Raw genomic sequence first — 283,611 nt, 5'->3', positions numbered from 1 at the left:
CGATGTGGGAGAGTAAAAGAAGAAATGACTGGGAGGAGGTGTCATGAATGATGCAGCAGATCATATAACCCTCAAATCTTGTGGAGGGGACACGAGGTGGGGGTAATGCAGGGATCTACTTTGATGGTCTTTGGATCTCCCTGCCTGGCCTTGATCAAGAGAAGCTTAGCAGAACCATGTAATAATAACAGCAGAAAGACACAGCCTGGAACTGTTATCTGGATTCTACCTCCAGCTTTATGATCAACTATGTCATGGCTATTTGGACCTCAGATTCCCCATATGTACTTTGGGGACACAGACCCAGATCTTCTCTGAGATCTTCCACCACCTCTGACAATCTCTCTGAAGCCAGTCCAATGGCTTTTTATTCCAGCTCTGCTACGTTCTACCTGTATGACCTGGGATGAGTTCCTTTCCTGAGTCTAAATTTCCTCATTTTTAAAACAGTGCTAATGATCACCCTACCTCTTAGTGCTGTTGTCAGCAAGTATGAAGATGAATGTACCCCTTGGGATTGTGCCAGCTACCTAGAACAGCACTTGGTAGATGTTGGTTAATGTTATTGTGGTGGCCACTTAAGACAGTGCCACCCCCAAGTGGGTAGGTGAAGCGTGCTGGCCTCATTTAGAAGGACAAGAGAGGAAACTCAAGAACAGAAGATGATGAACTTTTTCTACAAAGGACCAGAGAATAGATATTTTAGGCTTTGTAGGCTCCACGGTTTCTGTCTCCACTGCTCACCTCTGCCATCATAGTCAAAAGGAGTCACAGACGTATCAACAAACATGTGATGTGTTCCAATAAAACTTTATTTACAACAGGTGATGGGCTGGATTTGGCCAGAGTTTAAAAAGATCCCTGAAAGAACAAAGGTCCCTGGAAAGAGGGATGGCAAGTTTTCCTCTCTGGTGGATAGGAGGAAGAAATCCTGTACATCCAGATCTAGGCCAGAGGTCTGACCACCCTGGCTGCAAACTCACTACAAAGGATAGCTCCCAACTCACAGAACAAGCAAATAATAAACGAGTTTTGAAAATAATTAAAATTGAAAATTGATTGTCTGGGCCAGAGCAGATTTATGCAAAGGGCCCCTGTTCCGCTGGGAGTGGAAAGAGGGTTTCTAAGCTCTGTGTTGAACAAGCTAAGCATTTTTTCAGATTATTCCCAGCATAATATGCCAAAGGGAATAGGCTCCATTTATTATTTCCTTAAAAAAATCAATGGGCTGAAACATTCCCTCTAGACCTATAATATTTATTTCAATGTTCTGTCAATAAATATAACAAGGTTAGCTTTCTATCAGTTTAGTTGGAAGAATCATTTGAGGGAAGTTCTATTTGTTAAGCTCGATTACAGAAAGCAATCAATAGGGGAAAATTCCCTGGTCAGTATAGGCAAGAAATATAGAGCTCAGAGGAGCCATCCCAGGAAAGAGATTAATACCACTGCCCCACGATCCCGCCCTCCTTCCCCCAAAGGTAGGAGATGTGGGTGCAACGTTGAAACATGGAGTGTCAGACTGGAACAGTCCCCATCTGCTGCTGAGAGAGAAACCAAGGCCCAGAGAGGGGCTCATTTGGTCAGAGAAAGAATCTGAACCACAGTCTAGATATTCTGGTCTTAGATTTCTCCCAGGTTGGCTCAGGTTAGAGAGTGGGATATGGAGATCCGTGGAAAAGGAATGTTTTACTCTTTTAATTTGAATCTAGCTTTGCAGGATAGGGCTTTTCAAAAGACAGATCTGGATAGGATGGCTTCAGACAGGTGTGGAAATGACAGGACAAAAACATGTCCTCTGTGAGCTGGAGATTCCTGGGTTCTTGGAGATTTAGGGGAGCTGTTTCATCATTTTTTCCTTGCCCTCTAACACACACACACACACAGAGGCAATATATGTGCACACACCCCCAAGGCTAAGATAGCAGTTACGTGTTCTCTCTTAGATCTGAGTCAAACTTTTTGGCATTGTTCCTGGCCCAGGTTTAATGTACCAATTCAGCTATACCTCAGCCTTGCATGAGAGGAGCCGTGGAAAACACAAGATCTGGGGTCAGAAGACTGGACCAGTTGGCTCAGCTCCACCATGTTCTTGTCTGGGTAAAGCCATTTCCTCTCTGAGCTTCTTTTTCCCATCTGTAAAATGGGATAATAATTATGACACCTTACTCACAGGGTAGAAGGAGCATAAGGAATGCTTGTTATCGTTGGAAAGATTGAATTGTTATTATTTTAAAAATATGTTTTGAATGCTTCCGTATGTCAAACACTGAACCAAGTATGTTTCCCACCTTATCACATTCGGTTCCTGCAACACACTGAGGTAGATGATATAAATATCCCATTTGACAAATATGGAAAACAAAGCCTGTGTTTCTAAACTCTACAATCAAAGATGACAGTAGCCTTCTGATCTGGAAGGAAGGGGTTGCCTTCCCCACTCCACATCCCTCCCCCAGTCACCACTGCACCCAGAAAAGCCAGACCCTGGCATGCTTGTGGGTCTTCATCTCCCACCTCTGAGCCCCCATAACCTTGAGCATCTAGAGAGGGTGTCAATGAGTCAAGTGATTTTTGGAGACTCTCCAAAGATATGCTTCACCAGTAAGAGGTCTTCAACTTCAGCTAAGAGCCTCACCTAGAGACTAAATTACCCAAACAGAAAATAGCAACAACTCTCCCAAGTTGTCAATGAAGTTGGATGTTACTGAAAGAATTTGGGGAAAGAATATAACTAAGATAGTTGAACAATTATTCACCGAGTTCCTATCATCGTGGGCATTATGTTAGACACTGTAACTACAAAAATATTCAACAGCCCGCTTAGCATTACTCCTCGGATGAACTCAATACTGAATTCAATATCCCATCATCCAGGCACTCAAGTCAGCATCCTGGGAATCATTAGGCTCTGTCCCACCTCTTACATTGCCCTGTGCACATTTATTGAGTCCCTCTTAAGGCCCAGGTGATCAATCACCAGACCCAGGTCATTCTGAAATCATTATCGCCACCTTTAGGCATTCTTATTACATTTTACAGGACCATGGGACACCAAAGGGAAAGTGTTCAGTACCCAACATCATCCAGGAGATCCATGAAATAATCATCACCTTAATCCAAATACATTGGGCTTAACAAGGCCCTCAGTACATATACAGTCACATCACTTTGATAACTTGAAGGCCTATGCTGACTGATGGCAAGAAATCCAGTCTTGAAGTGTTATCTTCCATTCTATGTCCTTGAACCTTCCCTACTAAGTAATTCTGGGAATCTTAAGGGCTGCTGTTATGTTCCCACAAATCAGTCCTGACCTCTGCTCATCACAGTGATACACAGCTAAATGCCACAGTGTTGTGGCCCAAGAGTTTAACAGAACTGCCACTCTGAGCGGCCCAAACAGAACTGGAACTCAGAATCTACACTGAAGAGAGAATAGTTTCTCTCTGTTAGGTGGGAGAGGTCCCACCTTGGGGTTCTGGAGCATTATGGTGGTTTGATATTCAATGATAAAGGTCCTGGACACCTATATATAACCCTTTACTCCCAGAAGACAGCAGGATAGCAAAACAGGGCTTGTCCTAGAGCCACTGACCAGCCATAGAGAGAAAAATGGCATACGGACAAATGTGTGTGTGTGCACTAAGGCAATTCTGAACAAATGAGCCTGAAATGAATAAAGGGAACTCATGTCTTACTGATCTGTTCCCTAAATACCTCCAGCCCATCGGCTTCTCTCTCCTTCCCTACTGCCACCACTACACAAATCCAAACCACCATCATCTCTTATCTGGACTATTAAAATTGCCTCCCCAACTGGATTTTCCGAGTCCACTCTGGCCCCTCCTATTCACTCTCTAAACAATCACCAGAGTCATTTGTTCAAAATTCAGATCTGATCACGTAGCACCTTAGCTTAAACCCCTTCAGTGGATTCCATTGCACAGAATAAAATTTAAAATCCTATTATCTTACTATCTTTTCTTGAAAGCAGACCCCAAGACATAGACTTAAATGTAGGAAACAGTCCCCAAGGAACACATGTCAAGTATGGAAGGAGAAAAATTCACAGGGAAGGTTGAAAATATTAGACTTGTCCGTCATCGTCCCCATTATGTAGCAGTTCCTCTCTGTATGCTGGTCTCCCAGCATGAGGAAACCAAAAACTGCAGGAGGGAATCTTTGAGGTTCAATGGACTCCTTACTGTTTCCCCAAGTGGAAGGGCCTCACCCCTTGTGACCAAGACCTCTAATCCCACAGAGCCTTAAAATTTGAACAAGAAGCACAAGTTCCCCAAGTTGATCCGCAGAAATGATGGTGGGGGCCCAATCCCACTTTCACCTTTGGTTCCCAGATCCATATGTTCTAGCTATTGGAACACAACACCACTTAATGACCATTACAGTAGCATCCATACTGCATCCTGGAGAACAGAATCCCAAGCTCGCCAGACACCATTCCTCAAGTTGCCACCTTAACTCAGTTTTTAAGGACCCATTTTGACATTCGGGCCAGATAATATGATATACAGTAGGACCAGTGAGTCCCAATGTCATGTGTCCATTGTCATGGACTTTACACTTTTGCTGTGAAGTTGGAAGTCTTGATCTGAGGTAGAGCTTTCTGGGATTCCATGGCCCTAAATGAAATCATCTATAAGCCTTTGGATAGTGGTGCTGTCATAGGCTCTGTGGGCCAGAGAAACAAACCCATACCTGAAAGTTTGTCAGTCTCAGTAAGGACAAACTCCTGCCCCTTCCAGGGCAATTGCCTCCAAATGGCTGGTCACCCTCAAGGAGCAGTATCATACGAAAGAGTCCAGCATTGGTCTCTACTGCTGGCAGGCCATACATTTAGCGGCTACATTAGCTAGATCCGCCTCAGCAAGAGGGCCTATGCATAGCTTCCGCCCTACCACCATGCTCTTCACAGGGGCCTATTACACATGCACAGGATAGCTGGCAAGGAGGCTACCTGACATCCAACAGACAAGTCCTGGCCATTTCTGTTCCCTAGTTGTTTAATGCCTTTTCTGCACTGGATGCTCCCTGAAGAGCATTAAGGCAAAATAGAAAAATACAAAAATTTTGTGTCCATTCCCATAGGGCCATCTACCATCTCTTAACCCCAGATTCCCTATCCCTGATCATTCAGAATTGTTCTTTCCAGATCCCTGATCAATCAGCCAAACAATTCACCTTTGCCCAATAGTCTATGTAAAAACTCATCTCAGACCTCTTCTCCCTCCATGAAAAGTTGATGACCAAACTTGACACACTACCTGGTAAGACTTCTCAAGGTTTATCTTTTATAATGAATGCATTGAACTCACCCAACTTTGAACCCTCTCAGAATGTTTCTTCCTCTACCAAATGATCATGGGAATCTCCTGACAAGGGAGTAGATATGAACTGAGAGATGACACAGGTAGCTAAGTCACCTGTGCCTGTACTTACTTAAGCCTCTGAACCTGTTCAGATCTGACTCCAATGTGCCATTCCCATCATATAAGTGATTTCTGATGCATCTACCCAACCATATGACTGAGATATGATAACACTTAACTCCTGATGGGTGGTTCTGGCCATATAATCACTTGACAGTTCATGGCCAGGTGCTCAGTCTCTGCTGGAGCCCAGTAACACTACAGGAGCTGGTTTTCAAGTACTATGTAGTTCTCTACTAAAGAAGGAAGAGCCCCACTCCATAACACTAGCTGTTTTCCCTGCCATTGTCCTCATAGAACTTGCTGGATTCTTCCATAGATACCTTTAACACTATTGTGTTTACCAGGTCATGTGGCCCTAGAATTCGGGTGGGTTACACTGCAGCTCAGACTTGTAGCTATATCCTCTTGTGATCTAGAACCAATTCAAATCTGGCAACCTCCCGGGCCACTCAATAAATGGGTTAGAAGTGTGGTGCCCACTGCCTCAAAACTCCAAAAAGAACCATCAAGCGCCCCAAATATTTCTTAGTGGTAGGAGACTCAAGGGGCAAAACCTCTAAAAGCTTCATGAACGTTTTGAATCCTGAGATTTTGCAGGGTCTATCTCCCACCTCTTAACATGCATGTCTCTTACTAAGATGATCAAGTGTCTGCCCCCTTGCTATTCTTTGGGTTCATGGAGAAGGATGTCATCAGTACAGTGGACCAGCATGAGGCTTTCAGAATATCCAGATAATCAAAGATCCTTTAGACTCTGTCATGACAGAGAGCAAGAAAATCAACATAGCCTTTGGGCAAGACAGCAAATATATATTGCTGTCCTTCCCATGTGAATACAAACTACTTCTAATCCTTTTTCCTGATGCGAATTAAAAAAGATCAAATGCTTCATTTCAAATGCTAGAGGCTATGTTGATCTGTTCTAGTAAAGATACTATGTCCAGCACAGCCACTATAGCGGGGCTATAGATGTTGCAGTAGTCCACTGTTGTTACCTGTGAACATTCTGAATTTTTCAGGGGCCCAAACAATTAGTCATGTGAGAATGTGATGGGTAAAAGGAAAACCAACCCCCAAATCCTTTATCTCTGATGATTGCACTAATTTCTAGATGCCACCTATAATATGGAATTGCTTTGGATTTAATATCTTGGCTAAGGAGAGAGCATTTTGAAAGGCCTCCATTTGGGCTTCTTACCATAATGGTCAAGAAACCAATGCAAAGCTTTTGGCAACTATTAAGTATATCCATTCTGATTACTCAGAAATCAGGTGAAACAGCAGAGTCAGTGTGGGGGTCCACTGGAGCCACTGAGACAGAATTAAATCAGGGATCCCTTAACACCTAGCATCCTTCTATCCTGATGCTAGTATGAGGGCTATTTTGACATTTGGGTTCCCATCTCAGATCCAGTTAACCTCCTTCAAATTTCATATAGTTTCCTCTTTCCCTAATGTTCGGTTGCTCTGATAAATAGCTGTATTTCCCTTCAGAGAAAGATTGAGGAAATTTTATTGTATATACTTAAAGTAGCATTGCCAAGTCCTTCCTCAAGGGGAAGTGACCTCCCCTCCAGCCAATGGACTCTGGGTCTAAAAAATGGCTCAGAGATGGAAAACCAGTGAAGATTCATTATTTTCTATTACAGAGACTGCCATAAACTCTGATCTTTTTTGTTCACCTGCTCTTAATCTTTTTTTGGTACTAGAAGTCAAGAATGCCCTTGATGACTGTCCATATGTCTAGCCCCTTAGCTACCAGCACAACCTTTGGGTCAAGGCCTCCAATTGCCATTTGGTGCCACTGCTTGATATGGTAAACAAGTCCTACGTACCTCGATCAGTTACCTGCTGGTATCCAGCCTTGCTATTCCAAATTCCATCATTCCCATTTTCACCAGGGAGCCAAGTTCCATGGCAGTGTCTCTTACCCTCAAACCTTGCCTACCAGAAATGGTCACTGCTGAGCTCCTCAGTGGTGGTGCACACTCCTGACTAGTGCATTTCTTATTGCTTTAGTGAAGGGGGTGTCCTCTGGACCCTTCTAGAAAGCACAGTCCACCGGTGTCATCATCTCATGCCACGGCTTGAAATCCTTTGATCCCTTCCACAATACTCTACCAATGCATTCCCAGCATCACTACCTCTAATTTACTGCAGGCCCAAGCTCCATGGAGACATCCCAGCAGCATATTACCACTGGCTCTAAGTGTCCTTGCCAGGTATTAAATCCTGACTCTCAGGAAAGTATTCCTATATCAATAAGTAACTCCCTGACCTAGACCTATGTTCCCACTCCCACCTTCAGGACTCACCTCTACATGCATCCCTCTTGTTCCTACTCATGTACATTCATGCAGCTCTTTGGGTGAATAAGCTTTTTCTTCCTAGAGTAGGATCAGGACTTCCTTGCTCATACTATGCTGAAACCTCACTCCAGTTGGTTTCTCTACTTCTCTAGTGACCGTAAGAGCCACATGTTAAAGAAGGGGACCCACAAAATGGAAGGAGACCAGTTCCCTAATTTCCACTTGGAATGAAACCACCATTTATCGGGACATTTATTTTGGAAGTGAGAAATAACTATAAATCTGTTAAGGTACTGAAATGTTGACGGTTTTTCTGTCATAGCAGCTGTCTTTAGCTTTCATGAATAGAACATTCTAGTTACCCCCATATCTTAGAATCCAGAACAAACTGATCCAAACCTCCAAAAAGAGAAGGAAAATGTTTCCCAAGGCCAAATTCTACTTCACTATCTCTTCATTTTCCAGGATGAACCTCTTCCCAGGTGGGAAGAGCAGTCCTTTCTAAGAAAAGCCTGATCCCCTACCTACAGGGGTGTGATCAGACCCCCAAACCCCAACAAGACAAGCAATAATCCCATATGAACACATTTCCCTAACTCAGGTCCTCTGTCTTTGTATCATTTATGGGTCCTCACTGCTCCACAGGTTGGGCAAAGCAGTGCTCTGCCCAGAATCTTTTTATTCTCTCATCAAGATTTCAGAAAACCTCCCCCATACTCACCTTATCACCCAAAATGATTTTTTAATCTAGGAGAAGAAAAAGGAAGAGAAAGATTCAAAAGAGAAGAAAGAGGAAGATAGGTAAGAGGACTATCGGTAAAAGATACTACTGGGCTACCTCTACCCCACAGACTATCCAATAGAGGCCTTGGGAGTCATCTCCTATCTGTCAGGGTTCAGGCAAGGAAGGGGCGTGATGTCCGAGAAGGAACTCAGCATCTGGAATCTGGAGAACAGGCTGTGCACCTGACTCAGCCACACTGGCCCTGAGTCTCGTCTGCTCCCTGAGTCTTGATTTTTACATCTGGAGATAATTCCTATCTCCCAGGCCAATGAAGCCCGAGGGAAGAATCAGAGCAAACAGTAACCCCGAACATACAGAAAAAAATATGCCATCACTGATATCAGTGCCAAAGCCACTACCACTGCCATGGAACCACAGTACCCTTCCGTCATTCATAACAATGAAGTCCCGGCCCCTGCTCTCCTAGGGCTCACATTCTAGTGGAAGAAACAAGTGTTCATCAGATCATCAAACAAATTAGTGCATAATTACAAACTGGCATAAATATTCTGAAGGAAAGCAACACATTCTATGAGAGCAAATAAAGAAGAAGCTGGCTTAGATGCTTCTCTGAAGATGTAACATTTGAACTGACATCTGAAGCAGGAGTAGGAGTTTAGCAGGCAAAAAGGGAGGGTGGGGGAAGAACATTCCCAGCAGATGGTATAGCAGGTGCCGAGGCTCAGGGATGGGGGGAGAGGGACATGAATTCACACGGAGGTGGAGGTGAAAGGCCGGCGCAGACCACAGGGCCAAAGGGGAGCCTGTGGTGCCTGGAGGCTGGAGAGACAGCAGAAGCCAGGTCCTGGGATCTTAAAGACACATTTGAGATTTTGTTCTTCCCATTAAGAGCAAGGGAAGACCAGTGAAGGGATTTACATGGGGCAAGCAACGTGACCACACTGGTATTTGGAAGGGCTGGCTCTGTCTGTGGGGAGGATCATGGATTGGAAGGACCACGAGCAGGAGCAAAGAGATGAGTTAGGAGCCCTTCCCAGGAATCCAGGGAAAAGATGATGGGGGCTGAGCCTGTGGGTGTAAAATCAACAGGACTTGGGTGATGGGTGGATAATAGGCTAAGAGCAGCTGCTGCTGACATCTTGTGCTCTCAGCGTCTCATAAAAATTGCAAGGTTCTTTTGGTTTTGAACAATGGAATCTCATCTTACACAGGGGTTCGATTTGGAAGTCTGTGCATGAGATGAGAATTGCATAGAGTCAAAAGTGCCCTTGAAAAACTCTTAAACCACTCATAAAGTACAGTATACATGGTTTTGTTTATACAGCCATGGACAGAAATTTTTAGGCACACTAAAGTTAGGGAGCCACTGAACTAGAATAAAGAAAGCAACAGAAGGAAAACCCATATGCAAATGCCCGAGCATTCGAATCTCTTGCCTTTAAGACAGCTAGCTACTCAAATCCCTAGCAGTGAATGGGGGGATTTTTCAGGGGGAAGCAATGTACATATAAGAGGCAGGGGCAAGAATTTTTTTAATGTACCCACTTTCCTATTTACTCCTTTCACTTTTAATATTAAGTCTTTGCAACCCCAACGCACATTCATACACTGGTCGCTTATGTTAGGTGGCCTGTGTGTAGGATCCGCCCCCCGCCAGCATCCCCTCCAGACTCTGCTTCTTCTTTCCCCAGATCCCAGCCCCCATTCCACTCCAGATCTATATGAAGCTGGCTCAAGCCAGGGCCCTCATGCCAGACAGGAAAGGGAAGGTTGCTACCATAGCAAACCATCCCTAAATCTCAGTGGCTGAAAACAACAAAGGTCATTTCTGACTCTTACCCACGCAGTTGCACGTGGTGGGTTGGGGCTCTGCTCCTTGTATCTTCACCTGGCTGATGGGGCAGACACCATCTCGAGCACTGCTAGCACCAGGGCAGAGCAAACGAGAGCTCTGGCGGCTTCGCGACATGATTAAATGCCCATACACGGCACAAGTCACTTCCAGTCACCGCTCATTGGCCGGAATTCATCACAAGGCTTCACCCAACCACGAGAGGGCCAAGAAGTGCCGTCTTTCCATGTGTTCAGCAGGTGCACAGCCAGAAATATTTGACAAACAACACTAATGACTTCCACATGCTCTAAATGTACAATGACAAGAGGGAGAAGAGACAAGCTTTAATTATTAAGTCTGCGTTTGGACGCAAGGCCCTGTGTAACCATGTGGATGAATAAAATGTGCCCATTCATGCCCCAGGGGGCATAGCCCGTGCCCAGAAAGACTCCCAGACAGCGTGTGGATGTGCTATCTTGGAATTAAAGAGATACCCCAAAAGAGGCAGCTGACAGCCTGCGGCTGGGCCCCACTACCTCTCTGCCCTCTCCGCCCTCTCCCAGTCCCGTGGTCCTTCCAACAGGAGGCTGGAGCTCACTGTGTCACCAGAAGTCTCTGAGAGGTCCTAGAAGTGCCTGGGCTCGGAGCAATGGACATACGGCTGAACCCTTGCCACACAATGACCCCTCACTGCGGTGGGAGATGGACTCCAGGGGTCACTTGCCCCTCCCTCACCCCTAGATGTGAATGATGGTCCCCTCATCAGCAGGCGCAGCCTCATTCCCCTCCCCTGCAACCAGCAGGACTTGTGACCTTCCTGGACCAATAGACGGAAACAAAGTCCCAGACTTCAGAAGAATGTTCACTTCCAGTTCCTTCCACTTGGAACCCAGCTGCCACAGCATGAGGAAGCCAAAGCTAGACTATTGGATGATTAGAAACCTTATGAATGGAAGTCCTGGAGGGTGAGTGACCATCTCGGACGTTCCAGCTGCAGCAAGGCCCCCAGCTGAGTGCAAGCCCCCGAGTAACCTAAACGCCACCAGATGATGCAGAACTGCCCAGCTAGAACCAATCAACCCATAAAACATAGAGGAGGAAAAAAATCAATCATTATTTGAAGTCCCTAAGCTTGGGGATGATTTGTTACACAGCAATATAACTGAAAAACAAACACCATCATATGTATATGCATGGTTCTGAGGACACCCAGGGAAAGAAGATCTGAGAACATCTTAAAATATGTATTAGTCTGGGTTCTCTGGAAACAGACTCTGAAACAGAGTCACATGAGGTCTGTTGGGGCAGGAGAGATGCTCTGGAGAGATGCCTATAAAGACATGAGGAAACTAGGAACGAGTTGATCTGAATGTAGCCTAGTGATCACTAATGGCTGGGAAGGGAGGGGAGGAAGAAGGAGAGATGGAGGGCAGATGACAGGTACCAAAACGCAGAGAAAAGGAAGGAGTTCCAGTTCTCCATCATGGTGGGGGGACTACAATTCATAGTAACATATCATATATTTTATGAAGAACCAGAAGAGAAGAGCTTGAAGTCTCCAACCATAAAGAAATGATAAGGAGATGGAAATGGTAATTATCCTGATTTGATCAGTACACATTATACACATGCATTAAGATATTGTAATGTACCCCATAAATAGGTACAATTATTCCATATTAACCAAAAACTCAAAAAAGAGGAGGAGGAGAGGAGAGGAGGAAGAAAAGAGAGAGGAGAAAGGGCAGGAGGAGAGCAGGCTAGGATTGGACCAGCAATGTGGTTGTAACTCAGGCCCAGGGCAATCTTAGGAGAAGCTCTAAAGCTGGGAAGGAAATCCAGGGTTGTCCCCAACTGAAGCAAGGAGCCAACCCTTGAATCCCTTCCTTAGCCAGCATCAGATGTGGGAGGCTCCAGGAGGAAGCTCCGGGGCACAGGGAACCCTGGGCGCTGCTGGTGCACTCTGGCTCAGTCCTACAGTGACTTCCTCCTCTGGCCGAGGGGTCATGTGGCAGCTTAACCCACATTACTGGCCTGGTGGCTGGAAGGGGAGGTAGGAGAAGACCCTGGGCAGGAAGGTAAGCGTGTTGGAGTGACGCAGGATGCATGGAATCTTACAAAACGGAAGCCTGGGCATCATCTTTAAGCGTGGGGAGGCTCTACCCTTAACAGGAAGGCACAGACACAATGCTACCTCAGAGGTACATCAAGGTATTCAAGGGAATCAATCCAGATGTCCCTGTCTTATATGTCAGGGCCACCAATCAAACCCTGACCAATCAAAGCATAGTTGACCTGCAGTAGTGAGAATTTAATTTTCTTTGGCTATCTGCTACTCTTATGATTCATTTCTAGACCAAATCTCAATTTTTTCCTGCCCTCCAGCTGGTCCAGAAATTCTGTCTGATGGCAGGAAGGTAATCTGACTTTCACACTTCACCTTAAATCGTTAATTAATCACCTTTAGCCTTTCCTCGTGTTTTTCCATGCATTCACCATAGGAACAATCATATAATTCCACGGTCTTTAAAATTACTATTTCCTCAGAGACTCTCGAATGTCTAAGAGACTACACCCACCAGTATCTTCCCTTCCACCAGTATCGCATGCCACTTCACCACCAGTGAAATTTTTAACAATTGCACTGCTAGAGCAAGTCAGAGGCCATTAGTACCTCCACCCACCACCAGCGACCGGCTCTCATTACCAACAGGCCGGTGGATGATCCAGCTCCAAAATCCCATTTTAGAGTCTGTTTCCTAGGAAGCACTCCTAGCACCAACTGTAGTAGTAGGTCAGGTTCCCTAGAAATAGATCAAAGATGGAGATTTGCCTGTAGAGAACTTACTGGAGAGTGATCTCAGGAACAGCATTAGTGAAAGAGAAAGGGCAGCAAGACCGGGCAGAGGGAGCCGTTGAACCCTACTGAATTTGCAATAAAGGCCTCAATCCTATAGAATGCTCTAGAGCAGCCAGGGCCCTTTAGAGTTGTCCCAAAGTGAGTTGATGGATTGGAACTGCTTCCAGGGAAGGAGTGAAAACCTTGGGAGAGTCCATCCCATGTTGGCCAAAGGCAACTCGTGGGGAGGGATGATCCACCAAGTGTTGTGGCCCACAATGTTCTCGATGGTGGGAAGAATCTGTGCCTCAGTGGCACAGTGCCTTGGTGGGCGGGGGGATACCTGGGAACCTAACCACAGCATCCACTCTCTCCAGTATTAGGGAACTCAGGGTGAAGATTGGTGGTCAGTATGGTTGCTGAGGCCAAGTGTGCATCCACTGGATTTGACCACAAGCAAGTCACTGGAGAGTGGGGAGAGTTCTTTAAAGGGAGCAATGGTTGAGAAGCTCATGCAAGAGGTAAAGAGGGAACAGAAGGAGGGAAAGGAAGATGGCTCTCTTGACCCTTTAGGCTCCCCTAGAGAGAAATAGCTCCACAAGCCTCTCTTGGTTTCCTGTATGGACCTAGTGCCTGGGACAGCCCGCGTCCAGTGTGTGGTAAACGGAGGGTTCCAAAGGCCTCTGCCCCCTCACCTTAGTGCAGAGCGACTCTGAAAGTCATCCTGGTTCACAGCTCCCCTGGGGGTCAGGGAAGACCTTGTTGTGACTACATTTCATTTCAGTGCTTCCTTCTGCCGGGTTCTGCTTCTTCCCCTCCCCACAGGTCTCGATCTGAGAGCCTTCCCCAATAAGCACCCCGCAAGCAGAAGTCTACATCAGAGTCTGCTTCCCAATACACCCAGCTGTGATGGAAAATATATATACACCCTTGGGGAAAAGTCAGAGGAATCGGAAGGGCAGGGCCTGAAGCGGCAGGAGGTCGAGAAATAAATAGGATATTTAAGGTGATCGCATTGATATTGGAGCAAAGACTTGAAGGAAAAAGTGGAAATCTGGTGGAAAAGCATTCCAGGCAGAGGAAACAGCAAGGAGGCCAGTGGGGCTGGAGTGAAAGGAGGGAGGGAAAATGTAGAAGCCAGCAGTAGGGTCGGGTGATGGAGAACAGATCACATAAGGACTCACAGGCCTTGCGAGGTCCTCGACTTTTCCTTTGAAAGGAGCAGAGGACATGGTCTGGCTTTAAACCTCTCCTTGATGCTGTGTATAGCAGGAGGATGGAAGCAGAGAGGTCACTGCAGTAAACCAGGGAGGGGTCCTGAGAGGGTGGAGCAGGTGGTGGCAGCAGTCGGAGGTCATCGGATCAGGGATGTGTTTTGAAGGGACGGCCAGCATGGTTTACTGATGGACTGGAGGTGGGAGTGAGTACCAGAGAAGAGCCAAGAATGACTCTGAGCAGTGGAAGCAAGGACTTGCCAAACACTGAGACAGGAGAAGACAGCAGGTGACGCACACCGGGGGACCAGAGCTCTGCTTTGGATGTGTTGAGTTTGAGATTTACAGAGTGACATCTGTAGGACTGAGTGGGCAGCCCAGCTCTGTAACAAGGTCTATCAAATAGGGTAGAACGAATGCAGCTCAGGGGCACGGTGCAAGTGGGGAGCACAGGGACCTGACTCTACAATCCCATCACCCGACCCACTCCACGCTCCGATGGCCTCCTAATTCTGTGAGCAACACAGACAGAGGAGGCTCTGTGCAACAGTGAAGAGGTCTGACTGTGCAGGCTTGGAGATCAGAGTGTATTTGAAAGTAAGTCTGGGGAGTCTATGCAAACAGAGCGTGACGCTGTGCGTGGAGGTACTGGTCATGAGGTACTTGTACATGGTACAAGCACGCATGTGCACCTGCAGGCATGCAGGTCCAGAAGCCGACACACTCCGGTGTGAGGACATGATGCCAGCCCCCAGCCTGACACAGCTGTAGCATGCATAGAATAAACAAATGGCTGCTAGCATCATTTGGAACAGAGCCCTTGGGTCACCTCAAGGGTGTGCCCTCTTAGCCGCCCTAAGCCACGCAGGTCCCCTCCAAGCCCTGCACAACTGCTTCCAAGACACCGAGGTCCCTGCAGCTCCCCGATGCCAGGCCCTCTTGCTGCCCTGGGCTGTTCTGTGGCCCCATGGGAAAAACTGCCGACACAGCTCTGAAAGTGAGGGAGGAGAGTTAACTCTCCATTTGCCATTAAACATAATCAGGGAGAAATCTGTGTGCAGCGCACTGCTCTGGCCGATAAGTGATTCCCCAGAACAACAGATAAAAGCCTGGCACTAAAGTGCAGCCAGAAACGATGTGTAATTGGGATGAAAGAATCCTTAAATCTGCACGCGGCTTTTAACTTGGGAGGCTTAAATTACAATTAATAGTTCCCTTGAAGAAGGCATGGGGCTGGGGGGGCAGAGGAATTCCAAGGCCTTGAGCTCAGAGCTCGGGAGCCATCTCAGCTCTTCAGTGTTGGGGGGTGGGGTGCTAAGCAGTAAGGAGGGAGGAGGAAGCTGGGGGGAGCCTTCTCAGGGTCGCGGGCACCCTGTTGGGTTGCATCCGTTACAAGTTCCAAACCCACCAGTTTCCAAATAAGCTCATCTGTACTCCTGGACTTTTGCCCATTCCCCCTCACAGCAACCTTGGGATGTTGCCAACAGTCAAAAATCATTACCCCCATTTTTCAGATGGGGAAACTAAAGAGATGCACCTGCCCTGGAGCCCGGAAGTACAGCTAGTCCACTTGCAGTTCCCAAACCAGGATGGTCCTGAGAGTTCAGCCCTCCTTCTGATTTGCTGAGGTGCAGAGGCTCAGAGATGGGAGGGTGTCTGTCTGCCCAACTTCATGGAATACAACAGTGTGGAGTCAGTGCAGGACCCAGGCCTCCTCAATCAGCGGCCACTCCTTCCTCTGCACCCCTGGCCAGTGAGCCCAGATTTCCCTGGAACCAGCCAAGCAGACTGTTTCTCTTCCCCTTCCTTCCCACCCCTCCTGGAGACAGAATGGGGGATGTGACTGTGTTTACCTGGGGAAAAGTTTCCACAGTCCCCCACTCAGGGCCTGGGCCTGCCCCCTTCACCTTGGCTTGACCCAGCCTGGGGACCCTTCCCGCCCAGCATACAGACTTGCCAGTTCTCTTTCTGCCTCACCACACGGGCCATAGCGCCCAAGGCTTCCTGCTTTCTGCTCTACATTCCTGTCCTGGGGACAGAGCTGTTGGCCACTAGGCTGTGGACAGCTTCAGTGGGTAGCAACTGAACACAAAGCAGAATCAGGAAGCTGACTGGCTGTCCTCCAGGAATGAGGAGTTTGGCTCTCAGACGACACCAACTAACAGTCACAGGGAGTCCAGCGAGCTGCCCCGGCATTCCCAGTGGCGGCTGGGGCTGCCCTACCGCTTGGTCCGGAGCTCAGACTCCTGTGTTGGTGGGAACTTTGAAGCTCCCCACACATGAGCTCATGGGTGGCTGGGTGCCTGACCCTGCGTTTCATGGCTTTGGAATGTGTTCTCTGGGCTCGTCTGGTCTGCTCCCCCACCTCGCCCCAGCAAGCGCTGCTGCCTGTTCTTGGTCCTTCAAAGCCAGGCAAATTCCAGAAAGGGCTTTTTTCTAACACTGCCAAATTGTGAAAGCGTGTGTGTGTGTGTGTGTGTGTGTGTGTGTGTGTGCGCGCGCGTGCACACGCAAGCACCATGCATATAAGCACCTTGTGTGCACTGGTGAGCTCACATGCACCTGTTCTGGGCACACATGGGCCTACATGTGCATATTTGTGTGCATTGATGTATGTTGTATGTGTGTGTATTCTGTGCATGAGTAGTTTTCAAAGAACACAGTAGGATCCGCTTGGGGCCCTGCGTAGCTGAACCTTATTTATAGCTCTCCTCTGTCTGGTTCGTTTCCTCTAACTTCCCTGCAGAATGATATGAATGAAAATGACACTATTGACTATCTTGGTAACCATAAAAGACCTTATAGAAATAAGATTTTTATAGTTTGTGGACTGGGAGAATCAAAAGACTAAGAGTTATGGACTCGGAGGATAGGAGAGAATCAAGCCGAGGCGGTCGGAGAGGTCCCTGGGTGGATCGTCTGTGGGTTTTTTTAAACAAACTCATATAAATAAAGTGATTGTCTTGAAAGAGTTATGAGAGCCCTGAAGCTGGTGGGCAATATCTCCATGGCCCCTGCAAAGGCAGGAGGGCGGGCATGCTCTCTGCCTGAGAGGAAACCCTTGCTTTATCTGACTTCCTACTCCCAGCCTCCCAAGAGAGGCAGAGGAGGTAGCAACGGGGCCAACACTGCCCTTTTTCTATGGAGATCTACAATCCTGGGCAGCCTCAGGAACAGAACCCTGACCAGCTAGTGTGGACCTGTGCACCCTGAGCCAGGAACCAGTCCCCAGGTTCTGCAGATTCTGGGGATGCTGCCCCTCCAAACTTGAATAGAAAGGCCCCTCCTACTCCACGAAGGCAGAGCCTTCGAATCCTGCACGGGGACTTCCTTAGACCCTCCCAGTAGTCAACAACAGTAGCCCCGCAGAGAGCCCCTGCCTCTTCCAAGGCTACAACTGAGCAGTCCCTTTTGGCAAAATCCAAACCCAGGCCCACTCATCTTTACCAGTGGCCTAATCTTTGCCTTGTACTTTCAGAGAGGAAACAGAGCTCATCCTGCCCTTAAGGAGCTCCTTCTCTGGTGGGGAAGGTGGAGAGGAGACGGAAGGATGGCTAGGAAGACATGCTCACCATCCACACCCAGAAGAGAAGATATCCTCTCCCGCTCGGTTCCCCCAGGAGGCAGGTACAGACAGAGAGTGGTCTTGAAACTTAGTGATGAAATTTCTGGTTTTGTTCATCCCAACAAACAAGGTACTGGGCAACTGGACACCTAAACCTGAATCAGACTCAGTCCCAGCTCTCGAGGTGAAGCACTTCCCAGAGAGAAAAGGGCACTGGCATGGACCATCCCAATACAGGATGTTAAGGGCTGAGTTGTACAGTTAACCAGGGAGCATAGAGAACCTCTGTCTGGTCAGGGAGGGCCCCTCACAAAAGGGTCTTGAAGGACAAGTAGGAGTTCGTTTAAAAGAGGTGGACACAAAGGTCCAGGGAGGAAATGCAAGGTGCATTTGGGAAATCTCTTGGGTATCCAGCAGTTTCCTGGCTGGCAGGAGAGGTGGGGAATTTGGAGAGGAAAATTAGGGATAGATCTTGAATCAGGGAGAAGGGGTGATCTGATCCAGGGGCCCAGCAGTGGCAGTGAAGTCGGAGAGGATCACATCAGAAGCAGAAAGTCAAGGAAAGGTGGGACAGGTCCTCCCCAACATGGTTCTAGTCCTGCTGGTGGATTTCCAAACAAAGAGTGGGATGAAGCACTTAATGGCCAAGCAGTCAGCAGCCCAGCTTCCCTCACTCTCCCCTCTCATTTCCCTCTCCCCACCTCCCAGCCCCACCCCAGCTTTCTGGGGTAACGCTAGGTCCTTGTCCTCTTCCACTTTCAATGGGATGATTCTGAAAACCAGAAAGTAACTCCTCAGCCCATTAGAAATAACCACCAGGTCTGAGAGACCATCCTGACTCCTGTCTCCTCTCCCTGGGGACCTAGGGACATCGGGTAAGGGCCAAGGCATGCCCGTGGCCCTTGTCAATGCCCTGACTCCTTGTCTTCAGGCATCGATTTCTCTCCTTCCTGACCTTTCAGGAGAGGTGCCCTGAATTCCAGGCCAAGTCATTACCCAGCGGATGGTGGAGACTAGGAAACCCAGCCCCCCTTTTCTCTGGCCCCTTCCGACGCTTCTGGGAGCAGCCCGTGCTGTCAGCCGGCCAGAGCGTGTCTGAATCGAGGCGAGCTGAGTGGGGCTCGATTCACACCGATTCAGCCGCAAGGAGAGTTTATGGTTCTTGATTACACCCAGCAGGGAAGCCTTCTTAGTGATGAGAGAAAAAATATTCAACAACCTGTCTTTGCAATGTGCTGATCTCTTGGGGGGTGGGGGGATTTCAAGAGAGTGATTTATGATTTATGAGTGAAGAAAAGGGTTTGGTTTTTTTTTGTTTTTTGGTTTTTTTTTTCATTTCAGGGCTCCCCCAAACTGCTTCAACATTTCCTCCTTCTCATTTGTTTCTGCTTTGGTGTAAGTTTAAAGCAAAATGTTCCCAGCCCTGTGGGCCTCTGCTTGGGGGTGGAGGCGATGGTCCTCACGCAACCCTGACTCAAAGTTGGGACAGGACCTCCAGAGGCCCCTGGACAGCCCTTTCCCAAGCCCTTTCTCTCCTTCCCAGTCGTTTTAGTAACTCTGCTCTATACCCAAACTGCATCTGCTGTGCTCAGAGCCCAAACACAGTGACTGGCCCGTAGCTCTGGATACAGGAGGGAGAGAACAACAGATCCCACTCCCGCAGAGCCACCGCGCTGGCACTGTGCTGCCCTCCCTCTGCCCACTATTTCTGAAACTCATTCTGGTTTCAAATGATACACCACATGCCCCCAGAAAACAGGATGCTGGGGGGAAAGAAGTGGCATTTTTTGGAGATGACATTTTTAGCTGCTTCTTAATTATTCATGGGAATTTTAAGTCACTGGATCAGCAAGCACCTAGAGGACGGTCACTGAGTGTGTGGAGGAGGAAGGGAGAGAGGGGTCCATCAACTCCACAAGAACTCCGAGCTTTTCCTTCCCAAGGCATCAAAAGGAGCCCTGAGGCTGGCATTTCTCCTGTCCCTCCCTGCACTCTCTCAACTCCCCCAGGACTCTTCTTTGGCCCAACCAAGACCCCTTTCTGACTCAGCCTCCTTACTTTGGGAGTGGGGAGGGGCATTGCAGACAGCTAAGAAGGCCCCTTGTCCTTATGTGAACAGCAGCATTCCAACCCTCAGGATGTGTCCTGGGCTCCTGTCCCCAGACTCAGAGGAAGCCAAAGCCCAATTAGGAAGGGGGCGGCGTGGTTTAGATCCTGGCCGGCTGCCACCACCAGCAGAGATGCTAGGCTCCAATCCATCCCCCAAGGGATGGGTACAAAATCTTCAAAGCCCGCAAGCTCCGTGTCCGCCCGCCCGGGAGAGAGGCACTGGGCATCCAGCGCACCCTGAGGCACACTAGGCACTCTCGGGGCTGCCAGGGGCCAGCCGGGCCCCATCTACCCTGCCTCCCAGAACCGGGAGGCGGCTGAGAACCCTGTCCGCCAGCTCCACTTGCCTCTGGCTCGGTAAAGCTCGGTACCCACCGAAAGGGGAGGGGGCAGCGCGGCAGGGACGATGCCCGCGCTCCGAAACTTTACACTGAAAAGTTAATCCACTGAAGCGTAGCCCAAAATAAGCGCACTGCCTAATGTGCCGGGAACTGCCGGTCGCAAGGCCAGACTGCGAGCGGATGTCTGCGCATCTCCGCCCGCCCGCCCGCCCGAAGCCTGCATTTAGCGCCAGCGAGGGAGTCTGGGCTGGAGCGCTGCTTTCACACCGACTCGAGCCGCGAGTTTATGGATCTTGATTGCACCCAGCAGGGAATCCTTTTTAGTGATGAGAGAAAAAATATTCAACAACCTGTCTTTGCATTGGGTGTGTTGGACACACTTCCCTGCTTCGGAATCAGACATATGTGAGTTGTGGGAGGAGAGCTGCTGTCAGCAGGCCAGAACGCGCCTCTCCTCCCCTCTCCTCCCGCGTCCCGGTGCAGGGGGCGGGGAGCCGAGAGGGCTGCGTGTGGCCGGCCCAGGCCGGGGGAGAGGCCCCGCGGCCCCCCGCCAGGCGCCACCCGGGCCCTGCGTGGCAGCCCGGCCGGCACGGCTCCCTGCTCGGCCTGCGGTGCGCGGCTGGGCGGTCCTCCGGGAGCCGGCGCCCGCGTGGGGCCCGCTGACAGCGCGCCCAGTAGAATATTGTATTAGTTGGTTGTGAGCTGTGTTCTCGTCAGGGTATCTGAGTTTCACAGAACAGACGGGGTGAGAGTTTTTGTGCTATATCCAGATTGGCTTAAAATAATGTCGTTTTTGTAGCTTATTAAACCACAGAAACTACACCAAAGTCATCCATGCTGCTGCCAGCAAACTCTCAGAGTTGGGGCTGGGGTAAGAGGCGAGCTCAGCCCAGGGGTCAGGCTCCCTCCTCCAAGCAGGAGCCCTGGGGAGAAGGGAAGGACCCTCTTGGCCTGCTGCCTTCCTTGTAGGCCTTGAACCTCCAGCACCAGCTGGGGATCCTGCAAGCACCCTGACCCCAGACCCCAGAACGCTCTATGGGACCACTCTGCCCTGTTTGGGGATAGAGCCTGCAGCACAGGGGCAGCTTGGCCTTGAGGCCTTGCCCTGGATGGAGGGGACATGGCTGAATTGGCCTCTGCTGCAGCCTGCTGGGAAATACTGAGGCATGGCAGGTCCAGACCCCATCTTGGGAGGCCTTGTCTAGGCAGGGGTGATGGGGTCTTTGTGTCTTGTTCCAGGACAGCTTGGTGAGGCAGGTCCTGGAGACTTGGGAAAGGGAAGGGGTGTCAGGCAGCAAAGGCTCATGGGGCTGGACAGAAGGACTTCCCCCTTCTTGTCAGACCGACTGCCCTCCCCCGTCCCCCAAAAATATGTGTGTCCCCTACCTGTGAAGAGGGTGGAGACAGGGCAAAGACCTCCCTTGAGATGGGCAAGGAGACATGCCACAGTGACCCCTGTCTCTTTCATCCTGCACAGATCCAAATACCTTAACCAAAGCTGCCACGCAGCAACTGATCTACTTTCTCACACTTTTCAACAAGCCCATGAGGTATGTGCTATAGTGATCCCTAATCGTCAGAAGAAACTAAGGCTCAGAGAGGTAGAGTGATCTGCCCGAGAACACACAGCTACAAAGTGGTAATGTTGGGATCTGAACCCAACAACCTGCAGCAGAATGAGAGTTCTAACCACTGTACCACAGGGCTTCTCTGGAGTTTGAGCATGAAGAAGGAAGGATATATGACTCCATTACTCCTGCAAACCCCTGTCTGAGCCTTTTGGAAATGGAGAAACCTAAAGAAAGTAAAAAGCATTCAGCAAAAAGTCAGTACCATCCTCGTGTGCTAATCTGTCCACCGCCAGCCTCGTGTCCAGCTGGAAAGAATGCAGAACTGATCCCCATCTCTTTGGGACTGGACAATGCCCTGGCCTGGTGGACTATGCCCTGGCCTGGTGGACTATGCCTGGTAACTTCTCACAGGCTTTCCTGGATAGTTGCGTCTCAGCCACCAGAGCCACAGGCTTCTCTGTCCTGCTGAAGAACCCACAGGTAGAGCAGGAGATACCCCTCCTCCCATAACTCCCATTCACCCAGGTGCCCCAAAATCTAGGCACCTGGGGCTTCTGTCTCTTAAATGGTACACGGCTCCTCCCCAGGAGGAGCCCAGCCCTATCACGTGCCTGGAAGCTGCTGCACCTCTCTGCTCTCTGGCTTTCCTGCCTCCAGTCTCCCCTTCTCCAGTCCATACCCAGCCAAGGAGCCATGCCACTCTCCTATGCAAAATCCTTCTCCAGGTTCACCTATGCTACAGGATGGAGACCTCGTGACATAGTCTGACCTGCAAAATCCCATCACAAGCCACCCCTGGGCACCGCTCTGCCTCACCTCTGCACACCCGATACACCACCCACCCAAGATGATCAGCCCTCTCGACCCAAGCTCCTTTGACACCTCCCTGCTTTGGCTCAGGTAGGATTACTTGCCTGATATTGGGACTTTGGAGGATCAAATTCACATTTCCCCCCAAAGAGACCTGCTAGGAACAAAAAGCATTAGACAAATAGAAAACAAATCAAAACTGTGTCCAGAAGTTCTGTGCATGAGTCAGAAACCAGGTGACACTCCAGGTCCAAGAGACAGTACCTCTCTATGACTCAGATTTAGGCCTGGGCCCAAATCCTGCCTCCAGGCTCAGGGCTCATCACTGAGCTTCTCTCTGCCTCCACTTCTCCATATGTAAAGTGGGCAATAATGGCACCTACCTCCTGAATTGGTTGCAAGGATTAAAATTATTAATACATATAAAGAGTCTGGATCAGGCTTGGCGCACAGCGTTATATAAATGTTAGCTGCTGTTCCCTGGCTCCTCCAAGCCCCACTTCCTTTGACTTTGACCTTTGACCCCTAGCCATCCTCTCTCTCTCACACACACCCCACCCAGATGCACATGCTCAGATGCACACAGACAGCACACACACTTGCACACGCACACACCCACATGTTCTGGCACCAGCCCCCACCCTCAGAATTCTTCTTCCTTTTCCGCAGTAGTTTCGGGGCCCAGGTCTCTAACTCCCTAACATTTGCCACATCCAATTTCAAAGTCAGGAGCTCCCCAAGAACCCCATGGAGGCCAGCATCAGCAGCCAGTCCCTGATCCCACGCAGTAGGTAGGAGACTGGTGACCCATGGGGAGGGGGTGTGAGGCTGGGGGTCAGCGTCCACAGCAGGTATATCGGCAAAGAAAATTGGTCCCTGGGAGGAGGAACACCTTCCAAAATGATTCCAGGTCCAGCCCGTGCTTGGAGCTGATGCTTCGGCAGATCTCAGCCAGCCTTCCAGGCAGACCTGGGGTCAGGACCACCTGGAATCAGACATTTTTGTTTCCCGGGGCCTTTGCTATAATCTACTGTGCACAGGGCAGAGGCCACGCTCTATCCTCATTCAGGAGCTGCAGGCCGAAGCTTCCAGACAAGGCCCTATCACACCAGGAACCTCTAACACCCCACTCAGGCCAGCACGTTTATCATCCAAACTTTATTTCAGGGGTTTAAAAAAAAAAAGGGGTAGGGGGAGAATTGGGAGTGTGGCAAAGCCGAATTCAAATGGATCACCTCAACCCTGTGTGATTTCAAGGACATCGCTTGACCTCTCTGAGCCTATTTCCTCCTGGAGACAAAAATGTCTCCTGAGGGGTGATGTGGGGAATGACAAGGAAAATGAATGAGAGTACGCTAGGGAGGTGGCTGAGGGGCCGTTTGCACCACCTTGAGAGCCGCGCTGGCCTTTCTCCACTGGCTCTGCCTCCGGATCCGTTCTCTGCCCTGCAGTGTGCCCGGGCAGACTCACCTGTGAGAAGCAGGTCATCGGGGCCACCTGTCCTCTGGCTTCTGGTCCAGGAATTCCCCTACAATGGGCAGAGGATGCCAGAGATGGAGGGCAGGAGAAGGCAAAGGCTGAGATGCACGCCGCGTTTTCTCTGATGCACAGGATTCTGGGACGGCCTATGCTATCCCTTGGCCACCACTCTGGCCAGTGGCTCCTCCTCTGTTCCCCCCTCCAGCCCAAAAGGAGCCACAGCTTTCTCCGCTGCCGTTAATGTCCAGATGCTTCGGTTGTCATTGCTGTTTCTGCCTCCAGAGTCTCTTTGCTGGAGCTTTTTGGAGTGTGCTACCTTCCTAGGGTGGACCCTAACTGGACTGTTAAGATTTGGATCTGGACTGTCCCCCAAAGGCTCATGTGTTGAAGGGACGGTCCCCAGTGCAGCCTGTTCAGAGGCGGGGCTTCCAGGAAGTGACTGGATCTTGAGGCTCTGACCTTTCGGGGTTCATATCTGATGGCTTTACTGGGAGGCGGTAGAAATCGTTGGTGGTATGGCTTCGTTGGAGGAAGTAGGTCACTGGGGGCACGCCCTGGAAGGGTATATCCTGTCTCTAGCCCCTTCCTCTCTCCCTGCTTCCTGGCCGCCAAGAGGTGATGGCTTTGCTCCACAGCACCCTCTCTGCCAAGATGCCCCGTCTTGCTTGCCACAGTCCCACAGCACTGGGGCCAAGCAACTGTGGATTGAAACCTCTGACACAGTGAGCCAAAATAAATCTTTCCTCCTTTAAGTTGATTTTCTCGGGTGTTTTGTCACAGCAACTAAAAGCTGATTAATGCACAGAGCTGTTAGCATCTTCCATGTTTCCCCCAGCTGTTTATGTCTTAAAGACGCCCCGGCTCTCAGCCGTCACCACTGTTGCTGAGTCTCTGTGGATTCAGGTCACAATTCTAGGATGGCTGCCCATCCTCGGGATCCCTGCAGTAGAAGAAGCCCCATCCTGAGACCCCCAACACTCCCTGTGGATAGAGCAGCAGCCTGTCCAGGTAAAGACCTGCCCTGACCCTAAGGCCCAAGGACAGTCCTTAGGAGCCTCAGGCCAGCAGCAGGCTTTGTCCCCGACACCTGGAGCTCAGAGCCAGCCTTGCCTGCAAGGTAGAAGCTCTGGTTTAATTAAGGATCTTAGGAGAGAATTCTCTCTTGTTATTTTCTGAATAAATTAAGGAAGTAACTTTGATGCAATATCATTTTCATCTAATCAGGAACATTCTGAAATTACCATATTGTTTTCCATTAGAAACCCCATCAGCCCCCAAATCAGATAACCAGGCTGGAGGCTGCCAAGGCCCCTCTGTCCTGGGGCGGGTACTTGCTGTGGGGACAAAAAGGGACTTGCTGCTCCTGCCACAGTCCCTTGTTGATTCCATGAGATTGCTCATGTCTCTTTACAGAGTTCCTCAGCCTTGGCCAGGGCTGGGCTGGGGAAGCCTCGCAGAGGGCATAGGAGGGGCCCAGGATGACTGCAGAGCCGGTTGGGTTGGATCAGAACCTGCCCAGGTGCTCCTTAGCAGCTGAGCTGTGGAAGAGGAGGGTCAGCTTCCTTACCTTGAGCCCACTCTCTCCCCACCCAGGCAGCCCCACCAGGCCCCCGTCTGCAGCAGGGGGCAAAAGAAGGGAGACCCGGGACTCGGCATCAGAGAAGAACCTGAAGATAGGCCATCCAAGGGGGTGCCTGAGGTCACCAGGAATTGGCCAAATTTCCACGAAGCTAATTTCCCACCCTTTTCGAAGCTCCCTGGAGGCTTGAGCTGAATGTGCCAAGACTACAGCTAGTCAGAGGCCCACGGAGGAGAAGATGGGAAAATCCCAGAGCCAGAAGTCCCTCAAAGGAACACCAGTGCCACTGCCCAGGGTCTTGTTCTTGAGGGCACTGTCCACCACTTCACAGCAGTGGGGGTGCGGAGGCCAGCTGAAGAATCCAGGGCACCACCTGGGCCCTTTCTGGGCCGTGCAGCTGTCCTGTGTCCCAGAATGCACTGAGGTAGACCCACGTGCATGCTAAAGAAAAGACCACGATCTTTTTGGGAGAGTCTGGTGATAGGGTCAAAATCTCTGTGTTGATCAGTCTGTCCCCACAGTAGTGCCTGTGTATCCACAGGGGACATGCACTAAAACCCTCAGTAGATTCTTGAAACAGCAAAAAGTACCCAACTCTATACCTGTGAACTGATCAGCATATGGGTAGCATATACAGCGTAGACACACTGGACAAAGAGATGATTTGCCACTCAGGCAAGACAAGTGGCACAGTGTGAGATTTTACCACACTACTCAGAAGGGCATGGAATTTAAAACATATGAATTGTTTATTTTTAGAATTTTCCACTTAATATTTCAGGCCATAGTTGACCCTAGGTAACTGAAACTGCAGAAAGTAAAACCAAGGATAATGGGGGACTATTTTATTCTTTTGCTCATCAGTCTCTAACTTTAACTCTTGTTTGTGTCTTGCAGCTCCCCACTTTCCTTCCACCCTCTCCCTCTTCATCTATCTGCACCCACCATGTCTAGGCCTTCAAAAATCCAAGAGTCTTACCCGGAACCCATCAGGGACAACCTCTATTCACCCACAGACTCCACCTGGCTCTGCTCCTCGCATTGCCAAAGCCAGAAGCTGAGAGAGCGTGAGCTTCCAGGGAGGGTCTGAGACTTGCCACACTCCTCAGGCTGCCCCAGAACCAGGAGGACGTGACCAGGTGTTGGCATCCACCCAGAGCCAGCGTGAAGAAGGAAAATGAGGGTGTGGAAGAAATGTCGAGGAGGAGGACGGTGGCTGTCACAAGACAGAGAGCAGCATGTGAGTGTGAGGGAAGGTGTGGGTGCCAACAGGTGGGGAAGGGTCCGGGGGTGTCGTCCAGGCACGAGTGGCAGCCAGCCCAGGGGTCTTGCTGAGCCCTGGGTGCTTTATGAGAAAGCAAGTCCTTTTCCTTGTCCCTGCGTCCCAGAGCTCAGCAGAAAGCCAAGCTCACAGCAACCCAGGAAACATCTGCTGAACTGGGTAAGTGACTCAGAATGACATACAGAGATTCAGTCAGGGACCCCTCGTGAGCCCACAAAGAAAGGGGGCTCCCGACAGCAGCTTGGACCCACACAGCTAAGGCAGCCACCAGGAGGCCTGGAGCAGGGGCTGTGGCCTTTGGTCCTGGGGCAAATGCTGTCTGGCCTGGCTCCCTGCTGGGGTTGGAACTCAGCTCACAGGAAGCATGGCCAGAAAAGGACAGCAGCGCACAGGTGGATCATTCATCCACCAGGGAGAGATGCCTTTAGCGCTCTGTGAGCAGAACTCCCCAGTGGGGTCTGTTTGCCTCCCTGAGCGAGGGCGAGGTGAAGTGGGGGGTGCAGGCGAGGGAACAAGGGGCGGTGGGGGTAGTCGTAGAGTGAGTGGGCTGGGCGTGTGCGAGAAGAGCCTGAGTGGGTGTGCAGGCGTAAATGGGAACAGCAGAGTGACCATGGACAAAGCAGGGACAGTGGGATCCCCTCAGGAGGAGGCCCAGGATGGGTTCCCTCTGCGGCTACGTGGCTTACTTTCTGCTCCAGCCATTCAGCAGAGAGTCGGTGGGTGGTGATATTTTCTCTTGAAGACCTTACCATGGACTTCCAGGCGCGCCCCCTTCCTGGGGACCACACAACCCCCCACAACCCCATAGTTAACCCCTTGGCTTTGACAGCCCATTACCACAATGTGATCTCTGGAATGGATCACCAGGATGTGCTCTGTGTATTTGGTTCAGTAAAGACTTCCCACAACCTTTCTGGCTTCTCTGGCTATGACTTCCAAATCGGTGCTGCTAGCACGCTGCCTGACACAATAGGCCTTCTGCAGGCACAAACTGCCGGGTCCCCAAGTTAACACAGGCCTCCAAGTTCCCTTGATCCTTTGAAAATACCGACTCCCCTTCTTTCTCTTTTATTTATTTATTTTTGGTGGTGCTGGGGATCAAACCCAGGGCCTTGTGCATGCTAGGCAAGCACTCTACTAACTGAGCTATCTCCCCAGCCCCTCCCCTTCTTTCTCTTCCATAGGTTCAGTTCTAAACTGTCCTCCCCAACCCCAACCCTCCCTCCCTGATGCTCCCCCAAATGTCCCGCCCCCAGAGACCCAGGGAGGGGCTGGGATTCCCGTGAGAGCCCAGGGCTCACTAGAGGCAGCTTTTAGAGATGTATTCTTTGTCCTACTGGGCCCGACTGGGCCCCCCGCCAGCATGTTGGGACGCCCCTGCTGTGGCTGGCTGAAGCTTGTTGTCTAACCTGACCTGGGGGTGCCTGGGAGCAGGCAGGGAGGGCACCTGGCAGGGCTCTGAGCGCGGCACGCCCTGGCTGAGGTCATGCCTGCCTCACACCTCTGGAATTCCGGCTGATCACTATCTCCTCCCCAGCCCTGGGTTCAGCAGGCACAGGCGGCGAGATGCAGGCAAAGGAGGTGCTGATACTGCAGCCTGGCCCCAGGCAAGACGGGGGCTGTGGCTGAGCCCTGGCCTGCCTGCCTGCTGCTCCCACCGCCACCTCCTGCCTCCCCAGCAGATGGACAGACAGGCAGGACTGGCTGCCTGGTGGAAGAGATGCCCGCTGCCCAGTACACCACCTCCACCAGGCTGAGCCCCACTCCACAGCTGGCTGTCGGGGAAAGGACCCTCCTGAAGCCAGGCAAGAGAGAAGGAGCCCAGAGGGCAGGTTCCCAGAGGATTTCCCCTTGGGAACACTCTCCATCCCACCCTCTTCCTTCCGCCGCAACCAAGCTTGAATGATCGCGGTAGCCACTGTCGTTAGGGGAGCCGCACAATTGCACGAATAAAAGATGGATCCTCATGTCCTTTCCAGAATGTGCCATGAAGTGGGTGTATGGCTGCCTGAACTATTGAAGCCCTATGGAGCCCTGGGCCCCAGGAAGATGGGGCACTTTGAGGAAGCCCAGGCCCTGGGAAAGCCTCATTCTTTGGCTTGGGGATCTTAGGGCCCAGCCCTCCTTCCTTTTTCTTCAGAGACTTGGGGGAGGACTCCCTAGGAATGAGAGACGGGCTTCAGATGCCAGCAGCTCTCGGAAGCCTTGTTCTAGCCTCGTTCCCTCTTCTAACCTCAGCCTGGGCCTGGACCTTGAGTCACGGGAATCAGTCAAGTCAGGTCTTTGGGAGGAACGTGATCTCCCTTCCACCCGCTTTCCTACCCCAGACACAGCCCCTCACTCCCTTCTCCTGTGGGCGGCAGCCTGTGTGGTTCTGGTGCGGGCCTGGGTGGGTGGCAGCTGCGGCACCTGGGAACTTGCTCCTCAGAAAAGCATGTTCCTAGGCCCTGCCCAGACCTCCTGAATCAGACGCTGCAGCAGAAGCCCCTCCAGGGTTCCAGGGTTCCAGGGTTCCAGGGTTCCGTTCCCTAAACGCCTTCTGCTGCATGCTCCAACGGGCCGCCCCGCTTCACCCCGCTCAAACGGAAACAGATGTGCGGATCACCTGGGATCCTGCTCAAATCCCAGCTACTGGTGTGGATCATGATGGGGGAGGGGGCAGTCCAGCATGGGGCCTGGTAGTCTGCATTTCTTAGAAGGTCCTGGGGGGCTAGTGCTCCTGTTCTCACTTGTAGTAGCCAGGCTTCTCCAACCCAGCTACCTTTTAGAATCGCCTGGGGAGCCTTCAAAATACCAGTGCCTGGGCCTTGGCGCCAGGGATCCAGGTTCACTGATCTGAGGCGAGACTGGGGCTTGGTGGGTTTTACCATCTCTCCAGGGGATTCTAAAACACGTCAACGTCCTCTGGGGCGGCAAGGGAACACCAGCCATGCACCCGTTCTCCCTCGGGATCCCCTCCCACGTCCCCTCGCCCACATCTGCAGGCACTCTGACAGGCACAAGCACAAGCAAACGGACATGCAGAGAGGCGTGCAGGCAGATGACACGCACAGGCAGGGTCTGGCAGGCGGCGGGCACACGGTGTGAGTGTGCGCACACAAGCAAGTGACGGAGACAGGCCTGCAACGGAGACAGGCCTGTTCGTAGACGTGCTTGCAAACACCCCAGGCACACGGAGATGGGGCATGCACACAAGCCGACCCAGAATGCATCTGAGGGAGTCAGAGACTGGCTCCCTGTGCTCCACTGTGGGACCCTCAGTCTCATGGCACCAACCAAGGAAACCTGTGGCCTCAGCAGTCCCTGACTACACCAGTGGCCCTGGAGAGACAGGTCAGCCCTTAGCAAACGGGAAGGCTGGGCTGAAGTCCCTCCTTGCTCAGCACCACTGAGGTTCCCCAGGCTGGGTGGCATCAGTGTCCCCCAGCCCCAAGACCTCCAGGAGACCTCAGGAGCCATGCCCGGCCCCTGTGCCCAGGGTCTGACCCTCTCTTGGGGCTGGAGGTATCTTCGGCCCCTCAGCATATCATGGCGCTGCTGTGTCGGGGCCTCCTTTGAGTTTAAAATCCCGCGCCCCCACCCCGCGTGCTGGGGCCCTCTGCAGACAGGCCTGATTGATGACTCAGGGGGCTGCGGCTGCCGCAGGCCTATTTTATGATGTCATTAGGCAGCCTCGGCAGCGGGGAGGAATCCCTCCTGACATCATAAAGAACTTGATATTTCGCTAATGTTATCTTGGCGGCGTGTCGCCCTGACATTTTCTCTTTGCCGCGCTCCCCCCAGGACCAGGAGTTGTCTAACTAGAGCCTGGAAAAATGCAAAATAGACAAATGTACCCTCGGGGGACAGCGGGAGAAAGCTAATAGACCGGTCCCTGGCTCCCCACCCACAGAGGTGGTTTAGGTGGGAAGCATGATGTGTTTGCCGAGGGGGACCCGGCGCTGCCTTCCTAGTACCGTCCCTTCCTAACTCAGGGCACCGCGGCTCCGCAGCAGGTGTCAGGTGCCAGGGCTCTAGAACAGGCTCTGCCACGTGAGGCTCTGTGACGTAGGCAAAGCCCTTGCCCTCTCTGAGCCTCAACTACTCCATCCACACTCCCACATGGGGTCTGGATCAGGCAATTTCAAATACTGTCTTAAGCGACCTCGATGGCTGTGAAGTCGCAGAAGCAGGACAGAGGAAGCCCGCCCAAGGCTCCACACTGACACTCTGAAGGGCTCAGGGGAAGGGTTGAGTGGTATGGTTTACAAGCCCACCCAGGATGGTTTTGGGGAACAGACTCAGAATAGCAAGCAAGCTGTCTCCCCGACCTGAAGGTCATTGCCTTCAAATGACCAAAAAAGACTATTTGCACCGCTGATTCTGGTGCAAATTCCTTGTGTAGATCTAGCAAGCAGAAGCCAGCAGAGAGTGGCCACTCTCTGCTTCTCAGGTTTTTTGGGTGGTTCAGGGATCGTAGAAGGAGAAAGACCTGACACCTGGGTCCTTTCTAGAACCATCTCTAAAAGAAGCTCAGAGAAAATCAATGCAAATGCTCTCCCACCTGGGTAGATATCACCCACCCCACCCTGACCCCACAATTCCTGATGATGGGCCTTTTGTTCCCTACCCCCAGAGATAGGGAGCTCACTCCCCCACCAGGCAGCTTGGCCACCCCCTCCCTGTGGTTCTCCCAGGGGCTCTGACCCCTTGGGAGATGCCTCTTCCTCCAATTCAGGACAGCCCCACAAAGATGTGCACAAGTACCTCCCCTCACCACCCCACCCACCAAGATGTAGGGGTAGAAGCCAGCTCTTGTGCTCTGTTTGCAGAGAATGAAATATTTGTCTCCAAGAAGAATATAACTGGCCATTTTAACCTGACATCCATGCTTAGGACTGTATTTTCATAGCATGAGTTTCCTTGGTAATCCTACATATCTTCTATGCATTTAAAAACACTATTTGAGAAGGGTCTGTTAAGTTTCACCAGACTGCTAAACAAGTCCATGGCATTGGGGGGGGGGCGGGAAGCTTAAGAATTATCTGTAGACATGAATGGGTCGGGTCTGGGGAGAGCATTCTGGCCTGCGTGTGTTCCCGCTCTGGAGAACTCTTCAGTCCCACCGTGGAAGAAACGACTTCAGAAGCAGAGGGGGGGCTGGGGAGATAGCTCAGTCGGTAGAGTGCTTGCCTTGTAAGCACAAGGCCCTGGGTTCGATCCCCAGCACCAAAAAAAAAAAAAAAAAGAAGCAGAGGTGCATGAGACTACCCTCCTCTCCCACCATCCCTCAGCTTTTCCAAGGCCTTCCCTGCCCTGCAGTATTTCTTATTTGCCCTGAGATGACTAGATGTCCCTTCTCCATTTCAGAAGTGGATGGTACCTCCCAAGGGCCAGGCACTGTTCTAGGACAGGTGGGCCAGATGCGATTCTGGTTTCCAGAAGTCTTCACCTGGTGGACACACACCCTGCTGCCGGCCCCTCCCCGGGTCCAAGTGTGTCCTACATGCCCCGTCCTCAGCCCACCGTACCTATCCCGCGCCCTTCTAGAAGATAAACTTCCTTCAACTTTCCAGTACCCAGCTGACTACCTACTTCAGTCAGAGTTTATTCCAGGTTCTGGCTGGGCCAGGAATCAGCACATGGGTAACTTCCTCCAGAGCTGGCTGCCCCAAGCAGGAGGACCACAGGGCAGTTTCCCCTAAGACCCAGCTGCCCTGCTAATGAACTACTCTGGCATAATGCCCTTTCACAGTTGCAGAATAACCTTTGATTGCCTAAGCTGGTAGACAGCCACTCCTAGGCCCTCCAAAATGATGAGCAATCCACTCATTCAGAAAAAAAATTTATTGAGCACCCATTATGTGCCAGGTGCTGTTCTGGATGGTACAAACAAAAACAAAAACCCCTTCTCTCCAGGAGCTTCTATTCTCCTAGGGAGAGATGAATAACATAGAAAATAAGTATGTATATATATGAAATGGTGATAAGTGCCATTGATAAAAAGTCAGAAAGAACAGGGTGTTCCTTACAGAGAAGGTGACCCCTACCCAAAGAACTGTAGGGGGTGATGAGGAGCTATGGTAGGTCGAGGGGAAGAACATTGCAGCAAAGGGGAGAGCACATGCAAAGGTCCTGAGGCAGGAATGGGTCTGACACTTTTGGGAAGAACCAGGAGGATGCTGTGGTTGGAGGGAAGTGAGATGGGAGAGAACAGCAGAGACAGTGAGAGGTGGAGGCTTGATCATAAGGGACCCTGGAGCCACAGTGATGAACTTGACTTTTGCTCTAAATCAGATAGACCATTGGAGGTTTTGAGCAGATAAATGATATAATATGACTTCAATGTCAAGCGGACCACTGTGACTGCAGCGTAGAAAACAGGCCCTTGAGTTGAAGGGGGAGAATGATGGTGCTCAGCCTGCTGGCATGCCAACGGAGGTGAAGGGCAGTGCTTGGATTCTGGGTATATTCTCAGGGTGGTAAGACAGATGCCAGGCAGTGCCCAGCCCCATGCACCAGCCTGTGAAGTAGGGCCTTTCCTCCTTGTACAGATTAGGAAACAGCTTCGCAAAGGTCACGTGGTCATCACATAGAAGATTCAAGCCAGGCTTATTCCAGCCTGAAGCCCAAGTTCTCCATGCTCCACTTCATTTCCTGCCTGGTCAGGATTCCCACACGAAGAATGTCCAGCCACAGACCCCAAGAGAGAGGAGCAAAGTCAAGACACTTACCAGCTGAAAACTTCATGTTAACTTGGAATTATCCAGAAAACGTCATCTCCACAAGCTTTCCTCTTTATATTCAGGCTTCTGGTGGTATTTTTATGTGTTTTATTTTATTTACGTATTTTCTAATTTTTTAATCAATACTTACTTTTAAATTCCATCCAAAATCATCTGCAGAGAGAGAGAGAGGACTTCGAGGAGAAGAGAGGGTGGAGAGGCATCTGTCGATTGCAAGATGCGGGCTGGGCCCTTGTTTCTTACCAGAAGCACCCCTCAGCCTTCCTTCAAGCCCCAACCCTTGCTGCGGGCCAGGCGCTGGGCTGGGGAAATGTGGGCGAGCAGGCGTGAATGACCTGCCCCAGGGCCTGCCCCAGAGGATCCTGCAGGACATAGAGGAGACATTTACGGCCAGCACAGGGGAGGCTGCCTGAGGGTGTCCTGGGAGTCTGAGCAGGGAGGCCCAGCAAGGGACAGCTGGCATGTGGACACAGGAGAAGAGCACCCACACCGGGGGCCCAGAAAAGATCCAGTGGTGGCAGAAGGGACCACAGACACAGAGCCAAGCAGTGGAGCTGGGTAGTGGTGCTCCCAAGGCCAAGCCAGCAGGTCCTCCAGCAGGCGGTGGGCCGCCTCCCACCAGCACTGTGGGAAGGCAGACAGGAAGCAGAGAAGCCATGGTTGCAGGCCTGGGCTACTGCTGGGGCGATGGCTGAAACGCAGTGGAGGATGTGAAGACCTCAACTTAAAATCCCCAGGAGCCCGAGGGACTCAGAAACTGAGCCCACATGGGGGATGGAGAGGGAACCCTCTCCAGAGATGGAGGTGGGGTTCTAAGTCTTCATCTGTCACCTGCACAGCCTCCCAAGGCCCAGTCTCTTGAAGGAAGCGGAGGAAAGAGAGAAGGTAAGGAGTGAGAGAAGAAAAAGAGAAAGGATGAGAAGTGGAAGGAAGAACAGAAAAAAGATAGGAGATGAGATAAGGGGAGCAAGAGGGAGGAAGAAATAAGTCCCAAAGGGCAGGAGGGCCCTTCTCCAGGAGCAACAAGCCCTGGTCTAGTCTGGGGCAGCACCCTGGAAAACTCAGAACAAAGCTTCCTTCCAACATAGCAAAGAGCATGAAGGTCCAGGAGGACCTCAGCTGCGGGGCAAAGATGGAAGTGACACCCTGGAACTGCTGCAGACACACGCTCACCTTGATACAGCTATGCCTGCCTCCCAAAGTAGATCCTAACACCCTCACAGGCAGACGCACACACCTAGAAATGCACCAACATGTGGACATAGCTTCAGAGACAGACCAACAGATGGGCAGATTTACAGACATGTACAAGACAGAGAGGCACAGGGCACTGGAAAGAACACACAGGCCGACACAGATGTGCAGTGACACTGCCCAGATGCCAGCAGCCAGACACGGACCCAGGTCCTCAGAGTTGTCATGCTCACCAACACAGACACACTCACCCAGACTGGTAGGGGTGCATAAACCAACGAGCAGAACAGACACACCTGCACGGACACTGACAGACGTCTCCCTGCAAGGAGCTAACAGACTCACACCATGTCGCGGAGCCAGGCATGGCTAGGCGATGCACACACACACCTAGACAAGAACACAGGCACCAGACTGGCCCTCAGACAAATGCGTGTGCGCAGAGACACGCTCAGGCACGGCCGGCCGCTAGGCCACACACACGCGGCCAGCTCTATTCTGAGGTGCAGCCCCAGCCCTCAGCACCCCTGGGCAGGCAGTCTTCAAGCCGAGTCCTCTCCTGCCCACTCCTGCCGACCGCCCCAGGTGTCCAGGCCCGCCCACCAGCCCTGCATCCGCCGTGGACCTGGCTCAGGCCCTGGGATCCAGGCTGCCAATTGCCCCATCCTCCCAGGTGCCGACTCAGCCAAATTTCACACCCAAAAGTGGAGCCCGGCCAGCAGGGCTCATTGCAGCCCGCCTGGGGCATCAGCGCGGGGGTGGCAGGAGGGAGCCCGGGTCCTGTAGCGGCAGGGAGAGGAGCAGCCCAGGCCGCAGTGCAGGCCTGCCTGGCGAGGCCGCGCTTCTTCCCCAAAGCATCCGCCCTCTCCAGGCCTCAGGCTCCTTTCCTCTGAAATGGGACAACAGGACATGCCAATTAAAGGGACACATCCCCTCCCAGATGACAAAGGGATCTTGCCTAACCTTCCTGTCTTGAAGCTCTAAAATGACCCTAAGCCATAAGTTTCCATGTCCCTGATTTTTACCAGCAAGCGGAGCTCTCAGGAAGGGTAAGTAACTGCATGGTGGGAGCAGACAGGACCAAGCCAGGTTGGTGCTCCAAAGTCCACATCTTTCTTTCTTGAACAGTAAATATGCAGCACGTGACCTGCCCGTGGCTGAATCGCTCACCCCTCCCAGGCTCTACTTTGGTGAATCCAGAATCAACCTCAGAATCCTTCTCAACACAGCTACCCAAAGAGCCAGTCACAACTGGCCATGTGCAAGCCATGTGCCTGTCAGAGAAATTGGAGGATACTTCTCCTAGGCTGTTTATGTCCGAGTCCTCCCCAGCCTGGCTACCACAGGGTGGACGGCTGGGGACAAGGCAGTCACCGTTGTCATCCCATGTCAGAGAGGAAGGGACTGAGGCAATCCAGGGTCACATGGCTAAGAATCAGAGGTGTGACCGTGACCCAGACGTCGACTTCTATTTCAGTGCCCTTTGAAGCCACCCCAGCCCACCCCCACTCCAAGACAGGCCAGGCTGGAGCGTGTGGGCATCAGGAGTCCAACCAAGAGGGCAGCCGGAAGGCCCAATCTCCTCCCAGCAGAAAGGGATCAACCCTGTAACTAATTGGTTCAGAGTGCTTCTTTTGACCCTAATTAGCTATTTGTCATGTCTCCATTTGCATACCAGAAAAGAGGCAAATTTGCATATTTGTAAATGAGGCCGGGCCTGGATGTGGGTTCTGGAAGAGGCTGGCAGTCGCTGGCAGGCGGGGAGGCAGCTGGCTCTTGCCACCGAAGCATGGGCCGCCGTGGAAAGAGGAGATTTGGAAGACAGCTCCTTGGCTCGGGGCTGCAAGGTGCTCCCAAAGGGGCTCAGACAAGACGGCCGCGCCCTCCCAAGTCTGGTGGTGGGCAGAGAATGGGGAGGCTCACGCTGCTATTTTGATTAGATGAAACAAGGAGGGGGGATATAAAGTAATCTCAGGACGCTCTGTGCTGGGAAACCTTCTGTTCGCGTCCTTGGATAGAATCTGTACCACTCGTAAGGAGGGGCGTCCCCTCCCCCTCCCCAGACAAAAAGGTTTGGGAGGGAATCGAGGTAGGGGGAGAGCACCCTGCCCATCCTCCCTCCCTCTCCCCCTCTCTCCCAAACTCTCTCTGCAACACACCTACAACCCACTCACACGCACACGTGCACACACAGGCGCGCACACACACACACACACACACATTTTGGGCCCCCAGGAGCGCCCTTACACGCGACACCTCCAGACCCTCCGAGGTACACACACGACTCTAACTGGAGAGGCACATTCGCACATGCAAACATTCCCAGACTTTCCTCGACATACACATTCACGCCCTTACACATACAGACACACACTCAAACACTTGAACATAGATGTAGGCATACAGACTCACTTAAGCTGTGCGTAAATATTTACACACAAGACATACTCACGCGAGCACATCCTCCCTAAGACCAAATTTCCTGGCAAATTCTGGGAATTCTGACCCCTCTGCCAGAATTTCTGGTGCCTCTTCGGGAAAGAGACAAAGGAAGTTAGGTAAACCGTCCTGCCTAGAAAGGCAGCCGTGGGTCCCCAAGGAATGGGACCCCAAATTGGGATTGGCTCCTTCCAGAGAAAGCCAATGACTAGCACGTGCCCCGGGGCCTTCTGGTCTTCAACCTAGAGCTTGGAGCAGGGCCCTGGGGGACTATGCAAGAGTCCAGGGAGGGAAGCAGTGATGTATGGGTGGGATTCGGAATTTCCATGTCCATCTCGGAGGTCAGTGTGGGCTGGGGTGGCACAAACCACTGAACTTGCAGGCCCCGTGGCTTCAGGCCCGGGGTCACCGACATGCCCCATTCCAAGGGAGCCCCAAGCCCAAGAGGCTTCCCAGGCCTGGGCCCTGGGGCCTGGAGGCACAGGGCCAGGACCAAAGGCCAGGGCCACTGTTCCCACTCACCAGCTCCTCCTCCCCAGTGCCTGCATCTCAAAAGGCAAGCTAAATAGCTCTGTATTTGTAAATTAAATATAGCTGCACTTCAGCTTTCCAAAGAGCTGGGAAGGAGAGAAGGAGAAAGAAAAAGAGAGAGAGGAAGAGAAGAAAAGCTGCCGCCCTCAGGAAAGTCTGGCTGGTACAGATTGCCTGAGTCATGAATATTCATCTGGCGAATGAGGAGAGCGGGAGTTTGCATAACAGCTCCACCCACCCAACTGAAAGAAATGTCACCGCCTTTGCCAATAAAGTGCCAAAGGAAGCCGGCAGAGGCTGCCAGCCAGACGGTGCCAAACTGCTGACTTCCACTCTAAGGCGTGGAGAAAGCACATTGTTTCCGGCCCGAGGAGCCGCCACTTGGGGCTGGGGGAACGGGGCTGGCTGCTGGGAGAGAACCAGGAAGGAGAGTTTCACTTGCCACCCACAGGAAGCCTGGTGGCAGAGCACCTGGGCCGCAGCCCTGCCCCAGAGCCCCGTGGAAGAGGGGCTCCTGCTGGACTGTCTCAGGGGGCCCCCCGACCCACCTCCGCCACCAGGTTCCCGCTCAGGCCCTGCGCTTGAGACTGCCTGGAAGAAGTCTCAAGAGGGCCTCCAGGAGTCCTTGAGGGTCACTAGAGGTCAGAAGGCAGGGGTCACTTTGGGGCCTGGCAATTCACAGCGACCTTGGCTGCAGAAGAGAACACCCTTCCCGGGGTCAGGCACAGTTCCAGGGACCCATCCTACTGTCTCGACTCCACTAAGCCTTCCCTGACCCCGTCCGTCTCCCGAGGACAGAGGAGTCTCCAGTCCTCTGTCGCTGCAGTCCTGAAAGGTACCCTGGACTCCAGCCTGTGAAATTTGAGGGTAGACTGTGGCCGATTGATGGGACTCTGTGTCCCAGCCCAACGTGAGGTTCAGAGAAGGCTCATGAGCCATTTGTCCAAGGGAGTCATTTCTTCCATGCCTCCCATCCCACGCGGGTACCTGGCCAGGTCCTTCCTGCTGCTCTGAACGGCGCTTGTCCCTGTGGGGAGTGGCATCCCATCCCGCAGCTCAGTCTGGGTCCATTGAGATCAGAACTGGGGTTCAGGGGCGGCCTCCCGTCCTCAGGACCCTGCTCCCCAGCAGGAGAGCACCCCGGGGCCTGCCCTCCAGTCTGCCGCAGCTGGCTCCCTTCAGTTATTACCTAACCGAATGGGAGAAGCCAAGCTGAAGAGAGGACGCTCCCTGGTACAGAAAGCAATTAGGGCTGTGGGGTCTCCCGCTGCTGCTCCTGTGAGGTAAAGTTCGGGATGCATACTGGGGACTTAATGAGGATATTTATATGGTCACATCTTACCTTGACTGACTGTTCACTTCAAGCAAGTGAGGATACAGGCTCCAAGGAAGGAGCCCTAGGCAGCCAGGAAGCCTCCCCTAGGACTCCCCGAGCCTGGGAAGTCCCACCTAGAGCCTGGCTCCCATCTACCACCTCCCTGATAAGACCACCTCTGGAGGTTCCAGGAGCTCGGATTCCTGTGCTGCCTCTCGCACAGTTAAAACTTCTGCAGTGGTTCTTCCCCCAACTGACCCAGAACCTACCTCTCTGCCCTGTCCCCACGTTGGCCTACACATTACCCCTGAGGACACCCAGGACATGTTGCTCTCTCTACCCCAGGTCAGTCACTGGTTCTGCAGGAGGTAAACTGGTGCTCAATTAAAAATGTTTCTGTGGTTCAGTAAGTTTGGGGAAACTGTACATTGAATACATTCTTCACTGTGGGACTTCTCAGAGCCTATGCTGTGCTTGCGTGCACTGAGCTATTGGGGCTGCTCTCCGTGGACGTCATTGCTCACAAAACCCTTTCCTGTGGAACAACGTCAAGAAACGAAGATTCAAAAGAGCATGCTTTAGGAAAACATTGCTTCAGCAGATTAAAAGTGAACTTCTAATTCCTTGACTCCCTTCCTTGAAGGGAGCGGACTCCGTCAGGTGTTTCTTCTAGGTGGGCAGGATGCCTGGGCCTCTTCGGTCATTTTCCGAAGGTGAACCTTATCTAGATGTCTGCATTTCTCCACTGCTCCAGACATGTTCTGGCCACTGAGAGTACAGAAGAGACTTCACCTCCTCTATCCAGGCCCCCATGTTCCCACTGATGGGACCAAAGTGCTGTTATTGGCACAGTATGATTCACATTGAGTGTCTTCCTTAAAAGTTTTCCCAGTAAGCCACATCCGAGCCTCTGCTCCTTCTTCTGCTCTGAGCCCTGAAGTTGGAACCCTCAGGCAGAGTTCCATGCCTGGTATTCCAGATAAGAGGGTGGCTGCTGTGCCTTTCCTGGACAGTCGGATGGCGGGCCGCCTCAAACCCCCGCGGATCTGTGCACCGACTAGTACCTTCCACGGGGCTGGGGTGTTTTCACACCACGACCCAGAACATGAACTTTTCTAACATCTGGTCAGCTCAGCTCACAGGCACAGCTCCGCTCACCCTGGGCTCCCAGCTGGACATCTCCGCACCCGAGCCTGCGGTGCAGATCTGCAAGGACGGGGGTCCCAGCTCCACTAGGCCTCAGCTCCATCTCCCGCCATCGCCCCTGGCATTACTTCTTCTCATCATCCCTCCAGGACATGTTCAAGCCCAGGCCTGGGCCAGCTTCACCTCACCAGCCAACTCCCAGGGATGGGTAGTGGCTCCCTGGACTGGCTACTGGGACCAAGACTGAGACTTCATCCAGCTCTGCGAATAATTAGTGATGCCTGCCAGGCGTCACCAGCAGGCAGGGTGGCCCGCGCTCCGGTGATCGCCATCCCTGATCAAGTCTCTGTCCCTGTTCCTCCAATCTGCTCTCCCTGCCCGAACCCTCCTTTCTCCCACGACACACTCCCTCACTCCTGCCCAGGACAATGGACAGCCCCACTTTGCCCAAGGACTCCAACAAACTCCTGTTTGTCAAGGCCCGTGTCTTTCACTGGCCTCTGGGCCTTTGCATCATTAGCTATGGTTGACCTTTCTCGGGAAATTCGCCCCCGCCCCGTGGACGTCTAAGAGGCTCTTGTGTCCTTGGCACCCTCCCGGCCACGCAGACTCTTCTCCTACCTCATCAGCGTGGCCGCCTTCCAGGGCCTGGTCTCCAGCCCCACGGGCTCCTGCTGATGCACTTCCTCCCTGCCCTTGGGAAGGACCCACCCCTCCTGAAAGGCAGCCCTGCTGCCCACTGGCTGCTGCCACAGACCCAGACTCTGAAAACCCAGCACCTCCTCTTCCCTCCAGAATCATCTGCTCCCCCAGATTGACTAGCCTTCCAGGCACCGCAGACCAAATGCACTGGTTGACGCCTCGACTCCTTACCCACATCCGTGAGATCCCTGGGTGCCGATTCCGCCTATTTAATATTTATCTTAGTTCCAAACTGAAAATAGCTTTATTATCTGTTCTGATTGGAAAACCTGGAATATAGCCTCATGAAAACAAAGTCAAATGAATACTTAAAAAGAGAAAGTGAAAATCCTACCACCCAGCTAGAATCACTCCCAGCATTTTGGTGAACAGCCTTCCAGGCTCTCTTATGCATATATACACATGGAGATGCATGTATATGATTTTATAGTCGGGGAGTTGTATTATACATACTGTTCTCGCTGACACCTGCTTTTCCCCCTCAACAATATGTCATAGACATCTTTCTATGTCAATAAATAGAGCTCGACAAAATTGTTTTAATTACTTCGTAGTATTCCATTGTCCGTATGTATCCTACTTCATTTTACTGGGTCTCTATTGATCATTTAGGATGTTGTCAAGATTTTACTCTCATAAACAAAGTTGGGATAAACATTCCTGTGCATATCTCTTTGCTCATTTCTGCAATTATCTCTTTAGAATAAAAACCGGCAAATGCAATGGCTGGGATAAAGGGTACACAATTTTCTAATTTTGCCACGCTGTCCTTCGGAAAGCTTACAGTGCATATCACATCAGCAGTTCCCAAGCTTCTGTCTGCCCACACCCTTGCCAGTCCTGGGTTTTGGTGTCCTTCATATTTGACCACATGAAGACCAAAGCAAATGATGCTGGTTTCTGGTTTGGTTTTGGTTTGTTTTGGTTTGGTTTATTCAGGTACCCTGGGATTATTCATAAGGATAGCTTTGGGGTAGGGGGAGGTTACTGGGGATTAAACCCAGGGGTGCTTAACCACTGAGCCCCACCCCCAGATCCTTTTTTATATTTTATTTTCAGACAGGGTCTCACTAAGTTGCTTAAGGACTCGCTGAATTGCTGAGGCTGGCTTTGAACTTGCAATCCTCCTGCCTCGGCCTCCCTAACTGATAGGATTACAGGAATGTATCACTGGGCCAGGCTATTTTGAGATTTTTAAAGTCATTTGTAGTTATTTCCTTTGTAAATTGCCTGTTCATGTCCTTTGCCTATGTTTCTAATACTGGTCTTTCTCTTAATGATTTGTAAGCATTCTTTGCACATTAGAGTAAGATTAAATTTGGTCCAATGTATCTTCCCACTATCCCCCTTTCTTAGAATGTTCTTTAATGTACTTGAGTTTTTAAATGTTCTAGTGGTCAGATTGACTAATTTTTTTTTTTTCTTTTGTGATTTCTGAACATCCTGACATGTTTAGAAGACCTCCCTACCTTCGGGTGATATACTCACGTGAATGTCACTATGGTCTTTGTGGCTTGGTCTTGCTGGAAATGAGGAGGGAAAGATCTTGAGCCACAATGGTTGGTCCATCAACCCAGCTCATGTGGGAGGTCTGAAATAATCCCTATTTTCCCAAATCCACTGAAATCACATAAAAACCCCCTTAAATATGTGGATGTACTTCTGGAGTCTCCATTCCATCGCAAGGATCTATCTATTCTTACACAACAATCCTAATTATTGCTCCTTATAAAACATTTTTTAAAATATTTTTTCATTGTCAATGGATCTTTTATTTTATTTATTTATTTTTCTGTGGTGCTGAGGATCGAACCCAGGGCCTCACACATGCCAGTCAAGCGCTCTACCACTGAGCCACAACCCCAACCCTAAAACATTTTTAATATTTGATAAATATTCATTGTTTTTACTTTTTGGAAATTTCCTAACTGCTCTCATTCTCTCATCCTTCCAGATTTGCTTTTTAATTATTTCGCCAGATTTTTAAAAAATTGTGGGGATCCTGATTGAGTCCTCTTAATTTCGTCCATTGCTCTAAGGAGAATCGACATGACTTAATAGTACTAGACCTTTCCACTCAAGAACTAGTTATGTATCATATTTATTCAAGTTTCTTTTATAGTCTCCGGAGTTTTCCGATTTTCTTCACGTAATACTACTTGTTTCTTGTAAAGGTTAATTCCAGGTATTTTGCGTCTTGTTTTCTTCTTGACACAGTAGATGAGTCCTTCTACTTTACCTTCCAAAGAGTCATTTTATAAATAGAAAAGCGATTCATTTGTGTAAATGGTTTTGTTACTGTCCTTTTACTGAGCTCCGTGTTTTTTCCAGTTGTATTTCAGGAAACAATACTGGGTTTCCCAATAAACAACGATCTTACCTTCAGTCTATGATGATTTGTTCCTCGCCCCCCCCCCCCAGGGTTTGTGCTTTCTATTTAATCTTCTTGTCTAATTGCAATGTCTAACACTTTGGGAAAAATTGTTTTTAAAAATATTGATAGAACCGGAGCTGATCCTGGTGGCGCATGCCTATAATCCCAGAGATTCAGGAGGCTGAGGCAGGAAAAACTCAAGTTCAAGGCCAGCTTCAGCAACTTAGCAAGACCCTGTCTCAAAATAAAAAAATAAAAAGGGATGGAAATGTAGCTCAATAGTAAAGAGCCCCTGGGTTCAATCCAATATATATGTTGACATGGCCGGGAGTACCGTTCAGTGGCAGAGCATGTGCAAGTCCCTGGGGTCAATCATAAGCATAAAAAAGTAGGTAGGTAAGTAGACGAATAGAGGGAAATACCGATCACTAGACAGACAGATGTAGGTAAACAGAAGCTACCCCCTTCAGGTTCCTGACTTCAACAAGTCCATATCTAGGTCTAATTAGCCTAATGTTTCTTTTTCCATCCTCTCCACCCTGGGGTCCCTATCTTAGTCTAGCCTACATTAATTGGTCACCTGTGTTATCATAAATGTGATGAACAAGGGTACAGAGTGTAGAGTCAGATGACCTGAGTTCAAGTCCTGATTCTTGCGTTTACTCGCTCAATGATCAAGAGAGATTACTCAAGATCATTACAAACTCAGTTTATGCCCAGTGGCTTGGGAAGCTGAGGCAGGAGGATCACAAGTTCGAGACCAGCCTCAGCAACTTAGTGAGGCTCTGAGCAACTTAGCAAGACCCTAAAGGGTCTGGGGATGTGGCTCAGTGGTGAAGCACCCCTGGGTTCAAACCCCAATACCAAAGGGGAAAATAATAATGAATAAATAAATACCACTCATTTAAAACAAGAGCCGGGGCGGGCCACATGCTGCTCTGAGGACTAAGGGAGGTGACACATGACTCTGTTTGATGTCAGGAATTGAGGGTTTTCTAAAGTCTCGGCCCCCTTTGCCCTTCACATCACTTACCTCCCCCTGAGCTGCTCCCCCAATCTCCAGTTCTTCCCCATGTCCTAGAGAATCAAGCCCAAATTCTAAGACTTGCCCCTGAATCCTTTCATTATCCAACCCAAACCTCCTTCCAGCCTCCTTTCCTGCTGTACCCTGTGGCCAACCCAGGGTCCTCCTTACTGGCCACCTGACACCCAGCAGGCTTTCACCTCCCCAGCCAGACCCCTCCATCAGCCCCATTGTCAGCATTCACGATCAAGTCCTACAAAAACAAAATCCAGTTTTAATAAAGTGGACGTGAGAGTCCACCTGCTAAATACACCCGATGCCTCGGGCTTTCAGGCATGGTTCGATCAGGGTTGGGGCTCCATTTTTCTGTGCTTTTCTAGGCTCCTGCCCCCTCCACACATTGGCTATATTCTCAGGTCAAAAATCAGAGCCATGTGTCTCCTCTTTCAAATCCAGGTGAAGGGAGGTTGGATGGGTTTCCTCAGTCATCTGGCAAAAATCCTGAGCTTCTGTATGATGGAGACCTGAACCATCCCGGTAACCAGGGGAATGGGAGACATTGGTTTGGAAACGACCCATGTGCCAAGGCAGGGAGGGGCAGAGATTCTCCGGGTTAGCTAAACCAGGCAGGACCCTTCCCCAGAGCCCCTCAAAGCGCTGGAGATGAGGAGCTTGGTGCACATAGCTCCCTCTACCTCACTTTCCCGGGACCTCGGCTCCTGACTTCTGGCACTGTACCCCCACCCCTGCTTCAGCTCCCAAAGCTCCTCCTCTCTGCTCAAAGCACAGCAACCACCGCTTTACATAATTTATTTGCACAGTTGTTTGTCCCCTCTTCCCAATTAGTAATCACAGAACTTACGGAAGTCTATCCAACAGTTGACACCATCTAGCCCTTTTGACCTTTGCTACAGTTCTGAGACTCAGAGAGGTTAAGTGACTTGACCTATGTCACACAGCTAGGCCCAACAGTGCCCCAGGGACAGTTCCCTGTTTCTCTCTCTCTCTCTCTCTCTCTCTCTCTCTCTCTCTCTCTCTCACACACACACACACACACACACACACACACACACACACACACCACTGTCTCCTCCAACAACTAACTCTGGCCTGACCCCAACATACAGAACCACCGCCACCCCGCTCCCTGCCCAGAACCACCTCCTTCCTCCCATTTTGCCTCAATTTCTAGAGTTTTCAGTCTTCCTCCAAAAAGTACAAAGGAAGTTTTCTTGCCAGACAGCAGTTTTTAAGATTTGTGTGACAAGGCCGGGTAAAATTCAAATGACTCTGGGTGATTTAATCTGCTTGGGGCCGGGGTGGTAAATCAGGGCAGCCACAGCCGCCCCAGAAACCCACAAGGCGAGCCGAGGACGGGAGTCTCTGCAGATCGCGGGCGAGGGCCCGGGGCCGAGCGGCGGCCCGGGCGGTTCCCCTCCACCGCGCCAAATGCGTCCCCTCGGAGCGTCCCGCCCTCGGCCGCTCCGACCCAGAAGTTCCACCAGGCCCCGTGCGTCCCCGCCCACCCGCGGAGGGAGCAGCCGCAGGTCCTCGCCGCGCTGGGGGTGGGCGGCGGCCTTGGTCCACCTCTGGGCAGCCGCGCCTCTGCCGGGCCCTCCCCCATTACCTCATTCCTCCTCCTAACAGCCTAATGAGGGGCAGGTCCAGCCCCAGGTCGCAGGTGACTCAGTCTAGGCTGAGAGCGCGCAGAGAACTCGCCCAAGGCCATTGCACAGCGAGCCGGGCGGAGCCAGGAGTCAGCCTGAGACCCACGAGACTCCAACATCCTCACCCTTTGACTCCACCGGGAGGAAGAGGGTGGCCGCTTCCTTAGGACCACGTTGTCCCGGAGGAGACAGGAGCTGTCACCGGCCGGGGGAAGTTGTTATGCTGAGCAAACGAAGCAGTCGAAGGAAATGTCCGAGGAGAGAGCGGTCACGCTTACAAAGCACCCACTGTGGCCAAGGGTGCGCGGAGCCATCCTGGGAGCCCCGTGCCAGGGGCTCTGCGTTCGTCCCCTAACCACAACTCCGGAAGCAGTCACTGCGCGTCCTGAGCTGGGGAATACCCTCCACCCAGCTCTTGGGAAGAAGGAGCCCTGATCCCAGCGCTGGCCCATTGCTGTGGTGTAAATAGTCCACGGTGGCGCCTTCAAGCCACCGGACGCCTGGAAGAGAGGCCCTCGCTCAGCTCTGAGCCGGGGACCCGCTCCAGCTCGCCGCCCCTCGGAGGGTGTGTGAATCCCACTCGGCTCAGGAGATCCCCGAAGGGCGCTCCGGACGACGTCCAGCACTCAATGATCGTGTGGAGTCCACGTTCCCGCCCCCCCCCCCCCCCCGTGTCCTCCACCGCAGAGATCCGCTGGTTCCCAGTCTCTGGAGGAGGGCGGACTCCCGCCAGGTGCCTCAGGGCAGAAGATGGAAGAACTTTCTGCCTATCCCTCTGGGCTGGCAGCCAGGGCAAGAGAGAGCCAAGGCTGGCGCATAATAAATGCTCCCTAGTGAATAAATGGACGTGCAAACAAGGCCAGGCGCACGATCCCGGACACCTCACTCACCAGATCCAAACCCAGCTTGGTGTCCTCGCCATACACTGCTCCCTCCTCGTTTCCTGCCAGGAGCCTGGATCCTCGGCTCTTCCCGCTGCTCGCGGTCCACGAGTCCATCCGGCCCACGCCGGCCTCTCAGGAGCCGGGCCGTGCTGACCCTGGCTCAGCCTGTCACAGTCTCCCGGGACACGACCGCTCCTACCTGGGCCCAGCCCACTCCCCGCCCCTGGCAAAGCCACCGTTGGCCAGTCTGGCGCGGAGAGTCACGCCCTCCCTGGTGCTGGGCGCCATTGCCCAGAGAGTACAGCCAAAGCCTTGGTCCTCCAAGGTCTGGCCCCAACTCTTCTCCTGCCTGGTCACCCACCTGCCCTTCCTCCCACCATGTCCGTCTTCACCCTTGAGCAGCACCAACCTGCCTGGTGTCCACCTCCTCCTCGCCTCTAGCTGAGACTCCGACTGGGATGCTCTCTTTGCCCTCCCAGCCTCCCTTCCTTGGCCTCAATGACTTCTACTCATCCTTTAAGATGGAAATAAGAGCGTTGAGGTAGAAGACTCCTGAGGGCCCTGTTAGTCCAAACATTCTGCGATTCTAATGCCAAGTCTCCATATTCAAGTCCCTCTAGATTCTGTAGTCACTTCTGTCTTCACGGGGGTCCTGAGACAGCCTGTGGTCCAATTCACCATTTTTCAGATGGAACATTGGAGGCCCAGAGAGGGAGAGGGATTGTCCAAGATCATCCAGCAAGTCAATGGCAGAGAGAAGACAAGAACCACACACCCGCCTCCCAGCCTAGGACCTCCCCTTCCACGACACTCTCCAAGCTGAACCTCCCATGCCAGCCCTTGGGCTCTCTCCACGACCACCAACCACTGCCACCACCTCGCAATGACTCACCTCCTCTCGCCCGAGCCAGACCCATGCTCCTGCCTTGGCTCACGCTGCTGCAGGCCACTCTCAATCCCCAGCACCCTCCTTCTCCATGAAGCCTTTCTTAGTTGTCACGCCCCCCAACTCACGTCCTGCCCTCCACACACACACACCCTGCCCCAAACCGCCACGCTCCATGGCGCCCAGCAGCCAGGGCTCATCCACACACATGCCGTGGAGGCCCTGTTCAGACTCACCAGGCAGGATGCCCACTGCTGGGGACCAGGCAGCATCTCCTCATCTTCTTTCCCTCCTTTTATAACCCCCAGCTCAAAACACAGCTGCCCTGGGTAACAAAGGACAGCCAAAGCCGCGACAGCCGAGGTCAGACGGATGGAGGTTCGAAGCCCAGCTCCGGGCATCCCTGACCGGTTGCCCGGAGTCCACCTGAGCCTCAACTTCCCCAATCTGTAAAATAGGCTCTGCCACCCAGGGTCGTTAGAAGGGTGGACTGAGCCCATATTACAGGCCTTGCACTTAGTAGGCTCTTGGTAAACGATAGTCCCTTCCCCGCTGTCTTTCTGTGTAAATCCCAAGACACTTGGAGAAACAGGCTCCTCCGGGCTGGGAGGTGGGCAGACTTAGGCACTTTCCCTCTCCCGTCCTCAACAGGCTCTGAGCAGCCTGTGTGCAGAAACTCGGGGCGTTCCCAGCCCCCCTCCCCACCCCCAACAATCTGCTTTAACCTTCCTATCACAAATGCCTTGTTTATTTCAATATCATCCGTTTTACTTTTCCGCTCATGCAAAAAAAAAAAAAAAAAAATCACAAAAACAGATTTAAGAGGAAAAGAAGTATTTAATGAGTAAAACTGTCTGCAGCACTGTTTCTTTCTCAGGAAAAAGTGGCTGTGATTCTGGCATAAGAGAGGGAAGCTCAACAGCTTCACCCCACCGCAGCTGCCAGGAGAAGCGCGTTTCAGAGTGGAACAGAACCTCCAAATCAAACCGTATGTCTCCCAGCCAGCGCTTCCCATGCCGAACTCAGCTTGGCAGGTGACGCCCCAGCTCCAACGGAGCCCCAGCCCCAGAGTGAGCAACTGCATGGCTCTCTGCTCCTGCCCGGCCTCCAGCCGAGCAGAGCCCATCCTGCCAGGCCCTGGCAAACCACCGGCCACCAAGAGAAAGGCCGTGAGAAGGGAAAGGGGCAGCTGGAAAGTGGGTGGACCCACCTGGCTGGTGGCCGAGAAGGCGAGGCCCCTCCCAGTGCTGGGTCCCATTCAGGACCCAGCACTTTTCTCTCCCTTGAATGAGAGTAGCTAGGCATAAAAACCAATTCCAAGACTGGCTGCTCAAACAAAATCTCAGGAAACCTGCAACTCCGTTCCCAACGAGAAAGGTGTCATTTGGGGGGTTGCTCCGGATGGAATTCAAAGGTCAAACTCCAGAAGGGCTCTGCCTCCCTTAAGAAACTGAAGCACTGGAAAATAGAAAACAGCACCAGGTCCTCAAATATGTACCGTAGAAACTGGCCCAGGGCAGAGAGGAGGCTGAGGCAGGAGGCTGGTCCCCTCCTTTGTTTCAAATACTGTGCTTCTATTAATGTAGCATACTGACTCCGATGGAGCTGGCTGGCCCTTGAGCTCCTAAATCTCTTTCCCCTGAGCTGCTGTTCCAGCATTTATTCCTTGATACTTCATCACCGTAAATTCACCTTGGTCCCCGCAGCCTGCTGAGGCCTTTTCTGAATTCTGATTCTGCTGTCCGAGCTTCTTGCTGGCACCCCCTCCTGTCACAGGCCTTCACCCTGTGTCTCCTTCTGGGTGGCTGGCAGAGATGGGTCAGAACAGAATGGAAGTCTCTGAAGTCTGTCCCACAGACAGCCGGGTCCACTCAGCAGACCACACTGTCCTTCAGCCAGACGGCAGCCTCCTCCGTGCTTTGACAGCCGTCCCTCCTGTCCTCCAGGGTCCTGAGAGACTGTCCGGGGTCTTTGGAGGTTGCATGATCTGGCAGAAAGGGTCAGACAGATCCAGGCTGAAATCCCAACTCCAGCAGTCTAGACCAGGTCACTCTATGTCCAGGGGACTCCATTTCTCATCTGTGAAACGGAGGCTGTGGCATGGAGGGTACAAATTGGTGAGAATCAAGACTACGTGTGAATACCAGCACAGAGTAGGTGCTCAATAAACAAGAGGCTCCTTTCCACCCAAGGCTGGCTCCTCTTCTTTATCCTCCAGGCATGGAGCTACCAAGAGCCCGAAAGCCACCACGCCTGGTCTCCGTGGCTACAGGGATCCCGATCCTCTAAGTGTCGCTGAGTCCACCATCCATACTCCGCACGGATTTGAGATCAGACGAACCCTGGGTCTTTTTTATTTGAATTCCTGTCAGAAATGGTCTTCCTTTCAGGGCCTGTACAGTGCTTTTTTTTTTTTTTTTTTTTTTAAATAAAAATAATATTGTAGTGACAACAGGTTGACCCTTCCAATCCTGCCACAAGAATAAAGGGAGAAAAGAGCGTCTCCATTTTACCTATGAAGAAACTGAGGTTCAGAGGGGTCAGATAGCCCATCCAAGGTCACACGGCTTGTGAGCACCAAAGTAAGCCCAGCTCCGTCCTGCCCCGAACACCGTACTGTTGACGTTGGAAAGTGTTTCCTAAATGTGGGCCTAGCGGGGGACTTGGCCTCCAGCCGGCTGCATTTGTCTCCTGGGTCTCAGCCGAAGCTCCTCCGGGTCCTGCTGCTGCCCACCCCTCCGCCGTCCCTCATGCCACCGCAGCAGCACTGTGCCCACACCCTCACATGGAGAGGGACTGGACTTGGGCCTAGATCCTGTCACTCCCTGAAGACAGGACGCTGGGCTCTTCACCCAGGTGCCAGAACTCATCTTCACGTGCTGGCCTCCTGACTTCCATGACACCTGGGCCTGGACTCCCCCACAGCCAAGCACAAGGCCAGCTGGACCCTCTTCCCCAGCCCTTCCCCAGGGCTCAGTCACCCACAGCTGAACTCCAATGCCTCTGAACTAGGACTGCCCCCTGAGCCCCCTGCCAGGTGGACCCCCTGCCAAGTGGACCCCAGACTCCTCTTCCAAGCTCGGTGCCCAGGTTACCCACATGCTGAGTCCAGCTGCCCACCAGCTGCCCCTGCAGCACCCACCACCAGTCTTCACCCTCCTGACCCCTCCCAGGCTGGGGTCAGAACAGGCTGCAGCTCGAGGGGACTCCCTAAGCTCAGGACACAGATCGACCCTTGGGAAAGGAACGGGTGGAGCCCAAGGCTGCCAGGACTAGGGCTCGGGCCTGTGCAGGGAAGGACCCCAGGGACTTCTGGGAAGGCATCTATGGGCCTGCGTGCAAGAATTCCTGACCAAGTTCAGGCAGGGCAACAGAACCCAAAGCCTCCGTCAGAGACCTGCCCCCGGCTTTGGAGGCCAGTACTCTGGAGCAACCCCAACCTGCTCCCCATCACGGCCACCACACAACCCAAAGTGCAGTCCTGGACGATCACGCCACACTTTGCATCCACCTCACGACTCACAGAAATCCATCCATTTGTTCAGTAAACGTGGATGGATACCTGGCTGTGTACCTGGAGCTGTTCCAGACACTTGGGATACAGCAGAGGCCAGCGGGGCAAAAGCCTCACCCCTTGTGCAGGCGTTCATCCTAACCGGGTACCAACGACAGAACTTAGAAGAGCAAATGAATTAGTAAGTCGTTTAGTAGAGCGAAGGTAATACGGAGAGAAGAAAAGTTAGAACGAGATGGGGACTCGGAGGCCCGGGAGGGAGGACAGCAACGTTAAGTAGAGTGGTCAAGGCCTCGGATGAGGGACGCCCCAGGGAGCCCTTGGGGGGGCCGGGGAAGTCATCGTTCATCCGTTCATTCCATTAGTGTCTCCTGAACATCCTCAACACCTGTCTGCCAGGAACATTCAGTGAGACCCAGAATGGAACAGAGCCGCTAACGTTCCTGCCCTCGTGGAGTTGACATCGGGCAGAATCACCAACAGAAGAGACCAGGGAAGATCCGGGATGGCCGCAGCGACCGGCGCCTGGGGGACGGTAAAGCAGAAGAGGAAATGGGGGGCAAATTAGTCCTTTTTCTGCTGCTATAACTGGATACCACGAGCCAGGAAATTTATAAGGAAAAGAAGTTGATTTGGCTCACCTTTCTCAAGGCTGGAAGTTCAAGGTCGGACAGCCACATCTGGTAAAGCCCTCCTTTGCTGGTGGGGTCTCTGGAGAGTCCCCAAGTGGTGCAGGGCATCATATATCAAGAGGGACTAAACGCCCCAGCTCAGGTCTCTCTTCCTCTCCTAATAAAGTCGCAGTCCGCAGGATTGGGTCCCCATCCTTCTGGCGGCTTTTAACCTTGATCTCTGCCCATCAGTTCCGCCTCCAAATAATACTGTCTGATTCAACGCTGCCCTGTTTCATGATAGGGACTAAATTTCAGCATGAACGTCAATGAGGACATTCAAACCAGAGGAGGGGGCTGTGCGATCTTAAGCAAGGACGGCCTCTGTGTCCTCGCCTCACAAATCCTTCCTCTTGAGCCAAAACACACCCACAGGTCACTGTCCAAACCACCTTCACGCACACCGGCACTAGGCTTGGCCCGACTCACAGTGCGAACACAGGCACACGTATGTCCTCTCCTGTGAAAGTCACGCACACAGACACACCCGGCCCAAACACACATTCACCAGACACACACATCCCCTGAGCCCAGTTCACCTGAATCTCTGAGAAACACACCCTCAAGGTCACAGAGACTAGAATGTCGGAATTGCCTAGGCCCTGGGGGACCCTCAGGGACCCGCAGAGGCGGAAGCCCAGAGAGGCCACAGTTGCCCGAGGCCAGGAGGATGGCACCATGGACACAACTCCAGTCCCAAGTCTGAGTGATACACCACACCCCGCCCCGCCCACAGACACTACCCCGTGCTCAACAGAGATGCCCGCACTCGCGAGACCCAGAAACGCACGCACCGCACACAGGGACACACACAGAGGCACGCACATTCGTGCACGAACACAAACCTCATTCCCCGCTCCCATGAATCAGGGCCAAGAGCTTTGGGGTCTCCGGATGCGCGGCATCCCTGTCCCTGCACCCGCCGCCCACCTCACACATCACCGCAGTTCCAGCCACCCAGGAATCTCCCTCCCACCGCCCTGTGGCTGTGAGCTGAGTGTGCGCTCGAGTGCATGGCGCCAACTGTGTGCACTCTGCTGGAAGCGGGCAGGCCTGTTGGTAAGTGTTCACACCTGTGCACGCGTGTGCGGGGTGTCTGCAACCCGCCAGCGCCCGTGTGCCGTCTGTGCAACCGTGTGTGTGGGACACCGGGAAGACAGAGGCATTTATAATCTAAAGCTTGTTTCTCCAGGGAAGGAAAGAGAGCAAAGCAAAGCTGAGGTTTAAATCACACCACCGCGGGCAGGAGGGTCCTGTGCCTTGCGTGACGATGCGCCCGCCCGAGTGTGGCGGAACCGGCTGGCGGGGGGCCGGCAGCGAGCAGACCATCAGCAGGGAGTCATTTGCTGTCTCCAGGCCCCTGGGACCTGCTGTGGCTGCCACAAGAGCAGGAGACCCAAGTGCGGGCAGGATGACCCGCATGTGCCGGCCAGGTGCCAGTGGGGGAAGGGCACAGTGGGCTGCAGGAGCACAGAGAGACAACAGGCAGGACCTGCAGGCCAGAGAGAAGCCCGGCCACTTCTGGCCTGGACGAAGGGAGAAGCCTCCCATGACCCAGGGATGCGACCCTCAGGCCCCAGCAGCTGTGCTCCCCGACCCCTCTCCCCGTGCCCATGCCGTCGCATCTCCCTCCCGGCTCTCCACCTTCTTTGTTCCTACTCATCTGCTCTTTGTGTCTCCCTGTCTGTCTCCAGATTCTCTTACCTCTTTGTCTGACTGTCTGGCCTCATCTCTCCATCTGTTCATATTGCAATCTTCTCTCCAACTCCCTCGGTCCACCCTGACCTCGTGCTTCCCTCTGCTGATCCTGTGTCATCTGCGGCCTTGCCTGTAGCACGCCACAAGCCTCCCAGAGCATTGTGTCCCTCTTGAGCCTCTCACCATTCCTCCAGGGAAGGCTGGGATGGGTGAGATTAGAAATCCCATTTCACAGATGAGGAACTGAGCCGCCCCTAAAGCTCATCCAAGGCCATGCAGCTGACATGGTATTAGAAGTCCAGGTCTTTCCAATACAGGATCAGCTGCTCATAACCACATCACCTGGAAACATGAGCAGTGCCCCCAGGATCCTACACCCCAAAGGGAAGAGAACGTAAGAACCCAGTTCCCTGACGGTCCATCCCACCCCAGCCCAACCACTAAAACCAATTCTAATTAACCACAGGTCCCAAAAGACAGACCGAGGGTAGAGATGGGAGGCACAGGGACTTTCCATATGTCCTCGCAGAAGTGCCCCATGCCAGTCCTACTCTATCTGCCAGTCTGAGCAGTGCCCCGGGATGAATGGGCTTCCTGCCTCTTGAGTGTGCCTTTCCAGGTCTCAGTCTTCCCATCCATACAATGGGGATGATGGGTCTTACCCACGCTGCTGAGCTGGGCCCCTGCTTCTCTCCCTCTCCAGGACCCTGATCCCTAAAAGACCTTATTCTTTAGCCACCAGGAGCCCTGGGACACCTCCAGGGGATTGCCAGGATCCCATAAGCCTCGGCCAGCTTTGAGCATGCGGGCAGCTGGGCAGCAACCAGGAAGCCACAGGCCGCGAGGCAGAGCTCCATCTGCAGCAGGGTCCCACAGTCTCCTGAACCTCCGCGGCTGCCTCCAACCCCCACCCCGGAGGCGTCAGCACCAACGACCCGCCAGGGCCTGCCCATTTCCCTTTCTTTTCATTGCTGGCTCCTGCGCACAGTTATAGAACCAGGTCTCCACAGAGTAATTTACTGGCAGAATCTCTCCCAGAATCCAGCTTGAAACCAAGCTGTAAAAACAGCTTCGAGTGTAAATAATTCATGCAGACAATATGACTTTTTTATGTAAATTCGGTGCATTAACCCTCTATTATAATGATGGACGACAGATAGGGACGACGTTGCCTTGGTAAGAGCTAATGGATGGCCGCCATAAATTCACTGCACATTTTATTGTGTTGCTGGAAATTGTGCCTTCAGGCAATGCTGTTTACTTTTATGTAAAACTCTAGGTTCCCTAAATATTACAAATATTTTACATCCAGCTCCTCAGCATTTGGGCTCTGCCCACAAATCAAGCTTTCTCTATGTGAGTTGTAATTAAAGGTTTGTTGTTTTTTTTTTTCCTGGGACAATTATCTCCAACTATAAAGAGAAATATTTTTCCCCTTTAGATGTTCCGTCATTGACTTATTAACAAATCCTTTGAAGAAGGAGGTTGTAAGTGACTCGCTGGGGCACTTGGCGGGAGGTGGGTCTACAGGAGAAGGGGCGCCGTGGGTGTGAGAGCTTGGTGGCTGGCTTTCATGTCTGGCCGCCACTCCGGTTTATTTACACATATGATATTCCGGGCTTCCCTCCCCCTCTTCCTTTCTATAATTCATGACCACTTTAGCAGGGTAATTCCTCTAGCCACCTTTCAAGGAAGTGGCCCCTTGAAAGTCCCCTGCCCTCACTCCTCGGGGAACACAGACGGCAGGGCCTTGTGCCCAAGAGGGTCACGAGTAGAGTGGCCACAGCTGGCTGCCTGTACACAGGCCAATTCAGTCCTGCCTGCACGCAAGCCCCAGAGCTCCTTGGACCGAAACTCAGAGTTTCCTGCATTGATTCTTCTTCAATCCAAAGTGCTGGACACGCCCTTTAGGCTCAGCGCCTGCCCAGGCTGAGGTCCTGAGGATGCCACAGAGTCACACCAGAGGTCTGGGGAGAGGAAGGCCAGAACCTCAGAGGCTTTCTAATGAAGGGAGGCAACAGCTGGAGTAGCAGTCCTCTTTAAAAATAATCCTCACACTTGTTTATTATTGTCATTAATATTAATGGACATGCTATTAATATTCATATAGCTGCATTAATATCATCCAGAAGCACCTGGGATCTCTAAGCACCCCTAACGGCCTGTGGAGTCTGTCTTCTTTCCAAGAACCCCAGCCCCTGCCGGCCATCCCCACGGGGACAACACCCACTGGTCCCACGCAGGTTCCAAATACCCCCCACTGCCTCTCTCTTGTGTCCGATTGGCACCTACCTTTGCAAACCCAGAGCCACAGGGGACTCTGAGTCATCTGTGAGACCCAGGGACTCTGCCGAAGGGTGGGACGCTGTGCAAGCCAGGGACCCTGGACCTTTCTGGCCTCCCCAAGGGGCCAGGAAGGTTTCTGACAAAGGTGGCTTAAGAAAGAAAGATGGCTCATTTCCCCCCCAAGGGCTCAATTTCCTGCAGAGTCGGGGAAAAAAAAAGGCACGTTGGTTAAAAACAAAGATGAGATATCATTTTTCACTGATTAGATTGGCAAAGATAATTATAATAATAATGGCATCAGAGCGACCGGCCCACTTCCTATGTGCGAGTGCGTGCTTAACCCCGAGCCAGCTCTCTCACTGAATCTTGGCGACAACCTCCCGGAGCACCCTTTATGGGACTGTAAATTCGTGAAACCTTTGTGGGGAACAATTTACAATATGTGACAAAAATGCAAGCTCTGCTTACCCTTTGGTCAACCCAGCAATTCCACTTTTAGGAATTTCCCGCATGTTAATGATTGAAAATTCTGTTACCTGAATTGTGCCCGCTCGCCTGTCTTTCCTTTTCTTCTTTTTCTTTTTTCTTTTCATGGCTCTGCAGATCAAACCCAGGCCCTGCTCAGGGCAGGCAGGCCCTGACCACTGAGCCACACCCCCAGCCTCTTGCTCATCCTTCAATCCGAAGGTCACCTCCCCCGATTCCCAAGCCTCCATGAGGACATCTCTGGTGCAATTCTCCCGTGACAGTACTCCAGCCTCTGCGTTCTGTGTACTTGTCCATGGTGCTGCGATCAACAGCTAACCAGATAATTACTTATGTAACTACTTCATACATAGACTCGTTATCAAAAAAAGAAAAAAGAAAAAAAAAAAAAAAAAACACCTGCCATCCTCCCCGCTACAGGGGCTGGACACGGTCTCCCCACAAGATCGTTAACTCCGTCAGAGCAGGCGTTGACCAGGTCTGGTTTGTGAACCATTCTATTCCTAGCACCTGGCATTGGGCTGGTACCTGGCACATCCTCAATAAACATCTGTGGCATGAATGAAGAAATGAAATGTGCAAAGGTATAAGCACATAGATGTTCACTGCAGGCATGTTTATAAGAGCAAAGCAATTGGAAGAACAAGATCCCCAGAGGCTGGGGAAGCAGCAAAGGAAGGCAGATCCATGGACTGGTGCATCCATATACATAATGCAGGCATTGAAACTATGAGGTGGATATATATGAATTGACATGAAGGATGTCCATGACATATTGCTGAGTGAGGGGGAAAAAACAGGTGACAGAACAGCATGTGTCGTCTGATCTCACTCGGGGTAGCATTGCATACGTGGAATCTATTTGTGTATATTTATGCACAGAGAGAAGTCTGGAAGGACGTTCACCAAAATGCTATGTGGTTATCTCTGGCTGGTGAAATCTGAGGTGGTTTTTACATTTTTCTTTGAACTTTTCCATATTGTCTGATTTCTTTCTTTTTTTTTTTTTTTTTTTTTTTTTTTTCCGCAACAAGCATATGTACCCTTTTTTTACAAAATGATAAAGCTGCTTTCAAAAGGAAAAAAAAAAGTATAGGTGCATTGGGAAAGGGTGGGGTGCTTTATGAGGGGCTCGAACCTGAGAAGACCAGATGAACTGGGCATAAGACAGGGATCAGGGGGTCGTCCCCTCTTCTGGTGCAGCAGGGGACCCTCCGACGCTACAGGAGAGGAGCACTGAGGGCCGGTGCCCCTGCCCCGTCCTTCCTCCGGGCACTGTGCCTTCCAGAGTGGGGTGTCTAAATAAGGATTTCCACATTTGATTCTTCTGACATGCTTTATCGCCTTAGAGCTGTTTTGCAAAATTCATAGTGATTTTCGAAGGCTTCGCGCTTCCTGGGACCAATTCCATTTTGAACAATAGCAGAGTGCCTGCTCGCACCCCGGAGTGGTCTCCCAGCCTCTGTGAGCTGGGACTGCGGCCGGGCGCGGAGGCCGCGGCATGAAAATACATGAGCTCGTCCTTGTCCTTGTCCTCACCCTCCTCCCCTTCCCCTGTTGAGGAGAAGGGAGAAGGAAGGCAGCTGCCTCCCACCCAGCGTGCCTCCTGTGCCCTGAGGGGACCCTCAGGAGCCCAGGAGGTGTAACAGAGCCCTTCCCAATGTCCCTCCTTTCTCACACTTGGCTCTTTACCCAAGAACCACCAAACCCTGAGAAGCTGAGCGATTAGACCAACCCGAGGTCATAGAGCAAAATAAGGGGAGTACAGGGAGGAAGCCGCCTAGTCTGTGTTTTTAAAAAAAAAATTTTTTTGTTGTTTAAAAGAAATCTCGCTGCCTGTCCCTTAAGATAAATCCAAGAGATGTGGCGGCCTGGTCATTATCCCAGGCTAAGCCACAAGGCCTCCATCACTGCCTCCCTCTCTGGCTTTAACCCTGCCCTCCCTCCACCTGGACCCACTACCCCAGACCCAGAGTGGTCTCTGTAAAATACAAAGCTAACCAGCCATTCCTCTGCTTAACAGCCTTCTATGGCACCACACTCCCTGGGGGAGGAGGAGCTAAGCTCTTAGTCTTTTGTGATATGGCCCTGGCTGCCTCCACGCCTTTCCCAGCCTCACTGTGCAGCTGCCCGGCTGACGGCTTAGGCTCTCCAAGCTGTCAGGCCCTTGTCCAGGCAGCTCCCTCCCTGGTTCACCAGGTCCCCGTAGGTCCCCACTGGGAATCAGTCACCTCACCTACCAACAGGTGAGCCAGACTCCCTCCTTCCAGTCCCTCAGGCCCCGGAGCTGGACCCCATACTTCCCACGGTTGGCTCAATAAATATTCATTGAGCACCTACTGGCCACGGCCCCCCTGCCAGCCGCCACGCTGCCAGGAGGCAGGGACACTTCCCCTGCATTCATCCCCTGCACGACTGTGTGGCGACAGCACAGGTCGTGAGCCCCGCTTCCCTGATCAGAGATCCAGGGGTCCCCCAACTGTGGGTGTGAGCAGGAGGAGGAAAAGCTCTCCTGGAGTTGAAGCCCAGGCTCCCAGGTCTCCCCGCGGCTTCCCCAGGGGCGTTTCCTGCTTTCCAGGCCACAGGCCCCAGCGGCCGGGCCTCAGCTCTCTCCCTCCTCCCACCCGCTCCCACCTGAGCCTTTCACAGCTCTTCCCAAGCCCCGCGGCCTCTCCTGCTTCTGGGCCTCTGCACCTGGTTTTACCTCCGCCTGGGACCACCTTCTGCCTGCTCATTGTGATCTCTCAGAGGCCTGATGCGTGGCGTGTGGATGAACGAAGGCCACTCCCAGGTGCCTCACGCTCCAGATGTCTAAACTTATCACCCTCCTTCTAAAGAGAAGCCCTCCTCCGTGTCCACCATCCCAGTGGCCGTTCACCCCCTGGAGCCACAGCTGGGGTCACCGCTGGCTCTCCACTCCCTGCCCTGACTCCATCATGGAATCCACCCCTGCGTACTGCGACCATGCCTGCAGGAGCACGCCGCTGCCCTAGGCCGGGCCTCGCTGCCTCCAAGGGCACCTCAGCAGCCAGGCTCCCACGTCTCACCTCCAGCCGTCACTGTCCTCTCCAGTCCTTCCTCCTTCACCACGACCCTCAGTGGCTCCCCACCATGCTCAGCCCGGCGAGCATGTCGAGTGTCCAGTGATCTGGTCCAACTCCCTAGGCCTGCCTGCGTCTCCTGCTCTCCGCCACGACACCATGACCCCACCTCAGCTCCCTCGGGCTGGCCCGCTCTTCCCAGCGTCTTCGTCCAGGGGGCTCCTGCCATCCTCCAAGACGCCTCTCACAGGCCACCTCTTCACAGCTGTTCTCTAACTCCATCTCACCCCATCTCCTACCCAGGCCAAATGGCCTTCGGCGGAGTACCCTGGGCTGGCCTGTGCCATCCCCTGACAACCTGGTGGCCCTTCTGCTTCCTAGTCCATCTCTCCTACTGTGCTGTGGGCTCCTCGGCTGCAGATGCCCCGTGTCCAGTGGCCACCATTGCTATCATCACCAGCACAGTAGGTTTCATCAGCCCATTTTAAAGATGAAGAAATGAGCTCAGAGAGGTGGAATGACTTTCCCAAGGCCACAGAGCCAGCAAGAGGCGGAGCCAGGACGTGAATGCAGATGTCTCTGCTTCCAGCGAACTGTTCCTCACTACCTCACAGCTTCCACGACAGCTCTCGCCAGCATCTTGCGCGCACACCTGCACACATACTCACACTTAGACATGCAGAGAGTGCACACAGATCAAACACACACGGAGGCGTGCACATCCCTGCACCGACACACAGACACTGACACTAACAGCGGTCCCCACTCACATGCCTAATGACCCACGTGGGGCAGTCACATAGGAGTGGCCACTGATGCACATGCATCAGTGAATATGCACAGCCACACACGTATGCACACGCGTGCACGACCCCACGGATGGCCAGGCACACACAGACATGCAGACATAAGCATGCATGTGCACAAACAGACCCACACTGATGCACACAGGCACACAGATGTACACACACACAGATGCATGCACACAAAACCACAGACAGCTATGCACTTGTGCAGACACAAGGACAAACTCATTTACACGCACGTGCACCCCCATAAACGCAGGCAACATGGAGGTGCACACGCAGACGACACAGACATGCACAGGCCATCAAGGGAGAGGCAGGTCCCTGGCCAGTGCACACAGAGGCAAGCACACAGACCCACTGTCTGAGACACGACAGTGAGGGACGCGGGTCAAATGGCGCTGTCTGCCGGGGGCGGGGACCTGTCTAAGGCACCTCGGGGCGCTCACATTTTTGCAGCTCAGGAAGGCAGCTGACATACCAGCCTGGCTGTGATGGTATTTTGCATAAATGCTAATGTATTAATTACCATGTACAGTACACAGAGCTGCCATTTAAAAGAAAAAGTTAAGAGTTTTTAATTCAAAAGCCCCATGTGGGGTGGGGGTGGGGGACCTGTCCTGCTTGGAGGGCAGGAACAGGCAGGCCAGCCAAGGCCACACTGGGGTCCGTGCCCGGGGCCAGTCAGCCAATACACAGCCTCTTCATCCTTGGTGCTCCCAGGCACGACTCGAACCCCCACCTGGACGAGGGATAGGGAGAACATGGAGGGCAGGTAAGGTGGAAGCAGACAGACGGTGGGACAGGAGTCAGAGCTGCCGCTGGCCAGGCATCACAGTCCTTGCTACCCTTCCGTCCGTCCTCCACAGTGGCCACAAGGGATCGGACTCTCAGGCCAGGTTGCAAACCTCTCTGGCTTCCCATCCATTGCCCTTAGAATGAAGTCCACACTCCCTAAAAGCCCAACCCGGCTTGGCTTCTCTCCCGCCTCCCGGCCTCTCCCACCGCACCCTGCGTTCTCACTGGCCGCCTACGCTTGCCGGCTCTCCCTGAACGGCCCCAGCCTGGCTGCTTCCATCGGCCAGGCTCTGGCAAGCCTGTCACCCTCCCCTGACCACCTCATCTACAGAAGCCCTCCCCGTCGCTCTGTGACATCACTGGGGCTTGGGTCTGGCTTTGTCCTTGTAGAACTTTCTGCGTTGCCCTCCTCTTTGTCCATGTGTTTCCTTGTTTCTGCCCCCAGCCCCACACAGGAGCTTAGAAAGCCAGGACCCCCTCAACCTCCGTGGCAGCCCCTGGACCAGCACTTTGTCTGTATTCAGTGAAACATGCATTACATGAATGAACGTGGAGCCGCCAGAGAGGCCCTTTCTGGCCAGTTCCACCCCAGGGACTGGATGAGGTCAGCAGAGCTCTCGCCACCTGCCTGGTGGGCCCACTGGGCCCTTCTGCCTCCATGGTGTGCGTGTGGTTGGTGGCACTCACATCCCTGATCAGGTGACCAGGGCCCCGCGTGGGGAAGGCCTGCCCAGCATGGCACCTCTTGGAGACCAGCATCCAGGGGCCCCATGAGCCTCCCACCAGGTCACGCCGAGGAGTGTGGCTGATCAGCCGATCCCTGCTCCCTCCAGGTCCACGTCTGTCCCCATTGTCTCTCACAGTCCCCGTGAGGGAAGCGTCACTTCCCCAGGTGTCACTGCAGATGCCATGACGGCACCGAGTCACAAGTGACTCGCGCAGTCTCCAGGCTCCTCAGAGCCAGGGGGCCTCAGATCTGGGTCCGACGCCCTATCTGGGCTTCCTCCTCCGCTCACCACGGACCTTCTCTCCCACTGAGCCCTTGGGTGTGTGCCCAGCAATGACAGAGGCCCCAAACACGTCCCAGGGGGCCGGAAAGCCAAGGTGGGCACGCCAAGCGGAGGGAGAGAGCAGCTGGACGGAGCACTGGGCGGGGGCCTCAGCTCCCCTCCCCTCGCTCCCACACCCACCCAGGAACACTCCATGTCCCTCCCAACCTGCCTCCTCTCCCCAAGCCCACCGCCCTGCACGGGCCAGGCCACATGGCTGTCACCTCCCATCTGAACTCTTGTGACAGCCTCCACCCAGCAGCCAGAGCCGTCCTCCTCGGAGTGCAAATCCCATTTCCCTCCCCAGCAGCCCCCACTCCACTCCCCAGCTGGTCCTATCACCGCCCTGATGATGGTTGTAAAAGTGCCTCATGGATAAGAATGCACATTGAGTCCAAATCCCGGCTCTGCTACTTGCTAGCTGTGTAACCTGAATGGAGTCACCTAACCTCTCTGTGCCTTGACTATTTAATCTGTAAAATGGGAATAATAATAATCTCACCCCCTCCAATAAGGTTGTTGTAAGAATGAGTTTAAAGATGTCAGGCACCAAGAAGAGAGCCAGAACCCACAGAACACTTTGTATTTATCGTTGTTGTTTGTGATTAATCTGTCTTTCTCCTCCACAAAATTATAAGCTCCATGAGGATGGGGGTTAGACCGGGCTGGCTGCTAGGTTACCTCTCCGCCTGCACCTCCCAGTTCCTTTCAGCCTTTTGCCTTTGTTCTTTCCTTCCCAGGCCTGGCTGGTGCTGGTTCTCCGGGGAGGAGAAGGGCATGCCCTCAGGAAACGCTGTCGGAGGCAGAGGGCCAGTCCTGATAAATATGGCAGGGCAGGCGGAGACGGCTGGCTGGTGCGCCCTCCAGAGCCCCAAGTTCCTGAGAGCCCCCACACGGCCAAAGCTCCCTTTGTCCAGAAGGTCAGGAGGACCCGGCCAGCTGTGGGGAGTTCCGCTGCCCCGCTCCGGCCAGCAGCCCAGATGTGCATGTTTGCCCAGGCTCTGAAGAGGCCTTGTTGAGCATCATGAAAGGGGTCTTGTAACGAGGTGGACGGCCTCCACTCCCCGGCCGCCTGCCTCCAGGACAGCACCCAGGAATGCGGCCCGCAGGAAGCCCTTCCTACCAGGCTGCCAAGGGCCTGCTCCCTGAGAAGTCAGAGCCACTGGCATGAACAGCTCGAACTTGCCAGGTGCACACTCGATGCCTGGGTTCCGTTTGTCCTCGGTTTCCTCCTCTGTGAGATGGGGAGAGGCCCCAGGAGCATGACCCATGGCCGCATGCATAGTTATCCTGACTAAGAGTTCTGGAGTCAGCCGGGCCGGGTGGCGCACACCAGTAATCCCAGCAAGTAGGGAGGCTGAGGAAGGAGGATCACGAGTTCCAAGCCAGCCTCGGCAATTTAGTGAGGTCCTAAGCAATTTAGCAATACCCTGCCTCAAAAGGAAAAATGTAAAGAGCTGGGGATGTGACTCAATGGTTAGGCATCCCTGGGTTCAATTCCAGTATAAAAATTTTAATATATATATACATATATATATATATATATGTATATATTAAAAAGAGTTCCAGAAAGACCAGAATAGAATTATCTCTGTGTGCCTCAGTTTTTCCATCCATAAATAGGGATGATGACTCCCGCCCCACAGGGTTGTCCTGGGGATGAAATAACATCATGGGCAGAAAGGACAAGGCATGAGCTGACGACATAGCTCGGCCACTTCTTTCCCTTTTCCTGGTGCACCGTGGTGTCATGGTGACCTGCCACTGGGCACCCCCCACCCAGGCACACGCCTCCGTGCTGAGGCAGAAGAACCTCTGTCCATCCTCCCCACACCCCGCAGACCCCGCACAGCTAGCTTCCAGACACAGCTGGTAGCTGGGCCCAGCTTGGGTTTTGGATCCCTGGATAGAGTCTGTCCTTGGGCTCAGTCCAGCCCTGGGCACAGCCAGTCCCAGGGCTCAGCTGGTTTGCCAGGTACGGCTGCTCCTGAGCGTAACTGATGGCTGGAAAATGCTAGTCCCTGGACACAGTTAGTCCCTGGAAGCCGTCCCGAAGCACAGTCATCCGTGTACAGTCAGCCCCCACGCATGGATCCGCTCTAGGACAGTCGGTCCGTGGGCAGGGTAGACTCGTCCACTCGGCACTTAGGCACGGTCCTACTAGGCAAGTCGGTGCTGGGACAGAGGGGCCCAACCCAGCGAGTCCTCAGAGGGTCCCTGGGAACAGTCGTTCCTGGGCAGATTCATCACAGGCACAGTTAGTCCTGGACATGGCTGGTTCCTGGGCAGTCAGCCCCCCGACCAGTCAGCAGTCTCTGGGCGCCGTTGTCTCTGGGCACGGATGGTCCCTCGAGTCAGCTCCTGAGAGGGCAATCCTTGACTTTAGGGCAAAATGGACCCCCATACAGGCCACTGAGGTCACCCCTGTGGGTTCACATGCATGGACCCATCGCCTCGCTCCTTCACGGTCCCCGTCCCCCGGGGGGACCTAGAGTTGGGCCCCAGGAAGGGATGAGAAGTATCCTGAGGCCCCTGAGATCCCTGCATGGCCCGCGTCACGACAGGTGGTGGTGGCAGTGGGAGAACCAGGGGAGAGAACCGGGCCCGGCTGCAGCGCCTGGAGCAGAGCTTGCCTTGAACGCAGGGAGAGGGTCACAAAAACTGTAGCAAGGAGACCCTCCTTCCCTCTCGCCTGCCCCTCCGCCAGGCGGAATGGACCCACGGGTACGAGGACGCGCCCAGGCAGCAGTGGGCGCCAGCGGTCGCCGCTCCCTGTGACCCGGGCAACACATTAGACAAGCGTCTTCCAGTTGTAAGAGCATAAATTCCCAACCGGGTGCCCTGTCCTTAGACCAGCGTCCCCACTCCTTAGGCATGGCGCTAACAGGAAGAGGGAGGTGGCCAGCCCTGGGGGTCACGGCCTTCAGGACGCAGCTGCTGCTTCACTTCTGACCTGGGTCTGATGGGTCCCACGGCTCCATCACACCCAGTCCAGCTGGGAACAGAGCCACAAGACCCAGGGTCAGGATCCAGGCTGCGTGGAGGCCCGGTCCCCAGGCTGGCTTGGTACTCATTTCCTCTGGCCCTCGTTATTCTCTGGAGGGGGCCTGGTTTCTGCGGGATGATAATGCGATGTGGCATCCCATTAGCCAGCACCTGCCCTCTGTGCCCACCTTCCTCCCCCAGCCCCCGCACACATCAACGCTTAATTGAATCGCCAGAGTCGCAGCGCAAGTCACATCTGTTTCTGGGTCTAGGAACGAAGGGAGCAACACGCACTGGTTGCCCACCGCAGGGGACAGCACCCACACATCAGACGGGCCGTCCCGGATGAGCCCCGCTGCACAGGGGAGGGCTCCAGGTCTGCCTCTCCCGATCCCCTGTGTTTGTGCCTTCAAAGAGCAAGTGAAGGAGAAATCTTCTAAAAAGGATCAGCAGCGGAGGAGCATGCAGCCAGGGAACCGCACAGGAGCACCAGAGGGGAACTGAGAGGGCCTCCAGCAGCCAGGGCTCCCCAGCTAATGCCTTCCAGCCGGGGGACCCCAAGAACCCCGGGGGTGGACCCCTCACAAGCTCTTCTGCACTAGTGTCCCAACCAGAGCCATCCAGGCAAGGAATCCCAAAACCCTACGGCTGGAAGGCACGTCAGCCTGAAGAGACAGGAGGACTTAAACTGGTCGATCCAGTTCAGTCTGGTCCCAACTGGTGGCAACCAGATCTAACTGATTCAAGTCATCTCAAATCAAACCAGATCTGTCAGGGCCAGCTCAAAATGCATGGGGCTGGCCGAGACTGGATCAAGCTCAATCAAACTGGTTGCAACCTGCTCACACTACCTGGGGCCATTGGAAAGGCGTGGTTTCCATACTTTCTTCTGGGTTAGTTTCTGCCCGGTTTATCTTTACTTATATCTTAACGTATCCCTTCCTCTTAAAACCTCCTGAGTCCTTTTGTTTCTATATGTATTTTGTAAATAATTTTTTTCATCCATAGGACATGAAATAATACATTGCTCCTGCGGTCTCAGTGGTACCCTGCAGTGGCTAAATGCTCGGGCTACCGAAGACGTGGGTCAGATCCCCCACTGCGATTTCCTAACTGCGAAATCTTGAGTAAGTTACCTAATCTCTCAGTTTCCGATGGGGGGCGGGGAGGGGGACAGCTAATTATATGACCTGCCTCATAGAAAAGTGTTGAAAACTGAGCTATGGATAGCAGAGCTATGCTGGGCACAGGATAACCATGCGATCCATGGACATTATTCTTATCGTATTATCAGTCCATGGCCCTGACCGTACACAGCGCGCCTCTGACCTCAAAAGGACAGAGTGCTGACTCCCAGCTGGCACTTCCTTGCAGTGTGAAATTGGGTAATTCACTTAATTTCTTTCAAACCTCAATTTCCCCAACTGCAAAGGAAGTTTCTAGCACCGGCCTCAAGGGCTGCTCGAGCTGCAGAAAGCACTCGCCCAGAACATGGCAAACACACTGACCGACACGACGTTGGCTGTTTCATGAACGACCTACGCCTGACGCCGACTCTGCCGCCCAGGCACTAAAGGCCCTGCGTGTGTTGACTCAGTCCTCGCGGCAGCCCTGAGAGGGAGGCGCTACTCTCGCTCCCATTTGCAGGACAGGCGACTGAGGCTCTGACCAAACCACAGTGCCTGGTGATGAGGAAAGATTTTAGGGAAGAAAGAAAATTGTATGCTGGCCAAGGCAGAGGGCGGGGGAAGGCTGGGCCGGAGGACAAGTCTCCAAGGAGGGGAGGCCTGGAAAAGTGGGCGGGCTCTGCAGTCAAACAAACCGGACTCGAATCCTCAGCTGAAACGCTACGTGGGTCTCCCTTTCCTCGTCTCTCAAATGGGATAATAAGCCTTACCTCATAGAACTGGGAGGATCACCTTAGATAACAGCTTAGTGCTCGAGAAGCGTAAGCGCTGCACAGTGACATTGTTCTGGGTTCATGAGCAGATTGCTTTAATCTTTATATGACAACTCTCCATATGTGCTACTTTTTGGTTTTTTTTTTGGTACTGGGGCTTGAACCCATTGGTGCTCTACCACGGAGCCACATCCCCAGCCCTTTCTTTTTTTACTTTTTATTCTGAGATAGGGTCTGGCTAAGTTGCTTGGGACCTCACTAAATTGCCTCCTGCCTGAGCCTCCAGTCTCTGGGATTATGAGCGTGCACCACCGCACCCAGCTGGACTGTCCACTGGTGAGGGAGCATCTCCCCAGAGGCCACCTTCCCTCCCCTGCACACTGAACACCTCCCAGCAGAGACAGGGCCCCCCTGTCCCATCACCTTGCCCACGTCTCTGCCAGAACTCAGCGGAGCTGCACTGGAGGAACCGGTCTGACAGATGTGCCCAGCTGCACGTCAAGCCGAACACTGCTGTTGCATGAAAGTTCAGTGAGGAATGGGAGGGAGCTGTGGGTCCCTGAGCATCCTCTGAGGGACGCTGCTGCAGGCAGGGGCCCAGGACTAGACCTGAACCAGAGGGGCTGTTTGACCTTGCACCTGCTAAGGCCTTGGGGCTGAGACTCTTCCTGGATGACCCTCTCTTGTGCTCCCCATGTGGATACGGGGGCAGCAAAATCCCCTGATCCTCCTGACTATGGCAGGGATGACAAGGGTGATGGCGAAGATGACATCTGACACTTATTTCCCACACAGTGCACCAGACACTTTTTATAAAACATAAGCAGTGTCTCTGCCATAGAATGAAGCTATTCACCCAAGTTGGGCTGCATCATGAAAGATCTAACATCCAATTTGAAGAAGGTGGTGGTTCTGGCAGCCATCTCCCTCTCAGGCCAGTCCTAGAACACTGCACGCAGTTCTGGGTGCTGTATTCTCAGAGGTTCCCAGACACACTGGATTCCCGTGACAAGAGACCAAGTTGAGGAAGAGACTTGAAACTTAATCTTGTGAGAAAGGGTTGAAAAGATGTTTGGGTCAGAAGATGAGAGATTCCAAATACCTAATGTCAGATCTTTGAGGAGGTGTCAGGTGACAAAAAGAAATCTCTCTGTGGGGTTCCATGGGGTGGACCCCAGACCAGTGCAAGTCACAGGAACAATTCCCAAGGAGGACAGCTGGGCACTTTCAAAGACTCGAGAGAGCTTATAAGCCCTGCCCCAAGGCTATGCAAACAGGGTCCAGAATGCCATTTGGTTTAGATGTCAGAGAAGAATCCAGGTGTTGGAAAGAGCTAAAGTAGACGTGGAACCTGAGTCCTTACGGATGGGGTTTACATGGCAGGGGTAGCGAGCATGACTCATTCAGACTCTCAGCCTGACAGCATGTGTCGGGAAGAAGCAGAGCCTCAGAGCCCCTGTGAGTCCCAGTAGGGAGACCTTGCTACAGTAACGGCAGCAAAAGCAAAAAGGAAAGGCTCTGCGGTTTAACAAATACAGGTTTCTTTCTCTGGGGCAGGATGGACTGTCCAGACCTGCCCCCCCGGACTCGGCCTTCTCCCTGCCGCTCTGTGGCAGGAAGCTCCGTGTCTGGTGCCTCCTACTCTCAGGGACACTTATGAAGGACACCCAACGTGAAAACAAATAAAAGGAAATCACCCCATCAGAGCTATAAGTAATAATCAATAATTCAAAGCCTTGATAAAGTCTTGCTGGAGAACGCTTCAGAGAGAAGGCACGGGCTGAGTTTCATGGTTAATTCAATGTCAATTAGCTGATTGCTAACTTCCCTCCAGCGAAATCGCATGCAGTGCAGGGGAGAGAATCAAACGTGCTCTCGCTTTAACAAGCCTGGTGTTTCAATCATTCATCTCTGGCCGCAGGCTCAGAATCAATGTCAACAGACGTTCCCTCACAGTTTCATCAACCATTTCGGCATGCCACTGTTTTCTCAACTGCCCTTAATTGTCCCAAGTCCATCTCTGGGAACCGGGGCTAACATGAAATCCAAAGTCAGAAGAGCAGCCTTCTGCATCCTGGAAGGTGTAGGTCCCACGGCACTGAACTCAGTTTCCCCGTGGATAAGCTCTTCTCATTGCTGGGACCAGTCAAGGTGGCAATACACGTGAAGTGAACAGCACAGGAACATAGTAAGTGCTCAGTTAGGGTAGTTCTCCTCTGCCCTCCGCTGCTCACCTCCACACTTCCAAGCCCCTGAAGAGGACGCGGCCACCTTCAGCACCATGGCCAGAGCCTCGGTCCAGAAGCTGGAGGTGGGAGGAGAGGAACAGGATAAGGAGATGCTACGGGGCTCAGAGCTGAAGTCAGTAGGGAAACCACTGTACCAGGATCCCAGAGATCACTGAGGTCACCACCTCCCTTTACATAGGAGGGAACAGGCCCAGAGAGGGCAAGAGACTTGTCATGAAAGAAGGTACCAGGTCTTCAGCGCCCAGACAGAGCCTCTCCACATCTCTTGTTAACCCACAAATAGAAAAGTCAGGGTTCCGAGTCCCCCTCTTCCTTTGGGGAACTTTAGAGGTAAGGAACACAAGAGAAGAGTTACTGACGTACAGGGAGACCCAAGAAGGGGCTTCCTGGCAGAACAGAGGGCAAGAGTCCTGGGGGCTCAGCCCTAGTCCCTACTTCCTGGAATGTACCCTTTGCCCACCTCGTCTCCACAGTTGCAAGCTGGGGCTTTAAACAGTCTTTCACATGCCTAGGGCTGCGCATGGCAGTAAGAGGGCAGGAAATGGCCCTGCGAGCCACCTGCCTCTCTCACAAGTATGTGGCTTGCCTATAGCCTGTGGGCTGTTCCCACGTATGTAACGGGGACAGATGCGTTGCCTGTGACAGGCAGGATATCCCTGCTCAGTTCACAGGCCCTCACACCACCTCTCCATCCCCTTCTCCAGCCTCCTCTACCGCAGGCTGCCCTGGGGCGAGGACCAACCCCTCAGGCTGAAAGACCTGGGAGCACCCACCCAGCCTACCTGTACCCCTCCAACCCAGGATCACGGGGCATTTGTCTTTAGAAGAGGGAAGAACTTCCATTTCTGGTCCTCGTTAGGCAGTAAAGCATAATAGTGAAATAGAGACTGGCTTTGAGTCCTAGAACCACCAACATCCTAGCAGTGACATGCTAAAAAAGTTACTTACCCTCTCTGAGCCCCAGGTTCTTCATTTGTCCAATGAGAATAACGCTAGTACCAAATTAGACATTGTTAAGGGGATTAAATGAGATAACTGATGCAAAGAACTAGCAGGGGGCCCAGCACAGAAGCATTTCATAAATAGTAGTGAGCCTTCTTAAGCAAAAGTATCTTTTGGAAAAATTCCAAACCTCAGTGATATTTCAGGGGAGGCCCCAGTCTGAGGCCTGGCTTGGGGTTCAGTCTAAGGTCAGGACTCAGGCTCCATCTGAACCCAAGTTCAAAAGTCTACAACAAACTCATGACATGGCCTTGGAAATCCCCTTCCCAGTGAGCCTCAGTTTCCTCATCTATGAAATGGGAACAGCCACCCTCTTTCTACTTGCCTCCCACAGGTATGGGCAGGGTGCCGTTAAATGATCCAGGCGCAGGCTGTGTGAACCTCAGGGATCTGCTCTGCTCTCCAGTGTTATTTATGTTGCCCCTGCTGGGTGAGAGATTCTTCTCTGTTTCCATAAACCCACCGCAGAGGCCGCAGTGGTGGAGGAGAGCAGCCAGGCAGGGGACCAGGTGGGGAGCAGGGAGGGTACCCCCAGGCTCTGCGGCTTCACTCAGGAGCTGGGAACAGAAGGCCTGGACTTCATGGCTCCCATATCTGCTGGCTTCTCTGCACTCTGCCAACGTCGGGCAATCACTTCCCAGAAGTTTATTTGAGGGGACAGAAGATGAGGCGGATGGGTCAGCAGACCTGCCCCACAAGGTGAGGCGCCCCTGCGCCAGCTCGCCCGCCCCCTGCCTGCCCGCCTCCCTCTGAGGACCAGCCCCTTGTGATCCCCTGGCCCAGATTTACCCCTGGCCCTTCTCGGTCCTGCCCTGCGCCCCTAGAGACTGAGCCCAGAGGCCTGCAGGGCCTGGGCGTCCCTGGTCAGGGCCAGCTGGCAGGAGGCACCGTCAGAGGCTGGAGGGTGGGAGGAGGAGGCCAGGGACCCCTTCCTCCCCACTCTGGGGCCACATTTTTGTGGCTGCTTCTCCACCACTTCACCAGGCAGCCTCCCCAGCGCCAACCCTGGCTGGGCTCCGGAGACTCCGTTTCCTCCCCTGCCCCTCAGCTCTACAGAGGGCAAGGGCTCCTGACCACAGCTGGTCTCTGAGGACTCACCTGCTCGCTCTTTTTTTTTTTTTTTTTTTTTTTTGCTACCAGGATTGAACCCAGAGCTGCTTAACCACTGAGCCACCTCCCCAGCTCCGTTTTATATTTTACTTAGAGACAGGGTCTCACTGAGTTGCTTAGGGCCTCCCTAATTGCTGACACTGGCTTTGAACTCGTGAGCCTCCAGCCTCATCCTCCCGAGCCACTGGGATCACAGGGGTGTGTCACCGCGCTGGCCTCACAGTCTCTTGTTACTATAAGTAGCCCATGGTTACACCAGGCCATCTGAGGAGCAGTCCACTTCCTGCCAGACATGGCTGGCCCACTCACCTCTTCAGCTTGCTCCGCATCTCTCCCCTACAAGTCCTATTGGACTCGGGGTGGGAAACATTGCAAATGCTTCTGTCCCCACCCCTTAGTGGAGACCACCCAAGCCTGCCGAGGGCTGGAGGGACGGGATGCTACACAGGCGCACACACAGGAAGCCAAGAGCCCCTGACATCTTCCTTGCAGGGAGAACTGGGGACAGCACGGAGCTGAGTTATAGCACCCCTCAGCCACACACCAGCCAGCACATTCCAGAACCCCACTGCCACCTGCGTAGCACAAAGGCTGACAGAGATCGCGAGCTGCTGGGCATGCGTGTGGTTTGCCAACCGCGACCATGACGCAGGTGTGAGGAGCCCTCCCCGCCTGCCCTCCACGTGTAAGGCAGGTGTGCAGGAAGGGCAGGCGCATCGGATGCCCGCGGCTGCTCCCTGCCTCCAGAGTGAGGGAGGACAGGCAGAATGGTGGCCTCGAGGCTGAGGCTGGAGACCAGGGTGGTGCTGTGGTTGCACTGAGGTCTGGGACGTGGTGGAGAAGGGAGGCTGAGGCTACGTTGGGGACACCGGAGGGACTTGCACTGACATCAGGGCAAAGGCTAGGGCAATGTGGAGGCAGAGGCCGGGCAGCAGCCAAGGCTGAGATGTGAGGCTGGGCTGAGGCTGGACTGGGCCTGGGGAGGTGCCACAGGGGTTGAGGCTGAGGGTGGAAGGGGAGATCGGTCAAGGGCCAAGGCTGGGTTTGGACTGCAGTTAGACTGAAGGTGTGTGGATGGACTGCGGATCGGATGTGCGCGGAGGTCGGGCTGGAGGTGGGTTAGGGCAGAGACTGAGGTTGGATTTTGAGTTGGGTCAGAGGCTGAGGTTGGTGTTGGGGTGGGAGCCAAGACCAGCCCTGGGCACGAGGCTGCCCACACAGACCTCCTCTGGACGTGGCAGTCTAACTGGCCTGCGCAGTGGAGGTGCAGGCATGGTGACACGTCCTTCCACTCTCCCAGTCACACCTTCGCCCCTTCACTGATGACATCATTCGTCTATTCAGGTTTCATTTATCACCCATTGCGTGCTGAGTGCTGGGCTCCATCTGGGAATGGACCGGAAGCCAAGCAGATGTGACCTCGCCCCTCGCGGACCTTAGGTTTTAGAAGGGAAGAAAAAGAGTAACTCAGTCGTCACAAAGCCGGCTGCATAAACGGGAGCACGGAGAGGGTGGTGAATGCTGCACGGCCTGGGAGCCACGTCAGAAAGCACAGCAAGTGCCAGGGCACGGGAGGGCCCTCGGAGTGACAGAGGCCTCCGAGGCGGTTCAGAGTTAGCACAGGGAGCCGGCAGCCGGGGGTCGGACCCTGTTGGGAACCAAAGAGCTACGGGTAGAAGGGTGGCGCTGGCAGGGCCAGGTCCTCTATGGGCTCCTCCAACCCCGGCACCAGGAGACCGTGGAGGTGGTGGATCTGGAGTCAGACAGACCTGAGCTCAAGGCCAGACTGTGCCAGGCACAAACCAGCCGAGCTGTGTGAGCTTGGCCAAGTGACTTCCCCTCTCTGAGCCTCAGTGCCATTCTTTCAGGGGGTGGTAGTAATGGCTACTTCCCAGGGCTTATGGGAAGGTGGAGGCGACACGTCCCCAGGTATGTTAGACGTGCGGTTCATGAGACTCCTGTCCCTTTTCCAGGCGAGTAGGTAGCAGAGGCCCGCACCTCAGCAGCGGCCAGCGGGCCCTGGCTGACCAGGCCTGGGCAGTCAGCTCCCCCAGGTCTGGGCTGGGGTTCTCCCTGGAGCTCCAGCTCCCCAGGGCGCAGGCATGATTGACACGGCCATCAGGACAACCCCAAATTGGACTAAAACCTAATGACTGGAAACGAGACGAGTAATGAAATTCTACACAGAAAATAAGCAGGGGAAGATTTATTAGGTGCGTTTTATTTCCGATAGTGGGTACTTAGGGCTCAGCTGGGGTGTGGCAGCGGACAGATAAATCCCACCCCCGCGCTCCCCGCCCACACGTCACCTGCAGGGGTTTGGCACCACCGCTGCCCTGCAGCCCGTCGCCTGCTCGGTCGGAGTCCCCGCACCGGGCCCACCCCAGCCCAGCCCTCCCTGTGCTGCCAGCCTCTCCAGGCCCTGACTCTCCTCTGTCACCGTGGCTGGGCTGTGTCAGGAGGCAGGACCTCGGGGACAAGGAGGGGAGTGGCCTGGTCATGGGGGGCACCTAATGCACCAACCCAGGGTCAGCGCTCCCTGAGGAGCGGAGAGGCAGGGAGAGACGGACATAGAAAGAAGGAAGGACAGGAAGGTGCCATGCTCAGAACTGCCCGGAGAGCAGGACCTTCTCTCAGTCAGACAGGGAAGCAGGTTACAGGGGTACCGAGGGGAAGCTGGGGCCATGCTGTGCTGCACCGGGGTTGACGAGAGACAAGAGACATTTTCAACTACTGAAAGCAGAGACCTCTCTTGCTCCCTCCCCTCATGGCTGCCCCTCCCCAGGACAGAGGGAATCTGCACCCTCTACTTTCCCCACTGCTTCTCTTTGACTCCCACTCCTTGACTTCTTTTCTCTTCCATTCACCCCACTCCACACACAGTGGCTTCCTAGTTGTTGCTCAAACATGCTTAGCAAGTTCATGCCCCAGGACCTTTGCACTGCCTAGAATGCTCCTCCCCCAGCCAACAACATAGCCGGCTCCCTCATTACCTTTTCAGGCTGATAGGCTCCTGACCAACCCATCCAGGTTTCCAGCTCCTCTGGAGGTGGCTAATTCCTCCTCCTGCTATTTTTCTTTCCTCCTGAGCACATATCACTAGATGCTTTATATTTTACTTCTTGATCTAGTTTGTCGGGCGCCTCCCCCACTAGAACGCAAGCTTAGTCCAAGGACAAAGACGTCTGTTGGTCGTGTTGGCGACAGCAACTCCCAGTCCCTGGAGCCGGGCCTGATCTGTGTAGGACAATCACCACAGAGACTGAGCCAAGCCCCGACAAGCACAGTGGCCGCTCGCTGAGCATGGTACATGCCAGGACCCGATCGGCTGAGAGTGACTTGCTCAGCGACTGCTTCAGTGCCTGCTCCGGGGCCAGGTACAGTGACACGAAACACATCAGGCCCAGGAACAGCGCCCCAGCAGCTCCCAGACTTGGGGCAGGACAGACAGGGCAGCCCAGTGGGCTCGATGGTAGATGACAGAGAACGCCTGCCAGGGCGGCCTGGGGACAGTGAGAAGGACCATGGGAGGCACTTCCTAAGAGACCCTTGCCTAGAAGCAGGAGTGACCTAGCATCTGGCTGCACAGGCTCCGGAGACCGGTGTGGGTCCCAGCTGGGCCATCAATCAGCTGTGTGGCCTTTGATATTCCCTACCCTCTCTGTGCCTGTTGACTCATCAGTAAACGGAAATGATCCAGCGCTTGCTCTCTGGATGGCCATGAAGATGAGATGAACCTTGTAAAACTCTTCAAACGGGCCCCAAACATACTTAATAAGTGTACAATAAACGTGAGCCATTATTATGACCGCTTTTATTATCGTCACTGAAAATTAAGCAAGGGGGAAGAGGAAAGAATTTGAGGGAGCAGGGTCAGGGGAGCCAGAGGCAGAAAAAGCTTAGGCCACGTGGTCCAGGGTTGTGCTATTAAACGCAACGACCAGCTCTGTTGGGGGGCTCCCTGAGAGGCAGCATCTCTTCTTCTTTTTTTAATATATTTTTTCGATGTTGATAGACCTTTATTTTGTTCATCTATTTCTATGTGGTGCCAAGAATCGAACCCAGCACCTCACACATGCTAGGCAAGTGCTCTGCCACTGAGCCACATCCCCAACCCTATTCTGTATTTTATTTAGAGACAGGGTCTCACTGAGTTGCTAAGTGCCTCGCTTTTTGCTGAGGCTGACTTTGAACTCGTGATCCTCCTGCCTCAGCCTCCAGAGTCACTGGGATGACAGGCGTGCGCCACCACACTGGGCCTGCTGATTCCCGAGGTGTATGTTCCCACCAGGGCGCCGTCACTGAACAGGAAGCTGGGAAGAGAAGCACACTTGGCACTTGCTGGTCCTTATAGGTGACCTCCAGCCTCTAATCTGGCCCAAAGTGGATGGTCTTCACTCACCCCAGTCCAGGTAGAGCTGGACCCCAAAGATCTCTACCAGGGACACACACACACCCCGACATAGGACACACTGCCCCGAGCCCCGCAGCCACCCAGATGTGGGCACACCTGCCTCTGGGAAAGACCGCTGCGATTTGGGCTCTTGGTGTCCTACATGGCAGGGGGTGGGTCCCTTCCCAGAGCCCGTACTCCAGCCTCCTGCATGGACTCCCTTCCAGGGCTGGTCCCCTCCCAGGGGCTCCCATCAGAGGACTGGACTGGAAGCGCTAGAAGCCAACTTCAGAGACTTGGGAGGGAGCCAGCCCCCCAGGGCAGCTCCTCGGGGGGAGGGTCCCCAGGAGCTCCGGGGCTTGCACCTTGCTCCCTCCCGCCGCCCGCCGCCCTCCCAGCAGGTTATCAGCGTGAAAACAGGAAGGCTGGCAGTGCTATTAATAATACATGAAGCAGCTCTGCCCAGATCAGGCGGGCAGAGGGAGGCAGCTCAGCCCCCAAGGGGGAAGAGCCCGGCTGCTGGGGAGGCTGGGGGCCTCCCCTCCTCCCCTCTGACCCCCACACTAGGGCCAGACGCTGGGGCTCCTCCATTTTGCTGTCATTGCCCTCCTCAGCCATCGCCCACCTGCAGAAGTGTCAATCCGAGTAGAAAAATCTGGCCTGGTCCTGGAATTTGGGAGACCCCAGAAAAACAACCCAAGCCTGGGTGTCAGGCGGTCTGAATCCCAGCCCAGGCCTCCCACCTCCTGTGTGACCTTAGATACATCTCTGCACCTCTCTCAGTCCCTGGTTCTTCATCTGCAAAGTCAGAGTACTGAGAAGACGGTGGGAATACACAAAAGAACAGAGGTGAAACTTCTAGGGCATAACAGACATCCAAGAGCGGGTAAGCAGCCAGTAGGTCTGCGACTACACACTTGGGGAAGTCCCTTCCTTCCCTGGGTCTGAATCTTCCCATCTGTAAAATGAAGAGGCTGAACTCAGTGATCTTGAAGGGCCCACCCAGGAACCACAGGGTGAGAAACCCCAGGCCACATATGTAATACTACGTGAGCATTAATGCTCTGCCTAAGAAATTAGAGAGGATGAGGAGGTATCTCTTTTTTGGACAGAAAAGAACTCTCTGGAGAGGGGATATTTGAGCAGAAATCTGTAAAGGAGTGAATATATGAAGAGACAGGGAATCACTCCTACCTAGCAAAGGGAACTGCAAGTGCAAAGGCCCTGGGGTGGCAATGAGCTTAGCGAGTTTAAGTAGTTACAGGTGGCCAGTGTGGTTAAAACAAGTTAGCAGGGAAAATATGCAAGGAAGCAAAAAGGCAGATCACCCCCAAAGCGCCTTGAAGGCCACAGGACGCAAGTTTTGTTCTGTGTGAAATGGGAACACTTGAAGGATTGTAAGCAGAGATAGGACATATTCACCAAGGTCTTAAAAGACTCCCTGGTTGCTGTTTGAACAATGGACTCACACTGCCCATAGAAATATGATTCAAATCACAGGTATAATTTAAAATTTTCTTGTTGCCCTTCATGAAAAAAGGTAAAGAAGCAGGTGAGGGCTGGGGTTGTGGCTCAGTGGTAGAGCACTCACTGCTTGGCAGGTAGGCGGGAGGTTCAATCCCCAGCACCCCACCAAAGAAAGACCTTCAGCAATACTTAAGAATCAGGTAAAATAAAATATTTCACCTGTTTATTTTATTTATCATCATTTCAACATGTCATCTATATAAGGAAAAAGTTTTAGAGACATTTGACATGGCTGTTTTCAATCGTCTTCCAAATCCGGGGCATATTCTGTAGCCGCCGCCTACCTCGGTTTGACCCGTAGCCCGCCAGCTACACACGGCCACCGTGCTGGACGCCACAGCTCTGGATGGACAGGACTGAGAGCAGAGACCGCAGGCAAGACGCCACCGCCAGATGGGGCGGGCGGGCTCACAGCGAGAGCAACACTGGACACGGCGGGATGGCCTGAGGGTGAGCAGGCAGGGACGCGGGTCTGCGGTGTCGCTCAGTGTTATTTAGGACCGACTGGCCGCGGCAGACTCTGCAGTAGGCAGGTGCCCAGGGCTCATCCGCAGAAACTCAGTGACCACTCCCTGATCCCGTAGAGACCCAACAGTGCCAGCCCCCCCGCCTCCAACAACAGAACTGGGGGGCAGGGTATGGCGCGGAACAACTGTCACCTCTGAAATAACCCATCCCTAACCAGTGCAAGGCCCCTGCCCACAATTGCCCCCAGGACCACTAGGACACGTCCCATCCTCGGCCTACACCCCAGAGTCAGGGAGAGGAGAGGCTGGACACCAGGGTCTGGGTCTCCTTCAGCCCAGAGGTCCGGGCCACCCCTCTCTGCCTGTCTGCACAGTGAGGGGCTGGCAACCTACGAGGCTATGAGACACAGGGGACTCCCAGATCCCCTAAGGAAATAGTGCCCTGCCCTGCGAGTGTCTCTCCTGGGCTGGGACGCGACGCCAGGCCAACCTGGAGGATCGGGTGCTACTTGGTGATGCTGATTTGGGTCTGGTTTGTCGCCTCCAAAACCCAGGTTGAAATCTGATTCGCAAAGGGGCAGTACTGAGAGGGGGCGGAGCCTGCAAGAGGCGAGGGACGCAGCCCTCGGTGGGCGACCCGGGGAATGGGCGCCTGAAGCAAGCCTGGACAGCCCGCTCCGCGGCCCCCGGGCCCCGCCGGCCTCCCCGTTTTTCTGCAAACTATGACGCAGCACAAGGCCCTGGCCGGCGGCAGCCACCTGCTCTTGAATTTTCTGCCTCCAGAATCGTGAGCTAAAAATGCTCCTTTCCTTTATAAACTACCTCGTCTCCTGTTCTGTTATAGCAACAGAAAACGGACCAGGTCCTGGGAAAGAACACGAATGATCAGTACGACAGCCAGGACGGCGCTGCGCGCTAAGCACCTTATGCAGACAACTCACTTCGCCCTCAGGATCCAGTCACACAGCGGCTCACCCGGGGCCAGGGGGCTGGCATGGGACCCAGGCAGCCTGGCCCCAGAGCCCCCCCACCACACTTTCCTGCACGCTGGCGGTAGCACCAAGGTGCCAGGGAGCAGGCTGGAGCCCCGCCCCTCTGAGCTAAATGCACAGGGGACATGTTCCTTGTCATCTTCTGGGACTGGGGAGAGAAGTTCTGCCTGGAGGCAGAGCTCTGGGGCTGGAATGGGCCTTCAGAAGTGTCCCAAGTGGAAACGAGGGACATGGCTTTGTGTGCCCCCCAGCAGCTGGTCAGCCAGTGGGTGCAGGGAGCCCCTGAAGGAGGCATAACTTTGGGAAAGATGCCTCACAGCTGCCACGAAAGGCCCTTCCCTGAGAGCGACGGCTGTGAGCCAAGACAGCCGCACTCCCAGAACCAGGAGCCTCGGACCCTACTCCGGGGACTCTGAGCGCATGCCACAGCAGGAGCAAGAGTCGGGGACAGGAGAGAGGGTAGAGGAGAGGAGCATCCTGAGTGGGACGGACGCCCTTCCTCCCAGGAAGAGCAGCACAAGGCGGCAGGTCCATCCTGGGCTCTGGAGCACACGGGGAAGTCTCGGTCCCCAGAGGGACACAGGCTCGTCCGGGGCCTGTCTGCAAACCACTCACCCCTTCCTGTGGACCCAGCTCAGAGCCAGTCCTCAGGTTCTGGTTCCAGCTTCCCCCTCCCCAGAACACACACCTCTGCCACCGTCCTGCAGGGCCAGGGGACTCCCACCCCACCTCCATCAGGCTCCTGGGAGGCCTGAATGGCCTAAGCAAATAGGAAAGCGTCACTCACAGGGGGCTGCTAGCCATGGGAGCGGCCAGGACTGAGCATCATCCCCTCTCAGGCCTCTGGAAGAGCTAGACCTGAAGCCCACCATTCGTCATCTGCCCTGGCCCTGGCCCCCCTGCCCTGGCCCTTTTGGGGCCTTCAGGCCTTGAGATCCTCAGTCTCCCTGACTCTGACTCTGGCCTTGGTCGTCTGCCCCTCTCCCTCTCTCTCCAGTCACCCCGCTCCGCCTCTACCTCCCTCTGCCTCTCTGTGTGCCTGCGTCTCTATCCTGATTTAGGTCTTTGCCTCTGGTCCCTCTGCAGTCCCACCTCCAAGAGGAGCCCAGCCAGCTTGCTGCCCACATTTGCTGACCAAGCCAGGTCTGGCCGGAACTCTCCGACCGGCCCCGGAACTCTCCGACCGGCCCCCGGCGGCAGCTGCTTTGGAAGCTCACCCACCCACACCTCGCAGCTCACTCTGGGACTGCTTTGCCAAGATGGTTCCCAGGCCCAGAGTCCCAGCCTGTTTGTTTACTACAGTAAACTCCGCAGCAACACAACTTTAGTGCTCCAAAAGCGTGGTGCTGGCAGGGGGCCAGCAGCCCCTGCAGCAGCACGGGCAGGCGGCCAGGCAGCAAAGCCCCGCCCCTGGGATAGTGCAAGGCCTTGGCCCTGCCCACCTGGTGACCACCCTGGCGTCCTCCACAGCTGGGAGTGAGGATGATAGGCCTGGTCCAGTAGAAGCGACACGTCACCCAAGTTTCCCCACCATGCCAGGCGTGGTGGCGCATGACTGTGATCCCAGCAGCTCCGGAGGCTGAGGCAGGAGGATAATGAGTCCAAAGCCAGCCTCAGCAACTTGCTTAGTGAGACCCTGGTCTCTAAATAAAATATAAAAAGGACTGGGGATATGGCTCAGTGGTTAAGTACTCCTGGGTTCAACACCAAAAAAAAAGATTCCCCACTATCCTAGCCCTCCAGAGCCCCCAAGTTGGGCAGCTACTGCCAACCCACAGCCAAGACAGACCCCTTCTCCTTGACTCTATGGACTAGAGGGACCCCACTTCACAAGGAGCTTCCCTAAAAAACAGCTAGAAAAAACAAATACAAAGCAGGGGCCGGGCCTGGTGACACACACCTGTCATCCCAGTGGCTTGGGAGGTTGAGGCAGGAGGATCATGAGTTCAAAGCCAGCCTCAACAACCTAGCGAGGCACTAAGCAACTCAGTGGGAGCCTCTCTCTAAACAAAATATTTAAAAGGACCAGGAGTGTTGCTCAGTGGTTAAGCACCCCTGGGTTCAATCCCCAGTACTGAAAAAAAAAAAAAAAGAAAAAGAAAAGAAAGGAAATACAAAGAGGAGTAGACCCACAAAAACTTAAACACTGACCAGCTCCCCAGCACACTAACTCAGGAAGCATGCCTTGGGGCTGCATCAGGCATGGGTCAGCAGATGGGTGGGTGGGTAGTTAGGTAGATAGGGGGATGGACAGATAGATGGAAGGACAGACAGACGGATGGACAACTGGGCAGGAAGGTCACTGGAGTCGTGGTCTCCAGAGGAGCATAGCCCACCATGCAGGGCTTTGTGTGTCCCTCATCTCACCCTGAAAACCCCCTTTACTAGGTATATTTATTCACCAATGACAGAATGAAGTGTCAGTCACCTTGCTTGGCCTCTGAATTTTGAGCGATTTGCTGTTTTCTCTTCTCCACCTGCCCCTTTTCTTCCACAGTGACTGAAGAGCCCAGATCACGGCATAGGCTGGGTGCACGGGCATTGATGGGCAATCAGGAACTCAGAGGCAGCCCGGCTGAGGCCCTGTGAGCAAGCCCAGCAGGGCACACAGCACCCCGCTGCCTCCAGCAGAGTTCGTGCAGCTGCAGCATGGGGAGCGTTCTTGGCTTTCTGAGCAAGGCCGGAGAACAGGGCTTGAGCTATGCAGAAGGGCTGGAGGGGTCAGAGCTAAGCTGTAGCCTGGCCACAGGGAGGTCTGACTGAGGCAGGCCAGGCTGGATGGCCCCCACCCTCCCCGGCCTCCATCCACCACAAGCTGCCAAAGCAGGAATGTTCTCAGAACCGCCCCAGCTCTCGCACGGTGGGGACCCTGGTCTTTCTGGGTGGCAAACACCACATGCCCAAGGTGGCTGGCAGACAGGAGGAGGCTGCAGGAGTTAGACAGGGAACAACTGTGTCCCCAGACGTCCCCAAGTCATTGCAGTGTTGTGAAGACTAAAGGAACTAATGTGTGTGAAGTACTTAGAAACGGTAAGTGCTCAATATGTTTTAGCTATCAGCACCTAGGATAGTGCCTGGCACAAAGTAGGCACTCAATATATGTTGGATGAATGAATCCTGCACCCATTTTGCTCTTCCAGCCCTGGAGGATGGGAATTGATATGGTCTCTATGGTTACAGGGGAAGATGTACACATTAAGGTCATTCCCACCCCAGGGACTTTGCACTTGCTGTTCCCCCTGCCAGGAGGGATTCCACACACATCTTTCGCACCATTCACTCCCTCAACTGACTTGGATCTCTGCAGTTGGAATAAGAGGGCCCTTCCCTAAGTCACCTCTCCTTTGCAGCTGAGGACCCACCAAGTTCGTATACTCGTGCATGTATTCAGGCAGTCCTGTTTAGACAATCTAGTGTCCCTCTCCAACCCAGGGGTAGGATGTGAGCTGACAGGGGCTCCAACCTGGCAGATGGTGCCACCCATATGCTGATGGCCATCAGTGTCCATGTATGACAAGGATTTACCCAATTCACACAGGGATTCATGCTTTGTCCCCAGCCCACCTTCCCAGCAAGCCTCAGCAAGAATCATGATACCATGGGAACAATAGAGTCCAACATGCCAAGAGGTAAGAAACCTTGCTCCTGTCCATTAAGAGAAAAATACTTTTATTGAGCACTTACTATGTGCCAGTCACCTTGCTAAGTTCTCAAACCACCAAGGCCATTTCACCGTCACTAGGGGCAAAGCGAACAGTGCTATCCTTATATGACCTCTGGCTGAGGCAGAATAAACTGGTTAAGTGCTTGGGTTCTGGAAGGTGACAAGAGCTGGGTTCTAATCTGGGCTTCTCTACTCACATGCTGTGTGACATTGGGCAAGTTACTGCAGCTCTCTGAATCTCTGCTTTCTCCTCCATAAGGAGGAGATAAGATAGCCACCATTTCTCTGGGCCTGTGTGAAGATTAAAGCAGATAATGGGTATAAGTACCACATGGTGCCAGGCACGCAGCCCTCAATCAAGGTCAGGTCCTGCCCTTCCCTCCTTATCTCACCAGCTCCCCTGCCAAGGTGTGCAGGCTGAGACTGATCTTCCCCACATTTCCAGGCACAGGGCTGGGCACTGCCAGCACACATAGAAAATTCTTGCTGAGTGGCAGATTTTCCCCATTCCTGCCCCAGGCCAGGACTGCAGAGAGTACTGCCTCTCCAGAAGCAGCTGAGCAGGGGATTCCTGCCCTGGGCGGTACCAGGAGAGGGCGCTCTGGAGACCACAGACCTACCCAGGACCCCAGATCCTGCCTTGGCTCCCTGGGTCTGAACTCCTACCTAGAAAGCCTGGCTGGCACCCTGGATTCTCCATGACCATGACCACCTATCAGCCCAGCGGTCCCTCAAACCAGTGCCCGGAGCCCTGACCACTCCAGCACCCCTGGTTCCAGCCCACCCGCTGCTCAGACCTGTGACTGCCAACAGCCTACCGCAGGGGTCGCTCACCCACAAGCACACTCAGAGCCCACAGCCACGTCCACCCGAGCCACGGTCTCTGTGGGACCCTGACGCCTGGCAGGAAAATCACAGAGGCGTTCTGACATTAATCAAAGATACTCATAAATAAATATGTGTAAATCATATGCAAACCAGGTAGGAATTTACATATTTCACTGCTGAGTCAGCATCTCCAGGCACCAGGGAGGCTGCCTGCAGCTCGGGAGGTTTGGGACAATAATCCTCAGCATCTAGCTCTCAGATGCAGCACCTGAGATTCCAGAACTTTCGGGGTTGGAAGCATCGACCACTATTTATTGATTCTCCTACATACTGGCTACTCCGAGTATTAAATGAAACACCAAGTAAAGTGCTTGCAATGCTAGCTGGTAGTCTGCACCCAACACACAAGCACTATTATTAATACCACCTAATTTAACTCACAATAACAGCAAGGTTTGGTATACCTGATATTAACAATAACTAATAATTACTATCATCTATGGGGTGCTTCCCACACCACAAGCTGACCATGCGTGGCAGGTAGTGCCTGTGTCCCCTCATCCCTCCAGGCCCTGCCATTTCAGGGCACTCCAGCCTGACTTCCAACTGGCTCCAGCTGTAGTTTTGCCTGAGGGCTTCTTCTGGTCTCCGGGAGCTGCTCTGCCTTCCCAAAACAGGCCCCAAGTGTTGGGAGATTTAACCCCCAGCCCAGAATGATTGATACGTGAGTAGATAAATGACCCAGCTCATATAAATGATTCATCTATCAAGAGGATAACTCTCAGGTGTATGTGTTCAGTGCTGGCACCCAATGGTCCTCAGTGGAACAGTCGTCCACAGAGGTAACCTGCCACTTGTTCCACAAGGCTCCCTCTGTTGGCCTCCTCCCCTTCCCTGTCTCACCTGCCCACTCCTTACCGGTGTTTCCTGCAATGCCTGCAAATCCTTATCTCAGGCTCTGCTTCTGGGGAAGCCTGAACTGAGACACCATGCCCATCTCATGCAATCCCCACAACAACCCTAGGGAAGTAGGAATTTGCCCTGATCAGGATATCAAATTCCCCACCACATTCTGCAAGGCCCTGTTAGAGCTGGCCTCACCTCTGCATCCCCAAGCTCCAGAAATGGCAGCCTCCTCCTGTTGCCTGGACACACCAGGGCCCCTGGGTACCCTTGCTGACTTACCAGTCAGAAACACTCTTTCGAAGGCTCCATGAATGATCGGCCCTTCTCCTGCAAGCCTCAGCTTACACATTACCACCTCAGAGAGAACCTCCTCAACCATTGAATCCAGCAACTTGATGGTAACTGTTGCTATAGTCTATAGTTATCTTGTTAATAAACTGATGTACTTGTCGACGATCCGATTCTCTTCTTTCCTCTTCTAGAATGTACGTTCCCCAAGGACAGGAGCCTTATCTGGGGTTTTCACTGTTATACCCCCAATGCCTGGCCATGCCTGGCCCAAAACAGGTGATCAAGAATATTAGTTGAGGGCTGGGGATATAGCTCAGTTGGTAGAGCGCTTGCCTCGCAAGTACAAGGCCCTGGATTCAAATCCCAGCACAGAAAAAAAAAGAAAAGAAAAATTAGTTGAAATGGAAGGACAAACTTCTTCTATTCCTGGTGAAAACTCAGGAAACGATGGCTCAGAGTGTGAAAGCAAACTACCCATGGCCACACAGCTGGCAAGAGCAGGGACTTCCTGGCTGTAAGCCTGTGCTCTGCACTGCTGTGCTACTCTGTTCATTTTACAGATGAGGAAACTGAGACTCTGGGAAGCTTGCTAGGAAGTAGAGCAAGTAGTCAGATGCAAGCTTCCTGGCCAGCGCTCCTTCCACTACACACTATTACACACTATATGTTAGGCACCACCCTACCCCCACAAACCACCGCTGATACAAAAATCCTCCAGCGGCAATCCTGACAGGCCAAGCCTATACTTGAAATCAGCTACTCTGCCTCTAGTTAAGTTCTTCCAGGGACAGGGAGCTTCCGCAGGGATGAGATGGCCCTTAGAATACAAACCCTGAGCTCTGGTTCCTAATGCCCATGGCTTGGTCTGGTCCCCGTGTCACACACAGCTTATCTACTCTAAAGGTCCCAGGACAGCCCTGCCAACACTCAGAAACTGAAGCTGCAATCTCAGTGAACACTAGTAGTGAACAATCTAAATAAATTGCAGTACATGGACACCACTGAATACAGCTACCGAAAGGGTTAGGTAGGTGATGTACATTGGAGGGCAGGTGCTGGGGACTGAAGCCAGGCTGCATGCAAGCTAGGCAAGCACTCTACCATTGAGCTCCATCTCCAACTCTCTTTTTTGAGATAATATCGTTAAGTTGCCCAGGCTGTCCTTGAACTTGCCATCCTCCTGCCTCAGCCTCCTGAGTCACTGGGATTACAGGCATGCACCACCATGCCTGGCTATGAGGTGTACTTTAAAAAGTAGACAGATATCCAAAATATATTGTTAATTTTAAAGACAAATTTAAAAATACCATATGTACTCTGGTTACATCTTCCATCAAAAAAGTCATATCTATATCTAGCTATATATCTATACATAATACATCCATAGATATAAATATATATCACAACCTGGATGTTTGGCAAGTTAATTCAACTCTCTGAACCTCTATTTCTTCATTGTAAGATGGAATAATAGTTGTACCTAACTCATAATGTTTTGTGAGGAAGCAATGTGTAAGCCTGGGTGAAAGCATTTAGCCCAGTACCTGCACATGATTAGCACCCAATAAATCTTAGCTCTTATTAAATAATATATGTCCATGGAAAGAAGTTCTGGAAATGCCTAGCATGCATGAGACCCTGGATTCAATCCCTAGTACTGCAAAAAGAAAAAAAAAAAAAAAGAAAAGAAAGAAAGAAAGAAGGAAAGTTCTGGAAAGATAGCCAAGAGGAGTAGCGATGAGGCAGACGGATGGAGGACTTCCACTTTCTATTCAGATACTTCTGGGGTAAAGAATTTTTGCAAATGAGCTCAGATTGCTTTTATCAGCAGCAGAAATAATAAAGATATCCATTTTGTGGATTAAAAGCCACCAAGGTGGAGACTTACTCCTGTGCTGCCTCCTCCAAGTTCCACACCTCTACCTACCTGCCCTCTCTCTGGAAACTGGTGTCCCTCTGACCCTGGCCAGGTGCCAGGCTGGCCTGGCCAGTGAGAGCAGTTTCCTCTGGGCACAATGCTCATACTGACGATGCCTCAGGACAAGCTAAACCAGGGGCCCTTTGACTTTTCCATTATTGCCAAGCCAGGCCCATATTCTCCCCCACCCTCAGGTAAAGGTCCTGACATGCCTCACATGGTCCTCCTATATAGACCTAGTCCCATCCCCACAGCCCACAGAGAAGCCCTTCTGTCAGGACTCATCGCCACCCCTGTCTTTCCCACTCCTGTTGGCAGCAGGGTATCAGCCTTATCATCCTAGGCATCTTTCATCTTGGCCGTGAGTAAAGAACACTGAGTAGGACCGAGCCCCAGCTAACCCTTGTCCTGGGTGCTCTGGACCCATTACCCAGCCCCCTTTGACTAAGGTCAACCAACCAGGGGTGAAGAAGATTCACCCTCCTCTCCAAGACTGAAAACCAGTGTCTACAGTGTCCCTTTGTCTCCCTCTGGCAAAAAAAAAAAAAAAAAAAAAAAAAAAAAAAAAAAAAAATACACACACACACACACACACACACACACACACATATATATATATATATATAGAACAGGGCACAGCCATGTGGTCTTTCCCTTAACTGGTGCCTACTATAAACACAAATTGAGCTGGGTGCTGTGGACAGAGATGAAATGGAGCCAGTCCCTGACCCCAGGAGCTCACAGTCCCTCAAGAGAGAAAGACACACCAAGAATTAAGAACAACACAGGCCTGGAAATGCTAACACAAAAATGGATTATGGAAGCAGGGCAAAGGCATGGCTTGGTCTAGAAAGGGAAACTTCCCAGAGCCAGTGACCCTTGAGCTAAGGATATAAAGCAGGGGAGAAAGGGCTTTCCAAGGAGAGGGTGCATTCCAAAGGCAAGAAGTCAGTGCCCAGCACAGTGGTGCATGCCTATAATCCCAGCAGCTCGGGAGACTGAGGCAGAAGGATCATGAGTTCAAAGTCAGACTCAGCAACTTAGTGAGCCCTGTCTCTAAATAAAATATATACTTTAAAAGCAGGGGCTGAGAATGTGGCTCAGTGGTAAAGCGCCTCTGGGTTCAATCCCTGGTACCAAAAAAAAAAAAAAGGATTAAACCAAGACAGGGAGTCAGGGAAGAGCCTAGTGCGTTTTCCAGACAGTCCTGGGTGCTGCTGAATTTGACCTGATGATGTACATAATCAGGAGCAGTAGAAGGCTGCCCAGGAGCCAAGTGACATGCCCAAGTTATGCCTTAGCAGGAGCACTCTACTTAAGTCAACTACTAGAAAAAGGGGCAATGACACCAGACCAGTTGCTGTATTTTATAACCTGTCATTCCCCTTACACCTTCTTTTACTTTTGGTTTCCCAGAACCACTGAGGTGTAGGCCGTGGCAATCCCTTGAGGTGCGCAGAGTAACCAGGCAGTTGAGCCTGCAATTAAAGATAAACTGAGGCACTCGACTCAAGAGTCCTTTCCTAGCAGAAAGGAGGATGGGACGTGAGCCCTGCACACACTCTCTCAGCCGAGAACCAAAGTTGAGACTTGAGTGTGATTTTATTTGCAATGACAAGTCCATCCCCAGCTCAGACAGGTAGTGCTCCGGACCCAGCAGACGTCCCCAAGTCAGACACATGTCCAGAGCTCAAACAGACACTGCCCCCAGGCCAGGAAGATGTTGCACCAGGGCCAGACAGATGTTGTGCCAGGCTCAAACACATGTCCTGGGCCCAGGCAGAAGCTGTCCCGGGGCCAGATAATGTGCTGGGCTCAGCCAGGTGTCCCAGCCTCAAACAGATGTTGTCTCCAGCCCAGGCAGATGCTACCCTAAGCTCAGACAGATGTCTGCCACCAGAGATATATAAAGATGCTGAGAGGTCCCTGGGAAAATATAATTCCTAAATCCTCCTTCACTACTTCCACCCACCGCCTACTACCCCCGACAAAGCTGAGGAAGGCCAGCACCGAGCCAGCCACTCTCCCCCAAGCTTCCCAACTCAGAAAAACCAAGGAACTCTGTCATTCTGTTCCTCCCACTGACTCCAGGCAACTGCTGCAGGGAGGAGGGTGGGATGCACTGTGTGGCAATGAATGAGGCCCCTGCACAGGAGTGTAGGGTTCCTCGCCATCTGTGGAGTGATGGACAGTAATGCCCAGGCCACCTGTGCTGAGTGAGTATGTGGGGAGAGGGGGTATTGCAGAAAGGAGTGGGTTGATGTCAGAAGCAGGCCTCACATGCCACACTCTGGGACTAGAGAGGAGAAATTCGGTATCCACATCCCCATACATACACACTCAGCCCAACACCTGGGAAATGTCATTGCTGGGTCATTTGAAGGTAATTGCCACTTCCAAAGCTGGACTGCATTAAGTTGGGGGAAAAGAGGGATCCAGAGGCTGACCCAGGGTGAATACAGAGTCAGGAGAGGGTCCTAATCATGAACTTGATCCTGGCTGGGAAAAGACAGCCTTCCTTCCCCAAAAGCCCTCACAGGAGCATCCAGAACCTGGAAGGAAAAAGAATATCCCCTCTTGTGGCCACTTGGCTCCTATCAGGAAGCCACAGTTGTGGTACTGGAACTACTCAAAAGTGGGATTTCCAGAATCATGGGGGATGGGGGGTGTCCCTAGACCACAGGTGGAAAGCCAGACACTCCACATGGCATGGGGAAGTGAGTGGTGTTAACAGAGAGAGCCTGAACCTCCACGTGGCATGGGGAAGTGAGTAGTGTTAACAGAGAGAGCCTGAACCTCCCGTGGAGAGGCCTCAGGCGGGGCAGCCAGCTCATGAATACGTAAATCAACCCTGAGCCACGCCCCTCGCGGTGCTGATTGGGACTTCCCTCCAGTTCTACCTTCCAGCCCTCGGGATTTAGGCTGAGGCTGAGGAAGGTGGGATGCACCCTTCCACACAATAAAAGTCTCCCCAAAACAAAAGAACACTGAAAGTCCTCTCAAACAGAAACACTGACACAATTACAAACACTAACACACACACATTAATACAAACCAAGCCCAAGCACCTTAACATGAGCACACAAACACTCATCGGCATCTATAAAATACAAACATGAATGCACGCAAGCATGCTAACACACACCAAGCACACAAGCACACCCAGCCAGCACACACACATGAGGGGAGCCCCCCTCTCTCCCTTCCACCCAACCCAAGCTGCCTACCTCCAGCCTTCAAATGGAACACAAAGTCAACCCCAGGCCCAGGAAGGCACCTCACTCCTCTACCAATGGTGACAAGGACTTAAATTATCACTCTCTGCTCCACCCTACACTGTGCTGGTGAATTTTGCAGTCATCCAGATAAAAGTGTATTTTTAAAAAAGAAGAAAGAAAAAAGGAAACTAAAACCCAGCCCCAGCCCTTCAGAGTGATTAATCCCTGCTAATGATTTACCGATTTGCAGAGAGCGTGTTCTGCATAACCGGATTGTGGGCATTAACACCAGCTCAGAGGCTAAAAATGAAAGTAAATTTCGAGAGCAATTGACCATTCCTAATTTGAACATTCTACTGATACACCAGGAGGATCCTCTCTCCCACCCACAGGCCTAGGGGCTGTGACAAGGGGCGGGGGAACAAGGGAAGATCTGTCCCAAAGAGATACCTTCACCAAGACTGAGAAAGGGAACCTGAGATTAAACAAGGGAGACCGCCTCTTTCTCCCCTGCCAAAGGCAGCAGCATCCTCCTCCACTGCCCTCCTCTGTTCTAGTTCTAGAGGGCACAGGAAGGACAGAAGAGGTACTAGACACCTGGAGGGACTGATCGAGAGGGAAGGGGTGGGCTTGAGGGGACAGCTTTCAGATGGTGACAAGCACTACACATGGGTCTAGCTGGCACCCACCTGAGCCAAGGCAGCAGGTGGCCAAGATGATCCTGGCACCCCAACTTTCACCTCCCAAGACAAGGAAACTGTAGCAGCTAGGACCCTACCAGACTCTTCCAGTCAAAAATCACATTCCAGCCCAGAACAAGCAGGGCCAGGAGCCCCAGTGGGTGTGGTTGCTCCTGACACCATTAGGCAAGAACTGGCTGGGGCCGGCACCAAGTCACACTCTCCCTTTCCAAGCTTCCATCTGAGCGGTGATTTCATCCCACTTTCTCAAGCAGCCCAACAGAGACTATCCTGCCCAGTTAACATGAAAATATTGAGGGTCACAGAGACTAGGAAAGTGAGACTGACCCCAAGTCATCCAATAAGCTGAGTCAGGGCCCAGATGAAACCCAGGATGTTTCACTCCCAAGCAAGCCCTCTGGAAACGTCCAATCTGGGGCACAAGGAGAACACTGGCAGATGGGCAAGGAAGTGGGCCATGAGCACTACCCCAGCCCAGGCAGCCTCGCACAGAACCTCAAAACCCACGCAGGAGGACGTCCTAACACACAGCTCCTGCCGCAGCCCTCCCTGTGGACCGCACCTCTCCTGTCTTTACCTCTTCCCAGCGCTCCTGACTTGCAAGGCTGAAGCCTCTCCTCCCTCAGCACTTGGTCTGCGGCTACAGCAGCCTCCGCACTTGCTGGCCTTCTGACCAACTGACCAACTGACAGAAGAGAGCTCTGGGGCTCAGAGACCAAAGAGGAAAGCTGCCAGACCCCACTGTCCCCAGGAGATGGTGGGCAAGACTGAGACTCAATCTCCTTCCCAAATCTGGGCCCAGCATGTCTTTGTGCAGACCCCCCCTGCCTGGGATGTGGGACTGGAATGTGAACGTGTGACCATCAGGGTGTTGATGGCGACTGCCTCCTAAGTGTGGTTGTGTTGTAGAGGCCGTGTCTGTGTCTCCTGGGAGAAGGTCTGTGTCTGTGACCCCGGGCTTGGCAGACAGAGTATATGGGGCTGGAGCGGGTGTAGATGCCCCTCCTCCCTGCAGAGCCTACCCTCCTCCCCCCCTCCCCTCCGGCTAAGAGACCCCCCACAGTGAGGGCCCCATCTGCTGGAGGCTCGGTGACCTGTGTCAAATGAGCAGGCGCTCGGTCACACTCCAGAGCCTGGAGGAGGCCTCCCTGCTATGGGAAAGCTGAGCAGCTCCTGCCTGGGGGCGGGCTGGGCAGGGGCCCTGCTGGGGAGGCAGGCCAGCCGCCTGGCTGGGAGCTGCCCTCCACAGACAAGGAGAATGGGAAAAAATATGAAAAGAAAGGATTTCCAATGCTGCCTCCTTGGGATGAGCATGGCTGCCAACCGTGTGGACCAAACTCAGCTGAACACAGCCCCTTCCGGCTTTCTGATCTGGTGGGCAGACCTGTGGTTTCCTTGAGGATATGGTTGTAGATGTCTGTGTGTCTCTGGGAGGTGCAGGGGTGGGCCTCTTTGCAACTGTGCATCTGGGAGGGAGAGTGCATGGCTGGGCCTTGTGTGCTATTGTGTGTAAATAGCAAGGTGTGCCATTGGTGTGAATAATGCAGCATGCTGGCTGAGAGTCTCCATGTTTGTGACCTTGTGCTCCTGCAATCTCTTGGCTCTTGGTATCAGTGAAGGAATGCCTACTTAGGCCTATTTCAGCCTATGCATTTGTTCTGTTTGTCCCATTTAGACACATGCCTGCATTTATTGTTGGGTGTCGCTTTATATAACTCTGAATATTTGGCCTAATGACACAAGTCCATGTGCTCCTATTATGAATCAGTATGTTTGTCCTTGTGCTAAAACGCACATCTGCATCTGTGTGTCCTGTGTGTCCACGAGTGTGAATGCATATCAGTTGGCAATGTCCTCACCATTCTGGGTGGGTGTCTGACTTCCGTGGGTGCACCCGCGGCTGTGTGGTGTGGTGGCATGAGGATAAGTTCTCCCCAGGGTCTGGGAAGGTGTTGCTCCTGGAGAGAGAGGCTGTTGGGCTGCAGGTGTCTGCCAGTGGTGTTGTCACAGTCCCCAGTGTCCCACACAGAATCTCTAGGAACAAGAGTGAGGAGAATGTTATGACTTTTTTTTTTTTTTTTTTTTTTGGCGTGGGGGGTACCAGGGATTGAACTCAGGGTCACTTGACCTCTGAGCCACATCCCTAGCCCTATTTTGTATTTTATTTAAAGACAGGGTCTCACTGAGTTGCTTACACCTTGTTTTTGCTGAGGCTGGCTTTGAACTCATGCTCCTCCTGCCTCAGGCTCCCCAGCCACTGGGATTGCAGGCATGCACCACCGTGCCCAGCTGGATGTGAAGACATTTTAAGATAGAAAAAGTAAAGCTCTGAGAGGCAAAGTAATTCACACAAGTTGCAGGCTGCTAATGGGAGTGACGGAACTGGGGCTGATATTTGCTGGGTGACAAGCTGGTTACCTAGAAGCCTGACTACTGCTTTGCTGCAGACACCCCTCAATTGAGCACAGACCTGAGAAGGCAGCTTCCAGAGTGCCAGCCCCTGAGAGCTTCCAGAAATACGGCCGTGGGCTCTCTTTGCCCTGATGGCCAAAGCTGCTGCCTCCATAGGCACCCTCCCCCATTCCACAGCAAGCAGGAGAGTGAGGAGCGGAACACATGGGTCCTGCGCCCCTGGGCAAATCTCGGTTCCCTCACCTATGCACTGAGGGTACAAATCTCAGTGCTCTCTCACAGAAGTAAGAGGCACAAAAGTGCTTTCTAAAGCACCATGCCCATTGGTCATTGTTTTCCAAGCCTCGTGGCAACTCCAAAAGTCTGGACTTCATGACATTCACATCTAGACATTTTCCATCCCCCAACAGGAACAAGGACAGATTTATAAAATCACAAACCACCAGAGGTAGAAGGGCGTGCGAGGTCAATTAGTCCAAACCTCCATAATGCCAATCTACAGATGAGGAAATGAAATTTAGTTAGAGATGGGAGTTCCTTGCCCACCCACTGGGTACCAACAATAGAAACAACCAGAGTAAAACCACTTTCCGAGATTTTAACTCCCAGGGTCTCATACTACTCTCTGCTTACTTCATTCAGTAAAACAGCTGGGCTGCCCGTGATACTGGTATTCCCCATTTACAGGAAGAAAACTGAAGGACCAGAGAGACTGGACCAGTCATTCTTGTCCAGAAAGACAGTGGCAGTTCCAGGTTGGAAACCCAGGTTTCAGTGTTATACTGGCCTAGTTAGGGCTGGCATGAGAGGAGACTTCACTTAAGAACTCTGGCCTTGGTCCTGCCCCCTGGGTCTGGGAGAAAGCCCAGGGAGCCCAGTGGGCCAGGAAGACCTGGGCTGCCTCAAGGTGACACTTCCTGGGCCAGAGTCCAGGAAAACCCAGCATCCTTAGCTGGGTTCAGACACAGAGATCCATCACATCTGCTGAGCTAGAATGGGACCTAAAGGATGTTGTTCAGGACAGTGACCACTGGCCAGACAAGAACCATGCTCTGTCTCATTCCTTCCATTGGGGAGTGGGGTAGCCAAAGGCTGGATATGGGGCATTCAGGGCCCATATGAGCGCATTCTATGCTTAGGGTAACCCTTGTCACTGCCGATTCTGTCCCAGCCACCCTTGAATCATCTCCACAGCAGCGGTTACCCAAGTCCCCATCACACACCTTTCTTCACACATTGAGGCTTCACTCCACAGGACTGACTTTCCCAGTAGGGCCCTAGCTAAGCCCCCAGCTCAGCCCTGGGACTGGAGGCAGCAGGGCCCTGAAATGTATTAATCCATGAGAGATTAAGATCAAGGACAGAAAAGGAGGATTGGCAGTGAAAGACTCCCTGGGACCCAAGGCTAGATGTGGGAGGTGGTGGAAGTGTCTCAGGATACTCAGGGTGGGACCCAATGTGGGGTAAAGAGGCACAACTGGGGTCCTACTCCACTCAGGATCCTCCAAAGGGCTGCAAGTGTGAGGAAGTGGTTGAATTCCACTGACCACCGTTTCAGCAGGGTCTCCTCCAGCCCCAGGCAAGTCTGGTTAAACTCCAGGACTCCACGAGAAGCTGGACAGCTCCCAGACTGCGTGCTGGCTATCTGAAGAGCCACTTATCCTTCCGAGTCTATTCTACTCCTTTCCTAGAACAAGTTTCCACAGGGTGTTACCCCGCCGTGACCATCGCCGATGAGCCGTTCAAGTTGGAAGAAGACAGGAGTGAGAAGGCTACATCGGCATAAAACTGGGCCCAGGGTCCATCACCCCCGCAGGTGGCGTTTTCCCGGGAGCCACAGTCTCCACCTCGAGGTCCTCTCATTCCCAAACCCCAGAACGCTGCCGGGTTACAGGAGCTTGCGTCTCATCATATAACCGCTGCCGCCAGCTGTCCTGGCGCGGAGCCTCACGCGCGTTACTCACCTGGTTTCGGGGTCGGGGAGCAGGAAGAAGTGCCCGCGCAGGGCATAAAGCCCGAGCCATCCGACTCTGCCCGCAAAGGTTCGCAAAGGCCCGCGCAATTGTGACGATGAGTCTAGAGAGAGAAGAGGAAAAACGAGACGGGCCAGGCAGGCGCACGGAGGAGCGCTCGGCGCAAGCTGGAATCCGCGGGAGGCGAGGCGGCAGAGGTGAGCAGCCGCGCGGGAACCGAGCCGGAACCCGCGCCGCCTCCCGCTCGCTGCCGCCGATACCCGCGGGAATCCTGGCCCGCAGGCAGCCGCACTGAGGTGGGAGGAAGTGAGGGGCTGAGTAGCTTCTTGGAGCCCGAGCGCCTCCCGGAGCCCGCAGTTCCCGCCGCCCGGGTGGGATGCGGACACGAATTCAGCTTGCGTGGAATATGGGGCCGGTCGGGCTCCGAGTCTCCAGCGCTGGGGGAAAGCGGGGCCCACGCAGCCAGGACCAGAGGGGGTGCGGTCCCAGTGCCACCCCCGCGCCACTCCCCACGTGGCGGCCGCGCCCCCGGGGCGTGAATGTGTACGCGGACGGTAGGGGGGCTGTGAATGAAGCCCCAGCGGCCAATCAGCACGGCCGGCGCGCGGGACCCCGGGAGCGAGGCCCAATGGCGAGCTCTGGGTGGCCGGGCCGGGCGGCAGGCGGGCACAGGGGGCGGGGGCCGAGGCCGGGGGGCGGGAGGCGGCTCCGCGGGCAGCCAATGGGCGGCGGGAGGGGTGGGGCTCCCGAGCGCCGAGCGGGTCCGGGCTTTAAGCCGGCGGAGCGCGGCGGCGGGGCCCGCAGACGGAGCGGAGCGGCGGCGGCGGCGCGGCGCAGGGCGCGGGGCGGCATGGCCACCACCGCGCAGTACCTGCCGCGGGGCCCCGGCGGTGGAGCCGGGGGTACGGGGCCGCTCATGCATCCCGATGCCGCGGCGGCAGCTGCAGCCGCGGCGGCCGCCGAGCGGCTACACGCGGGAGCCGCGTACCGCGAAGTGCAGAAGCTGATGCACCACGAGTGGCTGGGCGCGGGCGCGGGCCACCCCGTGGGCCTAGCGCACCCCCAGTGGCTACCCACCGGAGGAGGCGGCGGCGGCGACTGGGCCGGCGGCCCGCACCTGGAACACGGCAAGGCGGGCGGCGGTGGCACCGGCCGAGCCGACGACGGCGGCGGCGGCGGAGGTTTCCACGCGCGTCTGGTGCACCAGGGGGCGGCCCACGCGGGCGCGGCTTGGGCGCAGGGCGGCACAGCTCACCACTTGGGCCCGGCCATGTCGCCGTCGCCCGGGGCTGGCGGGGGCCATCAACCCCAGCCGCTTGGGCTGTATGCGCAGGCGGCCTACCCAGGGGGCGGCGGCGGCGGCCTGGCTGGGATGCTGGCGGCAGGCGGTGGCGGCGCGGGGCCTGGCCTGCACCATGCCCTGCACGAGGACGGCCACGAGGCACAGCTGGAGCCATCGCCGCCGCCGCACCTGGGCGCCCACGGACACGCACACGGACATGCACATGCGGGCGGCCTGCACGCGGCGGCGGCGCACCTGCACCCGGGCGCGGGCGGCGGCGGCTCTTCGGTGGGAGAGCACTCCGACGAGGATGCGCCCAGCTCGGACGACCTGGAGCAGTTCGCCAAGCAGTTCAAGCAGCGGCGCATCAAGCTGGGCTTCACACAGGCCGACGTGGGGCTGGCGCTGGGCACACTGTACGGTAACGTGTTCTCGCAGACCACCATCTGCCGTTTCGAGGCCCTGCAGCTGAGCTTCAAGAACATGTGCAAGCTCAAGCCGCTGCTCAACAAGTGGCTGGAGGAGACCGACTCGTCCAGCGGCAGCCCCACCAACCTGGACAAGATCGCGGCGCAGGGCCGCAAGCGCAAGAAGCGCACGTCCATCGAGGTGGGAGTCAAAGGCGCGCTCGAGAGCCACTTCCTCAAGTGCCCCAAGCCCTCGGCCCACGAGATCACAGGCCTGGCCGACAGCCTGCAGCTGGAGAAGGAGGTGGTGCGCGTCTGGTTCTGCAACCGGCGGCAGAAAGAGAAGCGCATGACCCCCGCGGCGGGCGCCGGCCACCCGCCCATGGACGACGTATACGCGCCCGGGGAGCTGGGGCCGGGCGGGGGCGGCGCGTCGCCGCCCTCCGCACCCCAGCCACCCCCGCCAGCCGCGCTGCACCACCACCACCACCACACACTGCCGGGCTCTGTGCAGTGACCCTGCCGGCTGGGTCCCTGCCGGCGCGCGGCAAGGCGCGGGCGCGCAGAACGCCCGCGCGGCCTGGACTCTTTTTGTTCGGTTGCTTTGGATTTTACAAAAAGCCCAGAAACTTTCGAACAAAACCAAACACCCGGACGACCCTCTCCGGCAAGCGGCGAAGACGGCCGATAGGCTGTGTCGCCTGAGCCCCGGGAGAAAGAAGCAAGATCCAGAACGCGCCAACTCACCCTGGGCATCCTGCCCGCCGCCTGCTCCCTGCCCCCATCCCCTCGACGACCCCCGCCCCTGCCCCCCTGGGCTGTTCGGGGCCGGATCCCGGCAGCGGTCTCCCCACAGCGACAGGTAATGCGGTGAGGGGTTAGGGGTTCCCCGGGAGAGAGGACGTAGAGAGGAGAGCTCCCCATCCCTCTCCCCGGGGCAGACTCCCGAGCCTGCGGGTCAAGGGTGCGGGGGCTGTCACTTTATTCGCTCCATGCCTCTTCTCTCCCGTAAGGATGCGACCCACCCCATTCCTTCCCCTTTCTTCGGGCTTGGTTTTTTACGATTTTTATTTATTTGTGGAGCCTCTCGGCTCTAGGGTCCTTCTAACTCCGCCCGCGCCCTTAATTTAAATCGCTGTATACTGTATTTATCGGGGCCCCGGAGGGGAGGCCGCGAGAGCCGCGTCTGTGTATAAAAGCAGGAAATAGCCAAAGCTTTAATCTAGCCTAATTTATTTTTCCTCTTCTCTTTTCCCTAACCCTCCCCTCTCAAAAAAAAGCAAAACAAAAAAAAGCAAAAAAAAAACTAACAAAAAAAAATTCGAGTGTTCATTTTTCGTTTCGTTTCATCCGAGCCTCGGCTCGGTTCCCGGCCTCGCCGGAGGGGTCTGCGCTCCCACACGCACTTGGGTGGGAAGGGGTTTCTGCCCGGCTGCAGACTAACCACCCAACCGCTGGGGCCCCCGCTCCCCGCGGGGCCCTGCCGTCCTGGCCATAACAAACGAAACTTGGAAAAGTTGGAGATATTTTTTAACCAGCTGTAGAAATAAGCCGTTCCCTGAGAACCTTCTGCCTGATTCCCTGCAGCTTCCCTCTGCTCCCTTTCCAGCCCCCCCGGAATGTGGGATGCTGGGGGAGGCCGGGAGAGAAATTCCCCAAGTTTGGGGTGAGGTGGGAACCATGTAAATATGTGAGATATGTACACACTGGCGGGGAAAAGAAACATTTTGTGCTTGGATTTTATTTTTGGTTTTCTGGGTTGTCCTCCCTCCCCATCCTAAAGGATTTTGTACACCCAACTAATCCGAAAAAGATATTTTAATATGATTTCCTGATTTCTGACCCATCTCTATTTATTTTCTGGATGTGTTTGGAGCTTCCCCCTTCTCCATTTCTTCTTCTGTTAAGGTTTGAATTTAAATTTTGTTATTTTATTTTTATTATTTTTTGGAACAATGTTTTGGTGCATTCTCTGTATCTTTATTGCAAAAAATAATGTAGACTGGGAAGTTCCCTTTATATTTATGTTATAGTAAATATTTTATTACTCACATAAACTTGTACCCCAGGGCTGTGTCCTGTCCTCTTTACTCCTAGGGCTGGGGCGGTTTTTGGTTGAAGCCATGGGATCCCTTTCTCTCCTCCCACAAAGATCTGGCCTCACTATTTCAGGCCAGTTTTAGGACACCCTATTACTTGGGCAACAGTTGGACCCCTGCCTGGGGTGCCTCAGACTAGGGAAGATAAAGTTGTTTCATGTACCCCTCCCATAAATAGATCCTCAGACCAGACCCTGGGAAGTAAACCGCAGACACCACCCGGAACTTGGTCAGCCATTAGTCAGGTACAACCCCACTGCTCTTCCCAGCCAAGGAAGAAGCCCACCTTGGCCTTGACCAATACCCTAACCCATAACTTTGGTTCTGCTTTGCACCCCATGTGTGGGGCCCAGATGAATTTTGCCATCCCAGGTTCTGGCATAGCTGGAAGCCTGGTCAGGCCCCACCATTCTATCCCAATTAACTACCGTTCCCATTCCACCATAGCCAAATGCTACCCAAGCCTACCTGGATCCTCTGGGCATTCTGGCAGCTTAGACTGAGGTTCATTCGGTGGTCCTGCAGGACTGAGTGAGTCTGGGAGGGAGCTTTGCCTCTTTGGTTGGGCAAAACCAGTCCTACCTTTCTGCGGACAATCCGCCTGCCCCTATTTCTCTTGGAAAGCACAATTGTGCCACCAAAAGGACCCGACTTATCTCCAAGGGTGGATGTCAAGAACCTTACCCCCACCACCACAGGGAGCCACACATATGCTGGTGAGAGGAAGGACTCCGTGACTGTGCAGTGTGACCTGGCAGGGGAGACCATAGAGACATTGCCCTCTCAAGCACTGAGCTGTCACATCCCCTCAGAGAGTCAGGGTAGCTGGGAGCAGACCTGGGTTCAGGCCCAAAGCCCAAGACCTCCTGTGTCCCGGTGGAGATCTTATTTTTCCACTTAAAACAACTTCCTGTTTGCTTCATCCAGGCGCTCTTTTCTTCTCAGGAAAAAATCACAAAAGGTTTCTCATACTCTTCTGGGAGCCAAAGCTGGAAGGCAAAGTCGTTTGGCTGGGGAGAAAGTTGTGTCCCTCGTGAAGGGCTATGTGGGACCTGCCATGCCTGGGAGGGTGCCCAAGTCCAGGCCTGTGAGAGGCCTTGGCTGTAGCCAATGGCATCAAGGATGCCCAGAGAGGTGTTCCCAGGCTCCTAAGTTGGTGGTCTCTGGGCAAGTTGAGACCTCAAGGTGACTGTGCCAGGCTCAGTTTCCGGTGACTTTTGGGCTCTGCCCCTTAATCTTGGTGGGGAGGATTGCCTCTGCAAATACAAAGCCTGCCGTGGTTTTCAAAGTGAGCCTCTCACTCCCCGCTTCTATTTTTTTTTCTTTTTCTTTTCTTTTTTTTCTTTCTTTCTTTTCTTTTTTTTTTTTTTTTTTTTTTTTTTTTTTTTTTTTTTTTTTTAGCTCTGTCAGCCCAGCCTGGTGAACAAATAGCCCTATAACTGGTACCGGTATCCCAGCCTTTCCTCATACTGGTGGGCCAGTGATACTCCCTGTACATCTTTAAGAAGAGGCTGGGGACTTGCTGGCCAGCAGGGTAATGGCATGTTCAGGAGCCACTAGCCACCCTACCTTGCCTCTCATTTCCTGTTTCACTAAGTACAAAACTTCGAAACCATCCCACACTCCTCCCTACGCCCTCTTTATTTCTCCATTCCTGGATTTGTCCCAGCCTCAGGGACCTGAAATGGAAGCAGATGAAGCTCAGGGCTCCCCGCCCCTACAGGCCCAGAGCCTCAGCAGGTTTTGAGGTTGGAAAGGGCTACTGGGAAGATGGGGCCTTTCACTGGCCTCTGCCTGCAGCTGACACCAATTGATTGATTGATTTCCTAATTGTCTGCTTAATCCTGTACAAGAGGGTGGGTTTATTATTCAAGCAAGTCAACTCAAAAACAGCAAAACAATGCAGCTTCCCAAGAACCAGCAGCAGCTGAGGAGTAGAACAAAAAAGAAAAGAAAAGGAAAAAAAAAAAGCGGGCAAGGGTATGGAAGAAAATCTTCCACTTTGCAAGGATTTTGTTTAATGAGACACCAGCCTGGGATACCTACCCAGTGATCAACCCTTGGTGGCCAAAAGCCCCAGGCTTCTTTCCCCAAACTCCAGCCCAGGATGGCTGTAGGAACCTCAGCACCTTTCACTTTGTTAGGAGAAAACCAAAGGGAAAGAAATATTTCCCCTGGAGTTTTATTTCCTGGATAGAGCAGAGTTTAAGAAAGGCAGAGCGAGCTGTGGACTTGCCCGCCGATTCTTCATCCCATGTGCATGTATGTCTACCTGTTTGCTCCAGAAAGCCTCAGACTTCCTTTCGTTCAAGAGAGTCACATATCCCTAACACTGACCTCCCAAAAATTTCCTTTCCCTAGGAAATTTGGAATTTTCTGTTTCCATTTTCCTCTGCCCTTCACTGTGAACAAAATTATTTCCTGCAATCGGGCTGCACAGGTTCTGGTAGCTCGAGAGGACTTTGTTCTCCCCATGGGAATCTCCGCATGTTGGTATAAGAATTTGTGTGTGTGTCACTGTGCGTGCAAATCCATAGTTGATCCCAGAAGTAAGAGAAGAGAAAAGAAAATCCATGCTAACTGCAAATGATGCTCTCAGCTGGAAGAACATTTGCAGGGTGAGGTTGGCCAGCACTGGAAAAAAGAAAGGAGACCGTCATGGTCATATGTGGTCATTAAGGCAAACCCAGAAGGTACCCTGCCCTGAGTTTCAAGAATATTGACCTTCTCCCCCACCTCCTGCCCCAGGACGTTGCAATAGCGGACGTTGCAATAGCCTACGTTGCATGGCGTAGTCCTACGCGATCATCGCTTGGCCCTATGACTTGATTGAATATCCACAGGACTAGCTGACCCCCCAGCACAGCTGCACACTTAGAATATTTAGCAGCTTCCCTTGGGAATGATCTGGACCTGCATGGAGGAGCCTCAGTTCCCAGGGACCGACCCAGGGCTAGGCTGTCACCCTCCCAGGAACTTTCCCTAGTAGGCCTTGAGCTCCAGAAAAGAGACCTACCATTGCAGAAGGTGGAGGAAGAGGAGTTTGTTATGTGGCCCAGCTGTTCCCCCGAAGCTCAGCCAAGAGGAGCTACCTGAGGCCTTGAACTTTGAGATGGAGGCCAGAGGTAGCTGGAGGAGCTGATCTGTCCTGCCTGTCATATTTGAAGGCCCTAGAATTAGTGTTTGATCAGCCATTCAGGGCTCCCACTTGCTGCCTCTGAGGACTCTATGTGTGAGGACTGCCCTCTATTGGTCCCTGGAATGGGATGTGGCAGCAGTCACTAGAGCCACCCTGAAGTGGAACCCCCAAATCAGCTTCAGGGCAGCCACTCCCTGGGGTGTTCCTGCTAAAGCAGAGGCAACATTAGCCCCGGAAGAAAGCAATCCTGCTTCGCGCCGGCACACACTCACCCCGTCCTTCCTTTGCACCTACCGCCTGCCTGTTGGCACAATCATGCTCGCCGCAGGCACTCCCAGCAGCCCTTCTCGGGGCCAGTTAAAACCCCAACCCAGGCCCTGCCAATTTGCTCACTCACCCACATGCTCACACACCCATGGTCACTCCCACACCATTTTGGCCATCCAGATCACTTTCCGGTCTTTGGCCCCGAGCTCTTGGGAGTTGCCAGGTACCTGGCACATGTGATATTTAATTAAGCACACACAACCATTCCAGGGAGCATTTAACCAAGTCTCTCCTCTCAGGATTTCCAAGCACTTACCCCACAAACCGCTTCCCAAACACACCCCTGCCCATCACTGTCCCAGCTCCTCCCAGATCTCTTTCTGCTCCTTTCAGATAATTTAAGTTAGGCTGTGTGTTTGTATGTATGCGTGATCTTATTTTTTAAACACACACCCCCACACGTACATATGCGTGTATATATACAAACACACGCAGCAATTAGATCTATCCATTCCACCATCGTCCTTCTTATGCAGTAAAACCTCCGCCATGCACATGCCCCCACGTCGCCACGTGACGGTTCCAGCATGACCTAACCACGGGTCCTGATATCTCCCATACACACACTTGCATGCAGGTACGGACTTTCACTCCCAGCTCCCTGGTGTTTCTCTAAGGGCATAACCTACCTCCTGCTCCCCATCCCTCCAGGGCATCTGAGCGGGCTCTCCTCAGACAACCTAAGTACCAGGAGAGCTTTGCTCTAACCCTCACCTCGCGCCCCCACCACACACACACCAGTGGACACATCTCCCACCAAGCCTGACCAGGGTGGGTCTGGGTATTATTAGGCTGCAGAGACAGCACGGAGGCATATGGTCTCGTACACAAGAAATAATGTTCATGTTAAATCAGACCTCATGCATAATGCATGGTGCCTGATCTCACATTATTTTGGGTGTTCGTCAAAATCAGTGTTCTTTCTTGTGAGGGCTCCTGAAAAGAAGGGAAAAAGGCATTTGCTAATTACACCCACAGCTTGGACCCAGGGAGTCACGAGTGCCCCGGGAGCGTCCCTCTGCCCCACGTCCCCCACCAGTGGGTCCCGTCCCTCTATTCCACTCTGTCTTCCCGCACGGAAGGAGGGGTTGCCTCGGGTTTGTAGCAGGCGTAAGGCCCCGTGTTATTTTTATTTCTTTTCTCTCGGCTTTCTGTCCCCGGAGGGTTCTGGGGAATAGCAGTGGCTCCGTCGCTCTCACACCCGATTCATTTGCCGTTTTATGAACTCCCCGTTGATTCATCGCCTCCCTAAGTCAATGATTCACTCCTGATGGCTTTTCAGAAATCCTTCTTCAAAGGCTCCAGATTATTCAGCTTTGAACAGAAGCAAGAGCTGGAGCAGACCTGGACCCGGCACTGCTACTGCTTCAGTGGCCTGGAATGGAATACTGTCACCATCCTTGGGCTTTCCCTAGGGCTGGGCCAGCCTGGGGAGCACAGAATGCTCCCTCCACGCAGGAGCTGATGGAGCTAACCCAAGCAGCCTGTGCACACATCCATCTGGGGGCAAGGCCCCGTTAGCCCCTGTGGGTCATCTGCCATCTCCCATTGTCACCTAAGTCCCTGTGGAAACTCTCCATGCCTCCAGAGAGGCAGAAAGCACAGGGAACATGGAGACAAATGGACCAAGGTACCAGTCCTGGCCCCACCTTTTTTCAGTTGTGTGTGCGACTTTAAGCCAGCTACTTATATTTCTGTGCCTCAGTTTCCTGGTATGGTGGCAATGGCAGTTTCCTTATGGTAGAGTTATTTTGAGAATTAAGTGGGATAATGGCATTTAGCATCAGCGATGAATGAATGAAAGCTATTTTATTGTGAGTCCTGGGCAGAGCATTGTGCAGAAACAAGTAAATAGGGAAGACCACCAGAATACAGTGAGCCTTGACGATGGACCCCACTCTGTCCAAGGCTCTCTGACATGATACTTACCTATCGTTCATTTTGCATTTTATTTTCACTATGTCATACTATATATTCTTATTTTATAGATGAGGAGACAGGTACCCATGCAGTTTAAGTGATCTGACCAAGGAAGTAAGATCAGTTAACAATAGCAGCTGGGATAAAACCCATTTTATCTGATTCCTGGGTCCATGGTTTTGTTTGGTTTTGGGTTTTGTTCATTTGGAGGAGAGACGGTTAGTTTGATTTGGTTTGGTACTAGGAATTGAACGCAGGGATGCTTTACCATTGAACTACATCCGCAGACCTTTTTATTTTTTATTTTGAGACAGGGTTTTAGTAGTTGCTGAGTTGCTGAGGCTGAACTTTGAACTTTGGATCCTCCTGCCTCAACCTCCCAAGTCACTGGGATTACAGCCGTGTGCCACTAGGTCCTGCTCCACATTCTCTTTCTACCCCTTACTACAGTGACAGTTAGTGCATGGGTATTTTCCCAGTGAGCTACATTCAGGACTTGGTGAAACTGAGGGGAACTCAGGACTGGGCTAGGGAGAGAATCTGGGACCATGGATGCTGGAGGTAATTGACCCACCCACAATCAGGTAAATCCCATGAAGTTCAAGGAATCTGGGTAACTTGCCTAGGATCATCAGAAGTCAGGAAACCCTCCTAATTTGTCCACTCCAAGCCTCCATACACTGAACGGTCACACATAGTAGCTTAGAATATTATCCTGGCAGCCACCCAGACAGGCACCTTGGCTGCACCACCTGTTAACCATGGGCCTTGTGGCAAGCTGCTTTAGCTCTTCATACCTCAGTTTCCTCATCTGTGAATGAAGACAACAATAGCACCTGCCTGGTAGGATTGTTATGAGGACTAGATGAGAGATGATATATGTAAACACTTAGAAAAGAGCCTGGCACATTGTGAGTGCACATTAAATGTTAGCCATAAAAATAATTTTATATGTGTAATATATATTATATTATTGCTGAGCTGAAGCAGTGGCAGAAGAAATAATGCCTAGTGCTTCTCCTACCCCCACCTAGAATTGTTTTTCTTCATTCTCAAAACTACTCTGGTAAAGAAAGCTTGAGATCTCTGTCCCCAATCCACAGATGAGGAAATGAGGCCCAAGGATGGTAAAGGCCTTGCCCAAGAAATCCCTGGGAAGTAGCCATAGGTGCAGCCTCTCAACCTGTTCCCAAATATGCTTGTCTGTGGCACTTCCAGGCCCCCAAGAATGTGCAGTGAGCCTCTTCTGCATGCAAAGTCACCGTGCTGGGCTTTGTGGAGGCAGCCCCCAGAGGAACATGCAACGCCTCATAGCGGGTGGTGCCATTAAGCTGGGTCATGAAGAATGAGTGGGGATTTGCATGGGGGCTCCTGGCTTAGGGCCTGATTCCAAGAAGTCAAGTCACACAGCTCCAGAGCACTGACCCCACTCATTGCCCCTTCCTGAACTTTCACGCCCTTCCTTCCTTGCTCAGGACCCTTTCCCCAGTAGTCCCTGCCACACATTTGACACTAGCACAGAAGATTCAACTCAGGGTCAAGGGCCCTCAACCTTGTGGAGCTATCTACTGTATGACTAAATCCAACTGTAGGTTCCTTCAGGTCCCCATTGTGGTCTTCTACTGCAACCCTGCCTAGAAATTGGCCATCAAACCATGCCATGGGTCAGCCCAACCTTGGGCACCTGAGTCCAGGATTCACTCCATAATTCATCCCATATTGGGTCACTTGTCATCACTGGATCTCAAAATATGAAAGAGGCATTCCCTGACTCATTCATCTACCCATCCATCTTACACCCATCCACTCATTCATTCATCAACCCACCCACCCCTCATGCCACCACCCATTCATCCATCTGCCCGCCCATCCACTCATCCATTCATCCATCCACCCTTCAACCATCTACTCAAGTGTCCAGTTATCCATCTACCATCCACTCATTCAATCATCCCATTGAAGAGTTGGGTTCCATGTCCAGCACACAGATAGATAAAATCAGTCCCTCTCCCTCCCTGCTTCTTGGCCATGTAAGGCAGGTATGCCAGTGCCCACGTGCGAAATTGTTCAGAAGGAAACAATGAAGTCTATTGTTGTGTCTGAATCTCGTGTGTTGGAGTGCTAGGAACCCCCACACACTACTCATGTTTCTCGGAGCCCCAGAGAAGGTGTAGCCCTTACGGCCTCTCAGGACCAGGACTCTCCTCATTTCTTACTGCAGGGATGCCAAGTGCTGACCTAAACTAGAAGGAGTCCAAGGAAGTGGAGGTGAGAAAGAGACTCACAAATAGAACTTCGCCATGACTGGAGAGCACCGCTGGAACTGTTTTCTATCAGAAACAACAGCGACATCACAGCACCAGGGAGATATGGGGCAATATTCTGGTCCCAGACCTGTTATTACCTGGATGTGTGACTTAGAGCATCCCTGTCGTTGCCTTGACCTCAGTTTCCCCCACCAACTCCACATGAGGGGTGGTCTACGGGTCTTCCCACTTTTGAAGTTCTCGCTAGCCTTCCAGCCTGGGTGGGCCTGCCCCTCTGACAATAGGCCCTCTCTGACCAGCCCACACACGAGGAAGGGTAAGAGATGACGTGGTTGGCGTTCAGGGCCCTGAGTCCTCTGGCTATTCAACACCCCCTCCCCTGACACAAACAACCCTCAGTCGCCTCCCCCTCCGACCCCCCAGAATCTGGGCACAGCTGGGACCTGCTATGCACTGGCCACCCCATGAATCACCCCTCTATGGTCCCCAGGGGAGTGGTCTAGGGAGCATCCTACGCCCCATGAAGGGTGAGGGCCAGAATGGCAGCCCTCAAGCAGGCAGTGTCCACAGGAACAATGGGGGCCTGTGGCAACCAGCCGGAATGCAGCCATTGTCCTGCCCTGGCCCCCAACCCCAAGGCCTCAGGTCCCCAGGCCAGGCAGGCTGGCGTGGGTTGGTGCGTCAGGCCCTCGTGTGCCAGGGCCAGGGACACATGACCTGCAGCTTCCCCTCCCTGGGTAGGCAGGAGAGTAGGCTGATGGACCAGACCCTACCTCCACACCCAGCCTTGCAAAGATCCTGTGCACAAGATGAGATCAGGATGCAATCCCAGGAAGCTAAACCAGTCTCTAGCCCTCCATCCCTGGGGTACTTGGAGCAGACTCTCCGAGAAGGGGGCTAGCAGCTCTGAGACCCAAGCTATACATCACAGTGGGGAGGGGACCACATTAGAATAATGCAGGATTAGAGTGGGGTTGCTATAGCGACGTATTAGGGCAATACATCTAGGGAGCCCCAGCCCCTTGGTGATGTATGGCTCTGCTCAGCTGTGGGGAGCAGGGGGAGGGGACCTGTCCCATCCCTCTGAGAGAGAGCAGACACCAAACAGTCTCTTCATTGGAGGAGAACATCTGCCTTAGACTCCAAAAATAGGCATCTCAGAATCCTGTCAAGACGGGGAGAAATGCCCTGCCAACCTCTAGCATCCTGCTGTAGTCCATGTCCAATGAAGTCAAACTACCGGAAGCTGTTCATCCAAGAGAAGTTCTGACAGCACGTGTGAGGGCACCTGCGTTCTCACTCAGAGGTCTCCCCATGACAATGTCTTGGAATCCCACCCCCAAACTAGTCCAAAGTCTAGAAATTCCATCTCCCTCCACATACTCTCAGGTCCAGAATGGATGTGCAGGTGGTCCTAGTGAAACGATTGGATGGGGCTCCCAGCAAAAGAAGACTCATCAGGAAAACTTCACACAGCCGGATGCAGTGGTGCCGGCCTGTAATCCCAGCAAAGCCAGAGGCTGAGGCGGGAAGAACAAAAGTCTGAGGCCAGCCTCTGCAACTTGGTGAGATCCTATCTCAAAAGAAAAAAGTGGGGGTGGCTGCTGGGGGTGTCGTTCAGTGGTAGAGTGCTTGCCTAGTATGGGCAATGCCCTAGGTATCACAAAAAAAGGGGGGAAATAAATGAACCCTTCACTTAATATTTGTAATGATATGTGATGAAATCAGATTGTGAATTTCCTTCCAAATTGCCGTATCAAGTCTTTTGTACTATCTTGCCCATTATTCATGGTCCTGTTACCTCAACCCCCCTGGGGACTTCAGGTGAAGTGTCTTGATGAGGGAGAAGGAAGGAGGACAAGTAAACCCCTTCAAAAATCTTAAGTGAAAGCCGGCTACATGGTGCACACCTGTAACCCCAGTGATTCAGGAGGCTGAGGCGGGAGGATTGCAAGTTTGAGGTCATCCTCAGCTACTTAGTGAGACCCTGTCTCAAAATATAAAAGGGGCTGGGGTTGTGGCTCAGTGGTAGAGCATTTGCCTAGCGCAAGTGGGGCACTGGGTTTGTTCCCCAGCACCACATTAAAAAAAAAGAAAAAAAGCTAAGTAAACAAAATAAAGATATTGTGTCCATCTGCAACTAAAAGCAAACCAACAAACAAATTAATTAAATTAAAATAAAAAGGGCTGGGCATGCAGCTCAGTGGTAAAGTGTCCCCCGGTTCACTCCCCAGTACCAAAAAATTAAAATAATTTTATTTTAACTCACAGGAGTGTCTATGAGTTATCCCACCTCTGGATGCTCTCTGTGTACCTCTATGTGTGATTCCCATACATGTGTACACGCTCGCTTCCTCGCCAAATGGTCATCTTCAGCTGATTCATCGATTACGGTGATTATACAAACCCCGAGCCTGCCTTCTTCCTCTTGTAAGTGGCACTGTAGGACTGGGACGGGTTCCGTGGCAGAGCGCCTGCCTGGCATGTGCCAGGCCCAGGTTTGATCAGCATCACAGGAAAAACAAACCACACCAAGTGGCGCTGCAGCTCCACTGCTTTGAACGTCCCGGCTCTGCGGCCCGGGCGTCTGAGACACTGACCACAGAAGTCACCCCTCTGACCAAAGGAGGACACAGGTCACAGGACAAAGCAGAGCAGAGGGCATTGCCCGCTATGCTTTGGCCTCATCCCTGGTGTCATCCCCACCGTGGAAGAAACTAGGTCTTGATCCCCAGTAGAGAGGAACCAGGAAGGGGATTTCTTCCCTCCATCTTTCATCCTCTGCCTGTCTCCCTTCTCACATCTATGGGGACACACGCAATCACACACACACATACACAATACACACTCTCACACATGGCGGGGCAAAGAGAAAGGAAGAGAAAGACCAAGAGGAGAGGGTAGGTGGAAGAGAGAGTGTGAGTGCCCAGAGGGCAGTTCCTGGGGTGGGGTGGCAGGGTGCCCAGGCACTGAGTGGGCAGGAGACTTCATGGCTTCCTCTCTTCCCTCGCCAGTTACCAAAGGTCAGCTCAGGCGGCTCAGCCACGTGCAGTCCACCCACACCCCTGGTCAGGTCATGTGAGCCCAGGACCAAAGACTCATCAACACTCCATTGTCTTCCAGAGTCCAGCCTTGTGCTGCACCAACAAGCCCCCTCCAGCCCAGGGCTAGTTCATGACCCTCCAGAACTTTGGTCACCTCCTCTGGGGAGTCCCTCAGTCCTCACTTTGAGGACAAGCTGAGTGATGCTCAGCTGGATCCCAATCCTCTTTGGGACTTTACATACCCTTCTGAGAAATGGGAAGGAACCATCTTCCCTTAGCTCTGAGAAGGCCTGGGAGCGGAGGGGAGCAGGACAGGAAGGACCTCCTTTTTCATGGTCCCCAAGAGACACATATGCCACCATGCCGCCCCCTCCCGCCCATTCCCCAGATACTCTGGGAGGAAAGAGGGTGCAGCAGAGAAGGCCGAAGTGTAGCCCTGAAGGTCATCTTGCACGTCAGCACTGGGAGGGGCCCCAGAGTCCCTTGGGCCCTGGCGCCCAGCCTGGATGGCAACACAGGCCCCATTGACTCCAGCGAACCCTCTTTCCCAAGATGCTCACAAAGCCGTGGGTTTGTGGTCCTACCCACAGGGCCCTGAGACCCACAGGCCCCACCCAGGGAAGCAGGCCACAGCTGGCTGGCTGGCTACACTCCAGAGGGGCTGGCACCCCTGGATGCCAGGATGGGGTCGGCACCTACACAAGAATCTCCCAGGTCTGGGCCAAAGACCCTCAAGGCCAACCTCTAGTTCCTGGAATGGAATGAAATGGGGACCCAGTAGGACAGGTTCTACTCACATCTAGCAGAAACAAGGACATCTCCTCACCCCAGCCCTGCCTCTGACCTGGCGCAAAGCTACCCTGGCCCACCCTGTCTCCTAGAAGGGAGTCAGATGGGGAGAGACGCCATGCCTGGGGGAGGCAGGCTGGAGGAAAGCCGGCTGAGAAGCTCCAGCCCCTCTGGGGGCTCCAGAAAGGGGAGGGCTGCCCCAGCAGGATGACAGGGAGATGATTAAACCCACAGAGAAGATTGATAAGGGAGCTAAACAGCTGCAACTCTGCAAGGTGGGCTGGGGACAAATCTCATCTTGTCCTGGCGGTGCTCAAAGCACGGGGGGCTGGGCCAGCCTGACTGAGCTCATGACCTACACAGGCTCCAGAGCAAGTTGGGGACGTGGAGAGCTGCTCCCCACTGTTCCCCTCAAGGCCTCTGACGGTGGCTTCCAGAGCCCAGCCCCCACTCCTGCCAGCCCAGAGACTCCTCCCGCTTGCCACCTGGGCAGCGCACCCCTTCTCACTGATGTCCCTTCACCCACAGCCTCTGCCTCAGCTCTCACTCTCGTTATTATTAGATGTGATTTACAGCGGAAGCGCTGAGTCAGACAAACCAAGATTCCCCAGGCAGAGGCAGTGGGAGAGGAGAGGAGTCCAGGGGAGCTGGTCCTCTCTGGGCAGGGTCCTCGGAGGGAACCAGGAGGCGGAGGGCGCAGGACCCGGCTCCAGGATGAGTCGGGGACTTGTCTCAGCTGTTTCTGCAGTTGCCCAGGCTCAGGATCCTCAGCTGGGACTCTTGGACATTGAGTCCCCTTTTCTGATCCCCACCCCAGCCCTTCAGCCTCACTCCTTTCAGTCTCTGACTGTTCTTTGGCAAGTTTGAGAGAACAGCCCAGGAATCCTGAGGCCTGGAAATGAGGTGATTTTGCTTGGTCCTGCTTCCTCACACCAGGAAGACGCATGGTTCTGAAGGTGCCCCTGGATCCCAGAGTAGGAGAGGCCAAAAACATGCTTTGCTGGGGTCCCGGCCCCCCACTCTGCAAACAAGAGGCACAGACGCTGCATCCCTGTGGGGGTCCAAAGGTCCAAGAAAAGTGGAAAGCACACACCTCCGCTTCCACCTTGTGCAGAAGAGCACGGTGGGCAGGTCCGTGTCTGCTCCCTGGGTCTCTGACTCCCTGGCAGGGAGGAACTGGGCATTGTTGCCAAAAATAAACGTTCCCTCTCCCGCTCCCTGGCTCCCGGCTCCCGCTCATTAGGATGCGTGGCGTTTGGCTGCGGTCCCACACCTTGCAGCTCATTATAAATATGCAGTCGCTGCTGGCGCTACCCCAATCATCTCTGCAATCAGAGCTTTTAATTAGGTTAATTAAATTGTATCAAATCTCGCAGGGACGCAGTTCACTGATGCTGATGAGGCAGCCAAAACAGACCCCAGCTCCTTGGCTAATGAAGGCCGCTGCCTGCCTGAGCAGCGAGGGGCAGGAGCGCATAATAAACGGGAGTCCTCTGGGAGGAGCTGCTGCCCATGCCTGAGCTGGGGGACCTGGCAGGGGGTCTGCATCAAGCGGGGCCAGGTTCCAGCTGCAGCAGAGTCTCCCACCCAGGGACCTTCCCCTTCACTTGAGAACTAACCAGGGCAGCAGCCAGAGTCCAGGTAGATGGGCAGCAGTGTCTGGGCCCTGAGCACCTGCCACCCTCCATGGCAAACTCCAATGTGCTCCCAAGAAGAGAGCCACTGGCTCCACCCCGGGTCTCCTCTTTCCAAGGAGAATGGCTCAGCAAGGCCAGGATTTCCTCTTACACACACATGCGCAGCAGTGCCGCTGCCCCTCTGGTTGTCTTATTAGCCAGAAAGGCCTGGCTAAGTGAGACCGGAAAGCCCATCCAGCCACTGCTGGCCTAGTCTCCATCTGCCATGGAGGCCATCTGCCCCTGGCAGGGGGTGGTTTATAATGCTACCAGCCAGTAACAGGAGGGGGTGCCACCCCCCAGCCTCCATGTGCCAGATGGACCCTGTATTTTTCCACCTACCATTCCACCTAAAGAGTCCTTTTTGAGAGAGGGACACTTGTCCCAGACTCCTGGGATCAAATTAGCTAGGGAAGGGAGATAGATGATGCATTTCTACTCTGGTCCCTCCCCCTGAGCTGACTGCCCCTTGCCCTGGCAATCCAGCACTGGGCACTGAAGCCCACAGGGTAGAGGTCTCTTGACAGTCCTCCTCTGCCTGCCTTAAAGCAGGAAGGCAGGTGCTGCCACCTCCAAAGGGGCTGTCCCAACACTACTCAGCCTGGCTGCAGCCCCTCCTCTTAACCTCTCAGTCTCCGGTCTGTGTTTCCGAGTAGCTGAGGAGAGAAAATGGGGGGGATTTTCAGAGCTCTTGGGACAAGTGGCTTCTGCTGTAGAAGCTGGTTTTTTTGGTTTAGAGAGGTTTCTTCTTTTTTTTTTTTCCACCCAGTAATGTGAAAACATGAAACTCGAAACCAACCCCCCACCATTCGTCACCTCAGAGAGAAGCCTTTGGGGTAACTGGGAGAAAGCTGTAAATGAGTCAGGCTGATTCAGAGGTGGGGGGGCTGCCCAACAGCCTCCAGGCACCATAGTTTCATTAACTCTTATGATCTGAGCATGGCCATCAGGTGACAGACGAGGGAGAGGAAAGGACTTCCTTCCCACCTTACTTTTACCCCCAAATATAGCAGTCTCCTGCCTAGGAGCTGGATCTTTGGCTCTGTTCTGGACCAGCCTTTACCATGAGCAAGCAAGAGAGGGCTCCAGGCTGTACTACTGGCGGGCACCAGGTGCTCCCCCACATGAGAGGAAATAGTTATTGCCATTACTAGAGCCATCAAATGAAGCAGACAGATGGATAGGGAAGAGCTGACACAGCCAGGACAGGACTTCCCAAACATCAAGAAGGAGGAGTCTGAAGAAGCAAAAGAGGTTTTCCCTCTGACCAGGACCATTTAGGGAGAAAAAAGCAGAAGCATGAACTGGGTAGTCCCTTCCAGTCTCCCAGGTCTCCTCAGGGGACTTAGGTACATTTGGTGTGTCCTGGGGACCATGGTGCCCTGGCCTTACACATGCGGGCGCTCCACCCTGAGCTGCAGCCCCAGCGCGGATTCAGAAGGGAAGCATGGCCTCTCCTCGTTCCTCAGCCGCCCTCATCCTTCCCCATACTTTCTGCTACAGAACCAGGGATCCTGTGTGAGCCCTGCCAACAGGGAGGCCCCGTGACCTGGTTGGCTAGAGAGAGCGCACCCTGTGACCCCAGCAGGCAACTGCACAAGCCCAAGAAACCTGCAGGCTCAGCCCCAAGTCTAGATCTCAGGTCCGTCCCCCAATTCCTACATTCACCTGAGGCTTTGGGCCAGAACTCCCACCCAAGGCTCTGCCGGCCCTTTCCCGACACCTCACACAGAAGGCTCCGGGAACTGGCAGGCTGAGGGGGCTTGAGAAGGGAGCCCAGCACTACACACCGACTTACCTCACTGTTTCAAGTCCCGACAGGCCCTGGCCTCACCGGCCTCCGCAAGCAGGCAGAGCCAGCCTGTGCACTGGCTGCCTGCCCTGCTGGAGGACGTGCAGCTCTGGTTGCTCAGCGCCCCACAGCCAGTGTGCAGAGACAGCAAGCCACGACCAACCCTCAACCCCACAGAGGGAGACCTTACCCATCCTGGGGGAGCTACCCTCTGGGAAGCCTGAGGCTCGGTGACAGAGTCCTGGGGAAGACCCCCAAGCTCCCCATGTGGACCGCACTAGAAACAGGAAGGGAAAGCCACGTCTTGCCCAGTCTTCATCTTAGAGTCACTAATCTCAAGCTCAGGGGTACAACTCCTTTATTATGGGGGCTCTCCCCATGGCATTAAATTCAGTTATCAAATCCATACTAAGCACCTCGGGAGTACATGAAGCTTGTGACGGAGGCAGTGTGCTAAGTGGGTGGACACCAGCTCCCTGAGAACTCAGCCCAGCAAAGGGGCAGCAGCTCCACCTGCTGGGCCCTTTCCCACCCTGTCACCAGGAATGTTTCCTCTGCACACAGAAAATCAGATTGTTTTATTCAATAAAGGGCTAACACTCTCCTGCTTTGGTCAAGAGTCTTAAGATGTGACCACGAACTAAGATTGAGTCAGGTTCACTAACTTCCTCTTGGACAGACTTGGGGATTCGATGTGGTCCATATAACTGCTGCTTTGATTTACACAGCAGACCCAAAACAAGAGTCCTAACACAGAAAAGTTGTCCATCTCTGCAGGCTGCCCACAGTCCCATTGGCACACCCAGTGATATACCATGAACAGCCCAAATCATGGGTCATGGATTCCAGGGAAATGATACTGTCTCCCCTTGCCAGTGAGCCACAAGTCTGGGGTCCCACTAAGCACCAAAGCATCAAAGGCCTGGCCCATTCTCTGAACCTATAAGGCTGGAGCTGGTCATGGCTTAATCACAAAGAGCAGCCAATCTCTCCCCTTAGAATCCTTGGGTCTCAAAGAAAGCCCCTGGTGTCAGAAATTCAGGACACCCAGGCTCACCCACTTATGGTCCTGATTACCACCAGCCTGGAGTTCATGGCACTGAGGATAGACATTCTTGCTCTTTGGGCCCATGCACATGTGCCTTCAGGTGGCTGTCTGTGTCTGTACCAGAGCATGTGTAGGTGTGCCTGTACCTGTTTGTGAGGCCCGAGTTCTCCGTGCCTGGTACATCTGTTAAGAGAACCTATAAAGTCTGTGCCTTTGTGTGGGTGTACACTCCATGAGAAGGCATTCAGGGATATCCCTGTCCTCCCCCACCTTCCCAGCAGGGCAAGAGTCTGAAAAACAGCACCCAGCCTCTAATCCCAGGAACAGTTTGCTGCTTAGTCTCCTTCCTCCTCAGTATGTAGGGTGACTGTATAGGATTCAAAATCCTTCCAAGCTCACCTCTCACTCTAGCCAGGGTCTCCCAGGCTCTGTCCAACATCCCTGTGATGGGTCCCATCCCTGCTTGGGATTCAAGTCTCAAGACTATCAGCAAAGACTGAGCTCAGCACCTCCCCAGGGGAAGCACAGAGACGGACAGCACTGCCTTCCTGAAGGCAGAAACATGCTTGTTCTCCTGGCCTTCTTATTTTCTAGTACACCTTGAAGAAACAGGCTTTCATCCTAGAAAAATAAAAATACAGGAATCTAGCAGTTGTGGGCATTTATTAAGCATTTTTACACACACACTTTTTTTTTTAATTTTCAAATCACACACAGCTGCTCCTCCTCCATGGGAGGGGGTGTGAGCAAGCCTCCTAGAACCCTGTGGTGCCCTGTTCTCCCACACTGGCTCTAGGCATGCCTAGTCCTGTCCTACCCGATCTTGGTCTATGATCCCTACGAGGGCAAGGAAGGGAAGGGTGGGAATGTGGAGGAAGGAAGCTGCCCCACTCAGCCTGGGTCTGTATTCTCAGGGTGAAGCCATTTACAGTCCTAGAATCCCGAGTGGACCAGGAACGCAAAGGGCAGGAACACTGCCAGTTCTACTCTACTCTGATTTGAGTTTCATCAATAAAGAAGTGGTCCCCCTGTTGCTTCCTAATTCCAAGGATTTCTACCTACAGATAAAAAATAAAAGAAAAAAACTTATCCTTTGATAACTTCTGAAGCCACCTGAGTAACCAATAAAAGAATAATGATAAAAATCAGTCTATCCAGTGGATAAAATATTAGACAATTGTTAAAAACAATTATTTTAATTATTACTACAAGCCTATTACTTTTGAAAAATTCAATGATGTAACAAAATTGAAAAGAGTCAATGACTTAAAATTAAGACATAAAATTGTTTACCGTAATTACAAATACAGAACACAAAAATATAAACAAAAACCAATGCATGGCTTCACAAAATGCAGAATACACCAGAAGCTCACAGTAGTTCTTTACCTCCCAAGCTTTAGCTCCCACTGTGCAATAAATATTTGCTGTTCTTGAATAAGTACTGAGATTAGGAAGGAATTCATCTACTTCCTACTTTATTGTAATGAGATCATGTAACTTTCACAATGAAAAAAAAATTAAAAGAGTGTATATAAAAGTAAGATTGATTTCACAACCCAAAAACAGTGACATGGGGGAAGGGACTTTAATGTTCAGAGAAAGACATCAAACAGCAGATCAACAAATCGTGGCTACAAAAAGGAGAACCATGCTGTTTGGACTAATGGAATGTGAAGTTATTACCCCCAAAAGAGAATTATGTTCAATGCAGAATGATAAGGCTTATCTGTAACACCTCAACGTTTTCGACGACTCTGAAATTTGTAAATAGCTGGGGAATTCACTGTTTCTTTCTTCACCTTCACCCTCTGAGTTTTATCCTATAAAAGAATAAAAAGATGGTCGGTAAACAGAAAGAGGGTTTCATAAAACAGGAGGTTAACAAGCTACCTCTGAGAAACGCCCCCAAGATGGCCTTCCCAGAGTTCTGAAGAGAAAGCACCCTACTGTCTACACATCAACTCAGTGCGATGAGTTCCCTTTCCCTGATGAACTAGCCATGCACGGTCCTTGAGGAAATTGAGGAAAGAGGTGATTAAAAAATGGTTTTATTTAAAGTTATCATTTTAATTCTCTCACGGAACCCCAGTTGAGAAAGGCTGTTCTAAATGATCTGCAAGGCTAAAGAATTTGACATTTAGAGGAATGATAATACGAAAGAGGCATCTTATATTCCGTAGCTTTGCTATTTAACTACACAATGTTGTCTATTTTTAAACACCAATGAGTGACATGCACTGTTTTGTTAACCTGTTTAAATGTTACGGGAGCTGCTCATAAGCTATAAAGTTCATATGCTACCCGATCCTACCCTTTGCTGTTCCAAGGCACTGACTAATAACCCCCTTATTACCTTCTTAATCAAGGAACATTTCAACACTGTCAGGGCAACAGACACTGGCTCAAACCACTGCCCCTGAGGAGCAGACATTTTCACTGGGGTTGATTTACACACAGCTGAAAGCCAGTCTCAGTTAAGACCTTTAAGAGAAAAAAAAATCAAAGAAAAAAAAAGAGAGAAGGCCTAAGGCTCTCTCTCCTCACCTGAAGATCTTTGCGTGTTTGAATTTTCTGTGCAATAACAAACAATTCCTTCTCTCGTTCAATCCGCTGTGTCAGGCAATTATATTGCTTTTGCCTTTCTTTAGCTATCCGCTACAGAAGAAACACGAACATTTTCAATAAAACAATTATGGCAAAAATCAATTTAAATTATTTAAAAAGTATTTTAGTTCAAAATGTTTTAAGCTTTGAAATATAAGAAACTGATTCCTGAGCCACTTAAGCCCAAATGTGTAAATGGTTTCATCAACTCCCTCCCTACTCCAGAATCAGCACAGTATGATAACCATGAGGTCGTCAACTTTAGAAACATCACATTCTAGAGCTGAATAAGAAACTTTGGAGACTATTTTGTCACACCCTGTCATTTTGTAAATTCAGAATGAGGCCCAGAGAAGAAAGTAACTGACCCAAGGACATATGATTCACCTGGAAGAGTCTTCTGGACTCCAGAATTTTTTCCTGCCCCTACACTACACTGCTTCAACCCTTGTGTGAGGAGTTTGGTTACCTGACATGATGGCAGTGATGGACCAGTACCAGAAACCCTGCACAAAGTGCACAGGGAGCACCAGAAGGGCCACCTGGCAATGTGCTGGTACCAAAGAATCTTAAAACTCAAGACAGCAGGAGGATTTTTCCCAGCAGGGGTTGACCTGAGAATTCTCACCACTAATGCCTCTTCAAGATCAGTAGACTCCTTAAATTTTGGAGAATCACAGACCTCTGAGAAACTTATGAGAGCTTTGGGTTCCTTTCTGAGATAACATACAGGCTGAATATCTCTTATCCAAAATGCTTAGGACTAGTAGTTTTGGATTATAAAATGTTTTAAGCTCTGGAATATCTGCATGTGCATAATGAAATGTCTTGAGGAAGGCCCCCAAGCATAAACACGAAATTGATTTATGTTTCCAATGCCACTTATACACACACTGACTGAAGGTGATTTTATACACTACTTTTGACGTGTCTACATTTGACTGTGACCCATCACATGAGATCAGGTATGGAATTTTCCACACATGGCATCACATCAGAACTTAAAAAGTTTAGAATTCTGGAGCATTTGGATTTGGGGGTATGGGATTAGGAATGCTCAACCTGTGTATGTTTTTGTTTTTGTTTTCTGGGACTGGGGATTGAACCCTTTACTACTTTGCTACATTCCCAGCCCTTTTTGTTTTTTTTTTATTTCGAGACAGGGTCTCGCTAAGTAGCTGAGACTGACTTCGAACTAGCAATTCCCCAGCCTCAACCTTCCAAGCTGCTGGGACTGCAGATGTGCACCAGATGTGCCCAGCTACCCACCAGTAGTTTTTTTTTTTTAAAATATATGTATTTTTTTAGTTGTTGATGGACCTTTATTTTATTTATTTATATGTGGTGCTCCACCACTGAACCACAACCCCAGCCCCCAATAGTCTCTTTATAAAAATAATTTTGCTTTAAACAAAACAGTTGAATGAAACACTATTAAACAAAATCACAAGATCCAAACCCTCTCAACTTCTCAAAAGCTATGATGGCCAACTATTCTACATAGGAGTTTGGAATACTAATCTCTTTAGAGACTACCTCAGTACTTGAAAAGTAATTGAAAAAGACAACTGATTGATAAACAGGGTTATCACAAGAACACTAGTCAGCTAGCTCCTCTGCTGGGAGCGTCATCTACATACCAAAGAATATGACTGGCCTCAGACTTCAACAATTCACCGATTCTAGCACAGTCTCACAGCAGTGGTTCAGACAGCTTTTGTTTTCACTTTATTGCACAGACTGTCAAATTTATGGGATTACCCAATATAGTCAAACTAATTAGGGGTATTTATATTACTAAAGCAAGTTTAGCTGCCTCTGAGCTAGAGAAAGCTGCTGTGAAATTAAACATTGGAAGCAAAACTGATGCAGTGTAAATGATTTAAATCAAAACAGAACAGCTGTCTGCTTGAAACACATTGACAGCATTTTTTTTTTTTTAAATGAATCAGTCAGAAGTGAGAGTTCAGCTCCAGAAAGCTTTGAGGAGAAGCATGTCTTCTGCACAACCCAGTTACAATGCTGGAAAACACCAGAAGGAAAAGTCAATACAAAATTTTAGTTACAAAAGCAGAATATGAAAAGCTCTTTTAATATGTGTATTTACTGCTGAAAGTTCAATATCAAAACACTGTATGCCATGTTCCTTCATCTGCAGCGTCCCCTCCTTGCTCTGCACGTTAAAAATGCTGGAATCTATTACAGGCATTAAAAGTGCACCAGGCTGGGCAGGATGAACACAGTGGTGCACACTGTAATCCCAGCAACTCAGAGACTGAGGCAGCAGATTTACAAGTTCAAGGACAGTCTCTGCAACTTAGACCCTGTCTCAAAATAAAAAAATAAAAAAGATTTGGAGCCAGGTGTGGTGGCCCAGGCCTGAAATCCCAGCAACTTGGGAGGCTAAGGAAAGGATCATAAGTGTAAGGCCAGCTTCAGCAACTCAGTGAGACCCTGAGCAACTTAGCAAGAGCTTGTCTCAAAACTGAAACAAAATGAAAAAGACTAGGGATGTAGCTCAGTGGTCAACGTGCCCTTGGATTCAATCCCCTGTATCAAAAAAAAAAAAAAAAAAAACCCGGCACTGGGCACAGTGGAGCACACTTGCAATACCAAATACTCAGGAGGCTAAGGCAAGAGGATCACAAGTTTAAGGCCAGCCTTGGCAATAAAGCAAAACCCTGCTTCAAAAAAGAAAAAGGGATATAGCTTAATGGTAGAGTGCCCTTGGGTTCAATTCCCAGTACTTGGGGGGCCAGGGCAGGGGCAGATGGTAACAAAGGACAGGGGACAGGAAAGGGACTCAAACCCAGGTCTATAAGGCAATTTACTACACATCCTCCAATCTCAGAAAACCAAGCAACCCTCCTCCACTTCCAGCCCTATCGTCAAATCCTCCTTCCATTTTTCAAAAGGAATTTAAGAGTTTTCCACAAATAACATATTAAATGCATGGAAGGAAAAAAAAAAAAAAGAACCTTGATTTCCCCAAACTCCCATCTCAATAACAATGGAGAAAATTACCTTAAGTCCAGCCTGATGGGTAACTCCTTTCACTTTTTCCTTCTGCAAGGTCTCTATCCTGGGTCTATTAAAGACTCTGTCAACTAGTTCCGGGGCTGTTTGCAGGTGACTTGCAATATCAAACTCTTCAACTAAAATTCAAAACAATCCTTAAGGCACTGCCTGCCTAACACCAAGCAATAGAAAGTGCTATTGTACACTATCCCAGAAACCTTCAAACATCTCATACCTTCTTTTTTGGTGTCAAAAAAAAAAACATGCTTATTCTGTTGCTTCCCCTGGAAATCCAGTAGATGGAGCTCTGATTTTAGTCTTTCAATTTTCTAGAACACAGAATATGGTCTCACTTTAAATTGAGATCTTCTGGAATCTCAGAAGTAAATTTGCAAAAGTTTAGACCATTTCACATCATTATTGCCAGGCAACTAAGAATCTTTTAAAGGCAAGGAACACTAAAATATATCAAGTACCAACTACATGCCAACTGGGTTAGGCATTCCACAAAAACTTATAACACTTATAATAATACTATGAGTTAGGAAAGAAGAAATAGCCTCGAGGGGGTTATTTGTCCATAGTCATGGGGCCAGTAAACAGCAGAACCAGAATTCAGCCCACTTCTCTCTCATTCTCAAACACAAACTCTCTTTTTCACCATGATACACTTCTAAATCATTACCACAATCAAGCGAAAATTAAGTTTGTAAATGCCCAAAGAAATCAACTGATAACTTGAGATTTATGGATTTGTTTCCTCTCTTAACCATCAATGTATCAGAACAAAAAGTGAATTGTTACCTTAGCTTCTGCAACCCTTTTCATTTCTATATATTTGATATCCTGAGTTCTCATCAGCTTTAGCTGTTCTGGAGTTACTTCTTCCTTAGTTTCCTTAATAATATGAACTCCATCCTAAAATCCAAATTTAAAAGATATATTCCAATTAGAATAAAGTCACTAATAAGTTGTTGGCGTAGATCACTGTTAGAACAAAGACAACCAGAAACTGCATGTCACCAGTAATACAAGGCACTAGGCCTCCAAGGTACGTTTGAGGTAGCACCTCCACACATTTACTCTTAGTACATCTCTAGGTATTAGACAAAGCGGATACAGAAGCAGGAATGCATGCTGCAGGTTTGCCTTGGACACTGACCAAAAGCACCTGGAGCAACTGGAAAGGGCTAAGTTAAAGCCATAGATCCTTCTGATCCAACTTCTTCCCATCTTTATTTTCCAACAGTTGGAGCTCAAAACATCCACTGATTCACTAGGCACCCACCTGGAGTTTAACACGAGTCATTTTATAGTAGAATTCATCTGGATTTTTTTCAAGAGCCTTCTTCCGGAGAGCTCTGAGGAATTCTTGTTTTTTATGATAATCACTAAAACAAAGGTTAAACGAGGTCATCAGAAAAAAAAAAAAAAAAAAACGCACACACACACATTCAATGAGCAAACTTTATAAGCATCTAAAAGATCACATAAAGGGGGAAGTGCTGGAAATGATATAGGCCAAATTATATTGTATGTTGTTTGCCATATACAAATATGCAACAATGAATCCCATCAGTATGTTTAACTATAAGCACCAATTTTTAAAAAATGGTGGGAAAAAATAAAAATGCTAAGAACCCAGGAATAAATAAATAAATAAAAGTTCACATAGAATGAGTCTCACAAAAACCAAAGCGGTGACTGGATCTGATCCACACTCCACTGTCCCTGAGTTGGGCCTGTGTCTGTAGGGTCCACAATCTAACCATCCTCTCCCATCCCAGTTGTACCTGAAATTAACTGCCTTCACCCCACATGTCTTAGTGCCACTTATATCATTACAGGGAAAACAACAAACAGAGCAAATATTAAAACTTCCTAGACAGGGTGGTTCTGGTACCAGCTTCAGCAGCAAATAACAAACATGATTCAGAAACCACACAGTGCCATACAGGATAATGACTCAAATGGACTCTGGAGCCACACTGTGTGGTTCAAACCTAGACTCCATCACTTCTGGATAAGTAACCTTAGAAAATAAGTTAGTTAACAACTCTATATTCCAATTTCATAAATGAGTATGGCAACACTAACCTACCCCAGAAAGTTAAATGGACTATGACATTATGTATAATTTGGGGGAGGGGGCAGGGGGAGGAAGGGTACAGAGGATTGAACTCAGGGGCACTTGACCACTGAGCCATATCTCCAGCCCCATTTTGTATCTTATTTAGAGAAAGGTCTCACTGAATTGCTTAGCACCTTGCTGAAACTGACTTTGAACTCGAAATCCTCCTGCCTCAGCCTCCTGAGCCACTGGGATCACAGGCATGTGCTACCATGCCCAGCTAAAACTCTTGAGTTTTTAACTTACAGAAATCCACTTAATCCATTGGCACAGTTCATACTGAGAGCATAAGAAGGACCTCAGCTGACATGTATGGCTAGCAAATTACTATGTAAGTGTTTTGCAAATGAAATGCTAAAGATAAAGAATGGGTGTAATTGTTTTAGAAAATGTCTTCCAAGTCCATTATCACCCACGCTCAGTCTCATGAATCCATCTTTCACATTTCTTCATTCCACACCACACACATGGTGATGTAAGAGACTCAACAAATGGAATTTTAGATTCTATCTTGCACTTCAAGAAAAGGGAGAAAAGAAGATTCGGCTTTTGGTTCAAACACAAAGGCCAATCAAAGCCACTGTGAGAAAGCAATCTGCAGCAGCATAATAAAAAAGATTTACAATGCAACCAGTTAAATAAATAATGCTGTTCTGTCTAAACAAAAAGAGAAGTTTAGAGTCATAGAAAAATATTTAACAGGCTGCCAGAGCTGAAGCCATTTTTATCAATGGCAGGAAGTTATTCCCTGTTGGGTGCTTCGGCTCAGCTAGGGACGTTTTGAGCTTTCCTGGCAGCACCCCTACCAAAATGACGACTCACTCTGCCCGAAGTTTGTAATCTTTCTTTTTCTCCAGAAGGCCCAGATGTTTTCGAAAACCAGGCTGAAAGACAAAAGAAAAAAAGAGCACTTAGTTTCCTCAGCAAGCACACGCTCAAATCAACAGGACACCTGACAGGAACAAGCGTCTCTGGAGTGCTCAGTAAATCCATGTCCTTGGAGCCAAACCACTATCCTGCTCCTTTCCCCTCCCAGCAACTGGGTTCCGACCAGAATGAGAGGGACTGAGCAGACTCCAGGAGGGTCACAAGCACTGTCGTAGTAGGTTTCCTGGCCTATTAAGGACAGAGAGAGGCAACAATGACTCGGCACTAAGCACACAGTTGCCAGTTGTACTAAAATTACTACCGACTTAATCCAAGGGTTTATAAAATACTACGAAGGGAAAACATAGTAACAGGGAGGCAACTGGGTAAGGAAGCTAAATTTAGAGTTTGGAGACTTGGGTTCAAATCCAAGCTTTGCCTCTTAACAATCTGTAACCTTGGACAAGTCACTTAAGTTCTCTGGAGCTGCCAATTCCTAACTGTAAAATGAGAATAGTGCTTACTTGGCAGGGTCACGGTGAAGATTCATTGTGCCTCTGTAAGTGGTAGCGCTTGCATATGGCTTGTTACACACCAGGTGTCCAGCATGTGTTTACTGTTGTTGTACCTTTGGTACAAAGTACAAGAGAAAACCAAGTGTGTCAGAAAGTACTTTCTCTGACGCAGACTTGGATGGCATGAAGGGTATAAGGATTAGATCTTGGTATTATCTTTCTACAAGTTACCACTTGTGAGCACTTAATATATGTCGGGGTCTGTGCGAGAGGCTTTGGATTACATCATCTTAATAGGCTGCTATTTTTTTTTTTTTTTTTTTTCCTCTACCAGGGGTTGAACCCAGAGGTGCTTAACCACTGAACCACATCCCAATCCTCTTTGTATTTTATTTAGAGAAAGTCTCTTGTTAAGTTGCTGAGGTTGACTTTGAACTTGTGATCCTCCTGCCTCAGTTTCCTGAACCACTGGAATTACAGGAGAGCAATGGTTGATGATTTTTATTTTAAACACAGCAGTGGGAGGCTGACAAGTGGAAAAAGAAAACTCAAGGGACAAAAGAGCAAAACACCAGGCAGAAAACTTGAAATCTGTCATATCCACTTGCATGTACATCTGCATCACAGAAGGAAACCTGATACTGCATCTGAAATCTCACTGCCTCAATGAAGGGACTACAGAATAAAGTCCAAAGTACACAGGGAATGCTCAAATCAATGGGTTACCCAGCTTTCCAGCAGGGCCATCTCCTCTCTCCTCCCACAGAGATCTATTCCTGCTCCAGCAAGATCATGGTCAGCCTCGAAAGTCTTTTCCTTCCTCTGGCAATCCAAATCAACTACTTGCAACCATAACTTTGGATACACCATTTCTTTCTTTCTTTTCTTTTTTTTTTCACAGATTGCGTTTTGATTCATTGTACACAAATGGGATACATCTTTTTGTTCCTATGTTGTGCAAGATGTAGATTCATAACACTCCTGTAATCATACATGTACACAGGGTAATGAGGTCTATCTCATTCCACCATTTTTCATACCCTCCCTTCCCTCTCACATCCACCTCATAGGGATGCTTAAGGATTATATGAGACAATCCTTGTAAAACATGTAGGGCTGTGCCTAGCATACTGTAATGCTCAAAAGTGAGCTTTGCCTTCAAAGGTAAATTGTTCTCCAAGTCCAGCAAACTTCATCACGATGCTCTCTCATCATCTCCATGCCTCCCACTCATTTTCCTCAGTTGGAATTTTTCATGTGCAATCTCATATAAAGTTGTCATTTTATTCATTTTTTTTTTTTTTCCCCTTTGCAGTGCTGGGGATTGAAACCAGGGCCTTGCACTGGTGAGGCAAGCACTCTACCAACTGAATTATATCCCCAGTCCCTTTATTCATCTTTTAGTAGTCTCTGGATTCAAAACACCTGATATAATTTCTGGCTTTGCCACTTGCCAGCTATCCATGAGTTTTTGGCCAAAGTACTTAACCTATCTGAGCCTTTGTTCCCTTATCTATAAATGTGAGGAAATAGTAGTACCTACTTCCATGTAGCTGTTATGAATTAAATGAAATAATGACTAAAGCATTTTACACTTTTTTGTGCACTTCTACCTAGTATTAATTTTATTTAAAAAAAAATTTTTTTAGTTGTAAATGAACACAATACCTTTATTTTATTTATTTTTTATATGGTACTGAGGATTGAACCCAGTGCCTCACATGTGCTAGACAAGCACTCTACCACTGAGCCACAACCCCAGTCCCTACTATTAATTTTAGATAGGTCCACATATATTCTCCCAGAAAGGTGGCAAGTTATACTATCACTCCCAGCATACTAATGATCACTCCCAGCATACTAATGAGCACAAAGAAAGAGCACAATGTTTGATAAAGGCATTAAGCAGGAAAACTGAACCGTGGTCAAGAGACCTTAATTCTTTCCCATTAGTTAGCTGCACAACTGTAGGTACATTTTTCCCCATCTCTTTCCCAACTGCAAAACGAAGTTAGACCAGATATTTCTAGGGATCATTCTGAATCAGATATTGGGTGATTCCTGAGAATAGTCAAGTGGATGCACTGATTCTACGCATGATATTATTTCTCCCCCAATCTCTCCAGACACATTCTCCTGAAATCCCACAACTGTTGCCTAAATTTGGTGTCCGTGAATAAGCTCTCGACCTCAGTTTTCCCACCTGTATAATGCAGACAGAAAACACCATATGACAGAGTGAGGCCAAAACATAAGTGGCAGATTTTTGTGGATCACAAAGCCCACGCATAAAGATTAGTAAAACCATCTCTGCGGTCACAGCAGCAGAGGTGGGCGTCCGATGTGCGTTCCCATTCCAGCTGAGAACTTGTAGGCTGCCTGAGCTTTGCCTTCAACTTCTTCAGGGATGGCCCGGCACTTGACACACATCATCTCTTAAAGACCCACTGAAACTTCTCAGGATAGGTTTGATCAAGGTACGGAGCGCAGCGCAGCGTGCCCCACTCCCCCGGGGCCCCGCCCCCGCCACGTTCGCGTGGAACTACATTCAGTACCTACACACAGCGGGGACTGAGACCCCGGGAGCGAGGGGTCTGGGCGAGAGTAGCACACGCGGCCACAGGCGAGCCCTCGTGGGGCCTGTGCGGTCCTACCTGGCTTCGCTCTCGGTGTTCTCGCTGCCGGGACTTAGCCGCCTTGCGAAATGCCGCAGCCATGTCCGCTCAGTCCTGGAAAAGTTCAGCGGACACCACCAGATCCGCCCCTCCTTAAGCCTCCGCGTACACCGACCCTACCGGAAACCGGTCCCACCATCAGTTACATGGAACCGCCCACTTCCGCTTTGCAGCCTATCAGGAGCCTGGATTCCCGGAAGTATGTCTCCCAGCCAAGGCGACCCCCCGGAGACTGCTGCTGGGAGGTGTTGTTTCCTAGGTCTAGTCTCGTGACTCCGCGAGAGCCGGCTCTTATTCGCCCGAGCGGGTCCACGTACCGAGATCTAGCTTTAGCGCTCTCCGCGCGTGGCTACCTGGGAACACGTGGCTGGCACTACCCTCCAGCTGAGCGGGGCTTGGAGTGTGCGCATGTGCAGTCACCTACTGCTCGGACCCGATTGCTGCATTTCCGCGGCATATTTAAAACTAGGAGCAATGTGAATTTTACAGTGTACGGGAAAGAGCAGTCTATGGAAAGACAAGAGACTTTTAAGTTATATCTGACCAAGTCACTGGCTGTGTGACTTTGGGAAGGTTTTTTTGACTTTAATGAGCATCGTTTTTCTCACTCGTAAAACGAGGCTAATAATAGCATGCGCTTCCACCCTCTCAGGGCTGGCAAGGGCTCACAGTTGAACTGAGGAATCATAGCTGAGCAGCCTAGAATGAAATCACCTAATCGCAGTAGTTATAAAGTTCTGAGTTCCTCACGGAAATGACTGAAGCAGAGTGAGTGTCAAAGGCGGTACGATGTAATAGGACCATGAATCACGGAGGAGGCGTGTTCTGATCCCAGCTCTGCTACCACCCAAGGCTAAATTTGCTTTGTTGATCCTCATTCTCCCTATCTGTAGAGGTAATAATAATTACCCAGGATTGTTGTGAGAAATATAATAAATATCCCAGGATTGTTGTGAGAATTAAATATGTTTTAAGTGCTTAATGCTATGATCATCTATTAGTTTCACTATAAAATTGAGCTATCAGTTATTTTTATTATTACTAAGCCTCTTTTAAGTCTAGAGAGTTGGACACAGCAAAACATCCCAGAGGTTTTTGATTTCTTTTCCACTATGTGAAACTGAACTTAAGCAGGTTCTGTAATTTCATCCATTTTTTATTTTCATTACTTAATTCCTTTAGTACTTTGAACTATTATTTTTTTTATTTGTTCTTTTTAGATATACATGACAGTAGAGTGTATTTTGACATATTATACATACAGGGTACAATGATTTTTTTATGACAGTGGCCAACCTCTCTACGTGAAGAGCTCTAGAGAAACCTCCACAGAGTCCCTGAAGGTGCCAGTCCAGCAGATCACTAGGCATGAAAGAGTAAAAGTAGGCTTGAGGCTCCCTCTCTTACTCAGACCAATCCATTCCATCTTACAGAGTGCTACTTTCACCTTCATCTTCAATAAATCTATACTTTGCCTGTTTAAAAAATAATAATAATAAAAGTAAAAGTAGCTGAGATCTGCTGTACGGAAAGTTTTTTCCTGCCTCCCCATTTGAGTCTTGCCCAACTAGGGTTACATGAATTAATGAAATTCCATCTCATTTGTCACTTACATTGGCAGACAAGCTCCTTCCTGATCTGGCCTACCTTTCTAGCCTCATCTCAATTAAAAAGATCAGCCATCAATTAGTGAGCAGGTGGCTACCCAGCCACATCCCCCAAAGAATACTTTGTACCAGTAGAGCCAGGAGAAGCCTGCTCTGGAGGTGAAAAACTCGGGAGCAGCCCTGGATTAATTGCCCATCTACCACATATTGGCTTGTGATTTGGAACCCCAGTGTCAAAATCTCTGAGCCTTGTCCTTCTCTGTAATATGATGATGATAATGACACTTCATGTGGATTTTGTGAAGACTAAATGTAGGAATGAGCAATCTAAGCAGGTACCCTGCAAACAATCAGCATTTAACCATGTTAGTTCTCCCTCTGCCCCCGTGCTCTGTGAAAGTCACTTTTTCCACCCTGTTCACCCACAAACCCATTGCCAGACTTGAGATCACAAGGAAGTTTCTGGACGATTTGAAAGAGTGTGTCTGCTAAGCCCTGAGGCCTGCAAGAGCTGTAGGCATTGCAGCGGTAAGGGTGAGCAATACACCCAGAGAAGGAAGAACGTCTTCTCACTAAGAGGAGGAGGGCTTGTGGTTACAGGCACCAGAGAGTGATTCAGCAGTCAGAGGAAACCACCAAAGGCCTGTCAGTAATCACCCAGGGCCTCCTTTTGAAAACTTCAAAGGTGAGAGAACAGCTGCAGGACCCTGAGCATAAGATAGGGAAAGGTGTGTGGGGACCTTCTGGGTGGAAAAGGGACAACCAGAACCTACTTACCCAAGGCCCTTCATCCAGCACTCAGGGGCTGCTTCCAGCCCCGGCTCAGACACACCTGTTTCCCAGGGAGGGGTAGAGGACAGATGGGGAACAGGAACAGGGAGTCCATGTGGCTGATCCCTGAACTCCCTGGGGCACATCTTCCTGAGCCAATGGAAATAAAGTAAGCAGGGAAATGTGAACCCACTGGGGAGCTGGAAATGGAGATGGGAAAGGACACAGTTCCCCCTGCCCTAGGCCAGTCTCCCTTCCCCAGATTGGCCCTAATTTTCTCTGGCCTCCAGACTACAAGTCCAAGCAGCAGAACCTTAACACTTGACAATTAAATGGATGGTGTGGGGGGTGGGCACATACTGAACACCTACTGTGTGCTCACATCTAGTCCTCATAACAATGCTGAGACATGAGGAGACAGGTTTACAAAGGTCAAATGACTGCAGGTGATCTACAACCTATTGGTTAAGCTTTTTTTGGCGTAAGGGGCTTTGACATTTGACAGGCTGGATTTGAATCCTGGCTTTGTTATTATTAGCTATGTCATCTTTGACAAGCTAATCTCTCTCTGCCTTCCTTTTCTCATCTTTAAAACAAGGATAAAATATGTATTTAATAAAGTTGGATAATTAAGTGCATTCATATATATAAAGTGTTTAGAAACTGGTACAAAATAAGTCAGGAAATACTGGCTCTCAGTATTAGGCTGTTCAGCAGAGATTTGAGTCATAAGAAAAGAGATCTCAAGACTCTCCTTTTATCTGGCACTGTATTGCTCACTCCTACCCCCTCAGTTTCTGAAGACTCCTCACTTTACCCTCCCATTACCCCAGAGCAGACCCCTTCTTGCTACCTACTCCAAGAGGAAGAAGAGTTTCCCTTGCATCCTTTTGAGCTGGGAGTTCCTGTACACCTTCAAGACAAATCCCAGAGAAAGGGCCCACCCATGGGCTGGATGTTCACTAGAGCTGGTAGTCCCAACTGGGGAAGTGGGGGTCCATATTGAAGTAGTATCATTCATTCGTATTTATTAGGTGCCAGGCACTGGAGTAAGTACTGGGAATGCAGTGTTAAACAAAAAGGGCCCAATACACCTACAGCAACAACAATAAACAAGCGGTTATTTAATTTTGAAAGGAAACCTGGAGTGAAGGCTGACTTGAGCCCCAGAAATCAGGCACATGATGCAGAGGGGAGGGTCGTCCAGAGCCCCAGCCTGGGAGGGTGTTAGTGCCTGCAGTGATAGCTTGGCAGGAATCAGCTTGGGGTGGGGGAGAGCCTCTGTAGGCACCTGAATCTCCACTGAGATGCTGAGTTATTTCCAGGGTTAGTTTGTTGTCCCTTGTTTTGCAAACAGCACAGCAGAGCCTCCTCCCTCCTCCCCCACCCTCCCAGACTGAGGCTATTTATTCCTAGTGACAAGCCTGAGGATCCCAGGGGGGGTGGCCTCAAGAACCTGGAGGGGCTCTGTGTCCCTGGCAGGCGCCAGTCCTCCCTCCTGGGCACAGGGAGGAAGCCCGAGGGTCAGAACTGCAAAGGTTCCCTCCCCTCTCCTCCACCACCCCTGCAGCACCCCATCCCCTCACACCCATGCCAGAGAAGTTCATGGGGCCAAGGATTAGGGTCTCCCTGGGCTTCAAAGGTCAAAACTATTCCTGGGCACTGTGGATACAAGCAGGACTCCTCAGTGCCAAGGTGCACTTGGAGGTTTGTGTGTGGGCGGGTGGTTACCAAGGTTTTTGCCACTTGGAGGTATGGAATAAAGCCTTTGGAAGGTGAAGGCCTCGTTGAGGGGGCAGGAAGGGGGAACCTCTCTTCACCCGTTTCCAGAAAACACCTTGATCCCACTAACAGGGGCCATAATAGCAGAATCAAAACACTGTTTCCCCCAGGCTGCATTAAGGCTACCTCCCTAAACTGGGGTTTGGTGTAATCCCTGGGGATAAACGTGGGGGGCAGGTAAGAGGCGAACATGAGGAGAAAAAGGACTCCTGGTCCCCAAATGGATCCGCGTTCGCACCCCTTGTCTGGGATGGCACGCCGGAGCCTCGCGCGGCTGCAGGGGTCGCGGCGCGGACCCGGAGGGCAGCGGAGGCTGCAGGGAGGGGCGGGGCGGGGCGGGGTCCGGGCCGCGGGGCAGGCTGGAGAGCCAGGTTGGGCCAGGCGGTGGGGCTGCGCGGCCGCGGCGGGCGGCGCGGCGGGGGCGGGGTCTGGCCCCGCCGCGGGCTGGGGGCCGGGGGCGGGCTCCGGCGGGGCGGGCCCGCGCGCACTTCCTCGGGAGGCCTGGGGCCGCGAGCCCACTCGCCCACACAGTCCTTTCGCAGCCGGCTGCCTCGCCGCGCTCGTTCGGCCGCGCTCGGCTCGGCCCGGCCCGCAGGTAGGAGCCGCCGAGGGACGCCGGCCCCCGGCTCCCGGCCCCCGGTCACATCCGCGCCGCGCGCGCCCGCTTCGAGGTGAGCGCCCCGCCGACCCGACTCCCAGCCGGAGCAGCCGGCCCCCCGCACTCCGCCCGGGCGCAGCTGCCCGCGAGGGCTGAGCACAGCTGGCCCCTGCTCCTGCCCCTGCCAGGTCCAATCTCGGGCACCCTGGACGCGCCGAGCCCGGGCGAGCACCCACTGGGACTGCCCGACTCGGGCCGGGGTCCACTGCGAGACGGGGGCGGGGGAGGGGACCAAGTTTAAAATGGAAAAGCCCTGGAGAGACCCCGAGGGTTGGAGAAACTGAGGCTTCCAGAAAGCCCGCTGGGGCGAGAGAACGACCGAGACCCGGGCAGGAGACTAGAGACCATTGAAACGAGGACAGAGACTGAACATACAGAGTTGCCGAGCGACCGACCCGAGGCATGGGGCAGACCCGGATTTTGTGCAGCATTTTAAGAAAAAGTATACATATGGCCCCTGTGAACACAGAGCTAGGGCTCTTCCCAGGGCCTTGGAGGGCCCTGAGGCTGAAGTTTTATTACTTTGCTGCTAAGTCGGCAGCTCAGGTCTACAGAAACTGAAGAGAGACTCAGGCATGCTGAGATGCTAAGAGACAGAGACTGAGAAATGGGGGTGGTGGGGACGAAGACATTCAGCCCTTTAGAGACATTGAGAGACCAAACCAGACTTGGGTGTATGGGAGAGGACCCACTGGGAGACAGCCCCTCAGAGACAGAGAGTCCCAAACACAGAGCAGCTGAAGTGTGCTCCACACAAAGGTGTTGAGTGGAGCCGAGCTCGGCACAGAGACAGAGAGAATGGAGGTGGAGAGATCTGTGCACTGACAGCTCCAAGACAGACCCGAGAGATCCAGGCCTGGAAGAGTGGGAGGCAGGGCTGCAGGGAAAGGTCACCAGTAACCAATCCCCCATGAGGAGAGGACCTGAGTCAGTAAGATCAAGATCAAGAAGTAGCCCCATGCATGCATGCAGCCACCAAGACAGCCCCAGCTTATTTTTAAACTCTAATCTTGGACGAGCTGCTTCAGTCCTGGGGGACCCAGGGTGAATGAACTGTTCCTCTCCTGTCCCCAGAGCAGCTGCCGGATCCTGTTCCCCACCCCCTTTCCCCTAAACTGCTTTGACTTCCAGGGCCTGTGGGGGAGGAAGGGGGAGAGCAGTTTGGGGTTGATGCCCAGGTACAGGGTTGGGGGTGGGAGGACTTTAATTTCTCCCCTAAGTCTCCTGTCAACTCCTGGGAATTAGGGGAGGGGTCTATTCTGATCCTGACTCACAACTGTGGGGCCTGGCCAGGGTCCTCCTGGACAGTGAGGACAGGGGACAAAAGGGTTGAGCAGTTGGCATGGCTAATTGGAAAGGCTTCTGGGTGTCTTCCAATCACAGGGCTGGCAGTTGGGGAGGAGAGCCAGGCTCTGGTGTATATCCCCTGCCCTTAAAAGCTGACCCCTCCACCCACCACCAAATATTTCTAGAGAGAAGGAAGAGGAAAGAACTCCAGGCCGGGAGGCAGGAGACCTGGGCTCTGATACCTGAGCAATCTTGGCCATGCCCCTGCCCTGTCTCTGGCCTCCTTGTGCTCCACTCTAAAGCTGGGACGACATTCTGTTCTGCTTGCCTTTTGTGGGAGCGAATGAGGTGATGGTGGGAATGAACCTTGTGGAGGGGTGGAGTAAAATAGAGGTGTGTACACCTGTGTACCTGCTGAGGAGTCTCACAGTTTTGTTCCCTGGCATCAGGGTGACAGCTGGTCCTGGTGGTCGCCACAGTGAGAGCCATGGGCCTGGGACCCCCTGTGCTTTCTCTGGGCCTACACTGAGAATGCCCAGGTCACATCCCAGGCCAGCTCCCTGACCCAGGTCTGCATGAGACCTTCTGTCCGACCACAGTATTGAGCAAGGGGCTCATAGTAAAAATACAAATAGCTACCATTTTCCAGGAATGTATTATCTACCAGGTGTTCTTCAAAGATCACCATATGTAAGCCTGACAACAACCCTAGGAGTTAGGTGGTAGTAATATCTCATTTAATTAGATGGACAAAGAGGCTCAGGGCACCTAAGTGACTTGCCCAAAGTCACAGTATTCAAATCCCAGGTATTTATTCCCTAGCTCAAGCCTCTGTACACTGTATACCACACTGTTATCCAGCCATTCTGAGCTCCAGAAGATTCACTGTGTGTGGTATGTGTGTCTAGGTCAGGTGGAGGGATGTGTGTTGGTGGGAGTAGGGGTTGAGAGCCAGCTGGCAGATCCAGCAGTCTCCCCTGAACCTCACTCCCATACCAGCCAGAAAGGAATATAAGACTGGCTTTTCCCTTTCTGCTTCAGCCCCCCAGCCTTGCCAGGGAATGGGGGAGGGAGAGGGATGGGCAGAGACAGGTGGGCCTTGATGGTGCCCTTCACTGTGTCCTCATCAGAGCCCAGCTGGATAGACTAAGGGAATGGGGGATTCTGGGAAGGAAACAAGCCACACCCATACCCTATTTGGGGTGCCCCTGTCTCAGAGTGGTGACTGGCTCTCAGGGGCGGATCCAGGGCTAGCCTGGGCCTGGAAAGGTGGTTGCTGCTGCCAGCCAAGCCAAGAAGGAAGGAAAGGGCCGGAGTACTCACTGAGGGGCACTTGGCCACATACCACCTGCGGGGGCCCCCTGCTACTCAGCCCAGGCAGTCCTCATATGCTGGGCCAGAGTGGCAGCGAGGGGCTGAGGAATGGCAGCCTCCACCCCATAGCATGGCCCCTACCTTAGGAGTCCCACTGTGGAGATCCCAGCTCTGGTGGCCTCATGCCGGGCCTGGAATGTGAACTGGGTGTTCTCCCTCTGTATGGAAGGGAAGCTTCAAACCCGAGCCCCAGAGGAGTCAGGGCCTTCAGGCCTGGGGCATTTACTGGCGCCTGAAGTCTGAACTCCAAGCCAGAGCAACGCTGTGGGTGAGAATTTCCCACTGGGCTGGCTGAGAAAAAGGGCTTTTCCTTCAACTTGAGCCAGGGCCGGCTCTGGGGACTGCCAGTCCATGGAGTCTCGGGAAGGGAAGGGGGTTGGGGGGTTCCTTCGTAGTCTCTTTAACTTCCCGAGGCTTATCTCCTTCCTATAGGTCCTGGTGGTTGTCCACCACCTAAAATCCCGGCCCCTAGAGAGCAGGCCTCATGGTGGAGGAGACCCTGAGTGACAAGCTCTGACTTTGGGCTGGAGACTGGAATCGGGCAGCCAAAGGGACTGGGAACCCCACTTCCCTACTGCCCCCCCCCCCCCACTCCCCATGCTCCTGTTCCAGAGGCAGCTGTGTGGATGACCTCATCCCACAAACATGCTTTGTTCCTGAGAAAATGGAAAGTGTCTGAGGTTTGGTGGGGGGGCTGGGTGTCTGCAGCAGCAGCTCTCAGGGTTCCCCTTGTCTTACTCCCCACCCAGGAGGGGGTTTGACTGAGGAGAAGGGTCTCTACTAGCTCCTGCTCTCACCCTTTCCTCCCCCCATCCTACCCCAAGACTCAAACCCAGAGACTCAGAAAAGGTGGGAAAGGGCTGTCTCTCCAGCGGGGAGAGAAATCATGAAGGGGGTGAGGATCTTGGGGCTTTGAAGAGTGTGTGCCAGGAGAGATGCCTGGCAGGAAGTAGCAGGGGCACACCAGGCTCTGTCTCCAGTTCCCCTCTGCTTCCTTATTCATCTCATTTTCTCTTTTTCTCCCTTTTGTTGGCAAAACCTGACATCTGGCCCTCTGTGCTGTCACAGCTGCTGCAGATGTTGCCGCCAAGGCTGCCCAGGCTGGTGTGACCAGAGACACAGCAGGGGTGGAGGGGAGTGAGGCAGAGGGTCCAGCTGGGGAAGCTCGGCTGTGTCCAGCTTGCAGGATTTCCTTCCTGCTTAAACCTAGACTGAGCCTCTCAAGTTCTTGTTGCTTGGCTGATTCTCCTGGGAGAGGAGGACTGACTTCTCGCACCAGCTCCATCATTCATCCGGCCTCCACTATTCATCTGTCCAGCCTCCCTCTACCATTCCATCGTTTCCTGGATCAGGAAGGAGGCCCAGAATAACATTGAGCTCCCCAGTTCAGAGCCCTAGTAAAGGTTCCTTTATCTGTATTCCCAGAGCCCCTTTCTGGAAGTCAGAAGGTGACTGCTGCCCCTGCTTCTGCCACCCTGGGGACAGTAGGGACACTGGAGGCTAAACTCAGTCTGGGGCAGGAAATGAGTCACTGACCCAGGAAAAGCCCCCTCCCCTTGGATCTGCCAGGGCCTAGATAAGAAAATAACTTCTGCTTCCTGGTTTTTTCCTGACCTCTTCCCACCCCCACGGTCAAATACAGAAATAAAAATGCAAAACTCCTAGGTTCCCAGAAGGGCCCCTTTCCCATCTCTACCTGCTCTGTCTGGCATTTCCTAGCTTGGTCTCTTGTTCTTTTTTGAATGCAAAGAGTTCTTGCCAAGGGCTAAGCTAGGGCCCCTCCAGGTGACCCTGCCCCACCTTGTGTTCCTAACAGGGCTCACTCACACCACCACCATGAGCGAGGCATTTGACTGTGCAAAATGCAGTGAGTCCCTGTATGGCCGCAAGTACATCCAAACAGACAGTGGCCCCTACTGCGTGCCCTGCTATGACAACACCTTTGCCAACACCTGTGCTGAGTGCCAGCAGCTTATCGGGCATGACTCAAGGGTAAGGACCAGACCAGGCAGGGCAGGAGTGGGGTGGAGGCTGGCGGGAGGGGGCAAAGGATGGATCCACCAGGACTGGGCGCCAGTGCCCCTGTTGTGCTCCCCACAGGAGCTGTTCTATGAGGATCGCCACTTCCACGAGGGCTGCTTCCGCTGCTGCCGCTGCCAGCGCTCCCTAGCTGATGAGCCCTTCACCTGCCAGGACAGTGAGCTGCTCTGCAATGACTGTTACTGCAGTGCCTTCTCTTCACAGTGCTCTGCCTGTGGGGAGACTGTCATGCCTGGTACGTCCCCAGTGGTTCATCCTTGTGTGGAAACTGGCATGCCTGGCATCTGTGTAGGATCTTTGTACATCCTGATACATAAAGGCTTGGCATTGGTAGAGACCTGTACACTCAGCTTAGTCCTAGAAATTCAGTGTGTGCAGAAATTCAGTGTTGTGCCTGAATGCTCCAGGGAGCTTACTGTGCACAGGGATTGGCATCTCCGAGTCTACACATGAAAGCTTGGCAGGTGCAGAAACTGATAAGCATGGTACCTTCCTGAGGGCTCAGAGTGTGCTGGACCATTAGGCCGGAATACACCTGGGGTAGTATCATGTTCAGGTAAACTGACATGCTTAATACACACCTGGGGGCTTAGCATGTGTGGAGACCTGCATGTTTGATACATATAAGAGCCAAGCACGTGTGAGACTATCATACTTGGTGCATTGGGGCTTAGTGTGTTCAGGGATTAACATGTATGGGGACCTGCATGCTTAATAGCCATGTGAGGACTTAGCATGTGTGGAGAATGGCATGCCTAGAACATACAAGGACTTAGCATGTACTAAATCCATCATACCCAGGGCATTAGAAGTTGGAGTAGGCAAAGATTTGTTTGCCTGACATCTGTGAGATCTTGTGTGAATGTTAAAATTGTATAAGGGTTTAGCATACACTGAGACAACATGCCTATTATGTGGAGGCTTGATGTGTGTTGATGGTCATCTGAAACATAATGGCTTAACATATGCCAAAAAACTTTTTCAGCACTGGATATTGAGCCCAAGGGTGCTTTAGCATTGAGCTATATCCCTGGTCCTTTTTATTTTGAGACAGGGTTTTGCTGAGCTAAGAGACTAGCTAAGTTGCGAGGCTGGCCTCAAACTTGGCAATCTTTCTGCCTCAGCCTCCTGAGTCGTTGGGATTACAGGCATGGTCCACTGCTCCTGGCACCAAAACACTTTTGACCAGTTTTGGGGGCCTAGCACATGCTGAGCTATCATGTCCCATGTTGGAGAGAGGTTAGCACATGCAATATACATTATATACAGTGGAGGTCTTGCTGCATGTGCCTAGACACCTCCCTACTCAGGCTGTGGGAGCCGTGGGGACATCCTGGGTGAGGGGGTAGTGGAAACTGACCCTCAGGAGTGTGGCACAGCCTCTGAGTGGGACTCCTGTTCCCCACAGGGTCCCGGAAGCTGGAGTATGGAGGCCAGACGTGGCATGAGCACTGTTTCCTGTGCAGCGGCTGTGAGCAGCCACTGGGCTCTCGTTCCTTTGTGCCAGACAAGGATGCTCACTACTGCGTGCCCTGCTATGAGAACAAGTTTGCTCCTCGCTGTGCCCGTTGCAGCAAGGTGGGGGCTGTGCTAGTGGGGTTGGGGTAAGACCTGTTGTGGGGTGGGAATTCCCACTCCCCCCGCTGAAGGATGCTGCCCCCACAGACGCTGACCCAGGGTGGAGTGACATACCGTGATCAGCCCTGGCATCGAGAATGCTTGGTCTGCACTGGGTGCCAGACACCCCTGGCTGGGCAGCAGTTCACCTCTCGGGATGATGATCCCTACTGTGTGGCCTGTTTCGGAGAACTTTTTGCACCTAAGTGCAGCAGCTGCAAACGCCCCATCACAGGGGGGACAGGTGGGTAGAGTACAGGCAAAAGCATGGATGTGGTATTGGGTGAGGCTGAGGGGCAGGACTGCCCCAGATCTGCAGAGCTAACCTCCAGCCTCCCTGCAGGACTCGGTGGAGGCAAGTATGTGTCCTTTGAAGACCGACATTGGCACCACAGCTGCTTCTCCTGTGCCCGCTGCTCCACCTCCCTGGTGGGCCAAGGCTTTGTGCCGGATGGAGACCAAGTGCTGTGTCAAGGTTGCAGCCAGGCAGGGCCCTAAGCCAAGGCGCCTGGGCCTGGGCTTTCTCAAACCAGGGCTCCAGGACTATGGCTCCTTTTCTGAACCACTTAAGACCCAGCCCCTTCCCAGAATGGGGCTTCCCCTGGGCTCCAGGATTCAGTCTCTTTACTCAAATGTACTCCAACTGGTACTCCCTGACCCAGGCCTCCGAATCTGGGCTCTTACAAAACCTCTGTGATTCAAGCCCCCTCTCCAAGTTTGGGGTCCAGAACTGGGCCCTCCCTTAAAGTCAGGGTTCCCAGACCAAGATCCCTTCCCAAATCAGGGATTAGACCCCAGCCCTCCAAACCTGGACTCTGGGACCTAGGCTCCCTTAAATCAATACTTCTTTCTGTAGATTTTAGGTCTCCTACAGGTGCCCAACAAGTCCTCCAAAGTAGACTGTATTCAGGCTGACCCCACCTTCATCCCACCCCTATTCCCAGGGCTGGGGCTGTCTGGGCAGATCAGATAACTGGTTAGAGGGTCTTAAGGTACAGAGTACTTCCCAGCCCTGCCCATCAAGCATGTTCCCATTTTATTTCAGCTCATTTTGCCCAGAGATGGGTAAAGGGGAATTTGGCTCACCCCACTTCCAGATTCTGCAATAAAGCAGTGTGAGGAAGCACAGGCCTCAGTGTGTTTGTCTGGGATAAAGGATGAAGGAAGGTTCCTTTGCAACCTAAAGCTCTTGTAGACTTCTTGAGGGGGATGGGTGGGGGCAGGCCATGGAGAGGGAAGTCTCCCCAGGAAGGGGATCCCCGCTCAGCTACCGTCCCTCTCGAGCTTGACCTGCCTCCTCCCCCGCTGCTGGCAAGGGCTTTCCTTGTGAGGAAGGGAAGGATTGGGGGGATCCCAGACAGGAGGCCTGTGGCAGTGGGATTTCTTAGTTTGCTACGCACCGCCCCCTCCCCTAACAATCCTGTTCAAATCCTGCAGTTGTGAGCACTGGGTCCCCATCCCCAGTCAGGCCCAGACCCTAAACCCCCTTCCCCCTCTTCCCAAGGATTAGAGGGGGCGGCCCGGGATCGCTCTCGGCCGCACGTTTTTTGCCAAAAAAGGCAAGGATGCAGCTGCACGCGCCGCGGGAACATCTGGATCCGATTCCCAGTATGAATGGGTCATGGCCCCGCCCCCCCAACCCCCCCCCATGATTCAAGGGAGGGGGCGGGAAGGAGCGACGGGGCTCTCCCCGAAGTGGGGAGATGGGGCGGGGTGCTGCTCCGCTTGCCGGGCGGCCTATGCCCCTGGCTGCAGCCCCCGCGCCCCCAGCAGTTGCTGGCCGGATTAAGCAATGTCTGCCCGAGTCAGTTACGTGCCCCAGGTCTCGCCCGCAGCCTCCCGGGGTGGAGACCCTGGCCCCGGCCGGGAGAGGCCGGGTGGCCCGCCCCGCCGGTCGGCCGGCGGAAACCGCCTGATTGTATAAATGTGGTGTAATGCGGCGGGCGTTAGTACTTGCATTCCACAGAGGTGGAGATTTCCCAGAGTGAGTTGTCCAAAGTCACACAGGTAGTCGGCGGAGATCCGGGATTCTAGTCCACTTTACACTGCCTCCCCCCCCCTCCCCCCGGGCCCAGCTGGAGTCAGCATGCCGATGGTGTGGTTGACGTTTTCGACTAATCTGTATGAACACCCAACGCGTGTTTGTAATTAATAATTGTAGTTTACTTTTTTGTCTATTCCCACCGGCGGGAGGACTGAACTCGCGCCTGCCTTGCTCACCCCTCCTTCTCAGCTCCCGGCGCTTACTACATGTTCAATAAATACTTGTTAAGGAAGAACAGTCCAAGCATAGAAAACAGCTGGTGAAAGGCCTGGAGGCCTGAAAACATCTGGTGCTTTGGGGAAGCAGCAAGTAATTGCACTTGGAGGAAGTGCCAAGAGAATAAAATGGCAGGCTGAGCCCAGGTCGTGAAAAGCCAGATGCCAAACAAAACAGACCTCACCCTGTGGGTAAAGCAGCCAGTGGAAATGTTTAAGCAGTGAGAGGGTCAGAGTTTTAGAGAAGATCACTCTGACTACGCATGAATAATAGATTAAGGGGTAAGATGAGCAAGCCTGTTAGGACATTAGTGCGGTGGGTGGTCATGAGGTAGGCAGCAGCAAGAAGCGGGAAGACAGAACTTGGTGATTGATTTGACGGAGTGAGGATGGAGAAGCGTTTAGGGGAAGGACAGAGAATGACATTGCTTAGATGATCCACCTACCTATCTAAGAGAGAGATGTGCAACTACAATACTCTTTCATTTATGTTAATATAAAGATTTTTCAGATTTAACATGTCAAACCCAATTTATTTATTTATTTATTGGGGGGGGGTCACTGGGGATTGATTTATAGGGGCACTCAACCACTGAGCCCCATCCCCAGCCCTATTTTCTATTTTATTTATTTAGAGACAGGGTCTCACTGAGTTGCTTAGTGCCTCACTTTTGCTGAGGCTGGCTTTGAGCTGGAGATCCTCCTGCCTCAACCTCTGAGCTGCTGGGATTACAGGTGTGCACCACTGTGTGCAGCAAACCCAATTTATTTTTAAATTGAGAAAGTAACATGCATATGATAAAAAAAAAAAAAAAAGACTTGATGCTGTACTTTGGGTGTATACATAGAAAATTTCCTTTCCTTACCAGATCCCCAAGTATAATTTGCATATCAGATCCTTCCCATACTATAGCCCAAGCATAATTAAAGTATAATTTACCTACTGTAAAAAAAAAAAAAAAAAAATTAAGTGGTGGGGATGGAACGCAGGGTTGCTCTACCACTGAGCTACATCTCCTGTCATTTTCAACTTTGAGACAAGGTCTTGCTAAGTTGTCTAGGCTGGCCTTGAACTTGAGATCCTCCTGCATCAGCCTCCTGAGTCTCTGGGATTACAAGTGTGCACCACCACACCCAGTTTAAGATTCGTCCATTTGAGGTGTTCAATTTAAATCTTAGCAAATTTAATAGAACTGCACAACTGTCACCACAATCCAATTTTAGAACGTTATCACCTCAAAAAGGTGTTGTTGGGTCCATTTGTAGTCACTTCCAATCTTAGCTGTAGTCACAGCGACCGCTCATCTACCCTCCGTCTCCGTGGATTCGCCTTTGTGTACATTTCATCTGTACATACACTGTTGTGATTTTTGTGTTTATCTTCTTTATGTGGAATGATATTTTCATGGTTCATCTTTGTAGCATTCCTTTATTGCTGAACAATATCCCATTGTATAATTATACCACATTATGTTTATCCATTCACCAGCTGGTGGACTCCGGTTGCATCATTTTTGTGGAGTAACTCTGTGAACAAATGAACATATGGATATATGTTTTCATTTCTCATCCTAGAATGGATTTTTAAAATCCATATTGGGGATTGAACCCAGGGGTGCTGTATCACTGAGCTACCTCCTCAGCCCTTTTTATTTCATATTTTGAGAGAAGGCTCCACTAAGTTGCTGAGGCTGGTCTTGAACCTGCAATCCTAAATCTCCCAGCTAGCTGGGGTTACAAGTGTTCGTCACTGAGCCATGCTTGACTTCATTTTAAAAGGCTCTATAGCATTCCACTGCTAGGATATGCCGTATTTTATTTAATGAGTCCCCTGCTAATAAGACTGTGAAGCTGTTTCCACATATGAATTTTGTTTAAAAAACGCCATCATTCCCATTTTGCTGACAAAAACACAGAGATCCAGAGAAGAGAAAGTTATCAGAGGTCACACTGAAAGCAAAGAGATTCAAGTTCCAGTTTCCCAACTCCCCATCCGAACTCTTGAATTACTCAGTCCCTGCCTGTCCAGCTGGTCCCAGCAAAGCACAGGAAACCCAGAGTCCGTTTACCCTCAGGCTCCTAGATTTTCCTATGCCCCGCTGGAGGCGCCTGCGAACCTCTGGGCATCACGCCTCCACATCACCGACCAGCAGGGGGCACTGCTGCCATCTCGGGAGCTGAATTTCCTCCTGGTGTTCATTTTTCGAGTCCCCGAAGCACTTCCGGAATTCGCGGAACTTTGGTGTAGCGGGATGCACAGCGCAGGGACGCAGGCGCGCGAAGCGGCAGAAGCTGCTTCCGGCCGTGTTGGTGGTGTGAATTGAGGTGTCGCGACGAAGGGAAGATGGAGACAATTTTGGAGCAGCAGCGGCGATACCATGAGGAGAAAGAACGGCTCATGGACGTCATGGCCAAAGAGATGCTCACTAAGAAGTCTACGGTGAGTGGGGCCTGGCCAGGGGCTCCATCAGAGGCCGGGCCCTGCTCCGCGTTTAACTCTGAGAGCTCCCTTGGCCCCGGGCCCTCCCCGCGCCCCGCCCCGCCTACCGCCGGGGCTGCCTCCCGGCTCCCGCCTGGTCACGTCCTCCTGGGGCCGAGCAGCCTGGAGGCCCCTCGGCTGCAGCCGCTAAGACCTGAGCGTGGACGCTCCGCCCCTCTCGGGCGGCCTTTCCTACCCCAGAACTCACTCTAACGGCGTCTGTGTCACTGTTTACCTTTCTTCAGCTCCGGGACCAGATCAATTCCGACCACCGCACCCGGGCTATGCAAGATGTGAGTGCCCGCTGCCCGCTTCTCCTGGGATCGGGATGAGCAGGGAAAGAGGGCGGGAGAGGTGGGGGGTCTCACCGTGAGCCCCGGCCAAAGGTAACCGGTTGGCCAATCGCGGGTTGTCTGCCTAGGCAGATGTCCATAGGGCTGCCGAACGTGTGCGTGCTGCGTCGTCCTTTCCTGATTTCTCTGAGTGGGGAACTCATTCATTCTTCGTCACTTGGAAAGATGCTCTTTCTAGCATGTCGTATCCCATGGATGTGCAAAGAGTTGTTATTAGGTGTGCATGAATCTGGTACAGAAGATATGATCTCTTCTGAAAAAAAGAGGAGTACTGTATATTTGTGCTTTCCTCCCAGGACACTGTTTTCAGAGTATTTTTGGCTTCTAAACTGCTTCTGCCTGGTAATAATGCAATTTCTTATTACTAATAACGGGCTGGGGCTGTAGCTCAGTGGCAGAGCCCTTGTTCTAGCATGTGTAAGGCACTGTGTTCAATCCTTAGCACCACATAAAAATAAACAAATATAAAATACAGGCATGCTGTCCATCTACAACTACAAAAAATTGTTTAAAAAACTAATAAGAAAACAGCATTGATAATTTTTAAAGCTAGTCGATGGTTAATGGAGGCTTGTACTACACTTTCTGCATTTACATGTATTTTCCGTTTAGAAAGTAGTGAAAGGCCTAACCCTATCTTCTAATTTTTAGGAGATAATTAGATTACAGGACTCCAGACCCTTGTATAAGTTCCCAAATCCAAAATACAAGGAATGCTTTTTGGAGAGGAGGAGATAGTTCATTTGGTAATAACTTTTACCAGATCTCATTTGGCATTTAAACCTGTCCTGAACCAATGGGGACTTTTTGTGGTCTTTATCCCATTTAGTAAATAATACATAAGTTTTAGTGCAGATTTGTGTATGTATGTGTCTGTGTGTGTGTATGTGTGTTGTGTGCACGCATGCTCTGCTAGGGCTTGAAGTGCAGAACTATTAATATGTGCACAGTTTCCACTAGGGATGTTTCATAATATATGTATGGTACTTTTTGCTGGACACAGTGGCACACACCTGTAATCCAAGCAACTCCGGAAGCTGAGGCAGGAGGATCCCAAGTTCAAGACCAGACTTGGCAATTTAGGGAGACCCTAAGTAACTTAGACTCAGAATAAAACACTTGGGCTGTAACTCAATGGTAAAGTGTCCCTGAATTCAATAGTTCTATCCCCAGTTTCTCTTTCTCACACACACACACAAATGTATATATACACTTTTTTTTTCTTTTTTTTTGTACAGTGTGCCCAAACCCAGGGCCTTAACCATGTTAGGCAAGCCTATTACCACATCCCCAGCCCAATATCTTCTATATTCTAAATTTGGAAACAAATCTAGTCCCAAAAGTTTTGGAGAAGTGATTGTCATCTGTACCATCCTGAGTTAATATACTTTGGCTCCAAAGGAAGCTATGTGGTGTTTTACTTATGTTTTTTTAATCATCTTGGACCACCATTTTATCTTTGAGGATCTTAGGTGGTTAAGTCAAAGTGAAATAAGTCTCTTATAGACAAAAGTTAGGCATCAGTCATGTATAAAGATTAGAGCTCTCTTCCACCCTTCAAATCACATCACTTAATTATATCTACCTGTTTTTATGTACAACTAGGAATCAAGCTGTCTCCTAGAGGTACTAGAAAGTACAGGAACTTTTTAAGACCATGTCCCATGAGGTTTTCCTAGGGTTTGACTAAAGCGCCCTTGTTAGTTGCTTAACTCTGTGGTTGTATAAATTATTTCATTCTGATGGGTTTGCATTTGCCTTTCAGAGGTATATGGAGGTCAGTGGGAACCTGAGGGATTTGTATGATGATAAAGATGGGTAAGTAATAGTCATAACTAGTCCAGGAGTTAATGCTTTTGCGGAGCTATGGTTAAAGGACTGATTTTGTGTGCTCTTTGGATTTTTCTTGAAATTGCAGATTACGAAAGGAGGAGCTTAATGCTATTTCAGGACCCAATGAGTTTGCTGAATTCTATAACAGACTCAAGCAAATAAAGGAATTCCATCGGAAGCACCCAAATGAGGTATGACCTGAGAAAGTATTTTCTCTGAACCTACCCAAAGAGCATACTAGTAAGAAAAGCTGTTAGGAAAATGGAAATGTGCTGCTCAAATGTCCCTTCAAGAACTTGACATTTAAATGCAAGGAGCTTAGTTAGATGACATCCTATTACAGTTTTTTGAGGATCCTCTCAATTTTTAAACCAATGCATACTCTTCCTCATAGGCCTCAGCCAGTGACAACATGGTGGGGACCCTAGGGCCTGCCTATATCTGTCCAGTATGAGGCTTCTTTGTTGAGTTATCTTTGCTACAGAGCTCCCCATTGGATTGGTCAAGATTTTGTCAAATCTGCATCATAGTCTAGTCTCTCCCTACCCAGTACTGCTTTCTCCTAATCTTTCACAAGGACTCTTCTGCCCCCAATAAATTGTTTGTGCTCCAAACTATCTTGAAATCTTCTACTTAGAAGATCCAGCTAATACAGAGATACTGTATTCACTTTCAGAGCTCATCCATACCTTTAAGATTCAACTCAGAGGCCAACTCTTTCATGAAATATCTTTCCTTCTGCCCCTTCCAAATTGATTCTTCTTTATGATCCTATCATATTTTGTGAGAATGAATGTCTGCTGACTTTTAAGATAATAGGGAGTAGGGATTATGATACAGTTGTCTGGAACCCATCTTACACTGCTGTCCTTGATTTCAGGAATAGTGGAGAAGAATGACAAAGATAACTTTGAACTTTCATGCCTATACAACTGGAAAGTTGTTTGTTCTCTTGATAGAAATAAGGAAGAAGGAGTAGACAATGGGTTTTTACATATGTAGATTTTTAGGTAGTGTTATATGTAATTAAAAGTGTCCTGTGAGCAGTTTGAACTAGGTGACTAGGGCTCATGTAAGAGATGAAAGCTTTGATTTAGATTGGAGGAATCATCACATGAACTTGATGGTTGAAGTTACTAATCACAGCATTCTGGGAGAAAGAATATAAAAGAAGACTGTCAGAGCTTCTCTGTGCCTGAGAGCACACTTACAATAAAATAGTTAACAGAAAAGATCTTGGGAGGACTTTCACCACAAAGATCACATCAGAAAGGCAGTTATGGTGTCAACTATTGTTGATTGGTTGCTGCCGGGTTTGCTGTTTCATTGAAGTAATGGGAGTGAAAGCTAGTCATAGGGGTAAAGGGTAGATAATGGGTCAGTAGAGTATGGAGTATGGAACGTGCATTTGAAAGACTGGCAGGAAATAGAAGAGGAAAAAACAGGGAAGTCAAAAGATAGGGAGATGTAAGTGCTTGAAGAAACAGATGGAAAAAGGACAGAGTATGATCTGTTAACCAGGGGAGAAGACATGAGTGCCATTCTGGTATGTTAACCTTATTTCAGCCATCATTGAAAGGTCAAGAGGAATAAATGTTAAATAAACGATTGAAGGATGGGGTTAGGGTTGTGGCTCCATGGTAGAGCACTTGCCTAGCACATGTGAGGCTCTGGGTTTGATCCTCAGCACCACATAAAAATAAATAAATAAAGTTTTAAAAAATGCTTTAAAAAATGAATGAAGATGCCCAAGATATATTAAGTGGAAAAAGCAAGTCTGCTTATGTAAAAAACAAAATTAAAATCTTTGTGTAGGAAGGAATGTGCTTATACAAATACATATATTTAAATATATAGAGCAGTGGTTTCAAATTTTGTGTGTGTGTGGTACTGGAGTTGAACCCAGGGCCTCTACATACGAGGCAGGCACCCCACACCAAACTCCATTCCTAACCCTTTGTATTTTATTTTGAGACAGGGTCCCAGGCTGACCTCAAACTTATTATCCTCCCTCCTTAGATTACAGGCATGCTCCACTGCACTTTAGCAGCACTTTAGCAGGTTTTACTCAAATAGTACAAAAAAAGAAAAGAAGCTGGGTGCAGTAGAACAGTCTATAATCCTAGCTACTCAGCAGGCCGAAGCAGGAGGATTGCAAGTTTAAGATCAGCCTCAGCAACTTAGCAAAACCCTATCCCAAAATAAAATATTAAAAGGGCTGGGGATGTAGCTTAATGATAGAGTGCTTGCCTAGCATGTATGAGGCCCTGGATTTAATCCCTAGTAAAGGGAAGGAGTGAGAAAGGTAGTGAGTTAGGTAAAGAACAGTTGTAGGCTCTGTATGAAAAATCAAGACCAACTGTCAGAAGTGCAACTTTCTAGCCTGGAGGTGTAGCTCGGTGAGAACACTTGCCTCGTGTGTAAAAGGCCTTGAGTTCAATCCCCAGCACCATTAAAAAAAAAGAAAAATAAGTCCAACTTTCTGTACTACTCTTTCCTATGGCATTATAACTTTTACTTTGAGAAACACACCTGAGCTTTTCTGTCTTTTCCCTCAGATCTGTGTGCCTATGTCAGTGGAATTTGAGGAGCTCCTGAAAGCTCGTGAGAATCCAAGCGAAGAGGCACAAAGTAAGTAAGGTTTAACGTTTTCCTTCATCACAAAAAGTACAAAAGTACAGGTTAATGACAGAGCTCAGATTTGCCCACAGGGCCTTAGAGAAATTGGTAGCCAGGTTTTCTTGCTCATTTTCCTTTTACTGGTTTCTGGGCTAGATTAACATTCTAAATGTGCCTTGTGCAAAATATTCATTTTGTGCTATCTAAACTCAAATTCAACAGCTTAGAAAGTTAAGGACTTTTCACTTTCTGAGCTTAGGGAAGACATTTGGGTGAAGGGCTGCCTCATGGAACTTGGGACAGGCAGTTCATTTGAAAAGGCAAGTCCAAGAGAGTGGTCTATGGGTGTATGAATTGTTGACATTCCTGATTCCTTCAGACCTGGTGGAGTTCACAGATGAAGAGGGATATGGGCGGTACCTTGATCTCCATGACTGTTACCTCAAGTACATTAACCTGAAGGCATCTGAGGTAAGACCCAGGAGAGGGGAGAGAAGTTCTGATTCTGGGGACTTAAGTCAGGAGATTGGGTTGAAACTACTAGACATGAAGCAATTACAGAGCTTCTTCCTTGGGTTGTGTAACTGTTGTATAAGTTAAAAGAGGTGATAAACTTTCTTGGAATGGAACAGTATTCAAAATGAAAATCAGGTTTCTACAGTGACTACAGTAAGCATATTTTATTAATATTAGTTTATTAATGCAACAAGCATGTTTTACTTTTGTAAAAATAATTTTTTTTAACCCATAAGTACTAAACAGATTCCTGTGTCAGGTGAACACAATGCTGAGTGCTCGTGGGAGATAAAACATGATTTTTACCAGTATTTGACAAATGTTTCTTTGATTACTGTTCATTGGCTTGATCTTTATTTTGTAAGAGTTATATGTCTGATATTCTTCTACGTGGGTTAGTGGAATTAACACTTGTAGGAATTGAACGTTAACAAAAAAAAACTAAAGTGAGCTAGTTCACTTTTGCTTACTTCATTAGCAAATGTTTGCTTCATTAGCAAACATTCAGTTTTCACTTGAGTTTGTTGTTGTTGTTGTTGTTGTTGTGCAGTGCTGGGAATCTAACCTAGGCCCTCAGCACATAGCAGCAATCACTCTAACCCTAAGCTTCACCCCTCAACCCCAAGAACACTCAATTTGATTTCACTTATTCGAGGTTATATTGTAATTTAGTATAATCACTTAACTGATTCTTTGGGTCTTTCCTCTTTTCAGAAGCTGGATTATATCACATACCTGTCCATCTTTGACCAGTTATTTGACATTCCTAAAGAAAGGAAGAATGCAGAGTATAAGAGGTAGGCAATAATAGCTTCCAGGACTCTGCTAGATTTGACTAGAGATAATATGATGGTTTAAGGGAAGTTCTGAATTTTGTTGCCTATAAGGCATACATGAATGACTTCCAGGTTTATTGGATAATGAAGGAAAGTGTTACAGATGATGTGGTTTTAAAGCATTTGAATATTCTGGCTTTGGAAAAGGGTGTATCTGTTGTCACATCTTTGATGTTATGCTAATACTGTTCTTGATTTTCTTCTAATTGTAGAAGGAAGTCTCCCATTCAGGGAACTCTGTTTTTGGAGTTTAATGGGAAAAAATAGACTTTCTCAGATTGTGGCTAAAGTAAGGTGCCTGGGTCTGACTTTTTTTTTTTTTTTTTTTTTTTTTTAGTTGTAAATGGACAGAATGCCTTTGTTTTATTTGTTTATTTTTATGTGGTGCTAAGAATCGAACCCAGTGCCTCACACATGCAAGGCAAAGTGTTCCGCCACTGAGCTACAACCCCAGCCAATAGGTCTGATTATCAAATGGAAATTTAGGTTTGTGTTAATAATGCCCCTGATTAGTGATTCTGTATCCCTAATTTCTTCTAATTTCCTTTTACCTAAAATCCTTTATGAATTAATTAAGACCTTGTACTGGTCATTATGTCATGAGAATGAAAGGAAGTAGGAAAGAACAGAATTAAAGTCGTGTTGGGAAAAGAGTAAATTTATAAGCTCACTTAAAAAACTAGGTCTGAGGTTGTAGCTCAGTGATAAAATGCTTGCCTTGCATGTGTGAGTAACTGGGGTCAATCCTCAGCACCACATAAAAATAAATTTAAAAAATAAAGGTATTGTGTCCATCTACAACTAAAAATATTTTTTCAAAATAATAACTGTGGGGGATCTGGGGATGTAGCTTGGTGGTAGAGCATTTGCCTAGCATGCAAGAGGCCATTGATTTAGTTCCTAGTACCACAAACAAACAAAAAAAAAGTATTGGGCCAGGTGTAGTAACAGGAAGGCCAAGGTAGGAGGATTGCAAGTTTGAGGCCAGCCTCAGCAACTTAGCAAGAAACCTTGCCTCAAAATAAATAAAAGGGTCAGGTGTGGTGGCACACGCCTATAATCCCAGTGACTTGGGAGGCTGGGGCAGGAGGATCTTCAGTTCAAAGCCAGCTTCAGCAAAATCAAGGTGCTAAGCAACTCAGTGAGATCCTGTTTCTAAATAAAATACAAAATAGGGCTGGGGATGTGTCTCAGTGGTTGAGTGCCCCTGAGTTCGGTCCCTACCACCCCACCCAACCCCCTGAAAAAAAAAAGTTAAATAAATAAATAAATAAATAAATAAAATGGACTGGGGATGTAGCTCAGTGGAAAAGCACTCCTAGGTTCAATCCCCAGTGTTCCCCCCAAAAAAAAAAATTTTTTTTTTTTTTTTTTAGTATTAGACTAGTAGTGTAACTCAGTGGTAGTGTACTTGTCTAGCATGTATGAGGTGCAGAGTTCAATCCCAGCACTGGGGGAAAAAAAAAGATTAAAAATGAGTATTATTTCAAAAACTATTAGGATTTTAAGTATAGTCTACAAGGCGTAGCAATATATCAAAGATAGAAACCTTGTTTGCTTTCTCTGTATTGCATGTTTCTCTATAGATACCTAGAGATGCTGCTTGAGTACCTTCAGGATTACACAGATAGAGTGAAACCCCTTCAAGATCAGAACGAACTTTTTGGGAAGATTCAGACTGAGTTTGAGAAGAAATGGGATAATGGTACCTTTCCTGGATGGCCGGTGAGCTTCCTTGGTGTTGGAGGTGTGAGTGGAGGATGAGCCAGGGTATTGAACTAATTATCATATTTTAATCTTGAGCCTCCACTTCAGGGCACTGGGTGCCAATCCCTCAGTATCAGCACTGGCCAAGGGGTGTTCCCTACCAAGTGTGCTAGATTTTCTTCATGTACTGTGCAGCAGAGTTTCTCAGGGACCATTTGCCTGGGCCCAGGATTTTCACCAGCCACATCACAACTGCTGTATGGTTCCTGCTAACCAAAAACACATCAGATTTTGTGGTAGTAATCTATATATTAACACTCCTGGGAATAAGCTTGAGTTTTTCTGGAACTTTGAGGGAAAGACTAGGTCATGTGCTTTTTTTGCCTTGTTCCTGTAGGAACTTGATGCTCAATAGATGTATATAAGAAGGAAGCCCGCTAGCACCTGGTAATTTTAATGGTCCCCTTGGCTTTGTCTTAATAAACATCATATTATTGTTCTTGCCAGAAAGAGACAAGCAGTGCCCTGACCCATGCTGGAGCCCATCTTGACCTCTCTGCATTCTCTTCCTGGGAGGTATGTTTTCTCAGCAGCAGTACTGGTCTTGCCTGTAAAGGGACCATTTACTCTTCTGTCTTCAATGCCATGGAACTATAGTAATATTAGACAACATTTTGTGGGAATGTGGAAGGTACAAAGGAAAAACTGAGTACTCTGAAAAGTCCAAAATGATTCTACTATGTTAAACTGTAGTTGTGGTGAGGGAATACAACCAGATTGGTTAAGTCTGAATATGACTACAGAATCAGTCCTGTGAAGAGTTTGAACTTTTTGCTAGGGAATTAGGTATGGAACTTGTGGTCCAGCCCTACCTTCAGGAACCCAGATCCATCAGCCTGGATTAGTCCTTTCCCAAAATGTATTCATGTAATATTGTAACTTATTTCTTTTGTACAGGAGTTGGCCTCCTTGGGTCTGGACAGATTGAAATCTGCACTCTTAGCTTTAGGCCTGAAATGTGGGGGGTAAGAGACTGTTATGTTTTGTTTTTTCCATCAGATCTGTCCTATTTGTCATATGCTTATGTGATCCTTTATGTCACTGATCTACTTTGTTTTGTCAACCCCCCCTTGCAAAAAATAAGCAAGACTGTGTAGTAAAGTCACCCTGAAATTCTCTGCCCTTTCCATCCTCTTAGGACCCTAGAAGAGCGAGCCCAGAGGCTATTCAGCACCAAAGGAAAGTCCCTAGAATCTCTTGACACCTCTCTGTTTGCCAAAAATCCAAAATCAAAGGGCACTAAGCGGTGAGTGGCAGGGGTGGCACCTTTTCTGTGATTTTCAAATTTTGTTCCCATGCAGAATTTTACCAAAGTGGAGAATTTTTGTTTGTTTTGTTGCTGGGAATTGAACCCAGGAGCACTTTATCACTAAACTACATCCCTAGTCCTTTTTCAGTTCTCTCAACAACCTTGAAAAGTCATTGTTATCCTGATTTTTTCAGATGAGAACTCAGAAAAATGGTAGCATGTGGTAATTGTGCCTTGCAATTATTAAGTAAAAGAGCCAGGGTTTTTGACCCAGGTCTGCCCACTTGCAGAGCTTGTTATTCTTTACCACATTTCCTTCATGGATGGTAATGATGGAGATTCAGATGGTCTTAATAGGTCTTTCACCTATGGTGAGTTCAAAAGGGAAGCCTGTGTTCATTCTAAGAAATAATCTCAGGACTTTTGAGTCCTAAGATGAACAGAGCATTAGTTTTTTCATAGCTATTTTCTTATATGCTTGTAATTTTTAATGCAAATATAAATGTTCCCAGACTTCAAGAACAAAGCTTTGGGTGAAAGAAAGAACTCTTGAGTGATATAGCATGTTTCTCATTCTTAGTGACACTGAGCGGAACAAGGACATTGCTTTCCTTGAAGCCCAGATTTATGAATATGTGGAGATTCTCGGGGTGAGTACTTTGCTGAGGGCTGTGAGTGGGAGTAAGAGAGACAGGTATGCAGGGAAGGATGTTTCCCCCAGGTCAAGAGGAAGGGACAGGTACTAAACTAGTTCAGTACAAAATAGGCTTCTCTTGGGGTCCTTGGACCTTCTCTAGTTCCCTAGTTTGTTGTTAGGTGATATTCCCACAGCGGCCCAATTCCTGAAAGACCAGGTAGAGAATAGACGTCCCTGTCAAGATAGTATCCAGAGTAGTGCAAACTCTGCCTGAACTTCAGCATATGTTGAGGGGTGGCCCAAGAAGCAGATCCTCAAAAGACAAGTAAGAGAAAAGCCACTCACTTCTTGGTATGAAGTATTATGGAAAGGCATTTCTTAGATGTCAAGAAGATTCTGGAAATTTGGTTAGGGTAGCTTGGTGTAGCACAAAGCTGGCTGTAAACATGCTTGAATGATCTCTCAAGTATTGAAAGATGACTGGATGGGGAAAAGTCCTGTCTCAAGAGAAAGGAGGGGAGAAACAAGAGGAACATCTCTTCCTTTCTGAGAAGAGAAGGTGGAAGGAAGCACAGTACTCATTCAGAGAAGATGCACAGTTTCCCAGAGTCCTCCAGAACACCAGCCTTCTGGTGTGTCTGCTGTGTGCAGTTCCCAGCTGCTCTTGGAACCTTTCCCTTTGCAGGCGTTCTCAGAACTGGCCCAGAGAATTTGTTTACATATCTTTGTCAGTTGCCATGGACATGTTCATTCTGCCCTTGTTTGAGGACCCTGCCATTTTGTAGCTGTGGAACTAGTCACCTGTTGGTTCTCTTATGATTGCTTTCAGTGACAAGCTAGCCAGATATTAAACCCTGGGAACACACATTCTCCATAGTGAATGAATATGGGCTGTGTTAGTATGATCAGCAGACTGAGTTTCCTGTCCTCTGAAGGTGGCTGGGCTGCATGGGCTGTTGACAGGGTACCCACTACTTTCTCCCTTCTCTGAGAGCATTTTGCTTTCCCTGCGAGGAGGTGGCACCTCTCTTTGAAATTCCAACAAGTTCTAACCCAGTGGTTTCCAGAAGTTACTCTCATACACCAATAAGATTTTTGCCATTACTTCTCCATTTATTGATGTCTGTTGATTTTCAGGCATTATGCTAAACTTGGGGGTACAGTAGTGAATGTTCTCATGGCCTCTTGCCCTTAAAACCTCACATTGTTGTCAAGGGAGACAAATACTTGCAGTGTAATGTGAACATGGCATAATACACTGAGATTCAGTTTTCTAAACAGAAAAAGAAAGTGTTTCAAGTTAGAGGCAACAGCAAGGACAAAGGTACAACATTATGGAAGGATATTGCATCGTCCTGAAATAAGAAGTCCATTGATCTGAAGTGTGCTTTGTGAGGGAAGGAGTGGCCAGAGAAAATTTTGGAGAGTTATGAAGGAAATTTGGACTTTGTCTAAACTGTTCTGTAAACTATAGAAAGCCACTAAAAGTTCTTTAAGGGCTAGGGGTGTAGCAGAGTGGTAGAGTGCTTGCCTGGCATATGTGAGGCTCTGGGTTCAGTCTGTGATACCACAAAAAGAAAGTAAAAGGGAAAAAAATCTTAAGCAGGAAAATGCACCATTGGATTTGGTTTTATGAACAGACAAATATGGCAGCAAAATGGAAACTAGTTTGGAATGGGGAGACTCAGAGTGACTTAGAAATTGGTCACCTTGATTAGGGCAATAACAACAAGAAGGAAAAGAAAGGACTGGTTCAGGAAATATTTCAGTAGGGCCTGATGAAAAGGAGTTCTGGTAAGAAGGCAGAACTTTGCCTTATTGTACAACAAAGAACCAAACCCTTGGAAGTGAGGAGTCAGCAGGGTTATAGGAAAATAGGAAATTTCCCTCTTTTTCTGTACCACCTTGTCCTGACTTTACTTTTTCACTTATGACCTTCCTTAGGAACAGCGACAGCTCACACATGAAAATGTACAGCGCAAGCAAGCCAGGACAGGAGAAGAGCGCGAAGAGGAGGAGGAAGAGCAGATTAGTGAGAGTGAAAGTGAAGATGAAGAGAATGAGATCATTTATAACCCCAAAAACCTGCCCCTGGGCTGGGATGGCAAAGTCAGTCCCACACTACCACTTTGTCCCCACTCCCCACCCTTGAAGCAGATGCAAACAGTAAATTAATGCTTTTTCTCATTTGGTTTCTTTTAGCCCATTCCCTACTGGCTGTATAAGCTTCATGGCCTAAATATCAACTACAACTGTGAGATTTGTGGAAACTACACCTACCGAGGGCCTAAGGCCTTCCAGCGGCACTTTGCTGTAAGGAATTCAGAGCCATATTTCCTGGGAATAAAGCAGAAACACAAGACCTTTAGAGAAGGACAGAAGCAACCTGCAAGGACCACTAGCGTCTAGAGCTGAAGGGAACAGAATCCGTGGCATTTGTCCCTTGGCACCAGTGCGGGCCTTTAGTACCTGAGATGGTTTCTGGAGGCATTCCACACTCAGCTATTGGACCTTATTTTGGTTTCCTCTTGCTGTTCTTGTGTTTCTCTTTCTTTCTGCTAGCATCTTAGATCATTTCTGACCCTAGGTTATTACTCTGCTCTCCATTTAAATGGGCCTTTGTTTCTTTTCAAAAAAAAAAAAAAAAAAGAAGAGAAAGAAACTAAGGTGCTGACATTTATCAAGCAGTTCTTGAGATAGGGCACTGTCTGGGTGGTACTCTAGAAAATGGACTCACCCTTGTTTCATTTCTGCCTTCAGTTCTTAGTATTTGAAAGGAAATTTTACCCATGCCAGACCAAGGATGGTGAATTTGTATGAACTCCCTTAGACTCATGCTGCTAATTGATCCTGGGGTCCTTTTTTCTTAGTCCCTTGCTCTGCATCTTTCTCAGTACCACCTCAAATTATTGGGTTAGGCATCCAGAATGAAGCACATGCTGTGTGCCATCTAGGAGCCAAAATTGTCATTATCTCAGTGTCTCTCCCTGCTCTCTTTCACATCCTTTCTACCTAATAAACTTTCTTCTCCTTTACTTAACAAAGATGATGCCAACCTGCCATCATATCCCTTATGCTGGTGGTAGACATTAGGACTGTCAGCTTCTCCACAGCATAATAGGCAGCAGGTTAGAGTTTTGTTTTTCTGTGGTCTTGACCCCGAGATTTTGTCTCTGAGACTATTGAATCTAGAATCTATGTTTGTTTGTTTATATTTTTCAGTTGTAGGCGGACCCAATGCCTTTATTTTTATGTGGTGCCGAGAATCGAACCCAGTGCCTCACAAGCACTGTGCTAGGCAAGCACTGTCCCACTGAGCCACAACCCCAGCCCCTAGAATCTAGGTTTTAAAAACCCAATATATTCTTTGGTGATAGACATTACATTAAGTATCTAATTGAACTGAATAATTGAGTTTTCACTCCAATTTAGTGATAGAAATCTAGTACAAAAAGTCATTGTTTCTATCAGAGGACATCATGACTGAACACATTGCTTTTTATGGTGAAAAACAAATATATCTTGTGCTTCTGAACCATCATGCTAGGTCTATGTAGCTGTAACATAATTGATATGTACTTGATTAATATTCACTTAAAATTATCATGAAAATACTTTCAAAAGTATAACTGTGTAAACATGTGATGATGAAATACTTTTTTTGAGCCAAAGTAGTTTGCATTTGAATATTGATTCTTTTTCAGAAATGATTTTGAATAAGTAAATTCTCTAAGCCCTGGTTTCTTCATTTGAAGAATAGAGATAATAATATCGACTCATGGAATTGTGATAATTAAATGGGATAATACAGGGAAATGATCTGGCACATTGCATGACTCAGTGCATAAGCATTTGAGGTATATTGTATTTCAAATTTATATAATTGCACTGGAATGAATATACAAAGACAATTTTATTATATTTTTCTAACAAAATTTGTTTTTAAAAATGTAAATAACCATTGCCTGAGTGTGTTGTATAAAACTGAATAATTATAGATGAATTTGATTAAAACCAAGTTCACCTGCAAAAAAAAAAAACCAATATAGCGCAGTGCTGCTTTGAAATATCACCATATTGTCAGTTATAACCAACTATTTACAAATATAAACCACAAAAAGAATGCTGTCTTTTTTGAAGTCTTTTTCAAAGGTCCAGGTTAGGGTTTTTGAACAGAGTTAGTGCTCTGCTTCAGCCATTCCATTTCATATTGTTCTTTTGCTTCTCTGTTCCAGGAGTGGCGTCATGCCCATGGCATGAGATGTCTGGGCATTCCAAACACTGCCCACTTCGCTAATGTGACACAGATTGAAGATGCTGTCTCCTGTAAGTATGCTTGTTGACTGCTCTCTAGACCAGACCAAATGACCCCTCCTCTTCTAACTCACTGTCCCAGCACCTGTTGTATCTAGGCCCAGGGGAAGTAGGCTATAGATCTATAAAAGCTAGAGCAGTCATATAATTACTGCCTTTTTTTTTTTTTTTTTTTTTTGCAGTGCTGGGGATTGAATTCAGGGCCTTAGTGCTTGCGAGGCGAGCACTCTACCAACTGAGCTATCTTCCCAGCCCAATTACTGCATTTTTGAAGGGAGTGAGTTAGCAGTACTAATCATTTCCTCCTTGAGAAGAGCCTGATGCTGAGTTGTAAAAAGGCTTTTGATTAACCTGAGTCTGTGAACTCCCCTGTATGCAAGATTTTGGGCAAATGATTGTATGTTTGTTTTTCTGAATTGGTTTTAATTTAAGAACCACTGATATAAAGGGAAAAAGGTAGAAATACTTCATGGTGAAAGTGAAGTGGAGTGCATGTCAGGAAATGTGCTGCCAAAGTGCCCAGGCGACCTCAGTCCAAGGCTTCCTACCTTCCTGGCAGTGAGAGTTTTTCTGCTATTAACATCATCCTGGCAGACTCTTTTTCTGGTTCATCTCTTTTCTGTCAAGTTTCACTTGAGGCTGATTAGACTGAGAAGAAAGGGACTTTACCACTCCACTGTCACCTTGCAGGTGCCCGCTGCCTGCAGCACTTAGCACTGCTCAGCTGCTTGCCCAGCCTGCTTCCTTGGCTCCCATCTCACTTGTCAGATGCTCCATGGCCACCCCAAATAGAAGTGACCTTCTGATGTGCTTCTTGATGCTGATTTAACCTGTGGATTCTGGGGGTTCTTTGCTGCCTTTTTTGTATGTAGTTAGCTTTGGGAATTCCTCTCCTGCTTTCATGTCTTTCCTTACTAATTTTACAGTCAGGATCAGAGTGTTTCGGGGTTGGGGTTGTGGCTCAGTGGTAGAGCACTTGCCTTGCATATATTGCATTGGGTTCAATCCTCAGCACCACATAAAAATAAATAAATAAAATAAAGGTATTATGTCTGTCTACAACTAAAAATTTTTTAAAAGTGAACCAACATATGAAGGAAGAAAGGAAATAATTTTTGTAAACAGTGTTTCCAGTGAGATTATAATGTATCTTATTGCCAGATTTCCCAGTTAGCTTCTTTACTTTCTCATTTTTGTCCTTTACTTTGTTGGGAGAAATTTAAATAGGATTAAAGTTTCATAGAATGAATCAACTCCACATTTTGAATGCTTTCTTTTTTTTAGATGTATTTTTTTTTAGCTCTGTAGCACTGATAAATTTTAGTTCATTTTTTATTTCTTATGTTCTATAATGTGCCTTAGCTGATTTATTTGTACCATGTAAGGTTTACAGTATGCCAGCTGCAAAAACAAAGGTGATACATTTTTACTTTCAAATTTGCATTTAATTTTTTATCTTAATACAAGTGTTAACCCTCCTAGCTCTCCCAATATGGCAGCTGAAGTATTTACTTAATAGCTGCACAGCCAACTTGGGATAGGAGAAACATGATTTCAGAGATGAACCTATCTTTTAGATGTTATTCCATATAATGTACTGAGATCATAATTGTGCTGAAGTGTTAAGAATCACACAAGAAAAGTACTGTATTAATCAGCAACAGACCACAGGTCATATGTAACGAAGACTTTTATGATAGTTTTGTCCAGCTTGATGGTGTGTGCTCCTGTTAAAAAAAAAAAAAAAAGTTAGATGTCGGGTATTTGATATTTTCACTTGAGAAGTTAACCATTTTCAAAACCTCAAAATCCATTCTTCATTTAGTCAACATTTCTCATGGGAATAAGCTTAGATCAAGCCCTTGTAAGCTAGGAATCATAACTAACTGAATATTCGAAAAAGTTAGGTCCTGTGTTGAATATGAACTACTAAGATCCATCTTACTTATTACTTATAGGAAAGAATGTCGAGTTTATAGTCTCATACGTGTACTTTTCTCTATTTTCTTTTGAGATATTGTCAAGTTTAGTGATCAAAACCACATTTATGACAAAATAGATTAGATTAGTGCTATATTCTTTTCTGTTGCTTAGAACTTGCTATCTTACACAGAGATTACTCCTTCATTCAAAGGGACTGCTCTGAGATCATAAGTTAATAACTCGAGTAATTTCTTATGACAAAGTAGAGAACCATGTGTTTCATTTCTGTTCTGAGTTTTATTATTTCCGTTTTCCTATTAGTGCTTTCTGTAATCTCGCTTATTCCTTTCTTCAATCTTTAATCAAGAACTTATTCTCTGTTTGTATTTTTTCTAATACAAGCATTTACTAGGTGTCCTTCTATAAGGACTTCATTGGAAATATCGGGTCTTGATGTGTTGTACTTAGAGCTTTATTTATTAAAGATGTTTTTTCTGAACTTATTTCTTTACTTGCTTGCTCTTTTCTTGGTACTGAGGATGGAACCCAGGGGTGCTGTGATTGAGCTGTATTTCCATACTTTTTAATTCATCTTGAAATATGGTCTCACTAAAAGTTGCGTTGGATGCCTCAGCCTCCAGGTTGCTGAGATTTACAGGCATGTGCCACTGTGGCTGACTTTTTTCTAGTTTTAAAAAGTAATTAAGCAGGAGTCAGGGGGAGTATAGAAGTTCAGTGGATTAGACAAAAGGAAATAAAGGGAAGGGAGGAGGAATAGGAATAGGATAGACAGTGGAATGAATCTGACATAACTTTCCTGTGTCATGTGAACACAACACAGTGAATCTCAACATCGCATACATCCACAAAACTGGGATCCTAATTAGAATAAGACATACTCCATGTTTATGTAAATATGTTATAATAAACTTCACTGTCATGTATAACTAAAGAACAAATAAAAATTGGAAGAAAAAATAATTAAGCGGGCTGCAGTGGTGCACACCTAACTATAATCCCAGGGTCTCGGGAAAATGACGCAGGGGGATTGCAAGTTCAAAGCCAGCCTCAGCAATTTAAAAAGGACCTAAGCAACTTAGCAAGACCCTGTCTCTAAATGAAATATAAAAAGGGTTGGGGATGTGGCTTAGTGTTAAAGCACCCCTGGATACTATCTCCAGTACCGGGGGAGAAAATGTAATTAAGGCTGAATAAGGTAGCACACACCTGTAATCCTAGCTACTCGGGAGACTGAGTCAGGAGAATATCAAGTTTGAGCCCAGACTGGGCAACTTGACAAGACCCTGTCTAAAAAAAAAAAAAAAAAGGACTGGGACGGGCCTGTAGCTTAGTATAGCACACCCTGGGTTTCATCCCCAGTACCACACCAACAAAAAAGAAAAAAAGAAAGAATTATTTTAAAGAGTACTTTAATTCTATGTGAACACTTTGAACTCTTATTTATATTGATCTGTCTTCAGGGTATGGATTTTTTGTTTTTGTTTTGTTTTGTGGTGCTAGGGATGGAACCCAAGTCCCTTGTGCCTGCTAAGCAAGCACTGTACCACTGAGCTACATCCTGAGTCCAGGATATACTATGTTTTTGTGTCCAAGTATGGAATCAGTGATTTGCTGAAAGATCTGTGTTCACCTGAAAAGAAGTACTTCTCTCCACATGTGGATTAGTTTGCTCTTTCTGTAGTGTTCAAGTCTTCAGTTTTATACTTCATAATCTATTCATATTTAATTCTGATAGGTTCATGTGATACTTAAATTTGGTCTCTTGTATTTCTGCCAGTTTTGCATATAATTTATTGTGTTGTTGAAGCCACATACACTCAATATTGTATTGTAACTATCAATCACTCTCATTGTCTTTCATTGCCTTCACTCAGTCACCTTGTTCCTTAGATTCTCTTACACTCAGACCTTTCCCCAACCATCAAAAGTTTTGTAGCACCAGGCGGTAGTGGCACATGCCTGTAATCCCAGCTACTTGGAATGCTGAGGAGGAAGATGGTAAGTTGAAGGCCAGCCAGGCAACTTGGCAAGACCATGTCTCTAAAAACTAATTAATTAATACAGTTTGACAGCAAGTATTGGCTGTTTTTAACCCAATCATCAATACTCTTGATAGAGGTTTTTATACTTTTTATTCTAAGTGTATTAATTGCTCTATTTGAATTTTTTCTTTCCTGGAAAGAAATATCTTGGCTTTTGTTAGGTTTGTTTGTACTTCTTATTCACATAGATTACAAAGTAGACCTGAAACTATTCATTTTGCACAATATTTTAATATATATTATTTGGTTGAATTATGCATACAAGGTGAATATATCTTGGTCATCTGAAGCACTGTAAATTCTATACTTTTTTTTATTTCCATAATGATTCAGTAAATTTTATTTTGTCTTTTTCTTTTTTTGGGGGGGGGGTACCAGGTATTGAACCTAGGGGTGCTCAACCACCAAGTCCCCATCCCTTTTTTATGTTTTATTAGAGACAGATTCTCACTGTTACTTAGGGCCTCACTAAGTTGCTGAGGCTGGGTTTAAGCTCACAGTCCTCCTGTCTCAGCCTCTGGAGTTGCTAGGATTATAGGTGTGTACCACTTTTATTTTGTGTGTGCCCAGCTTTTATTTTGTCTTTAATCAATATTGTTATCTTGATCATAAAAAAATTGTTTTTCTGCTTTTAATTTCCCATTGACTATTAACCCTAGGATTTGGTTGATGTTTTCTGTTAGGTTCTTTGTGTTTTGATGTGTTCTGCTTCAGAGTTGAAGTTGGCACAAAATCACATTTCTGATAGTTTCATGTGGTTAAGAATGCAGGACTTTTTGAAAAGCTACCTAATGCATAAGCTTTTTAATGCTGTAACATATAGCTGAAATTAAATGCCACTTTTTCAGAGGTGTTAATGGACAGCCTGGTCAAATTCAAAGCTTTTTGTTGTATAAAACTTTATATATGGAACTATTCCATCAATAGGCAAAGTATAACCAAAACCTATCTAGATGGATAGTATGTAATTTCTGCACAGGTCTCTGTTCAGTAAATACATCACTGTATACCGGTCAGGAATCTTGCTCCAATAAAGGAACATAAAGATTTTAAAAAAAAAAAAAAAAAAGAAAAAGAATGCAGGACTGAGGTTGTGGTCAGCAGTAGAGCACTTGCCTGATACATGTGAGGCACTAGGTTTGGTCTTCACCATATAAAAATAAATAAATAAAATAAAGATATTCTGTCCATCTACAACTAAAAAAAAAAAAAAAGAATGCAGACTCTAGAGAAGCGGTCTGGTGGGGTTCATCACTCCATCACTTACTAGCTGTGAGACCCTGAGCAAGTTACTTCTCTTAGTTCCTCAATTTCCTCATCTCTTAAGAGGAGGGTGATAATATCATATCTACTTCATAAAGTTGCCTCAAAGTTTAAATGAGGTTGTAGTACAGGTAAATGTTACAACCACACCATAGCATAGTATGTATCTGGTGGTTAAATGTAAGCTGTCATCCTCATCTACATTTCTAGGCCCTTCTTCAGAGTTTGAGGAGTACGATCCAAAGTCACTCATATTTTTATTAAGTTTAATGTTAATATTACTAATTACCACTTATCAAGTGCCTGCTGTGTGGCAGGTAAATAAGAGATACTGTATACTTAGTCTTAAGAACAACCAGTGGGGCTGGGGAGATAGCTCAGCTGGTAGAGTGCTTGCTTTGCAAACACAAGGCCCTGAGTTCGATCCCCAGCACGGCCAAAAAAAAGAACAACCAGTGAAGTAGTGGGTCACCCACATTTTCAAAAAAATCTAAAGTCCAGAGAAGTTAGGTAACTTTTCCAAGGTCCAATGGCTTGTACATGGAACAAGCCAGGCATGAAACCCCTGATTGTTCTCAAACAGTCTTTCTCCTTCCTCCATACTGTACTGGTTTCTTTAGTTGTTTTTTTCACCGTGCTTGTGCATGCCTGGCAAGTGCTCTAAACCACATTCCCTTTTATTTATTATGGTAGCCATAGGTTGTTTACATGTTTTTAATGAAATCCATGGATATAATCTAAAAAAGTAATTTCTTTACTAAAATCATGATATTCATATCTATGGCTTTTTTAATAATATCCCCCAAAAACAGGAAATGCAGTTATTTTGCTTGATTTATTCTTAGTGAACCCATGCTGGCACCCAGTGATGATCACATTTTTCTAATAACTTCCAGATTTTTGTGAAGAGTTACATATCCACTACTGCTCTACACTTTTCCACCATCATTTTTGTTTTGGCACCAAGCCACATCCCTAGCCTGTTGTTTAGAGACAGTCTCGCTAAGTTGCTGAGGCTGGTTTTTGAACTCGAATTTGCGATCCTCCTGCCTCAGCCTTCCAAGCTGCTGGGATTACAGGCATGCACCACTGTGCCCAGTCAAGGACGTAATCTGTTCTTGAATTGTCAGAATTTTTATTTTAATGTCTCTGTTTTCTGTTGAATCATTTTACCTTTCAGACTCTGGCTACCATATTTTCGCCTTTTTTCTGTTTTCTTTTCGCTCTTTTTTTATTAGTATGTTATAGTTGTATATAATGGTGGAATTCATTGTTACATATTTGTATATATACACCATATAGCAATATAATTTGGCCCATGTATTTCTCCTCTTTTTCTCTGAATTTGAAATATATGTACCAGACTTTAAGTAAACATATTTGACAATATCTAATATTTTTTTCCTTCTCCAAACTTTAAGGTAGATTGGTTTCTCCTGTAATTCCCAGAGGTTGTTCCACTTAACTTTTTTCTTCAAGAGTGTCATTTCTCTATTCTAAGAGATCTTTTGTTATATTTGATCTACCTTTTCTTCCACAGCAAAGCAATATTAGGTAAATTTTGCATTAAAAGCTTTGTCTGTAGGTAATTCAGAACCAAAATTCCAGTTTGGAGCAGGTAAAGGTCTCAAAGGCAGAGGAGAGGGAGGAGGATCTTGCTGGGGATGGGGAGCGTTGTGGCACTGTCTACCCAGTAGAATGACCAGTAATTCCTAATTGCTGCTTATTTCTCATTTTGCAGTATGGGCCAAGCTGAAACTACAGAAGGCTTCAGAAAGATGGCAGCCTGACACTGAGGTAGGTGCTCATGTGGACTGCTTTGGGGACAGCATCAGGTGGCAGAGGTCCCTCACCATGTAGAAGGGAAGTGAATGGTGGTCCTTGGTTTACTTCAGTAGCAAGTATAACAGACAATGTCTGTTAATTGACTCCTGAGGTATGACCCCCAACTTAGTTGTAATGTCTTTTACACTTTAAATCTATAGACAGATTGTGTTTTCCCATTGAAATCTTGAAGTGGCAAGCAGGTGTACTCCGTCTCTCATCCTGCTGTGGGAATTCATAAACTAAGGAATCCATGTCGTAATTAGATCTCCTTTGAAAAACACATTCCACAAGAGATGAACCTCTCACAGGGGTAGGGAGGTGTCCTTTTGGTCTCCATGTCATCATCCAAGCAACGGGTTTCAGGGATGGGAAATGACATGTATGTGAAGTACGGTGGTGACTGACCCCAGGTTTTGCAGGAACTAACCATAGCCTCCCTTACTTTAAGGTCACAGGTTTTCAGTGTTTCTTTTTTAATTCGGAGGCAGGGGGCAGGGACAAACCTTTCTAGCTGTAATTTAGAACTCCAATATATGAAGCAGATTGTTCTGGAAGTGGGGAAACTTGGCCTTTTTGGCCTCCTTGTCATCCTCTGCTGTAGTTCCTGGGGCTCTTGGGAACCATTTGAAAAATGTTTTCCTAGTCATCCTTTCTCAACCAGAGTTTCTTATTTTAAACACAGAAAGTGATTTGAATGAACTCTTAACTCAGATACCCTACAGATGTGCTATGCCTGGTACCATTCTCAATATCTAGAAGAGAATTTAATTCTCTTATGGAACCCCTGTTGAGAAAGATTGTCTTAGGTGAATGCCAGACTCAGAGTACTAGGGTATAGTTGGGTGCTTTGGGCATGCTTGTATTCCCACCAACTCAGGAGGCTGAGGCAGGAGGATCACAAGTCCAAGGCCAGCCTGGGCAACTTAGTGAGACTCTGTCTCTAAATTTTAAAAGGGCTGGGAATGCTGCTCAGTGGTAGAGCATCCAGGGATTCAATACCTAGTACAAAGGGGGGGGGGGGGGAGTAAACAGGATATCCCATGGAATTGGGTTAGGTGAGCTCAGGTGCCCAGAGATTGTTCCCAGATGTTTCTTTTGGGAAGTTTAGCTAACAAAGTGTACCCCTTCCTTTTTAGGAAGAGTATGAAGACTCCAGTGGGAATGTTGTAAATAAGAAGACGTATGAGGATCTGAAAAGACAAGGATTGCTCTAGAGTGCAGGATGTAGCTCAGCCTTTGGGCTTGCCCAGGCTGCCCTAAGGTCTTCTTTTTCTATTTCTCTCAACCAAATGCTCTTAAAGACTGCTACATAGTCTTATGGTCTGGCATGCATCTTGTAGAAACAAGGCATGCTGACAGATTACAGGGTTGAGATGTATTTTATCTTTGTTTTATATTAAAAAAAGATCCTGTGGGAAAATAAAACTAATCCCTTATTCTGAATGTGTCCTTTTCTAAAACCCAAGATTGCGCTAATGCAATTCTTTAGTTATTAATACTTTCCTTTGTCTTTCTCACCAACTTTAGTAAGCAGCCAAGGTTTAATGAGCACCTGTTAATGCCAGATATGTGAGATGATTCTGACCTAACCTCTTTCCCCATCCCCACCTCTTTTCTGTCACTTCCCCAAAGGAGCATCACCCAAGGGTGAACCCTGCCCTTTGTTGAACCAGTCATCAGTGCTCATACTCAGGAAGGATGGGAAGGGTGGGCCAGGGATGCTCTTAAGAACTAAGTGTGGGACTTGGAATTTAACTCAATGGTAGAGCACTTGCCTGCTGTGTGCAAGGCCCTGGGTTCCATCCCCACCACTATTGGGGGAAAAAAAATACTATGCATGGCCCCAAGCCTTGCCTTTTTTATTTAAATCAGGTTCAAAATAAGAGTCTTTGGTGATCCTGTCCACCTATTTCTTCTAGACGATCCCTGTTTGACTGCAAGAAGTGGCTAGTGTTCTTACGTTCTCCAAGCCCAGACCTTCAAGATCTTGGGTAGAGTTGAGCAGCAGCCCCAGGGTCTGAATCTGGTATCAAATGGAAAGAACTGGGAAAAACCAGGGAATCACTGGTCTGCCCATAACCACAATTCTCCAAAAGCCAGGGCCTGCTGCAAAACAGGATTCCCAGCAGCCCCTTCACCCCTCAGCACTTAGACCTTCTGTTTTTCATGTGTCTTTTAGAAATCCCAACTCCATGAATGGCCATCTTTCTCCCACCTACCTCTTGCTGTAGTCATCCATGGTAGTAAAGGTTTCATCCCACGACTCAGTAGCACTTCACCCTGGACTGGTGTTTTCCTTCATGGTTCAGTGCATCTCTTGGGCAACCCCTCACATGTTGGTTTGTGCTTTGGCTCCTCCAGTTGCTTAAAGCCCCAGGGGACAATCTCTCCAGGGCCTGAACTTCTGAAGCAGAGTGAGTAGATAATCGGACCTAATTGAGCTGACTACAACTGATTACTGAAAACCAGCCCAGTATGCAAGGAGATGTTGTCACTGGGGCAGAGTTAAAGCCTTGGAAATGGAGCTGTAGGGAGAAGACATGGCTTCAGCCTTCTGTTGGAACAGTAACTGCATCGATGTTCCTGGAAGTGTACCTGCTGCTTTCTAGTTATCACATTCCCCAGAGCCCCCTCGTTAGGAGTGGGTACCTGGAACCCCAGGGTTAATGGGATGCCCTTTACAGTGTGGAGGAGAGGGGAGATGAAGTCCGAGGGGTCCTGCCATTGCCCTGTCCAGGTAACTGCAGTCATCCTGTGTACTGTGTGTCAGAACAGCCCTGGAAGGAACCTGGGCTTATCTGTTGCCACAAAGGCTTCTCCTGTTCATTATTTCATTCATGCATTTGGGTTTTTGCTGCCTTGTGCCAGGCACAATTAGATTTTCAAACTTTGAAAATTAGGTTGAGGTGAGATGGTGAGAGCAGAAGCCAGAGTAAGGGGGCTCAGTTGCAATGAAGAGCCATGTGGCCAACACCATCAGGCACAGCTGTTGAATGAGGTGCAGGCAAGAACATAGGGCCCCTTAGGGAAAGTCCACCTCATGGGCATCTGCTGTGGGAGAGCAGAATTTCCACTGGATACTTTGACCAGGCTGGGGAAGGAAGAGAAGGTTGCTTTCCTTGGTTTGGACAAATAGTTCTTAATATTTTTAGAATTATGGATTCTTTGGAGATACAAGGATAATGGAACTTTCTTACAAAAAAAGAAAATAGGCATGGACATTTTTGCATAGTTTTATGCATTTACAAATTCCCAGGTGCCCATCCTTGGTTCCTAAGTTTGAAGCATCTCACCTTTACCAAACTGGGGATGTAGCTCAATGACAGGCATTTGGCTAGCATGTGCAATGCTGGGTTCAATCCCCAGGGCCACAAAAAGAATCTTGCCTGTGGATGTGGAGTATGAATCTATCCAGATGCTTACTACTGAGAAAAGATCATTCAGCCAGCTTTTCAAGAAGGTCAGCTGCTAGGTGGAGGTGTTTGGGAATTGTTGCTAGGAGTCACCACCTCTGCTAAACGCATTGCTGATCCTGGCATGAGCCTTCCAAGAGCAGGAGTCTCAACACTCACCACTGAAAGGAAGTGAATAGATGTGTCAGGCCTCAACAGCTATCCCTTTCCTCTTGCCTTCTGGTCCTTTCTCTGGGATCAGCTGGTGCTGGAAGGCCCTGCAGAGGGAGCACCCTAAATGTAACTAATACGTTGGGGAACTGAGAGGCAAACAAATTTTGAGATTTTTCTCCTCCCTCCTCCCTTTTTTTTTTTTTTTTTTTTAATCCTTGGGATGACAGTTTCCTCTCCCCTTATGCTTCAAGTCCTGCCGTCAGCCTCTTGCCTTTCCATATGAGTTCTGGGAGGAGACTGGCCTCCCTTCCCTCTGATCTAAGAGCCCCTTCACCTGCCAAGTTTCTGATCCAGTCAAATAAGACACTTTTCCAATCATATGAAAATTCTTCAAAAGACTAGGAATGGAAACACAATATGACCCAACTATATCACTGCTCAGTATTTATCCTCAAGAATCAGTCATAATTCTATAGTGATACATGCATACCCATGCGTATAGCAGCACAATTCACAACAGCCAAACTATGGAACCAGCCTAGGAGTTCAATGGATGAATGGATAAAGAAAATGTGGTATATATACACAATAGAGTTTTATGCAGCCATAAAGAAGAATGAAATGTCATTTGCAGGAAAATGGATAAAACTTGTGAACATTTATGTCAAGCGAAATAAGTCAAACTCAGGAAGTCAAGGGTTGTATGTTTTCTCTCATGTGGAAGCTAAAGAGAAATAGGAGAAGAAAACTGGGGAGAAGGAAAAAGAAGCTGAGCATGGTGACACTTCTATAATCCCAGCAGCTTGGGAGGCTGAGGAAGGAGGATCGCAAGTTCAAAGCCAGCCTCTACAACTTAGCAAGACCCTGTTTATGAATAAAATATTAAAAAGGGTTGGGAATGTAGCTCAGTGGTAAAGCACCCCTGGCTTTAGTCCCCAGTACTGAGAAAAAAAAAAAAGGAGGGGCCCATCTCAAGCAGGTCCTCGCTACAGGCTTTCCTCTGTGTCACCTTGGCACCTGTCATGGAGAGAGCGATCTGAGCACTGGTGGAGGACTATAGCCAAGGACAAGGGAGTAGATGCCCCTCTAGCCCTGAGAATGATGGGGGCTGTTCGTGTTCCTTTACCTCTGGCAGTTTTTTTACCTTGCATGGGAAAACAAACCCAGTCGTAGCAGACACTTCAGGTCTGATCCCTCAGAGCTGCGGGAGGCAAGCCTGCAATTCAGGAATCCAATCAGAGCTACTTTCTGCCCTTGGCTCAGGTCTAGTTTGTGGACAGTGTGGGGTCTGATCCTGAAGAACCTTGGAACAAGGTGAATCCTGACTTCTGACCCTGTGTGACTCAGGGTTTCCTTGGTCTGGGCTCTGAGGAAACCCATCACCCCCTATTCCCCACCCGCTGGCACCTTCTGATGTTGGAGGCAAATAAGGTCAGATCAGAGGCACCAGAAATCTATTTCCTGTCCCTGCACCTGCTCTAGCTCTGCCTCCCCTGGGGCCTGGGATGCTGCTGTGGCCATGTCAACAACACTCAGAGGGGCAGTTACTAGGATGCAGGCCTCTTTGTGCCTGCCTCTTGCTGTCCCTCAGACAGTATCACTTTCAGGAAGCAAAAGCCAAGCCCCTGGAATCCCTTGTTCCCTAGAGGTTGACCTCCCATGCTCCCCAGTCTGTTTGCTCATTTGCATAGAGCAATAATGGCAGTTTGTTTGCAGCCCTCATCTGGGCTGCCCAGAGCTGGCCCTTTGCTCTGGCTTAGCACCTCATCAGATGTCATAGCCAATGGTAGCCAAAAGGCTGCTTTGCTCAGAGGCAGCTGTCCTCCACCCAGGGACCCTGTGAGCAAGCCTAACATAGGCCAACTGATGGACCCTGAGACTGCCCCGATTTTTCCTAACTTCTTCCACTTAAGTACTGCATGACCTTTCCTTGACCTGTGACCTTTGAACTGGTCATTTCCTGAAGTGGCACCTCCTCTCCTTTTTCTCCTACCAGTCCTCCTTCAGGTCTTCCTGGCAGCCCAGAACCTGATTAGATGTTAGCTGAACCTTGCTCCTGTCCAGTAAGCAGCACGTGAGGAGAGAAGAGCTTTACTGATGGATGCCGTCAACCCGTGGGGTGGGATCACAGTGCTCGAAGCTGGCCACAGACATGCATAGCTTCTGCTGCTTCCAAGAGACATGCTACCAGGAGGCACAGTGCTCCAACCGGAGGGCAGAGTATGGGCCAGGAGCACCACTGCACCATGCAGGGCCTGGGCACAGTGAGGGCCCCAAACTGGAGGCCATCAGGAGAGGAAGGGGAGTGGAGCAGCAACCTGGAGCAGATAATCTGGCAGCTGAATCTGGCCAGAGCTAGACCTACAAGGACCCAGCTGCCTGGGGTCTAGCAAGCTTGATCCTCTCATGCACCATGACAAAACCCCGGGGCAGCAGCTGGAATTTTCCACGTCTCCATGACATGCCCTTGTTCCTGACCTACACGTTCTCTGGGGACTGGCTGACTGACCTCAAGGGGAGGGAGCTAGGGACCGAGGAGGTTTAGGCCAGTCCATATTTAGCTCAGCCCATGTTTTGCTTTCAACCTTCATGAGTGGGAGAGGGGCAAGGGGAGGAAGAAGGGCCCATCTCTTCTTGCAGCTGAACCAATCCTGCTTAGGCCACGCTGGCTGCAGCCAGGCCTATGTGGCAGGAACCCCCAGGTGTTATGGGCTGAGACTCAGTCTGGCTATCGGGAGTGCTGTTGAGCCTTGGCTTTAGACAGCTGCTTCCAGTTGGATGGGAACCTCCACTTTAGCCAGGCAGCTTCAGGGGCCACCAGTAGCCCCTGCCCTGCACCCTGGCTGTGGCCACCCTACTGCTTTTCCACTCCTGCTCCTGTCCCTGTTCCCTTAGCAAAAGAAACAGAGAACAGCAGCCAGGGAGACCCCATAGGCCCTGCAAGCCCCCAGGCCCACCTACCCCAATCCTATATCTGTGTCTTCGGAACAAGTGATGGATCCAGTCCACAGCTCTGGGATCCAAATGCCTTCCTCCTCCCTCTCAGGGCTTAGGACATGGGATCCTCCAAGGAAGCAGGGCATTAGCTCCAATCCCAGAGAAGAAGCTGGGGTTGTGTGAAAAATACAAAAACAAAATTCTGCCTGACCCCCATTCATTAGAAAGGCCCCAAGATCCTACAGCAACAGGTAAAACCAATTACCCCTCCCAGGTCCTCCTCCCCAGCCTTTGACATTAAGATGGGGCTGGAATTGGGGTTCCCTTGCTTTCCTGCAATGACCCCTACCTTTCTGATCTCTCAGAGTAGAAACAATCCCCTTTCCCTTCCCCTTACTTGAGTTTGAAAATGAATTTCAGTAAGCTTGAGTTCCATTTGTGATGTGGATACTTCAAGAGGAGATGACTGGGAGAAGGTGTACCTGCTGGAAGGGGTCGACATAAGCAAGTTGGACTAGTCATTAAAGCACAATTTAGGGAAAGAGGAAGGGACTGGTCAGAAGTCATGGTAATCACCCCTTTCTCAGCACTGATCCATCTGCTGCTCCTTCAGTTTGGGCCAAAGCTTGAGATAAGATGTAGTCACTGAAGTAATTCACTGAGAGCCACTAATTCAATAAGTGTGTTCTGAGGATCAGGCCTGTTGATTCATGCCTCTAATCTTAGCTCCTCCCGAAGCTGAGGCAGGAGGATCACAAATTGGAGGCCAGCGTGAGACCCTGTCTCAATATAAAAATAATTTTTAAAAAAGGACTAGGGATGTAGCTAGAGGTGGAAAACCCCAAGTTCAATTCCAGTACCAAAAAAAAAGTGATCTCAGGGGCACTGCATATCAGAAACTGTGTTGGGGTAATGAGAGGGAGACACAGCCCAGTCCTCAGGGACATTTTAGCTTAGTGACATGGCCAGCAAACTGAAAGAGAAACACCCTAGAAAAGCTTATTGCCCATTTTGTCCATCTGGAGCAACTTTAATATCTTCGATGGGATCAGTAAGGCCCCAAAGTGATAAGGGGCACACAGATGTGAGTGGTGGGAACAGAACACAAGGTGAAGGGAATAATTCTGTAAAATGCACCCACTGTGCTGATCACCAAATTTTTTTCTTTTCCAAGAAGAAATTTACCTGCAGCTCTGCCTGGTTTAAGTGGACAGGCTTTGTCACATTCCTCAGTAAATTACCTGTTATCCACAGGAGAAACACAGACCCAAAATAATGTCAATAAGAGAAACCCAAGTCACCCTGAAGCGGGAGAACTTTGTGACTCCTTTCACAGACCAGATCCTGTAATTCAGGGAGATAAGGATAATTGCTCCTAACCATAAACTCTGTAAGAATGTATGGTTAAGAATCCAATTAAGTGGGCTGGGGATATAGCTCAGTTGGTAGAGTGCTTACCTTGCAAGCACAAGGCCCTGGGTTCAATCTCCAGCACCGAAAAAAAAAAAAAAAATCCAATTAGAACCAGGCTGCGTAGGCCAAAGTGACCTAGAGTTGTCATGGCCATGGGGATTTGAAAGCCTGATGTCATATTACTTTTGGTCAAAAGTCAAGAGGTGGACTTGGGCAGGACTTTCTGGAAACTTCTCTGGGATCTTAAATAAAACTGGAGCGGAAGAGAAGCATGCTGAACCTCTCCTTTCTGAGAGGACCCACTCTCTCCCTTCAGAGTATCCCTTTCCCCTTTCCTATACTTCAAAAAACTCATGCCTGTTACTCTGAGTGACATGTCTGAAATCTTTCTGACCTAATTGCAAGAACTGGGGTTTGCAGTGGAGGGGGTGTCTTCATGCTGCCTCAGTTTCCCAGAAGGCACCAGCCCTCTAACCCTACCTACCAAGTTCCCTTCCTCATCATGGGAGTTTTATCTAATTTAAATAAATCCTACTCTGTTCAATTTTCCCTTCCCTTGTCTGTGTATTTTTCAAATCTGCAAGACAAGAACCAAGAAATTGGTGAAGCACAGAATGTAGTTTCACCTCAGAACTCCAGTCTTAAAAGGAGAAATGTCTCTGCCAAGGGCACATGGCCAGAGGAATCAGGGGAAGGGGCTTGAGAACAACGAAGTCCAGCCTAGGGCTGTCTGAGAGCTGACAAACGCAGGCCTCCCACACAGCCTGCTTGTACCACGTGTGAATAGTGTCACACACTTGATGTTCACATCCTTATCCTCAGTCTCCTGTGGGCAAGAAGGGCCATGAGGGACTGAGGGAGGACACATGGCCCTGGGGCAGTTTAATGGCCCAGGAGCTGGAGTGAGGCCTTCAGCTCAATCCCAGTCTCACCACCTGCTGGGCTGTAGGCCTTAGATCGCTTAACCTTTCTGAATCTGTTTCTCCACCAGGAAAATAAAGATACTGGCTCCTCATAATCTTGTTCTCCCTCCATTAAGCTAAGACAAGGTCATTATTTAGGGATGAAGAATTTCAGTAGAGGTCAGAGCTGCCTCTCTTGGAGTGAGAAGACTTGAGGGTAGAATTAAGGAGGAAATAAAAATGTATGTGTGTGTGTGTGTGTGTGTGTGTGTGTGTGTGTGTGTGTGTGTGTTTTATCCTTAAGGTAGACATAACCATGTTCCTTCCGGGCCCTGGGCAGGGAGCCCTGGACCCCCTGTCTTTGAGGTCTGAGGATGAGACTTAGACATTCATTAGAAAACCTTTCGGGAATACGGAACCCAGCCTATCTCAGGACCTAGAGGGTTAATGGGAGCGGGGAGCTCCCCCTACCCCACCCCGATGATTGACTCAGGCATGCTGGGACTTGCAGGCTGGGGACCATCCTATGGCGCGGGGACCGCTGGGAAATGTAGTCGCTGACGGGGCCAGGCCGCAGAGTCCCGCGCTCTCAGCAGTGACAGCTCAGGAGGTAGGCGGCAATGGCAGGGGTCTGGAAGCAGGTGTGGGGTGGGAGGGAGTGGGTAAGCTGACAGCTGGGACCCCTTCCCTGCAGCCATGAGACTGGACATTCCCCCCACCCCGCTGCCTTGGCTGATGCAACGGGCCCTGCTGGGCAGGGAGAGTGCAAGAAGCAACGGGCCACTTTTCCCTCTCCAAGAAAAAAGAGAAACAGAACTGGGTTCCTTCTCCTGGATGGAACCCTTTCTACCTGAGAGTAAGGAAATGACCCCCAGCTTATTCAGATACATCATCAACATCTCCCAGAGGATCAATAGTGCCTCCCCCAAAACGGAAGGCAAAGCCCTGCCCCAGGAGCCACAGAACAAAGTCTCCGTCTCCGTCTCCAGTAACGGGACCAGACACCCCACTTCCAACAAGTAGATGGGCCCCCACTAGGAACCAATAGAGACCCTCCCAGATAAAGGGTAGGACAGCAAATTGCAGACCTGCCAGGGCCAAAGGCATGGGGCATCCTCTCCAGAGAAGCTTTAAAAGGCCTATGCTAAGAGAATAGGAAGAGAAGAAGGAGAACCAGGCCTCCCCTCCCTTTCTCCCTCCCCAAAAGCCCTCCTTCCTACCCTGCAGCTCTCTGAAGCAGCTGTCACTCATCAGTCACTTGTTGACCAAAGGGGGATCCCATCTGTCTTGCCCAGGGAGAGTCTGCTCAGCGGGGGCCAGCATGGACCAGTCCGTGGCCATCCAGGAGACTCTGGCTGAGGGGGAATATTGCATCATCATATCCTTCCCTGCTCTGAGCTCCTAGCCCTGGCCATGGGAGGTCAAATGAGGGTGTCAAGGTGTCTATCCACTCTCTTCCCTTTTCCTCTGAGCTGTCGGGGGAGAAGGAAGCCAATATTTACTAAATACTCACTTGGTCCTGGACTCTTAAGTATGCAGCTAGCTTCTCAACCCCTTGTAAAGCTGGGGATTGTTATCCCCATTTTGCAGATGTAGAAGGCTCAGAGAGGTGAAGTGACTTGACCACAGTCACCCAGGGAGCCTGGGAGGCAGGAGAAGGGCAGGGAAGGTGGGGTTGGGTGGGCGGGGAGAGGCCTGTCTTCAGTTTGGTTTGGTTTCGTTTCTCCTTGACTCTGAGCAGCAGGCAGTACAAGGTGTGCTGTGTGAAGGGGGCAGTCGGCAGAGCCGCCTGCTGGGGCTTGTTCGATACCGCCTGGAGCATGGAGGCCAGGAACACGCGTGAGTGAGGGGCTCAGGCCCTGCCTGTCTGGAACTTGGGGTTAGTCTTCACTGTACCCTCCAGCTGAGCTTCAATCATTTCTTCAGCTCTGAATCTTCTAGAATAATGATCATACTGATAGTTAATATTCTTTAAACGCCAGGTTCGAAGCCCTTCACATGTATCAGTTCCTCAAGAAGTGATGAGGAGGCTTTTGTTGAAGAGGCAGATCTAGCCAGACCTTGAACTCATGGCCTGACTGCCTAGGTTCAAATCAGACATTGTGATCCTAAGCAAGTTGCTTTACTTCTCTACCTCAATTTGTCCAGATTAAAGTTTCAAGTGAGCTGACCTTGGTGGCATAAGCCTGTAATCACAGCGACTTTGGAAGCTGAGGCAGGAGGATTGTGAGTTCAAAGCCAGCCTGAGCAACTCAGCGAGGCCCTGAGCAACTTAGCAAAACACCTGTCTCAAAATAAAAAATAAGAAGGACTGGGGATGTGGTTCAGTGGTTAAGCACCCCTGGGTTCAATCCCCAGTACAGAAAACAAAAACAAAAACAAAACAAAAAAAGTGGGGTTGAAGATAGAGTTCAATGATAGAGTACTTGCTTACCATGGGTGAGGCCCTGGATTCAATCCCCAGCACCAGGAAAAAATGTAAAAAGATTTTGGTGCATGCCTGTAATCCCAGCTACTTGGGAGGCTGAGGCAGGAGGATTGGCAAATTTAAGGCCAACGTGGACAATTTAGTGAGACCCTGACCCCAAATAAATAAATAAATAAAAAGGTCTGGGATGTAACTCATTGGTAGAGAGTCCCTAGGTTCATTCTCCATTTTTAAAAAAGGTGAGTCAGTGCACATCCAAGAAGTGAAACTCTGTAAGGCACATCGAAGGTTCTCAGGCAGTGTTGCCTGGTGACATCCACACAGTACACTGGAGCAGAGAGTAAGTAACATTCGCCAAAAACCTCATAGCTAGTGAGTGAACCTCAGGACCTCAGAGCTGGGAGGGAAGGACTTTAGGTGGATTTTCCAACCACCATCCTAGATTTCGAGATGGGGAAACAGGTTGAGGAAGAGAGGGTGGTGGTTGCATTGTGGCCATCTCCTGCAGCACCAAAAGTTACCACGGACAGATCGGATACATTTCACTAACACAGCACGGACTCCCCAAAGTGAGAAAAGTTCTGCTTTGGTGACCTCATCCATAAACTGCAGTCTCTACAGGCACCCTGAGCACAGCTGGTCTGAGGAGTGTGCCAGGGCCCCACCAGAATTGCCCTAGGGAACCACAAGACAGCATGAGCACCTAGGCCTTCAAGATGAGCCTGAGGCATGGCCAGTGGACCCTGTCCTCACTTCTGCTTCCTGCCCTCAGTCTCTTCCTGTATACGCACCGGAGGATGGCCATTACCGGGGACGATGTCTCTTTGGACCAGATAGTGCCAGTCTCACGGGATTTTACACTGGAAGAAGGTGCCACAGGGAGCTGGGTGGTATGACCCCCTCTCTTCTAGGTGTCCCCTGAGTCATCTCTGCCCTTGTTGGGGGCGGGCAGTGGGAATAAGGATGACATTGGGGCAGCAGTGCTCAGTTGCTAAAGACATTCTCATTTCCCTCCTGCACAGTGTCCCCCGATGGTGAATTCTACATCCTTGGTGAGTGGTCCTCTCAGTCTGGGTTCCAGTTGGTGCAGGGGGTACAGGATCCGCAGAGAGAGAGGAATGCATGACGTAAGAATGCCCTGATGTCCTTACTGTGGCAAGTAAGGCCATACAGGGAGCTTTCAGAGACAGTCTACCCCTTCTATAAAATGGGGATGATGTTAACCCATTGAGTCCCAAGCTTTCAATTCTTTATAGGACACGATGGGCTATTTTGGAAGTCAGAGTACAGAGGGTTCCTTACTACAGGGAAGACTCTGTGGGCTTATGTTTATCCTCTCTCCCTTGTCTGCTGCACTAGACGCCCTCTGTGTCTCTCCATCATCACCTTGAACGTCACATGTTCTCACAGTAGAGTTCCCTCTTCCGGAAAACCCCACACCTCTTTGCACTTCCTAGTCATCTTTCAGGGCTCAGGTCACCCATTTCTTTTCCCAGGAAGCCTCTGATGAACCCTGAAATTGCTTGCAACTTTTTTTCTTTTTCTGGCCCTTGCCAGTCCCCTGTCACTGACAGGGATTTGACAATTTGCATTGATTTTACTTGATGTCTGACTTCTTTGTTAGACAATAATAATAATAGAGGCCAATATATAATCAAGGATTACCTTGATTATATTGTCAGCATGTCAGGTAACATGCTGAAAGCTTTATATACATCATATCTTGCTTTCTTCACCAAAACTCTATGAGATTACCACCGTTTATTCCCATTTTATGGGCAAGGTAACTGAGGCCCAGAAAAATTAAATAATTTAGCAGGGGATGGAATCTGGATTCAAACTCAGAATCCAGACCCTGGGAGTCCACACTTGTAATTGCTCGGCTAGTTGCTTCTGTTCATTCATTAATTCAGCATGTTTTTGAGTGTTCACCATGTGCCACTGGATATTGGCCATATGCCACAAACAAGGTGACTTCCAGACTAGCTCCCTGAAGAAGGGCCAGCATCTGTTTTCTTCACCATGGTATCCACAGTGCCTAGTACTATGCCTGACACTATCAGGTAGATCAACTGATGCCCAGTCCCCCTCAGAGGGGGACTGTAAGTGCTTTTCCTTCCATTGGGAGGGGAAGACACGACCAGTTCAAAGAATCTGTCTCTGCCAGCTCCGTCCAGTCCTGCAGTGGTGAGGCTCAGCGGCTTCTGAGAGCCTTGGCTTACCTCCCTATAAAGTGCAGATGATGTTAATTTGGAACAGAGGATACAAAGGGCCCTTTTACTGTGCCAGCAGCAACTCTAAGTGAGTTGCTTAAGGCCACAGGGGTTTTTTGGGAGCCTGGAATTCTGATTCTCCATTCTGGGGACTCTACCCTTAAGATCTATCTAAGTATTCAGTTGCTGGCAGCCAACGGCTTATTTCCTGCCTCCTTTGTGCAGGCTCAGATGTGACCGTTCAGCTGGACACAGCAGAGCTCAGCCTTCTATTCCAACTACCCTTTGGCTCACACACCAGGATGTTCCTCCAGGAAGTTGCCAGGGCCTGTCCAGGTAGGTAAGACCCCCAGCTCCTGGAGAGTTGTTGGCTGGGGGTACTGACCTACCCACTCCAGTTGACTTCCACCCTTTGGACTCACACTCTGAAATTTCTGTGCCCTCTAAATACTGCCGGCATGGAGCCACAGTGCCCTTAGCCCACCAGCCAACTACAGTTTGATTTTCTGGTCAGGGTTTCTGGCCCTGAGTGTTAACTCTGGCAGGGTCCCTCTGCCCTCCTGGCTCTGTGCAGGGCTGCACAGGGTAGTTTGTGACTCTCATGATGAACCTCTTAGAAGGTGGCAGCAACTTCTACAGGCCCACTCTGCCTTTCTCCATCACCCTCAGCTAGAACCAAAGGAAGTCTGTTGTATGGGGTCTTGTGCCCTCGAACCCTGCCACGTCCTCCCCTGCAGCTGAGAACATGGTCTAGCTTTGACCTAGCAGTAAGAGGACAAAATTTGTTTAGATCTGTGATCAGCCAGGCAGGTAAAGGAAAATTTGTGTACAGAACAGAGGACCAGCTACAGAACATGCAAATTCGAGCCACCAGGCGTTGGGGCTTGGGTGTGACTCCTGTCACGCTAACATCTTATCTCTCTGGGAACAGGGGAGGGTGTTCCTTCTATGCTGGTTCCACTGTGGAGGGTGAAGCTCAGGGACTATTTCCTTAGGTATTCTAGGAAGGGGACTGGCTTTGGATGCAAACTGACTTTGGGGGAGAAAGGAAATAGAAACAAGATTATATAGCTTTGAAGGCCTGCTTAAGGAGTTTAAAATTTATTCTATAAGCAAGGGACAATTTATCTCTAAATCTTAAAAACAATAAAGATCATCTATTTTATGATTAATCAGTAGTGATTGTAGAAGGGATAATAGTAGTGATGCAGGTTGAGAATCCCTAATCTGAAAATTAAAAATCTAAATTGTTCCAAACTCTGGAACTTTTTGTGTGCCAATATGTTGCTCCAAGTAGAAAAATCAAAAACCATGAAACTTTGTTTCTTGCACAAAATGATTAAATACATTGTATACCATTACCTTTAGGTTATATGTATAGGCGTACAAGGTCCCAGGCCTTTCAGATCAGGGGTACTCAACCTGCATAGCAAAGAGCACAGGATTTGGATCTTCACAACCCCTTGAGTTTGAAATCCTCTCTACACCAGGTAAAGCAGTGCACACCTGTAATCTGAGCAACTCAGGAGGTGGAGGAGGAAGATCATAAGTTTGAGGCCAGCCTGGACAATTTAGTGAGACCAAAAAAAAAAAAAAAAGTGGAAATTGGGAATATAGCTCAGTGGTACAGTACTCCTGGTACTCCTGGGTTCAATCCCTAGTACAACAAAAGAGAGAGAAGAAACCCATTTGTGTGACTTTGGGCAAGTCATGTTACCTCTCTGAACCGAGTTTTTGTTATTTTCTATATGTAATGAATATCTTCCTCATGGGATTGTGGAAATTAAAAGTAACACATGTAATAGCCAGGCATAGTGGTACTCACCTGTAATCCCAGCAGTTACGAGGCTGAGGCAGGAGGATTGCAAGTTCCAAGCCAGCCTCTGCAAAAGCGAGGTGCTAAGTAACTCAGTGAGACCCTGTCTCTAAATAAAATACAAAAAATAGGGCTGGGGATGTGGCTCAGTGGTCAAATGCACCTGAGTTCAATCCCTAATACCCTCCTCCCCCAAAAAGTAACATATGAAAATGTTATTGACCCTGTAGAGGTTTCTCCTGCTCTCTATCAGAAGAATCAGATAAAGGCAAATTGGTATAGGAACGGGCTTTTTATTCTTATGCTTGAGCACAGAGGAGGTAGCATATGGGGGACGTAAATCCCAGGTTGACTAAAATAATAAACAAAAGGTCAGAAATGTGTAGCTTTATAATGCTTCTATGGTAGTCAGGGATGAGATCTCTTGATGTCACTGCATGCAGAGGTGGAGTTTCAGCTGTATCCGCATGCTCTCTCATCCTGCATCCCTCTTCATGTGTCCCATGTCTCATTATCATCTTAGGTCTCTGCTTCCAGGTGTGATCATTACTGTGCTAATGAAGAAAAGGTAATTACAGGTTATTTAGTGACTTTCCTCACCATGGGGGAAAAGCCCTAATACTGTTTTGGAGCAGGGCAAGCTATTGTTCTGTCTTAGTGGAGCTGATTGATAACTCAGTTCATTGCTTTGTTTTCCTTGATGCTGGCTTCCTGGTATGACTGACTTTCCAACCTTCCATTTCCTGGTGTGCTACCTTAATTTCATAGCCTTGAAAACTGATCTACTTTTAAAGTCCCAGTTTCTTGGTATTTTTAACTTCACAAGATTGAGGGTTAACTTAGCTGTCTCAAAAGTGCCCATCACATCGACGGAGCTCAGCAAATGTTTATTCCCTTTGTGTATAGATCATATCTAACATTCACTGCTAAACATGTGTTAAACCCTATTCTAAGACCTTTCACACGTCATCTTATTTAACCCACATCATAACTTTATAAGGTGGGTATTATAAATGTCTCCACTTTACAGATGATGAAACTGAGTCTCAGAGAGGGTAAGTGTGTTACCTGAGTACATAGCTAGGAAACTGTTAGCCAGGATAAGGCAGGATTAACTAGTTGTACTCCAGAATCTGAGCCCTTGAGCATTTTGCTGTAGTACTTCTCTGGCTTGTGCTTCCCTCTCTGTATAAACAGCTCAGGGAAGGCTCTGTGCAGGAGATGGTATTAAAGATGACACTAGAAGAGAGAACAAGAGGTGTTTTTGTTTGTTTGTTTGTTTGTTTCCCAGTTGAGCATACAAGGAGAGGAAAGGGGATGATAGTGGGAGGGGGTACTGAGCTTGGAAGGTATGGAGAGAACTGAGCCAGGAGAGGCCAATAGAGGGCAGTTCATGAAGAGTCTTAAATAAGTAACTAAAAACTTGGACTTTGTCCTACAGCTTGTGTAGAGCTGTTAAAGAGTTTTAAGCTGGGGCGCAATAAGGCAATATTTGCAAGTTAGAAAATTCCTCTGCTAAAAAAAAGAAAATAAGAAAAAAAAAAGAAAGAAAAAAGAAAATTCCTCTGCTAACGAGTATGGAAGGAGAATACGGGGCAGGGCAACCAATAGGAATGCATCACAGTGGTTCAGGCATAAAAAATGAGGCTTGGACCAGGGTCCTGGCGATGAAACTGGAGAAGAATCGATGGACTGGAGAGGCATTGAAGAGATCACACTGAAGAAAGGAAGGCACCATGGGGCTGTGAGTTTGGGTTGTGTTGACAACTTTATCACAACTGTTTAGAACAGAGCCTGGCACGTAATGGGCACTTAATATTTGTTGAATGGGTGCACAGAGCTATCTCATAAAGTGTGTTGAGAGGATGAAGAAGGTAATCTTAGCACGTGGTTACTATGAGGTCGGAGGAATGGCGGGGGTCTCTGCCTTCTGTTTACACCTATCATATCTCGACCTCGTACCCCTGCTGTGAACGAGCGAAACGGGCTTGGAGATTCTCCCGAGAATACAATCATACAGAAGTGCAGCTGCTTTTTCAAGCCCGTGGCTCAGACTGCGCTCCTTTTTTCTGCCCCAGGCTTCGACCCCTCGACCCGTGATCCTGAGTTCCTGTGGCTGTCCAGATACAGGTGCGCGCAACCCGAGGCGTCTGACTCACCGACACTGCGCGATTGGAACTCGGCCCCGGGTACCTGGCCCGCGAGGTGTACAATTGGCGGAGGCAGGTATCCGTCTCCGAAGGAGCGGAGGGGATTGGAGCAGGTCCCGCCTCAGGGGGCGGGCTTCATTCTGTTTAGGGGCGGGGCGATGGAGCAGACAAACTTTCGATTGGCCGAGGTGGCACGAGGGGGCGGGACCGATGGGGGGGCGGCACACGCGGGGCGGGCGGCGAGATGAAGAGCTTGAGGAAGCAGGCAGGGAAATGTCCGCCGCCGCCGGCTCTCGGGAGCGCGACTCTGCAGGTCGGGCGGGCGGTGGGAAGCCGGACTGGGGGCAGCGGTGGGTGGCCCTGCCGGGCCATCGGGTGGCCAGGGTCTGTGAGTTGGTGGGTGGGCGCACAGGGCGAGACCAAGGTGCCAACCCTAGGGAGGTTGGGACACGGGCTGAAGCCCTGTGGGGATGTTATTCTCAGCTGGGCATGATGAGGGCAGGCCGGTGGGAATGGTGTGCCCAGGAATACAGAGGCGGGGTTTTTTAATAAAATACCATTTGACTCGATGTGTGACCTCGGGTCGCTCGCTGCTCCTCTCGGGGCCTCAGTTTCTCCAGCTGAGCTTGCGCATCAGTCTTGACCTTCCCGAGGGGCGAACATGTTTGTGGGGGTGTGCACTGCTGTTGACGGAGACTTCCTTTGGATGAGGTGCGTGTCTTAGTTTCCAGCCCCAGCAATAGATTGAGCTGTGCACAGAGCTGGAGTCCACTGGAATCCTGTCCACCCTGCCACTGGGGGCCAGGATGAGGTTACAGGTGAAAGGGACTAGGTTTTTTCCACCCAGCCTCTGGTGGATAATTAGCACAAAAGACTAATTGTTGAGCTGGAGGTTGTCCTTTGGAGAGAGAGCTTAGAGGCTCAGGGCTGAAATTTGGGTCAGTCCCGTGCTTTGGGAGGACCTGTCTTTTTGTCCAGATTCAGGATTTTCTGCAAGGGCTTGCTGGTGTTTTCTTCCCCCTGGGTGTGACCATTAGGCCCTGGTTTCATGTGAGCTTTGGCATAGCCACCGATACCCATTTGTACCACTTCTTTCAGTCATTTGCCAGGGATGAAGAGGCTGTCAAGTAGCAGTGTTAAGTGTGGATCAGCACTCCATTTGCTCTTACAAGGCTTGGAAACTATGAGGGGTGGGGAGAGTGACATGTTGCACAAGAGTTTGTAAAATGAGAGGAAACTAGGCGAGCAGAGGACTTCCTCAGTGCTTATGCTTTTCCTTCGTTGCAGCCACCACAAGATGCGATTGAAGCGCCTGATGGTGCTGATAGTTTGCATCTTTCTTGGGCTTATCTCAAAGTTCACTTGAAGAACCAGTCTTGAGACAGCTATTGCTTCAGTTTCCATGACATTCTGGGCTGTGGTACTGGGACGGGTGAGAGTTTAAGAGTAAGAGCACATCCTCTCCTTGCCCTTCACAAGAGGCTGCCAGAATCCAGATAATCGGTGGACAACAGGCCCAATGGCAGCACAAAGAGGTGAGATCTGTCTTTTCCATCTGCATGCCAGAGCCAGACTGTTGTGCTTCATTCCCTTAGTAGAGGGATATCTTTGATGAGACATCAGGCGAGCTAGCTCTGAAGCCTGTTATCTGCCCCTGCAAGAGAAATGTGCAAGGATGGCAGAATCTTTCATTTCCTTTCACAAAAGGGAAACTAGCCACATGCTGAAGAGGAATTATTATCAAGGTTTTGTTTTTACTTTTAATTTAAAAGAATTTGTCCCTATCAAAACACACAGAGCAAGTGGGATTAGACTAATAACTGCTATTTTGCTTTTGTTAAAATTGGTACAAATGGTACCAAACGCACATTTCTGTTGGGTCATTTCTATTTCCAGAGTTGCTCTGGCTTCAGCTGAGAGTTGCTGCTTCTACAACAGATAAGAGAAACCCTTTGGGCCAACTCTGGATGCTCTAGTAGAGACAGGCCCCAAGGGAAACAGGTAGTGGATTTGGTTCTTCTATGTGCAAATGATTGAAATACCCACTCCCCAATAGCCAACCCCAGAGAAAAGTTTGTTTTTTTTTTTTTTTGAAATGCTGTTTGTGGCACACAGCAGCAGTACACGGCACCCCACAGGAGCTGGCAGTCTGGCAGAGAGGGGTCTGATAGTCCATGGGGGTAAGAAAGCACAGGGTCAGCCCAACAGGACAGTCGTCCTTATAGGGTGAGCCAAGGGCAAGAGCACCTGGAAGGCCTACGTGTTTGGGGGCTAAGGTGAAGGTCTTCATTCCTCACCTTTGCCTTGGTAGAGAAAGGAAAATTCTCACTTTAATGACTGTCTCCAAAATGTTAATTCCTTTCTTGGATCTGTCTCTGCTGAATTCAGGACTATTAGGTCGATGTGGGTAGAAATCATAGTAGAAAAATGAAGTGAAACTAGTTTCCGACTGGAATCCATGTCTTGGGTTGGGATGGGTATCTAGGAGCCAAGTTGTGATGTTGAAGTGAGACAGTGCTTCTGATTGAGTGGCAGCCTGTTCACCTGATTCTTGTTATTTCTTCAACTGCTAAGACCTTTCATTGGCTTTACACTGGTAGCTGTTTTAGGCAGGAGCTTTTCTGCTTCTTGGCTTATTTTATTTCTTTTAACTTCGGTAGCCTTTTCTTTCTTTAAACAGAATGGGGTCTGACTTAGGGGAAATGCCTTATTATCATTATCTAGCAACGGAAGTTCCACTTACCCAGTTGAAAACCCCTTGGGGGATCCTTAATAGGGCTCAGTACTTATCAAGTTGTTGTGTAAAAAGTCCACCTACATATTTCATCCTGGGTCCATGCAAAGACCTGGAGTTGTGTTCTGGAGGATTCTAATCTGTACACTGGAAAGGAAACAGTCACTCAGAAGTCCCATGGGGGCTGTTCAGGGCTAATTCAACAAAGTGGCAGTAGCAAACAAATGTTGGTATTTTGAATTTTTTTTTTCATAGTTGATTCAAAGTGAGCCAACTTTATAGTAACTCAAATTTAGAATGAAATGCGTTATGAGTATTTTTTCTCCTGGACCCAGGAAACAAAGCATCAAAGTCTTGCCTGTGAAAGGAAATGAATGCTATTTATATCTTGGGGTAACATAATAGGTAAACTAGATTACCAGAGCAGGAGCCAGAGAGAAATTTAGAAAAATAACCCATGGGTTGGTTTTCTTTCTCTTTCTTTCATCTTGCTTTGTCTGTATTAGTAAGTAAAACCTGTGTGACCTGCTGATCCTTTTAGCATGAAGAAGATGAATTTGCCTTTGTTTCTCTTAAGATGTAGAAATATTATCTATCCTTTCTACCTTTATAGTAAACTCTGCAGGCTTTCTAAACAAATTAATTTGAGTCACATGTTTCTTTAAACAAAACAGAACTGGGTGGTTGTGCACACCTGTAATACCAGGAGGTTGAGACAGGAGGTTCACAAGTTCAAAGCCAGCCTCAGCAATTTATCGAGGCCCTAAGCAACTAGCAAGACCCTGTCTCAAAAAGGGCTGGGAAAATGGGCTGGGGATATAGCTCAGTTGGTAGAGTGCTTGCCTTGCAAGCAGAAGGCCAGGGGTTCAATCCCCAGCACTGCAAAAAAAAAAAAAAAAAAAAGGCTGGATTCAATCCCTGGTACCAATAAATAAATAACTAAATAGATCTGTACTAATTTTTCTTCCCCCTTTTATTTTGTTTTTCCTTCTTTGTCCCGTATAAACTCGTGTTTGTTTCTAATACAGAAGAATCCCCTGAAGACTTTTTCCCCTTGTCAAAACAGTTTGATTTGGAATTGTACAGTGGTTGTCTGTCACAAGAGAGGTGACCCACAAACTTTTATTTAGGAGTGGAGCTTTTAATGGAAGAATCCTCAGGGATGGGTGTTTCAGGAAGAGAGAATTATCAATATTTATTAAAGGAAAGGCAGCGTTGGACATAGAAGCTGACTGACCTACATGTTTTTTTTTTTTTTCCTTAAATATACTGTAACAACAACAACCCCCAAAAATAAATAAATAAAAGCAAAAGTAAAAATTATAACTATAACAACTTTGTAGACTTTACTGCTGATCCATATGTGAACTGAAGCTAGCAAATATGAATGAAAAGAGACTTGTTCTTGGAATGAAGAGTGATGATGAGGATTTAAGTAAAGTATATGTCTAAGTAGCCTGGATATTTTTGTCTTTTCACAGTTGCTCTTTGGTATATTAGATGTGACTTTGTCTTCTATTATATCTATAAAATCAGAGTAAAAGTTTGCCTCCCGGAAGGTCACACAATATATTAGCAAAGCTAGATTATTTAAGGGTGATTTTACTTGGGAAACGCTCTCAGACATTGAAAATGCCCAGTCCCAAGAGTTTAGAACCTGGCTGTCCTCTTCTGGATCTCTCCCAGGTGGTTTCTTTCCAGTAGAATTATACTTGGTACCTTTTTTACTCCTTCCCTCACTCCAGTTTCTTTTCTCTTAATGCAGTCACTAAAAGCCTTAGTTATCCTTACTTTTCTCCATCCTCTTATGTCTAATAAGCAAATTTTGGCCATTCTTTTTCCAAAGTACTGCTCCTATCTGCCCGCATGTCTGTTTACTTTTACCTGAACAACTGCAGTGGCTTTCTTCCTAACCTTGTGTTTCTCTCCCTTAAGGATCTCCTTGGAACACACTTTCTATCACATCCCACTCTTTTGTACGTGAGTTTGAATATTGTACAGAATAAAGTTCAAATTCCCTAGTGTGACATTCAAGTCCTGCACAGCCTGGCCTCAGCCCCCCTCTCTAGTCTTGTCTGCCACAACTCACCTGCATTTCCTCTTACTTCAAACTTGACTACTTATTATTTCTGGATGAAGACCTGTACTTTTTCATCTCTTCGTTAACTTCTCATTCAGCTGTGTTTTTAGAAGCTTGAATCTGCTGCTCTTAGCATTTTGTATCCCCTCTCCTTCCCAAATACCAGCCTATTATTTGGGAGTCTCCGGGAGGAGGATCACAAGTTTGAGTCCAGTCTAGGCAATTTAGCAAGACCCAGTCTCAAAAAATAAAATGGTCTGGAGATGTAGCTCAATAGTAGTGCACCACCCCTGGGTTCAATCCTGTGCAGAAAAAAACAAAAACAAAAACAAAAAAAAACCGCAAAGGCAGCTTAATGTCTTATATATAAGTAGGTGCTCCCAAAATGTCTGCCTTGGTCGAGGGATAAAGCTCAGTGGTAGAGCACTTGCCTAGTGTGTGCAAAGCCCTGGATTTGAGTCCCAGCACTGGGGGTGGGCGGGGTGGGGTGGGGTGGGGAGAATGTCTGTCTTGGTTGAACTGTAGAGACCAAAACAGTTTGGAGCCTGAAGTGCTGCGTAGCCTGAACAACTTCTGCCCCCTTCCTCTTTGATTGTGCTCTGCACTCCCTTCCCCCTCTGGTCTTGGTTTGCTCTTGCCCACTTCTCTTTCGGCTTTATCACCAGACCACAGACAGTTCACGGAAGGCCCACTGAAGGGAGAACCTGGAGGAGTCATCTCTCCAATATCCTATCACCCCTGACCTGTTGCTGCAAATTATTCTATAGTCTTCCTCCTTGAAAGCTAAACAGGTCATATTTGCAGATTAGATCTTGAGTCCAGGGTTCATAGGTATACAGGGCACAAGATGTATTTATTTATTTATTTTTTGTAGTTGTAGATGGACAGCATGCCTTTATTTTGTTTACTTATTTTTGTATGCAGTGCTAAGGATCAAACCCAGTGCCTCAAAAGTGCTAGGCAAGCACTCTGCCACTGAGCCCCAGCCCCAGCCCCAGCCCCAGCCCCAGCCGCACAAGATGTGTTTTTAAGAGATGTCTGTGCCCATCTCAAATGCTGAAATCTATGGTACTTGTACTTTTTTAATTTTTTAAGCCATGAAGATACTGGGAAATGTAAAAAAGAAAATTAAGCATAGTTATTTGATGTATTTATTTATTTTTGGGTACTGGGGATTAAACTCAGGGGCACTCAACCACTGAGCCATACCCCCATCCCTGTTTTATATTTTATTTGGAGATGGGGTCTCACTGAGTGGCTTAGCACCTCTCTTTTGCTGAGGCCGCCTTTGAATTCTTTTTTTTTTTTTTTTTTTTTTGGTGCTGGGGATTGAACCCAGGGCCTTATGCTTACAAGGCAAGCACTCTACCAACTGAGCTATCTCCCCAGCCCCGCCTTTGAATTCTTGATCCTCAGCCTCCCGGGCCACTGGAATTACAGGCGTGTGTCACTGCGCCTGGCTAGTTATTTGATTAAGAAAATTACAGAATATACATAAGGCAGTGGGTTTTGTTCCCAGCACCAGAATCAAACAAACAAAAAATGACAGAACTATTTAGATTAGTGGCAAGACTGAAGTGGGAAAAATGGATTCTTTCCATTCTTTTTAAGACCAGGTGCCCTGTGTATGAACTCAAGAGCTCTCTTCCTGGTGTACCCAAGTACCATGTAAACACTTTGCTTCCCTTCGTTATAAGAGTGAAATCTAAACTCCACATGGCATTCAGTCTTGCAGTTTGTTCCTGAATTTGTTATTGTTATCACTAGTAGCGTTATTAGCAGTTGCAGTTTATTAAGTACTTATTGTGAGTCTATTGGCCTTACACTGTGCTATAAAGTTCCAGAAGAGATTCTTCATTTTTCATTTGGGGAGACTGTGGCTCGTAGAGGGTAGGTAACATGCCTGTGATCACTCAACGTGGTTGGTGACAGAGTTGAAAATAGAACTCGGGTCATTTGTTTGAATGTAATGCTCAAGTCCTAACCCCTATACTTGTTATGACTTCAAATGCCTCTCAAGCATAACTTTTCACTTGTACTTATCTTACTTGCTGTTACTTCTATCTGAACAAACCATAGTGCTGGGTCTTGATGCTTTTGCTGAAGTTATTTCCTCTGCTTTTTTTTTTTTTTTGGTACCAGGGATTAAATCCAGGGGTGCTTAACCACTGAGCCACATCCCAGCTCTTTTTTATATTTTATTTATTTATTTTAATTTTTTTATAATTGTAGATGGACAGCATGCCTTTATTTTATAGGTTTATTTTTATGTGGTGCTAAGGATTGAACCCAGTGCCTCACACGTGCTAGGCAAGTGCTCTGCCACTGAGCCCCAGCCCCTATATTTTATTTAGAGACAGAGTCTTGCGGAGTTGCTAAGTGCCTTGCTAAGCTGCTGAGGCTGGCTTTGAACTCACAATCCTCCCGCCTCAGCCTCCTGAGCTGCTGGGATTATAGGCATCCACCACCGTGCCTTCTGCTTTCTGAGCCCTTTTCTTTTTCTGAGGAGTGATAAGCTTTTTGTTTGAGAGCACAGACTCTCCTCTCTCATGCCCTGGGGTTTAAATGAGGCTGTGCTGTTCATTACTTACTCCATGTGCTTGGGCGAGTTGTTTAACCTCTCTGTTTTACTTTTGGTCTGACATGTGGCACCTACCTCACAGAGAAATTGTGAAAAGAAACGAAAGCAGTGTTCCATACATAGTGAGACCTCAGTGTTTGCCATTCATATTTTTCATGATCATATTTCTCCTTGTCATCAACCCAGCCCGACTTAGATTCCGAGTAGTTGGATCTGTGTGTTACCTCCCTGTGAACTGAGTGGATCTCTTGCTGATGGGTGTTGCCATCTTCAATTTTAAGAACCCTTGGGATGGCCCCCTAGTGACACGGGACAGCATGATGTTACTGGCAAGCACTGAATCAACCCACTTAACCCTGCTGGCATTTTAGATCACGTGGTTTGTGGTGTTTTGCATTTTCTTCTAGTGTGTTGAAAATGGAATGCAAGGGGTGGCGCCTGGGAGGATAGGAGGGGCACCTCCTCCCAGACCTGTCTAGTAGATGCTCAGGAAGGCTAGGGCGTGATCTCCACCTGCAGTGCCCTTACACCACACATCCTGTAGAGACCACGGTGGTGCTTTTGCTTTGTTTCCCTTCTGTTGTAGTCCTTACCCCTCAGAATTTTTAATTTTATTGATGATGATGTGCTCATATTTGCAAAAGAGAAGGTTGTGGAGCCTTGGAATCAAAGCAGATCTGGGTTTTAGTGTCAACTGTGCCATTTACTGATTCCGTGTCCTTGGGCATGTCTGCTCTAGGCCTCAGTATCCTTATTTGTAAAATGAGACCAAAAATCATAAACAATGCATGGAGCATTTGGCATAGTACCTAGCTCTGAAGGGGTGCTTGATAAATGGTAGTCATTATTATTAAAGCAGCAGGAGTAAGCATGCTGTTACCAGGCATGGTGCTAGGCTCCTGACCCACATAGATGGAATTTTTACTTTGGGCTTCTCTGAAGTGTGGTCGTATCATCCCTATTTTATAAAAGAGGAAACAAGTCATTTTTTGAGATTTTATATAAGATAATGAATGGCACCACTGAAATAGCCCACTGTGTTTTATTCCAAAGCCTAAGGCTTTTCCAGAACTCTCAAATGTCTTAAAGTGTCAAACAAGATACACGGACAAGAAAGCCCTCAGAATAAAGCAAGGCTTCCTGAGGACAGATGCAGTTTAGTGTGACTTCATGAAGGAGCTGACAGTTGGCCAGCAAGAAGGATGTACCTGGGGAGGCAAGAGAGCGGGTGTGTGCTGGGGAACCTGTCTTTTTAGATTGGGCTGTCTGGGTGGTGGAGTAAAGCCAGTAGCAAAGGGCCTCATTGCTAGTTGAACCAGTTTGGACCTTAACCTGTAGGTAGTGCATAGAATGTGGCCAAGTCTAGAGGTGCATTGAGTAAGAAGTAGGAGGATCTTTCTTATTTGGGAGACTCGAGGTAGCAAACAAGAAGGCGATGGCCTGGAGGACAATAGCTGTGAGAAAGAAGAGACCCTTGGCTGACTATTTCTGGGGGCCCAAGAAGAGGGGTGAGTGGATGGCAGGACTGAAACCCACCGTGGGAGAACGACAGTGCGGTGACAGAAGGGAGGGCTCCCGGGACGGGCGTGGACGTATGACCACATTTTTACCCAGGACCCACCGTGTGCGGAAGATCGCATAGAAATGCCCCGTAAACGGTCGTTATTGTCTGGCATGAAACGTCCCCCAGTGGCTCATGTGCTGAGGGGCTTGACCCTGGTGTGGCAATGTTCAGAGGTGGGGCTTTGCGGGGGTGATTGGATCACGAGGGCTCTGGACTTATGAGTGGGTTAATCCACTGTGGGATTCGTGATTTGAGTGGACACTGGGAGTGACAGAAACTGCAGGAGGTGGAACCTAGTGGAGGGAAGTGGGTCCATGGGGATGTGCTCTTGGGAACTCTATGTTCTTTCTGGTCCCTTCCTCTCATGCCATCTCTGTTCCCTGACTGCCAGGAAGTGAGCAGCTTTCCTCCTCCGCGCCTTTCTGCCTTGCATTATGCCCAAAGCAGTGGAGTCCTCTGACTACGGACTGAAACTGTGAGCCAAAATGAATCTCTCCTCCATTAAGATGTTCATGTCAGGTATTTTGGTCATAGTAATAAAAAGGTAGCACAGCAGTGGAGGGCTGAGCGCATCCAGAGCTGGCAGCTCTGTTCACCATGAACCATGATGGCTGGCAGTCCTCTTGTACAGAGGTCTAGACCTGCACTGTACAGTATGATAGCTACTAGCCATGTGTGGTGATTAAATTAATTTAGTTAAAATTAATTTAATTTTTTAAAAATTTCAGTTTCTTATTTGCTTTAGCCATATTTGAGGTGTTCAAATGTAGCTAGTGGCTACTGTATTGGACAGCACAGTTATAGAACGCTTTGTTATCAAAAATGGTTCTGCAGCACTGGTCTAGATCTTCAAGAGTATCAATAAGTAACTTAGTGTCCCAGAGGAGGAAATGGAGCAAAAGTTAGAGACAGAAGGAATCACTGAACTAATAAATCATAATGCTGCATCTCAGACAGTTCTCAAAAGTAATGGGATATTTTGCTAGGCTGCTTGTAATCCTGGCTACTTGGGAGGCTGAGGCAGGAGGATCACAAGTTTGAGGCCAGCCTTGACAACTTAGCAATACCCTATCTTAAAATAAAAACAAAAAAGGCTGGGAACATGACTTAGTGGTAGAGTTTCAATCCCCAGTACCTCAAAAAAAAAAAGAATAAGAAAGAAGCAGGTATTTTTATTTTGGTTTGAGTTTGGTTTGTTTCTTTGCATCAAAAAGCAGAGTCCCACATCATTGGTAGGGCTGGCCTTAAGACATTGAAATTAAGTCCTTGCCCTCTACCTTTGTTTTGTAGGTCTGGAGCTTCCTCAGGTCTGGTTTGGCTTTTAGAGCACCTTTTGCCATGGAGTGAAGGATAGCCTCAAGTTAAAGCTAACCCTGGGAGAAGAAGACAGCAACTATAGGAGGCAGATAACTTTGTTCTGACGAGGAAGCAGAGACTTGGGGAAGTTAGATTTGCCCAATTTGCCCAGAGTCCCACAGCTAGTAAAAGTCAGGGCCAGAAATAGAACCTAAGTCTCTGACTCCAAATCCCAGCACTGAGAAATGACCATTAACACTTTGGTGGATTCCCGTCCAGACTTTCTATGTGTTTATGTCTCCTAATCTGTTTTCTTTTGCTGTATCAAAGTATCTGATGCTGCATGGTGCTAAGAGAGGTTGTTTAGCTTGCAGTCTTGAAGAGTAAAAGTTCAAGACCCAGCTACCCTATCTGTTCAGCCTCTGGTGAGGTCCTTGTGGCGGATGGCATACGGTGGGAGCAGTGCACGTGAGAGAGACCACACCATGAGACAGGAAGCCAGAGGATTTGGGGCAGCCATGTTCTTTCTATAACAGCTTACTCTTTTTTTTTAGAACAAGGGTATTTTACCACTGAGCTACATACCCAGTCCTTTTTATTTTTGAGACAGGGTCTTGCTAAGTTGCTAAGGCTGACCTCAAATTTGCACTCCTCCTGCTTCGGGCTCCTGAGTTGTTGGGTTTATAGGTATGCACCACCGTGCCTAGATTATAACAGTTCACTTTTGAGGGAAATTCTACAAAAACCCTGAATAGTTCAGAACACCACTCTCATTGATTAAATTACCTCCCCATAGATCCCACCTCTGAAAGGATCCACCATCACTCAACATTGCTACATGGAGAACTGAGCTTCCAGTGAATCTTTGGGGTTAAGCCACATCCAAACTATAGCAGTATGTGTCTATGTAATACTTGTGTGTGGTTATCAATGTGATACAGATGTGTGTAGACTTATGCTCCAGTCTTTGCTAGTGGGTATGGGTACATTAGGGCTTACTCATAGCTGCCATCCTTGGTGACTTGTTGACAGTTCTAAGCTCCTGAGAGCTCTGAAGGCTGAAAATGATTTTCTTGTACGTTTGGCCCAAGCTTAATTTGGGCTCAGTTTGGCACTAAGAATTGCTTTTACCGATATGACGCTATTTATAGACTTTATTTTCCCACTAAGTGTCATTATTCATGAGTTATACTATGCCTTGTATTCTGCTGGGGTTATTGTAGTATATGGTATATGGGGTATATTGTAGTATATGGGGGTATCGTAGTATATGGTAATATATAGTATATGGTATATGGTATAGGTAGTGTATTATCTTTCTAAGAATCCCCCAAATTCATTCTAAAATGCATTTGCTCAGAGGGTTCTGGATAAGGGATTGTGGGGCTCTATCAGGCTACACTGCTGCTTGGGCTAAAAAGGAGCCTCAGGAGCCAACACTGTCCATTTAGCAAGGCATGTGAGAGGAGTTTTGAATCCCTAAGGCGTGCAGTGCAAAGCGCAGAAGTTGCAAGACAATTCCAGCACTTCTGTGCTTTTTTCACATTGAGATCAAGCTGGAGGCTTTTTTCCCTCGTATTTTTTTTTTTATCAGTGCTTTATAATTGTACACAATGGTGGGATTTATTGTTATACACTTGCACATGCACACATCTTAGTATAATTTGCTCAGTATTGTTCCCTAGTAAATCCCCTTTCCCTCCCTACTTCCCTCCTCCGGTCCCGTTCCTGTACTCAGCTGATCTCCCTTCCATTTTCATGAGATGCTCCCACCTGTCTTTTCCTGTTTCCGCTTTTTAAGCTGGAGTTTTTACTGTGATTGGCTTACTAGGTAGTGTCCTACTGGGAAATGCCTTTAGTTGTAGGCATGAAAGGTGGTCATGGGGGATGCACCCAGAAATCACCACTGAGAAAGACCTGAGCATGAGAAGAAAATTGAGGCTATTTGTTAAGTGTGCGTTTCGTGACTGCCTAGTATGGACCCTGTATTTTGGCAAAGCAGGAGCCACTGAGAGTAGACATTGGAGCCTGCTCCCCCAAAGCTTGTGGTATCGCTAAAGAGATAAGGTTTTGAAAACAGTTAAACCCAGTTATGATTCCGTTATTAAGAATGCCTGACAGAAGTAAGTCCTTTGTGAGACTGTAAGGAGAGGGCCATAGACAGCTTTCTGAAGATGACCCCTGAACTGAGTCTTGAAGTTGAAGGTTGAGTTCATAGTTCACCACATGATGGTGGGAGGTTCAGATATATTCAGGATCAACTTTGCAAAGTGTAAAAATATACCCAGGATCAGGGGTAGTATGAGGAGGCAACATCTGGAAAGGTAAATTGGTGTGACTGGATTGGGGGGTCGGGGAGGACAGGTTGGAGTGGGGGTGGAAGGGGGCGAGAGGGGCATTTGCAGCTGTTTACAGAGGACTTGTGTGTAACTCAGAGGTTAGTTTTATTTCAAAGGTGATATAAATTATTGAGTGCTTAGATTTGTGTTTTCTAGATGTTGGCAAGCTGGATTGGAGAAGGTGAAGATGGAGGTAAGGAGATCGTTAATTGGGCTTTGCAGAAATACTGAAGACCTGAACTAAGGCATGGCGGTAGTGATAGGGACAAGGGTCAGATTTAAAAGTGTTTAGCAGAGGGAATTCATAGGCTTGACAACAGGATGTAAGAAGGAAGAAAAGATCCCAGAAGTCACCTATTAAATTGAGTGACAATGGGTTGGAGGTCTGAGGTTGGAAAAAAGAGCAGAGTGGAGTAGGGAAGCACGAAAGGAGAAAGGACAGGAAGTTGTGGCCAGGGAGGGAATCATGACACTTCGTAATGGTAAACTTGGTAAAGAGCTGCTGACAACCGGCTTCCGTGCCAGATTTTGGGGATTTTCTGAGAAGACTGCCCTGTGGCTGAAAATTCCCCACATCATGCCTTAAAGTTTCCATCTGAAGAGTCGTGTTCCAGTCCTTGCTGGACTGAGTCCAGGGAGAGATCTCATGTGAGAGCATCGGCAAGATGCAGGCCTGCAAGGCGGTTTCCGCACTAGTACGCTTCCTACCCACAGACATAAGCCGAATCCACAGGGACCGATCACTTGTGCCCTGGAGATGTCCTTTCAACCTGGCAGTTAAGAAGTATCCAAAGAAAGAAAATCCTGAGGATGTCCTTAGAAAGCACTGACATGTGGAAACAGCACTCATAATTCCTTAGTTTGAAAAGCATAGGTGCCTTTGCATGTTCTAAAGCCCCCAAAACTGTTTATGTTGAAGTCCCTATTTTATAGATGAAGAAACTAAGACCCAAAGAGAGGAAGTGACTTCTCAAGTCACACAGGAAGATGATGGTAGAGTGGACTTCAACGGTAGTGTCCTGATTCTTTCATGTCTGTAGTACATGGAGTGTCTGTTGTGCCCCAGACACTGGATGCATCCTGGGGAAATGGCATGAAGACAACCAGTCGTCGCCTCAGGGTACGATTTTTAGTGAGAATGGCATCCAGTAATTAGTAAATAAATAAATAGATAAATAAATAAATATATTGTAAATGTGATTTAATATCAAATGGTACTAGTTATTTTATTTTTGCAGTGCTCGGATCAAACTCGGGGCCTTATGCAGGTGAGTGAGCTACCACTGAGCCACACCCACAGCCCTTCAGATGGTACTAGTTCTAAGAGATAAAAATTTTAAAGGCTGGGCTGTAGTTCCCACACCGTGTGCTAAACAACACAGAGCTGAGACTCTGCGGTGATCCTCACAGGGACATTGTGGGAGATTTAAAAATGTCAGGGTCAACAGGAACCACTAGCTCACAGTTTCAACAGTGGACAGTGCTGCATTCCTTATGATGAGATCATATTTTTACAAACTTGGGATTTTGGTGGCCGCTGTGATTTAATGCATGTCCCTATTCAAAATGCTTGAGACTGAAAATGTTTCAGTTAATGGATTTGTTTTCTAGATTTTGGAGTATTTGTGTATACATAATGAGACACTTTGGGGATAGGACCCAAGTCTAAACATGAAATGCACTGTGTTTCATAAACATCTTATACACATAGCCAGAAGGTAATTTTTTAGTGCAACATCTTTAATAATTTCATGCTTGAAACAAAGTTTGGTGGTGTAGAATTTTCCACTGTGGCATCATGATGGCACTTGAAAAGTTTTGGATTTCAGACATTTTGGATTAAATATGTTCAGTCTGTTCTGTGCTTAAACCGTGTGAATTATTGTGTGTGGGAGGTCCACCCGATTCCAAGATTTGAGAAGTGTGTAGTATAACAGGCATACATTGGTGAGTAACTGCAGTTAATTTTTGTTTTTGTTTTGTTTTGTTTTGGTAGTGCTAGGGATGGAACCTGGATCTCAGAAGTGCTAGACGAGTGCCCTGAGCTATATCCCCAGCCTGGGAATTGTAGTTAGGATGAAATGGAAGCTGGGTATGATGGTGTATGCCTGTAATCCCAGCAGCTGAGGAGGTTGAGGCAGGAGAATCACAAGTTCAAGACCAACTTCAGCAACTTAGGCTCTCAGCAATTTAGGAAGGCTCTGTCTCAAATAATAAAAAGGACTAAGATCTAGCTCAAGGACAAAGCACCTGGATTCAATCCTCAGTACATAAAAAGAGAGAAATGGATTTTTTTTTTTTCTATTCATGGGCATTTTTTCAAACTGCTACTAAGTTCCGAGGACTTAAATACATATTACTTTATTTGGCCCTAACTACTTTAGACTGTTAGATATTTCTTATGGCTTAAAGGTGTCTTGAAAAAACAATTGAGACAGGAGGGTACTGTGAACTAAGAGAGCTCTAGAGTACCGGCTTGGAGTGACGTGAGGCGGTGGGGCCTCGCATGGCGTCAGAATCAGCTTCAGGTGTTTGAAATGAAGGGGAGTGATTCATGAAGGTCTGGAGGAAGCACATTCCAGACAGAGGGACCAGCGAGAGCAAAGTTCCTGAGTTGGCAATGAGCTTGACATGCTCCAGGAACAGCAAAAAACAAAGTGTGGCAGGGTCTCAGTGAGTGAGGTCGGAGAGGTGTTAGAGGCCTTGTCCTCATAAACTCTGTTTAGGGGGGTGGATTTTATTCTCAAGGTGATGGAAGCTACTTGAAGTTCCTTCATCTGATATAGTGATGTGATTTTTTTTTTTTCTTCAAAGTTTATTCTGGCTGCTATTGGGGACACCAACTGTAGGGGTGTGTGCATGGGAGCACACAAGACAGGAAGCTGCTGTTGTAGTCGCGGCGAGAACTTCAGGGTATATGTTTGAAAGTAGAACTTGCCAGAGTTGCTGATGAATTAGATGTGGATGTGAGCAGGAAAACGTCTCGGGTGGCTCCTGGGTTTTTTGCCTGAGCAAGCAGTTGAATGATGGTGACATTTAACTGAGATGAAGAAGGTAGAGCAGGAGGCGAGGCATAAGAATCTGAAGCTCTGGTGGAAGGTCCAGGCTGGAGATGTAATGTCGAGAGTGATTGACATATTGGTGGTTTTGAAAACCCTGAGGCTATGAGGTCATGAGATGAGGAAAAGTTAGAGAAGTCCTAGTCTGGGACCTTGCTTGGGATCTTCCTGGGGATGTCGGGGCAGGGTGTGGAGAAAGAAAGGAGCCTTCCTGGACTAAAAAAGTGTTCATCGAAGGAGGAAGTGATCTTCTATTAAGTACTGGAAAGAGGTGGAAGTGAACTAGGCTGAAAACAGAACTGACCATTGGATTTGGCACCAGAAGATTATGGGCATCTTGGCAGAAGCAGTTGCAGTGGAGACAGGGCTGATTGCAGGGGTTGAGAAGAGGCTGGGATGTGAAGTGCACAGCCTGTTCACATTCCCTTGGTTTTTACCTAATGTACGTCTCTGTTCCAGGGTCCGGTCTAGGTCACCACATTAGTTAGTTGTCCTTTCTCCTTAGGCTCTTGGCTGGGGCTGTTTGAGACTTCCTTGTTTTTGATGACCTTGAAAGTTCTGAGGGTACTGATCAAGACCCTCCATTTGGATTTATCTGATGTGTTTCTCATTAGACTGTGGGAGGACCCCAGAGGTGAAGTTTCATTCTCCTCGGTCACACCAAGGGTGCATTCTAACATGACTTACTCTGTTTGATGTGAGACTTGACCACCTGGCCAAGGAAGTGTTTGTCAGATTTCTCCCCCGCAAGGTTTTCATTTTCCCCCTTTTCATACTGTAGTCTGGAAGGAAGTCATGTATGCAGCCCATACTTAAGGAGTGGGGGGTTGTGCTCCACCTCCTTGAAGGTGAGCTGTCTATATAAATTATTTGGAATTCTTCATGGAAGAGTTGTCTCTTCTCTCCCGTTTATTTTTTTGTTCAGTTATTACCAATGGACTGATGAATACTTATTTTACGTATTGAGTTATAATCCAGTGCTACTTTATTTATTTTATTGCTTAGATTGTTCCCACTTTGCCCACTGGGAGCTCTTGCACTCGTTTAGTTGGCTGCTGTGTCTTTTTAACATATCCTCATTATTGTGGCTCGGTGGGGATTTTTTTTTTTCAGCACTTTCTTACTTTTTGGCACTGCAAGATGTTTTGGGCTCATTTTGTACGTTCGTGTTCCAGTCCTAAAATAGTCATGCTTCCTAGTAGCTGAGGTCCTTTTATTGGAGAACGGTATTAGAAATCAAAATCTGAAGCCAGACACAGGGCCCCCGCCTGTAATCCCAGCAACTCAGGAGGCTGAGGCAGGAGGATCGTTAACTTTGAGGACAACCTCAGCAATTTATTGAGATTCCCATCTCAAAATAAAAATGGCTGGGGGTGTGGCTTAATGGTTAGGGGTCAAGGGTTCAATCCCCAGTACAAAAACAAACAACAAAAATCCCAAGGAAGAAAGAAACCAAGATCTGGGCATTAGAGTGTGCTCATTGTTGTGTTCTTGCTTCTGGGTTCTCTCAACTGACAGAGCCACGAAATATGTATGTATATTCTTGCTTATTTATATAAATGTCTCTATAAATATTTTTACATGTAACCCTTTCTGTATCAAGCTGAATATGAATGCATAAGATGTCTCCAACTCTAATCCCTTGCCACATGAATTATTCTAGCTTCTTCCCTTTGCTTATCTGGAACCTCCGACTCCAACAGTGGGACACCTGTCTCCCATGTATCCTTTATTTTAGTTTCTTCCAGAATAGCTTCCCTGCCCTAAGACATACCCTGTCCTTCATTTATTTAGCCCCTCCCACTCTCACAACCCTTGGTTACCGTGTTGGTATGCTGTCTCTAAGATGCTTAGCCTTACCCAGAATGTTATATAACTGGAATCATATAGTATATGGTCTTTTCAGACTGACTTTTTACTTAACAATACGCATTTGAGAGTCATTATTGTCTTTTTGTGGTTTGATAACTCATTCCTTTTTATTACTGAAGATATTTATTTACACGGATGTGCTGTAGTTTGTTTATCCATTCACCTATTGAGAGACATTTTGATTGCTTTTAGTTTGGGCAATTGTAAATAAAGCTGCTGTAAATATTTGGGTGCAGTTTTTTATGTGGACATTAATTTTCATATTAATAGGTACCTGTGAGTGTGATTGCTTGATCAAATGGTAAGACTATTTAGCTGTGGAGGAAAGTGCCAAATTGTCTTCCAGAGTAACCATGACATTTTCTATGTTTGTGATCAGTGAAATGAGTGTTGGTCTCTATCCTTCTCAGCAACTGGTATTGTCGCTTTAAAAATTTCGGACATTCTAACAGGTGACCCGGTATGCCATTCACTAAATCAAAAGCTTATTTCTCTAAGTTTTGTAGCTTCATAAAGCAAGAGAGTAGAATCCAGCTGGGCATTTGGTTTCCAGAAGTAATTTTTAAGTAACCATGGGACAATGGGACTCTCAACACAACCCGTTCGAATTCTCCCTATCTTGTTTTCATTATATGCTGAAGGTAATGGGAAGATCACTTTAAACATCCCAGAAGAATGCCACAGTTTGAGCTGGGATGATATGTATTTGTGTGGCACCCAAGAGACCCACACCTAGTGTTTTCTGTTGAGTCATTGAGTGATTGCGCCACTTGCACTGGGTGGTGTGCTAGACTGATCTGTGGGGTGTAGTCTCATCCTCAGTAAACTTCCAGTCCAATGGGGAGAAAAAGCAGCATGCAGCAGTTGAGGCCATCATGGAGAGGTAGAGGGAGCTGTGGACGTGGTCTAGGAAGGGGCAAGAAGGGCTCCTTGGAAGAAGTGACCTCTAAAACGCACGCTGTAGCAGGGGTTGGCTCACAGTGCCGCGACTGATCCCAGCCTGTTGCCTGCCATTGTGCAGCTTGTGAGCTAAGAATGGTTTTTACTTTTTTTTTTTTTTTTTTAAGACAGTCTCTATTTTGCCCAGTCTTCCCCAAACTCCTGGACTAAAGTAACCCTCCTTCTTCAGCCTCCTGAATAGCTGCAACTACAAATGTTTAAATGTTTGAAAAGACTAAAGAAACATTTTGTGACACATGAAAATTATAGGAGATTCACCTCTCAGGGTCAACATATAAAACTTTATTTGCACTCTGATTGCAGAGCCAAGCAGTTGCAACACCTGCTATAAGGCTTGCAAAGCCTAGGACATTTACTCTTTGACCCTTTTAGAAAAAGTTTGCTGATCCCTGCTCACAGGATGGGTAGGAGTTAGCTGCCAACACATAGTGAGTTAGAGAGACGGAAGTTTCTGATGTGATCTCTGCGTAGCTGCAGTGACTTTGGTATGCTTACGATCTGGCATCTAGCAGATAGTGGCCAGATGAGTGATGTGCCTGGATAGGTGGCAGCATCCAGAAAGAAAGAACCTTGGCAACCACATGAGGGGATTTGGGCTCATTCAGTGGGAGTCTTTAAAAAGTGTAAAGGAGGTGAGCACATTTACTCGGAAAAAAAAAAAAAAAAATCCTTCCACAATGTAGAGCTTGGGTTGAGAGGGTGGGGTAAGAAAAGAGGCAGGGAGACTAGTTGGGGCTTTTGTGGTTGTTCAGTTGAAGTACTGGTAACCTGGACTGCTGCAGTGACATTGGAGATAGGAGTAAATGGATTTGAGAGGCATTTCCAAAGCCAAATTGAAAGGCCTTCATGTCTTCGTCCTTTCAGGCCACTATAATAAAATATATAATCTGGATGGTTGTTTCTCACAGTTCTGGACAGGACCAAAGCTCCGGTAGATTCATTGTCTGGCCAGGGCCCACTTCCTGATTTTACTGCCTCTTCTGTGTCCTTCTGTGGCAAAAGTAGGAACTCTGCCTCCTCAGCGCTTTATGAGGGCACTCATCCTATTTCGCAGGGCTCCACCCTCATGGCCTAAACACTTCCCACAGGCCATCTCCTAATACCATCACTTTGGGGTTTATGGTTTCCACATATGGAAGGGAGGGGCATAAACATTCCCAGCATTCAGTGATTGATTGGAGGCACAGAAGTGTAACTGTTTTCATGTTAATAAAATGAAATAAAAAGCTGTTTTTATTTTTACTTTTGAAAAATTTGTTTTTCTGGTTCAAGATATACAAATGCACATATAAACACACACTATTGTAAACAATGATAAAATCTGTGAGAAATCCATGTTTATTAACAGTCATCAGAGCAAAATTCTTCAGGAGTGTTTCACGCCTCTAGTCTTCTTCCCATAACTTGTGAATTGATGTCGCCTCTCGGTGGCTTTGTCTTGTTCTCTGTTGACTAGAATTTTGGCTTCTAAGGGGGAAAGAAGTTCTTGGCAGATTAATTTCCTTTTTAGGTTTGTCTTGGTTTAACAAATCTCCCCAAATATTTCTTGTTGCGAGTCCTTGGGCTTTTTGGTTTTCAAGGCAATTTGTTGACAATGACAAACACTTCTCATTCCCAGAGCACTTAGGCCCTTTCCAGTTTTAGATCTCTGACCTTTGCCTTTCTCTTCCGTGGAGCTGCAGTCTAACTTGCATATGGTAGTAAGATCACTAGCTTCTATTTTATGATCTGTCGAGTGGCTATTAAAGTGCTTACTCTTACATGTCAACTTGTTTGATCTCTACAGTAAACCCATAACAAAGGTGGACCAGTCAAATTATTGAGATAAAGAGAGGGTGGCGTCAGGTGTGGTGGCACATGCCTGTAATTCCAGCACCTGGTGGGGCTGAGGCAGGAGGAACACAAGATCCAGGCCAGCCTTAACAATTTAGAGAGACCCAAAGCAGCTTAGGAAGACCCTGTCTCAGAGTCAAAAATAAAACAGTCTGGGTACATAGATAGCCCATTGGTAAATTCAATCCCCAGTACCCTGCCCCCAATAAATAAAAAAGAGGGTGGCTTATTTCAGAGTCAGAAGATCAGTAAATAATAAAGCATATGATACAACTTAGGTTTTCATATTTTAGAGTGTTTTAAAAATTTTTAGATGTTGATGGACTTTGTTTTATTAATTTATTTATATGGGCACTGAGAATGGAACTCAGTGTCTCACATGTGCTAGGCAAATGCTCTACCACTGAACCACAACCCCAGCCCCCTAGAATTTCATTCTTACTATAAAGGGAGTTGGAGTAGCTAGAGTCGCTAGTCAGCAGTAGAGACTTCCTGGTGAAGTACATTTCCTCTCCATCCACCCTGTGGACCTTCACCCAGACACTAGCACTGACCTTTCCAGTGCCTCCAAGCACCTCATGAACTACCAGTAATTCCTAGGCTGTCATTTGAGAAATTGTGGTACGTATGTTAAAGCATATACTTAGTGTGTTTTAATTCCTTCTCCTCCTCTTTAGGTGGTTCAAACTTCAACAGTTCAAGGCTGAATGAGAAAGGTCTACTTGTGGACCAGAGCTCGGGGGTTCAGGATAAACCAGAAAGTTTGCTCCCGAGGTAATGCCGCTCTCCCTTCACTTATACCTCTTAGGACTGGGGTTCTGCTCACTAGAGAACCGAGGCCACCACTGCACGTAGAGTAAGTTGGCTCAGGTAGCGTGCCTAGGACGTGTCCTTAATACCTGATGTTTACGGAGCCCTTACTGTGCACACCAGCTTCATCCTCTTACATGGGCTATCTTAAACCTTACAGGCTAACTGCTTTTCTCTATTTGGCAGCTAAGGCAACTCAGGTGATAAGAACTTACATAAGTCACCCAAGATCCCAGAACTAGCAAGTGACTAATCTAGGAGTTGAAACTTGGCATTCTAACCCTTGCTTGGGAATGTAGAAAATTAGAAACATTTGATCTTTTCCCTCTCATTCTTTTAGGAGTTTTCTGATGCTGAAGATACTTCTTTCTTTTTTCCTTTTTTACCCGCTTCCCTTGTGCATTAGTCAGTGCTCCAGTGCCCCCTTCTGATAGTAGCCAGAATCATCCATAAAACTGTCAAATAAAACTGGCCTTTCTAATTTATGTCAGTATTTTAATTAAGCATTTAAGCAGCAATAAGCAAACTTGAAAATTTAGTTGTAGCTAGATCTGTCCTTCTCACTTCATGCAAGTCATCTCGATGTACACGGTATATTTACGTAGTCAAAATTAGTAAGTGTATAATGATAGCCCAGCCACTCAGGAGGCTGAGGTAGGAGGATTGCAAGTTCAAGGTGAGCCTCAGCAACTTAGCAAGACCCTGTCTCAAAATAAAAAGGATGGGGGGTATAGTTCAGTATTAAAAACCCCTGAATTCATTCTCCAGTACCAAAAAGAAAAAAAAATTGAATGAATGAATTATCCGATGTATCTTCAAGATCACCTCCTAGTCTAAGACTCTTTGACTCTATTATCAAAATTGTCTCTAGACCAATATACTATGCAATCAACAATATATAAGTTCACTTAATTCCCCATAGAAATAGTATTTCTTTAGCAAAATTGGCTTCCTCAGTTTTCTGTGAGCCAGATGCTTGTGTGTGGGGACTTCTAGCTTCATAGTCATTTATTTTGTCATGGAGAACTCATCAAAATATGAAAAAAAATGCTTTTATTTTTTCCAGACAGAATAAATCCAAGTCTGAAATCACTGACATGGTTCGCTCCTCCACTATCACAGTATCAGACAAGGCTCATATTTTATCAATGCAGAAGTTTGGACTGCGAGATACAATTGTGAAATCACATCTAATACAGAAAGAAGAGGATTATACCTATATCCAGAACTTCAGGTAACTAACAGGGTCACTCACAGATAGTTTTCAAAGCAAAATGCTCATTCAGTTCTCTGAAATTTAAGCACTTTCCTCCATACTCTGGATTTTGAAGCAAATCATTCTACAGACTCTCTCCTGTTATTTTCAACATGCATGACTGCTTTCACTCTTCAACAGGCATTTGTTCTGTCTCTCTCCTGGTCAGGCACCATGGTATGGTGCAGTGGGAGTGACAACTGGCAGACAATTACTGAAATATTTGCAGAGATAAACGGACACAGAAGAAAGAGATAGCTGAGGTTTGTGTATCAGTTTCAGGTCTTATATTCCCTTGGTCATTGTGGGCCTTTAAAATCCTTTAAAATGCAGTCATTTGATGTTTGGCGATCTTTTTACAGGATTGCCAAAATTAAATGATTAAAGGTTGAAGAATTCTGCTGGATCTTTAATGTTAAGACAAAATAACATTGCTTCTAGGGATATAAATAGTTATGGTAAAGAAGTAACCTTTTGAACACTGATGTTGCTTTCTTGCCAAAAGTAGTTACCAAGGCATTTCTTGCTTCAGTAGCATACTCAGGGCAAATAATCATTTTGTGGATGATGGCTCCAGTAAAGGCTGTTGAAGGGAAATGAGTGGGCCTGTGTTGTGTGAAATTATCATCACAAAGTAACAGGTAGGGGCTGGGGTTGTAGCTCAGTAGTAGAGCGCTTGCCAAGCACGTGTGAGGCATTGGGTTCCATGTTCAGCACCACATATAAATAAAATAAGGGTATTGTGTCCAAAATTTTTTTTTTAAAGTAACAGGCATCATGATAGACTCCTAATCACTGGTGCTGGTTAAATATGACACTTCGTATGTCTTAAAATGCCACTCCATAGAGACTGAAACCAGGCAAAATCAGCATAAAATGTTTTCGCCTGTCATCTCCATGGTGCTTCCAGGTCACTGATCAACTCTTTTGATGACAGGTTTTTTGTGGGCACCTACAATGTGAATGGACAGTCCCCTAAAGAATGCCTCCGCCCCTGGCTGAGCCACGGTATCCAGGCCCCAGATGTGTACTGTGTAGGGTAAGTGCTTCTCTTCTGGTTGTCTCTCCTTTCTCCAGAATGTACATACAGCTGTGGTGATGGGGCCTTGGATATGTAGCTGGGTCTTCATGGCACGTGAAGGAATTGAAAAATGCATATGTGTTTAATGACTGCTTCTCTATTTGATGTTCTTCTTGCTGGTAAACAAAGGTCCAGCAAAGTGCTGTGCATGGCACTGAAATGCTAATATTTAATTTTTAGGGTAGCCATCTATTAAAATCAGTCATCCTGAACTGAATTTCATTACTTAGACATTCAACACTTTTTTGGTCACAAAGCAAAAATACCTTTTGCCAGGGAAGAAAAGTTAGCTAAAGTAAGTCCTATGGGTTAGCCTTTTTTTTTTTTTAAGTACTGGGGATTAAACCCATGAGTCCTCCACCACTGAGCTACATCCCTGGCCTTTATTTACTTATTTATTTTAATTTTTTAATTTATTTTTGAGACAGAGTCCCACTTAGTTGCCCAGCCTGACCTCACATTGGTCTCATACTTGAGATTCCCCTGTTTCAGCCTCCCAAGTATTTGGGAGGGTGTGCATTCTTACACCCAACTAGTCATTTTTTTTTTTTTTTTTTTAAACCCTTTCTCTTCTCTCATCACTGTACTGGGCACTGTTAGTGGGGAGTGGCAGCAAAGGAAGTCGTCTTGGTATATTGGAAAGAAGTAGAATTTGGAATTTACATGGACCTAGGTTTGAATCTCAGTTTGCCACTTGGGCTTGTGTGAAATAGTAATTGCAGATGTAAAATGGGGATGCCACCAAATTACTTCATAGTCTGGGTCATGAAGAGAAAATGGGCTGATGTTTCCAATAGCACCTGGTGAGTTCCATGGTGTTTAGATCTTTGGCTCAGAGTGTTTATCTTTCTTCCCCCCTGAAGGTCCTGTAGTTTAGCTTAGACAGCTAGTATTTATGCACCTAAACCAATTCAAGAATGTATTATTTTCATATTGCCTTTCTTTATTAACTTGTTGCTTCTCCACATAGGTTCCAGGAACTTGACTTGAGTAAGGAAGCTTTTTTCTTTCATGATACCCCAAAGGAAGAAGAATGGTTTAAAGCTGTGTCAGAGGGTCTTCATCCAGATGCCAAATATGCAAAGGTAAGAAAGGAGTCAAGAACCTTTTAATTTTACATTACTGCATAGGGAAAGTCTAAGATAGTTTCTCATCCTTTTCATCATCGTTATTATAAGCCAGTCCTAATTATGCTGTTGTTTTCAGTTCCATATCCTCCCAAGGGGCACCTCTGGGTGGGAAAGATGTAGAGCTTTCGTGCTTGCAAGCTCTTGTGTTCTGGCATGGAGAAGGAGATATATTAATACTCTCAGCCAGATTTTCCTTTGGGATTTTTATTCCTGTTTGCAACTTCCATCTGATGCCATGACTGGAATATTTTTCAGGTGAAGCTCATCCGACTGGTTGGGATCATGCTGCTATTGTATGTCAAACAAGAACATGCAGCATATATCTCAGAAGTGGAAGCTGAGACTGTTGGAACAGGAATCATGGGAAGGATGGTAAGCTATTGGTTGTTGTATTTGACACATAAGGACCTTGACCCCTAAAATTTTGAGTCAACATCTCAAGATGCAGTGACCACTTGTGTCCTAGTTTGAGAGTGCCAGTGTTGAAGATGACTTTACCCTCAAGCAAGGCTGGATTGAATAGGTTGTTTAGAAATCATATGGTAGGAGGCTGGGGTTGTAGCTCAGTGGTGGAGCACTTGCTTTGCATGTGTGAGGTACTGGATTCCATCCTTAGCACCACATAAAAATAAATAAAGGTACTATGTCCATCTACGACTTAATGTATATATATGGCAGAAAAAAATCATACAGTAGTAAATTGTCAGATAACTTTCCTGAATAGCACTAATCTGTATTACTGAATGCTAGAGTTTCTAGTTGATCCTGCCATTTAACCCATGAATGCAGAAACTATGTTCAGTTACCAGGGAAGACAAAGACACTGATAGTACGTTTGCAATTTCCTCTTCTTCTTGAGGCTGCTAGAGTCCTGTTCTTAGGTTCTCCTGAAGATCTGAACCTTGTGTGAGGAAGGGAGAACCTGTGGCTCACCTGTGATAAGAGAAAAGAAGACTAGGTTGAGAGAGCCAGGCTCTGACTCAGCTTCCCACTGACTGGCTGTCATTTTGCCTTCATGGAGTTGTTTTCAGTATAATAACCTCACGGGATCATTATGAAAACAATTTTAAAATAAACATTTAAAAATTTTGTGGCTTTAAATGACTAACATAATTAAGTTGTGAACTGGATTTTTGGGGATCCTTTTAATAGGGTAACAAAGGAGGCGTGGCGATCAGGTTCCAGCTGCACAACACCAGCATCTGTGTTGTGAATTCTCACTTGGCAGCCCATACAGAAGAGTACGAAAGGAGGAACCAAGACTATAAAGACATTTGTTCTCGAATGCAGTTTTGTCAGGTGGACCCAAGCCTCCCCCCGCTCACCATCAGCAAGCACGAGTGAGTCTGGGCTGCTTCGTACAGTTTGTTGTGTGTGAGTTGCAGGCTCTGTGTCTTACTGGGGAGATGACTGCTGGAGTGAGGGTATCTGCGAGCTCTTGGTTACTTGTGGATTATATCTCTTGGAAGTCTTTAGTTTCTTGATTTCCCATCTGACAGACCTCTAGAATTATGCTCAAGCATCATTTGTCCATGGAAGAATATAATATTTATTTTGATATGGATCTGCCTTGACCCAGCATTGTGAAGAAAGCAATCAAAGAGCAAGAAGCATCTCTAACAGTTTTTGAAGTATGTTTTAGGATTTGATGTCTGTTCTTTCCCAGATCTTGTGTAAATGAGTTAGACGGTGCTTGTTTGCCTCCCATAACTCGTTTCCTCTTGATTCAGCTTTACAAAGCTGTAGTTACAGCTGCTTAGAGCATCTTGTGTTAGTTTTTGTTCATTATCCTTATTGTGTTTATATCTAAAATTTGCTATTCTGAATTCAAAGCCTTAGAATTTCCTACTTTATGGTAACAGTGGAAGCTTTTGCCACTTCTTTGACAAAGAGGATGAAGCCACTGAGGCCATCGTGCCTGCCAGAGAATAAACAGCCATGCTTCTCACCTCGCCTGTGGCAGTGGAGCTGTCCCCAGCTTGTGGGTGTTCTGGAGGCTGACAGGGTGGCTCTTCTTTCCAGGTCCTCTCCTGACACCCAGGGAGTGTGTCTTAGAGCTGAGTGCGTCACACTAGTGAACCACAGCGTCCTAGTTTGTGAGACTGCAGATTGAGTGTCTGTGGTCTGCTCTTAGCTTGGGATGCATTTATTTGGATGTGTGTATACTGCTGTGCAGATTCTCCAATGACATGCTTATTGACTTCAGATAGAGCATTGGATTTCACGAGATGTGTGATGTCATCAGGGAGCCTTCAGTCTGCTTTTTCCCAAAGCAGCAGATACAATAAACCACCTGTCACCCTTTGTCCAGGAATGTAGAATAAGCCAATCAGTAATGTGGTAGTTAGAGCCAGGCTCCTGTCTAAAGACTGAGCTTGTTTCAGAGGAGTTCAATCTAGAAACAAAGGTGGAGAGAGTTTTGTGGACTAGGATACACATAGAGACAGAGGTGGCATGAAGGCACAACCTGGTTTGGAGGTCCCTGGGTGATTGACATGACTCTTAATTTTTAACCTTTTTAGCAAAGGGGTGAATTTTTATCTTGCTTTTACATCTTTAGACTATCTTTCTAACTGTATAAGAATAAAATAGTCAAGGAGAACTCAAGGCTGTTTGTAATGAACTTGGACCAAGATAATTGAGGAGGCAGCATGTTAGACATGGTATTGGATGTGAGGGCAAGAGAGAAAAATTTCTGGAACAGCTAAGTCACTTCCCCACCCAGTTCCCAAGAGGCTGGGCCTTAGGGTCCTTTGTCAGAAGCACCTGGAGAGGATGAATTGAAGTCCCTCCTAAACCCTGTTACCTTTGTGCTCTGTCCTCACAGTGTGATCTTGTGGCTGGGGGACCTCAACTACAGGATAGAAGAGCTGGATGTGGAAAAAGTGAAAAAACTCATCGAAGAGAAGGCCTTTCAAACCCTGTATGCATATGATCAGGTACAGATGACCACCTGTGTCCTCTTCAGGCATCTGCTCCCCACTGTAAGGGCACAGGAAAGCTTGGCCTCCCAACCCTCAGCTTCTTCCCTCCAACTTGGGAGGCTGCCCTGAGGACCTGATGTTGTCCAGTCACTTCTTTGTTTCATCTGCATTTCTCTCTTTGAAAGTGGTCTCCCCATTGATTCCTCCCTCGAGACACCTTGTCTCCTTTGGGAACAAGAGCATGTTCTCTTTCATTCATTCATGAAGTCTGAAGTTGACAGCATGTTAGTAAAGAAAGCAAGTTCTGTAAAGAAAGTACTTTGTATATAAGATGATTTCCTAATTTTTAGAACAAACCTCCCGCTCCCTTTATCTTTCTTCTCACTAAACTTCTCCAGTGTGAATGACAGCTCTAAGGGCCTTTCTTCATCTTCTCCAGGAGCCAGGTCTGTGACTTCTTCTCCATCATCATTTGACTTAGCATTTCTTTCTCATAGCATTAGCCATTTCTCAGGACAAGAGAAGTCTATTTCTCTCTCACTTTCTTCTGGCTACTCCTCTCAACAGATTTCAAACCTGTTCAAGTGGTCAGAATTGTTCAGAATATTAAAGTTCTTTTTTAGTCTGAGTCCCCTTTTTAAATAATCTCTAAGGTCATTGTCATTAATCTAAATATTTCTATTATCTTTTTCTTCTACAGTACAGATTAATCAAAAGAACCAACTTCGCAGTGTCTTTCATTATGGAATAATTTTTTTATTGACCCATTTTTTTCTCCCTCTCCAGTTCTTTTCCTTAGCAAATTACTTTTCTTCTACTTAATCCCCCATCAGTATTCACCCAGTGTGTTCCACATCTCTGTCTTCTGGACTGAGACATTCCAGTTTCCCTTATAATTCGATGCCCATTTCCACTCACCTTATTCTATTACTTCTTTCCTGAAGTAATAACACCCATTTTGTGTGTTATCTGCTTCCAGATGACTTTACAGTCTACCAGTACTGTTCAAGAACCATCAACTTGCTTTCATACCTAGACTTTTCTTTTCTTCCTACTGCTTTTTCTTTAATAGTGTTTTTAAAGAATAATACTGTCAGGAAGTTGGTAAGGGGTGATTGACCCTGTCCCCCATGTTAGAGCTGACAGTTCCCCACCAGTCCATGCAGTGCCAAGCTTATTTGTCCAGGAAGAGGCAGGAGCACTTGTGGTTTTTATCACTTTGAGTGTGTGATCCAAAAAGAGGTCCTAGAATTAATACAACAGGAAGGATGCTATTTTCAAATTGTGTCAGGCACTGTTTTAGATTGACGGTTGATTTTTTTAATGACCCCATAAGGTAGGGTCTATTACAAACCCCAGAATTTACAGATGGGGAAACCAAGGCATAGAGCTTCCCCCAGTTCACATAACACAATTTGACAACACAGCTTTACCTCTGTATATTTGGAGCAACTGTGCTGCACAGGTAAGTGTTTGATACTTGGGAAGGAAAAACTATGCTGTGTGGTACCTAGTCTTCTTAGGGACATCTTGGTAAGGTGGTACTCATGCCCCTGGGATACAGGATTGCTCTTATAAAAGAGCCTTATATGAAGTAATGGTCAGCTTGCTTCTATTCAAAATCTTACAAAATGTGGTTTTCTTTTCTCTTTTTTTGGAGGGGGGTACCAGGGAGTGAACTCAGGGGCGCTCATCCACTGAGCTACGTCATAAAATGTAGTTTTCTTATGGGGCCTCTTCCTTTGAGGACTTAGATTCCAAATTGATTTCCTCTTCTCTGCTAATTCAAGGTTTGACTTTTTATTCTGAGGTTATTTTTTTCTTCCATCTTTTTATATAGCTGAAAATTCAAGTGGCTGCAAAGACTGTCTTCGAAGGCTTCACAGAGGGTGAGCTCACATTCCAGCCTACCTATAAGTATGACACTGGCTCCGATGACTGGGACACCAGGTAGGTCAGCGGTCACTTCAGTGGGTTGAGCAAATGGAAACCCAGGAATTCTGGGATGCACTTGTCCTCATGGAATTAAAAAGGACATAAATTTCCTTTGACTCTTTCTCCATGTTTTCTACTCTGGTCAAACATTTCCTGTCGGTATCTGCTAACAAAGCAGCCAGCCTTCCCAAATATTTCATTTTTGACTGCCATATGCTTTGCCCCATAAGTCTTGATACTGATTTATATTTCAGCTGAGCTTAGGGTGATGAGATGATTCCAACTAATTTAGCTTGTTCTTGATCATTACACAGTACTTAGGATCTTTTATTAGTGCTTACTATGTGCCACACACTATTTGATACACTTTATTATCTCATTTAATCCTCTCAACAACTTGTTGAGGTAGGTGTTATTTATTATCCTCATTTTATGAGATTGGGATTGAGGCATAGAGAAATCAGAAAGCCTACTGAGGGGCTGGAGTTGTGGCTCAGTGGTAGAGAACTTGCGTGGCATGTGTGAGGCATGGGTTCAATACTCAGCACCACATATAAATAAATAAATAAAAGATCCATTGACAGCTAAAACAAAATTAAAAACAACAACAACAACAACAACAAAAACCTTACCAAACAGGCAAAGAGTGGAGGCAGGACTTGAACCCAGGCAATAGGAATTTGGCCTATTCCCTTAACCTCCATCTTTGAAGGATCACAGAGGCTTACTCTCATATTGCCTTTTTACTCTCTCCTAATCCTTACAGGAGGATGAAGAACAGAGAATCAGTCTGAACTGTGTTTGACTTTGACCTTTCAGAGTTGCTTTGGATGATAACCACAGGATACATGTTATTCCGTGGTGGGCCCAAGTTGTTCTGCTGTCTCAGATCACTAGACTGCATGGACACAAAGTCTCTGCCTCTTTGTTCCCTGCCTGAGCCAGAGCACTAGCCAGGCAGTGGGCCCTGCTGTAGTTGGTGTGAGTTTCCCCAGCATGGACTTTGCATTTCAGTGAGAAGTGTCGTGCTCCTGCCTGGTGTGACCGGGTCCTCTGGAAAGGGAAGAACATCATTCAGCTGAGTTACCAGAGCCACATGGCCCTGAAAACCAGTGACCACAAGCCTGTCAGCTCCATGTTTGACATTGGGGTAGGTGGGCAGCTGGAGCCCATTGTAATCTCTGTGGGGAATTTGTTTTCACATTAGGATTACTTTTTGTCTTTCCGGTCTCTACCACCACCCTTGAAAATGAGGACATGCCTTTTAAATTTTGTCTTAGTTTAATAATTTGGTATACTTCTGTGTACTTCCACATACTTGGAACATTCCTTTTGCTTTTTGGGCTGTATTGTTGCAGACCTACCTTTAGTCATTTACAAGTGAGTCTCTCAGTATTCTGGATACAATAAACAGAATATTTTTTTCACCTCTTTTTCTTTCTTTTGGAAAAGAGATCACATTGTACATATTGTTCTGAGAACATTCACCCAATGAATATGTCTTAGGCAATCTTTCCATCAGTAAAGTTCTAGCTACCTCATCTTTTTTAAAGTTTGCAGTTCATTCCGTAGTATGGATAAGCCATTAATGCATTGATGATCATTTAAGTTGTTTCCAAAGCTTTGCTACTATATGCTGTGCTATAGTAAACATCCTTAACATATAATTTTGTGTATGTGTGAGGATCTCTATAGAATGAAATGACATTAGTGGTTCAAAGAAAATTGTATTTTAGCTGGGCATGGTGGAATGTGCCCATAGTCCCAGCTACTTGGGAGGCTGAGACAGGAGGATTGCTTGAGCCCAGGAGTTTAAGGCCAGACTGGGCAATGTAATGTAATTCCCCCATCTCAAAAGGGAATAAAATTGTATTTTTAATTTTTATTTATTTACACACAATAGGGATTGAACCCAGGGGCACTTTACACTGAGCTACATCTCCATCACTTTTTACTTTTTTATTTTGAGACAGATACTCTCTATAAATTGCTAAGGGTCTCATTGAGTTGCTGAGGCTGGCCTCAAACTTGTGATCTTCCTCCCTCAGTCTCCCAAGTTGCTGGGAATATAGTTGTGCACCACCATGCCCACCTCAAACGTGTTTTCATTCATTATCTATTGATGTTTCTCCATCAGTGACTTCTGAGTTGTTTGTATTACCAATTCTCAAGGTATGGGTAGAAGCATATCAGAATCCAAGGGTGTGAGTAGTTTGAGGAAAGTCTAATGACTATTATAATTAATCAATATTGGAAAATGAAAAAAAATGTGTTTATAATTCAAAATACAGAAGAAAGAGCCTGACAGAATCTTCCTGGCTGATAGAGCATGGGTTAAAAAAGCTTCAGATACACTGCTTTAAGTCAGAGCTCTAGAAAAAAGTTTCCCACTGCTAGCCTGTGGGTGGCAGCAAGCAGCGTAGAGCTAGGCACTGAGCCTCTTTCTGCCAGGGGTCAGCCATGACAGAACCAGCTGCCAACAAGCTTTTACTCCCATGGCTTCTTTCTGCTGTACAGGAAGCAGATGACTTTTTACCACAGCTGGAGGTTCCTTCTAAGTCTATTGCTAATTAGGTTCTTTGTTAATTAACTAAATTTATTTAGTTATCAACTGCTATTTTTTAATGCTGTAAATGCCCTCTATACCAAAAAAGAGGAAGTGGGTAGAAGGCTTGGCACTCAGTTTCTGAAGTTTCCCTTCCAGGTGAGGGTCATAAATGAAGAACTGTACCGGAAGACTCTGGAGGAAATTGTTCGCTCCCTGGATAAGATGGAGAATGCCAACATTCCGTCTGTGTCTCTGTCCAAGCGAGAGGTAAGAATGACATGTTAAGAATATTAGTAATGGGTCCGGCACCTTGGTGCATGCATGTAATCCCAGCAGCTCGGGAGACTGAGGCAAGAGGATCACAGCCAGTCTCAGCAACTTAATGAGGCACTTAGCAACTCAGTGAGACCCTGTCTGTAATTAAAATATTTAAAAATGGGCTGGGCATGTGGCTCAGTGGTTAAGCACCCCTGGGTTCAATCCCTGGTACCAAAAAAAAAAAAAATTAGTACTGGGCTCTTCTATTCCTAGTACTTAAATCTCCCTTGTTTACTAAACCTCAGAATTTCCAGAGGCTGTTAAGAGTCTAGACATTCTGGAGAGGTTGTTTCTAGATAAAGCAAGGCTGATACTGCTAGCTGAGAAGAGAGAGGTTGTTGGCTTAGGTTATGTTCATGTCTTCATCTTCTAAACTAGAAGATGATCCAAAATGTGCTTTGTTTAATTTTAGAGTAACTAATGTGTGTTCTTGCAATGCAATTGGCTTCCTACTGATGCTTTACTTTAAGATTAAATCAATTCTGAATTTTTTATTTTCACATAGAAAAGTAATGCATAGAAAAGTGATGGGCAGTAGGGAAGTCCAATTAGATCTAAAGGTTTTTCATGAAAGAACTGCATCCTAGGTTATTCAAAGTTGAGCATACCACACAGTCGGTCGAATGGAGGCTATAGTAAAGGTATGTTTAATGCTATAGATATCCACCTTCATGGAAGAGTGAACTTGAGCTTCATGTTAAGGGGTGGAATTTGTAAAGCATATTTTTGAAATGGTTATGGGTATAGAAGATATAAACTTTGATTCCTTTGGGAAATTTACATGTAAAAACAACTTGAGTTTTTGGAGTTTTGGGTTCAACACAGATAGCTGATCTTTAGTAGTATCTGTGTCTTCTGAGGTAAAAACCTAAAGCAGGGCTAGGATTATCCATTTGGGGTAGCCAGTCAGGGGACCAGGGAGTGGGCATTGGTTCTGACTGGTTGGGGGCTTGTTCTCAGTTCTGTTTTCAGAATGTGAAGTACATGCAATTGCAAATAGAATCCTTTACGATTCATAATGGACAAGTACCTTGTCAGTTTGAATTCATCAACAAACCTGGTGAGGAATCTTTCTGTAAGCAGTGGCTGAATGCCAACCCCAGCAGAGGATTCCTCCTGCCAGGTAAAGCTTCTCTTCCAGGTTCCTGGTTTTGGTTTGGGGAATGTCCTATCTTATTTTTGCTCATTTTCCTAAAATAAGCTTTTTGCTTCTGAGTGTTTTGTTCTCTATTTGAAACTTTTATTTTAAACCCAATACCTGAACTTATCCATAAATAAAGTATAAAGTGACAAGGAGCATGTGTTCAGTTTTAAAAATACTTTCAGCCAGGCATACATCCCATAATTTCTCAGAGTCAACATTAGATTACTATAAAGCAGGTGCTGCCACCAGGGAGCCGTTTCTACTGTCTGTCTTGGTGTAATCAACTCCCAATGATCTGTTCTCCTAGAGAAAGATAATGGGGTAGTAATCCAGAAATTGAGTCTGGTTCTGGGATGTACCTGACTTCTCCTTTGCACTCTGCAAGTGGCTGTGTGGCAGAAAGATTAAGGGTGCTTTGTGGACAATTCACAGGCTGATAGATAACTGCATCACATTTCTACTGGATCAGGTGTCTTCATCTTATTTGACTCAAGGACGGTTCTTTGATTCATGCCTTCTTGTTGTTTTATAGGTACTATTCAGTACTTGAGTTTTTTAGCATTTGTCTATTCAGATGCTTTTGTTTGTTGTTTCCATATTCCCAGTTGGACTATGAACTCCTGTTCTAGTGTCTCCTGAGTGCTGAGCACATAGATATTTATTGTGGGTTGATACTTTTTATTTCCTTTTCCTAATTCTTTATGCCTTACTCTCTTCCCCCCATATTTTCCCCCCTTTCCTCTTGGCCTTTCCCTAGCCAACATTATTTTTTTCAATTTTCCTGCAGATTCTGACATTGAGATTGAGTTGGAGCTCTTTGTAAATAAGACAACAGCTACAAAACTCAACTCGGGTGAAGATAAAATTGAGGACATTTTGGTTTTGCACTTGGACAGGGGAAAAGATTACTTTTTGTCTGTGTCTGGGAACTACCTGCCCAGCTGTTTTGGGTCCCCCATTCATACACTGTGCTACATGAGGGAACCAATCTTGGACCTACCATTTGAAACTGTTAGTGAGCTGGTAAGTAACATGCCACAAGGAAACATCTAGAACTGTGTGGTGCAGCCAAGCCAAACAAGATGTTCTGATGCTTCCTGCCTAGGGAATTAAGAATTCTTCAGCTTCCTAGAACTTGCTCAATGTGTCAGTTATATATTGCTGTGCCACAAGCCACCCCGAAATTAAAACAACAGTGAGCCGTTGGTTTCTTCTGCTGATCTTGTCTAGGCTTGCTTGTGTCATCATAATTAGGAGGCAACGGTGATGTTGAGAGGGTTGGCTGATAATGTGGCTTCCCTCCACGTCTTGGTGTTGGCTGCTCTCTGGGCCCTTCTCTTATCATGATAAGAGGCACATGGCCTCTTATCATTCAGTGGGCTAGCTCAGCCATCTACACATGGTGACCCAAGCATGAGAGCAGAAGGTATAAGGTTTTTTGGTGGTTATAAGCTCCAAAGCTCACATAGTACCACTTCTGCCACATTTTATGGGCCAGAGCAAGTTGTGAAGCCAACCCAGATTCCAGGGGCAGGGAAAGACTCCACCTCTTGATGGGAAAAGCTGCAAAACGTGGCTGGAGATGTCTCAGTCCATTCAGGCCACTCTGACAGAACATCCTAGAATGGGTGACCTGTCGACAACAGAAATTTACTTCTCACATTCTGGAGGTTGGGAGGTCCAAGATAAAGACACCTACAGATTTGGTGTCTGGTGAAGGCCACTTCCTGGTTCATAGAGAGCCATCTTCTCATGGGGTCCTCACATGGCACAGGATATGAGGGAGATTTCCAGGGTCCTCTATAGGATACTAATCCTCTTCATAGCCATACAACTTTCATGACATAACCACATCCCCAAATCCCACCTCCAAATACCATCACATTGGTAATTAATATATGAATTGGGAGGCGAGGGTTAAACATTCAGTGTTTAAACAGTATATTAAATAAATTCAACCATAAGTCCTAAGATAATGGAAGTTCCCTGACCTATGATCTTATTCGTTTTTAAAAAATCATTACCTGGTAGATTAGCATCCTACACTAAATTTGCTAAGATCTAAAAGGCTCCTATGGAGAGAATTCTAATGCAATTGAACTAGTTTGGGGCAGATTTATGGTAATATGTATGCTTTCTTTTCCCGATGCATTTTTTTTATTTAGGGACTCTTGAATTATCCTCTCCATTATGTAGATGAAAACAGAGATCCAATCAAGGAGAGTGATTTGTCACAGGTCACATGGTGAGTCAACAGTGGACCTGGACCTTGGACTCAGATTTTTGGACTCCCAAGTGTGTGCTCTTTCCTCATCAGACCACACTCTTTCTGGTTCTAACAGTGAAATGTTACAGGCATGATTTTTGTCTAAGAAAGTGGTGCATATTTCACCTGATTCATTGAAACTGCTTGCCATAACCCTTTCCCAATTTTCAGAAGCCACCTTTTGTCCCACCTGATTTCATTTTTGCCTGTGCAATGTTTGGTTAGAGGCATTGAAATGCTTCCCTCTTCCATGGGTTTGCTATCCCCATATTGTGTATTTTTCTGAAGGCCAGCCTGGCAGAGTTCCATTGTGGGTCACCTTGTCATGATTTTTCTTTAATTTCAGACTCTGATGCCATTGCAGACTGAAGATGATGGGAGCCGGTTAGAGAGACCCATGGAAATCCCCAAAGAGCTCTGGATGATGGTGGATTACCTGTACCGAAATGCCATCCAGCAGGTAGGGTATGGCTAAGCAGTCAGGCCTGATTGAGGCCAGACTGCCTTGAGGAAGACTATTAGACCCAAGAACTTCTTGCTGGAAATGTAGGGAGCCTGTGAAGAGCTGGTCTTCCCCAGGGAATGAATGAGAAGTTTTGTGCCATGTTTCGTGCCCCGGTTTTGCATACTTGATTATTATTAAGCAGCCTCACACAGAGTAAACCTCCCAGCACACGTTCCTCCCCAGGCCTCTGGGGTCCTCCAGCTCCAAAGCAATATGAAGGCCTTCTGGGATGTCTCCTTTGTGGGAAATTTCATCAGTTTCTGGGAATGGGAGGGGCTAAGTTGTTGACAATCCAGGCAGAGACAGAGGACCAATGGAACCCCCATGAATTTGGAGACCTGATTTCTAGGCTAAGTTGGGCAAGCTTCATGAGTCATTTGGTCAGTTTGATCTGTCTATATAGGTTTCACAGAAACCTACACAAATTGTAATCCCACAGCATACTTTTTAAAAATTTTGCAGTGTTGCAGATCAAACCCCAGGGCCTCACACATATTAAGCCAGCACTTTACCACTGAGCTACATCCCTAGCCAGCAGCATACATTCTTATGATATTCAGTTCTCACTTTTTTCCCTCACATTTGAGTATTGCAATATACCAAACACTGTTCTAAGTGTTTTGCCTCATTGCCTCATTGAATTCTTGTAATAGTTCTCAGATGAGGAGACAGATGCTCAGAAAAGTGAATAAATTGGTTAAGGTCCCCAAGTTCACTAATTGGCAGGGTTAGGAATCTGGCTGTAGCAGTCACATTCTTGAGTACTTTGCTAGTCTGACTTCTCTCTAGAGCTCCTTCTATTTTACTTATTTATTTACTTATTGCATTTTTTTTTAACCTTTATTTATTTATTTTTATGTGGTGTTGAGGATCAAACCCAGGGCCTCACACATGCTAGGCAAGTGCTCTACCACTGAGCCACAACCCCAGACACAGGGAGCTCCTTTTAAATGTAACTTTTGAGCAATACATTTTAAAAAATTGTTTTAAAAGGACTTTTTCTTAATACTTTTTTTTAAAAACTGTTGATGAACCTTTATTTTCTTTATTTCTATGTGATGCTGAGAATCAAACCCAGTGCCTCACACATGCGCTCTACCACTGAACCACAATCCCAACCTGAGCAATACATTTAATATTGTTACTATTAACACAGTTATATAATGTTAGTTTATAAAACATGAATGTAAAGTATCCTGAGACTAATGGAAATAACCTCTATTGCCATAATCTTTTTGGTACAGTACCTTTTTAGCTTTCTCCACCTTACACATGATACATTTTTTTCAGTGTTTTTTTTTTTTTTTCTTGTTAATCCCTTCATAGCACTTGCCAGAAACAGCTGCTTTTAAGTTTTCTCTTATGTTGAATCTTGTCTTGAGTAGTGTGCCCTACCCGTAGTTTTATAATTGATGTCTAAAGACCTATTGCAAAACCATGTCTGAGAAAATTCATCAGCCACATTAACCTAAATCACATTGTCAACCAGGATGATTCAGAGGTCTCTCTACACTGCTCCTTTTTGTACTCTGGTGATACTGCTAGGAGAAGAAATCATTGCTGCTTTTCTGAGAAAGTAATTGTTTTGTGACTTTCTTCCTTGCAGGAAGATCTGTTTCAGCAGCCAGGACTGAGATCAGAATTTGAACATATCAGGGACTGTCTGGATACTGGAATGATTGATAACCTCTGTATCCTTCAGATGTTCAGCTCTGTGCATATGTATGTATGTGTGAAAATGAGTGAGAGAGGTGAGAAAAGAGAAGAATATTTTTTAAGGTTTGTGGTCTGATACTGTGTCCTCAACCATCATATTTTTCCTACTCAAAGTTTACACAGAAGTTTTTACAGCCTTAAGCAACCAATATAGCAGGAACTCAGGGGGGCCTGGCTCACCTGACAAACAGTGTAGGCCCCTTCCAGGTGTCAGGCTGGCATCCTGGCTTTGAGCAGAAAGCCCGGCCAAGCAGTGCTAGCATTAACTTCTAGCATGTGCTTGCCCTGGGCCTTCTAACCGTGGGTAACATCATCACCTGTTCCTTGACGAAGGCCAAAAGCTGCTAGCAACCACTCCGTAGCTGAAGCCTTGCTGCTTTTCCTGGAGAGTCTGCCAGAGCCTGTTGTCTGTTACAGTGCCTACCATAACTGCTTGGAGTGTTCTGGCAATTACACAGCAAGCAAACAGGTAAGGGGAGGCACTGAGCACCAGCACACACATGTTGCTAGCCCCAGGGAATGAGGCCTGATGGCTCTGGGCATAGTTGCTCAAGTCTTCGAAACTCAATAGCGTATCTTTCCTTCTCAAACCTGTTCTTCCTCTTGAGTCCCTTTTTCTTTTAATAGCATCACCCTTAATTTCAGTGACTCAATCCTGAAACCTGAGTCATTTCTGACTCCTCCTCCTCCTTACCTCCCACATGCCTGGGTCCATTGATCTATCCCTCATCCTCTGTCTTCCATTCTCATTCTGCCTACCTGGGTTCAGTACCCTCACTCAGTTCCCTCTGCTGACTTGTTTTGCATACTGTCATCCAAAGCATACAGTATTCTAAAGTTCTCATCATGTTGGTCAAAAATCACACTTGCAGGGCACTGGGTTCTATCCTCATCACCACATAAAAATAAATAAATAAAATAAAGGTATTATGTCCCTCTACAACTAAAAATATATTTTTAAAAAATCACACTTGGCTCTCCATTGTCATTTAACAATTTTCTTAAATATTTAAGACTTTCTGTGATTTAGCCAAACACTTCACTTATACAACAAGTATTGACAGCATAATTGAGAAAACTTGCCAATAATATAGGTTCCAGAGCCTGACCCCAAATCCACTGAATCACAACTTTTGTTATCCATTTTATATAAACTCTCCAGCTGAGTCTGATGTGCAGATAGCTATTCATCGAATTCTAGGCTGAACAATCTGCTTATTTCACTGTTTTCCTTCTTTTTGCCTTTTTTTTTTTTTTTAACACTTTTTCTATCCCACATACCCTATCCTTTCCCTTTACAAATCAAATTTTGTCTTATATTCAAGACCCAACATGGGCTGGGGTTGTGGCTCAGTGGTAAAGCGCTTGCCTCACATGTATGAGGCATTGGGTTTGATCCTCAGCACTACATAAAAGTGAATAAATAAAGGTATTATATCCATCTACAATTAAAAATATTTTTAAAAAAAAGATCCAACAAAATATTCCCTTAAGTCTTTTGAGAGCATAGAGTTAGAAATCTGACATCTAAATTCCTGTAGTGTTTGACCTGTGCTCTTTTTTGGTACTTATGCCAAATGGTAAGTGATTAGTTTTCTGTGCATAGTCTTAAGCTTGTTCATGTATCACATACTCAGTTCCTGGAGTTCAGCAACCAACTTGACAAATAATTGAAAGAACAAAATGACAAATTCCAACTCTCCCTCTTTCAGGTCATTTTTACTCTTCCCACATTCCACAAAAATGTCTTCAACTACTTGATGGCGTTTTTGCAAGAATTACTGAAAAATTCAGCAAAAAATCATTTGGATGAGAATATTCTAGGTAAGTGACCAAATGTCTATGGCATCACTGCAGACTGACTCATTGTGAAGAAAAGAGGTGAGTAGGGTCCAAAGTACATTACAGTAGAACTAAAATTTCAAGTTTTGGCAAAAGTTTACATTCAAATAGTTATTTTTTTTAAGCAAAGATTGCCTTTGGGTACCTCCTTCCTACTCCTATCAACACAAGAATATACAGTACCTTCTTTTTGCTGAATCATTTATTTTCTGTGTTTTTTCATGCAGCTAGCATATTTGGCAGCTTACTGCTTCGAAACCCAGCTCGTCACCAAAAGCCTGAAATGGCAGAGAAGAAGAAGGCTCAAGAGTTTATTCACCAGTTCCTCTGCAACCCTCTCTGAGCCTTTCTGTCTCCTTCCTTGTTTCAATCAGGGCAGCCAATTTACAGCTCCACCTGTTGCAGCTCAGGAGCTCCCTTCAAAGCACATGAGGTCATCTGGAAGCAAGAATGGCAGCTCCTGAGCCTAGACCTCCCCTCACCTGTGTCATCATTGATCAGCACACTCAGTGTTGAGTTGTGAAGACATGAGAGAAATCCACAATAAAACTGACGTTCGATGTTCAACTTAAGTTATTTAACACAGATAGATCTCTATTTTTTTTTAATTTAAAAAAATTTTGTACTTGTGCTTACTCAGCCTGCCTCCAGGGCATAGTCAATTCCTTCCCTGTAGCCTAGACTGAGCTCCTCATGTTCAGATATTTGAACAAACTTTTAAGTCCAGAAAGGACAATGAAATGGACATTAAGTATGTAGGTGGATGCTTCTGGATAAACAAGCTTTAGCCTCCTGAGATCATTCTATTGCCCAGTCTGAGGACATGTGTATATACATGTGGAACTTCTATTCCCTTCCTACTCAGATCTGGCTCAGTAATTCTGAGGCTGGCCACTCAGCTTCTGAGGGCAATAGAGTGGCTTAAAAGTGCAAACACTGAAGAACTAGGTGTTCTGGTGAAACAAGTGGAATGTCCTAGGCCAGCAAGCCTTCCAAACTGTATATGATGCATCATTCCTCTCATATTTGTGATATATTTTAATGATAAACATTTTTAACAGTGGTTGTTGTGTTATGTTTTTCTGTCTTGATGGCGGCTGGATCCTTGTGTCTTGAGCACTGGAACAGCTAATCAGGGGTTAAAGACATGTCTGGCAGTCTGGTGGGTAACAGTCACTGTGCAGTTGTCAAGCAAGATGGTACAGCCATGGCCTGAACTCCTTGGCCCCTGACCTAGTGTCTAGAGGTTGTCCCACTCTGAATAACCTAGAGAAGTATCTCATGGGAAAATCTCACATCTAGATCTTACAGGAATTTAGAAAAAACAGGAGCATCACAAAAGCACTTGCCAAATCGCTTCTTGGGCACTGGAATGCCACTAACTTCTTGGTTAATTCAGTGAATTACAGCCGAGCCAGTAAGATGACTGAAGAAAAGGAGTGGCCGGTAGGTGGCGTTGACTGGTCCCGGCGCGAGAATCCGCGGAGGAGAAAAGTTGGGACTGCCGGCCTGGGCAGGAGTGGGAGCGGAGAGGAACGCCGGCGTCTCACGAAAGCTTGAGAGGGGAAGAGGGGCAGCGTCCCGTCTGGCTGGTTCTGGAATACTTCTAGCTCTGTCTCTTGGGTCCGGTCCTTTCCGGGACCCTCCTGCTCTGTTAACGTAGCTGGGTGACGAGGGGGCGCTGGGTGCCGTAGCGGAAGTCCGAGAACGCCACAGCCTCGCAGGCTCGCCCCTTGCGGATCCGGGCCCGGAATCTGACGGCGAACTGGGGCTCCTGCAGTAGTGGTGCGGGCTGGGCTGAGGAAACTTGGGATTCGCGGTTGGCGTCGCCCCCTTGCCTTACGCCGGGAACCGCGGGCGAACATCCCTAGCGCTTCCCCGCGCGGGGCTAACTCCAAGCCCGGGCGACGTCCAGCGGCGCGCCGCTCCGCCCCTCGCCCGCCAATTGGAGGCTCAGGCTCGGCCCCCCGGCCGCTGAAGCCAACCAGGAGCGCCAGAGAGGGGCGGAGCCGCTGTCCCCTCCTTCCTCCGGAAAGCGGAAGCGGAAGTGACGCTAGGGTAAGGTGGGGGCAATCATGGTGCCGCTGGGGAGGGGAGAAGCTGCTGCTGCCGCTGTTGCCGGGAGCCTCGGAGGTAAAAGGCGAAACTGGACTTGGCTTGGGCCGGGACTTCCCGTGGGGAGGGGGACTTAGGCTCCCTCCTGAAGCAGTTCCCAGTAGAGACCCGTCCGCTCACCTAGGGACCCCACCCCTTCTCCGTTTCCATGGGGATGGGTATCCAGCCCCCCTTTCCTGTTTCCATGGAGACCCGGACCCTGCCCCTCTTCGTTCGGCTGGTAGCCCCCCAGCTTGTCTTGGGATTTTTCCGTGTAGTCCTGGACTGGGTGCTTCTCAGACAGGTTCCCTTCCCCAGCCTTCTCTCAAGGGTGCTCCGTTCGCACTCCTCTTTGGCTACCCTCAAAGCTCTTGGTCTTGTTTGTTCCGGACAGTTGGTCTCCGCTTTGCCGCCAAAGGTGCTGGGGCAGTCCACTGGGCCCCTGGGTACTCTTATCTCTCCTCTCAGAAGAGGCGAAATGTGCATCTATGGGGTTGCGTAAGCCAGAGCAAGGGGTCGGGCCGGTTCCTCCCGGATCAGATCCCTTGACCTGTCTCTGGTAACTACCTCTTCGGTCGCCCCACTGTGTAAAGGCTCACTTTCTAATCCTCAGCAGAAGAGAACGATAAAGTGCAAAGCCGGACTGAAAACTAAGAGATAGGCCGATTATTTTAAAAAATTCTCTGTTCTGCCTGCCAAACCCACATTTGTAGAACCTGTGTGTTTGCAGGTGAAGGAAGAATCACTATTCCAGTCCATGAAAGCTTCAAATTTGATATTTTCCCCAAGAGAGTGTGGCTTCCCGGGAGAATATGGCTTTTCAAGAGAGAATATCTGCATATCTTTCATTCATTTAACTGATGTTTCTTGAACTCTAGGAAGTGTCATGTAATACGCTAAAAACATTTCCTTCCAGCAGAGAGCCCACTATTACAAGCGTAGCTTCAGGTTCATACCTTATTGTTTTGTGAGATAAATAATTAAAGTGATATTCATTAGATGTGCTTCATTGGGGTTTAGCCCTTCCATTCAGAAGCTGAAACACTTGTTCTAGGAAGGAGGGAAGGAATTCTCACTTGGTCCTGTACTATTTCTCAGGTATTGTGCTTTACATACATTATCTGTTTTATTTCTCATAACAACTTTGAGAGAACAGGAATTACTAGTCATATTGTACACATAAGAAAAATGAGCACTGAAAAGTGACCCCAGTAGTAAGGGCAAAGCCAGGAACTGTTGCTGAATGAATGAATCCCAAACCTTGCTCTTTCCGCCATAGACTACATGAGACCTTGTACTGCTTATGGTTTGCTTTGGGCGATATCGAGTGGGATTCCTTTAAGATTTATAGCAACTCAGCCTTGAAGTAGCCACAATTCTGTTTGCTTCTTTAGGTGTTTTGATCAATCTTCAAATTGCTTGCCAAAAAGGCACACTTAGGAGGTCTCACTTATTCCTTCAGTTTTGGGGGGAGGAAAAAGTATTGCTTTCCTTTAAAAATGACTTGACTGTATTAAAGTTAAACTTTTAAAGTTTATTTACAAGGAAGGTGATTTTTCATTTGCTTTGATTTTCTCTTTAAATGAGTGGGAAAATGAACCCTGAGGTTGCTGAGGAGGCCGGAGGGTCTTGTGGTGTGGCTCTAACTCTGGTTTTGTTTGTTGCAGAAAGCTCATTACCTTTCCATTTCTCACGATTGGGCTGAGTACGACTGAACCATGGGGGAACACAGTCCAGACGACAACATCATCTTCTTTGAGGCAGAGGAAGATGAGCTGACCCCCGATGACAAGATGCTCAGGTTTGTGGATACAAACGGACTGGTGCCTTCCTCATCTGGAACTGTTTATGATAGGACCACTGTTCTTATTGAGCAGGACCCTGGCACTTTGGAAGATGAAGATGACGATGGACAGTGTGGAGAACACTTGCCTTTTTTAGTAGGGGGTGAAGAGGGCTTCCACCTAATTGATCAGGAAGCAATGTCCCAGGGTTATGTGCAACACATTATCTCACCAGATCAAATTCATTTGACTATAAACCCTGGTTCCACACCCATGCCAAGAAATATTGAAGGTGCAACCCTTACTCTACAATCGGAATGTCCGGAAACAAAACGTAAAGAAGTAAGTAAAGCAGTGGGTGAGGGCCTATTTTGGCTTTGGGACAACTCATTACACAACTCTTATTGGCAGTTTTAACTGGGGAGTAAAGGAGACCCTGGGCTTAGGGCCTGTAATGGTTTTGCTTTCAATATTATGCTTCATGTTTGTTCTGCTTTCTAGAACTTTCAGATTGTATAGCTACATTGAAATTTAGGAATACTAAATAATAATATTTCAAATTTTCTTTCTCAAATCATAAATAAAATAAAAATTTTACTGAAGTAAATCCAAGTTTTGGATGCTAAAATAGCTAAATTTGATTATCTAGTGTAATAACTAGATTTGGCTTATCTCTGGGTTGTTTATAGATGGTATGTTTTGGAGTTGAGTATCTACTGGAAAAAGCTTTATTTAGAGAATGTTTAATGAATAATAAAGGCTAGCTTAATTTTATTAGAAATTCAGACAAAAGACAGCAAATGAGAGTAGGCTACTCTCATACCTGGGTAATGTGAGGTAATGCATGTCAGGGTGCTTTGAAAACTGTAAAGCATTTTTTACCAATTGTACTAGTGGTGATTATATGTAGAATAAAAGCTATGGATTCAAAGTACTAAGCTGGTCACAGTGGTTCATGTCTGTAATTCTGGCAACATTGAAGCCTTAGGCAGAAGGATTGCAAGCTCAAGTCTAGCCTCTGCAACTTAGCAAGAGCCTGTCTCAGAAAGGACTGGGAATGTAACTCAGAGAAAGCGCCCCGCAGGTTCAATCCTCAGTACAATAAAAAAGAAAAAAAAAATGGTTAAAATAACAAAACTAAACTTTATCCAGGAATATTACAGGTTAATTAGAATAAATAGATCACTGATAGTGGCAGTGCTGGGTGCTAAATGTAAGATGCTACTGCGCAGAAATATGGTAAATTATTTAAGAAGATATTTTTTCTTTTTTGCCATAATTAAGTTCTTGAAATTACATGTGGCTTCTGTATATGGCTTATTCATGGCATTTGACTTTTCCTTTTCTAGACTTGGAATCTCAGTGCTAGAAGGAACCTTAGAGATTTTGTCCTACCTCCTACCCCAGGCAGGAACCTCTTGATAGCATTTCTGACATCAGTTCATTGGTCAGTGCTTAACACTTACAGAATGACAAAAGCACAGTCTTTCACAGCTCAGCCCAATACATGTGCTGACCACTCTGATTGTTAGAAAGCTTTTGCTTCTATAAAACCAAAATCTGCCTTCCTGCAGGTGCTACCAACTAGTTCTAGATCTTCTTTCCTGAATAACCTTCATGTCTTAGGACAGCCCATTAGATTATGTAAAGATTGTGGGTTTTTCTTCATCTGTTGTATAGGCTGACCACTTCCATTCAGTTAAATATATCCCTCTTGTGACATTTGCCTCCAGTCTGTCATTGGCCTGGTCACCTTTAATTGAATGAACTCCACTTTTCCAAAGTCCTTTTAAAATCCAGAGTTGAGCACAATCTCAAAGTGTGAGTCAACTAGCAATGAATACTCTGTGGCTCTTATCTCTTAACCTGGACACTGTACTACAGTTACTATGTAGTCTATATTATTGGCAAAAAAATCTTACCGTTAGCTTATACTTGGAAATCTGTGGAATAGTGGTTCTCAACTGGGGCAGTTTTGCTACCCAGGAGACATTTTTGGTTCAAACTGGGGAGGTACCCTGGAATCCAATGGCTAATGATGCTGTTGAACATTTTACAGTGCACAGGACAGTTCCTTGCAATAAAGAATTTCCTGGCCCAAAATGTTAACAGTGCTGGGATGGAGAAACCGTACTCTGTATTATTCTCGTGAGTGCAGGTGTTGAGTTTTGTGCAGATGGATACAGAGGCCTGCGTGTAAGCTCTACACCCTACTACATTTGTTCTCACCGGTTTCAGCCCAGTATTTGAACTCGTAGGTGTTCATTTTAATTCAGCAAATATTTATAGAGCAAGGTGCTGTTATGCTCTGTGGGGTTGCAAATGATTGTGACGATTTACAATATAGAAGTAGAAATATATTTATAACAGTCATCATAACATTAGGTATAATGTGGTAAATGTGAAGGAAAGGTCCCGATATTGCATTGGGAGCACAGAGAAGCTCACCTTTAGGATCATGCAACTTTTCAAGAAAAAGGTGGCATTAAAGCTCTTCTTAAAGAATGTGTACAATTAATGGGGAAAGCAGAGGAAGATCCTTCCAAGAGATGAGAATGGCATGAACAAATAAATAAAGGTGGAAAATACAGACCGTTTTTAGGGACTAGCCAGTTATCCTGTGAGAAAAAGGTTCATATACCTTTTTCTGTAAGAAGTTAAATAGTAAATATTCTAGGCCTTACAGGCTATATTGTCTCTGTTGCACCTATTCAACTCTTCCACTGTAGCACAAAAGCAACCTTAGAAAATACATAAGTGAATGAGCATGACTATGTTTTGTTGTTGTTTTCATATTTTGTTTTGGTACTTGGGACTGAACCCAGAGGTGCTGTATCACTGAGTTACATCCCCAGCCCTTTATATTTTTTATTTTGAAACAGGGTCTCACCAAGTCACTGAGGTTGGCCTCTAACTTGTGATCCTCCTGCCTCACCCTCCCAAATTGCTAGGATTACAGGTGTGGACCACTGCACTCAACTTGACTGTGTTCTGATAAAACTTTATTTACAAAAACAGGCAGATAGGCTGGATTTGGCATACTGACTGTAGTGTGCTGACCCTTGGACTGGAAGATAGGGAACAGAGGCCATAAGGATGAAAAGATAGCAAGATCCAAACCTGGAATGCAGCAGTAGCATGCTAATGGTTTGTACTGTATTCTGAAAATATTGGAAAACCATTGGAGGTATGTTAGCTAGGGAGTGATGTGGTTAGAGTAGCATTTTAGAAAGAGTGTTCTGACAGCAGTAATAGCTTGGAGGCAAAGGGAAACATAAGACTTAGAGTCCAGTTAGGAGACACTTGTAGTGTAGGTTTGGGGTTTCATTCTGATAAAGGAAAAAAATCAATAGCAATTTTAAAGAGATATGAGAGAACTTGATATGGTATTGGAGTTTGAATAATAAGCCATGAGTTGGGTGTGATTCAAAAATTTTGAATCTTGTTGATTGAAAAGATTCATCCATTTTTCCAAGTGTGTTGAATTTCCTCTGTGTCTTAGCACAGCTGATTGGTGGAGCTGGTGAAGAGTGAAGTCAAGTTCACTATGCTCTAGATACTTTAACCAAAGTATATTCACGTTCATGCTCAGATTGTGTGCATACTGAGGAGAAAGTGGCTAACTCTGCTTTCCACTCTCCACGTCCCTCACCAGTAAATGGTGATTCCATTAGTGGGAATCAAGATAGGAAGAGGAAAAGGTTTGGTGGGAAAATTGAGGAGTTCCTTTGGAGTGATTAAATGTGTAGTCCTTGGAGATAAGTAACAAGAGCAAGTTAAATGCCCGTTGAAAATGTAGGTCCAAAGTAAGGAGTTGATGTGAAATTAGTTCACACTGTGGGCAGTTTACTCAAGGGAGAAGTTAATAGTTGGTCTCAGAATTTAATGATTGGAAAGAGAAAGAGGAACCAGAGAACTTTACTATAGTCTGAGATGGAATGCAGTGTTAGGAAAACTAAGGGAAGGGGGGGGGTCAAGAAAGGTGAATATTCCTACGTGACCCCCGCCAGAAGGATTGAGGAGACAAAAAGAAGTCACTATATTTGCCAGTTGTGTAGTTGTCATAAAAACAAAAATGTCAAACCCTGTGAATCTACATGTGCACAATGGTAGAAATGAAAAGTTGTACCTCATTTGTGTACAATGAATCAAAATGTAGTCTTTTAAAAAAAAAAAAAAAAAGAAGAAGAGGAAGAATGCTTTCAGTAGAGCACTGAGCTGAAGCCAGAGTTTTGGGTGATGAAGAAGTGAGTGGGTAATGAGGAAACAGGAGGCAGGAAGCAGGAAGTATCAAGTTTGGTTTTTTAGTTTTTTTTTTTTTTTTTTTTTTTTGGTAAGTTTGATAGTTGACAGAAGTGTGATAGTGTGATGAGGCAATAGCTCAGGGGAACTGAGTCCCATTTTTTTTTTTTTTTTTTTTTTAGCATAGTAAGTTTGAGCATGATTTAGGACTTAACTTTTGGCCATCCTCAATTAATGATTACTGTATGAAAATATTTCATGAGTAAATGTTTGGGAAACATTTAAGTAAACCAAGACAGAGGTCTGTTGCAGGACTTCTCAGAACCTTTGATGTGCTCTTAAAGAAAGAAAATGTAGAATTTTCCAAATGTTATGAACTTGGGAAGCCATTTTTCAGGTGTCATTTTCAGGGATCAGTGGAGCATTTTGAGAAATGCTGACATAGGCAGAAGAGAAGACGATGGGAAATGATTATGTAGTGAATGATATTAGCTGGCATTTTCTCACTTTGTACTATTTGCAAATTGTTTTATTCCATTTGCAAGCCTGGTTTGTCATTTATGTCTTCAGGTCATTGATAATCATGTTGAACAGGACAGGGTCAAGGATATCATGAGCACTTTGTTTAGTCTACCGTGGATTCAATTCATCCATGAGATCTGTGTGGAAGAATGTATAGACAAGATTTGAATTTGGTAGGTGTGGGATTGGATGGGGATTGAGGGAGAAGCATCAGTGGCTTTAGTTTTTGAAAATCTTGCTTAATAACCAGATATTCAAAACATTTGCCTTCCTGAAGTGCCATCTTAGCTTATGATGTGGCAGTGATTTTATTTTGACATTTGAATCTATTTAATTGCCTTGAAGAGGCCTGTTTTTATGACTTTTTTTTTTTTTTTTTTTTTTTTTTTCCGGTGGTACTCGGAGTTGAACTCGAAGTGCTTTGCCACGGAGCTATATCCCCAGTCCTTTTTAAGGACTAACTTGTCCAGGCTGGCTTCAGACTTTCAATTCTCCTGCCTCAGCCTTGTGAGTCCTTTGGGATTACACTGTGGCAGGCTTGTGCTGGGCTTGTGCCCAGCTTGTTTCTGATTTATTTGGTAACAGTTTCATAATATCTTAGCCACTCCTGCTTCCCCCCTTTTTATTAAACTTCATTTTTTCCCTGCATCTCCACACAGAGGTGCTACTCTTGAGAAAATAAATCATTTGAGCTGGTGTGGTGGTGCACACCTATAATCCGAGCAAGTTTGGAGGCTGAAGCAGGAGGATAGCAAGTTTGAGGCCAATCTGGGTAACTTGGTGAGATCCTGTCTCAAAATAAAAAGGACTGGAGGTGTACCTCAGTGGTAAAGTGCTCTGGGTTCAATCTAGTATTGCCAAAAAAAAAAAAAAAAGTCGTTTAATAACTAGTTAGTCTTGTTGGCTTCCTAAGCAGCTTATTTTCTTAGTCAGATGTTAGCCTGATTTTCCTGTTTACCCTTGATTGTTCCATTGTTTCCTGTGGTGTATAGTTGGCTTACCTATTGCTTCATTTTTTTCCCTCTCATGCTTGTCTTGTTAAAAAATAAAACAGCCAGATTCAGTGGTGCATGTCTGTAATACCCAGTGAGTCAGGGAGCTGAGGCAGGAGGATTGCAAATTTGAGATCCTGTCTCAAAATAAAAAATAAAAAAGGACTGGGGATGTAACTCAGTGGTAAAGAACCTCTGTCTTCAATCCCCAGTACAAAAAATAAATAAAATAAGCCAACCAGAACCTTGCCACAGGTACCATCTTTCTTCCCACAGCACCATTGGTCATTCTGACTCTTGATTCCACACTGTAGATTCCTGTACTTCTACTTCCTCCACTTTCTCTTCTACTCTTGTCTCCCTATTTTGGTAGCTTTGAGAAATTCTGGTAAAGATATTATCACTCTGCTCAGATTCATTTTTAAGGTTTTCTCCTTTAGGCTTTTTCTACTTCAGAGGTTTTCTTTCTGTTGTTTTGTTTCTTTTTCTGGTACTATCACTGAGCTACATCCCAGCCCTTTTTTTAATGTTTTATTTTGAGACAGGGTCTCTAAGTTGCTTAGAGTGGCCTCGAACTTGTGATTCACCTGCCTCAGACTCTGGAGTTGCTGGGATTACAGGCAGGTGCCGCCACACCAGGCCTGTACTCCAGGTTTCTAAGCAGCTGTTCATTTAGTTGTTTTATGCAGTCCATGTTTTCCTAAACTCTGTTACCCTTGTGCCCTCCCAGAGAACTTGCCAGGACTGTTTGGTTATCTTTTCACTTACCTCTGTCTAAACCACTCTGGGTGAATGTGTCTTCTGTGGCAACTGACCTTCCTACTTTTCTCTTGAACACTTGGTGAATAATTGTAAAGAAACCCAGGAATCACATACCAAATCTTTTCTTCATAATGCACCAAAATATTGCAGTGCATTGATTGGGAAAGAATATCCTTTTCTGCCAAAAAGCAGTTACAGTGATGTTTTGCAATGCTATATTGCTTCTAGACACACAAGAAATGAATGATATGGTCAGTGATTTTCCGAAAGAAGATTTATTTTCTTCTTCCTCTACCTCCTCCTCCTTCTTTTCTCCCCCCTTCCCCCCTCCTCTCTCTCTCTCCACCTCTCCCTCCCCTCCCCCTTCTCCTGTCTTCTGCCCTCCTCCCTCCCTTTCTCTTTCTGTCTGCCTTCATTCCTCCCTCCCTCCCCCTTTTCCTTCCTTCCTTCCTTCCTTCCTCCCTCCCTCCCTCCCTCCCTTCCTTCCTTCCCTCCTGTCTGCCTCACCCCCCCTTTCCTTCCTTCCTTCCTCCCTCCCTCTCTCCTTCCCTCCCTCGCTTTCATTGCTAAGGTTGGTTTGAACTTGCCAACCTTGTGCCTCAGACAACCAAACTGCTGGGATTGCAGGTGTGCGCCACTCACTTCCCATATTTCTTTTTAAGCCTGAAAATGTTTTTTAGTTATAACAGTAATGAAGAGGCTGGGGTTTGGGCTCAGTGGTAGAGCACTAGCCTCACACAAGTGAGACACTGGGTTCAATCCTCAGCACCACATAAAAATAAAATAAATAAATAAAATAAAGGTATTGTGTCCATCTAGAACTAAAAAAATATTTAAAAAAAAAGTAAGGGAGAAAATTTGACTCCAGAGTCAATGTGTCCTTTATGTTGGGAGACCTAGTTCCAATCTTATCCCTCAATATAAATCCCTTAGGCAGTGGATTGATGTACTCAGACAAATCATGTTCCTCACTCTCCCAGAGGGGAACCACCCACCTTTCATTCTTCGCATACTGTGATTACATTTATTCAAGGGTCCCCTTCTGAACACCCGTAGAATTGCCATTCAGAACTAGCACAGTCAGAGACTGTCTGTCCTTGAAAGTCTAGTGTTAAGGATCCATTCATTTCCCACTGTAAACTTCAACTTATCTACCTTTGTCAAGTACCAGGAAGCACAAAGAAATAGTCCCTGCCCTGGGAGGCTTGGAAGCTAGTAAGGACACTGATAAACTGATAATGACTCTGTGTGAGATTCTGTATGAATCCAGAGAAGAATGTGTTTTCCATTTACCACCATATGAAACCATTTTTTCTGTGTGCCCCCTCCGTGTCTGCATGTTTATTATGTACCTCTTCTCTGTCATCAACATTTCTATCACTAAGACCCACTGGCTAGGAAAAGGATGAGATTGGTTTCACGTACATACTGGTTTTCAAACTTGTTGCTATAGGAATTAGTTCTCAGATTTACATTTTACATAGGGATTGCTAAATTTTTGCTATTGTTTAGACCTTGGAGAAAATGCTTGAATTTTAGTTTAACCTCCCGTCCTCTTATTTAAATCAAGCTCATTTTAAAATTGTTTCTTCTGTGACGGTATAGTTTTAACCTGGGTTCCATCTTTGTTCTGCTATATACCAGCCATGTGGCTTTGGGCAAACTGCTCTGTTTCCTCTTTTGTAAAATTGAAATAAAAATATCTGCTTGAATTCTGTGAAAATTAAATGAGATTTATGCCTGTAAAAATATACAACAGTATATGCATAAAACATTGAACATAATGCCTCCTGCTTTGTGGTTGTTCATTGAATGTTCATTTGCTTTCTCTTTCTCATAGACCCCTGTGGTTCTCAGAAGAGGTATAGAGGTAATCTCAGTTTGAGAAGTAGTTAAAATGTTAGGATGGTTTTGTCAGGAACTCTTTGTGGGGTGCTTTTCTCCTTTAGACAAGGTTATAAATTTTGTTTGGGTATCAGGATAGCCCACAGAAGTTTTGGTAGCAACCAGGCATAGTGGCACATACCTGTAATCCCAGTGATTCAGGAGGCTAAGGCAGGAGGAGCACAAGCTCAAAACCAGCCTCAGCAACCTAGCGAGACCCTTTCTCAAACTAAAAACCAAAAAGGGATAGGGATGTGGCTCAGTGGTTGAGTATCCCGGGGTTCAATCCCTAGTACCAAAAAAACAGTAGTAGTAGTCTTGGTAGCCTCTAATTAGCTGAACTACCACTTTTTTTTTTTTTTTTTTGTACTGGGGATTGAACCTAGGGGCACTGAGCCACATCCCCATCCCTTTTTAGTTTTCATTTTGAAACAGGGTCTCACTAAATTTAGGGCTTTGCTAAATTGTTGGGGCTGGCTTTGAACTTGCAATCCTCCTTCCTCAGCCTCCCAAGCCATTGGGATTACTGACTGAACTACCACCATTTATAACTGTGTTTTGAAATGAGAGCATGTGTGGTTCCCTACCGGTCTTCTGGAACACTAGCCATTGCCACGGATAATCTTTGCCCTTATACCTGGCTACCTTTGACTACCTTTGGCTTTTGTAGTCAAAAGTTTTGGCTACTGAAAGTTACTTCTGTGATGGACATTGGGGTTCTTTTTTTTTTTTTTTTTTGGTACTAGGGATTGAACTTGGGGCACTTAACCACTGAGCCACATCTCCATTCCTTTTTTAGATTTTATTTAGAGACAGGGTCTCACTCAGTTGCTTAGGGCCTTGCTAAGTTGCTGCTGGCTTTGCACTCATGATCCTCCTGCCTCAGCTTCATGATTGCAGGTGTGTGCCACTGTGCCTGGCTTCACACTGGGGCTCTTACAGCTAAAGAATGATGTGTTGGCAGTGGAGAGAGACTGAGAGAGAGAGAGAAAGCTAACATCTATTGAGCACCTGCTGTGTACCAGTTAGTGCTTGAGGAGTTTTAATATAGTTTTGTATTTCACTTTCATAACATATTTATAAAATAGGTACTCTTGGTTCCCATTTTACAGATGAAAAATTAAGGCTTAGAAACAACTGTCAGGCAGTGGAACTGAGGTTTGAATTGAGGGCCTGCAGGATGCCATAACACACCACTTTTTGCAAAGATGGGAGAATTATCCACTGAGATCTGTTGGCTGTGAACAGGGCTGAGAAAAGAAAGGGCAGCGGGATGTCATTAGTTCGGTAAGAGTAGAGGGTTGCGATTTAGGAACAGTTCTGGTGGATGGTGAATGAATGAACTCAGCTGTGAGGTGGGTGATGGGAGGACCGTTGAAGAAACAGGGTCAGGTCAGAGCTCTTGTGTTTCTGATTCGAGCGTTTTGGTTGTGCATTATGGAGTAGAAGGAATGAGACCAGTGGCAGCATGGGAAAAGGTGTTGGTGTCAGGGAGAGGAAGGGAGGTCAACAGTGCAGGGGAGGAAAGGGCAGTTCCTGTCACCATAACAGACCAGTCGTTTACTTGGGACGTTCATTTGCTCAGTGCTAGAATCAGGGACTCCCTTTCCTTATTGAATAGGGGGCTGCAGATGTGTGTAGGATATAGTTCTCTCAGTCTCACTTCTTGGCTTCCAGCCTCACTTTTTTTTTTCCTTTCCAGCAGAATCCCTGTCTTTTTTTTTTTTTTTTTTTTTTTTAAAGCTTTTGTTTCCTGGAGTTCCAGTGTTTAATTTTTCATTTATCTCATTCACCTTTCCATCTCTGATTGTGTTGACTTAACAGGACAGTCATCTTTGTTAAATATTTCTCTATTTTAGAACTGCTTAGAACGCTTGGTGAATCAAATATTGGATCTCTGAACATTCACACTTCCTGCTTATTAGTAGCATTCGACTCTATCCTAAGCCAGACTACCCTGTATTCCTGTGCTTGTTAGCCTAGTAATTGGCCACTGTTTGAGGCCACACAGGAAAATTAAAGTTATGCTTAGAATCTTAATCTCTCTTCAAGAAACAGATTTTCTTTATATTCAGTGGAGTCTTCGGTGACATTATGTTCATATTGTCTTTCACTTTGATAAGCAAACTATTATGTCACCGTTCTCTGAAGCCTTTAAATTCAGCTTTGGTATCAACTCCATCAAAAAGTCTTTCTTAGCCATTCTGAGTCTGAGTGGCATTGTTCTGTGTATTCCCCTAGTGTGCCGAACATCATCGTAGGTTCAGCTTCTCAAATCATGTTGTTCTTATGTTTATCTGTTTGGTTCTCTTTTTCATTTTTAGCTTCTTGAGAGCAAGGGCTATTTTATTTATATTCCTAGCATGGAGCACAATATAATTCTCAGAACATAATTTTTTAAATACACGAATGCTAAACCTTTAACTGTAAAAGGTACCAGATACTTCTTTGTAATCATAAAAACCTGTATGCATGTTTTTCTGTGACTTCCTGTTCTTATCCAGTTTGATGAGGCTTAAGTTTCTTTTTTTTTTTTTTTTTTTAATTTGGTACTATTTTAAAGTACTTCTGAAAGACAGAATAGTGACTTTGATTTACTGTCTCTTTCAGATGAACTGGGAGGTTATTCATTTATTCAGGTTAGTAGTGGGGAGTAGGCATTAGCTTTGCCAGTCAGCTGTCTAATGCACCTTAAAAAACAAATATTTTCCCTAATATGTGTTCTCCCCTAAGTTTCTATTTTGTCTCTCCCTTCTCAGTCATGTTTTATTGAAAGTTGAGTTTATACTCACTGCCTCACATTCTGGCTGCTTCTCCTACCACTCCAGTGAAATTAGTTGTGCTGAGATGGTTATGACTTCGAGTTGGCTAAAACTTCAGACATACTTTACCAATTATCTCTGCTACATTTGACTTGTTAGCCACCCTCCTTGAAACTCTTATAGTCCTTGCTGCTATTTTCATTTGTTTATTTGAAAAATAAAAATGGAATGTTGGTACATAGCTATACTACTAGCTATTCTGGAGGCTGAAGCAGGAAGATTGCTAATTCCAGGACAGCCTTAGCAATTTAGGAAACCCTGTCTCAAAATAAAAATGAAAAAGGCATGTAGCTCAGTGATAGAGTGTTTGCCTAGCATGTGTGAGTCCTTGGGTTCAGTCCTCAGTGCCGCAAAAAAATGAAATAATAATAACAACAAATGGAGTGGACTGGGGTTGTGGCTCAGTGGCAGAGTGCTTGCCTAGCATGTGTGAGGCACTGGGCTCAATCCTTAGCACTACATAAAAATAAACAAAATAAAAACATTCTCTTCATCTGCAACTACAAAACAATTATAAAAACCAAACCAATAACAAATGGAGTGCCACTTCTCCACAAGGTTAGTCTCTGGGATTTTGTTGTTAGTGAACAAGTTAAACATGGTCCCTGCCCTCATGGAACTTACAGCCCATCTGAGAGGTAACCATTCATTCATTTAATTCAACAGAAATTTGTTTAATACCTGCTGTTTTCCAAATACTGTTGTGCCTAGCAATTAAAGCTAACGACATAAATGACATAGTTATTTAATTATTTCATCATAGTCTTGTTCTTTAAGGAAACAGAATTGTCACTCATCATCCATTGGGGATTGAGTCTGGAAACACTTGCCCTTTCCCCATCCATGGATGCTCATCCCTTGTATTAAAGGGTGTAGTATTTGTATCTAACCTACATACATTCTTCCATATAGTTTAAATCACCTTTAGATGACTTATAATACCTAATAACATATAAGTGCTGGGCTGGGGTTGTGGCTTAGTGGCAGAGTGCTTGCCTAGCATGTGTGAGGCACTGGGTTTGATCCTCAGTACCACATAGAAATAAATAAAATAAAGCTATTAAAAATATAAGTGCTATATAAATAGTTATAGTGTCCTGTATAGGGAATGATGAGGAGGAAAAAAATCTGTACATGTTCAGTACAGACATAGTTAGGTTTTTTTGGAATATTTTCAGTCTGTGGTTAGCTGAATTCAGGAAGGAAGAGAACCCATAGATGGAGAGGACTGACTGCAGGAAGCTGTGAGAACCTACAACGAGGATACCTGTTGTAGTTTGAGGTGGGAGTAAGGGCCATCAGGGAAGCAGACCTTTGAGGAAGGAACATTCAGTAAAAGCATGAACTGGCTAAGAGCAAAAACTCAGATGGGAGCAGGGCAGAGACAGAGGGGTAGTTAATTATTTATTGCAATTCCTTTTACAAAGTTAGCACTGTGGGAGCATCTTCAGAGTGAAATTCTGCTCTTATCCACCATGATTGTTATGTGCTTTATGTTTGAGACATACAGTCTACATTACTGCAGCATCCACTGTCCCAGTTCTCCTTACTGGTCAGTAATTATTTTGAAATCTCTTATCTGTCAGCACCAAAGAAGTTTCTGGTCTTGGTGAGACATCAGAATATATGCATAAGTGGATAATTAACAATATAAGCTAAGTGTCAAATGAGTGGCATAAATTTATTATTGCCTTTTAGAGAAAGGCACCGTCTGTAGACAAGGAGTGATTGTGGAGGACCTTGGAGATAGTGAGGCTTGAATTAAAGGCATAGAGAGACTCCAAAAAGTAAAGAAAGGAACTGGGCTTTTCCAGCAGAGGTCAGGGAGAGAACAAAGGCCGAGAGGTGGATATTCAGAGTTGCACTTGGGGAATCAGTATGCTGTTGTCTGCAGGCTTCGACAGCCTGTGTTTGGCTGGTTACTGAGTAATATGATAGACCATGGAAGAGGCCTGAGTATCAGGCTAAAGAACTGAGACTTTGTCATTTAAACAGAGATGGCATGTGCAGAACACTGTTTTAGAATTATTCCGGCATCAACCTCAAAACTAGGTTCTTTTGAACTGCCTGGTGGAAGGCGGGTATGTGACATGACTTTAATCCCAGCACATCAGGAGGCTGAAGCAGAAGGATCACAAGTTCAAAGCCAGCCTGGGCAATTTAGCAAGACTGTGTCTCAAAAAATAAAAAGAGCTGAGGGTGTAGCTCAGTAATAGAATGCCCAGTACCACAAAACAACAAACGAACGAAAAACCCGAGACACTGAGTAGTTGAATAATTCAGTTCCGTGGAGCATCTCCTTTGTGGCAGTGGAAAAGGTATTAGGTGAGAGAGCACTTGCCTAAGAAAGCTGAAGACTTGTGCAAGGTCCTGTTGGGGGTTGGATGGATGAGAGAGGAAGTGGACAGGGGAGTTTAGAGAAGTCAGGGTGTCTGTCTTCTCCACCCCTGCAGGTTTTAGGGGTTAGCAAACTATGGCTCACAGACCAAATCCATCCAGTTATTTGTTTTTTGGTTTTTTTGTTTTGTTTTGTTTTGTTTTTTTGTTTGTTTTTTTTTTTTTGGGTGCTGGGGATCGAACCCAGGGCCTTATGCTTACAAGGCAAGCACTCTGTCAACTGAGCTATCTCCCCAGCCCCCTGTTATTTGTTTTTATACAGCTTTGGAGCTAAGAATGTTTTTTACATTTTTAAAAAAATTTTTATTTGTTCTAATTAGTTGTACGTGAAGTAGAATACATTTATATATTTTGATAAATCATACATAAATGGAGTATAATTTCTCATTTTTCTGATTGGACAATGATTTTTTAAATCAAAAGAATAATATTTTATTACACATGAAATTAATTCAGTGTCCTTAATTTTTTTTTTTTTTCTTGAACAATTCGTTTAACTTGTGATGGCAGAGTTGAGTTAGTAGTGACAGAGACCATAAAGCCCACAGAGCCTTGATAAATACTATTTGGCAAATCCATCCTTTTCTTAATTCTCTTTTGAAATTGACTGGCCCTCTCCTACCTAAGTCTTTCTGCCTCCACACAGGCTTTTTTCCTTTACTTTTCCTTTTTTTTACAGTGCTGGGGATCAAACTATACAAGCCTACTATACAAGCACTCTACTATACAAGCACTCTACCACTGAGCTATAGCTCTCAACCACACCCAGGCTTGATTTCTTTTTTCTTTTTCTTTTGGTACTGGGGATTGAACCCAGAGGCATTCAACCAGTGAAGTATACCCCCAGCTCTTCTTATGTTTTCTTTTGAGACAGGGTTTTCCAGACTGCTAAGCTGGCCTTGAACTTTTGATCCTCCTGCCTCGGCCTCTGAAATTGTTGGGATTATAGATGTGAGCCCTGTGCCTGCCCCCACCCAGGCTTTTAAATTGTATCTTTCTCTTCTTTATGTCCCTTCCTAGATCCTCAACTTCTTTTTCTTCCAGGACTTCTCTTCCTCCAAATCTACTCAAGAACTAGTCTACTAAAAAGAAAAGAGTCATCAACTCCAAAGTCCCCTTATGTGACTACCCGTGATCCCTAATCTCTCCCTTCACTTCCCCTTTCTTTTATTCACCTTAATCCAGATTTCTGTTTCTAGCAACCTTGCAGACTAGGCTTGCTGAGTCATTAGTTTCTAGCTACTGATCCAGTTGTTTTTCCAATCCCTATCTTCCTTATTTTCTCTGACATTTGACATGTTGAACATTCCCTTTCCCTTGAGACTCTTGTTCTTATGGTTTCTGTGACATTCGTCTTTTCCTACTTCCCCAACTCTTTCTCCTACTTACCTATCAAGGACGTCTCATCTTTTACTAGTATGTTAAATGTTAGTAGCTTTTTTCAGGACCTGTCCTTTGTCCTGTTATAAGATCTGTTATTTTACTGAGTACTTACTATGTTCAGTCACTATGTTAAAGTGCTTTACACAAATGATTTCTGATCCTCACAGCAATCCTAAAAAGATAGATTTTCGTTTTTATTTCTTTCATGTTATAAATATGAAAGTTGAGGCATAGTGAGATTAATTTTCCTCAGATTACACAATAAATTGCAGAGCCAGAACTTGAACCTGAGCCTACTGTAGTGTACAGGTAGTCAGCTGTAACTCTGGGACTAAAGGTTCCTGCCATAGACTTTCTTCATAGCTTCTAGTCTGTATGTTCAACTGTGTATTTATGACCAGTGTTTCCACCGGGCCCAGTTCATCATCTCTGGTCTACCCAGCTTCATTTTGGTAACCTGACCATTCATCTAGTCATCCAAGCTGTAATCTTGGAGGTTAGTCTTTGCTTTGTCTCTCCACTGTTCCCCCTCCTCAGCACTCAATTGTTGTTACAACCAGTTATTCCAGTTCTTTCAATTTCTTCTGGATTCATCTCTTGTGATATCCACTGTCACTTTCCTGGTTTATGTTCTTCTCATCTCTTTCCTGGACTGTTGCTTCTCTTAGTTGCTCTTACCTTCCAGTCTGTCTTCTCCAAGGCTATCAGAATGACCTCTCCTAAATCCGAATTCTGATTGTATTGCTATCTTGACTAAAGCCTGTCAGTGACTCCCAATTGATGACCTCCTGTAGGTCTTATGTAGGAAGGTTTCACTTTTTTTTTTTTTTTTTAACTCGTTTCCTGCCAGTCTGTCACATGCTACAAGTGTCTGTGGCTTGTACCATCAGCTCATTCATCATCATTCAGTTCCCATGCTGTCCCCTCTTTCTGGAATACCCTTCTGCCTGCTTTGTCTGAGGAATGCCTTTTCAGCTCACCCAAAAGAATCTAACAGGTGGAAAGACATTCTTACTTCAGAGCAGTATGTTGACTTCTTGTCCTTCTGTGATTCCCACTCTTTCTGAGAAGTGTTAGAAGTTCCCTTTTTATGTTCTCGGAGTACCTTATGTACATATCTGCTTGAAAGCTCAGTACAGGGTGAAATAGTTTGCACACATGTCTGCCTCTTTACCACTGGCTCTTCCCTTCAAGGCAGAAATTTTTGTCCTATTCAGTTTATCTGTGGTATGAAGTATGTTACCTGAGACCATAGTTCAGTAGCTGTTGAATTAATATGGCTAATGTATAGTAGTAATAGTGTATTGTGGTTGGAGATGTGGACTGAGGTTTTGGAAAAAGTTCAGAATTAAAGGTTTATGCACATGAAAATGTTAAAAGCTAAAGAGTGGATAATACTTGTTCTGGGCATGATGGTACATGCCCATAATCCCGGAGACTCTGGAGGCTGAAGCAGGAGGATCCCAAGTTCAAGGCTAGCCCACCTAACTTAGCGAGACCTTCTCTGAAAATAAAATTAGAAAAAAAAAAGTAAGACTGACCTGATAGCTCAGTGGTAGAGTGCTTGCATAGCACACAAAAAGCCCTGGATTTGGCCCCCAGTACTGCATACGAAAAATAATTTTGGTGGTAAAAGGAAACTGGCAGTTTAAGGAATATCACATCTCCAAATATTCCAAGAAATTCATGATTTTTTTTTTTTTTTATCTTGTGGACTTGGAAATATGCATTGGAAAAACTACCTAGAGATACAGTGTTTGATAGTTAATTTAATAAATTTCAAGATATTTTAAACTCAGTTTAACATTGGTCAGTTGTAATGAAGATAAAACACCAGGTGTTAAAGTGTTTAAATCAAACTTTAAAATGAAGTTAAGAGTTTATACGAATACAGGTAAGTATAAGAGTGTGTTCCTTTTTGATGGATAGATATATACCAGAGTCTAAAAACACCCTTACATTCATTTAGAATAGTCATTCACATACAAGCCTATTTCTTCCCTGTTATTCATTATGCATTGTCCAGATGTAATTTGATCAACAAGACGGTTTTCACACTTTACCATTAAAGGTTGTTTTCTGTGTTGATAAAGAAAGCCTGTTTGTGTTGTCTGCATCTCCTAGGAACTGAGCTCAGGGGGAGTTAAGCCCTGGGTGGCCCTTTTGTCCTATTGATGAGATGTCCCCTGTCTGCCAGGTAAAGCGGTACCAGTGCACCTTTGAAGGCTGTCCCCGAACCTACAGCACAGCAGGCAACCTGCGCACCCACCAGAAGACTCACCGAGGGGAGTATACCTTCGTCTGTAATCAGGAGGGCTGTGGCAAGGCCTTCCTCACCTCTTACAGCCTCAGGATCCATGTGCGAGTGCACACGAAGGAGAAGCCATTTGAGTGTGATGTGCAGGGCTGTGAGAAGGCATTCAACACACTGTACAGGTCAGCCTCTCCTCCACTGTGCCACCAGCCTCTGACTCTGACCTCATGACTTCAGAGCTTCTGCACAGGAGAAATGTTTCACTTTCAGGGCTTCAAAGAGCACAGTTACACTTCAAGTGTGTAAAATTCACTAGCAGAGCTCGTTACCTAAAGATGAATGTGTCTTGGTTTGGGTGGACATGACAGTAAATCTGTGTTTAGATTTGCATCTCATGAAGTGACATTCTGGCCTTAGAATTTTAGTAATTGGCATAGAGTAATATTTCCCCTTGGTGCAGGATCTTCATCCTAAGGCTTCTGTACTTTCATTTCCTATTTTACTTTGAAGGTAACTGTTTTCTACTCTGAGAGATAGGGAATCATTCACTTGATGTCTATTTCTCTTTTCCATGTTTTTATCAAGAGACTTAGTCTCTAATATTAGGTATAAAATAACAGAGAAAACAATAGCTAACATTTAGAAAACATACACTGTGCCAGGTGCGGTGGTGCACACCTGTAATCCCAGCAGCTCAGGAGGCCGAGGCAGGAGGATTGAGCATTCAGAGCCAGCCTCAGCAATTTCATGAGGCCCTGAGCAACTTAGCGAGACCCTGTCTCTAATAAAATACAAAAAGGGGCTGGGAATATGCCTCAGTAGTTAAGTGCCCTGGGTTCAATTCCTGATACCAAAAAAAAAAGAAAATGCACACTGTTCCTCTAAGTGCTAGTCCTCCCAGCAGCTGTGGAAGCACAGAGAGGTTGTGTAACTGTCTCTGGAACACTCATACTGTTAGGTTATTTACTTCTCTGAATTTCTCCTCAGGTGAAAATTTTAGCACACTAACATGCAATTGGTACATAATTCTCATGCACTTGATCCTGAAGCATATTAAGCTGGCATGAGGAGGTTCTGCATTGTGCCAACAGGCATTTCTCTGGGATATTTTTCAGGCTGAAAGCACATCAGAGGCTTCACACAGGGAAAACGTTTAACTGTGAATCTGAAGGCTGCAGCAAATACTTCACCACACTCAGTGATCTGAGGAAGCACATTCGAACCCATACAGGAGAAAAGCCATTTCGGTAAGTCTTACTGTTTTCTATTTGTCACTAACCAGGTTTCAGCTGGGGGTCTTGATATACTCTAGGAATATTTCAAAGCAGAAAGAAAACTCCCTTCACTAGTTCTTTCTTCGGCAATGTTAGCTCACCCCAGGATAGCTGTAACCATTTGCCAGAGATTAGAGGAGTGCAGCTGAATTCCAGGAGCACCCCTACTCTGTGGTTGATGGCTTTTCTGCCTTATTTTTCCCCTTTATTTTCAGGAAGTATTTGTTGAACTCACTTACATGATAGATACTGTTATTAATGCTAGGGAACTACTAAGATTCAGGCCCTTTTTAACAACCTTGGCCTGGTGGAGAGGAAGCACAAATTAGTACATATTGTCCAAGGCTTGAGCACCAAAGAGGGATACCTACTTAAGAACTGAAGTGAGAGCTGGGCATGGTAGTGGGCACCTGTAATCCCAGCTACTTGGGAGGCTGAGGCAAGAGGATTGCAGATTTAAGGGCAGACTTGGCAACTTAGTGGGACCCTAAAAATAAAATGAAGTAAGAACTGAGGCTGTAGCTCAGTATTCAACGTGCAAAGCCCTGGGTTCAGTCCCCAGTACCAAAAAACAAAATAATTGAAGTGGGTAGGGAGAAGGAGATAAAGGGAAAGTGAGGAGTAGGAATGCTTAAGTTAGTGGTCAAGTATTGTATTTTGTTACTTATTCAGTTGTTGCTTTGTAATATCTCACATGTGTATACACACACATATGGGACCATCCATTTTATGTGTATATATGTCAGTGTGCATATACACATATATATTCATGAAATGAATTTATAAACCTGAAGGAGAGACTTTTTTTAATCTGCTTTCTTCCCTGTTCATAACTTGTGGTTCCAGTCATTTGGTAGGTGTTCAGAAACACCATATGGTTATATGACATTTTTATGAGATGATTGCTTTGTAAGGATCCCCCTTAATGTAATATAAATGTGTTGCCAAAGATTTCCCATAAACAATGTCTTTGAATTTTGGCAGGAAATATTGCTGTTATATTCAGAGTATTAAATATGCTACCTGTCTATTCTCAAATCATTCATCTCATCAGAATACTTAGAAACAAATAAAAAGTGTTCAGATAGAGTCAGCTTTCAGATATCAATTAAACGGAACTGACTTTTTAAATTACAGAGGTACAGAGTCATGGCCCCTTTAAGGATAAGAGTGGTTAAATTCTAGTTAGTTATTCTGCAGATGCTGTGAAGCTTAGGTTGCCCCTGACCCCATAGGCTGCCGAGGGGATTATGATTTCAATCTGTGCACATGCATGTATTTTTTGATGATTAAAACTTTTTTCATGAATATTAGATGGGACTTTAGATGATGATGATTATATGTAATTTAAAAAATGAAAATGCCTTACAGAAGCTTTCTACTTTGAAGAAATAAGATATTTTGTAAAAGAAAATGGATTTGTCAATATACATAATTATTAAATGTTTGCTGTGTGCAAAAACGACAGCTAACATTAAGGGCTGCTTGGACCCTGCCCTCAGAGAGTCTGCTATCTAGGAGAAGAGATAATCAATGTGAACACAGAGAGAAAAACATTAGATTAGAAAAAAAAAGATTAGAATCGAAAGATGCTATAAAAGAAGCACGGAGATAATTACTTGCCTTAGTAGCTCTAAGGAGGGAAAGGTTACTTCTAGCTTTGATTATCAAGAAAGTAAAAGGGAGGCTGATGGTGTATGTAGCTCAGTGGTAAAGCACTTGCCCAGCATGCACAAGTCCCTGGGTTCAACCCCGTGTCATCAAGAAAGTAAAAGAGAAAGAAGTGGGTCTGTCCACTGAAGATTATGGGTTATAGTTGATCTGTTCTAATGGATTGTGTTCTAAGGTTGTATTTCAAGCCTGTGCGTACATGAGGACCTCTTTATCCACTCTTGGTATTTGTAAAATTTCTTTGACTGTAGATTTTCTGTGTGGGCTCTCACTGTCAGTAGAGTTCTCTTAAGTAATTAACCAGAAGACTTCTGTGTCATGTTCTCAACTGTACCTTATGTAAAGGACTAGAAAAACTTATCAGCTGCTTCTGATGCCAGATGAGCCACCTTATTTTTCAGGGACTTCCCATCATTGCCATCTCTAAAACCAGTTTTGTTGATCTAATCTTAGTGTTCTAAATGTTTTAGTTTGCATTTACAAGAGATGTTGAGGACAAAGGTCTCTTAGCTAATGACTCCTGTTTCTCTTTGCTTCAACACCTTGTTTAGATGTGATCACGATGGCTGTGGAAAAGCATTTGCAGCAAGCCACCACCTTAAAACTCACGTTCGTACACATACCGGTGAGTTGAGGCTAGTTTCTGTATTACACATACCAGTGAGTTGAGGCTAGTTTCTGTATTTCATTTTAACCTTCATCAAGCCTGTAACTAAGTGTCTGTGTTTCCATTGAGACCTGTTAAACTAGATGTGGGGAGTGAGCCTACTATTCCCAGGGTCTGGGGATATAGCTCAGTAAGGTCCTGGGTCAATCCCTGGCATCGCAGGGGAAAAAAAGATAGCTATTACCAGAACCCTCATAAGAATATTTACTTCCCTCTATTAGGGAAAGGTAAGATTCTTAACCCAGTGAAATGAGTTTATGGTGAAATTAATACTACTTTGTCATTCTTGCATTCTTTCAGGTGAACGACCCTTCTTCTGTCCCAGTAATGGCTGTGAGAAAACATTCAGCACTCAATACAGTCTCAAAAGTCACATGAAAGGTCACGATAACAAAGGACACTCATACAATGCACTTCCACAACACAATGGATCAGAGGTGCGCAGTGTTCTTGTCTCTTGTTTTGATCTGAGCACCACAAAACAGCAATTGTTTGTGCCTCACAAAAAAAAAGGTTGAAATGTCTTCTTTATGTATTTGTTATTAGAGGGAAGAAATCAAGGTCAAGATCTATGTCTTTGCAATAGGGTACTGATGAAACCAGAAATCTCACCAGACATCCTGTCCTTTAGTCTCTTCTTTGGCTCTGCCTCATTTCCATCAGATATGATGGAAGAAAGTGCCCATGAACTGTGAGGTCTCAGAGTGGCTTTCAGAGGGTCAGCCAGATGCTCTAAGAGAGTGTTATCTTCCCATTTATACCTATCAAGTGGCAAATATATACTTGAGTTTGGGACATAAATTTATGTGGCTTCACACAACTTGTCATTGGAGAGCCAAGCAAAGAATCTAGAGAAGAATCCCTTGCCCTGGCCTGTTTGAAGTGTTCGAGAGTGACTGGCTTAAAACACTGAGCCACAGAATAAGCGTCTGAGGAGTTTTAGGTGGTTTTGTTTTTCTTTACCAGGACCCTTCTTATGTCCTGATCCCCTAAATCTACCCGCTCCATTTCAGAAAGATCTTGAGATCAGTATTTAACTGTTGTTACTTCTAATATGGTTTTAAGCACTGACCTATTAAGCCTGGAAAGTGCCATTATTGTCTTACTGTTTATGGATAAAGAAACTGAAGCTGATAGAGCAAAGTCTTTCAGTTGTACCTTGAGAACATAGGTAGAATCTGATGATTTATTCTGATCACATTTTGTTCAATCCACTTTTTTTTTTTCCCTCCAGCCAAGCCTGGATTATTGGAATAATGGGCTTAGCAGCTTTTCCTCCTCATTTCTACCTCCCCACCACTCTTCCACACCATCTTTTCTGGGTCCCTGTTCGTTCTCCAGGAGAGGGAATCTCCTCTACTCTCAGGCCTCATTTGCCATCTCTGTTGCCTTTGATTCCCACATTGATGTCTCCAGCCTGGGTCTGTCTTGCAAATTCATTAACCCTCTTTGGCATATTCTTAAAATATGTAGCATAATTTTTATTTTGAGAGAGACAGCGTATTCTAATTCTATAGTTTCTAAGTTTTAAACAATAAAGGATCCTTTTAAAAGGACTTTTCCCCTGTCCCCAAGTTTCATTAGTAATAATAGCTAATTATTTATTGAATGTTAAATATGTGCCAGGTACTGTGCTAAGTGCTTTTATGTATGTTATCTACAAGAACTCTATGAGGTCGTTACTACTATTATCCCCATATTACTGATTAAGAAACTTGAGGCAAGGAAAAATTAAATAACTTGCCTAAGTATCCAGATCTTATATAGTCTAACTTGGGCAGGCAGTGTGATTCCAGAACCTGGTTCTTAACCCCTGTGTTGTAAGAGACAGAATAACCTTAGCTGTGAAGAGGGCAGCCCCTGGAGCACAGCTGCCTGGATTCAAATCCAGGTTCAGTCACTAATCACATGACAAATGACTTCTTGTGCCTTAGTTTTTTCATCTATAAAAGACAAATTAAAAAATCTAAATTTGGGAGTCTTTCTGTACTAACCTGCATTTACTAAGTAAATCAGTTTTCTGATTTTTGTAGCAATTCATGGCTAATTTAACTGCCAACAACTTCTGAGCATTGGAGTGCATCAGTGACCAGTCCTAAGAGCCCATCTTCTCTGAATCCTTGGTCATTTTCCAGTCGAGGGCTGTTTCCTGATCTCAGGCCTTACGTGCCGTCTGTGTTGCCTTCCAATCCTATGTTGGTATCTTGAGTCTTGTCTCTCCCTGAACTCCACACTTGCATGTTAAGCCACCTACTCAACGCCTCCACCCAGATAATATCTGCTCTTCTAAAACTTAACATGTCCAAACCTGTTCCTTCTGCAGTCCTTCTATCTTAGTAAATGGCAACTATGTTTCTAATGACAGAGGCCAAAATTCTTTTTTTAATATATTTTAGTATTAATTAATTATTAGTTATTAATGAACCTTTATTTTTTATTTATTTATTTTTTATTTATATGAGGTCTGGGAATTGAACACATGCTAGACAAGTGCTCTACCACTGAACTACAACCCCCAATTTTTTTTTTTTTCTGGGTGCTGGGGATCGAACCCAGGGCCTTGTGCTTACAAGGCAAGCACTCTACCGAATGAGCTATCTCCCCAGCCCCCCAAATTCTTGTAGTTCTTCCTGACTCCTTTTTTCTCCTCCCACCTTATGTCCACTAGCAAAGATTATCAGCTCCACCTTGAAAATGTATATAGAATCTAATCCCTTTTCTGATTGTTTCATTCAGCAGCTGTTTGCCTGGATTAATGAAATAACTTGCTAAGCCTTTTCTCCTCTTCTCCCACTTCCCACCCCAGTCTACTGCAGACTGTTCTGTATGTCAACCAGAGCAGTCTTTCTAGACTATGACATAGATAATGTATGTTGCCTGCTCATAAAGCTTCTTGTATCATTTAGAAAAAAATCAAAATCTTACAGTGGTCCTGTGCTCTCTGGCCCTGTCACTCATCTGATCTCATCTGTTGTCACTCATCTGATCTCATCTGTTTCTCTTCCTCTTGCTTTAACTATATTGTCCTCTGTGTGGTTCCTTGAACCAAGGAAAGCCCACTCCTACCACCAGGTTTGCTGTACTCTCTGCTTGGAAGACTTTTCCCAGATACATGCATGGCCCATGTTCTCTCTCTTTCTCTTTTTTTAAGTTGTCAATGAATCTTTTATTTTATTTATTTATATGCGGTGCTGGATATCAAACCCAGGGCTTCACACATGCCAGGAAAGTGCTCCGCCACTGAGCCATAACTCCAGCCCCCCAGTGTTCTCTTTGCTCAAATCTCATTTATCTGAGGGGCGTTCCCTAGCCATCTGATACAAGAACAACTACCACTACATTCCCTGTTCCTCTTACTCTCCACGGCAGTTTCATCATCGTGCATACTGTATACTTATTATTATTTGTCCTCACTAGAGTGTAAGCTGAATAGGGCAGAGACTCAGTTTTGTTTATGATTGTATTCCTAGACCTGGAACAGCAGTGCCTAATACATCTTAGATGCTCAGTGAGTGCAGTAGTCCCCCTTTACCTTTTGGGGACATGTTCTAAGCTATCTAGTGGGTGCCTAAAACTGCAGATAGCACTGAACCCTATAAATATTAAGGTTTTTTTCTGTACTTACATGTATATGCTAAAGTTTAATTTATAAATTAGACACAATTAAGAAATTGGCAACAATAATAATAATATAACAGTAGTAACAACATATTGTAGTGAGATTGCCAGCATCACTACTCTTGTGTTAGGGGCCATTTTTAAGTAAAATAAGGGTTACTTGACTGCTAGCACTGTACCACTGCAACATTTGATCTCATTACCTAGAGGGTTACAGAATGACTAGGAGGCAAGTAGAGTGTGCAGCCTGGATAAAGGGGGCGGAAATGGATGGCACAGATTTCATCACACTACTCAGAATGATGCACAATTTAAAACTTACTAGTCGTTTATTTATGGAATTTGACATTTTTGGACCAAAGTTGCCCCTGGGTAACTGAATATAAAAAGCAGAACTGTGGATAAGGGGGGACCCCTGTACTGGTTGAGTGCATGCTCGAGTGAGACTGATCCATTTGAGGTCAGCAGGGTTACCACCTAAAGCGTATGACTTGAGACTGACATTCTAGAATCCAGAACTCAGAGTTAGCCTGGGCAACAAGAATTTGAAGAGTTATTCCTCAGTACTGTTCTGAGTAAGGAACTCTGAGGTACCCATGTTGGAGACACAATGGTATAATGGAAGGAGCATTGACTTTTCAGTCAGAAGCCCTAGGTTTATCTAATGCTAATTAGCTTGTGTTTGGGACATATCACTCCAATTGTCATAGCATTAATTTTCTCATATTTCAAGTGGGGGTAGAGAATAATACTTCCAAGTTTTATATGGATAGCAAATGAATCATGTGATACCACTTTGTAAATGACGAATTATACAAATATTATGAATTTGACATAGCTTTTGTTACTCTGGAACCTGTGTTGTAAGATAATTTAAAAATTCTTTATTAACCATCTTTAAGAAATGTTAAGAGGTTCTCTTAAGAATATGGTGATTTTTAGCTGGGCATGGTGGTGCACACCTATAATCCCAGCAGCCTAGGAGACTGAGTCAGGAGGATCATAATTCAGAGGCCAGCCTGAGCAACTTAGTATGGTCCTAAGCTACTTAGCAAGGCCCTGACTCAAATTAAGAAACAAATAAAAATTTTTAAAAGGGCTGGAATATGGCTTAGTGGTTAAGCACCCCTAGATTCAATCTCCAGTGCCCTCCCCTCCAAAAAAAGGATATGGAGATTTTTAAAAGTGAAATAATCTACTTTGCCCTTTCTTTGGATGGTTCATAACTCTCCAAGTAACACACAGACATTTAGAACCTTAAGGAATTTATAACCAAGTGTTTTATTATGCAACATGCTACATAAAGCATGAGTTTTGTTACTTAATTCACATTTTTTTCTTTTTCTCAGGATACAAATCACTCACTTTACCTGAGTGACTTGTGCCTTCTGTCCACAGATTCTGAACTGCAAGAAAATTCCAATACAGTAAGTGTACCTGGGGTGTGGGTGCTAGAAAAATAGATGCAAGAATCAAGCACTCCCTTTGGCGGGTAATTGAGGAAGGCCAGACTGAAGTCTAGATTTCATTGTGTTTAATCACTGAATTTAGGATTTATTTTTTTCCTTCTGCTGATCAGAGTTCTATCAAGAGAGGTTGTTCTGTCACCTAATGCCTTTGGACCCAGGTCACTCAGTTGATAGCCTCTTAGCCCCATAAAGTTTCTTTTTTTTTTTTTTATTCATTTAGCAAATATTTATTGAATGCTGCTTAATCAGGCATTGTGCCAGTGCTGGGCTGATAGCAGTAACAAAGGTGGTGTGGATTGTCCTTTAGGAGCCTGAAGTCTAGCATTGTAAGATGTAGCCAGAAAATCCAATTTCCAGACTTTCTCCAACTCTGTCTGACTGATCAGGCTTAGTCTTTTTCCTCCTTTAAACTCACCTTAATGGGTTTTTGAAGGGAATCTTCCATAGAGGACCCTGTTACAGGACAAACCCACTGTATCTCAATCTGATTGCATTGATTCACACCAATAGGGAGTTGTTTGCCATTTCCATGACTCCATGATATTTCTTACAAACCATTGCATTGAGTCTGAGTGTATGTGGTCTTCTTTCATAGAATCTGAATATTTTCCTGTGTTGCCAACACTAATTTAGAGTTTGATTTTTTTCCTGGAAAATAAATATAGCTTAGGCTAGATTTTCTGTCACTGTATACATAATGAATAAATGTAATTGAAAGTATTTGAATAGAAACTGAAGGATTTAGGAATACTGTGAAAAAGTGTTTATTAAAGTGTGATTAGTGAAGTCAACTGCAGCATTTCCTAAAATGCAGGTTCTTAACTGGGCATGATAGTGCACACCTATAGTCCCAGCTACTCAGGAGGCAAGACAGGAGAATCACTGGAGCCCAGGAGTTTGAGACAATCCTGGACAACATAAGGAGACTCCATCTCAAAAAAATAAAAAGTAATTACAAAGCTAGTTACAAATGTAGGTTCTTGGGCCTCTCCCTAAACCTACTGAATGGCCTCTGAACTGCAGTTTTACATAAGCACCCCATGGCCTTGGTTCTCCGTCTGGTAATGGCAGAGTTGCTCTTATGAAACCAGCCCTCCCACAGAAAACAAATATAAACACTGGATAAAATATAAAAAGCAACTGTGTGAAGACACTGGTTCAAAAACCAACAGACCAACAGGTACAGTTGCACACACCTGCATTCCCAGCTGCTTGGAAGGCTTGAGACAGGAGGATCCCAGGTTGGAGGACAGGCTGGGTCACTTAGCGAGACCTTATGTCAAAATAAATACTATAAAGGTCTAGGAATGTAGCTCAGTGGTGGAGTGCTTGTCTTGCCTGTTTGAGGCCCTAGGTCCCATGCCCAGTACCAAAACAGACGGAAGGAAGGAATGATTTGTTAAGTTGAAGACAGATCAATCTGAAGAACAAAGAGAAAAGATTAAATAAGTACTTCATATGATTTTTATGCATATTACACTTTATTCCTATTTCAGAACTAATGTTCTGAAAGAAATTTACATGCTTGGTGGCCTAGATGCCCTATAAGTTACCTAACCTAAGATTTTGGGTATAATATTCCTTTAACATTTAACTGGTCAGGACTGTGACAAGTTAGGGCATCCACTCTGGTCAGGACTGTGACATGTGACTGAGGAGCTTTCTGGAGTCCTTGGGTCACCACGGGAGATACCTGATATAAGGAGAAAATAATAACTTGTTAAAAAAAAAAGGATTCCTTTATAAACAATTTACACAATCAAGAGAGAGAAACCTCTCCCTTGGAGTCTAACTATGTATTATGCTCCCTGGACCTTGTAATCCTACTGCCTTGGCCTCCTAGGTCGCTGGGGTTACAGATGTGTGTGCCACCACACCCAGCTTGCAAAGTGTATTTCTTACTTTGTGTTACAGTGAAAAATTTGAAAGCCACACTCTTGGCCTTGAGTCTTAATTCCCCCTGGACTGGAAGCTGGAAGTCTTGAGTAATTTCTGCCTTCAGCTTTCAAAAGTTCATTGTAGCAGTCAAAGTTATTGAACTTCCCCCTTCATTCTTCCATCTGATAGAATCATGATGGAATAATTGGTCCCTCTTGGCTCTCATGGACAGCTTCATCTCAGGACTTCCAGATTGGAGAGCTGTCCTCAGTTTCCCATGCTTCTACCAAGTCCTAAGCATTCCTTGAGTTCTTCCTCCCAGAAGCAGAGTTGTTGCAGAACAACCCCAAAACTCTAGTTGGCAGTGGGGTGGTCTAGCCTGAAGATAGTTTAGGTGGTCGTTACAGTGCTCTTAGATTATTTTCAGTTACTTGCTTTTGTTCATAAGTTGGTAGACTTCACATAAAAATCCAGATTTCAGCCTGTTCTTGAGCTCTGGTGATCCTGGCGTGCATAGTTCCAGGCAGCATTCAGCTGAAGCCCTGTGGACGACTGGGGTGCATCTGCTTCATGTGCCACAGCCTCCAGCTTCACTGACTTCTCTTGCTTTCTGGACTTCTGCAGTGCCAGGGCTTAAGTGGATTGTGGAGAAAAGAATTACAGTTTTCCCCTTCCCTTAACCAAAATGAAGAGTGGTCATTTTATTTAGTGCATATCAGTAGTTAGGCCCTTGGGGCATTGTGCTTTGTTCTCTCCCACCCACTTCCACCCTGTTTCATTTTGTTTTTTTAGTGCTGCTAGCCTTTTATTAAGCATAAGGGTATCACTATTTAAGTTTCTTTTTATTGTTTGATTTCTTACCATGTGTACATATTAGAATATCACAGATAATATGTAATGACCCTGAAAGAAATTCACAGTATGTCATCATTACCTGAGAAAGGCAAGTTGCAGGCAGTTGTGTTGGTCTACTTTCTGTTGGTAACACACAGTGCCGCAGACTGAGTTTTGTTTGTTTCTTTATTTCTGGTAGTGGGGATTGAACCCAGGAGGCTTTACCACTAAGCTACATCCCTAGTCCTTTTCTTTTGTTGTTATTTTTAAATTTTGAGACAGGGTCTCGCTAAATTGCGTAGGGCCTTGCTAAGTTGCTGAGGCTGCCCTCAAACTTGCAGTCCCCCTGCTTCAGTCTCTGGAGTCACTGGGATTATAGGCATGCGCCACTGTTCTCAGCTCCAGACTCTTAAAGAAAAGTGTTTTACTTTGGCTTGTGCTTCTGGAGGTTCAAAGTCGAGGGTCTACACTGGCTGATGGCCTTGCTGGCAGAATCCTGAGGTGGTGCAGAGCATCATGTGGTGACAGGAAGTGTGTGTGTGTCTGTATATCCTGGTCTCTTTCCCTCTTGTAAAGCCACTAGTATCTAATCACGGAGGTCGCACCCAGATGGCCTTGTCCAGTCCTAATCACCAAACAAAGGCTCTCCCTCTGAGCACCGGGTACCCCCTAATACCTCATAATGGGGATTAAACTCTAACATGAGTTTCAGAGAGGACAAGCCATAGCAGTAATGGATATTATATAATCCCATTTTTTGTGGGATTTTGTCTTTTAGAACAGAGATTGGCAAGCTTTTTTTGTAAAGGACAGGTGTAAATATTTTGGAACTTGTGGACTGCATGATCTCTATCACAACTACTCAGCTCTACAGATGTATCGTGAAAGCACATAATCTGTAAATGAACAAGTGTGCCTATGTTCCCGTAAAACTTTTATTTATAAAAACAGGAGATCAACCTACAAGTTACAGCTTGCTAGCTTCTGAAGACCCATATCATCAGTATCTAAGTTCTAGGAAAATGCATGTCACTTTGAAATATGAGAAGGTAGAAACAGCATTCCAAAAGCTCATTCTAGTTCTGCTACCCTAAATATATTCTCTAGTGAGGAATTGTCTCAGGATGGAGTGTCTCACATCTCTGTCTGTCTCAATCAGACACAGGGCCAGGACCTCAGCACAATTTCACCAGCAGTCATCTTTGAATCAATGTTCCAGAATTCGGATGATACAGCAATTCAGGAAGATCCTCAGCAGACAGGTTTGTTACACAGATTCTCTTCCTGCTCACATCTCAGCCCTGGGAAAGGGAGTTCACTTGTTGATACCAAATTACAGGCAGAATGAAATATTTCAATTAGCTTAAAAGAAGCAGATCTTCTGTGAAGGGTCAGAGAAGTATGGGCCTTTCAGTTCAGTTCCATCTGTTCTTGCAACTTTTCTTGGCTCTGGAAGAAGAAGGTTTCTTTTTCCAGAATCTCTTGTTGACTCTAAAAAGAGGAGGAGCTGTGAACTTTTTCTTCAGATGTGATACCCTGTTCATACATGAGTAGGACCCACAAACCAGGCTTTCCAGGAATCTGTCTATAAAGCTTCACAGTAATTGCAAAATGTATTCACTAGTCATGTCCAGAAAAGGATGCCTAGTCTTTCAGAAAAGCCTTAGTACACATTTTTTTTTAAATCATAAAACTTTTACTAGGTCATTACATTTAGAAAGTATGGTTGATCATGAAACCTGGTACTTTGACCCGAGGTGTCACTAAATGAAAGCAGAAAGCTAGCCTACTAGCTGTAAAGGAATTGGCCGCAATGGACCATCACTGTCTTGTTTAGCCCATAATGTGTGTTTTTGTGGCTCATGTGAGGCTTGGGATATGGATATATGTTTCTATTTCTTTTTCTTGCCAGCTGCCTTGATTGAAAGTTTTAATGGTGATGCAGAATCAGTCAGTGATGTTCCACCACCTGCAGGAAATTCAGCATCTTTATCTCTTCCGCTTGTACTGCAGCCTGGCCTCTCCGAGCCACCCCAGCCTCTGCTGCCAGCCTCAGCTCCGTCCGCTCCTCCACCTGCTCCCTCCCTAGGACCTGGTTCCCAGCAAGCTGCATTTGGCAACCCCCCTGCTCTCTTACAACCTCCAGAAGTGCCTGTTCCCCACAGCGCGCAGTTTGCTGCTAATCATCAAGAGTTTCTTCCGCATCCCCAGGCACCGCAGCCCATCGTTCCAGGACTTTCCGTTGTTGCTGGGGCTCCTGCATCAGCAGCGGCGGCATCGGCCATGGCAGCACCAGCCCCACCACAAAGTACTACTGAGCCCTTGCCAGCCATGGTCCAGACTCTGCCTCTGGGTGCCAACTCTGTCCTAACTAATAATCCCACCATAACTATTACCCCAACTCCCAACACGGCTATCCTGCAGCCCAGCCTAGTTATGGGAGAACAGAACTTACAATGGATATTAAATGGTGCCACAAGTTCACCACAAAACCAAGAACAAATTGTAAGTATTCCATGTAAATATACCCAGTGGGGTGAAGTGTACTTATATAGGAGATGTGTTCAGAGGCTTTTATTGCAAAAAGGAAGTGGCTAGCAAATCCACCCTGAAATGTGTAATTCTCCCTTGTAGTCATTTTCTCTATAATCAAATGGTATAAATCCAGGGAATGCTGTGGTCAGTACCTGTGATGAAGAGGCAGAAAAACATCTTTTAAGTTTACCTAGCAGTAGGTAAGAATATTCCTAGTCTAAGCACATCATCTAGTGCAGAAAAGCAATCAAAAGACTCCAGAGGCCCAAAAATATTTCAGAAAATCAGGTTGTCCCAAGGTAGAGTCAGACTGATGTGAGGGACTGATGTGATTGAGTCACACAGAACTAGACAGCAATGACCAAGTCAAACAAATAATCTGTGGCTCCCAGAGCTTATCCTAGAACCATTAGAACCATTTTCTTTATTTTTTTACAGTGTTGGGGATTGAACCTAGCTAGGCCTGTACATGCTAGGCAAGTGCTGTACCACTGAGCCCCAGCCCCAGTTCCCTTACAACCATGTTCTTTCTTTCTTTCTTTTTTTTTTTTTTTTTTTTTTTGAGGGGGTGTGTGGGGTGGGGTCGGATACCAAAGATTGAACTCAGGGCATTTGACCACTGAGCCACATCCCTAACCCTATTTTGTATTTTATTTAGAGACAGGGTCTCACTGAGTTGCTTAGCCACCTCAATTTTGTTAGGGCTGACTTTGAACTTGTGATCCTCCTGCCTCAGCCTCCCAAGCTGCTGGGATTACAGGTGTGTGCCACCATGCCCAGCTGCAACCATTTTCTAAGGAAGCATTTGGTCTTGATGACTCATTCACTTCAGTGTCCTTTGGGAGCGGAGTGTGTGCCTGGTTACACATTGTATTCTCTGACACATGCAGAAAAGTGAGAAACATGATTCCTTTTTCATAAAGACTTACATTCAGATTAAAGTTGCTAAAATGCCTAAAAGAAAGTTGATATTACCAGTAAAGTGCCAAATGACAATAACAGTGATAAAAAAAAAATGCTCTTATTATTGAACCCTTTCTTTTCTTTCTTTTCTTTTCCTTTCTTTTTTTTCTTTCTCCTTCCACCTTCCTTCCTTTTCCTGAGGCAGGGTCTCACTGTATTCCCCCAGGCTGATCTTGAGCTCCTGGACTCAAGCAATTCTCCTGCCTTAGCTTCCCAATAGCTGGGACTATAGGCACATGCTACCACACCGGACTAAGATTTATATAAATTAAAGATCTAACATGTGCCACTCCTCACTTATATACATACATAATTTTTAATTACACGATTTTTAGATTTTATTGAACAGATAGTACCCATTTATCCTTTACCTGCCTCCCCCACAAGTTTTTACTGCCTGTCTATGTACCTCTGTATGTCACACACTGTGTTACCAAGAACTTAACGTATTCCAGCAATTCTAGGAGACAGGTATGGTTTTAGCAGTGGGTGGCTAATCTCCAGAGGTTATGTGACGCAGCTTGCAGAGGCCAAGCTGGGATTCAAGCACAAGCAGACTCACCCCAAGCTGTGCTCTTGGTTATTACATTGTGCTGTTAGATGAGGGATTCAGACACTAAGGGGCTCCACTGGGTTGCCACACAGAGCAGGTGAGCCTTAATTTAACATAGGGGTAGAAATTAAGTAGAGAAAAGGATATAGCAGGTAGGAGAATTTGCTGGTGGATATAGACAAACTAGAAAGGTAGCTCAGGGCTAAATAGTATGAACACACCAATTTCAGAAATGGCCTGCCAGCCACTTCTCAAGGCAGTCTGTTTCCATTACAGATAGGCAGTCGTGAAAGGCCTTCCCAGCGTGGTGACCCAGTCTGCCTCCATGTAGTTTGTGTTGCCCCCCCCCCCCCCCACCTCCACAGACTTGCCCTGTGGAACTGCATGAAACTAGTGTCATTCTTTTTCCACAGAATTCATTTTCATGTATTTAAATAGGGGTCTTATGTTTTCAGCTTGTTTTATAGTGTCATCTCATGTAACTTAGCCAGAAGCTTTCACTTTCTTCCAGACTCATCTTGAGGCATTTTTTAAAAGGGATTAAAAACAAAGAATACAGAAACCCTGTAGCCAATTTAATAGGAAGTATGCCAATGTGATAAAGGTGATGTTCTGAGTATAGGTTTTTTTTCGGGGGGGGGGGGTACTGGGGATTGAACTCAGGCACTTGACCACTGAGCCACATCCCCAGCTATATTTTCTATTCTATTTAGAGGCAGGGTCTCACTGAGTTGTTTAGTGCCTTGCCATTGCTGAGACTAGCTTTAAACTTGGCAGTCCTCCTTTTTCAGACTCCCGAGCTACTGGAATTACAGGCGTGCGCCACCGTGCCCAGCCTGGGCACAGTTTTATAGTCCTCGTTAGTAACAAGACATATTGCTAATGTTCCAGATGTTCATCATGACCCAGGCACTCTACCCAGGCATCATCTCCTTCCATCCTTGGAGTCTTTTGAGAGGATCTTTGGTTATCGTCCCTACTTTGGGTATGGTGGCACATACCTGTAATCCCAGAGACTCGGAAGGCAGAGGCAGGAGGATTGCAAGTTCAAAGCCGGCCTCAGTAACTTAGCAAGACCCTGTCTCAAAAAATGAAAAGGGCTGGAATGTAGCTCAGTGGTAAAGCATTCTGGGCTCAGTCTCCAGTACCAAAATAAATAAATAAATAAAAGTTGAAGTACTAGCCTGACATCAATACCTAATAAGTGACAGAGCTTGGACTCCAATCAGGTGTGGCTGAATCTAGGGCCTATTCTTGAACTTCTGTGGTTAGTGCTCTGTGCCCAAGAGAAGAAGCCGTAGCCTTCCTTAGCATGCATCTTAATCCCTGAGAGGAAAAAAAGAACTTTCTGGCTTTGACAGGATAGAGTAGAGGGGTGGATCGCTTAGAGGGAAAGTTAGCCCAAGGCTCCCCCTGAGACCATCAGCTTGAGAAAAAGCAACGTTAGAGAAGCCTTTGAACACGCTGAACCCACTGGATTAGGCAGCTGAGAGACAGCTAGCTAGCTGCATTGTCAGGATGGAATGTCAAACAGTACAGTGACCTCATGTCAAACAGAACATCACTCAGTATAAAATTCCCTAAACACTGAAGGGTTTCTGTCCTCTTGGATGGGAGGCTTCAGGACCTTGGATGTGTGCCATATTTGACTGGCCATAAGTGTAATTTTTTCTTTTCCCCCAGCAACAAGCATCTAAAGTTGAGAAGGTGTTTTTTACCACTGCAGTACCAGTAGCCAGTAGCACAGGTATGTAATTCTATGTCAGCTTTAAAAGAAAGCCAGTTCTTTGGGTCCCTTGATGTTTTACCTAGTTACAGTTCTTTTCCTTTCAGATACACCTTTTAAACATAACCAGGAAAAAGTTTTGAATCACAGTTAATGCTAAAGAGGGCAGTTGTTAATTCACTAGAATCTTTTCTAATTACAGTAAAGAAGAAATAGCATCTGGGTCAGAGTCTCATGTATAGCTGCAAGATCCTTTTATTTTAAACTCTTTTCTTTTATAGATTAAGAAACTGGGACTCAAATTAAATGACTCCCTCAAGGTTATAAGTGAACTTGTGGGAAAGCCAGAGCACCAGACCTCCTTGGCTCCACCCTGTTCTCCTGCTCCTTGTTCTTTATCTCTGTTGAGACACAGAGCCTGGCTGAATTCAGAGTGTGTGTGTGCACAGCACACATGAGAGAATGAGAGTGAATATGAATGGGTACTCATGCCAGGCTGGCTATGTAAACGGAAAGCCACTGTGTCTACCACGTGTCAGACACTGGGGCCACACAGGAGTGAGATGGCCTGAGGGACTCAGTCTGAACAGGTCTTGTACCTACAGAGAGGTCCACAGGTGGAAGGCAGCAGTGCTGGGCATGGGTGCCAGGCAGCTTGGAACAGCTTCCCCCAAACGAGCCCTCTGTACAGCCTGCAGGGAAACACTACCTGGGCAGCAAGAGGAGGGGAGTTAGCTGGGTGTTGAAAGATGAGCCTGAGTTCTGCAGAAGAACAATGATCTTGGGGGAGTTTAGGCAAAAGGAAGATCCCAGAGACCCAGAGGTATGAAGAAGGTGTCAGGATAAGAGTCATTAACCTGCCTGGCTTAGAGGCACAGCAGAGAAGGAAGGTGCATCTAGGTGGGATTTGTGGCTCTCTAAGGAAGAAGCTTCATCTTGGAGCGATGGGGGGTGTCAGAGCCTCTTTCCCTGAGAAGGAACCTGGTCCAGTTTAAAGCATAACAAAGCCTGGAGGGTGGCACCCGTCCTTCCAGCACTCAGCCCCCACCTCGGCGTCCACCCCTGTGCCCCTCGCGCCTCTACCCTCAGCTACTTGAAGAGCAGTCTCTCTCGCCTCTCTCGCAGGGAGCTCTGTCCAGCAGATTGGCCTCAGTGTTCCTGTGATCATCATCAAACAAGAGGAGGCGTGTCAGTGTCAGTGCGCGTGCCGGGACTCTGCAAAGTAGTGGGCGGCTGGCTGGAGAAAGGGCGGTTCCCCCTCCTCCAGAGCTGAACCCCAGCCTCCTGATGGTCCCAGCCCACAGCTACCACCCCAGACTTGTTCCTCACCCCTGTCGCCTGTCATCGTCCTCCACTGACCCTCTTCCTGTGAGCAAAGCAGATAGGCCAAGGCTCTTTCAGACCCTCAGAAAGAAATATTAAGTGCCATGGATGTGTCAGAGTTCCTGTCCCTCCAGAGCCTGGACACCCCGTCCAATCTGATTCCCATTGAAGCACTACTGCAGGGGGAGGAGGAGATGGGCCCGACCCGCTTCTCCAAGTGAAGGGCCCTTGTGTGCTCACCTCCAGGAAGAGGGCAAGCAGGAAGTGTGAGGTGCGATGCCTGCCATTATGGGGTCAGAAATCAGAAGGATGAAGAAATCTGCTGTTTGAAAGCCTCACCTTTCAGACATATTTTCTTTATTCACATCCCAGGAACATCCATTTTAAGGAACTGATCTTTTGAAAAAAAAAAAAAAACAAACAAACAAAAAAACAAAACAAAAAAAAAGCTAAGTTATAAATGAACTGTTTGGCTGCACTGTATGTCACTTTTGCTTATTGTCATGTGAACTTGGAAATTAAGGTTACTCGTATGCATAAAAATTCTAAATGAAAGGGTGTGGTTTCCATCAATCTGGTATTGCCCAGCACTGGCACTGGGCTCTTTGTGGATGGGCAGTAGAGTTCAGTGTGTTGGCGGTGCTCCTCCTCCCTGTGTGTCTTTTACTCTGAGGCTCCTGCTCAGAAGGCCAGACCCTCACTCCATCGAAGTGGGCAGTGGCAAGGGCAAGTGAGAAGCTGTAAGTTGGACAGGGTTCAGGTGAGATGGCTTTGCTGTTTGCTCTTGGTGTCGGTGGAGCTCAGGGTGGATTCTGCAGGGGCTGTCCTGCAGCCCGCTCAGCACAGATGGGCAGCTTAAAGCCTGGTCCACCAGCTGTAGGATGATCTGGTTCTGATGGAGCCCAGGCAAGTAGTTGACTGATGTGTCCATCGTGTGTGTGGAGCAGGCTCTAGCTACACAGTCAGTCTTGCCTTCTTGGTTCTTTCCATCTCTCAGTTTGCTCGCCAGGGCTTGCGGGTCACAGTGAATTTTCCTTGGGGAACCTCCCTCTTTTGTGCTGGAGTGTATTTGTAGCTTACGCCCAGTTGCCAGATGGTGGTCTGCCTTCCTTTTAATGGCATTTTCCTTCTCAGCAGAATGGCTGCATTTTGCTTATCAGGAGAAGGTGCAAATTGAAGGGAGTGTATATGAGGTGGCAGGTAATTGGCAGGCCAGGTGTTCTGGTTCCAGGTTCTAGCCAGGTTTTTGGTTGCCCTCTCCTTTCTCCAGCCCTCACCTTCTGGATTTTGCATACAGCTTAGTACAGTGCAAACAAGGATGTGACTTGCTCAGCTTAGTCATGTGATTTCTAAACAAAAAGAAAACAAAACAAAACAAAAAAACGATGATCTTCTACTCAGGGTAAAACAAAATAAAAAATTCCCCTTCCACCAAAAAGCCTGAAATGTTGCAATAAGTTATCTCATTTGGAATGTTTAATTAAGTTGTGTTATAGGAAGAAAAAATTTTTTTGATTTGTGTATAGAAGTATATCCATCTGTCTGCCTTTGGCTTCAAGTCATTGCCTCTTAAAATAAAACATAAAATACAATCCACACTAGAATGGAAAGTGTCTCTCATCAGGCTATTGAGCATGGCCCAGGGTGTGGAGTCTCCCAAGAACCCTTTCCCTCCCTTCAGCAAAGAGCAGGGTTCCACAAAGAGGACAGGAGAGATCTGCATTGGTCACTCCTGCTGTCTGAGCTGTGACTCAGAGCCAGCTAAGAAAGTGCCAGAGCAGATAACTTACCTTAGAGCCAGAGGCCTCACCTTCAGCGTGAACAAGAGGGAGGTAGGTGGTAGTGGAGTGCTGTTACTGCCATGAGGAGAAACAGGGCTTCACTAAGCAGCTGATTTCATTCTAGGAGTCTAGCTGGGACAATGGATCTCTATTTGACCTTCTGCATGCCTTTCCAAAACGCTGGTGAGTTTTGGCAACCATTGACCCCAGCAGAAATAATGAGGCAGGAGGATTCTTTGCTTACCACTCCTGGGAATCCAGCTGCTGAGCATGGGTTGTCCTTGGCTGTCTCTGGGCCTCATAGGAAACTTTGAGCATGGCCCTTGTGATCTTCTCTACAGCTTCTGAGAGAGCAGCAAGTGGGACCCCAAAGTTAGTGTGTATCAGAGAGTAGTAATGACTCTCCCACTTGCCTATCTGGGAACTGAGGTGGGAAATAGGAGCCCAAGAAAGGACATGTGAAGCATCCAAAGCTAAAATACTGCTTTTTCCTGGTTAGCCAGGGCTGTGCTCATGTTGGGGCCCTACCCAGGTTAGTGGCTTTTTCACTCTACAGCTTGGAAGTCTGTGAAGAAACAGCTTAAAACAGTGTTTTGGCTGACAGATTTTTCTAGTTGTAGAAGTTGAAGTATCTGTCTTTTAGGGTGATCTTAAATGACAGATTATCAGATCAGCTTTTGAAAAATCAGATGCTACAAGTGGTTGTGCAGAGCAGGTTTATTCCACAGGGCAGATAGACTTTCCTTCTGTCTTCATCCAGAACTCTTTCTCTCCCCATCCTCCTTTTATAAGCTTGGCCTCTAATGCCAATGACCTTGGAGAAGAGAAGGCTTCTGGCCAAAGTAGAGCCAGAAAGAACCTTCAGGAAGAGTATAGTTTCCGGAACCAGGGAATGAACCTAGGGTAAGGTTACGAAGGGTGAGTTCTAGCAGGTGGAATCAAGCCTCTTTTCCTTCCCATGGCTAACATTAACCATTTCACCCAGTAGACCAATACTTCCAGTTCCTGCTAGCATCTCGTTAGACTGCTCCTTCAAAGGGTACTGTCAGCACTAGGGAGTGGAGTTCATAGGCTTAGGAGGCGGTAGGAAACTAGCTGGCACCACCAAACTGCCTTAGTGAATTTGGCCCTTCCCGGACAGGCAGGTTGGGCATTGGGAAGGTGACCCAGTCTTTCCTGACATGGTCTGGCCAATCTCACAGGGGCATCACTGGTTTGGTGACAAGAGTGGTGTCATTTATTGAATTCCACCTGCCTTTAGAAGGAGGTAATGGTACAGAGCCCAGGAGAGGCCTTGAGATGTGAAGACCTCTGTGAGTGGAAGGCAAGGGGTTTCTCTTCACCACCTCTGGGAGAGTCAGTAGATGGGAGATTTATTTTTAGGGTCAAGGCAGTGGACTGATGGGGATAATGGAGGGTAGGTGGGTTTTCCTGAGAGATTTTGTATAATGCTGAATGTATCCAGAGGGACAAGTTTGCAGAACCTCATATTGGTATATTAAAGAAATAATAAAATAAAAAAGCACTTTAGGTTATTTTATCTTTAACCCAATTGCTGCAATTTCTGTTGTGTGTATATATATACATATATATACTTTTCACAAAGTTTTATTTTTTGCTCAGAATAAAAAGTTAAATTGAGGTGTGAAAAGAAAAGCACTTACCTTGGTGCAATATGTGTAGCTTGACGGTCATTGTCCCATGTGGCCTCGGCCTGGCCACATTTTCCGCTCAATGAGCCCTGTGCTATGAGGCTGTCCATAGGGAAACACTATTATGCATCCCCAGCAGCTGCTCAATCTATGCAAGCCTTCCCTGCGCCCCGGCGCCCCCTCAGGCTCTCGGAAGAACTGCTGTGGGTGTTTTCTTCTGCCGACTGTTGAGGCCCTTTTTCACCACTTCTTGGTCCCTTGCCATCTTTCCCCTCTTCACCATTATCAAGTGATGCCTGAAAGGAAGGAACAGGTTGTACCTAGGTAGAAACCTGGCACCTTCTAGACTTTTGTATTTGTAATCACATCCATTGTCCTTAATCTTGAAAACTTCTCCAGCGTCACAGGAACCATTGATTTGTGGAACCTACAATATTGCTCAAGAGTTTACAGTTTTCTTATATTACCAATCAGAAATATGTTTTGGGGGGGTCAACATGAGCCATTTCTGTACTGCTCCCCATACCACCTCTGTTGGTTCTTTTAAAAAGAAAAGGCTTCCAGCCTTCATTAAATCCAGTAAACAAAGCTGTTAATAATCTGCTTTGTCAATTTTCTTCCTCTTCCCTCACCTCCTCCCATGTAATCTTCAGTTCTCAGGCTATAGACTAGAGAAGTTTTAAATACACTTCAGCCGAAGCAGAAAGATTTTCATAGATGTAATATGCAAGTGGTTCTGCTAATACAGAGGGGGAATCTGTCCAATCCTTAACATTTGGGGGAGCGGGTTGGCAACAAAACCGAATAATACATATTTCTGATTGGTCAGTCCATTTAGCCTGTTTCTTCTTGCATATTCCTGGGGCAGAGAGGAAAAGGGTCTGTTGTTTCTTTTGCCCTTTAGGGGAGCTGATGATCAGTCTGGGCATTTCTCACTGTTACTCCTGATTGAGAGGACTTCTCAGTTTGCACTGAAAAATGCAAATTAAACTGGATCTTTATGTCAAGGTGTACATAGTACAAGCTTTTTTTACTGGAAGTGAGGTTTAAAACCACACACTGCCCTTTTGGTGGTGTGCCTGCTGGGCCAAAAAATTGGGTGATAATGTCATGTCACTTTCTCAGCTCAATGCAGTTTCTACTTTTTCTTATGGGAAATTTTTTCATAAAAATCTTTTTTCACCAAAACCCAGGGGTGTTTTTGCAATATCCTTGTCCTTGTAGTGGTGCCAAGTCAGAGGCTTCTCTTGCCCTTTCCCTCTTATGTTCTCAGGCCTCCCAAGGGCTGTTTGACTCAACAGTCTACATCTTCGGTTGTTTTGGAGAAAGTAGGGGTGGGTTCAGAGTTCAAAGTGACTGTACCCTTTTCCTGTGAACTGCCCCTAGGCCCTTTTCCGGGCAGATGGCTGGAAACAGGTTTTTGCTGGATTTCTGGCTCAGATCTTCTAGCCAGGAAAGGCAAGAGCCCCCAAGAGCCTTCTCTTTTGACACACACTAATCATTGGCCGGTAGTCTTGATGACAGTTTTTTAAATCCCAAATAGTTTTATTTGGATTATGTAAAAGTCTATCAAATTTATTTAAGTGTGAAACATGGGAACAATAGACTTCCACTGAGCGATATGAAAACGTTACAGGTTCAGTACTTCCAAAGGAAGAAACCTCCAAACCCAAAAAGAATAAATATGAATTTGTATTTTTGAAGAATGTGAAATAATGGTGTTTGCTTAATTGCTCATTTTGTATAAACTTAATATTGTACTTTAAAATATCTGCTAAGAAGTGAAAATTTAACTTTTTGGAATTGAAAAAGCAATATTAAATACTAATGAAATCCTAATTAAATGCTTATTTAAATTTGGTAGTATCTGTGGCATTTCTTCCCACCCCTTCCCGTGGATGACATTTTTCTACCACTCCCCCTTGCTCGGTCATCAGTCCTCGGAGAGGGGACAGAAAGGAAAGGTCAGTCACCAGGAGAGTCTGCAGGTTTCCTTTTAATCAAGGCTCTGCTCAAAGTGTTTTGTGGGGCTAAGAGCCCCCAAAGCATGAAATGGACATGTAATACCACCTAGAACCCCCAAAGCAGGCCAGACCACTCTGGCGAGCACTGCCGGTCAGCCCAAATCCGAGTAATCTGACTGGGTATTCATTGGCTACATTTCAAAGCCCAGCACTGCCTTCAGCCAGGATAAAGTAGGAGTGAACCCAGCTGCTAGCAGAGCTGCCACCCCAGGCTAAGGGCCAAGTATCAGCCACACTCAGTGAAGACTGGCCCCTTTACTGAAGGGAGTTATTCAGAGTCCAGCCACCAGCCCTGGGGAGGGAGAAAAGTCAGGGTGCCCAGCTCCGGGATGATCAAGGTTCCGCAGCTCCATCACCAGCATCCTTTGGAAAGACACCTCTGGTGGAGACGGCTGACTGGGGGGGCGCTCCGGGTTTGGCTGAGACGTTCTAATTAGAACACAAGGGGAAAAAAGTGAGCTTGGGAGGAAAGGCCTTGGATTAGGCCCCGCAAAGATATGGCCACTTGGCATTTGGATCAAGTACTTAACTTTTTCAAAACCTCTCCCAGACCAAAGGAGGTTAAGGGTAAAGCGCTAGGGACGCTCTTCCACCCTCCAGGGGAAGCTAGGGCTTGGTCAGTTCAGCAAGTGGGCAGACCCCACCCCCCAGGCCCAGCCCGGGGTGGGCACTGACCCCGCCACCAGCCGGCTCCGGGCGCCGGCGGCCCAGCTGCCGCAGCATCTCCTCGCAGGCGGCGATGGTGTCCAGGAGCTGCCGCTGCCTCTGCTCCACCGCGTCCAGCAGCTGCTGGGCGCGCTCATCCCGGGGCGGCTGCGGGGGTGGCCTCCCGCCGAGCCCCAGCCCCGCCTTCCCGCGGTCCACGCCTGCAGCCTCCCTGCCCGGGAGAGAGCGAGACAGATGGTCAGGGCCGGCGCTTGCGCGGGGTCCGAGCCCCTTCCCCCCGCCCCGTCGGGCCCCCTCTCACCCCCGTGACCAGTCTGAGCCCGGGCCCCATTCCATCTCCGCCTGCGCGGCCCGACCACCGCCCCCCTTTCGGCCGCCCCCCCTCCCCAGCGCTGCGCTAGGGCTCCGCAAAGCTGCGCCCCGCCCCGTCCCCACCGGTCTCCTTCAATCCTCCTGGGGGTCGCGGTCCCTTTAAGCTGCCCGGCGCGGAGGTGGGGCCCAGCCTCCCGGACCGGAAACTGATTATGTGCGTCACTTCCTCCCGGAAGCAGGCCTGGGCGGATGTCTCCGGCGCGACCGTGCACGGGGCTGAGGGCCGCAGTGGCTGCCAGCATAGGGTTGGGTGAGGGGCCGACGGGCTCCGCTCGCAGCGGACGCCTCCTCCGCCCGCCGAGCCCGGCTCTAGCGGCGCCGGGGGCCCGACTGTTGCGGCTTCCGGGGAATGGGGCCGTGCAGGCCGCAATCCCCGAGCGCGCTGGCTGGACCGAGGCGCTGCGGGCCGCCGTGGCCGAACTGCGCGCCGGCGCCGTGGTGGCTGTCCCCACCGACACGCTGTACGGCCTGGCCTGCTCGGCGAGCTGTTCGACGGCACTGGACGCAGTGTACCGCCTCAAGGGCCGCAGCGAGGCCAAGCCGCTGGCCGTATGCCTGGGCCGCGTGGCCGACGTCTACAGGTGAGGCCGCCCCGACCCGGCCCCGCTGGGGGCGGCACCGCGGGAGGGGTTTCCGGTGACAGGCTTGGGAGACTGAGGCGCAGAGAGCGGGAGGGGCTTGTCCAGGCTCACCAAGGAATCCGGAACTGGAAATGTGTACTGAGCACTTAACGTATGCCATGCCCCGAACAAGAGAGGAAAGCAGTTCCCTATTCTCTTGGCGCCCTTGTGCTCATGGGGAGGCCACGGGGGGAAAGGAAACAAGGTAGCTTAATTTAGCAGCGAGTGGGTTGCAGAAGATAGAACGCCGGGCTTGATATTGCCATACAGCTGTTGAAGTTCCTGAGACAGGCACTGGACGCCAAGCCTGCGGTCCCTCTCTTGAGACCTGCCTTCTCCGGGAGGGGAAGCAGGGAGACAGGCAGATCCCATCGTAGGCCCCAAAACCCCCTTTCCTGGATCTGCCTTGAGTTTGGGAAAGAACCACACCAGTGGCTCTTCATTTTGAGTGGATTTCGCTGCTTTGTTTCCCAGGTATTGCCAAGTGAGAGTACCAGAGGAACTCCTCAAAGACCTGTTGCCAGGTCCAGTGACCCTGGTGATGGAACGCTCGGAAGAGCTCAACAAAGACCTGAATCCCTTTACCCCTGTAAGTCAAAGTTTCTCCAGACTTCCTGGCCATTTTTGCTTTCACTGGGATCCAGACCAGAGGTAACCCCTACCCTTTCCAACCTTCCTGTTGATCCCCCTTTTACCCTTGCTTCATAGCTTGTAGGTATCCGGATTCCTGACCATGCCTTCATGCAGGAGTTGGCCCAGATGTTTGGGGGACCTCTTGCTCTCACCAGTGCCAACCTCAGCTCCCAAGCCAGTTCTCTGAATGTTGAGGTGAGTCACCTGGTACTTACCCCAGCAGACCAAACACTCCGTTGAACCAATGGGAGAGTTGCTCTTTGGGTCCAACAGAGGGAAGGCTACCCACTTGACATGGGTTGGGGGAGGGCATCTGAAACATGGAAAGGTTTTATCTCAAAGTTTGAGAGACCAGGGAAGAACTAGTGTTTTCTTCATGTTGTCTTGTAATGATAAATAAAAAATCATTGTTTTCTTATTTTTGTGTGGGTAAGCAGTTATTGGAGATGAAAGAGTTAGACTGTAAGTCATTTTATAATAATAGTGCTGTTTAAAAAAAAAGATGAAGAAACCAAGTTCTTGGTTCCTGTAGCACAACTTTAATCCTAGCTACTCCAGAGGCTGAACCAGGAGAATTGCAAGTTTAAGGCCAGCCTAGGCAGCTTAGCAAGACAAAATAATTTTTTAAAAAGGACTGGGGATGTAGGTCAGTGGTAGAGCCCTTGCCTTACATGTGCAAGGACCTGGGTTCAGTCCCCAGTACAACAAAAAAGAGAGCTAAAGAGCAGTATGATGGGGGAGAGAGAGAAGAGAAGAAAGGAAGGTAGGTAGGTAGATGAGGTTAAAGCTCGCATCTTTCTCTTGTAATTCTGCCACAAGCCAGGTCAGGGAAAGGATCAATCCTAATCCCGTTTTGGCTACATAGATCAGAATGAATAAGAACACAGTGGGGTGTGGTGGCTCATTCCTGTAATCCGAGCAACTCTGGAGGCACAAGGATTGCAAATTCAAGACTAGCCTGACCTTGTCTCAGAATTTTAAAAAGGGCTGGGCAAGTAGCTCAGTGATAAAGCACCCCGGTACTGAGAAAAGGAAAAAATAAAAATGGATGAGGATGCAAATTTCACTTTTCTTACTAAACACAAATATGGTGTGCTGTAAGATGTTATGGGCTCTTTATGTTGTCAGTAATGAGTAGACCCATCCAAAACAATAACTGGCATTTATGATTCCCATCCTGAATTCCCAGTCCTAATTGCACTGCAGTGTCTTCACTAGGGGGTGGAAAAAACTGTCGTTCAGTTAATGATCCAGTTCACAGTTGTGGTAGGAGTATCCTTCCCATACCCCAAGGATTGAGTGCAGTGACATGTACCTATTTTCCTCTCCCTGCCCTAATCCAGAGTTCACTAAGGTCCAGAATCAGAGTGTTAGAGCTGGAAGGATCCTTGGTCATCTAGTCCAGCCCCCTTATTTTATAGGCCTGGATAATATGATGCATGTGTTGCACAGTCTCCAGGGTTTAAGGCCACATCTTAACTCCTGCCCATCTTAACTCCTACACATCACTAGCCCAGTCATACTTACACATCCCTAATTAAGCAATGCATGAAAATTCCTTTTGGCACAGCAAGGTTTTCTTTAAGTTCTAGACAGATGTTGCATGGGATACTAACCCAGGAAGGCTACAGACTCCAAAGGATGCAGTGTCCTAGGTGCTAACACAGGGTCCTTTGCACTGCTGACCTTAACTAAGTGGGCCTTCTTCCTCTACCCAGAGGGATATGTTTCCTGTTTTAAAACTCAAGCCTGTGTCTTATTTATGAGCCATGTGTACAGTGTGACCTCATTGCAGATGCCAGAGATTATGACCATGCTCCTCCTTTGCCTCCACAGGAGTTCCAAGATCTCTGGCCTCATTTGTCCCTAGTCATTGATGGGGGACCAATTGGGGATGGTCAGAGCCCTGAGTGTCGCCTCGGTTCTACTGTGGTTGACTTATCTGTGTCTGGAAGGTTTGGCATCATTCGTCCAGGCTGGTAAGTTGAGGAATAGAATTTGAGGGAGGTTAGGAAGATGAAAAACAGCTTTGACAAAATGGAGGTTATCGCTCTTGTCTTGTCATGAGGGGGTGCTGATAGGCATGGAGAAGTAGCAGGTACAGTGGAACTAAATTTGCTGGTGTTTGCTGGCTTTTTTAGGTTTCATTAAGTGTTTGATAAACAGAACATTAGACTAGTAAGTTGAGAGATACGTGGTCACCAGGCTCTGGTAGACTCAGGGCTTTGAGAAGTCAGATTGTAACTGTCCTTTGTATCCTCCTCAGTGCCCTGGAAAGCACTACAGCCATTCTCCAGCAGAAGTACGGGTTACTCCCCTCACACAGGTCCTGCCCGTGAAAATCAGGAGAAGGACCCAAGGACGGTGCTGGATACTATGTGTCTACCCACTGGTTGTTGGCAAGGCCTCATTTGCAGAGGCCACTGGAGCCACATCACTAGCCCTACCCTTTAGGCAACACATCTTTCCAGAACCTGCTGGTTTAGCCTGTCATTTTGTGGGAAGGTTATATTTATTCTGTGGTTGCAAAAATCAGCCAAAAGCTGAATAAAGAGGTTAAGAACATTCCTAGGGTGGCCGTAATTCTGATAAGTTTCTTCTCTCCCTCCCTCTCTCTTTTAAATTGAAAAGCAAGCTGGTCACTGTGGCTCAAGCCTATAATCCCAGTGATCCAGCAGACTGAGGCAGGAGAATCACAAGTTTGAGACCAGCCTCAGCAACTTAGTGAGAACCTGCCTCAAAATTTGAAAAGGACTAGGGGCGTGGCTCAGTGGTTAATAACCCCTGGATTTAATCACCAGTACCAGAAGAAGTCAGGTGACCAAAAGCAAGGGTTTGCTCCTCAAGTTGGAACCAAGTTAGAATAAAGATTGTAGAACCGCAGACCAAACATTTTCCTCCAAATCTGTGGGGCCAGTGGTATGGTTTGTTGTGATGCCTGGCAGGGAGAGTTGTCATTTTGGCCTAATGGGAAATTTGCTGAGGAGTGGGGGACTTCAAATTAAATATTAGAAACCAAATCCTTTTTAGCCAGTGACTTTTTCTTATTTATTCATAAAATAAATTATAGTTAATTATATGTATATGCCTTTATTTAACTCCAGTGTTTACTCAGCAGCCTTTTATCTTTATTCATATGTATACCAAATGTTAAACATAACTATTGTTGGGCATTTGAACTTTGTTTTTCTTTACTATTAAAAATGCTATTAAACATATTTGTAAATGGTTTATTTTTCTTTTGACTTAATTCCTTAAGGTAAGGTTACTAGGTCAAAATGTATATATGCTTTTATGGCTCTTGATGTAGATTAGCCTTCAAAAGAAGTAAATCATTTAATTGCATCATCTATGTGAGGGTGGCTGCCCCTTCCTGCTGGCCCTGCTGTGTTTTTCATATTGTATGTGTATGAAATGAAATTGCTACAGGCCAACATACAGCACTTTCAAATGTCCCTGCCTACCTTGGTTTCCCCAACTAAGTCACAAGCTAGGTGGCCAAAGCTGCTCACCTGTCCGATAGAGTTTAATGCCAGTTATTTAACTGGAGTTAAATGTTTTTGAGATGACCTAGGGTCCACTTCCTTCTCTTTGCACTTGTACCCTATTTCTCAGAATTGTGATTCAGTGTTATAAACCTTTCACTTTTGGAGTTTCCAACATACATTATTTCAAGTATATTCTAAAAACCTTGTCAAGAAGGTGTTCCAGGGTCCTGCTTTAATGCAATTAGCATATTAGTTTATTTGTGAATAAACACTGGTTTGTTAACTATTCCCCCTAGAAATCTTAGGTAAACTAGTAATTTCTTAAGCAAACCCACTCTTCATTGTGCAAAAACTAGCCAGCCCAGCCCGTATATCAGTTTGTCCAGAATCTGACTGAGGTCAGAAACAGGTCTTGAGGGCAGAAGGAGTGTGAACTTGAGAATACTGCTTGATAATTTCATTAATACAAATCACAGTAGCACTGAAAGCAGCTCTGACAAGTGGGCCTGTTCAGTTCAGGCAGCTAAAGGAGAAGGTATCTAGTACTCTGCCTGGAACTGAAAGTTCATCCCAGAAAAAAAATAGGCTTTGGAGCACAGAGGTATTTTCTTTGAGGAAAAAGAACTGAACTGTCAGCACTGGGTACAACTGCCTAAAAGAAAAACAAAACTGTGCCCAAGCACTAGCTACAAGGCCACACCAAATAAGAAAAGCTGGCTCCCGTAAGCTTCAGGACAGGAGCTAGTCCTCATTCGAGTTTTCCCCAGCACCTAGCACATAGTAAGGAGCTCAGTTTGTGGGTGTTGAATAAATGTGTGAATGCTCAAGATGACTTCCTGGTAATTGGGTTCAGGAATCTACTGGGAGGAGCTTCAACCTGTTCCTGTAAGTTCCCTTTTAGAAAGTCTCAGAAGTGGATGCCTGTCTTCCAAAAAGACAATGTGGGGAGGAAGCCTGAAAAGAGGACAGGCTGGAGATGGGAGCAGAGTGCATGCTAGCTCAGAACCCTGAAATCCTTCCAAGAGCAGTGACTAGGTGACTCCACTAGACAGCCACCTCCTGCAGCAGAGTTCAAAGCTAGAAGAGGATATATGAAAGTGTTCTGAGGGTATGGAGCTTCCTGGGCCAAGTACAGTCACATGCCACCCTCTACTCTTCCTTTGGGAACAGCACCTCACTTTCCATCGCAGCAGAGCACCCAGCACTGCTTGCCTGAGGAACAGACTGTTCTACAGGGGCCCTGGCTTCATGGCCCACCCAGAAGCACCCAGCTGCCGACTTGGGGACCAGTGAGTGCCTACAGCCTTAGCTGAGCCACATGGACACATCTTCCAGTGAGGCTTGGACACCAGCACCTCATGCTTTTGTTCCTGGGTCCCTCACATCAGCCACTGCTCCTTCTCCTTGATGAAGTGCTCTGCCCAGCGGCGGGTCAGCTCCAGGTACAGACTGGGCTGATGAGGCAAGTAGTCCAGATACAGGCGTGTTGGTGTCTTCTTGGGAATGGCCTTCTCGATCTGGGTACCCTCATGCCACTCATTGAAAGAGGTGATGGAGACGATCTCAGGCCTCACAGTTAGGGCTGCCTGCAGGGCTGTCTCATAGTACTTGCCATTGACCCTGTTCCGAGTGTTGTGGTTGTTCCAGGGCCGAATGCTGGTGTCAATATAGCCAGGCCCCACACTGGGAATGAACATGAGGTTATTGGCATCACAAAAGTTCTTCACAGCTTTCCAGTTCTGGTGGGAGGACCCAAAGGAGAAACCATTGGAGGCAAAGTAGGTGTACATGCCATCAAATCCTGCAGCAAGGATGTCGTGGGTATGGCCCTCCTCCACCAGCAGTGCTATGAAGACCCCATCATACGGAGTGTTGCGGATTGAGTGGGGCCCATTTGGTGTCAGGAGGTGGGCCCAGGCTTCAGGGGACGTCAGGTATGAGTCGTAGATATAAAAGAGTGGGAGGCTCTTGCCCATGCTATTCTTATAGTGGTAAAATGCACCATGGGATCCATACCTGAGGAGCAGGAGGAAAGATCCTGAGTTGGATGCAAGAAACTAGCACAACCTTAGAAGCAGCACAGGTGGGATTGTTCTCAGTGTGCACAGCACAATTTGGGATTTAATTAGTCTACACAGTTGAACTTATCAAGCCTCTAAGCAAGAACGTGTTCCTCACCTACCTTTCCCCAGCCCTGCCACTTAGTGAACCTCACTTCCCCACCCAAGGCACACCACCACCATCTTTCATATGGACTGTAGCACTAGCCATTTAACCTCTTGACCAGGCTTCCATTTCTGCCCTCTTATAATACAATCTTTATTTTTAAAGTGTAAATCAGATCTGACTGCAAGTTTATCACTACCTATAAGACCCCACCTGCTTGATCTGACCCTGCCTACCACCACTCCTGCTGTCATCTCACCCATCTCCACTACCCATCTGGCCTTTCTATTCCCTGTCATGTTAGGCTTGTCACGTCTTAGGGTCTTGGCATTTGCCAGTCCTCTAGAATTCCCCCCGCCCCCATCTTTGCAGAGCTTTTGGGGTGAGGGAGGCTGGGGATTGAACCCAGGGTCTCATATGTGCTAAGCAAGCTACATGCTACAATCCCAGCAGCACCACCACCGCCCCACCCCCAACAAACACACTTGTTTTCAGTTAAACACATTTCTTCTCACAGTTCTGGAAACCGAGAAGTCCAAAGGAAAGGTACCTAACAGATTCAGCTTGCCTCTGATCAGAGTCCACAGGACTGGAATTGAAACCCAGGTTGTCTGACTTCAAGCCAGTAATTTCTTTCCTATTGGGGATTGAACCCAGGGACACTACCATTGAGCTACATCCCCAGAGGTCCCCCCCCCACACACACACACGCTTTTTTTTAAATTGTAAGACAGGGCCTCGCTAAGTTGCTGAGGTTGGCCTTGGACTTGCAATCCTGCCTCAGCCTCACAAGTGACAGATTATAGATATGAGCCACTGCACCCAGCTAAGTCCAGTAATTTCTTACTGCAAAATAGCTCCTGGGAATACATGCATTTTACCCTTGTATCTCTTGTATCTCTTGACCTGGCCCTCCAAAATTTCTATCCCTTTCTCTCCATTTTGATCCCCATCAAAACTCCAGTCCCCAGAGCAGCCTTACGTGTCAATGATGTACTTGATGTTGTCATGTACAGTGATGTCATCCCGGCCCTTGTAGGGTTGGATATGGAAAGCCACCTGCCACAAACAGAGGAGTTACTGGTCAAGAGAGTATCTGTCCAGGGGTCACAACAAATAAGGCTCATGCTCCAACCACATCTGTAGCAGAGGCTGAGTTCAGGAGAAAATCTGGCAGTGGTGGGCATGATAGAGTTAAGACTGCCACTACCCTTGTAGACCAAAAAAAGGAAGGCCAAGAAGTTTCCCCACTTTCTACAACTGGGCATCTAGCAACCATTCTGGTGGGCTGCCACAGGATGGCTAACAGGTTCAACCTGTGTACCAGCTCTAAGCGATCGGCACTAACTGCCTGAAACAATGGGAAGCTGTGTTGATGGGCAAATGTGCCTTGATCTGGTAAATGTGTCAGTGGTGGACTCAGGAACGGGGCATGTAGCTCCTTTCTGTCATTTCTCTTTGCCACAGAAGTGGAGATTAACTTAACTGGTACATTTAGTGAAAAGAACCACGTGCTTAGTTCATGTCCTTCCACTTGAAGGTGAGCCTGCCAGCTGATGACCTGTGTTGTGCTCCACTCTGTGAGGCCCAGCACTCCCGTCTGCCAGGGAGTTGGGTCCAGAATTCTGTCTGCAGTTCCACTTAGCTCTTGCCTACCCTTTATCCAAGGTCAGGATCTCCAAATTAACTTCTTCAATTGTTCTTTTTTTGTAGTTGTAGATAGATGGCATGCCTTTATATTATTTGTTTCATTTTTATGTGGTACTGAGGATTGAACCCAGTGCCTCACACATGCTAGGCTAGTGCTCTGCCACTGAATTAACTTCTATTATTATTTAATTTAAAAGTGGCATTTATTTAGTCTCCCATTTGTCCTATATTTAGTTTTCTCAATTCAGGAAAGTAAGTGTGACACAGGTAATGCTTATGAGAACCCTCCCCAACACCACACTTACTACCTATTTGCCACTCTGGACTACAGCCAAGAACTTCCCTAGGGCTTTAACCCTGTAGGCAGAGAAGGGGAAATCTCCAGAATGAGAGAGCACATGACCTCTTCCTTGAGACTCACCTGGATGTTATACTGATGGGCTGCATCCAGAATAGCAGGTACAAGGTCATCTGAGGGTTCCCCATTATCATCAGCCATGCCAGGTGGGTACCAGGACAGAACCAAGACGCCTGAAACACAACAAAGAAGCCACTTTAAAGGTACAGTACTCCTCAACAGATTTCTCTTTCCTCACAAATCATCTTCAACTGAGAAACGATTCATGAAAACCTGCCAGGTTCATTTCCTGCAAAACCAATCCCTGAGCTTCGGAGCTGTCCATGCCTGCAGTGCTGAATCGCTCTGGCCAGGAGAGCTATAGAGCACCAGGCAGGTCAGACGACTTTTGGTTCCATCAGCAAATAGCAAACCAAAGTGGAGAGGGTGGCAATGCCACACCCACCCAGAAGCCCCAGTCCTACCTCCCAAGAAGAGGATCTCTGAGGTCCCACACAGAGAAGAGCCCTGTGCAAAAATGCATCTTGGTGCTTCTTGGGGCATTTACTGTGACTATGTCTCTAGACTGTAAACCTGAAGGATGGCCCCTGTCTTGTTTATCTTTGTATACTTCTCACCCCTCTCTTTGTCGTTCCCTGTCGCCCCCCCCATTCACAAACCATGTCCAGGTATGATATTAAAATGTACTGTAAAATGTATCAGAATTTAGTGCCAAAAACTGAACCAAATGAGCTTCCAGTGCCAACCTACAAAGGAGATTCCCAGAGCCTGTCCTGTAGATAGGCACTTGATGACAAGCTCCTTCTCGCTCCAAGCAGGGTCTATCATACAAATGGGCAAAGTTTCTTCTGTACAGTCAGCGAAAGCAAGAAGGGCTGGTGCTCTCCCTTGCACCTGATGTGAAGGCAGAGACCGTCCCAGGCTCTATTCCTTTGAACCCCAGACTCCTGAGGAAAAAGGATACCCAGGTTTCACTTCCCTGGAACCTGAAAGCCCAACAGATTTGAAGTCTCTGCCTCCCTCTCTTTGCTGTCCCTACCCAGGACAGCTCTGGTGCAAATTCCCAGCAGCTCTGCCCTATAGAAGGGCTCTGGAATTGGGGGTCAGAAGGGCCCAGGAAGGCAATCAATACTAAGAGGAAGGAGCGGTGTCCCGTAGTGGGTCCGGGTAAGAGTGGGAAGGAAAGGCTAAGAAGTCAAGCTGGAGGTTGAATAAAACCAAAGACCCAGTGACAGGGACAGCAGGGAGGCTGTGGGACAGGCCGGCGGGGGGGCGGGGGAGCTCACCGATGGCGGCTTCCTTGAGCTGGGTCATGTGCTCCCGCAGCACGTCGGGGTCCCGGGAACTGTAGGGCCCCAGCTCTGGGTAGAAGCTGGACCCCAAGTCATCTGGGGGGCTGTGACGGCCGCGGGGGTAGCTGGCCGAGATCTTGGGGTCCCAGTGCGGTACCATGACGTGGTCCCAGTGGATGTAGTGGCCCTCACGCCGCGGGCTCCCATACCACGAGTAGTAGAAGGCGTGGAGGTCCGAGTAGACGCGCAGACTCTGCCCGGGGGCGGGCTCGGCCTCCGCGGGGACCGGCCCGGGAGAACTGCGGGGTTCCGCGGTGTGGGGCGGCAGCGGCGGCGGCGGAGCGGCGGGGGCAGCCGGGGCCCGGGCGGCGGGCGCGGGGGCTCCCTCCGCACGTCGCTCAAAGGGCGCCAGCTCCAGGCCGGGGCCCAGCGCGGGTAGTCCGTCCGGAGCTTTGAGCGTGCGCAGGCCCATGAGAGTGCCGAAGGCGAAGAGCAGCACCAGGAACAGCGCGATGCAGGCGCGGCGCCGCCGCCGGGCCATGGCGGTCCCTCCGCTCCCCCGGCCCAGTCCCGCTACCTCCCGGTGAGCAGCGCCATGGCCGCCCTCCCGGCTCGCACCGCCTCGCCGCCTGCGCGCGACCCAGGGAGACGGCAGCGCGGAGCCGGGAGCGGCGTGGGCGGCTCCCGGACTCTCCCCGCAGTGCGGGCGGGCCCGGCACACAGAGAATGCAGGCGGCGCAGACCAAATGGTGACGGGTTGAGGGGGGGACTGGACAGGAGCTGAGACCAGCTCTGCGAGTTCCAGGCCAAAGGAGTGGGAACGTAAGACACGCTGCTGGGACAGCGGAGTGCAGGCGCCCGGCGCGGGAGAGGAAATGCGGACCTCTGGAGTTCAGGAGACTGTCGGGGTGGCAGCGCTGGAGCAGGGATGAGGGGAGCAGAGGGCGGGGTGGGGAAGAAAGTGGGTGTCTACGGCTCTCTCGCCCCACGGACCCCCTTCTCCATCGACCCCTCCTTACTGACTTCACTGTACCCCTCCCTCTGGTCTCAGTCACCAGCCATCCTTATTTGCCACAGACCCTGCAACTAACACCCAAGGCAGCCTCAGAAGCCTAGGAAGCAGGGCGTCGGGAAATCCCCATTCTGCAGACACTGGCTACTTGCGCAAGGTCACGTTGACCAAGCCGAAACCAAGGGTCAGGATCTGCTCTCCAGAGCTCTTTGCACTGCCCAGACTGCTGGTCTTAGGCTGCTGTCACCCCTGGATTCTCTCTTGAGAGAACATCCTACAGTTGGTAAAGATTAAAAGAGATGGTTTCCCTAAAACACTTTGTACAGTGTCTGACAAAACACTTACCTGTTCCCCATTCTTTCTAAGTTCTGAGCTCCACAGGGCAGACCTAGATCTTATCTATCTAGATATCTATTTATTTATTTTTGTGGTTCAGGGGATTGAGCCCTGAGGCAAGCACTCTACCAACCAAGCTGCATCCCCAGCCCCTAGATACCAAGGGCTCTAGAATGGGATCTGACACCCAATTCCTAGGTCTGTTTGTTCAGTGAATACCAAACCCTGGAGTGATGTTCTGCGGACAGTTTTTCACTCACCATTGACTGGGCTTCTACTCGCATTATTCATTGTTTCACACTGTAAGAAAGTAGTTCTGTTTGTTACCTACCATGATGGTAAATAATAGCCCATGATGAGAGTCACTGTTCACACACTACTCTATCTGCAGTCTACAAGAGTTTGGTGTAATAGAAACCACCCACTTCTTTTTTCTTAAGTAAGAAAATTGTGGGGAATCCATGAAAAGGAGTAACAGGGTTGGGAAATGTTTGTAAGTCTGTAAGGCCAGAAGACTGTTTGACAAATTCATGGTTGTAAGTGTAAATGAGGTAGAATGCTTTCAGGTCCAAGTCACAGGCACCTGATTGAAACTGGCTGAAGCAATATGGAAATGTATCAACTCACAAAGTCCACTGGCAGGGAAGGGTGGGTAGATTCCCTGGCCCAACAATGTCACTTGGAACCCAGATATTTCTAACTCATTGCAGTGAGTCAACAGTCCCCACTGTTGACTTCATGCTTAAACTAGCTCCCCTCATTTCACAAAATGACTGCTACAGCAACTGATTCCTTTTCCCAGTCCAGCTGGCAATGGACAGTAAGAGTAATTTTTCTTTCCCAGAAGTCTAAGCAAACATCTTGAATCTTACCGGTTTTATCTGGTTTAGGCCTGCTCATCCCAAATTGCAGACAAAGGGAATGGAATTACCATGAAGAAATTAGATTAAGTTTTTGGAGTGGTTTAATGTTTGGGAGAATACCATAACATTTGCCAAAGAGTGAGATAACTCTTCTGGGAATGAATAAGAGTGAGAAGAGAAAAGGAATAAGGATGTAACTTTCAACATTATTTAGAGGTTGAGCAGCAGAAGAAGAGAGCCTATAGGTTGGACGTGTGGCCCACGCCTTGTAATCCCAGCAACTCAGGATACTGAGGTAAGAAGATCAAAAGTTTCAGGCCAGTCTCAACAACCTAAGTGAGCCCCTCAGCAACTTAGCAAGACCCTGTCTCAAACTTTTTAAAATTAAATAAAAAGGACTAGAGACACAGGGTAAAGCACCCTGGCTTCAATCTCCAGCATCAAGAGCAGAGAGGGAGGGGAAGAGCCTGTAATAGTATCAAAGGACAAAATTAGAACAATTTAGCTCAAATATCTTAATTGACTTTATTTTTTATTCTAGAACAGGGTAACACTTCATTCCATAAAATAGACTATGTGCTATTGGACTGAGTGGAAGAGGAGTGTTTTACAAACAAAGGCTGAAGAAAGAAACAAAAGAACAAAAATCAGACTGGTCATTTCAAAATTACTTTCCTTATAAGGCAGGAATAGAGAGAACAATAGTTAGCATCAGATTATTTCAGGTTACTTTTTTGTGTAAAGATTAACTCCATTATCATTTCAATTGAAACTGGTCTGTTTGGAAAATTTAGCTGTTACCTTTGCAATCCTGATTTCTTGGAAGGTCAGATAAACAGCTTAGTTTTAGCTTGGTAAGGTGACTCCATGTTGATTTTTAGCCTGGTCTGCTAGGGCCCAGTGCAGACTCTCAATCCAAAACAGTGACCTCCTGTAATAGTTATTTATTTATTTATTTATTTATTTATTTATTTATTTATTTATTTATTGGGTGCTGGGGTTTGAACCCAGGGCTTCACACATGCCAGACAAGGAGTTTACCACTGAACTGTATCCCCAATCCACTAATTTTCTCTCTCTCTCTCTCTCTCTCTCTCTCTCTCTCTCTCTCTCTCTCTGTACTGGGATTTAACCCAGAGGTGCTTTACCACTGAATTACATCCCAGTCCTTTTTATTTTTTATTTTGAGACTGGGTCTCACTGAGTTGCTGAGGGGTCTCACTGAGTTGCTGAGGCTGTCCTTGAATTTGCCATCCTCCTGCCTCAGCCCCCAGAGTTGCTAGGATTACAGGTATGCACCACTGCACTCAGCCCCACTGATTTTCTTTAAACAGGAAATTGAGAAAGAATCATTACAAACATTACAGAGGGATTAAGATTGGTAGTGGGTGGTGACAGTTTTGGATGACTAGTAGATTTCTTGAGTTCTTGGCCATTCTACTCCTTCAGAGATCGACCTGAAACACAATGGTGGTCACCATTGGGCATTTCTGGAGTCCTTGATGTTGCCACCTGGCCGTCATTGTTTGATCTAGGGCTAGAACTCTGACTCAAGATGAACCAATAATAGCACCCTATCTCCTATTGTACCAGTCCTGGGTACTGACCCATCAATTTTTACAGTCCTCTGATTTTTTCTCTCTGATACAGGGGCTAGATTTAATATTCTCTAAAGGTGAGACCATTGCAGGAGAAGGGACAAGCAAAAGAGAGAATTGGTGATATTGGAAACCTGATTTTAGTTCACTCAAGTCCTAGTTTAAGTGTGAAGTCACCTTTTAGTATGAGGAAGATGAGCAGATGGAGCAGGCTTCATTGGCTGCCCCTGAATCTTAAGCAGAGATCCAGAGTCTTGGGGACAGGAACATGGGGAATAATTAGAAAAGAAAGAAAGAAAAGCCAGATTAATGGTGCATTAGGCTTTTAATTTTATTATATATTACTTATTTATTTTTGCAGTACTGGGGATTGAACCCAAGGGCACTCTACCACTCAGATATACTTCTGGCCCTTTTGTTTTTGTTTTGAGACAGGGTCTCCCTAAGTAATCTGAGGGCCTGTGTTATGGTTTGGATGTCAGGTGTCCCCCAAAAGCTCACACGTGAGACAATGCAAGAAGGTTCAGAGGAGAAGTGATTAGGTTGTGAGAGTCTTAACCCAATTAGTGATTTAATTTCATGATAGGGATTAACTGAGTGATAAGTGAAGTGGTAGGGTATGGCTGGAGAAGGTGGGAATTGGGGGTATGGCTTTGGGATATATACTTATATTTGGCAAGTAGAGACCCTCCCCCCTCTCTTTCTTTCTCTCTCTGTTTTATGATCATGATGTGAGCTGCTTACCTCTGCCACATTTTTACGTGTTACATTCTGGCTGAGAAGTTGTCTGCATTTTGCTTGTGTCCTGAAACTTTCTATGAGACTGATTTTAAAAGTGATGGACTTCTTAATCTGGCAGAAGAAATTTCTGGGCAGCATAGCATTCAGGTGGTGGCATGGGTATTGCTGGTGGCTTTTAGGCAAATTTATTGTGATTATCAGGAGCAGAAAGCAAAACAGAAAGATTTGAAAAACTTAAACTTGAAAGGCAGGAGTAAATCTGGGGCTAAGGAAGATGCAGTGGTTAAAGACAACACTTCCACTAACAAAATGCTGAAGACTTTGCCCAGAGACGATAAGAAAGATGGCTTGACAGCATCTCAGGAGCTGTCAAGACCACACCCATCTCAGGCTCAAGGGAGTAAAGATGAAAATTCTCTTGAGAAGAGACCAGTGAGGAGACCTTCTTGCACAAAGGGCCTAGGAAGTTTTTTCAATGTGCTCAGCCACCCAGGCACTCAGAGGCTGCTGCAACCAGGGTACCTGGAGGCTTTACTGCTGCTCAAGATGGTGACAGACCTTGGCATCAACCACATGGTGCTGGTTCTGCAGGAATGCAGAATGCTGGAGTTAGGGGGTCATGGAGGCTTCCACCAGGATTTCAAAGGAAGGCCTGGGAGGCCAGGCAAAGTACAATAGGGTCAGAGTCCCTGTGGGCACACCCCGAGAAGGCAAAGTGGAGATTTGAAGAGGAAGCTGAAGCTGCAGTGGAGACCCCTGAGATTAAGAAATGCCAGTAACACGGGACATTGTCCTAGGAAAGAGACAGGAATTGAGCAGAGACAAGTCAACAGAAAGGCCACTTGGACTTCAACAAACAAGGCCACAGGGGCGGAGCTACAGGAGCCCTTTGGAGAGAACATCACGAAGCCACGTGCCCCAGATGCCTGACGTGGAGCTGCAGGACTCTTTTGCCCAGCTGGATTTCGACCTTGCTTTGCTCCTATCCCTTCTTTCTATGTCCTAATTTTATGAATGGAAATGTATGCTCTGTACCATTATATATTGGATACTTGTAAATTGCTTTTAATTTTACAATTCGAGATTGCCTTGAGCCTCAGAGAAGATTTTGGACTTGAACTTTCAGCAATCTTAGAACTGTTGAAAATATGGGGACTCTTGGGAATGGACTAAATGTATTTTGCATTGAGATGGTTGTGAACTTTTGGGGGCCAGAGCTGGAATGTTTTGGTTTGGATGTGAGGTGTCTCCCAAAAGCTCACATGTGAGACAATGCAAGAAGGTTCAGAGGAGAAGTGATTAGACTGTGAGAGTCACAACCAAACAGTGATTTAATCCCATGATAGGGATTAACTGAGTGATAACTGAAGTGGTAGGATATGACTTTGGGGTATATATTTATATCTGGCAAGTGGAGACCCCCCTTTTCTCTCTCTCTCTCGCGCTCTCTCTCTCTCTCTCTGCTTTATGATCATGATGTAAGCTGCTTTCCTTTGCCACATTCTTCTGCCATGTTGTTCTGACTCACCTGGAGACCTGAGGAATAAAGCTGGCTGGCTGTGGATTGAGACCTCTGAAACTATAAGCCCCTAAATAAACCTTTCTTCCTTTATAGTTGTTCTGGTTGGGTCCTTTAGCCACAGCAGCAAAATAGCTGACTAAAACAGGCTGGAACATTCGATCTTCCTGTCTTAGTCTCCCAAGTAGCTGGGATTATAGGCAAGTTCCACTGTGCCTGCTGTATGTTTATTTTTGAGATGGGATCTCTCTATGATACCCAGACTGGTCTTGAACTCCAGGGCTCACACAATTCTCTTACCTCGGACTCCAAATAGCTAGGCCTACAGGAGCATGCTCCTGTGCCTGGCTCAGTGGTGTATTGTGAACATCGCTGCTGTAAGTAATGAGGTCTTGAT

The 283,611-nt window shown here is 47.7% G+C and overlaps 10 protein-coding genes and 3 long non-coding RNA genes across 13 annotated transcripts; 6 read left to right on the top strand and 7 right to left on the bottom strand.

The window, feature by feature from the left end:
- Positions 1-1,875: 1,875 nt before the first annotated feature.
- LOC306645849 lies at positions 1,876-10,627 on the bottom strand. The gene is made up of 3 exons (XR_013759744.1): positions 10,347-10,627; positions 5,337-5,393; positions 1,876-2,136 (listed from the first exon to the last, which is right to left on the bottom strand). It is a non-coding gene; the product is annotated as an uncharacterized lncRNA (long non-coding RNA).
- A 62,318-nt stretch (positions 10,628-72,945) lies between these two features.
- Positions 72,946-76,388, bottom strand: LOC306645837. Its single transcript, XR_013759742.1, has 3 exons — positions 75,269-76,388; positions 73,611-73,765; positions 72,946-73,047 (listed from the first exon to the last, which is right to left on the bottom strand). It is a non-coding gene; the product is annotated as an uncharacterized lncRNA (long non-coding RNA).
- A 15,519-nt stretch (positions 76,389-91,907) lies between these two features.
- Positions 91,908-95,754, bottom strand: LOC306664645 (uncharacterized protein; the record flags this gene model as incomplete). Its single annotated transcript, XM_079145636.1, has 3 exons — positions 91,908-92,551; positions 94,894-95,608; positions 95,679-95,754. The coding sequence occupies 3 exons, from the start codon at positions 95,752-95,754 to the stop codon at positions 92,302-92,304; spliced, it is 1,041 nt and encodes a 346-aa protein (XP_079001762.1). The 3' UTR covers positions 91,908-92,301.
- On the top strand, positions 95,685-98,661 carry POU3F1 (POU class 3 homeobox 1). The gene has a single exon (XM_079141788.1). It carries the CDS (start codon positions 95,753-95,755, stop codon positions 97,106-97,108), a length of 1,356 nt encoding a protein of 451 aa, XP_078997914.1. The 5' UTR covers positions 95,685-95,752; the 3' UTR covers positions 97,109-98,661.
- Positions 98,662-115,859: 17,198 nt separating this feature from the next.
- Positions 115,860-126,749, bottom strand: UTP11 (UTP11 small subunit processome component). Its single transcript, XM_079138999.1, has 8 exons — positions 126,485-126,749; positions 123,271-123,332; positions 121,606-121,708; positions 121,122-121,235; positions 120,553-120,646; positions 120,324-120,454; positions 117,240-117,350; positions 115,860-116,515 (listed from the first exon to the last, which is right to left on the bottom strand). The coding sequence occupies exons 1-8, from the start codon at positions 126,545-126,547 to the stop codon at positions 116,432-116,434; spliced, it is 762 nt and encodes a 253-aa protein (XP_078995125.1). The 5' UTR covers positions 126,548-126,749; the 3' UTR covers positions 115,860-116,431.
- Positions 126,750-131,051: 4,302 nt separating this feature from the next.
- FHL3 (four and a half LIM domains 3) lies at positions 131,052-138,765 on the top strand. The gene is made up of 6 exons (XM_079113814.1): positions 131,052-131,336; positions 135,801-135,976; positions 136,085-136,259; positions 137,433-137,602; positions 137,690-137,885; positions 137,985-138,765. The coding sequence occupies exons 2-6, from the start codon at positions 135,821-135,823 to the stop codon at positions 138,137-138,139; spliced, it is 852 nt and encodes a 283-aa protein (XP_078969940.1). The 5' UTR covers positions 131,052-131,336; positions 135,801-135,820; the 3' UTR covers positions 138,140-138,765.
- A 2,101-nt stretch (positions 138,766-140,866) lies between these two features.
- Positions 140,867-142,089, bottom strand: LOC306645863. Its single transcript, XR_013759747.1, has 2 exons — positions 141,970-142,089; positions 140,867-141,427 (listed from the first exon to the last, which is right to left on the bottom strand). It is a non-coding gene; the product is annotated as an uncharacterized lncRNA (long non-coding RNA).
- Positions 142,090-142,159: 70 nt separating this feature from the next.
- On the top strand, positions 142,160-165,022 carry SF3A3 (splicing factor 3a subunit 3). Its single transcript, XM_079113409.1, has 17 exons — positions 142,160-142,340; positions 142,625-142,672; positions 144,498-144,550; positions 144,651-144,756; positions 147,124-147,196; positions 147,564-147,655; positions 148,415-148,497; positions 150,123-150,261; positions 150,751-150,819; positions 151,201-151,268; positions 151,442-151,549; positions 152,133-152,202; positions 154,134-154,298; positions 154,392-154,502; positions 156,425-156,515; positions 163,494-163,549; positions 164,716-165,022. The coding sequence occupies exons 1-17, from the start codon at positions 142,245-142,247 to the stop codon at positions 164,791-164,793; spliced, it is 1,506 nt and encodes a 501-aa protein (XP_078969535.1). The 5' UTR covers positions 142,160-142,244; the 3' UTR covers positions 164,794-165,022.
- Positions 165,023-174,138: 9,116 nt separating this feature from the next.
- On the top strand, positions 174,139-222,082 carry INPP5B (inositol polyphosphate-5-phosphatase B). Its single transcript, XM_079113114.1, is given in 23 exon segments — positions 174,139-174,236; positions 175,598-175,695; positions 175,848-175,877; positions 177,264-177,374; positions 180,933-181,216; positions 181,218-181,317; positions 202,000-202,096; positions 203,199-203,366; positions 204,325-204,426; positions 205,439-205,553; positions 205,854-205,970; positions 206,751-206,938; positions 208,426-208,537; positions 210,363-210,472; positions 211,472-211,607; positions 213,162-213,272; positions 214,284-214,446; positions 215,255-215,490; positions 217,080-217,193; positions 218,845-218,929; positions 219,296-219,423; positions 220,667-220,778; positions 221,024-222,082. Coding segments are annotated over 22 exon segments (2,808 nt in total). The 5' UTR covers positions 174,139-174,236; positions 175,598-175,622; the 3' UTR covers positions 221,140-222,082.
- A 766-nt stretch (positions 222,083-222,848) lies between these two features.
- On the top strand, positions 222,849-260,656 carry MTF1 (metal regulatory transcription factor 1). The gene is made up of 11 exons (XM_079113383.1): positions 222,849-222,929; positions 224,558-225,016; positions 241,876-242,114; positions 243,048-243,179; positions 245,429-245,502; positions 245,845-245,981; positions 250,512-250,589; positions 254,503-254,605; positions 255,256-255,848; positions 259,078-259,141; positions 260,246-260,656. Exons 2-11 carry the CDS (start codon positions 224,609-224,611, stop codon positions 260,344-260,346), a joined length of 1,929 nt encoding a protein of 642 aa, XP_078969509.1. The 5' UTR covers positions 222,849-222,929; positions 224,558-224,608; the 3' UTR covers positions 260,347-260,656.
- A 5,196-nt stretch (positions 260,657-265,852) lies between these two features.
- Positions 265,853-266,995, bottom strand: LOC306645800 (uncharacterized protein C1orf122). The gene is made up of 3 exons (XM_079113908.1): positions 266,868-266,995; positions 266,576-266,777; positions 265,853-266,329 (listed from the first exon to the last, which is right to left on the bottom strand). Exons 1-3 carry the CDS (start codon positions 266,900-266,902, stop codon positions 266,234-266,236), a joined length of 333 nt encoding a protein of 110 aa, XP_078970034.1. The 5' UTR covers positions 266,903-266,995; the 3' UTR covers positions 265,853-266,233.
- Positions 266,996-267,002: 7 nt separating this feature from the next.
- YRDC (yrdC N6-threonylcarbamoyltransferase domain containing) lies at positions 267,003-271,420 on the top strand. The gene is made up of 5 exons (XM_079113826.1): positions 267,003-267,519; positions 268,033-268,147; positions 268,267-268,386; positions 270,028-270,170; positions 270,458-271,420. The coding sequence occupies exons 1-5, from the start codon at positions 267,128-267,130 to the stop codon at positions 270,528-270,530; spliced, it is 843 nt and encodes a 280-aa protein (XP_078969952.1). The 5' UTR covers positions 267,003-267,127; the 3' UTR covers positions 270,531-271,420.
- Positions 271,421-271,560: 140 nt separating this feature from the next.
- MANEAL (mannosidase endo-alpha like) lies at positions 271,561-277,770 on the bottom strand. The gene is made up of 4 exons (XM_079113525.1): positions 277,140-277,770; positions 275,917-276,026; positions 274,828-274,904; positions 271,561-273,695 (listed from the first exon to the last, which is right to left on the bottom strand). Exons 1-4 carry the CDS (start codon positions 277,684-277,686, stop codon positions 273,059-273,061), a joined length of 1,371 nt encoding a protein of 456 aa, XP_078969651.1. The 5' UTR covers positions 277,687-277,770; the 3' UTR covers positions 271,561-273,058.
- Positions 277,771-283,611: the final 5,841 nt, after the last annotated feature.

The sequence above is a fragment of the Sciurus vulgaris genome, assembly GCF_902686455.1.
Source record: "Sciurus vulgaris genome assembly, chromosome: 1".
NCBI lineage: Eukaryota > Metazoa > Chordata > Mammalia > Rodentia > Sciuridae > Sciurus > Sciurus vulgaris.
Note: the sequence above shows the minus strand (reverse complement) of the source record. Positions and strands in the feature narration are given on the sequence as shown.

What these genes read in the sequence shown, in the direction of transcription:
- POU3F1 (XM_079141788.1), top strand. Translation starts at nt 95,753, where the DNA reads ATGGCCACCACCGCGCAGTACCTGCCGCGGGGCCCCGGCGGTGGAGCC.
- UTP11 (XM_079138999.1), bottom strand. Translation starts at nt 126,547, where the DNA reads ATGGCTGCGGCATTTCGCAAGGCGGCTAAGTCCCGGCAGCGAGAACAC. An exon ending in AAAGGGTTGCAGAAGCTAAG is followed by an intron (nt 120,647 to 121,121) that starts GTAACAATTCAC and finishes TCTGTGTTCTAG; the next exon opens with AAAATTGAAAGACTAAAATC. An exon ending in TTTTGACACCAAAAAAGAAG is followed by an intron (nt 120,455 to 120,552) that starts GTATGAGATGTT and finishes TTTGAATTTTAG; the next exon opens with TTGAAGAGTTTGATATTGCA.
- FHL3 (XM_079113814.1), top strand. Translation starts at nt 135,821, where the DNA reads ATGAGCGAGGCATTTGACTGTGCAAAATGCAGTGAGTCCCTGTATGGC. An exon ending in GCTGTGCCCGTTGCAGCAAG is followed by an intron (nt 137,603 to 137,689) that starts GTGGGGGCTGTG and finishes CTGCCCCCACAG; the next exon opens with ACGCTGACCCAGGGTGGAGT. An exon ending in CCCCATCACAGGGGGGACAG is followed by an intron (nt 137,886 to 137,984) that starts GTGGGTAGAGTA and finishes GCCTCCCTGCAG; the next exon opens with GACTCGGTGGAGGCAAGTAT.
- SF3A3 (XM_079113409.1), top strand. Translation starts at nt 142,245, where the DNA reads ATGGAGACAATTTTGGAGCAGCAGCGGCGATACCATGAGGAGAAAGAA. An exon ending in AAGAATGCAGAGTATAAGAG is followed by an intron (nt 148,498 to 150,122) that starts GTAGGCAATAAT and finishes GTTTCTCTATAG; the next exon opens with ATACCTAGAGATGCTGCTTG. An exon ending in GATTGAAGATGCTGTCTCCT is followed by an intron (nt 156,516 to 163,493) that starts GTAAGTATGCTT and finishes CTCATTTTGCAG; the next exon opens with TATGGGCCAAGCTGAAACTA.
- MTF1 (XM_079113383.1), top strand. Translation starts at nt 224,609, where the DNA reads ATGGGGGAACACAGTCCAGACGACAACATCATCTTCTTTGAGGCAGAG. An exon ending in CGGAAACAAAACGTAAAGAA is followed by an intron (nt 225,017 to 241,875) that starts GTAAGTAAAGCA and finishes CCTGTCTGCCAG; the next exon opens with GTAAAGCGGTACCAGTGCAC. An exon ending in GGAAGATCCTCAGCAGACAG is followed by an intron (nt 254,606 to 255,255) that starts GTTTGTTACACA and finishes TTTTCTTGCCAG; the next exon opens with CTGCCTTGATTGAAAGTTTT.
- LOC306645800 (XM_079113908.1), bottom strand. Translation starts at nt 266,902, where the DNA reads ATGGAATGGGGCCCGGGCTCAGACTGGTCACGGGG. An exon ending in GGCTCAGACTGGTCACGGGG is followed by an intron (nt 266,778 to 266,867) that starts GTGAGAGGGGGC and finishes TCTCCCGGGCAG; the next exon opens with GGAGGCTGCAGGCGTGGACC. An exon ending in CGGAGCCGGCTGGTGGCGGG is followed by an intron (nt 266,330 to 266,575) that starts GTCAGTGCCCAC and finishes TGTTCTAATTAG; the next exon opens with AACGTCTCAGCCAAACCCGG.
- YRDC (XM_079113826.1), top strand. Translation starts at nt 267,128, where the DNA reads ATGTCTCCGGCGCGACCGTGCACGGGGCTGAGGGCCGCAGTGGCTGCC. An exon ending in ACCTGAATCCCTTTACCCCT is followed by an intron (nt 268,148 to 268,266) that starts GTAAGTCAAAGT and finishes CTTGCTTCATAG; the next exon opens with CTTGTAGGTATCCGGATTCC. An exon ending in GGCATCATTCGTCCAGGCTG is followed by an intron (nt 270,171 to 270,457) that starts GTAAGTTGAGGA and finishes TATCCTCCTCAG; the next exon opens with TGCCCTGGAAAGCACTACAG.
- MANEAL (XM_079113525.1), bottom strand. Translation starts at nt 277,686, where the DNA reads ATGGCCCGGCGGCGGCGCCGCGCCTGCATCGCGCTGTTCCTGGTGCTG. An exon ending in GCTCAAGGAAGCCGCCATCG is followed by an intron (nt 276,027 to 277,139) that starts GTGAGCTCCCCC and finishes GTTGTGTTTCAG; the next exon opens with GCGTCTTGGTTCTGTCCTGG. An exon ending in CCCATCAGTATAACATCCAG is followed by an intron (nt 274,905 to 275,916) that starts GTGAGTCTCAAG and finishes TGTTTGTGGCAG; the next exon opens with GTGGCTTTCCATATCCAACC.